Below are 288358 nucleotides of genomic sequence, written 5' to 3'. Positions count from 1 at the left end.
AAAAAGGAAAACTAAAAATTTAGATGTTCTCCTATGTATCTTTATTAACTTGGTCTTTGAAAGGATTTCTTAAACAAGCTACATACAGTTAAAACCATGAAGGAAAACATAGGTAAATCTGACTATATTTAAAATAAGTAAGAGGGAATTCCCTGGAGGTACAGTGGTTAAAACAGGCTTTCACTGCTGTGGATCTGGTTTTGAACTAATATCCCATAAGGGAACTAAGATCCCATAAGTCACATGGAGCAGTCAAAAATAAAAATAAAAGCAAATAAAGAAACAAATGAAACTTTGTACATTAGAAAACACAAGTGAAAAGGCAAGGTGCACACTTGGAAGGCATTTACAACTCAGAGGTGTAAGATTAATATTCAGAACATTTAACTACTAGAAATCACTTAAAGACAAATGATACAATGTAATGATACAATATAATAGTGAATGAAGATATGGCAATTTCTAGAAAAGGAAAACAGAATGGCTAATAGTGAGAAGATGCTCAGCTTTCCTGGTAATCAAGGAAATTATAATTAAAACAACAAGAAGACATCATTTTATGTTTATCTGATTGGAAAAATTAATAAGACCAATAATATCCAATGTTGTCAAAAGTGTTGGGCAACAGGTACTCTCGTCTACTGCTGACGTTAGTATAAATTGGTTGAGTTTGACAGTATCATGAAAAGTCAAGGTTACAAAACAATTCCACATTGGATATATATTCTAGAGAAACTCTTGTACATACGCATAAAATAACATGTTGGAAAATATTCATTCATGATGATGATAGCCCAAAATAGGGTACAATGAAAATGTCCCTCAAGAGAGGAATGGATAAGTAAACCAAATTTAATGGACTACTATAAGGCAGTGAAAATGAATGACTTACAACTGCATTGTCAACATGTATAGAAAACATAATTAGTGCAAGAACAAGAAGTTATAGAATGATGTATATGATGTCAGTCTGTTACCACTTAACATAACGTTTGGAACATATAATACAATACTAGTTATTGATTATGGATACTTTCATATGTACAGAAAGTATAAAAAGCATACATGGGATTAAAAAACACTAAATTCAAGAAGAAGGAAGTAAAATTGGAAGTAACTTCAAATGTGTCTATAACATATTTCCTTATTTCTTGAAATTTTCCACCAAAATAAGAAATGGAAAAGATGGACTGGCCTATTTGCTGAACTGAAGTTACATTTTCAGATAACTTTCTGAGTTTCCTTTATAATTCACAGTGAGCCATCACTCTCTCTGTAGGATCCCTTGGCACTGAGGACTAAGGCATGTTGGAGTCTTGCTGACAGCCATCTGCCCAGCTTTCTATCTCCACATTTCTACAATGCAATGGAACTAGTGGAGACAACATGCTTAGCTGGCGTTGAGGAATTTAAATCTGGCTGAGAATTCTTATTCTAAGAGTAGGACGGGTGCAGGCTGAGAGCATGGCTCTTTACTGCTGATCTCTGGTGGATGCCGATAAAAGCTGCAGTTTTAAGCACTTAAACACCTCATCTCTCTGTAGGCATCTTCCAATCAAAATGGGTAAATTAATCCATTGGAATCCCAGATGCTAGTGGGATTGCAGCTGAGCCAAATTCTTAAACGAGGGTCTCTTCATGCCTTCCCTTTTCTTCCACTGGTTTTAAGTTTTAGAAAAGGTGCTTTTGGGGATAGGCAAAATGAGTTCAGTTCAGTTCAGTTGCTCAGTTGTGTGCAACTCTTTGTGACCCCATGGACTGCACCACGCCAGGCTTCTCTGTCCAATACCAACTCCCGGAGCTTCCTCAAACTCATGCCCATGAAGTCTGTGATGCCATCCAACCATCTCATCCTCTGTTGTCCCCTCTCCTCTTGCCTTCAGCCTTTCCCAGCATCAGGGTCTTTCCCAATGAGGCAAAATGAGTGAAGGTGGTCAAAAGGTACAAACTTTCAGTTATAACATGAATAAGTCCTAAGGGTGTAATATACAGCACAGTGATTATAGCTAATTCTATTGTGTTGTTTATTTGAAGGTTGCTAAGAGTAGATCTTTAAACTTCTCATCTGTAACTATGTATGATGATGAACTTACTTGTGGTGATCATTTTGCCACATATACATATCATCATGGTGTACACCTGAATTAATATAATGTTATATGGCAACTATATCTAATTTAAAAAAAAAAAGAAAAGGTGCCTTTAGAATCATTTTAAAAGGTTTGAAATGGTGAGAAATCCATGTTCACAGAGCATAATATACCTTGCTTTACTGAAGATACTTAATTGTGAAAATTTAATTTGGCTGAAAATTTTTAATTCTTGCTTTCTTATTATTTAGGCAGCACAAGTCACAATCATTGGCTACTGAAAAGTGTATCCAGTCTTTTTCTCCCTAAAACAAGAGCATTTGGAATGAACACTTAGTAGGACATATTGGCTCTTTACCACCTTTACCTTTATGCCTTGACTCACAGGTCCTCCTGGATTCTCGAGTGATGTAAATTACCTTGGAATGCTTTTATATTTATCAGCAAAGACATCTTATTAATTAGACACCCACATTGGCACCCGCACTGATACAATGCTCTATTGAGCACCTGACAGATAAGTTTTTAAAGGACAGCCTTTGCCTCAAAGGCTTAAACTCAAGTAGTGGCAGTTGTATAGGCAGTTGGGTCTTCATCTTTGGCTACACTGTTCACCCCTTTCCCTCCAGATTGTTGGAGCTGTTTGAGTCCAGGACTATAGGGTCTCCACCACCTTCATGAGCCACGCAGTGGGTATTCACTACAGGCTTTGGCTGAAGGTGGTAGCAAAGAGTTTCTCTGTCTTTAGGAAAAGTCTAATACGCCTTTGCCATGGGCAGATGGATTTTTAACTTCTCAGCTGTTTGTTTTTCTTTTTAATTTTTTTGTACTTAATTTTTTCTAATTAATTTTTAAAGATGACAGACAATATTATATTAGTGATTTGACATTTATATACATTACAAATTGATTATCGCAAGTCTAGTAACCATCTGTCACCATACAAAGTTAGTGTTAATACAATATTATTGACTACATCCCTATGCTGTACACGACATCCCCATGACTTATTTATTTCCTAACTGAAAGTTTGTACCTCCTTCACCTGTTTTGCCCTCTCCCACCTTCTCAGCTAGTTTTAATCACATAGTTTTCTATGGGCAAAAAGCTAGCTGTAACTTGTTTCAATAGACTTTCACCCCAGAGAGGGGAAGTGTGTATGTATGCACATGTGCGTGCTCAGTTGTGTCCCAACTATTTGAGACTCCATGGACTGAGCCTGCCAGGCTCCTCTGTCTATAGGATTTTCCAAGCAAGAATATTGGAGCAGTTTGCCATGTCCTGCTTCAGGGTATTTTACTGACCCAGGGATCAAACCTGTGTCTCTTTGGTCTCCTGAATTGGCAGGCGGATTCTTTACCAATTGCAACCACCTGGGAAGCTTGTTTCATTAGAGTTGCATGTAGGAAAGGGGAAGTAGTTCATTTTAGCCCACAGTATAGAGCTCTACCAATCAAAAATCCCAAAGGCAGTACTGGGAGCTGATAACACCCACTCACATACATACTTGAATTCATTTTTTATGTTTTTTTTTTTCCTGTAAGGGCTTCCCTTGTGGCTCAGCTGGTAAAGAATCTGCTTGCAATGTGGGAGACCTGGGTTCTGTCACTGGGTTGGGAAGATCCCCTGGAGAAGGGACAAGCTACGCACTCCAGTATTCTGGCCTGGAGAATTCCATGGACTGTATAGTCCATGGGGCTGCAGAAAGTTGGACACAACTCTTTTTCCTGTAAGGGGTGAAGCCAAAAGCATTCACCTGTGTAAACATGATAAAGTTCTAGTATCATACAACTGAAATAAATAGCAGCAGTTTAGAGAAAGAAGTTCCTGGTTAATAGAGATGTGATCAACACAGTTTAATGTGAGGATTCAATTTCCACCAAGACAGGAGAGTGATGGTCTTAAGAGTGGGTTTCTATCTTCTAGCTTATTACATTAGTTAATCAATTTACAGCCCAGGCTGCCTCTTTCTTGATGAGGATGGCTTTCACAGTTTCAGACTCTCAGGAGATTTAGGAGAAGGACTTAGCACTCTCAAAGAGGTGATGTGGGGGGACTTTCTAATTTGAAAGAATAGGAAGTCAGGCAACTGATACTGAGGGTCATGGTGACTTGTGCAGCCATGTGTGTGGATAGAGGGGGCCTGTCAACAAACTGCACCAGATGCCTCATCATCTTCCCAGGGAGATATTAGAATGTGGTTGTTTCTCTATTTTCTATTTTTTTGCTGGTGGAATGTAAAGTATTATTAATCATCAGATGCGAACTATTCACATGCATAGTAGAATCCTAGGTGAATGGGGGTGGGGAGAACTTATGTCTTTGGTTTCATTCTCCCATTTAGAGAGCTAGGAAATTAAATGTGCTTCACAACATGACCATTTCTGGTTTACAAGCAATCCATCCACATGATATAAGAAAGAACTCTTTCCTTCTTTCTTTCCATTTTTTTCTTTCCCCTATTTCCCTCCCATTTTCCTTCTCATTCACCTAATCATCATCCATCACCATCTATCCACCCACCCAATATTTACTGAGTACTTTCTATGTGCCAAGCTCCTTAGATTAGTAGCTCTGATCCGGGAATAGAGAGAGTGGAGGCCTGTTCAAGGGCAGGGCAGTCGGGATAGAGAGTAGAGCAGAAAAGTGAGGGAGTTGACAAGACATGAGACCCAGCAGGAGGTGAAGGATGATGATGATGGAGAAGTCAAAGACAGCTCCTCATTGGAGGTTCTTTCTCCTCCCATTTTGCAGAGTTCTACAGTCTCTGCCAGGAACTCTGGAACTTGCGTGCCACCTGAAACAAACAAAATATGGTAAGTACTGCAGTCTTTCTACGTATAATTTATAGTACTTAGACTTGCTGCCTCCAAGTTCTGCTGGGCAAGGTTTCACTTGATATGCTACCACATAGTGACTGTGTATTGCCTTACATTATTAAGAGTTATAAGAAGCTTACATGGCTGAAAAGTATAAACTTTAAATAAAATTTTGAACCCCCAAAGTCATATAAGAAAAACTAGTGAAATATTACAGAACAATTGGATAGTTCAGGAGACCAACTAAAGACTGAGAACATTGATGGCAGAGAAAAGGTATTGGAAATGAAATGTAAAAATTTGCTGGGACTAGTCAGATAGAAATCCTGAGGGCAAATCATTAATGACAATGGAAAAGTAGTAAATATTCTTATTACAAAGACTCTTCAATGCAGGAGTTAAAAATATACTCTAAAGATGATCGTGGTAGGAGGATTTCTCTGGCCTCTCTGTTTGAGACATTGACTCTATCACAAGAGCCTTTACAGGAGACACAGGCAGAGCTCAGAGAGTATGCACAGGAGGACAGCTCTGTACTGACATCTCTGTGTGGCTGGATCTAATTACAAACAACCATATGTTGCTCTCTCAAGAGCCTGATTACTGAACTCATTAAGTGCATCTAAGAACATAATTGTTAGTTTTGCTTATAATGAAATGTATGAATAAATAAGTACATTAATACTATAGTAAAATCTATTAAAATATGTTGGCTGGTGAAGGTGCAAAGCACCAGAGGAGGACAGGGAAGGGAGAATATTCACCTGGGAAAGGTTGTGCCCTGGGATGTGGCACAGACATTGATGCTTGCCAAAGAGTGTTGACATTCTCCCCTTGCATGTTCTTCTTCCTAAGGCAGACATGTCTTCTAGAGTAATTTTAGAATGATTTCTAGTAAATAAAAACAAAAATACCTAGAAAGGGGAATGCAGCTAACAGAAGTGGATGGTAAATCACTAGAATTCCAACCCAGCAGTCTTCTTTCTGCTTCATACAGCAACTTAAACCTCTACGTCATCTGTTTTTATACTCATCTAAATGCACTCATTTTAGTGTTCAGTTCTATAGGTTCTGAAAAATGGCCTGAGCCATGCAACCTCATCAAAGTTAAGATGCAGAACTGTTCTGTCACCCCTCGGAATAGCCTGTACTTCCCCCTTGTAGTCAACTGTTCCTCCCATCTTTAACCCTGGAAACCAGTGATCTTGTCTCTGTCTCTTCAGTCTTTTCCAGAATGACATGCAAGTGGAATTATATAGCAGCATAGCAACTTTTAAATTAAGGGTTTTAAAGCGAAGTGAGTGAGCAAGAACAAAACCAGAGTCTATTCCCTGAATATTCTAGTCAAATAAAATTTACTGTGCCAGACTCCTCACACCTTTCTAATACCCCTCAAAATATTTTTCCTGATTAAAGCAACTTTTGTTTTTCTTTCTCTGGGTCCTAACCCTCCGTTGCTTAAGAATTTTGGGGGTAGCTTTGCAAGTGTTTTCTGTTTGGTGATGATCATGAGTCTGACTCTACAGAGGAGACTTGCTTGGCAATATTTTTTCTGGGAGAGATGCATTGTTTTTCTAGAAATTTTATAAAATCTGAACTAAAGAGAAGAATTTATTTCAAGGAGTTCAATTAGGATTTCCCTGAAAGAGAACAGACAGCTAGAGTGTGGGAAGTACAGTGAAGCACATAAAAATGAGAAAAACTCTAAGCATCCTCTTTTATAAAGGTCAACCTCATACATAAAGGAACATAAAATTCCTGAAACATAAAACAGGGAGGCATACAAAGGAAAGCAACACCTGTGGGTTTGTTGGGATGCACGCAAATGCCGTGAGGCAGACAAGCCAGCTCTAGGTGCAGCAGGAATTCATTGCCTAACTCTCTTTCGCCCTTTCTACTCTTGCTCTTCGTGACCCAGAACATATTAACTATAAAAACAGATAGTAGGAGAGCTGGATTTTACCTTTAATTTCCCTTGGCTATTATTGGTTTTCTAACAACGGGTTTGGGGATATGGATTTGTTTTGTTCCATTCCATGAATTATGGGATTGATAATGCTGCCTGTCAGGGATAAGGATGGGGTGAAATACAGGCTGCTTTCTGCCTCCTTCTCCTTCACTGGTAGTATTTATTGTGCATCCACTCTGGACTAGGATAGTTGCTGTTTGGCTGGTGCTATCTTAGTATAGTTAACTTCTTCCTATTATGTCACCGTGCTTTCCCATCCAGTTGTTAAATCATTGTATCAAATCACTGTGTATGCCTGCTGGTTTGGGGTCCGCCACTGTGCTTGTCACCAGTATTAGAGGACTAGTCAAGGGGGGCTGACAGTAAACAGCTCCCCTTAAAAATTATATAAACAGAAGGGTGGAGACAGTGGCATGGTAAGCTATGGGGACAGCATATGCATGAGATCTTGTATTTTCCTCAACTCTCAATTTGTGATAAAATCAAGGTCCTGGAAAGACATTAATATTTTTGTTGCAAATACATTATATCCAAAGTCTTACCCAAATATGTTACGATTTGTTAATAAAAATAAAATTCAATTCTGTATGCAATAAATCTAACTTTTATATAAGAAAAAGTAAATTCATGAAAATGATGGGTTTGATATACAATCTCTGGCATCAGATGGTGAAACAGATGGTTTGTAAGCACATAGCAAGGAAAACAGCATGGGTTTACTAAGAGCAAGTCATGCTAAACTAACCTTGTTTCCCATTATGATTTTGATAGGATTGACACTGGTATAAAAAAGAAATTCCTTAGAATCAGTGTATCTTGATTTCAGTAAGGTTAAAATAGTCCTTGAGGATAAGATGGAGAAAACGCACCGAAATGGTAATGCAGTCGATTTGTCGCTATTTAAACAAGTAGTTTATGGACCAGGACAACCTTGAGGGAGGTATACAGTGGTATGTCAGAGGACTCTAATTGTTCCTTCATTTTATCAATAACCTGAAAGAAATCTGCACATTTTTGAGAGATACTGAATACAATGAATATCAAAATCAAGTTTTTTTAAGAAGAAAAAAAAGCAGATTGGAACTATACCCCAAACTAATAAAAGATTTTTAATAAAGACAGATGTAAAGTCCTAAATCTGTGCCTTAAAAAAATGTACACATATAGAAGGGGGTAATCGACTTCTTGTTAGTTCATGAAGAGAAGACATGGATATTTACATCAATTTCAAAAGTCAGTCAGTCAGTCAGTTCAGTCGCTCAGTCGTGTCCAACTCTTTGTGACCCCATGAACCACAGCACACCAGGCCTCCCTGTCCATCACCAACTCCCAGAATCCACCCAAACCCATGTCCATAGAGTGGGTGATGCCATCCAACCATCTCATTCTCTGTTGTCCCCTTCTCCTCCTGCCCTCAATCTTTCCAAACATCAGGGTCTTTTCAGATGAGTCAGCTCTTCACATCAGATGGCCAAAGGATTAGAGTTTCAGCTTCACCATCAGTCCTTCCAATGAGCACCCAGGACTGATCTCCTTTAGGATGGACTGGTGTGCGACGCAAGAGTGGCAGCTGCGTGGCACAGGAGCGGTGGAGAGGAGCTACCCAGCATCCAAGGTCAGGAGCAGCATCAAAGGTCAGGGGTGACAGCCCTGAGGAAATACCCCACGTCCAAGGTAAGAGAAACCCAAGTAAGACGGTAGGTGCTGAGAGAGGGCATCAGAGGGCAGACAGACTGAAACCACAATCACAGACAACTAGCCAATCTAATCACATGGACCACAGGCTTGTCTAACTCAATGAAACTAAGCCATGCCATGTGGGGCCACCCAAGACGGACGGGTCATGGTGGAGAGGTCTGACAGAATGTGGTCCACTGGAGAAGGGAACGGCAAACCACTTCAGTATTCTTGCCTTGAGAACCCCATGAACAGTATGGAAAGGCAAAAAATAGGACAATGAAAAATGAACTCCCCAGGTTGGTAGGTGCCCAATATGCTACTGGAGATCAGTGGAGAAATAACCCCAGAAAGAATTAAAGGATTTCAAAAGTAATGTGAGTCAACTGTATAAAATGGGTGCTGAATAATAGAATAGTATCTGTATCAGATGAAAATGGTCATCCCACTGTAGTTTCTATTGATCACATCCATCAGTAGAATTGTTTCTAGAACCACATGTCTGATTTTAGGAAAGACATTAACAAAGTGAAGCCATTTCTGAAAATCTGACTGTGTTGATTTGAGTCTGAAGATTCCATCATGGGACAAATAGGGGGGAAGGAACAGCATGTACTGAATGTCTAGTTAGAGCATAAGAAAGAAGATGAAAAGGTTGGAGGTAAACAGGAGGATGAAATAAGAATAGGTTAGCTTCCTAGGGGTTTAAACAATTAGTAAATGTGTAGGAAATGGCCCCAGAACACAAGTTATCTGGGATAAGGAAAGAGTCAAGTAGGGCATTCTACCCCTCTCGTTCTGAATAAGGGTGAGGAGTGTGTGCGTGTGTACATATGTGTGTGTCTGTGTAGGTTCAGATAAGTAGGGAGCTAGGTGGTGATCAAAGAGTATGTCCTGGGTCATGGAAAAAGCAAGAGAGTTCCAGAAAAACATCTATTTCTGCTTTATTGACTATGCCAAAGCCTTTGAATGTGTGGATCACAATAAACTGTGGAAAATTCTGAAAGAGATGGGAATACCAGACCACTTGACCTGCCTCTTGAGAAATTTGTATGCAGGTCAGGAAGCAACAGTTAGAACTGGACATGGAACAACACACTGGTTCCAAATAGGAAAAGGAGTACATCAAGGCTGTATATTGTCACCCTGTTTATTTAATTTCTATGCAGAGTACATCATGAGAAACGCTGGACTGAAAGAAACACAAGCTGGAATCAAGATTGCCGGGAGAAATATCAATAACCTCAGATATGCAGATGACACCACCCTTATGGCAGAAAGTGAAGAGGAACTAAAAAGCCTCTTGATGAAGGTGAAAGTGGAGAGTGAAAAAGTTGGCTTAAAGCTCAACATTCAGAAAACGAAGATCATGGCATTCGGTCCCATCACTTCATGGGAAATAGATGGAGAAACAGTGGAAACAGTGTCAGACTTTATTTTTGGGGGCTCCAAAATCCCTGCAGATGGTGACTGCAGCCATGAAATTAATAGACGCTTACTCCTTGAAAGGAAAGTTATGACCAACCTAGATAGTATATTCTAAAGCAGAGATGTTACTTTGCCAACAAAGGTCCGTCTAGTCAAGGCTATGGTTTTTCCTGTGGTCATGTATGGATGTGAGAGTTGGACTGTGAAGAAGGCTGAGCACCAAAGAATTGATGCTTTTGAACTGTGGTGTCAGAGAAGACTCTTGAGAGTCCCTTGGACTGCAAGGAGATCCAACCAGTCCATTCTGAAGGAGATCAGCCCTGGGATTTCTTTGGAAGGAATGATGCTGAAGCTGAAACTCCAGTACTTTGGCCACCTCATGCGAAGAGTTGACTCATTGGAAAAGACTCTGATGCTAGGAGGGATTGGGGGCAAGAGGAGAAGGGGACGACAGAGGATGAGATGGCTGGATGGCATCACTGACTCGATGGACATGAGTCTGAGTGAACTCTGGGAGTTGGTGATGGACAGGGAGGCCTGGCGTGCTGTGATTCATGGGGTCGCAAAGAGTCGGACATGACTGAGCGACTGGTCTGATCTGATCTGATCTGAACAAAATGACACAGACTGGGTGGCTTATAAACAACAGAAATTTATTTCTCACAGTTTTGGAAGCTAAAAGTTTGCAATCAGGTTGCCAGCATGGATAGGTTTTGGTGAGGGGCCTCGGCCAAATTGCAGACTGCTGTCTTTTAGTGTATTCTCCCATGGCAGAGAGAGGATGAGAGAATTCTCTGCAATCCCTTTCATAAGTATGGTATAGAGAGGGCTGCACTGTCATGACTTAATTACCTCCCAGAGGTCCTACCTCCTAACACCACCACTTTTAGGGTTAGGATTTCAACATGTCTTGGGGTGGGGGTAGACACGGACATAGTAGCATGTGCTCCTTCTCCCCCTTACTCCCACCATGCCTTCCCCCAGGGCAGTCCAGTTTGTCCTTATCATTCCATGTTCACTGTTGTCGCTAATTTAGTGCCAAGCCTCATTGTAGGAACTGGAGACACAAGGTTGAATAAATCCATTTTCTACATAAATTGAGCTCACAGTCTGGAGGGGACAAATGGGCATTGTGCCTACAAGTCGGCCCGCTGAGAACTGAGAAATGAAGTTAGGGATCTAGAGTCACTCAGTCATCAGTCCAGTGACTAAGTGTCATCTGCACAGACTTTCATAGCCGAAGGGGATTTTGGACATCTGCTTACTGTATTGTTTTCAGACAGTGCCTCGTGGAATCTTTGGGCTCTTGTGAAGCTTTCTTAGGGGTTGCTATGTACAAGTGTGTGCTAAGTCACTTCAGTTGCGTCTGACTCTTTGCAACCCTATGGAATGTAGCCCACCAGGCTCCTCTGTCCACAGGATTCTCCAGACAAGAATGATAGAGTGGGTTGCCATGCCCTTTCCCCTACTTGTAAGGGGGAGATCAAATCAGAAGATGTCAGAGATCCTCCTTTACTCACATTTTAAGCAGAGCAGTTCTACTTCTGTTTTATTTGTTCATTATACACAGATGAATTAACTTGAAGAAAGGGTACTGGTACTGCTAAGCATTTAACCATACTCTAAGGCCATGCAGGGGAAGAGAGAACAGTGGCCAAAAGGTATTAGAATTTGTTTGATGCAATTCAAATGTTTTAGTTTTATACCTATTATGTGTTTATAAAGACTATTCATTCAGTGACTATTGAAATACCTGATAAGCTATGATCCCATGTGCTTCTAAAATCATCCTAAGATTTTCCTTTAGAAGTTTAGCTTTTTCATAGGACTTCAGACTCCCTGAGGGCAAGACTTTGCCCTATCCATTTCTGTTTCTCAAATGAATAACATTGTGCCTGATACTTATGGGTGTTCCCAATGTTTCCTGAATGTATAAGGAAGGAATTAAATTACTGTATTAATTGGACCCAGAACAGATCTTCTAACCGGTTATGGAAAAATAAAACTCTGAAACCTCATTCAATTTTAAATAACCTAATAAGCTGAAAAAACATATATACATACACATTATACTGCATTAGTAATAACTATAGCAATCATCGGAGAAGGCAGTGGCACCCTACTCCAGTACTCTTGCCTGGATCATCCCATGGATGGAGAAGCCTGGTGGGCTACAGTCCATGGGGTCGCTAAGAGTCAAACACAACTAAGCGACTTCACTTTTCACTTTCAAGCATTGGAGAAGGAAATGGCAACCCACTCCAGTGTTCTTGCCTGGAGAATCCCAGGGACGGGGGAGCCTGGTGGGCTGCTGTCTCTGCGGTCGCACAGAGTCGGACACGACTGAAGCGACTTAGCAGCAGCATAGCAATCAAATTACATATTGATTGGTGTCGGAGAAGACTGAACATTTGGTTCTGAAGCAGTGTCTTTTCTTTCATCTGTGAGCACCCAGTCTCCCATCCCTTCCTCGTGAATCCTGAAATCTAAGTTATAAATAATGACAGAATTCTGCCAAAGATATTTCTCACAGGAGGGATATGTAACTTCCTTTCCTGTGATGCACTGACTCGCTAAACAGCTACGCGTGTGAATTCCAGTTAACAACAGCTTTTGTTCTTTCTGGTCAGACTTTCAGGCAAATATAAAATCTTCAGGATTCCTGTAGCCATTTCTGAGTGTAGGCTGGAAGCATTCAGACCCATCCAGAGGTACTTGGTAACCAGCTGATACATGACTATCTGACTTGGGTTTGGCCAGACCGAAGCCTGGACATTGGTTTGCCTCAGAGAAGGTGCATGCTGGGTGTGCAATGAACAAAACACTACTAGATAGTGTGTGGAGAGGGTGCTTTTCTCAGTTTTACCAAAAGTGTTAACCTGTAAAGCTGGCTAGTACTGCATACCTGCCCCCCCCAACACTGACGTATTCATTGAAAGAATCTTTAGTAAAGAATGGAAACCAAGGTTTTATGTAGACCAAGAAGGGGAGGATTATGTTCTCAGCAGGGAGTTGACAAGCAGTAGCTATGAATTATCCCAGGAAAACCAGGGAAGTCTCCTGAAGATATGGGAGTGATTAAGGGCCCTGCTTTTGATTGACAATTCATAACTCTTAAATTTCCTATGGTCCTTTAAGGCACCCCTCTTATCTAGAGTAAATGAAGTAACTTTAACAAATTGTTCCTTAGACTTACATTTGGTGACCATGACTTTATAGGAGAATGTAATTTTCCTCATTCTGGATAACTGAGACAAACCTTGTAGTCAAGTGTAGCCGGAGCATATTGCTTCTTCCCTTATGAATGTGAAATGGTGCGGGAAGCAGAAACCCACTTTTAGACATGAGATTTATGTCAGTGGTACTTGTTTTCCTCAAAAGAATCCCATCTCAAAGATGGCCTCCATCTTGTCAATGAAGTCCATCCTCTGAAATTGCTTTTCAGAAGGTGGATCCATATCTTATTCTTCCATCCACATTCCTTACATACAGAGCACGCATCATATGACAGGTTGTGCAGATACATTAGTTAACTGGCCACTGCCCTTATCTTCAAGAGTTACTGGGAAGAGGCACAAGTGTTTCTAGTATATATTACTGCCCAAGAAACTACCCAAACCTAATGCTGAAAACAAAATCAGCGATTTATTTTGCTCACATATCCCTAATTTTGGCAGAGAGCAGAGCATGAGCTCATCTCTGTTCCACATCTTTTGGGGAAATTTAAAGGGGCAGGGATCACATGAAGGCTTGCTTCACTAACCTGTCTGGAAGTTGATGCTGGCTGTAGGCTAACGTCCTAGCTGCGGCTATGGCTATAACACTGCAGTATGACCCATCAGTATATTCCTCCCACTTCTTCACTGTGTGGTGATCAAGGTCCAAGAATGAGGAACCCAAGAGAAACCAGCATAAATTGCATTTTCTGGCCTTGCTTAAAAAGTCACACAGCATCACTTCCAGTGCATTGCATTCCTCTGGGCAAAATCTCACTCTTGTTCAATAAGAGGAGAATTAGACTCCACCTCTGGATAGGACAATTGTCAATTTGCAAACATGGTTTAAAACTACAATAAGAAAATAGAAAGTTACCATGAAATGGGAAAGTAGAAAGGGTAAGCACTGGGCTTGGGTAAAACCTAGGGTTAATTCAGTGGTGGGGAGCAGAAAAGACTTCCTAAAATAAATTATATAAACCTCACTCCTGGGGAGTTAGTTGAGATTAGTCAGGAGAATGGGATAGCATGATGGGAAGAGCGGTACATGTAGAGGAAAGTAATAATAATAGTAATAAAAACTGAGCAAGCTGGCATAGCTGCAAGTAGTTTGGGAGAACCAGATGTAAAGTATGAGAAAGACTGACATGGTATGAAGCTGAAGAGGTGGCTACAAAAGCCCTTGTAAATAATTTTATGGGTTTGGACTTTATCCTGCAGTCAAAGGAAGGAGTCATTGAAGTGTTTTAAGTAGGGAATGATATGATCAGATTTGTAGTTTATTAAAAAAAAAAAACCCACTCAGCTGTAGTGTAGAGAGCTTATCATAGAGGAGAGCTTGGGGTAAGCAGGCAGTAGATAACTAGTTCAAAGGCTGCTGGAGTATCCAAATAAGAGATGATCATGGAGTAGGTTAAAGTCATGGTGGGGTGGGAAGAAAACGCAAAGCCAGGAGATCTGAAGAGTTAGAATTGAAGGGACTTGGTGATTAATGGTTAGTTGTTGGGAGAGAGAGAAAGGAGTCAAGGGTAAGAATAAAACTTTTGCCTTGCATAAGCAGGTGATATCATTCACTCTTTTATGGGACATGAGGAACAGTTTTGGGAGATAGGCTTATGGGATGCTGATGAATTTTTTTTTGAATTTGGTGTGAATGTGGGACATTCAAGTGGGACTGTTCATTGGGCTGTTGGATATGTGAATAGAACTTATACAGAAAGACTGGGCTTTGAAAAAAAGATTCAAGAGTCATCAGCATACTGAATTTGTAAATGGCAATTGCAGACTTGGGTGAACAGAATCAAAAGAAAGCAAAAAAGAAACCTGAATTGCACCAGTTTTTGAAAGAATGGGGAAGAGGAAGAGAACCCCACAAAATGGATGATAAAATAAGTTAAGCAAGTTGCCAGATAGCCAGGAAGTGTGGCATCATGGAAACCAAGGGAAGAATGTTTCAAGAAGAGTGAACAATAATAGAGGCTGTAGAGAAGTCAAGTAGCTTGAGAGTTACAGAGGCCCCTGGGTGACTAAGACATCTGGGCCCCTGACATCCTCTTTTTCTCGTGTACCTTTTATGAGGTTAATCTCAGAGCAATGGGGTGTCCCATGTAACTGTGAAAATCAACTGATAAGTAATATGGAATGTAACTAAAGGTTTTGTGGGCAAGTGGGGATGTAGTTATACACTACCTACTGAAAAGATGAAAATCTTTACCCATCTCTGTTCTTTCTCCAAAATTTCTCTTCCTTTATCTCTTTTCTTTGTGCACAAGCCTCTTTCTCTAGCTTCTTCAGTACCACCATCCTCCAATATTTTATTTCTTTTCTTATCTTGTTCACTCTCCCCTTTGCACTTTGTAGGGCCATTAGTAATAAACAGTTTTAGAAGTAGAACAGTTATGTTTAGCAACCTGGAGTTTCAAAACTAACTAGGCCAAGAACAATTTTAGTGTAGTGGTGGGGATGGAAGGCACATTATAGGTGTTAAAAATAAGTTAGACTTCTTGTTAAACATGTTAGACCAACCATATACTTTTATCTCCATTCCCTTTTCAAACCTCACTAAAATGACAGTTACGGCTTCCAGGAAAATGGGCTCTTCAGATCCCCTGCTCTCAGGAGCATAACTCACCAGTGGCCTTAGTTGCTACCACCGCCTTGATGTCAAGACCACACTTTCTGTGAGCTGTTCCTGATGGTACATGGTAGGGTTATTAGGGTAAGTAGGATTGGAGAAGAACCTGATGCTGGGAAGGACTGAAGGCAGAAGGAGAAGAGGACATCAGAGGATGAGATGGCTGGATGACATAACTGATGCAATGAACATCAACTTGGGCAAACTCCAGGAGACGGTGAGGGACAGGGATGCCTGCTGTGCTGCAGTCCATGGGTGACTGAACAAAACAAAGGGTTACTAATACAACCTCACACTATGATGCTTCCCTGGTGGCTCAGATGGTAAAGAATCCACCTGCAATGCAGGAGACATGGGTTCGATCCCTGGGTTGGGAAGATCCCCTGGAGGAGGGCCTGGCAGCCCACTTCAGTATTCTTGCCTGGAGAATCCATGGACAGAGGAGCCTGGTGGGCTACCATCCATCGGGCCGCAAAGAGTTGGACACAACTGAGTGACTAAGCACAACAGTGCAACCTCATTACTACGAGACTCCTCCAGTGGCAGGATACTGGTTTGACGGCTCCTCCCTGGCCTGATCAAATCTTTCTTAGAACCACAATGTAGTTCTATATTCTTCCTACACAATCCTCAATTCTTTCCCTCCTTTTTCCTGCAGACATCCAAATTTCATGGCAGTTGGAAGCCTCTGCTGCCCCCCTTTCCTCGAAATAAACCTCTTGTATGTATAAGCCAATCTTGACATCTGCTTCTCAAAGGACCCAAACTAACACAATTGTAAATTTAGAAAGGTGGAAATTCACAAGGAAAAGGAGATAAGATGACAGCAGGAGAGAAAAATTTGCAAAATTCAGCAAAATCAGCAAAAATTTGCAAAAATCTGCAAAATTCTGAAAGATGGAAAGTTGGTAGATGAGAGGTAACAGTCTTACCAAGGAGAAACCTAGGTACCAACAGAGGGGCTGGCCAACCAGACAGGAGCTGACATGAGTGGCAGTCTTCAAAAGGCTGAAGAATTAGAGGCATAAAGCACTGGGGTAAGGCTGAAAATATGAAGAAATAGGTTGAAAAGTCTGCACAAAGAGCAGTTGGCCACCAGATTCCTTCTTTCATGACTAGAATGAACTACCTCTCCTGTAAGGAGACTGAAGATGCCAGTCTTGGGAACACCAGACACAGTGGGAGGGTGATTAATTGCAAGTCTATGAGCTGGTGTGAACTCCCCCAGTCTCTAACAACTGGCAGCCTTCTCCTTAAGAAAGGATCTCAGAACGTCTATAGCCATAGTAATTAATATACCTCCCAGATGGGAAATTAAAGACCTTTTCTCTGGTCTACCCCAAAGAAAATAAGTGATATCATCTTTTGGAGTACCCCCAACACAATCACCATCGACAGGTACAATCATCATATAGTGAAATCCACCAGTCCATATACTGACTCTCTAAAAGACATAGACAGACAAACAGAAAAGATAAAAGCAAGTCAAAGGAAAAAGAGAAACAAGACAGTGGCTGGAGAAACATTTATGGATAAACCTTTTAGTTACTACGTTCAGAGAAATGAGTTGTTTTGTAACCATGAAACAAAAATAAAACTCTATAACAAAGAAACGGTCAGAAAATACACAAAATATTAAAAATATGAAGGCAAAAAAAATTTAAGTAGACAGTTCAATGAATAAAATTGTGGAAATATCCATTAAAGTAACACAAAATGTCAATGAGATTAAAATGGGGGAAAAAAAGCAAAAATATGGGAAGATCAGTCCAAGAAGTTCAAATTTGAGTAAAAGCAGCTTCCAGAAAAAGAGCAAAAAAGAAAGAAAAGAAATAAGGAGGAGGAGGATATGGGCATTATCAAATAGGAGATAATGTTCCAGAATTGAAGTCTATGTCTCCAGGATAAAAGGGCCATATGAATGGCCAACACAATGAATTAAAAAAAACCCGTACCAAGGAACATTTTTGTGAAATCTCAGAACATTGTCTCAAAGAGAAGCTCTAAAATCTTCCAGTGGGAGAAGGGGAGGAGAAAGAAAAAGATACCAGTCATACACAAAGCATTAGGAACCAGAATGCCATCTAACATCTCAATGGCAACCCCAGACTTCAGAAAACCATAAAAGCAATCTTTCCACATTTTTAGGAAAAATGTTTTCTAATCTTAAATGCTATACTCAGTTAAACTACCAATAAAATTTGTCTGAAATAAAGTTATATAAGATCCTTAAAAAGGTACTTTTGATGCAAGTTTTTTCAAGAAGCTCCTGAAGGATATACTCCACCAAAAAGTGAATAAACCAAGAAAGAGGTAACCAAGTGTAACCTAACCCAATACAGGAAAGATGTGAGTCTCTGTGTTTAGACCTCTAGTTAACTCACACATAAGACACATCAGAAGACTCCCTCTGCTACCCACAACTTAGACTCCCCTTTGTCCAGTTACAGCACTGAAAATTTGAGACCCTACTTCTTACACAATTCTTTTTTTAATGTCTAAATCCTTACTACCAATCCACTATTATAATGACCTGGTCCAATAATTTCCTTAGTTATCAATAATCTATTAACTCATTCATTTATTAAGTGCCCACTGTAGTATAGTTGAATTTGAAGAGAAACAATGGGGAAAAAATAAGTGTGAACAATTATTTTCTTTTCTTTGTGTTTCTTTTTGTTAAGCCTTCCTTTCCCTGAGGTCAAGGTCTAGTTTGAAAGAGGAACAAAAAAGTGTAGATAAAGGGATTTCTCCCACTCTGAATTTTGTATAAGATAGGTATAAGCACACATATCCTTTGAGATAAATATGGAACCCACTACATGTGCCAAAGTCCTGAAGAATGGGACTTTAAAAATGACCTTTCTTCTATGGAAACTATTAAGACCCAAGTGATGCTGCAAGTCGTGTTAATTTTCTAAAGCTCATATATTTGAAATCCTGTACCTCTAAGTGCAGAATATTTTTGCCTTCAACCTGCTTTGGGTTTGAGAGATTATCTGAGTTATAGGTGGCCCAAATATTTAACAATATTGGGGTCTGCACATGAACTTCATAATTTTTATGTGTTTTTAAGAAGCTGCTGGTACTTGTAAGGCATGTTGCAGATGCAACTGATGCCATGCTTCTATCCCCTCTGTCCACCCATGCTCACCGATTCCTGCTGAAGATAATTTCCACAACATAGACAGATTCCCACCCAAGTACCTGGTTCTTTTTTCTCTGTGTAGGGGCTTTCTTGGCACCATGAAGAGCTTACAGAGCCTCAAACTGGCTCAGCCCAGAAGTCCAGGGGCATCAGTATCCATGGGGCACAGAGCAATTCTCAAGCAATGGGAGATGGAAATCAGTGGATAAAACCAGTCTTCCCTTCCACTCATGGAATAATTCTGGGCAGGGCTATCTCTGCTTTCACATGATAAGAGCAAAATTTGCCACCACAAAATGTGTCTCTTTGGCATGAGATTTATATTAGGTTGGTTGTTTTTAGGAAATACAGACGATATAGGAAATTTTGTTTTGTTTTTTGTTTACCTCCCCCTTAACTGACTAAAAGAATTTAGATAAAAGTCCTGGTTCCAGGAAGAGCACTAGCGCCAGAGATATCTACAAAGAATATGGGCCACATGTGGTAGGGCTTTGAGAAACAAAATCCTCTACATTGTCCCATTGTCCCTGAGTGGCATAAAAGCATATGTTTACCAAACATTTGTTTTTCACATCTTCCTTTAAATTGTTTTTCTCCCCTTTGAAGTCCCAGCCTCCTACCCTCTTCTCCTGTCAGATGGCATGTAAATTCAATTGCCTAACTTGTCCTTCAGAGAAGGTAATGGCACCCCACTCCAGTACCCTTGCCTGGAAAATCCCATGGATGGAGGAGCCTGGTAGGCTGCAGTCCATGGGGTCGCTAAGAGTCGGACACGACTAAGCGACTTCACTTTCTCTTTTCACTTTCATGCATTGGAGAAGGAAATGGCAACCCACTCCAATGTTCTTGCCTGGAGAATCCCAGGGACGGGGGAGCCTGGTGGGCTGCCGTCTATGGGGTCACACAGAGTCGGACACAACTGAAGTGACTTAGCATAGCATAGCAACTTGTCCTTGGATCTCAAATTCTCATGGAGTTCCCATATGTACATACATTTGGTTTTTCTCCTATTAATCCATCTTATGTCAATTTAGTTGTTAGGCCAGCCAGAAGGACCCAGAAAGGTATAAGAAAAGTTTTTCTCCCCAATAGTTGGCATAGTTGGCAGGATTAACTTTGTTTACTGACACTACTTGCTCTGAGGCTATTACTGCTAAGAGATTCAGCCGACATATAATAAGATTCTTACCACATCAGTCTCCCAAATCTCTGCCTTCAGGGTCTATTGAAAGCCATAATGGTTAAGAGTCCTTTATTTTCTTTTTCTAAATTTAGCTTAGCAGGAGAAAACATTTGTAGAACTAGTTCCTTAAGTCACAGCGACCCTGGTGAAAGTTTGTTTAATGACTACTCTTGATTTTTATTGATACTTTTCATCCCAAAGATGGTCACTGCTTTTCTTTGTGTGTTGTGCTGTTTGTCTTGTTCTGTATGTTGAGATCTTAGCTTTATGACCAGTGGGAGTACTCTGATCTCCACCAGCTGAAAGGTACGTGTTCCAGCATGTATTTGGTGGTCATTGTAGTGGACTGAGATTCCAAACAGCTGTAGCCAGTTTGTTAGAAGCATAGTTAACAACCTGGGCTTGCAACTTGTGTCTCTTTGCTCCATGGTGCTAGCTCTCAGTGGGAATTTGTCATAAGTCCAATAAGGGACCTTGTCTTGTCAACCTTTGTTGTCTTATTAGTGCTGGAAGAGTCAAATAGCGCCTACCTGCTGCCACAGACTAGTGGGTTTGTGACTGGAGATGTCTTATATTCTTCTGGGAAACTAGAGATACCATCTGCACTGCACCGTTCTTAGTTCATGTGACAACATGGTCTTTGCTTTCTTAGACTAATTCTGGGAGTGAACTTTCTGGATCTTTTAAGGACTGCATCTTTTGCACTCTCGTGTGGGATGCCTCTTGCATCTTTGTTTAAACTATAAAAAGATTTATTAGTTTGAGTCACTATTTCAGAGGTCCTATAACTCATCAATAGCTGTTATATAAGATGATTATATAAGACAATTGTTTACAATGAGAGGTCTCTAATTTTTTTTCTTTCAAATATAGCCAAACCATTGGGTCCATCATCTGGCCATTGATGAGTTATGGACTTCCCTGGTGGCTCAGGCAGTAAAATGTCTGCCTACAATGCGGGAGACTCAGGTTCAATCCCTGGGTTGGGAAGATCTGCTGGAGAAGGAAATGGCAACCCACTCCAGTAGTCTTGCCTGGAAAATCCCATGGAGGGTGGAACCTGGTAGGCTATAGTCCATGGGGTCGCAAAGAGTGGCCAGATGATGGATCCAATGGTTTGGCTATATTTGAAAGAAAAAAAAATTAGAGACCTCTCATTGTGAACAATTGTCTTATATAATCATCTTATATAACAGCTAGCCTAAGGGACATCCTTAATAAGGTAAAAGGACAGAAATTAGAATTAAAGTAAAAGTTTACTTAGACCTGTTCCTATTTGCCTTCAGATATTTGCAGATACTATGAAAAATCAGAACACTGGAATTACAATTGTCCTGCACTTAAGAATAAGAAGGAAAAGGAACAAGAGGAACTGTTTGGAAATTGGGCAGATAAAAATAATTTTAAATGTCTAAGAACTATGGTTTAGTTCTACCAAAAAAAAAAAAAAAAGATGGCCAGACAAAAATGTGGGTTCCACCCTGTTTGTAGCTGGATATAGCTGAACAGAAAATGTGAGTTAAACCCCAGTTGCAACTAGGGCCTTACCAAACTGCAGCCAGCCCTCAAGGAAATTACAACCTAGAATTACAATGGCCATTTTGAGGAACATTCCAATTAGATAAGATCATTTAAAGAGCGCACTTAAAAGCAAGGGCTCCCGAATCAAACAAAGAGAAAAGGATCCCTATTTTAATTGGTATGCAGGAAACTTCAAAAGGTTTCTAAATTCCAAAATAGCTTTGTTGAAAGATTCGTAATAAAAGGCAGAAAACAAAATAGATGGCCACTGGTCTGACTGAACTCATGACCACAGCTGATATTCAGAGCCTACTAAGAAAATTTTACACCTCATCCCCTAAGTTCAGTTCAGCTCAGTTCAGTCACTCAGTCATGTCTGACTTTGTGCGACCTTATGGACTGCAGCACACCAGACTTCCCTGTCCATCACCAACTCCCAGAGCTTGCTCACACTCCTGTCCATTGGTTCAGTGATGCCATCCAACCATCTCATCCTCTGTCGTCCCCTTCTCCTCCTGCTTTCAATCTTTCCCAGCATCAGAGTCTTTTCCAATGAGTCAGTTCTTCCCATCAGGTGGCCAAAGTACTGGAGTTTCAGCTTCAGCATCAGTCCTCCCAATGAATATTCAGGACTGATTTCCTTTAGGATAGACTAGTTGGATCCCCTAAGTTAAATGCACCCAAAGAGAAAGAAAAGCATTACAACATAAGTGGATAGATTTGTCCTTTCTCAAGCAACTCAAAAAGGCTTTTAAGTATTCTGGTTTTAGGAAACCAAAGCCTTTCCTGAAGAACCTACATTTCTTCCCTGTGCCTCTGAGATGTAAATGTTCTACAAACTTCAGGGAGGTATATTCTCTTTTTTTCCTTCTTGGCCATGCTGCACAGTTTGCAGGATCTTAGTTCCTTTACCAGACTCTGAACTCATGCCCCTTGCAGATTCCTAATCACTGGACCATCAGGGAATGCCTAGGGAAGTGATTCTTTTTTAAAATTTATTTATTTTTAATTGGAAGATATTTGCTTTACAATATTGTGTTGGTTTCTACCATACATCAACATGAATCAAATGTTTTTCAAGTTCTTGTGATCTAGGATTAATCTTTAGAAAATAAAAGCAAGTTTATTGATTTCATGAAAACAAGCATGTCTTTAGCATCACCAGTGCTTTGTTACTTTTATTCTACTTAGATTTACTAAAAGTCAAATAAATTCATGTTATGTCGATTACAAAATTTGTCAGCCAGAAAAAAAAGCTTGTGTTGATGGTTGACTTTGTTTAATGTCTCAGGAAGTATTTTTTTCTGTAGGTAATATAAATATAATCATCTAGAATAAATAAAATTAAATAGCTATAAATAGGATCAATGTTTTAAATAATAATTACATATCATTGCATATATACTTTAAAATAGCTTCCAAAATTTTTTTGGTTACTAGAAACTTTAGTGTTCTGCTAAGTTGAGTTAAATTAAGAAACTTAATGAGTTAAGTTCCTTGAATATCTAAATCACTTCCAAATAAGATAAAATACTGAAACATTAATTGCTGAATAAGTCTAAGTTTACCTACTTTTGATCTCTTATTAGAGAGGAACTAAAGATATTTATTTTCAAATTGGCCACAAAACGGGGCCAATTTGAAAACATTGCTATGAGGAAACATATGTTTTTAGAAATTTCTAAATGTATTCATACATTTGTCAATAAAAAGAATGCTGGTATATTCGCAATTGTTACATCTTAGTTTTTTATTACAAATTAAGGTTTCTAAGGGTTAAGTATTCTAGTACATGATTAAAGCTACTAGAAATGATGCGGTAAGCAATTCTGCATACATGGAAAGTAGAATATATTTTGGGGTAAGAAAAAGTGTGAGATATGGAGATACTTTCTTTGTTGGGTGATATGAAAGTGATTTTGTCCTAAAACTGATTATTTCTAAATGGAAAAGAAAACAAGGGACAAACTAAAGTAGGCACAGAAAGTTGTAGAAGGTTTGAGGAAAAAAGGAGTATTTGGAAAGAAATTGTATGTGTGGTCAGGACTAGATAAGATTGGAATGAATTTATTTAAGTAAATGAATGTTAATGTCAGAGGTAATCGAGTGCAAAATTAGAATTGGGTTTTCTCTGTTAAAAGGATAAAGTGTTCTTGAACTATTGGTCTGCTCCCGATAAGAAATGTAAAAGGTTTTTCTTTATTTTTAAAAACAGCCAGCCTAGAAAACAAGGATACTATGCTTTGTCAAATAATTTCCTGTGTTTTCTGTCTTCATCAAGTCTTTGATTACTTAAGTAAACCAAGTCTTCTTGATATTAAGAGTAAGTTTGCTTAGAACTATGTAACTTTCTGTATTTGCCTATAAAATCTTAGTATGATTAAGTGGATAACTAAATATTTTTCACAGTCATCTATGATTCTATTTGACCAACTGTTTTAAAACCTTTTGATGTTTTTGACAGACTTCCCAAAACCAAATTCTAAATGAAGTTATTTTTGATCTCAGATTAACTTTGAAATTTTTAAGACTTTTCCTGGAACATTGTGAAATATGTGTTTTCTCTCTTTATAAAAAGGGAGAAGTTAAGCTAATTAATCTTATTTGGTATGTTAAATTACATGGGAACCATTGTCAAATAAGAAGTAATACTAAACCTTCTGTATGTTACATCTGTATTATAAGTGTTTCAAAAATTATGGGAAATTACTAAAAATCCAGTGTGTCCTGGTGTAATGTTGTCTTCATAAATTCAGTTATCTTAAAATGTTGTACATCACAAAAATAACTACACTTCCTTATCAAATGAACTCTAACAATAGGCATTTAAGGTCTTTTATAATGTATAGCGATCTTCTTCAGCGATCAATGCAAAGAAATAGAGGAAAACAACAGAATGGGAAAGACTAGGGATCTCTTCAAGAAAATCAGAGATACCAAAGGAACATTTCATGCACAGATGGGCTCGATAAAGGACAGAAATGGTATGGACCTAACAGAAGCAGAAGATATTAAGAAGAGATGGCAAGAATACACAGAAGAACTGTACAAAAAAGATCTTCACGACCCAGATAATCACAATGGTGTGATCACTGACCTAGAGCCAGACATCCTGGAATGTGAAGTCAAGTGGGCCTTAGAAAGCATCACTACGAACAAAGCTAGTGGAGGTGATGGAATTCCAGTTGAGCTATTCCAAATCCTGAAAGATGATGCTGTGAAAGTGCTGCACTCAATATGCCAGCAAATTTGGAAAACTCAGCAGTGGCCACAGGACTGGAAAAGGTCAGTTTTCATTCCAATCCCAAAGAAAGCCAGTGCCAAAGAATGCTCAAACTACTGCATAATTGCACTCATCTCACACGCTAGTAAAGTAATGCTCAAAATTCTCCAAGCCAGGCTTCAGCAATATGTGAACCGTGAGCTTCCTGATGTTCAAGCTCGTTTTAGAAAAGGCAGAGGAACCAGAGATCAAATTGCCAACATCCGCTGGATCATGGAAAAAGCAAGAGAGTTCCAGAAAAGCATCTATTTCTGCTTTATTGACTATGCCAAAGCCTTTGACTGTGTGGATCACAATAAACTGTGGACAATTCTGAAAGAGATGGGAATACCAGACCAACTGATCTGCCTCTTGAGAAATTTGTATGCAGGTCAGGAAGCAACAGTTAGAACTGGACATGGAACAACAGACTGGTTCCAAATAGGAAAAGGAGTACATCAAGGCTGTATATTGTCACCCTGTTTATTTAATTTCTATGCAGAGTACATCATGAGAAACGCTGGACGGAAGAAACACAAGCTGGAATCAAGATTGCCGGGAGAAATATCAATAACCTCAGATATGCAGATGACACCACCCTTATGGCAGAAAGTGAAGAGGAACTCAAAAGCCTCTTGATGAAGGTGAAAGTGGAGAGTGAAAAAGCTGGCTTAAAGCTCAACATTCAGAAAACAAAGATCATGGCATCCGGTCCCATCACTTCATGGGAAATAGATGGAGGAACAGTGGAAACAGTGTCAGACTTTATTTTTCTGGGCTCCAAAATCACTACAGATGGTGACTGCAACCATGAAATTAAAAGACGCTTACTCCTTGGAAGGAAAGTTATGACCAACCTAAATAGCATATTCAAAAGCAGAGACATTACTTTGCCAACAAGGTTCATCTAGTCAAGGCTATGGTTTTTCCTGTGGTCATGTATGGTTATGAGAGTTGGACTGTGAAGAAGGCTAAGCGCTGAAGAATTGATGCTTTTGAACTGTGGTGTTGGAGAAGACTCTTGAGAGTCCCTTGGACTGCAAGGAGATCCAACCAGTCCATTCTGAAGGAGATCAGCCCTGGGATTTCTTTGGAAGGAATGATGCTAAAGCTGAAACTCCAGTACTTTGGCCACCTCATTCGAAGAGTTGACTCATTGGAAAAGACTCTGATGCTGGGAGGGATTGGGGGCAAGAGGAGAAGGGGGCGACAGAGGATGAGATGGCTGAATGGCATCACCGACTCAATGGACGTGAGTCTGAGTGAACTCTGGGAGTTTGTGATGGACAGGGAGGCCTGGCGTGCTGGGGTTCATGGGGTCGCAAAGAGTCTGACACGACTGAGCGACTGATCTGATCTGATCTCTGATAATGTATAGACGACTTCCCTTGTGGCTCAGACAGTAAAAGCGGCTGCCTACAATGCAGGAGACCCGGGTTCGATCCCTGGGTTGGGACGATCCCCTGGAGAAGGAAATGGCAATCCATTCCAGTACTAATGCCTGGAAAATCCCATGGACGGAGGAGCCGGGTAGACTACAGCCCATGGGGTCACAAAGAGTCACAGCTGAGCGACTTCATTTTCACTTTCACTATAATCTATAGACAGGAGTCATTCTACTCTGATGCTTTTGCAAATACACTTCATCTTCAAACAGATTCATGGAGAGGACTTCTCACACATATTCCAGAATACAAGTTTCTGATAAACTTTCAGATTTTTAAAAATTAATTAATTAATTTTATTTTTGGTTTTATTGCTATGAGGGGGGGGGCTTTCTCTAGTTGCAGAGAGTGGGGGCTGCTCCCTAGCTGTGGTGCACGGGCTTCTCGTGGTGGCTTCTCGTGTTGCAGAGTACAGGCTGTGACTGAGCACACGGGCTTCGGTAGTGGCAGCATGCAGACTCAGGTGTTGTGGCACACAGGCTTAGTTGCTGCACAAAATGTGGAGTCTTCCCTGACCAGGGATCAAATCTGAGTCCTCTGTGGATTCTATACCACCAGGGAAGTCTAAACTTTCAGATTGTACCACTGACCTGGGTAAGAATTTACGGAATCCTAATGGAGAAATTGATAACTTCATAAATCTGATAATAAAAGATCAAGATCAATAATAATTACATGGGACTAAAGGAACTGATAAAGATGATTATAATTTTTTTGCAGTTTCTTTTTATTTGAAACATTGCTGATTTTTAAAAATATTTTGTTTTCCAAATATAAAGAAGCCTTTCCTCTTAAGCTAACTATAAAGAAGCTAACTATGACCTAGAGTAATTTGGTAAACTATATCTTTATAAGTAGAATAGAAACATCTATCTTTTTCTCCCTACCTGATTCCTCCAGAATTCAGAAACTCTCCATGAGTATTCTTATTTTCATGGCAATGTCGTTATTTGCATAAGTTCAATAAGAGTCTGTTCTTCTTGAAATAGGACACAATAAGAAACATTGGTTGTATTGCCAGGGCTTTGACTGCAATGTCCTATTTGAGAGAGCATGCTTAGACTCAGATATTACCAGACAGCCTTAAGGAACTAAAGTTGACTTTATGAAGCCAAGTAAAAGCCCCTTGGAAAAACAGCCTAGTTCCTTGCTTAGGGTTCTCAGCAGTCTCACCAGGTGAGTAAAGAAGGTTACTTCTGGGAGGTGCAGGAACTGCAAGCTGTTTTGAGCATCTCAAGAAGAGAGAAATTCATCCAAATCTATAGGTAGTGCAGGTAAGTCTAGTGGCAAATTCTTGACTTGGCTTCCTAGCATTGCTGTTGTTCCATCACTAAGGCATGTGCAATGTGAAATTCCTTTGAAAAATTCCAGCAAAGTAAATGTAAAAGTCTATATGACCAATGACTATTATTCCTTCACTTTTGTAAATGACTAGGCCATGTGCATTGAAGCTAGACCTATTTTTTGCCAACAAATTCGTCTTAATTTGGCTGTCATTTTAGAGAGAAAAATTATGTTTCAGTGATACATTTGTGGATATTAAATTCTAATATTGTCCATTGTCTTTGAGGTTTGTTTTCTACATGTGAACTGTTCTAGATCCTGAGGATTATTCTAGTTGTCTCATATTTGGCTATAAATTTCCAAGTTAATGTTCCCAATTTCTCCCATCCTTTTGACTTGAAATCACTGAGAACTAAAATGGCCCTTTTCCTGAAGTCCTACAAACTGAAGCTAGTCAAAGCTATAAACTTCAGAGAAATCATCACAACACTTCATGCTTATTGTTATTTTTATTATAATATAGTTGCTTTACAATGTGTTAGTTTCTGCTGTATAGCAAGGTGAATCAATTATACATATACATACATCCACTAGTTTTTAGATTTCCTTCCCGTTTAGGTCACCATGGATCATTGAGTAGAGTTCCCTGCGCTACACAGCAAGTTCTCATTACTTACCTATTTTATACATTATAGTGTATATATGTCAATCCCAGTCTCCCAATTCATCCCATTACCCACCCCACCCTTGGGAACCATAAGTTAGTTCTCTACATCTGTGACTTTATTTCTGTTTTGTAAATAGGTTCATTTGTACCACTTTTCTATATCTAGATATTTTTCTCTTTCTGACTTCATGTATGACAATCTCTGGGTCCATCCACATCTCTGCAAATGACACTATTTCATTCATTTTTATTGCTGAGTAATATTCGTGTATATACGTACCACATCTTCTTTATCCATTCCTCTATTGATGGACATTTAGGTTGCTTCCCTGCCCTGGTTGTTGTAAATAACTCTTCATGTTTAGACAATTTTCTTTGTGCCTGTTGCTGTGTGAATCAGTCAGCATGTTTACCAGTATGCCTGATAACATCATTAGAGACATTCAATCAATCTACAAACCAGGGAAATCTGATTGTCACTGCCTGCCCTCATTTCATCTAAATGCTTTGAACTGGACATCTAGAAATCTTCTCAACTGGTTGCCTTCATAAGTTTGAAAATAAGATTATGGTCTGCTCCAAACACTAACCATTGTTTTTTCTTTTGTTTCCACAGAAATGCCCCTAATTAAATACCCAATTGCTTCTCCCATAAGCCTATCTTGGGGAACCTCACTGCATCACGGTCTCCTGAAATGAGTTTAACTGAACTAACTTATTTTCAGGACTAAGAGACTGATTCATTAAGATGAAACAGTCTACCAATTCAACTTCTGGACTGGGAAACTTCTTGGGGAACTTGCAGTGGTGGGACTATAGGGGAAGAAAATATCCTTCCCCACTCCTAAGATGTGTCTCTTTGACAGGAGGATTATTTTAGGATGATTGTTTAAAGAAACAGAATACTGGAAAAGTCATTGTTTTTGCCTCCCTCTTAACCACCTGAAAGAATTTAGATAAAGGAACCAATCCAGACAGGGAACTACCAATAGAGATATCTACAAATATGAGCTCAGGATTACAGGGGGAACTTGACGGGGCCTGGAGGGCGAAGTCTTCTTTGTGTCCTATTGTCTGCGTGGCAGAGCAAACATTTGTTTACAAACATTTGTTTTCCCCATCTTCCTGTAAATCATCTTCCTTCTCTCTCAAGCCCCAAACCTCTACCTGCTTCTCTTCCTCTCAGATGGCATGTAAGTCTTGATTGCCTAACTTGTTCTTGGGCCTTATATTCTTAAGGAGTTCCTGTACGTACATTCATTTGGGTTTTCTCCTGTTAATTTGTCTTATGTCAATTTACTTATAGGTCATCCAGAGGAACCTAGAAGAGTGGAGGGAAAATATTCCTCTTCAATAAGAGTGATTGCTCTTCTTGAATTTTGCACCTTGACTGCCTCATTCATTCCTCCCAGGTCCTGGTTCTGATTCTGAGGCAAGTTCCTCATAGTTTTTGAGAGGGTTTTCAGCAGAACTGAGCCCTCATAGCTCACAGTTAATAACCTACTTATTAACATACCTTTTACTGTTTTTTCTCTTTTCTTTGTCATCATACTTTCTCACTGGTGCACTCTGGGATTGCCTTTCACCCATTTTCTCCTCAGCTTCTACTCCTGAGGGAATGTACGGTAAGACAAGCATCTCTTAAAATGGCGTTTCTTCTCCCCACCCCCAATCCACCAGTGATTTATTTAAGCTTATGATCAGCTCGTGGTATCATTCCATTAGCTGTAGAGGTTTATCTTCTCTGAGACAGATCTGGGGCTCAGATGTTCTGGTGCTCAGGGTTAGGCAATTACATCCTTTCAAAGACCTCATTGTACAAGTTCAGACACATACGTGTGGACACTTTTGTTTTGGGGTGATTGAGGAAGGAGATGTTGAATGTTGTTGCTCCTGTTTTGTTTCTGGTGGAGAGGCGTGAGGGAAGATAAAGACCATGAAAGGATAAGAAAGCAAGAATTGGCTGGATAATTGCTTCAGACTTTCCCTTCACTTTGGCCTATGGCTGAGGGCCTGGCTGTGAGCCCCTGTGGGACTGATGCCAGAGCAAGTAACAGAGTCCTTGTTCAGACAGACTGGAAGCTTGGGGTACACACAGTCCTGCTTTAGGACAAAGGTGGCCAAAGGCAGCACACATTGAGCCACACATGCCCTGTGCCCTCCTTTCCCACTTCAGCCGCACCCCAGTCCCCCCAGACCACAGTGTTCATTCTGGATCAGAGGTCAGTCTGCAGAAATAGAACCAGTGGAACATCAGGCAAGATCCAGGGCAGGGCAGCTGGACTAACCGAGAGCCTATATCTCCCATAAAGAGCTGGTGCACTGCAGTCTGTCTATGAGCAGGACAAAGCAAAGGACCTTTTGGGAGGGGGTTAAATTCCTGAATGAGCAGGTAGAGGAATGGGACTGACAAAGTTTAGGAGACTTTGTCCATATGACCTAGTTTGTACTCACAGGCAGGTGAAACCTGGGCTATTTAGCTAAATGATGTTTGCTATAAGTTTGCTGGCATTCACATGACTTAATCAACCTGTCCAGCAAAAAGCCCTTGAGTCAATTATCCTGGGCTCTAGCCCTGTCACCGATAATAACCTTGGGCAAGTCACTTGACTTCTCTGTGCTTCAGATTCCTTCATCTTATAATGACTTCACTGGGAAAGATGAATGCTGAGGTTCTTTTAAATATTAAGAAAACCAGAGTTCTTTCTCCAGAAATTCCTAGTGATCACACAGAGTCCTAGAGAATGTCACACCATGTGGCTCCTGTCTTGGAGTTCAGAAGTGGCCCGTGAACCTGGGATCTTCTTTCTCTTACAGTGCTCTTGGATAAAATGTCAGGTTATGGCCAGATATGGTGGAATTGAAAGGGAATGTCAGCTGCAGCTTTTGTGAATGTCTACTTTGGGACTTTATTTTAAATGTTTAAGAGACAACTCTTAAATTGATATTTTATTGTCTTTGGGACACCAAGCCTTTATTAAGTTCATTGTAAATCATACATTTGAGCATGAAATATAGGTTGCCAAGGTGGCAACTAACTGCACCCATTTGTGGTTAGCATCACTACAAACAAAGCTAGTGGAGGGGATGAAATTCCAGCTGAGCTATTTCAAATCCTAAAAGATGGTGCTGTGAAAGTGCTGCATTCAATATGCCAGCAAATTTGGAAAACTCAGCAGTGGCCACAGGCCTGGAAAAGGTCAGTTTTCATTCAAATCCCAAAGAAAGGCAATTTCAACGAATGTTCAAACTACTGCACAATTGCACTTATCTCACACTCTAGCAAAGTAATGCTCAAAATTCTCCAAGGCAGGCTTCAATAGTACATGAACTGAGAACTTCCAGATATTCAAGCTGGATTTAAAAAAGGCAGAGGAACCAGAGATCAAATTGCCAACACCCATTGGATCATAGATAAAGCAAGGAAGTTCCAGAAAAACATCTACTTCTGCTTTATTCACTACGCCAAAGCCTTTGACTGTGTGGATCACAACAAACTGGAAAATTCTTCAAGAGATGGGAACACCAGACTACCTGACCTGCCTCCTGAGAAATCTGTATGCAGGTCAGGAAGCAACAGTTAAAACTGGACATGTAACAACAGACTGGTTCCAAATTGGGAAAGGAGTCCTTCAAGGCTGTATATTGTCACCCTGTTTATTTAACTAAATGCAAAGTACATTATGCAAAATGCCTGGCTAGATGAAGCACAAGCTGGAATCAAGATTGCCGGGAGAAATATCAATAACCTCAGATGTGCAGATGACACCACCCTTATGGCAGAAAGTGAAGAGTAACTAAAGAGTTTCTTGATGAAAGTGAAAGAGGAGAGTGAAAAAGCTGTTTTAAAACTCAACATTCAGAAAACTAAGATCATGGCATCCAGTCCCATCACTTCATGGCAAATAGATGGGGAAACAATGGAAACAGTGACAGATTTTATTTTGGGGGGCTCCAAAATCACTGCAGATGGTGAGTGCAGCGATGAAATTAAAAGATGCTTGCTCCTTCGAAGAAAAGCTATGACCAACCTAGACAGCATATTAAAAAGCAGAGATATTACTTTGCTGACAAAGGTCTGTCTAGTCAAAGCTTTTTTCCAGTAGTCGTTTATGGATGTGAGAGTTGGACCATAAAGAAAGCTGAGTGCCAAAGAACTGATGCCTTTGAACTGTGGTGTTGGAGAAGACTCTTGAGAGTCCCTTGGACTGCAAGGAGATCCAACCAGTTCATCCTAAAGGAGATCAGTCCTGGGTGTTCATTGGAAGGACTGATGTTGAAGCTGAAACTCCAATACTTTGGCCACCTGATGTGAAGAACTGACTCATATGAAAAGATTCTGGGAAAGATTGAAGGCGGGAGGATAAGGGGTCGACAGAGGATGAGATGGTTGGATGGCATCACCGACTCAACAGACATGAGTGTGAACAAGCCCTGGGAGTTGGTGATGGACAGGGAAGTCTGGCATCCATGGGGTCGCAAAGAGTTGGACACGACTGAGCAACTGAACTGAACTGAACTGAACTGGAACAAACTAAAAAATGCCTCTTACAGCTATCTGCTTATGCCCTGATAGACTGATTTCTATCCCGTGCTTATAACTGACACCGTTTTTATTATTTTCACTCCCTACAGAGTTGGCCACCTGTTGTTTCAGAAAGTTAAATGTCTTGCCTCCAGTGTAGTTATTACAGCATGGTGTCACTGCTTTTGAAAGTAGAAAGTCCACCTCCCCCATGCCATAATCTGGGGGCCCTAGGCTGAGACTTCTCCAAGTGAGCAGCCTCTCCTTGCCCAGGTTTTGATCTGGGTGGTACAGCTGAACTGGCTGTGAGCTGTCCATTCATTTCTTATTAGCAGCCAGGCTGGACAGTGATCAAACAAGACCAGTCTGACGATACAACAGACTGCTCTGTTTCAGAAGTATTTTTTAAGAAAGGATGTTGTCCTGAGGCTGCCCAGCATGGATGCTGAAAGCAAACAAAAATCACATGTGGTCTAATCAGAGGATCAGTGGGAAGGCACAAGATGAAAAAGAAACTTTTTAAAAGCATATTACTAGTTTCTGAATATGCCAATACAACCTAATAACCCAGTAATATCTAATACTTATTGAATGCTGACTATTTATCAGCTATGTTCCAAGTATCTCAATGTATGTTAACTCATTAATCCTTAGCACAAACCAGGGCAGGTACTATTGTTTTCCTCACTTCATAAATGACAAAACCCAGCCACAGAAATGGAAAATAACTTGACCATCCAGCTGCTGAAGGGTCAAAACTGGGATTTGAAAGCAGACCACTTAGTTTCAATGTTCACACTAATGGCTATACTTCAAGAACAGGAATGTTTTTGTCTGTTTCGCAAATGTAGAAAGGAATGTTCATTTTAACTATTTCAGGCCAAATTAGAAGTGGAGGAGATATAAGGAAGAAAACATGTTTTTTCTTTTGTATTTATATGGGATGATGGCAGTGAACTAAGTGTGGTAATCATTTCACAGTATGTGTAAGTCAAGTCATTATGTCACGTGTTAGTCACTCAGTTGTGACTTTTGTGGTGTCACGTGTTAGTCACTCAGCTGTGTCCGACTCTTTGTGACCCCATGGACTATAGACTGCCAGGCTTCTCTGTCTATGGAATTTCCCAGGAAAGAATACTGGAGTGGGTTGCTATTCCCTTCTCCAGGGTATTTTCCCTACTCAGGGATCGAACCTGAGTCTCCTGCATTGCAGGCAGATTCTTTACCATCTGAGCCACCAGGGATACACCTTAAACGTACACAATGGTGCATGTCAGTTATATTTTAATAAAACCGAAAGAACGAAGAAAAATAGAGGAAGAGAGTTGAACCAAGCGAAGGCTCCAGTGAACCAAGCCTTGTGGCAGAGCGTCTCAGCCCTCCCGAGCTGGTCTTGTCCAGCCTCTGGGCCTTGTGTGCTGCCACCCGAGCTGCGTGACTTTCCTGAACTCCGGCCATGATAGGAGACTGTCTGTACCCATCTTGATTTGTTCAACTCCCGGTAATTTTATGCCTTTATACACCCTCCCTAGAAAGCTTTTCTTCCATCTATGCTTGGTGAAATTGTCAGCTTTTTAGACTCAGGTCAAATGTTTTAACTCCTTTTTGAAACTTTCTCAGACTTTTCATAGTAGCACCAAGTACCCAAGTGGTACTAAAGAACTTGCCTGCCAATTCAGGAGACATGAGAGATGTGGGTTCAATCCTTGGGTTTGGAAGATTCCCCGGAAGAGGGCATGGCAACCCATTGTAGTGCACTTGCCTGGAGACTTCCAGTGACAGAGGAGCCTGGTGGACTACAGTGCATAGTGTTGCAAAGGGTTGCACATGATTGAAGTGACTTAGCACACAGACTTTTTATCCTGGGCTGTTGCTTGTTTGTGCTTCCTCATCACCTGGCTTATCCCTTTATCAAAGCTTGTTAAAAAACAAAAGTTCAACTGAGTAATTGTGAAGATCTAATTGATTTTATTGGGCAGTTCATGAATGGGGTCGCATCCCATCTAGCAAGTAGATGGGCACTCTGAGGGGGTTATACAGAATAGAAGGCTTTTATAGGAAGAAGGGTGGGGCAAGGGAGCTATTAGCAAAAGGAAAGAAAGATTTATTTTTTTGGATAGGAAATCTTTTTGGTGGGATGTGGAAAGGGAACAGCAGATTTTATCATGCAGACTGACTCTTCTTGTCTTAGGTGTAGAGAGGGTGTAGATTACTTCATTGGCGCTGAATAGAAAACTTCAGATGGGTTGATTGAGTACATTTCTGGTGTAAGTTGAAACTGCAATTAGGTTAGATGTTAAATCTAGGTTTGGTACCATGGGCACAAGTAACACCATTTGGGCCTATGTTTTTTATTGTTGTTTGGTTTTGGTTCTTTATTAACAGTTTGTTTCAGGTAATGTTGAAATTGTTTTCTCTCTCCTTACTAAACTGCTTCAAAGAGCTTAGTGGGCTCCTTCAAATCATGGTAGCATCTAGCAAAATGTGTGCTATAAATGTTTCCTGAAAAAAAAGTCTAAAGGAAGTATTTCTATAAGCAAATAGGGTAGGAGATCCCCAGAGAAAGAGAATCAGGCATGACTTTCTTTACGTAAGATAAGCCAATTTTGGCCTAAGCCATTTTGTGATCTAAACCTGGCCAAAGTGTTTGCCCTTGAACTAGTCTCAATAAATCTTAAGGGAAATGAAGGAATACGGGAACAAAGGAAAAATAGTCAAGAAACCAGAATTTAGCAATAAAACAGAACCCTAGATGGCTCAGATGGTAAAGAATCTGCCTGCAGTGCAGGAGACCCAGGTTTAATCCCTGGGTCAGGAAGATCCCCTGGAGGAGGAAATGGCTACTCACTCCAATATTCTTGCCTGGAGAATTCCACGGACGGGCTATAGTCCATGGGGTCGCAAAGCGTTAGACACAACTGAGTGACTAACATTCTCTCTCACTCTAATTCCTCCTCAAAGGACATACATCAGAATCTGATACACATTTTTGAGTTCTGCAGGAACTAAGGTTCCCACCTGAGTGGAGACTGGTAACTACATGTTGAGATCCTAGACTGGTCAGAACCTGAGGAATAATGATGCTGATCTATTCTGACCCTCCTGACTTCAGTCAACTAAAGCTTGTACTATGTCTACCTTCGCCCCAGTTCTAAGCTGAAGTGTCCTCTGTCCAAACCCCTTCATGAAGGTGCATGTACCATTAGCTTAAAACTTCCCCAGTTCTGCCATGGGAAAGATCCCTGCTGTTCTCCTTATTTGCTGCAAGTAATAAATCCATCTTCACTTTTCTGGCTTGACACCCACTAAGAGGTGAACCCAGTTTTCAGGTAACATTCCCATCATTAGATAACAATGGGCATTCAGAGATTCTGTCTTCAGGCTTATGTAAAGAACTTAATTTTTGGTTCTGATTATCCTAATAATTTTGTCAATCCTTTCACTTATTTTGGCTTGTTTGCATAAATTATTGACATTTTATAAATATTTGACTCTTTGATAATGAGATTATACTAACATACAAATTAAGCAGTGACTCTAATGATGGTAATGTTGATGATAAAGCATATATATATGTATGTATATATATACACACACACACACAAGTAACACCCTTATTTTCAGGATCAGCTGTAACACCCTCCCTTTTCATTTTACCAGGTAGGCAGGTATTCAGGTAAAACCTGTTGGAAGATATGCTGTTCCTATCCTGGACTTGACAGGAGTTTGGAATTTTTGACATAACTAATGAGCCTTGGAGGTTCTTAGAGTCTTTAAAGAGAGATTTGAGCATAATTTATAAAATGTAGAGAAACCATTGCTTGATTTTACTAAAGAGTGAAAATGACAATTGATTATAATTTCTGCCTTTGCTTGAAGTATAGCTCTACTGTTTTCCTAAACAGTTGCTGATCTCATCAAGGACTCTTGGCTCCTTGTGACTCAGGCCCCTCAACTTCGTTTATCTTTCCTTCTCCTCCATCAGAGAGTTACCATCTCCTGCTGCAATGCTTTCATAGTTGGTCATCTGCTTTGCTGCAGATCCTTAAGACTCCTTCTTCAATCATAGTTTTTCTTTACTATGTTCAGTTTACTCTATTGTATATTAATATTTTTCTCTTCTATAGTTTGTTTCCTTAGTTCTCCCCAACACTGGACCCCCTGCCTTGGAACCATCTTTGTGTTTATCCTTCAGATCACCTTTAAGGCCATCTCTGCTTAGCTCAGTGTTAATCCTATTTAGTCACTAAAACTGTTCTTTGAGGTATGTAGCATCTAAATCAGGACTTCTAGTCATTAACTCTTGATTTAATTTAAAAGGTTATTTTCTTTTTCTTGGGGTTGGGGTTTTTTTGGGGAAGGAGATGGAATTTTTAGCAAAGTTTCACCAGGAAGAGCCTGTCTCCACTCTCACCTCTGTCCTTCTCCAATCAGAACAATCTCCTTACCCATGAAATGTCTTGGCTGTTTTACTTTAAAGCTCAGCAGAACATTTTACGTAATGTTTTGGTGTGGCTGTAGAAAATTGATCCCTGCTGATAGAGAAATATTTTTGAAAAAAAGCTTTCATTTTCAAACAATGAGTGTAAACTGGCTGCCCTGACCTTTACCCCACTTCTGAGCCTCTCCCCACAGAGCTGGGGTGAAGGAGACTGGGTGAAAATAAATTAAATGTTTAGTAATTTATGTGAGTGTTTGAAGAAATTTTATTGACTATTTCTATAATCTTGAAATGTAGAAAGAATCTGTAAACATCAGAGCCAAAAACCCTAAAGGAAAAGATTTATAGACTTAACAAAGTTAAAAAAAAGATGACAATCTTGGAAAAGTATTTGTAATATGAGTAGCATTTGAGCAGTTAAAACACTTGGTTTACAAGAGTTTAACAAAGAAGAAAAGGATGAACACTAGGATACAAAAATGTCAATAAATATATGAAAAGATGTTCAATCTTATTAGTAATAAAAGAAAATATAAATCAAAACAATAATAAATTAGATTGGATTTAATTTTAACACTGATAAAAATGTTGATAAAAGGATGAAGAACTAGGCATATTCATACCAATATACACCTATTAGAAAGTCTAAAGTAAAAAATTCTGACATTATCTAGTGCTTCCCCTCCTAATACAGTGGAATATATACATTTAAAATGGTATAATCAAAATGTCCATAACATATTACTTAGTGAAAATAATTTCCAAATTATTAGTAATATGCAAATATATCAGTTTAGTCAGTTCAGTCACTTAGTCATGTCTGACTGTTTGTGACTCCATGGACTGCAGCACGCCAGGCCTCCCTGTCCTGGAGTTTACTCAAACTCATGTCCATTGCGTTGGTGATGCTATCCACCCATCTTATCCTCTGTTGTCCCCTTCTCTTCCCACCTTCAATCTTCCCCTGCACCAGGGTCTTTTCCAATGAGTCAGTTCTTCCACACTAGGTGGCCACAGTATTGGAGTTTCAGCTTCAGCATCAGTCCTTCCAATGAACATTCAGGACTGATTTCCTTTAGGATGGTTGGCTCTCCTAGCAGTCCAAGGGACTCTCAAGAGTCTTCTCCAACACCACAGTTCAAAAGCATCAGTTCTTCGGCATTCAGCTTTCTTTATAGTCCAACTCTCACATCCATACATGACTACTGGAAAAACCAAAGCTTTGACTAGATGGACTTTCGTTGGAAAAGTATTGTCTCTGCTTTTTAATATTCTGTTTAGGTTGGTCATAACTTTTCTTTTCTTCCAAGGAGCAAGCATCTTTTAATTTCATGGCTGCAATCACCATCTGCAGTGATTTTGGAACCCCCCAAAATAAAGACTGTCACTGTTTCCACTGTTTCCCCATCTATTTGTCATGAATTGATGGGACCAGATGCCATGACCTTAGTTTTCTGAACGTGAGTTTTAAACCAACTTTTTCACTTTCCTCTTTTACTTTCATCATGAGGCTCTTTAGTTCTTTCTGCCATAAGGGTGGTGTCAAATATATGTTTGACATATGTGTGTGTGTGTGTGTGTGTGTGTGTATGTGTGTGTATGTGTGTGTGTGTGTGCATGTGCACTCAGTCATGTCTGACTCTTTGCAAACCATAGACTGTAGCCTGCCAGGCTTCTCTGTCCATGGAATTTTCCAGGGAAGTATACTAGAGTGGGTGGTCATTTGCTACTTCAATGTTTATATAAAGTATGTTTATGTAAAAATCATTTACAAATAATATATTTGGCATGAAACTGTTTTTCAAAATGAGAAATATTGGGTTGGTCAAAAAGTTCATTTGCATTTTTCTATAATATCTTACAGAAAAACCCAAATGAAGTTTCTGGCCAACCCATTGTATTCCAAATACACATTTATTCACTGAAAAAATATCTGGAAGAATGCACACCAGGCACATTGACAGAAGTCATCTCTGGGTAGTGGGATTATAGTGATTCTCTCTTCTTTGTACCTTTTTCATAGTCTTTTAATCTTTATACTTTTTATAGCCTGAACATTTGACTATGAGCATGTATTATGTACTTTTAACATTTATTTTGACTTTTACAAAAACCCATGCAAAGGTTTAAGGTTTTAGTTTTAGACCATGACAAAATTTTCCCAAGTCAAAGCAGACATATTCAAACATTACATACTCCACAAAAGTATCCTGACCAAATCTACTATAAAAGAGAGAGCATTTGGCTGTTTATTGCTAGGACTGCTGACACTAGCAATATTATTTCCACTGTTGAACTTTTCACCCTCCAGATATGTGTGGGTCACTAAAACACTTCCTCATCTTGAGAAGTTGTCTTTGATATTTGAAATGTAATTCTTAGACTCAAGGACCATAACCTTAAGGTGTTTATATGGTTAAAAACCAAATAATGCATCTTGTTTAGTATAAAGTATGATTCTATGTATATGGTGATTGGGAAGATAAAATGGAAAGATTATCTGTTACTAAATTTAGAAATTATGTCCTGATAGATTGATGGTTGATTTAAATATAACTTCTTGTCAAGCATCTGTTTTTAGAATTGAATTACTATGACTCTACAGTTTCCTTGAAGTCTCATAGTCTCAAATTTCTGTTTGCCTTTGTATGGTTTTAAGAAAATGAAGAGTGAAAATGCACATTTAATTTTCATTGTATCATATTTTATGTGACACACTGTAGTCATTTCATAGAAATATAAGGTGACAAACAAATTGCCCAAGAAATAATTGTCATTACCTCATTGAATCTTAAGTCATTCAGAACCATGTCCCACATACTGAAGACTCGTTTGGGAATCCTTTTGTTTCCCCAGCTGCCCTCTTCTCCAGCTTTGCCTTATTGACCACCTCCAGTGGAGTGCTGACTATTTTTCATCTTGCTTTCTATGTTTATCTCCAGGGTTTAATTCAATAAACAAAGTGGCCTGGATCAAACTCTGGGCTCTCACGGGTTTGGAATGTGTTCTTTGGTCTCAGTTTTAGTTACCAAAAGGGAGTGTTGTTTCTGACCTCTTTGACTCTTCCCTGCTGATTTTACTAGGCCTTTGATACTAGTAAAGGGTGAGATTTTTGAGGAGGTGGTCTTGCTTTTATTAGAGATGGTACTGCCTTTTATTGCTTTGTGACTCAAGTTGTGTTCAGTTACAATCGCAAAGGTGTTAAAAAATCAAATTAAAAGTAGCAAAAGTAGAAACCAAGGTTTTGATCTTTAAGGAAACATGTGACTCATTATTGATGCAAAGATAGCAAATAAGAACCCTCATCTAGCTTTCATTTTGCCAAGCTTTAGGTCATTCATTGCCGACTACACTGACAAGCTCTACCACTTCTCCCAACACATTCTCAGGGTGGACAGGGGACTAGCCTCTCCCCTCTATCATACTCCCCCAGGAACTTCCAGGTCAAAGGGCCACAAACTCAGAAGACTATAGGAGCTGGGCAGGTAGTGCAGAAGAGTAAATAAGACTGTTTAAGAAAAACAGGAATTAGTGGGGATTTGGCCAAGGTAGAGATAGCATGTTCCACCTAGAGACACTTCTTTTTTTTTTTTTTTTGACAGAGAGCCTTTTTTTTTTTTTGAAGATTTATTTATTTAATTTTTGACTGTGCTGGGTCTTTGTTGCTACACGCAGTCTTTCTCCAGTTGCAGCAAGCAGGGGCTACTCTTCATTGCAGTGCTCGGGCTTCTTACTGCAGTGGCTTATCTTGTTGTGGAGCCCGGGCTCTAGGCACGTGGGCTTCAGTAGTTGGGGCACATGGGCTCAGTAGCTGTGGTGCACGGATTTAGTTGCTCCATGGCATGTGGGATCTTCCCAGACCAGGGATCTAACATAATAAATGCCTGCATTGGCAGGCAGATCCTTAAGCCCTAGACCATTGGGGAAGTCCTCGAGAAAACCTTTTCTCACAATCAGCCAGTTGTTGCTATGTGGGAATAGGCCTTGGGTGATCAGAGCTTCCACCTTTTCAACAGAAGCAAGAAATAAAGATTTTTGTGTGACATTTCCAATCTCATCAACCATTTCCAATGAAATACCAGCACACTTTAGCCCAAACCACGTGTCTAAGAGCTGGATGTGACTATGGGCTGCCAGTGTGCAACTTCTGATAAAAACTAAAGTGTATAAACTTCGGGCGTCCAAAATTAGGGTACTCATGGAGGCTGTTCCGAGGTCAGGACCAGCACAGATACAATCCCAGCAGTGAACAAGAGTAACATGGGACTTGGAGGCACAAATCAGTGGTACTTCGGTGGTACTGCTGTGTGCTAGTGGACAGGGCTATTGGATGCTGAAAATTAGAGCCTAATTGGCTTTTTTAGATCCCAGTGGAAGCCCCCAGGGCTTTTAGGCAGTTCTGGGGGAGGGAGGAGAAGATGGAAATCTCAAGAAAAAGATACTGGACTTCCTGCTAATAGGCAAGTGGGGATTTGAGTGATTAAATAAAAGATGAAAAAGAGATATGATCGTATTTGAACTGTAAGCTGGGAAAGTAGTTTATACTGGTTAATCTAATTGAAAACATCAATTTAAAAATCCACAGATTGGAATTTTGGAAAGAAGTCATATTTATGACGTTATTATTGGACATTGCAGAAAGTTATATTGTTATTTGAAATAATAATAGTGCAATATAATAAATGGTATTAATAATAACAACAGGTGTGTTTTATTAATTTATTTTCACCTTGGAGCATGTGGGATCTTAGTTCGGACCAGGGATCAAACCTCGTGCCCCCTGCAGTGGAAGCAGGGAGTCCTAACCACTGGACTGCCAGGGAATTCCCAATAATAGTTGTCTTTTTTTGAGCTCTTACCATGTGCCAGGCACAGTACAAGCACTTCACATGTACTAACTCACCAAATACCCATAGAAGCCGTAAGAGGTAGGTTCTACTATTATTATCTACCATTGACAGATAAGTAAACTGAGACACAGAGAAGTGAAGTAACATTCCCAAGGACACACAGACACATTAGACAAACAAGGAGTTTTCACTTAGCACTGTACTCCTGTTGCTGCTAAGTCACTTCAGTCGTGTCCGACTCTGTGTGACCCCATAGATGGCAGCCCACCAGGCTCCCCCGTCCCTGGGATTCTTCAGGCAAGAATACTGGAGTGAGTTGCCATTTCCTTCTCCAATGCATGAAAGTGAAAAGTGAAAGGGAAGTCGCTCAGTTGTGTCCGACTCTTAGCGACCCCATGGACTGCAGCCTACCAGGCTCCTCCATCCATGGGATTTTCCAGGCAAGAGTACTGGAGTGGGGTGCCATTGCCTTCTCCGACTAGGTTTGGTTTAAAATCCTCTCACTTTCACTTTTCACTTTCATGCATTGGAGAAGGAAATGGCAACCCACTCCAGTACTCTTGCCTGGAGAATCCCAGGGACGGGGTAGCCTGGTGGGCTGCCTTCTTTGGGGTCACACAGAGTCGAACACGACTGAAGCGACTTAGCAGCAGCAGCAGCAGGAGCACTTATTTATAAAGATACTCACCAAAAAGTTCTGTCTTAACCATTTCATCTTTTCGTATTCTCTTCTGTTCTTCATTACTGAGTGTACATTCTTCTAAAATACATTAGAGTTTACTGTTTCCATACGGTAATTTATGGTTTGCCTTTCTGCAGTTGTAAACTATCTCCTCACTGCTAATCTACAGACTCCGTCTTTAATGCCATTTTCCTTAGGTAAAAAATAGCATATACTTATCCTAGAAATTTTGTAAAATACAGACATGTATGACAAAATTTCTCCTAATTCCACCATCCACAGGAAATTGCTGTTAACCTTTAGGTGACATTCTTTCCATTTGTTTCTATGCACATATATATTCAATAAAAAAGACTGCAAATATACTACTATTTTTACAGACTATAAATCATATATACACATAACTATTAGCTTTGCTTTTTTCAGTTAACATTTGTCACACGCCATTTCCCATATCTCTACGTTTGAAAACATTATTTTTATTTGTAATGGCTATACAGGATTCTATCATATGAGTTTACCAGAATTTATTTTAGAATCTTTTAACCATTAGATGATTAACTATTTTAAAAATACTCACTCATGGGGATCGTCCCTGGTAGTCCGGGAGCTAAGACTCTGCACTCCCAATGCAAGGGGCTAGGGTTCAATCTTTGATCAGGGAACTAGATCCCACATGCACAACTAAGAGTTGGCATGCCACAACTATGATTCTGCGTGCTGCAAATACAAAGGTCCAATATGCCACAACAAAGATTGAATATCCCAAGTTCTGCAAGTAAGACCAAGTGCAGACAGATAAATCAATATTTAAAAAAAAAAATGCTCACTTCTGGAGAAAACATAGTGACAAACATAAGTCTCTAACCGGATTTTTGGACATTTCCCTAGGGTAAATTCCTCCAAGTAAAATTAATGGGTCAGTAGTTCTTCACATATGTTGCTACACTGCCTGTCAGAATGTTGGGCCAATTCACATGCCACCCTCAGTTTTTATGATCTTCACTTTTGCAGCACCTTCCTATTTCCTTAACCTCTGAGTTTATTTCCTTATTTGTCAGAACTGGACCCTCCACTGAGCTTTCTTCTCTCATCCTAGCAGTGTGCTGAGGGCCTCCCATCTCCAGCAGTAAGTAGACAGATGTGGGGACTTCCTGCTGCTGAGCTCTGTAGGGCAAAAGAGTCAATCCAGAGGAATCAGCTTTAGACTCAGCTCTGTGGGAAGCCCTAGGCATCTGGGAATGGAGCTCATCCCCCACTAACTTACATACTGTGGATAATTCTGCAAGGGGAGGGTTTTGGGACAAGTAACTGGGCTAAGAAATTGCTCAGATTTCACTGGACATCAGTCACCAGAAGCATGGCAACAAAGAAGGGAAATGAAGGTCTGCTTCCATGGCTGGTCACAGCACAACATCTGGACAGTGTTGTCTTTGAAGAGGCACAAACATTCCTTCTGTCTAAACAACCTCAGAAGCTATGAAAGGCACTGGTGCAAGGACAAGTCAAACCAACACAAGACCACCAAGGGGACAATAAAGGGAAGACCTTTCACTCCTAAAAGGACTGTCTTCAAAATGCTGAAGTGGAAAAAGAGGCTTGCCTCTCCAGCAGCGCAAAAGAGAATGGTAATCTGGAACATTTCCTAGGATTTCTTTGTTTTTTAATGACTTATTCTCTTATTAATATGTCAGAGAGAAAAAATGCTCCTGGCTAAGAAATAATGGCCCCTAATCCCAGAAATCACAGCCAGCAAAATGGATTCTTAAGTGTCAAAAAAGCACTCTGAATGAGGAGAGAAGAATACAAATACATCACTTCTGTTATAAAAAATGCTTGATTTCTTTTAATCCCCAGAGTCCAATTATTTTCTTTTCAAATTTAAGGGTATTGTCTGCACTATTAATTAAGGGTTCAGTTCATTTCAGTCCTTCAGTCGTGTCTGACTCTGCAACCCCATGAACCGCAGCCAGGCCTCCCTGTCCATCACCAACTGCCGGAGTCTACCCAAATCCATGTCCATTGAGTTGGTGATGGCATCTACCCATCTCATCCTTTGTCATCTCCTTTTCCTCCTGCCCTCAATCTTTCCCAGCATCAGGGTCTTTTCAAATGAGTCAACTCTTTGCATCAGGTGGCCAGAGTATTGGAGTTTCAGCTTCAACATCAGTCCTTCCAATGAACACCCAGGACTGATCTCCTTTAGGATGGACTGGTTGGATCTCCTTGCAGTCCAAGGGACTCTCAAGAGTCTTCTCCAACACCACAGTTCAAAAGCATAAATTCTTCTGCGCTCAGCTTTTTTTATAGTCCAACTCTCACATCCATGCATGACAACAGGAGAAACCATAGCCTTGACTAGACGGACCTTTGTTGACAAAGTAATGTCTCTGCTTTTTAATATGCTGTCTAGGTTGGTCATAACTTTCCTTCCAAGGAGTAAGCGTCTTTTAATTTCATGGCTGCAGTCACCATCTGCAGTGATTTTGGAGCCCCCCAAAATAAAGTCTGACATTGTTTCCACTGTTTCCCCATCTATTTGCCATGAAGTGATGGGACCAGATGCCATGATCTTAGTTTTCTGAATGTTGATTTTTGAGCCAACTTTTTCACTCTCCTCTTTCACTTTCATCAGGAGGGTAGTTACCTATTAATTTGAGTACTTAAAAAAATATCTATCTATAGTATTTCTCTCTTTCTCTTTTATCTACTCTCTACTCCATATATTTTTTATCTAATGAATTCTAATCCTCTCTCTTCTCTGTCCCTTTTGTCTCCTGCTTCTTGAAAAATAGCACAGCAGAGTTAGTTATTTAATCCCATCTCTCTCCTTCAATAATCTTATACAGGAGGCCAGGGATGGAGATGAGAAGAAAGATTTTCAAGTAAGGGAACTATATGAGATACAGTGTTTGTGGAGTGGGGAGTGGGCAAAAGGAAGAAAGGAATGGGGAGATGGAGAAGATCCAAAGGCCTTCTGTGTAATGTTTGCAAAAGTCTTTGTAGGTTTTCTAAAGGAACTTTGAGGGATTGCTTCTTCGTAAGCAATGGAGAACCATAGGAAGTTTTTTGGAGGGGAGATTTGATTAGATACTTTTTGGCTTTGTGTTGATTTGATTAGATTTTTCCCTTCAAGCAAAAATTACTCAATCGTGGTAGGAAAGATAAATAGGAAGAAGAAGAAACTAAAGGCAGGGATAACAATTTGGAGGTTACCCAGAACTTTGGTGTGATTTTAGACAAGTGAGGATGAAGAGGACAGGGCAGATTAAAGAGATATTTAGGAGATTCAATTGGCTTGGGTGCTTTTTAGAATGAGAAGAAAAAGATGGGGACACAGAGAGGAAAAGCCAAACAAGTATGACTATAATTTTCCACAGTCAATATGTGGATCCATCATTGAATGAAATTAAAACACAAGATGCATATGGAGGAGGGAGATTTGAAAGGAAGATTAAAAAATTGGTTTGAGATTTAGTTGCAGAATATCTTGTTCAGTGTTGTGCTGGTAAATGTTAAAACTGGCTTTCAAAAAAAAGAAAAAAGAGAGAGAGACTGAAAGACAGGAAGAAAGGAAAGCCCTGATTGTATCAGATTTCAGTGGTGTTAATATTCCCATGATGGGCTGATTGTAAGTTCACTCTATGAAAGTTACTTATTGCAGAGTCGGGAAGAGATATACATACACAGTAACCAATTATGAGCTGGAATGAGCGCACCACTGGTCTTGCTGGATGCTCCATGCTGTATGGGGGGTGGGGGTGGGGCACCGTCTCAGAGCACAGCAAAGAGATGAGAGCTGGGGATACCCAGTTTACCTGAAGCCAAGGGAGTGGATTGTGTTTAAAAAAAAAGAGAGAGAGAAAAAAACCAGTATTAGAGACATTATATAAGGACAGAGAAAGTCAGGAAAAGAGTTATGAAAGAGGCAGGAGAGTCAGAAGAGAACCAGATTCAGGAAATTCAAGAGAAGAACTAGATTCAGGACGGAAGATGTGGTCATTAGTGTTGAATAGCAGAGATCAGGTAGCCCGGGGACTTAAAGGAGGTCATCAGCGTTACCCATTCAGTGGTCTTTCTATGCTTGAGGTATTTTCTATTTTTCTACATGAAAGTACTTTATAATGATAAGAATGAAAGCACATATACCACTCTCTCTCTTTCTGAGAAAGTCATTAATGGATCTGGAAAGTGGTGGGGGCCAGAGTTTGCCTGAAATGGGCTGGAGACTGAATAAAAGAGAGGGATTACCGAAGAAATTTTTTCAGCAGTTTGGCTCTTAAAAGCAGGAGAGCTTGAAGGGAGAAAGGTTAGAAGGATGGCTTTTAAAAAGAATTATAGTTCATTGATCAACCGGTAAATCAGGGGAATATATCTCTCTATAATCCAGACTAACTGGTTCATCTTAATGACAAGCAGAACAAACTCAGGACCAGAAGCAGTAATGGTTTTGAATCTTGCATGTGTCAATAAGAGTCACATTAATAAAGAAGGGTATTGCACTGGTCTGATTATGTTAAACTTGTAATATTGAAAGCTTATGCAACACCTGGTTTACTCTACAAATAATGGTGATTCCTTTTCTTTTTCTTTCTTTTTTTTTTTTTTTACTATCTTTTGCTTGAAAATTTGCTACTAACCATGTATTGGAATTAAACTGACTCAAATATGAACTGTAGGTCCTTTAATTCCACTTTACATAAAAGAAGAATTGTCTTTTTTCTTCGTTAATTTTGAGGCACCTGTCATTCTTCAGGAATTCTCAAAAAGCCCAGCTATCAGGTCTTCTTAATTGTAACAAGTTCTGCTAAGGAAATTATTTTTAGAATACTTTCTGTTTTATTCTTCATTGACTTCCGATAATACTCTTTTTTTCCCCCAGAGTTTCCAGGAATCAAACAGCATGGTATGCATACCAAAAATACATGTGTGGTGAAAATAATTTATATTTTAAATAATTTTTACATGCACATTTATGTGGGGGTTTCCCTAGTAGCTCAGCTGGTAAAGAATCCTCCTGCAATGTGGGAGACCTGGATTCAATCCCTGGGTTGGGAAGATCTCCTGGACAAGGGCATGGCAATGCACTCCAGTATTCCTGCCTGGAGAATCCCCATGGACAGAGGAGCCTGGCAGGTTACAGGCTATGGGGTTTGCAAAGAGTTGGACATGACTGAGTGACTAAGCACACTTATGTGAACCAGCTAACGAGTGTTATATACCAAAGCAATTTCCAAGCAAAGCCTTTTGGGTAATTCCTAATTTAAAAGGTCTCAATAGAATGATAATCTATAGAGCCATGACCTCTACCAGGGTCTCTAAGACCACAGCTACCTGAATTCTGTAATTAGAAGATGCCAGAGTCATGTCAGAGTAGAACTTCAAGACACTCAGGCTGCACTGACAGAATCATCTTCGCCAGAGATAGCAACGAAGAAGGGCCATTCTGCTTGTTTGGAAAGAGTCACCTAGGGTGGAGACCCAGAGTGCTGGTGTCGGTGTTAGCAGGAACTGAAGGACTTGGGGGGAAGCTTACTGAAGCATACTCAGGAACAAATTGACCTGTGACATTTGAGGGAGAGAAATTCACACTTTTATACTCCCCCAAGGGACACATTCTTTTAACCTCTAACTTTTGAAATTCAGCATATTTTTTCATATGAACCTATCATACTCGCAAAGTGTGGGCTTGATGAAGGCAGAATTAGGTGCTTGTGTCCCTTGGCCAAATCACTTAGTCTCTTTGGGGATTTAGGCTCTTTTATTGGTAGAAATGAACACATCTGATAAGCTTATTTCAGACATTACAGTGTGTACTGAGATGAGCAGATTCTTGATACCATAGGTTGTTCTCAGTTATAAATGATTACATTTGACTTTGGGGCCATCAGTTCAGTTCAGTTCAGTCACTCAGTCGTGTCCAACTCTTTGTGACCCCATGAATCGCAGCATGCCAGGCTTCCCTGTCCATCACCAACTCCCAGTGTTCACTGAGACTCACATCCATCGAGTCAGTGATGCCATCCAGCCATCTCATCCTCTGTTGTCCCCTTTTCCTCCTGCCCCCAATCCCTCCCAGCATCAGAGTCTTTTCCAATGAGTCAACTCTTCACGTGAGGTGACCAAAGTACTGGAGTTTCAGCTTTAGCATCATTTCTTCCAAAGAACACCCAGAGCTGATCTCCTTCAGAATGGACTGGTTGGATCTCCTTGCAGTCTAAGGGACTCTCAAGAGTCTTCTCCAACACCACAGTTCAAAAGCATCAATTCTTCGGTGCTCAGTTTTCTTCACAGTCCAACTCTCACATCCATACATGACCACTGAAAAAACCATAGCCTTGACTAGACGGACCTTTGTTGGCAAAGTAATGTCTCTGCTTTTTAATATGCTATCTAGGTTGGTCATAACTTTCCTTCCAAGGAGTAAGCGTCTTTTAATTTCATGGCTGCAGTCACCACTTGCAGTGATTTTGGAGCCCAAAGAAATAAAATCGGACACTGTTTCCACTGTTTCCCCATCTATTTGCCATGAAGTGATGGGACCAGATGCCATGATCTTCGTTTTCTGAATGTTGAGCTTTAAGCCATAGACCTGTGTATTTAGAATCAATGGCTTTCTTCTCTGGTGCTTTCATCTCCTTCTTGGCCCCATCTCCTTTCTCCAACAGCCTATCCTTGTCTCATGTGTATAGGACTTATTGTCAGTCATTCCCCAGGAAAACAACCTGAGGGGTTACTTTAGTAGGGTGCTCTTGGAAACTATAGCCTTCAGTTTCAGAAACTGATTCAGAAATGATTCTGGTGGTGGGATTTTAAGCACCGTGATAGGTGGGTGGTGGGGTGGGGTGGGACAGGGGATGGAGAGTCAGAGAGTCATAATCACTTCCACAAATCACACTTGGAGTCATAACACCTCCTCCAGGAGCTTTCCTTTATATCTAGAGGTCAGAGAGATTACTTTGAACTCTTTGCTAGACTTGGAATTTTAAAATTTTGGCATGGAAAATTCTTTATAGGCCATAATTGGTACCAGAAAATGACATTAATAGGCAGCTATCAATAGGCTCTTAATTTTACAGAGCCATTCTTCCCAGGAGCTCAAATGAACAAAATTTACTTTCAGAAAACTTCATTGAGTCAGGGAGAGCATTTGTATAGTCTCTTTTGTGGATATAGAAATGGAGGCAGATAGTTAGTGGATCATGTGGTTGTCAGATTTGACCCTGGAACCTAGGGACCAGGGTCTCCTCTTGTGGGCCCTGGGCTTCAGAAGGTTTGATTGACTCTGGCCCACCTCAAACTTCATCCCTTCCTAAGGATGAATGGTCCACAGGACCCAGGGTCCAGGTCACCAAGTTATGAGTAGCTGAGACCCCAGAATTGTCCTAAGGCCCTTAAATGCTCTTCCAGGTCCTGCATGGGGCTCCTCACTGGATCCATCCTTAGTGTTGACAGAACCACTGACATGTGGACCTGCATTTAAATCATGGTCTGGAGGGGCTTGTGCAGCTGGGGGTCCAGATGCACACCTGCAGGTTCTTCTGGAATATGATGGAACTGAGGATGGGAAGCAAAGTTGTCCAGGAGCCTGCTCTCCTGCTCTACCACTTTCTTGTTAAAACTCAAGTCAAACCTAAGGAGTCTGGTCGTGAATCCACCCTTCCCAGTTGCTCCAAAGGTATCTCTGTCAAGTAGGAGGAACTTATTTTCCAGTTTGTTAGCTTTATTTATGAGTTAAATATTAAGAGTTAAAGTATGTGGGCCTCCATTTGTACACTTGCTTCTGTTCCTCAAATGTTATGGGCCCTCTTGCTCTTGACTGTCAAGGCCAAAGCCAGAGGAAGAATCTGGAGAACTGGAATGGTTATGTAATTTTACAAGACTGCGATTCTCTAGCCGTAATTTGCGAACCGGTACAAACCAAAATACAAGCCCACGTGTATTTATCTATTACTGCTGACTGAAATGGTGAAAATAAAAAGGAAATTAGTCCACATTGCTCGGTTTTCTGTGGCCTCCCTCCTTCTCCTAGTTTGCTAAGGGAAGGAGCAAGACAGTTTTCAGGGGTCCTCCTGGGACTTGGGAGGCCCCAAATTGGGAACCCCAAAGGCTCTTGAATTCCAAAGTCAGTTTGCAGTGGAAAATAAAACCAGCCAATTGTCCAGAGGACTGTCCATCTTCTCCCCACTCTGGGCATTTAAAGGAAAAAAAAGACTAAAGGGTTGGCATCCTTCGGGGTTTTAGCCTCTCTTTCTCTTCCCCTTTCCTCTCCTCTCTCCGCCCCCAAGTCCCTCCAGCTGAGTAAATTAACAAAGGAAACAAAAGTTGCTGAAAGAACTAGTTTAGAGAAAGCGATTTTCACTCGTGCTGTTGGCTGCCCTGAACCTGGATGAGAGGTTCCCTCTGGAGGGCACAGTCACAAGACCGGCGTTTGCCCCTGTTCCTGCGCTGGCGGGCCGGGCTGGGGCGAGGGGCGCGGACCTACGCCGGGGGTAGGCCGGCTGCACCCCACTGGCGCCCTCCGCCCCCAGCCCCGCGCGCCGCTGGACGTCGCCCGTTTAAGGGGCGGGACGCGGCTCCACGTGCTTTCTACTGAGTGACTGAACTACATAAACAGAGGCCGGGAAGGGGGCGGGGAAGGAGGGAGAGAACAGGCTTTGACCGATAGTAACCCCAGCGCTCAGCGCCGCCGAATCTATAAAAGGAACTAGTCGCGGCAAAACCCCGGTAATTCCGAGGCAGAGTGAGTGCTGCCGGGGCCGGCAGAGACGCGCCGACACCTCTCTCTCCTCGGGCCCAGGTGGGCAGAACAGGGTGCGCCGTGCAACCAGCGCCGCCACAGCCAATTTCTCGGGGCGCTTTGCTCCCTTTACCCCACTTCTTTCCCGAAGGGTTTTTCAAGGGGTTGGGGAAAGAGCCACAAACACAAAAGTGGAAAACAGGTAAGAGTCTCTTGAGCGACTTGGACGTTATTGTTTCGTTTCGGGCCGAGGGGACTTTGGGAAGCTCTGGGTTTCGGGGACTTTAGTCCGAACCCCCACATCCCCACCTCCTGCAGCACAAACAGGGGCTCGTGAATGTGGAGAGGACGTCCTAGGAGGAGCTCTGGCGACCCAAAGACGGGACATCGCTGCGCTCAGGGTTCGCCCGCGGTGGAGCTCGGGGAGCATCTCTGGGCGCGCGGAGACCCGAGCGCAGTAGCTGGGGCGCAGTGGAATCGGGGGCTTCTGGTGGTGCTGGAGGCGCTGCTGCCGGAGTAGGGAGAGTGGCAGGTCTGGCACTGAGCTATTCCCTTTGTTTGGAAGCGCCTGAGCCGGTTGGAACCTTCTCTGGCTGCGGGTCGGCCGGCGCCCACCCGGAAAATTGCCAGCAGTCAGAATCCCCTCTGTTCCTAAGGAGCTAGTCCGGGTTGGGCTCTGATCTGGGAATAGGTCCCCCGCGCCCCCGGACTGGAGCAGCGCTTTCTGGCTCACCAAGAATGCGAGTGGGAGGTGTCCCAAACAGAGTCCTTAGCGCTAGTGGTCTTTTGAGGCCTCGGGGGCTTTGTTTGGTCAGGGGTTCCTGTTCCATAGTCTCCATACGCTTCCAGGAGCTACTGTCTCTGACGCTGTGGGAGGCTGGGGATGGGGGTGGGGGAGACGGGCAGGGCGGAGGGACGAGAGTTTTGTTTCTTTAACAAACGTTAGAAGGGGGGTCTGCGGAAACCTGGAGCTGAGGTGACCATTCCCCTGCCCACCCCTCACCCCCCCATCTTCCTGCCCTTTGCTGCGTGTCTCTTGGAGCAGCTTCAGACAGGGCACGGATGGGGAAGCTAGGGCGAGACGGTGCAGCAGAATGACCGAGAGTAACCCCGGCGCACGGTGCAGAGCTCGCAGCTCCGCGGGCGGGCTGTGCTTCGTGGTGGGGGGAGGGAGGGCTGGGCGCCGGCTGCTGGTAGCCACGGAGTGGGGTGGGAACTGATCTACAGCGCCTCCTGGCCGGGTGGCCTGGGAATCGGCTCCTTGACCGGAGTGAGCCCAGGCTGTAAGAGGCTTTGTCGCCTGCTGTGGTTCCGACCGAGATCCGGTGAAGACGGGTGGTTGTAAACTGGGAGGAAACCTGGGGGATCAGGCGAAAGTGCTTCTGCTTGTGTTTTAGAATGCTTCCCAACTCCCAGAGAGTTGCTAAATGGAAGGTTCTTGGGGCGTGGGCCAGTGCTAGGGTTGTGTGTAGGTGCCTGTTTTTCAGCACTCAAAGAAGGGAATAAACAAGATAAAAGAAAAGATAAAACAAGATAAAAGAAAACAGAGAGAGGGAGAGAGAAGGAAAAAGGGAGAGAAAGAAATGTAGCACTGGAAATAATTGGCCCTTATCTTTTGCAAAAGCGATACCATCAGTTTTTAAAACCAGGACTTTTCGGTGAAACAAGGAAGTGAGTGCGTGGTATATACATTCATATAATAGACAATAAATTTGATATTAAAAAATTCCTTGGTGATAAAAATCAGCAAGTCACTTCCTAAGGACCGGTTCCCACCTCCCATCAAAGAACACCTCATAAAATTTTGCAAGTTCAAAAGCAGAGTTTTAATGGTCCTTTAAACAGTAGTGTGGGATTTCGATCTTTTCAGACAAAATTTAAAACTCAACTAAAGAAGTACTTAGTTTTTTTATCTCCCCTTTTATGTCAGCCCATTTTCCTCATACTTACTACGAAATTAATGGAGGCTTTCTGTTGTTCATGTCATTCTCTTGAGACACTTAGCCTAAATCAAAGAAAGTGTGAGAGCAAAGGGAGAAGGTTCTGGAGTAGAACCTCTTCTGGTGGTAAATAATTTTCAAGTACAAAGTTTTCCTTGTCAGCCTGTTCCCCAAGTACTCCTTTTTAAAACAAAACAAAACAAAACAAAACTTTTAATTTTACTTTTAAGTATAACTGATTAATAATATTTGATAGTTTCAGGTGACAACAAAGGAACTTAGTCACACATACATGTATCCATTCCCAAATGCTCTTTTTATAGGAGCTTTAATGCTTTATGCATTGAGTTAATTCATGATAGAGTTTTGGGAAAACATTAGATACACAGAGCACACTGGTATTTTCTTGAGAAAAAGCGGTAGAATCAGAGTGACAGCCTTCGATGATCACAGTTCAAGGGGTAAGAATTGCTACTGCAGTCAGAGTAATTCTTGAGCCCCCTTGCAAGGACCAGCCTGGTGTTCCAGAATGATGTATCTGATGGTGAAATGGACACTTGTGATATGTGTCTCCCCTTCAGATGAGCATTTAAAATCTCAGCTCTCGATTTACATCTAAATAGAGGCCTATAATGAACCCTGGACACCTTTTGACTTAGGGCATGTTTACAGTTCATGTAAGACTAGCTTAGATTGGAAAAGGGTGATTAGGGTTTGATGGTTTCCAACCTCTGCTCTTAATGCTTACATTAAAAAGTCTTAATGCTTACATTATTAAAAATGAATGAAACCAAATGAAACTCAGTGACACAGTTTTTTATCTTCTGTAGTATTTATCTTATTAAAAATTTTTTTAGGGGATCTTCCTTCCCATAAGCTAAGTTGCTTATGCTATATTCCGCATGATTGTAAATTGTTAATATCTTTGTATTTTTATTTTCAGCTCCTAAAAAATTAAATGGACATTGCCTTAGATTTCTTAATAACCTCTTCCTTAATTCCTAAACCTCTGATAGTCTAGAAAATTCCAATAGACATGTTGTTTTAGCATTTCTAAAATACTCTAAATTCCAAATACATTTTATTTACCATCTAGATGGTAAAGAAATAATGGAAATTTAATGCTCTTTATGATTAATTACCTCCATATCAAATTTTAAAGATCTTGCTGAAAATTTGTTTTAATTTAACTGTTCTGGAGGAGGGCTTACACTAAAACTGAAACCGTCTTCATATCTGCACGTGGAAATTATCATAAGTGTGGAAGTTACTGCAATATTTATTTAATAGACACTTAAATAGCACCAGGTGCCAAATACTATTACAAATGCTTTTCAAATACTATTTTAATTTTAACCACAAATCCACCTGTTATCCCTATTTTGCAGACTAAGAAACAGAGAGAGTTTCTGGCCACACACCTTGCAACTGGCAGAGCTAAGTTTTGAACCTATCCAGTGAGCCCCAGAGTTCTTTGACTCCCACACTAAGCAGTGAGGTGGTACAGTTTCAGTTGCTGTGGTCACAGGACTTTGCGAGGATGCTCGCTGAGTTCTGGTAGATATATCTGCTCTAGTCCTTCACGGAATCTACAGCCTGTATGTTATTTCCCTTGTTGCTGTGAGTGGGCCAGACAAATTCTCTTCAGCGTGTTGGGACATTGATTGCATAGGGATTGCAACACCATGGAAAGGACAGACAGTAAAATTTGCTCAACTTTAGCTCTTGGTTTAAAATAAAAAATTTACTGTTGTTTCAGTCAAATATTTGTAAGTCTATACTGATGTCCAAATCTTTCCCCATGTAGTACATAAAAAATGGATAGACAGTTTGGTTGTAAAAGGATAAGGAACACAAGAAAAAGAGAAGGGAACTGTTAGCTTAGCTGTCAACCTTTGGCGAATTTTTAAAATTGCTTATTGTACAGTATGATTTCTGTTTGTTTTATCCTTCAATATGTCAGAGACCTTCTGAAATAACCTGTTTTTCTGTTACTGACATTACTGTCTAGAAATCAAATTTAGCTCTTTTCTTATGGCATCTTTCTCTGAGCAAATACATTTTCAAAGTCAGCTTAAATAAAGGTGAGACAGAATGGGAAACTTCTTATTAAATTGGTGTAGCACCTTAGACATAAACTCTTAGAAAAGATTTTTCTTGGTAAAAAGTTATGCTTATTATTGATTTACCTTATGCTGGGTGTTTCAAGCATTTTACACATAATAATTTAGTTCACTCTGTTGAGAACCGCATAAGGTGGATTCTGTTATTATTTTCATTTTACAGACAGGGAAACTGAGGTGTAGACAGGGTAAGTAGCCTGACCATGGAGTTTGTAAGTAAGTAGTGAAGCTGAGGTTGCATTCCAGGCAGTCTGGTTTCCATGAATTTACCAATAATAGGATAAGGGCTTTGTTAAAATATTGAATTTTGACAAATGAAATACTCGCTAAAGGCAAAGAATCAGTCTCACTTTTCATTTGGGTATTTTACGACTGAAAATAGTTCCCTGGATAGGTAAGCAGCACAGATGTTGTTAGAGAGGCACATTTTAGAAATATCTGAAGTCAATCTGAAGTCAGAGTAAGAAAATCTTGTATGTAAAATTGTTTTCAGGTAGAGCCTTTGGTTATTCTGCATTCTGTTGAGACAGTAAGCTGTTTTAAAGCAAAGAGCATTTACTCCGAGGAGCATCAGACTTGGTTCCTAAAACAAAAGAAAACTTGAAATCCTGTCTTTTTCCATTTTGAAAATTTACCCTAAGACCTGATTTAAATGCCATCCTTCTCATAAGCTCTCCTGGATTCACACCTTCCTGCCAACACTGAGTTAAAATTAATTATCCCTTTCTGTTTTGCTCCCATAGGGTTGGATCATAGCACTATTCATGTCATGGGATTAATTGCATGGTTTTGTTTTTTTTTTTTTTTTTGGTTATAGTTAACATTTGTCTTGTTCTTGAGTGTATGCTTCTCTAGGAGGAGGTCTAGGATTCTTCTAGGGTTAAGGTCCTAGAATCCTAATTCTCTAGGATTAAGGTCCCAGTCCTTAATTTACTCTCCTTGATATGGAAGGGGATTCAATAAATGCTATCTTGAATAAGTCAAAGAGAATGGGAAGCTAATGTTGGTTTTCTATATTCTGAAAGATGAATTAAAATGATGTGATAATCACAGAAAAGCATTAGAAGTAGAATTATATGAGAACTAACTAATTAAGGTTAGGTTTATGATAGGTTGAGAAATATTAGTGTGTACTTAGACCAGCTTACTTTTTGTAGAACAAACAATTCTGATTCCACTCAGTTTCATTTCTCTTTTTTGAGGCAGCTGTGTTTTGAGAAAGTGTTCTAGTCTGTTACATTTCACATTAAACTACATTTATTTGCACATTAATTTATTTTTAAAAAAATAGGAAAGATAATTCACTAAGTAATTTAGAATTTAATTACTTAAAAATCAAAATAACCTTTTATGTATAGAATCTTTTCTTTTATTCATTCTTTATGTGTGTGTGGGTCTGTATGCATATATGTGTATTTGTTTAGAATTGCAACATTTTCTATGCTAAATCCAACTTCTAAGAAGCATTTGGAAGTCAAAACATTTTATTTGGCTACTCTTGAAGTCAAAATGTTTTATGATAACTGGTGTTTAGCACCAGACACTTTTTGGGAAGAATTTTGTATATATAAAACCAATCAGTGGTTATTATTTATTGGGACAGTATTCTGGACTACATGGAGAATATGCTGAAAGCTATGGATTCCCTTTTCATAAAAAATATACACAGGCATGTACACTCCAAATTTTACATATAATTACATACAATTTGATGTAATTATATTTTATGTGTAATTCCAGAAACCCACTAAGCAGTCATGTGGCCCTGGGCTAGTCATTTTACTTTTCTAAGATTTAATTTCTTGATGAAAGAGGCTGAGTACATGACTTTTGAAGAGCCATTCAAGCTTTTGTATTCTCTAGATGTGTGTTCTTGCCTGGAGAATCCCAGGGACGGAGCAGCCTGGTGGGCTGCCGTCTATGGGGTCACACAGAGTCGGACACAACTGAGGTGACTTAGCAGCAGCAGATGTGTATTTAGGAAAAAGAGGGATTCTTTGATAGGAGCTGCCCAGAGAAACGTCCTGAGGGACATTCTCAGTATTAGTGTAACAGATTGTGTGGGTTTTGAGAGGTAGAGTGGAAATACCCATGGAATACATAGGAGTGTTTTGATGATCGTGATGACGGAAGAAAAGAAGGTGGTGGGAGGAGAGGAAGAAGAAGTGAGATGGGGTTGGAATTACTTATTTATCCACATTAGGTGGATGAAGACTTGATTCATAGAACCCAAAGAAGAATTTTATCTTAAATGCAAAGGAAAAAGTGGTTGGTGATCTCAGTAAGTTTCAATGGAGCAAACATGATGGAATGAGACATGATGAGACATTTGTCTCATTTCCGACTCACCATCTGGAGATTCTCTCTGAAAGAAAATATTCATTTGGACTCTCCATTCTGGGCATTTCCATTTTGAGTGTAGATTTTGTTTTTTATAGTGCAATCCTATTAAGCCAATATATAATAGAAAGCTAACTGACTTTTGAGATATGTTCATCCTCCAAGAAAGGATGAGAAATAGACTAACCTTATAAGGATATTTCTAAATATCTCAGAAGACTCTCACTGGGTGCAGATGGGCAAGACACAAAGTTTTCTAAAGCATTGCTTTGAGTTAGTTGTTTCAGAGATCATAACAAATTAGGACTGGAAGGAACCAGAAGGGAAAAAAAGGAGCAAGAGGTTTCATGATTGAAACAGACATGGGAAGAGGGAAGGAACTGCGAAGAAGTTGTTTGGGTTTCATATCCCTGTTTACTTTTGCTTTGCAAAATTTCTGTAGGATGCCAGGTTGGGAATAGTTTTTGTCAAGAGTCAAACCAAGCTTGTTTTTTGGAAGAAGCAAGTCCTCAAGGGTATGGCAGCTTGAATTTGGTTGGATCTGGTATTTAGATGGTCCAAGTTTGACATAAAGGTGACACTAATGGAAGCAGCAGCTTTCCTTGGAAAGGCAGAGAGGATGAAAAGGCCCAGAGTAATGGCTTTTAGACTGATCTGTGACTCTTCTCCACTCCCCGATGCAAGGCTTTGGGATGGAAGTGGCAGTTTACTTCAGCTGGAGTGAGGTGTGATTTCTGGTATTGGAAGGAAAGAAGAGGAAGATACCATATTTTTAAAATGTGTGTGTGTGTATCTATTTGTTTATGGCTAATATACAAAAAATACCATTAAACTGAAATTCATTCCTTTAGCAAATATTTTTTGAACACCATGTAGAGTACTAGGTGTTGAACAAATGTCAGAAGACATTAAGGATCTGACACCATAGTAATCTTGGCATTCAAGGCTCTTCCAAATAAGACTCTGGTTTGGATAGCTTTGTCCTGGACCGTACGAGGCATCCACTGCACCGTGTTTTCTCACTGGTGATGAGCACATAGTCTGGCTCAGTAACTGTTAACTGACTCCCTCTGTGGGTTTTCTTCTTTTCTCTGATTTCTACTTTAAGAACCCCTTCATGCTTTCTCTGAGCTTATTGTTCTGGAATCTTACATCCATCCTTCGTGGTTGACGGATCTTGTTTACACTGTACCTTCTCCTCTGATTCCTCACTGACAACATTTTGCCCCTTGACCGCAGGTAGATGAGCACAGTGTGGGCTGGGCCTTCCCCTCCATTACCTCATTTACTCCTCGCTAGAACCTGGAGACAGGCAGCATGTAAACCCCTCAGATTCTTTCAATGGACTCACACTTTTATAGTTATCAACACATATATTTTTAAAAAGTTAACCTTATATTGGTTCTCTAAATTGAAAACTGATGTCAGTTGTCTGAAATAAAAGGTAGTTTTAAAAATAATTAGAATGAAAATGAATTGTTTTTTAAAGCCTGTCTATAAAATAAGCTTTTTTTGGGCTCCAAAATCACTGCAGATGGTGACTGCAGCCATGAAATTAAAAGACGCTTACTCCTTGGAAGGAAAGTTATGACCAACCTAGATAGCATATTCAAAAGCAGAGACATGACTTTGCCACCAAAGGTCCGTCTAGTCAAAGCTATGGTTTTTCCAGTAGTCAGGTATGGATGTGAGAGTTAGACTATAAAGAAAGCTGAGCACTGAAGAATTGATGCTTTTGAACTGTGGTGTTGGAGAAGACTCTTGAGAGTCCCTTGGACTGCAAGGAGATCCAACCAGTCCATTCTGAAGGAGATCAGCCCTGGGATTTCTTTGGAAGGAATGATGCTAAAGCTGAAACTCCAGTACTTTGGCCATCTCATGCGAAGAGTTGACTCATTGGAAAAGACTCTGATGCTGGGAGGGATTGGGGGCAAGAGGAGAAGGGGACGACAGAGGATGAGATGGCTGGATGGCATCACTGACTCGATGGACGTGAGTCTCAGTGAACTCTGGGAGTTGGTGATGGACAGGGAGGCCTGGTGTGCTGCGATTCATGGGGTTGCAAAGAGTCAGATATGACTGAGCGACTGATCTGATCTGATCTGATCTGATAAAATAAGCTTGCTTTCTAAAGGCACTGACTCTGAAACTTGTTCTTACTTTGTTAAAAAAGGGAAATTAAGCACATGTTATAGAAGCATTGAAAAGAAGATCAAACAGAAACTTTCTCCTTAATACAGTTTTTACAAATCTAAAGTGCTGAAAAGAGCATTTTCTCATTGTGTGATTGAGTGTTTAATACTGTGCCTGACCATCCCCTAAAATCTTCTAAGTGGAATTTAAATATTGCTTAAATTCATCTCATAAACTTTCCTGCAATCGGGGAAATATTGAGGCTGCCGCGTTTTTCTGATGGTACACCTGATACAGAGACTAGTTAAATAATTTGTTCCTGGTTCACGTACTTCAGTAATGGCAGAGCTGGGGTTCAAACTTGAGTCTGAAACTCAAGCTGCAGGCAGTTTTCTTAGACTCAGAAGATCTTTTTTTAAATTTTAAAGTCTTTATTGAATTTGTTACAATTTGGTTTTGGTTTTCTGGTGGCCAGGCATATGAGATCTTAGCTTCCCAACCAGGGATCGAACCTGCACCCCCTGCATTAGAAGGTGGTCTTAACCACTGGACTACTAAGGAAGTCCCCAGAAGATCTTCTACTCCAGTCTCCTTATATTCTGTGGCTCAGAGTGGTAGAATGGCTCGCCTAAATTCATTCCCTAGCAGTCAGTAACAGGAATTTAAAATCTTAACTTTTTGCTTCTTTAATCCAAGCTTCTTGCTACTGTATCAGAATTTAGGGTGGTATTTACAGTGTCCCTTTAGGAGAAAAAAAATTCAGTCTATAGGTCTGTCCTTTCAGCTTACAGTGGACACTGAATCTTTAATATTGAACTGGCCTCATTTATTCTATTGGTCCAATTTGAATCTTAATGGGTTTTTCAACTGGATTTTCTTTTTCTCTCAAATAAACACTGCTCTTTGGCTGTAAGTTCAAATCAAGGAAAGGCCCACAAAAGTCCCAAAGGTTGAGTCTTTCCCTGGGACCATTTTCTTCATGCAAAAGTAGAAAAACCTTGTGCTAATTTTGGCTGTTTAGGATTAATTGTGATTACCAGCAGTTTTTTAGCTTTTTAGTTTTCTTTTAACTTTAATGGTTGTGTTAATTATAGGAAGTACCTCGAGTTCAAGATAAGGAAAGCCTTTGGTCAAGTTGTGTTTCTTCAGTTGCCAGTCCTGTTACAGGACTTGCAAATTTAGTGGAATTAGTGCCATTTCCCCATTTCCAACTCTAGTCCCATTTCACATGGTCTCAGCATGGCTTTCTCCTTGGCTGTCTGACACTAGGTTCCAATGGCCTCCATTGAGGGGAGTGGATGTCCCCCTGGAGGCTGCAAAGACCAGCAAGGCACACTGTCCTCAGGTGGAACTCCACTGGGGACTCCATGCTCAAGTGATGTAGACACTTAGCATACAGTCGCTTGGGAGATGAGAGTGTGTGCATTTTAAAATGCCACTGTCAACTGCAGTTGATAAAAGAGGCTAGCAGGAGTTCTACCCAATAGTTTAGTTGCATCTTTCCTTGAGCATTTTGTTATCTGGCACATAAAATGTTTGATTTGTGAAGATCTTAATGACAGTAGCACTTTCAAGAAGAAGTACTCAGAATCATGATAACATTGAAATAATTCAGATCAATTTCCACTGGGAACATCCTTCCAGACCTCAAATAATGGAGCTCATGTTGCCAGTATTTTTTCTTTTTAAAAGCTAACATCCTTCATTTTTTGTTTTTCAGGTCAACTTGTGATCTTATTCCTCTGTAATTTAGCAAGGCAGTCAACAAAGTGGCTTGTTAGTTCAAGAGAAGGAGTTCAGTTTTGAAGTTGGGAGGGCAGGTTCGACCCTGTGCCTCTGTGCCTGTCCTGGAGCTCCTACTACATCCTCACCTAGCTGGTCAGCTGGTTCTTGCTGGGTTGCATCTTGGACACATGAGGCACCTTGGACAAATGACCTGTGCTAGCACTATCTCAAGAGCTGGTTGGTGAAAGGGGAGGTTCTGGACAAGATTGCCGGGTTTGGTCACATGTGAGCTAGAACTGGGAAAGAGCCACAGGTGAGATTACTTGTTCTGGCAAAAGTAAAAGGAATAAAGTGTTGAGGTTGAAAAATAGTATACAGGTTTTGATAAGCTTCATTGAGTGAGTTCTTGACTTGAGCCTATGAGTTTAGAGTTTGAGGCTCCTGACCAACGTTGACAGTTTTGTATTCATGGTTGAACCCCTAGGGGAGGTGTTCTTGTTAGTTGGCATGTTTACAGGGGTCTGGAGCCTCAGTCTGGGCAAATTACAGATTCTCCTTTGCTCACAAGAAGTACATGAAAATGAACGCCCTTACCAACAAATTCGAGTGACTTTGGGGAAGACCAAATTAGATGCAGTCCTGTTTAATCTGAATTTCTTTGAACGCAGCTGGAAAATTTGTCATGGTTTTGGGCTACCTGAGCTTGTCCTTTATGACATTTCTGATTTGCTACCGTGGTGAACCTGCTTTAACTAATTTTTCTCATCCCTGAGGTCTGACTTCAGAAGGCTTCACTCCACAAATGTGTACAAGCACCAAGTGGCTCTGGGCTCAGTGTGGCGTAGGACAGTAAGATGTTGAGATGGTCGCTTGCAGCCTGACTTACTGTGTAGCAGGGACCGTCGGAGTACTTAGTACACTGGAGGAGATGGTGGGAGAGCTGAAGAGATGAAGCAATAGATATAAGGCCCAGATCACAAATAGGTAATTGACCTGGAAGCTGGAGGAAGTAGTCTGGAGAACAAAACTGAGTGAGGTGCTGAAGACATGGAGAAAGGCAGCCTATGTGGAACAGAAGAGCTGACTGCTCCCAGAGCAGAAGAATAGTATACATATGTGGTAGGGGTCCCCAAATCGGGGGGGTTATGGTAAGACACTGGTAGAAATGGTACCAGGATACCAGCAAAACCCTTTCACATCTCCCACAGATCTGGGCATGCAGAAAGTTCCAATGTGTTTTGGAAAGTCCATTGGGGAAATAGTCCCTTCTGTGGACAGAGAAGGAAGAAGAGAGATTGCTTTAATATTAATAAACTGCCCACTTTGTGCCCCACCCGAGTGCTTTGGGGAAGCCCAGGTAGCTCAGTGGTAAAGAATTCACCTGCCAATACAGGAGACGCAGGAGACATGGGTTCGGGAAGATCCCTTGGAGGAGGAAACGACAGCCCACTCTAGTATTCTTGCCTGGAAAATCTCATGGACAGAGGAGCCTGGTGGGCTAGAGTTCATGGGGTCCCAAAGAGTCGGAGATGACTTAACACACACGCTGAGTACTTTACACTGTGAAGTCAGCTGCACTAATCATAGCTGCCATTTACTGGATACTTCTTTTGTCCCAAATAATGTTTTATATACATTATTTGTTCTATTTTATGGAGAGAATACAGGGACTCAATGCCTAGGGTCCCTGAGCTGGTGAGTAGCAGAGTCAGTATTCAAACCCCACTTTCTCTGACTCCAAAACCTCCTTTCTGTCTACCAGGCTATTTAATCCATGAAAATAATTAAGGACATCTGGGGAAGCTTGCTGCACGGCGACATAGGTCTACAGGAAGGGGAAGGCAGTGAAGGGATTTGGGTTTGTCTGTCCCCAAGTCCTTTGAGCACTTTCATAAAAATAAACTTTTTAGGCTGGGAGAAGTTTGAACATCTGAAGATGTTGCCCCTTCCAAGATGTAAAGCAAACAAAATGGTTTTTGCTGATATAGTCACTAAGCCTTTTATCCTAAAATGCTCTTGGAAAGCCCTCCTCCAACAACAGGGAACATTATCCAGTCAAAGTTTTCTGCAAATAAAGGATTGCTCATGGAGGCAGACTTGCGTGTGTTTCTGTATTACTCAGGGTGTTTGTCGCTTTTATAGTTCCTTCCCTGAGGACCCTCTAACTTTGGCATTATGATTGTGGTTGAGAAAAAAGTGTTTTCTACGTCATGTAATGTTGACAGGTATTTCATTTCTAGGGGAAAGGTTCCTTTTTCCTATATGCTACACACCTGCCACCAGGGAAAAAGCAAATAGTTGTATTGTTTGCTGAAGTCTTCCTTTCAGGGTTGCTCTGTGTTTGTTTAGTGGAAATCAGCAGCATAAGAAGGGCTGTCTCTAACATTTTGTCAGAATTTCTCCATAATTCTACAATGATGAAACAAGAACTTGAGGACAGGATGGATTTGCTTTCAGAAACTCTGGTTGTCAGTTTTGGAAGTTCTGAGACTGTTTTAGCTGCTAGCAACTGGACTGTTGAGAGTGATAAATAGGATCTTTGGTTGTCCAAATATCAGCAACATGATAGAAATAGATTTAAACTTTTTGAATCCCCTTTAAAATAGAATTGTTGACAGCATGAGGATTGTGCTTCTCAAAGGCTCATTATGGATTTGTACAGTATTCAGGTATTTCTTCTAACTTTTCAGTTTTTGTGTATTCCTGTCATAGCCCTCATTTTGAAAATTAGCCATTAGCAAATACTTTCATCCAGGAAATTGAATATATGTTCCAGGGTGAAACAAGAATGTGCAGTTATATATAAACTTACTGTCACTAATAATCAAGTATGATACATTCGGTACTTAAAATTCCCCTTGAGTTACAAATTGTTATAATTAATAAAATTCATTAGATCTATATATTTTTAAGATATTTATTTATTTGGCCGTACTTGGTCTTCGTTGTGATATGTGAGACTGAGTTCTCTGACCACAGATCCTGCCTGGGCCCCCTGCATCGGGAATGTAGGATCTTACCCACTGGACCACCAGGAAAGTACTGAATCTGTATTTTTAAAACAGGTCTTGTGATAGCAGAGCCTCTTCTAGAATGACAGGAATCTTCTAGAATGATAGAATCACTTCCTTTTATCTGTGACTTTTATCTTGGAGGATTTCTTACATCATTTTTTCTCTTTAAATTTGAGTATTAAGATGTTATGGTATAAGTAGGAACGCAGTTTCAGGGGTCACCAAGTACCAGCCCATGACCTTTCTGCAGGCCTCTAAGGGCTTAGTGGCAGCTAAGGACAGTTTCCCTGAGTCGTGAGTCTACAGTGTGTCTGGAGAGTGCGAGGGGATAGAATTTAAGGATTAGCATGAATGGCCTATGGGTAGAGAGCTCGGTGACAACTGGAGGCCAGAAAAGAAACTAAGGCAGTTAAAATAACTTCAGGCTTAATAAAGTTGATGGCTATCTTGGGAGAAATCATGGGGAGACTTTCCAAGTCGCCTTCTTCCACCACGGCAGGCATGCCCTGTCATCCGTCAGCCATGGGTGCAAAGAGCCTGTTCCAGCCTGGTTTTAACCTCACTATCATTTTCCATAAATGTGGCTACTGATCTGGAGACATACACTCAGAGAGGCAATTAAAAAACAGACCTTTTCCAAAGAAGCATGCTCTGGTGGTCTTACAGGTTTCTTATCTTCAATTCTACAGAAAGCTCTACACCTCTCTGGAGATGAGATGCAGCAGTACCTGTGATCCTTGTATTTGCATCAGCATCTGAGGAAGAGGTCATTAGTTGAGCTTTAGTGCCAACACATTTACTACAGTTCGTATGTTATGTAGTTATATTCTGCCTTAAATCTACCTCTTGCTTTTGTTACTGGCTAGTTATTTATTGGCATAGGATATCCAGAAACAGTTTCATCAGGAGAGATTTCAACTTCTGTCTCCCTTCTGGAAACTATAGGGAAATTTGTCTAACAAAGAAGAACACACACATACTTATTTATTAATTTGTTTAGAGAAAGAGCTATCATAAAACCACTGTTTTTGAAAAATGAAAGTCAGTTGCTGGCTGCATATTCTGTGTATATGAGCTATTTGGGTAGAACTGATAGGAGAAGTATGTTCAGAAGAATAAACAGAGTTGTAGGAGGAATGCAGTAGTGGGAAGCTAGGAGCAGTTGTTGACAAAGTTATTTCTGGAGAAACCTGGAGGCCAGTTCCAACTCTTGGGGGTGAGTCTGGGCAGGCCCCTTGCTTTTGGTGGGCCTTGGCTTCTCTGTAAGATTGGGGTGTGGTGGGAGTGGGTCTCCAAAGCTGCAATGACCTCTTTCTATCAGCTGGGGGTTGGCCTTGTGCAAGCTTGTCCTCTTCTGCTTCGAGGGGCCGACTTCTCAGCTCCACTGAGAAATGGCAATTGTGTGGTTCCCAGTAGAGACTGGCCTTTCTTGGAATGAGCAGGTAGGAGGTTCCCTGCCCCCCTTAGATGGAAGCTCAGCCTATGTGCTTGCAGTGCTCTTGTAGGAAGGAAAAAGACCAACCAACCCTTTGTTACTGCACAAACTGAGTTTTGGATGGTAGTGAAAACATGTGCGGTTTTTTTCCTTACTGCATTTCTGTAGACAGATTTAATGTTTTGGAAGGGTAGAAGGCAGTCACGGGATATAGTTCCTGTTTTCCTTTTGACGTCAGTCCATGGGAAAAAATCTTCCCACCTTGTCTTTTTAGCTTGTCTGCTTCTTTCTCTTCCTTTCTTCTTCTCTCATCTTTCTTTGAAACTTACGTGTGAATTCAAAAGGGCTGAACATTTTGGCAAGGATGGGGGTTGGAGGAGCAGTGCAGTAGCTGCTGACTGGAATCATCATTGCCCCCTTGGCACCAGGCTTCCTGTGAACCTCTACTCTTTTTCTTTTGCCACAATTGCTGAGTCTGCCTGGCATTTCATATTTTGATTTAGGGAAAAGTTAAAAGAATTCACAATCCCAGCTGTCACTTGGTGACCCCTTTGCCAGTAGCATGTGGCACATTCTCATTTCACTAACCTAAAGAAAAGAATTACCCACCTATCATTACTCTCTTTGCTCTGCTTTATTTTTCTTCATTATTCTTATCACCCACTGCCTTAACAACAATCCTACTGTTATTTGTCAGGTCTTTTTCCACCTTGCTAGAAGTTCCGTGAGAACACTTTTGTTCATTGCTGAATCTCCAATGTCTGGGACAGCACCTGCACATAATAGGTATTCAATAAATATTTGCTGTGGCTAATGGAAGCTAATGGAGAAGGAAATGGCAACCCACTACAGTGTTCTTGCCTGGAGAATCCCAGGGACGGGGGAGCCTGGTGGGCTGCTGTCTATGGGGTCGCACAGAGTTGGACACGACTGAAGCGACTTAGTAGTAGTAGTAGTAGTAATGGAAACCTTGCAGAGTTAAGGCTGCAGTTTGTGGAATGAACAGGAGTTGAAGATTTTAGTCATCATTGAGTTTCCTAGAGAATCACACAATACTCAAGCTTTACACCATACAGTTCTTATTTCTTCCAAGGCATGATTTGACTTGTGGAATATGTTAATTATTATCATAGAACACATTTTTTTTTGGGAGGGGGAGGAGATCATTGACATATAATTTACATGTGGTTAAATTTAGCCTTTTTTACAGGTATAGTTTGAAGAGTTTTGATACATCCGTGTAGTATATGTATAACCACTGCCACAACCATGGTGTGGAATACATCTATCACTCAGTGCTTCTGACAGTCTGTCCTCTCCCCTACCCACTGGCAACCAGGGATCTGATTTCTGCCCCCATTGTTTCACCTTTCCAGAATGTCATATAAGTAGATTCATATAGTATGTAGTCTTTTGTGTCTGACTTTTTTCCCTTAGCATAAGGCTTTTGAGATTTCTCCCATGCTGTTGAACGTATTAGTAGTGTGGTCCTTTTTTATTGCTGAGTAGTATTCCATTTTCAGAGAAGGCAATGGCACCCCTCTCCAGTACTCTTGCCTGGAAAATCCTATGGACAGAGGAGCCTGGTAGGCTGCAGTCCATGGGGTCACTGAGGGTCGGACACGACTGAGCGACTTCACTTTCACTTTTTACTTTCATGCATTGGAAAAGGAAATGGCAACCCCCTCCAGTGTTCTTGCCTGGAGAATCCCAGGGACGGGGGAGCCTGGTGGGCTGCTGTCTCAGGGGTCGCACAGAGTCGGACACGACTGAAGTGACTTAGCAGCAGTAGCAATATTCCATTTTAATTTATTCACTGATTTATGGATCTTTGGATTGCTTCCAGTTTGGACTATTCTGTGTAAGACTTCTATGGATGTTCACATACAGCTCTTTGTGTGAACGAATGCCATCATTTCTTTCGGGCAAATACCTAGGACAGGATGGTTGGGCTGTATCATAAGTCTGTGTGTAATTTTACAAGAAACCACCAGAGTATTTAACAAAGTGGCTGTTCCATTTTCATTCCTACAAGCAGTATATGATAGTGCCAGTTGCTACTCATACTTTAAAATTTAAAAACTTGTAGTAGTTCCAATGGGTATGTAGTGGTATCTCATTGTGGTTTTAATTTTCATTTCTCTGCAGCTAATAATTGCTTATTTGAGAAGGTCATGGTTTAGCAGGCTGTGGCATTCTCTAGGTATTTAATAATTTTAAAATACCAGTGGCATTTGAAGTGAAAATTTCTTTTAAAAAATTGGCCAAAGATCTAATTGGTCACTTCCATGAGGTCATACTGTACAAAAAAGGTTGGGGTGTGGACACTATGTCAAATTTTGGCCACGGGTGATTCACCTGGGTGACTGATGTGGAGACCAGAAGAGGACATGCCTAGGACTTGGCATGAAGGTGGGGAAAAGCAGGTTTCTTGGCTCCTCTGGCCTTGGGAGGGCCTGCTCCATCCTTAGCTAAACCGGTGTTTGTGGGAAGCCAACCTAGATTCAGTGCCACTTTCCTGGATATCCCAGGAGTCACCAGCAACCCTCGTGGCTGTCCCCAGTGTGTGATGAACATAGAGCCCCCTCCCTGCGGACAATTTGTCTTAATCAGTTAATCAAGCTTGAGAAATCGGTTACCACAGGCCCAGGAGTGCCACCACCCTTCCATCCTGAATCCCTATTTCTCATGTCCATCTCTTAGTTAATTAATTAAGCAAATATTCCCTGAAGGCTTACTCTGTGCCTTATACTGTTTTGCATGTTGGGGAAAACTGCGATGAAGAAAGAGAAATTATCCTGTGGACTCAGAAAGTGGCAAAAACGATGCAAGGGAAAACAGAGGCTGCCGTGAGTGCATCTCGGAGGGGTTTTTAACCAGATGTCTGTGCAGGGGAGGTATCAGGACAGGATCCTACGGTTGAGGAAGATTCAGCCTGGCTGACAGTTCTGGAAGCAGCAGTTTAGGACAGGGAACATGCAAGAGGCCCAGTGGTGGGAAAGAGGGCTGCCCATTTGGAGCCATGAGTAGTTTTCTGGGGCTTGGTTTAGAAAGTGGGGAGTGGTGAGAGAGGAGGCTGGAGTCATTGGGGAGACCAGCTAAACCAAGGTGAGGACTGCACTTTATCCCCAGGGCAGTGGAGTGCTGACAAAGGCAGTTTTAAGTGGGAGAGTGGCTTGTTTGGAGCTTTGGTTTAGTGGCATCACTTTGGTTTCTCTGTGATAAATGGATGGAGGGGGCAAGACTGGAGGCAGGGAGTTCAGGGAAGTGGCTGTTGTGGTCGTCAGGAGCCGGAAGAGGGTGGCCTATTGACTGGCCATGACTGTGAAGTGGGACGCTTTCCAACCAGTAACTGGAAATGTGCACAGGGGCAGAAATGAGTGTGCTACTAGCTTTGAAGCATTGAGAAATCTAGTCAATACATAGTACGGCCTTCTTTTTGGTTTTGGTTTGTTTGTTTGCTTCCTTGGAAAACTGATGTAGAAATGTCCCTTTGGCCCCAGTTACCTGAGCAGAGGATTTGGGCATTGCCAAAACCTCCTCTTTGGATAAAATTGCTCCCAGCAGTGGTCACCATGTTCTGAGGTGGGAGGAGGGAATTATGCAAGAGGCCCAGGGCTATGCCAAGGTGGGTAGGAAAGTGGGGCAGGTACCCAGCGAAGCCAGAGCGATACCTTCCACCGCTGCATAGGCTACTTTTGCTGACGTCTCTGCGTGTCTCCTGGAGGGTCTCTGAAGCCAGGATCTGTGTCTGGAAATGCAGAAACCCCGCTTTAGGAAAACACTCTCCAGAAAGCTTCCTCCTGGCCGTTCTCGTCTCGCGCCCATTCTGCAGAGGTGTGTCTTCTTTTCTTCTGAGATTCTCCACTCAGATTTAGGGGATTCTGTGTCCTGGTTTGAGCCTGAGGGTCTTTAACACTAGGCCATTCTGATTTCAACCTAGATTCAGTGCCACTTTCCTGGATATCCCAGGAGTCACCAGCAACCCTCACGGCTGTCCCCAGTGTGTGGTGATCATAGAGCCCCCTTCCTGCAGACAACTTGCCTTAATCAGTTAATCAAGCTTGAGAAATCGGTTACCACAGGCCCAGGAGTGCCACCACCCTACTTCGCCCCTCCTACCTTGTCAGAAACCCATGATGGGTTTGCTAAAAAATGCTGCTGTTGCTAAAAATAATGGAGTAGAAAAGAATGTTTGGACAGGAGATAACCATTTCTCTGTAAGAGGTAGGGATGGACCAGAGAAAGAAGAGTGGGGAGGAGGGAGCTCATTTCTTTGCCACTTACAGTGTGCTGTGTACTTTGCTGGGGAACTTATATGTTTATTTATATTGTCTCATTGACGATTGAATATCCATTGAATATCCTGCAAGGTAGGTATTGTCACCCCCATTTTACACTGAGGAAATTGATACTCAGAGGGCATAAAGTTTTGGCTAAGGGCATGTAGTTAAGAAGCTGGGCCTAATTCCTGTCTAAGCTGTCTTTCTTTTTTAAATTATACACTTATGTTCCAACCTCCTCATTGTTACCTTGGGGACCTGAAAAGATGTGTGTAGCTTCTAAATCAACTAAGTGATTCCTGGAGAGCACCTTTTGCATCCGGAAAATCTAGCTAATTATTTATTTCAGTGTTTCTGGGATGCAAGCCCTGTCCCAGGCCACTTACAAAATGATTTAGGATTATAAGCACGAAGCTCACAACCAAATTCTGGCTCTCAGTGCTCAGAGAGACCAGTGGCCATCTTTAAATAACAAACTGTGGATGGATACAGTGCTAGTTTAATTATTTTTAGTGAGAAATTTTGGGGGGAAGGGCATCTGTGTCCATCTACAGGTTTGCTGAGCAAGTGATAAAAGAAAGGTCCTAAGGCTTGACTCTTTCAGAGGAATCCCTGATTTGTTGGCTTATCAATGAGTGAATTAAAATATATACTAGTAGAGTCAGTGATTCTTTTCAGACACTGTAGACTGCTTACATTCCCTTTTCTTTTGTAGAAGTTTTTAATCCAAGTCCTTGTGGTGTGGGGGCCAAGAGGGCAAAGTCCTGCTAGAGGTTGACCTTTGCGTTGAGGTCCCTTTGGACTCACAGACTTTTAGTCCAGTCCTTAATTTTGTATCCACAAGCGGACACTACATTCTTAGCCCTTTCTGCTGTTTGTTCCTCCTGCCTAATCTCCCATCCCCACCTCCATTCCTCCAGAGACCACAATGATTAAATGAGCCATTTTAGAGGTAAAGTTGGTTTCTTATTTCTGCTAAAAGTTCCTGGCTGTGAAGTGGTATCAGGGCTTAGCTTTGACCTATGTATCCCTCCCTTCTTCCAGTTTCTATTTTCTGCCTTTTCCCTAGCTTTAATTTTACTGTGACTACTGGGATTACTCCAGCATTAAATAAGTACTGTTGTTGAGGGGCAGCTGGGACACACAGAAAGTTGTATCCCCTGTATATGAGAGCCTCCCCTTCCCCCAGCATGGCAAAACAGTCCTCCAAGGAGGCATCTGTGACACCTGGCGAGGAGTAGGTGGGCCCTGCATGCAGGTGCAGGTGGAGCAAGGCCAGAAGTGTGCATATGTCCAGACAGTGGGAACTTGTCAGTTTCACGGGCGATGCTCTCTGCCTGCCTTGGCTGCCTTGTTTTACTCCATGGGATATTGGTTTCTCTCCACACACATAGAACACTAGGGGTTGTCCTCCTCACTTGGGAGCTGGGTGTCTATGGCATTTCCTTGGTGTGTACTCACAGTCATCTAAGACACGCTGTGATGTTTCAGATTAGGAAACTTTCTATCAGTGGTGCCATTTATCATTGGAAGGACTCAACTTTGTGGCGAGATGAAAATGTAGTCTGCAGCAAATTTCAGACAATAGTGTTAAGTCACTCCAGGTTCAAGGCAAAATTTATAAATGCTGCTGACATTTTCTGAGAAGGAAGGCATTTTCTTAGAGAAGGGAGGCAGGTCTCTGGGATTCCAGTATGCCATTTGCAGCTCTGGTGTTTTGGGCACATAAGATTGATCACTTAGGTCTGCCTTCAATTTTTCATTTTTTTCAAGTTTTCATTCCCAGTGGTCACATCAGTGGAGCTCAAGTGATTTGGATAATAATGACTTACTCACAGGCTAACGCCAGAATAGCTCCAGCATCCCTATTTAGCAGAGACCCAAGGCTGGAAGTCGGGGACTCATGCCTTATGGAGAGGCAGTCATGAGACAGAACTGGGTGTTGAAGGCTCAGGTGAGGGGGCTGGTGCAACAGCCCTCACTGGCGTATGGCTTTGCAGCAAAAACTAACATCCCCTCTTGCTTTATCTTTCAGTTAATGACCAGCCACAGCGTCCCTGCTGTGAACTCCAGCCACTTCCTTCCCGGGCTCCCGAGCCTCACGCAGGCTGCTGTGGTGCTGGCTGAGGTAACATGGCTTACTGGCCTCAGCTGAGATTGCTGCTGTGGAAGAACCTCACTTTCAGAAGAAGACAAACAGTAAGCCTGGGTTTCTCCGGGGGTGAAGAAGGGGGTGGGAAAGAGATTCTTATTTATTTATTTTTTTTAATTTACTTATTTTAATTGGAGGATAATTCCTTTACAGTATTGTTCTTCTTGGTTTTCTTAAGGTGATTGAATGTGTCTGGCCCTGGTGGACCCAGGACTGGGTGGGGTCCTGATTTAGCTAGCCCTGTCTCTTATCATAGGAGGCAGATTTGCAACCAGGTGGCGATCATAGCTTTGGTTTGTGCTAGTGCCCAGGCCTAAGTTCAGACCCCTGGAACCTGGCACACATGCCCCTTGGCCATCTTACTCCTAACTTTTGCTGCAGCCCTGGGGGCTGTTTGGCTCTTCAAGAGCTCCTAATGGTCTGGGTGGTGGAGTTGAAGTGAGTTCATGGCCCAGCTCTTAGAGGTCAGAGACTGAATCTTTTAGTATGGACTTCCCCGTTTCAGCTTGGACTGTGAGCCTGGAGGAATACAAAACGGATTTGTTTTATTTCTGCGGAGGGTACTATGCCATTCACTTCTGGATGAGACAGTGATCCTTTCAAGAACCCTGAGAATACCATCTCTGCTGCTGCTGCTGCTGCTAAGTCGCTTCAGTCATGTCTGACTCTGTGCGACCCTGAGACGGCAGCCCACCAGGCTCCCCCATCCCTGGGATTCTCCAGGCAAGAACACTGGAGTGGGTTGCCATTTCCTTCAATGCATGAAAGTGAAAAGTGAAAGTGAAGTTGCTCAGTCGTGTCTGACTCTTCGAGACCCCATGGACTGCAGCCTACCAGGCTCTTCCGTCCATGGGATTTTCCAGGCAAGAGTACTGGAGTGGGGTGCCATTGCCTTCTCCGATACCATCTTTAACACTCGGTAAATGATATTTTTCTGTGAGAAGGTACAAACTATAAGGCCCGGAGATTTCTCTGAAGCTCCGATATCAGCTCTTGGCTTCTCCCTCCCTGAACACCCCTAGAGATCCTGTCTGGTCTCCTGCGTTTAGCCACACCTCTCTATAGTTGACTTCTAAATGTCTGTTTCCTGCCCTGCGTTTTTTCCTGAATTCAAAGCCTATATCCCCTTTTGGCTGTCCTCATGAAGTGTAACACATCTGCAACAGAAATGACCATCCTCTTTAGACTCAAAGAGCCATAAGGGATCTTGGAGATAACTTAATTCACTGTTTCTGAAACTAGACTAATGCCGGCCCTTCTTTAAAAGAACAAATATGTCAAAGTCCCCTCATGTTCACTAAACATTTTTTATTATAATGTTACGTGAATATGTACGTATGTGAAACTAGATATAAGCCCCTTATTCATATAGACTGTCATGGAAACATATGACCTATACAGACTTATAAATTAAGTGCAAACAAAACTGCAGAACCAGTACAGTTCAAATTAACACTGTTAATGTAGTAAGGCGACTGACACTGTTTGAAGCCATATTTGACACTGTTTGAAGGCAACAGTGTGACTATGGTAGTGAACACTTATTTGTTTGAGTTTGGACAGTATATTACCATGCACTTTTCCAATGACTTTGGAATTTTTCCAAGTCAGTTTTCCAATGACTTTCCAATTTTTCCAGCGACTTTCATTGGTTATCATTTGCTTTCATTTGGTCCAGTCTCATCATTCACAAATTGCTTCTGCATCTGTGCCTTTCTCATTGGTCTACTGCAATTATATTGGTGCTAAAGTGAAGTTGCTCAGTTATGTCCGACTCTTTGCAACCCCACAGACTGTAACCTACCAGGCTCCTCCATCCATGGGATTTTCCAGGCAAGAATACTGGAGTGGGTTGCCATTTTCTTCTCCAGGGGATCTTCCCAACCCAGGGATCGAACCCGGGTCTCCTGCATTGTGGGCAGACGTGTTTACCATCTGAGCCACCAGGGAATATTGGTGCTAACACAATGGCAAACACAAATAGAAACTTAGACTCGTGATCTTGTGCCAGAACTTGGTTGTAAAGTAGGCATTCAGAAAATCCAGGTATGTTTATTCATATTTCCTTAGATAACCATTGAAATGAAAACACAAAGTGTTGAAAATTCTGACAGAGAACTCATATAATCCCTCATGAAATTATATATATTATTTGTATATATATACTAGTTTGAGAAACACTGACTTTTCAGTCCCTTATATTATATGTAGGGAGCTGAATCCCAAGGTCACTTAATGAGACAGTAGGAACTAGAATTTATGCATCCTATATGTCTTGATAATAATAATAATGATATTAAAATATAACAGTATATAATATATATATAGTATAAATATAGTAAAAGCAAACACTTAGATTGCACTTCCATGTACTAGCCACTAAAGTGAATTGTTAACTAGATTAATCCTTTTAAGATCCACAAGGACTGTTGTTTCCTTATAACACAATATGCTATTGTGTTATAACTGGGGAACTTAAATCACAGAGAGAATATAAGTAATTTGTCTGAGGTTCACACTGCTAGTCAGGGGCATATGTAGTGTTCAGTTCTAAATAATCTGACTCTAGAGTTGGTTCTCTAAATCACTATGTCAGATTGCTCTTCAGTGGTATTATTATTTTTTCTACCTTCAGTCTCAACATCTTGAAGTTTCTGACCTCTTCCTTACCTTTGTCCCCGCCTCCCACAGCTGTGCCCAGGCCCTGGTGTATTCATTTCCTAATCTCATTTCTTAGCTACTCTGTGGTCCCTTGTCTCTTCTTATCATGTTGGCAGCAGCCCATGTGATGGGGAACTGTCTTTGCTGTGCTGTGTCTGTTAGCCAGTGAGTAGTGGAAAGAACTGTATCATCTTAGTAAGGCAAGGTCTCAAGCCCAAACCTGTCATTTTACAGATAAAGCGGGGAAGGGATTTCCCCACAGTCAACTAATGAATCCGGAGCACAGGGTCCCAGAACAGAACTTGGGATTGGGCCATCCAGACTGGGCTAGTGTGTGTTAGTCTTGCTGCTTCTTGCTCAATATTGCTTATCCGTTTAAAAAGAGCCACAATTAGAGAGATAGGCAGGCTTCATAAAAGGCAATTTTTGGCCCTGTGGCAGAGTCCTTATTGAAGGGGAAGTAAGACATAGCATCCTGACACAGAAGGACTTTTTTAGATATACACCTACCGTCTGCCAGCTTGTCTGCCTTACCTCCCTTCCTGATGTCTACAGGAAATGTGTTTTGCCGAACTAGAAAAAAAAGGTGGTTTATTTCAGGTTGCAGAAGTTTAGGTTGTCAGGGTTGGAAAGATCTGACCTGACCCTTGTACAGTTGATGGGAATGGGGTTTCAGCTGTGGGGCAGGGGGTCCAGAGTGGATCAGTCATGGAAGTAGCACCAGATTCAATTTCCTGATGGCCCTAGAGGCACAAGTTCTTTTGAGCAGGCTTTGCCTTATCTGCACAGGAGGTTTAATACCTATGGATCTCAAGTGCTGGCTGTAGCTATTTCCCAGTCCAAATAGCTTGGATCTATAGATATATTGATTGTAGACAGTGAAACCTGTTTAGGGTCTTGGTACCACATTGTTAGCTCAGGACATGCCCTGCCCTGTAGGCAGGGGAAGGAGTTAGCAGCTCCATGACAGTTCTCACCTACAGTGTACAGAATCCTTGCTTAATTTTCCCCTTCAGAGATCCTGGATGTACTGGCTTGGCTCCATAGCCTCGCACTGGGGATATGCTTAACGAGCGTTTGCTCAGTGAGGGGTGAATGTGTTAAATGGGCCATTAGTTTATAGATCTTGAGGAGGCGCCCCTGCTAGAGGGGCCGCACGTGCAGGGAGACAGGAAGATGTAGGAGCTGGGTGCTGAACAGTAGACCCCAGCGCCACCTTCTTGAAAGGTGGCCATTTGCTCGTTCACTCTGTGTCCTCATTTGCTAATGAATTTGGGGGACCTCTTTTCTTGTGCCCCCATTATGCAGACTCATGGGGACCATCAGCCAGGGATAGCTTTCCGCTGCTCCTGCTGCTCCTGTTAGGCAAAGAATACATTGAAAATGAGTTGCATAAGTGGGGTGCAAAGCTCAGTTTGGGTCCAAAGTAACAGTTAACTTGTGTGGGTGGTGGTCAGTGAGCACAAACAGGGTTTGGGACAGGAAAGGTGAGGGGCTTCGGAGTTCTCTGGATCCCCATCTGGTTTTAGGCTGAGCCAGAGACAAGGTCCCTGTGGAACAGATGGTACAGAATATGGCCGTATGGCCTTTCTTTTTTGCCTTTGCTGTTAATTTTCTCACTTAGATCTGTTTAGCCATGTGGCTGAGGAAATAGACAATTTTAATTTCTGCGTATTTTAGAGTACCAATATTTGGGCACTATTCAGTGACAAGGAATAAGCAATCAAATAAATACAACTTGAGTCCTCATTTAAGAGCCACTGGAGAATTTTACAGTGTACATGCAAACTTTCAGCATTCCCTCCCAGCTTCCAGTTTCACCTGATACATTTCTTCCCTGTCCTTAGTTATGGCTTGGCAGTGCTGGTTCAAATCCAACTAATAATTCTAATTACTATCTGATTTTAATTCAATTCTAATTCCAGCTTGGCCACTATCTGCCTTAATGGCTTAGGGAAACTCATTTTCCCTGATTTTTAGTTTCCCCTTCTATGGAATGAGGACAATTAGCACAAATAGCCATTTATTGTTTCCTTTGAATAAATATTTACTAAACATCTACTGCATGTAGGACAGTGTCCTGGGTGTACAGTGGTGAAGCAGACAGGCAGGATCCCTGCTGTCATAGAGCTTACAGTTCAGCCAGGAAAGCAGATATGAAGCGTGTTGTCCCATAAGTAGAAATATCATAGCTGTGGTAAGTGCTATAAAGGAAAAAAAAAAACTGTCCTACTATGTCAGTTACCACTAGGCTGTGGGTAGGGACTTAATTTAGAATGAAAGGTCATGACATTTAAGCTGAGAGCCTTGATGTTTAAGCAGCAGTTAGCCAGGGAAAGATCAGGAGCTCAGCCATCCAGGCACTGGCTTCTGGGCAGAGAGACAGGGTGTGAAGGCCACGTGCCTAATGCATGTCCTGGAGCCAAGGGACTGGGGCACCAGTGGCACTGAAGGAAGACTGGCTGCGGGTGAGTTGGGAGTCGGCAGGGTCAGGTCATGGAGCTGACGAAGGACAGTTGAATTTTATATAATGTGCAAAAGGAGTCCCTGAGGTAGGTAGGTCATGATGACGAGGGTCAGATTGTGTGGTCCTTGGCATTGAGAGGACTTGAAGGATGACAGCCTAAGCATATACATGTACCATTTTGTGCTCTGTTTTTGGGCTTCCCAGGTGGCCTCGCGGTAAAAAATCCACATGCCAGTACAGGAGACACAAGAGACTCGGGTTTGATACTTGGGTTGGGAAGATCTCCTGGAGGAGGGCACATATTCTTGCCTGGAAAATTCCATGGACAGAGGAGCCTGAGTGGCTATGGTCCATGGGGTCATGAAGAGTCAGACATGACTGAAGCAACTTAGCATGGCATGTATGTTGCGTATTTCCAAATAATCTTCATATTATAATAATTATGATTCTTGATGTGTAGGTTGTGTTTTATACTTTTGAAAGTACTCTTGTACCTGTTATCTTCTTGATTTTCACAGAAATCCTGAGAGGTATTCATTACAATTTCTGTTTCATAGATGAAGGAAGTATTGTAAATTAGTACATCATTAAGAGGAGGGACTGGAAGTTTTGACCCCAAATCTACCATGGGATAATGCCAGTGACATTCCTGGTACCAATACAGGGATCCATGCCGTTTTCATTTTATAACCTCATGCATTATTGCCAACACTGAGATATTTCTCGTGTTATAGTAACTTTAAGTAAGTTACTATAAAGATTTTATACATATAGCCTTTTCTTATTTTTATATTATTTCCTTAGGCCAGAATCTCAGGAGTATGATTACTAGGTCAAAGGGAAGTGGCCCTTGACATATATGGTCAGATATCCTTCCAAAGATCAAACCAATTGAAAAATCCACTGTCACTGCATGAGGCCTTACAGTTCTGGGAGGGTAGGCCTGGCTTTCATATTTGTTTTTCCCTTCAGCATTCCTCTGATTTGATCTTTCAAGATTTCAGTTTAATTTAATTGAAGTGTATGTTGATAAGTGTTCACTGTGATGCTGACAGAGCCTAGAGTGTGCCATTGCTTTGATGAATTTTCTGTTATCTTGGGAAACTCACTGTTTCATGTACACTTCTTTACCTCTCAGAATCGTCTTCCATATTTTCATCAGTTTCTTTTCCCCATTGAATCCTGTTACCTTATCAAATTCTAAAAGTAGCCTAGTGGTATTTTACTGTCCCAGGGACATTGGATAATGTCTAGAGTCATTGTCTGGTTGTTACAGTCCTGGCTAGGGGTGGTTGGTGTCGACTGGTAGAGGCCAGGGATGGGGGAAACATTCTACCATTCATAGGAGAGCCCCTCACAACCATTATCTGGCCCCCTGTGTCAAGAGTTGAGCAGAACCCTGCTCTAGAAATGCTTGTGCATTGTATCCCCATGTTGTTGCTGAGGAGTAAGGAGAGGGCAAGTCCCCAGAGCAGTTCAGGGTAGCTATTTACTTAATCATCAGAAGTTTAATCTTAATACCAATCTGAAATAGGATTTCTGAGTTTCTGACTTTGTTAAGAAGCACCATTACAAAAACAGTGTTCCTCTCCATTTCTTCCACTCTGTGGTGGGGCCAGGCATGGAGGGAGGTGAATTCATAATAGAGTGAGATTCAAAAGTATGTAACCATGGTGTGTGTGTAACAAAAGTGTGGGTGAGTTTAACTCAGGTGACCATTATGCCTACTACTGTGGGCAGGAATCCCTTAGAAGAAATGGAGTAGCCATCATAGTCAACAAAAGAGTCCAAAATGCAGTACTTGGATGCAATCTCAAAAATGACAGAATGATCTCTGTTCATTTCCAAGGCAAACCATTCAATATCACAGTAATCCAAGTCTATGCCCCAATCAGTAATGCTGAAGAAGCTGAAGTTGAATGGTTCTATGAAGACCTATATGACCTTCTAGAACTAACACCCAAAAAAGATGTCCTTTTCATTTTAGGGGACTGGAATGCAAAAGAAGAAAGTCAAGACATACTTGGAGTAACAGGCAAATTTGGCCTTGCAGTACAGAATGAAGCAGGGCAAAGGCTAATAGAGTTTTGCCATGAGAATGCACTGGTCATAGCAAACACTCTTTTCCAACAACACAAGAGAAGACTCTACACATGGACATCACCAGATGGTCAATACCAAAATCAGATTGATTATATTCTTTGCAGCCGAAGATGGAGAAGCTCTATACAATCAACAAAAACAAAAGCAGGAGTTGACTGTGGCTCAGATCATGAACTCCTTATTGCCAAATTCAGACTTAAATTGAAGAAAGTGGGGGAAACCACTAGACCATTCAGGTATGACCTAAATCAAACTCCTTATGATTATACAGTGGAAGTGGGAAATAGATTTAAGGAACTAGATCTGATAGACAGAGTGCCTGATGAACTACGGATGGAGGTTCATGACCTTGTACAGGAAACAAGGATCAAGACCATCCGCAAGAAAAAGAAATACAAAAACACAAAATGGCTGTCTGAGGAGGCCTTAAAAATAGCTGTGAAAAGAAAAGAAGCAAAAAACAAAGGAGTAAAGGAAAGATATAAGCGTCTGAATGCAGAGTTCCAGAGAATAGCAGGAGAGATAAGAAAGCCTTTCTCAGCGATCAATGCAAAGAAATAGAGGAAAACAATAGAATGGAAAAGACTAGAGATCTCTTCAAGAAAATTAGAGACACCAAGGGAACATTTCATGCAAGATGGGCTCAATAAAGGACAGAAATGGTATGGACCTAACAGAAGCAGAAGATATTAAGAAGAGTTGGCAAGAATACACAGAAGAACTGTACAAAAAAGATCTTCCTGACCCAGATAATCATGATGCTGTGATCACTCACCTAGAGCCAGACATCCTAGAATGTGAAGTCATGTGGGCCTTAGAAAGCATCACTATCAACAAAGCTAGTGGAGGTGATGGAATTCCAACTGAGGTATTTCAAATCCTAAAAGATGATGCTATGAAAGAGCTGCACTCAATATGCCAGCAAATTTGGAGAACTCAGTGGCCACAGGACTGGAAAAGGTCAGTTTTCATTCCAATTCCAAAGAAAGGCAGTGCCAAAGAATGCTCAAACTACTACACAATTGTACTCATTTCATGTGCCAGCAAAATAATGCTCAAAATTCTCCAAGGCAGGCTTCAACAGTACGTGAACCATGAACTTCCAGATGTTCAAGCTGGATTTAAGAAAAGGCAGAGGAACCAGAGATCAAATTGCCAACATCTGTTGGATCATCGAAAAAGCAAGAAAGTTCCAGAAAAACATCTGCTTTATTGACTATGCCAAAGCCTTTGACTGTGTGGATCACAACAAACTGTGGAAAATTCTGAAAGAGATGGAAATACCAGACTACCTGGCCTACCTCCTGAGAAATCTGTATGCAGGTCAAGAAGTAATAGTTAGAACTGTACATGGAATAGCAGACTGGTTCCAAATCGGGAAAGGAGTATGTCAAGGCTATATATTGTCACCCTGCTTATTTAGCTTATATGCAGAGTACATCATGAGAAATGCTGGGCTGGAAGAAGCACAAGCTGGAATCAAGACTGCTGGGAGAAATATCAATAACCTCAGATATGCAGATGACACCACCCTTATGGCAGAAAGTGAAGGAGGAACTGAAAAGCCTCTTGATGAAAGTTAAAGAGGAGAGTGAAAAAGTTAGCTTAAAATTCAACATTCAGAAAACTAAGATCATGGCATCTGGTCCCATCACTTCATGGGAAATAGATGGGGAAACAATGGATACAGTGACAGACTTTATTTTCTTGGGCTCCAAAATCCCTGCAGATGGTGACTGCAGCCATGAAATTAAAAGACGCTTGCTCCTTTTAAGAAAGGAGCAAGAAGAAAAGCTATGACCAACCTAGAAAACATATTAAAAAGCAGAGACATTACTTTGCCAACAAAGGTCTGTCTAGTCAAAGCTATGGTTTTTCCAGTAGTCATGTATGGATGTGAGAGTTGGACTATAAAGAAAGCTGAGCACTGAAGAATTGATGCTTTTGAACTATGGTATTGGAGAAGACGCTTGAGTCCATCGGACAGCAAGGAGATTCAACCAGTCAATCCTAGAGGAAATCAGTCCTGAATATTCACTGGATGGACTGATGCTGAAGCTGAAACTCCAATACTTTGGCTACGTGATGCAAAGCTTTGACTCATTTGAAAAGACCCTGATGCTGGGAAAGATTGAGGGCAGGAGGAGAAGGGGACGACAGAGGATGAGATGGTTGGATGGTATCACCGACTCAACAGACATGTTTGAGTAAGCTCTGGGAGTTGCAGAAGCCTGGTGTGCTGCAGTCCATGGGGTTGCAAAGAGTTGGACACGACTGAATGATTGAACTGAACTGAACTGAACCATAAAGTGTTGTCTTATTTCCAAGCTATTTATGAAGGCCTACTTGAAGTAAAAATGCTGTTTAGAAATGGGGGATGAAATCTGATTTTGATAATAAGTGCAACCAAAATGGCATTCCATATGTGGAACCAGAAGTCAAATTAAGTTTCAAGAGGGAAGCTATTGGTAAAGAAAAACCTGGAACATCTCCCTGAGTTTAGAAGGCAAATTCTGTGTTCAGTGACAGAAATCATTTTAGAAGTTCAGAGTAAAAGTGCATGGGTAGAATTGTGTCTTTTATGAGTTCTCTGGTTTGAGTGCTGTCTCTTGGAGATAGTCTCTTCATTAATACATGTTAGTGTCTCAGCTCACTAAGGCTTATAAGGATCAAAAATCTAGATACTCTGGTAATGGGGCAGGGGATAAGGAGATTGGGGTACATAGTGGTTTAAAACACACCCTTGAGTTGGACTGGTTTTGAATTCTGGCACTATTTACCAAATTTGTATCCACATTTATTAACTCCTTGAACCTCATCTGTGAAATGGGATTTATAATAGTATTAACAGGGTTGTTTGATGATTAACTGAGTTTACATATGTAAAGCACTGAGAACACTGATGCATGAATTCTAAGTCACTTCAGTTGTCTCTGACTCTTTGCGACCCTATGGACAGTAGCCTGCCAGGCTCCCCTGTCCATGGGATTCTCCAGAGAAGAATACTGGAGTGGGTTGCCATGCCCTGCTCCAAGGGATCTTCCCAACCCAGGGATCGAATCCGCCTTTCTTAACATCTCATGCATTGGCAAGCAGGTTCTTTACCTCTAGCACCACCTGGGAAGCCCTGCACTGATGCATCATGGTAAGACCTATTTAAGTGTTAGCCATCATTATTATTGTCGGTCTCGTTCTTACCTCTTTGCCTAATCTGCTTACACCCAGTTGCTGGGAATGATTTGCAAGATATACTTTGTATTCTTTGCTGTCAGTACCATGGGAAAGATCCATTGTTTTTTTTTTTTTTTTTCCCCAGTCAATCAACATATTTTGAGCATTGATTCCCCTGCAGTGTCCTAGATGTGGGACTGCAGAGATGTTCAGGAACCTAAGACTTGATTCATTGAGTCAGATCAGTGCCTAGGAGGGCTGGTGAACACCGGACTCCTTTTAAGTGGCTGTCTTGAAAGGTATATGTCCCGAACATAGCTCTATGAGAGGCAGCATGAGGGGTGCAAAAGCATGTAGGAGTCAGTAGACCTGGGTTCAAACTCTGGTGCACTCTTTTACCAGGCTATGGCTCAGAACCTGCCCCAATCTAATGATACCAGCTACCTCACAGAGTTATTGTGAAAATTAAATATTAGAGACAAGGTGTATATAAAATCCCCGGTGCAGAGTAGGTGCTCAATATTGACTGTCACTATTATAAATCTGTAGGCCATGAGCTTATTTTACCTTTGTGGAACCTGTTGATATGCTTTGATCATGACTTAGTGGGATTATTTCTCAGCTGAGCCACTGGTTTCCTAAGTTGGGCAAAACTAGCTGTTCCTCTCAACCCTGCCACTGACTGTCTCTGTGACTTACCCTTCCTTGAGCTTTAGTTTTGTCACATATAAAATGGAGATGATTATGCTTCTCAGGGTTGTTTGCAGGATTAAATGAAATAATCCATTTATAAGGTGCCTGTTACACACTGGACTCTAAATAAGTGGTAGCTACTATTTATCCCCAAAGTGTACATGGCAGTTTCAGAGCTTCAAGGTTGATGACTATCTTACTCATACTCTTTAATTTTGGTTTTATTTTTTGGAGTTCTTTTCTGAATTTATTCATAGTTAAACTGCTTTTTAAAAGTTGTACTCCCTTTTGTTAATATTTGTAAGTGATTTTATTTAGCTGTAAGCTTGGAATGCATACAATTGTGTTCTGCTTCGTTCAGTTACTATTATATGGTTAATAGTATATGTGTTTCATAAACATTGTTGTAATAACTGTATAAGGTTAAGTAGATGTGCCATAATTTAATCATTTCCCTATTGCTGTGCAATTAAGTTGTTTCCAATATTTTCCAATTATACTGTCTAAATGAACGAATAACTAAATGTATGTAGCTTTTTGACATTTTAAACTTAGTTCTGTGGGATGAATTCCTAGGAATATTCTTTGGTCAAAGGGGATAAACATATCTTTTGAATACATATGGCTAAGTTGCTTTCCTAGAGGGCTCAACTGACTTACATTTCCAGCCTTATTGTTTTGTAAACTCCAGTTCATTCTCTCGCTCAACATACATTTTAAAGCCCTTATCTTGAGGCAGGCTTAGAGAGAAGAAGGTGACACCAGGGGAGAAACTCCTGCTGTGCCAAGTGCTGATAGAGGCTCAGGGTACCTGGGGAGCCTCAGAAGGGACCTGCAGCTCAGTTGGTAGAATGTCATTTGAAAGCAACACTGAGTGTTGCTTCTTTGGGATTATTTACAGAAATACTTAGCAAGACCAGCCCATCTTTGGTCTTGGAAATCCCATAGATAGCATGCTTTCTTCCAAAGAAAGACCTATGTGTCTGTTTTTTCCTGATGTGCTATCTAGAGCAAATTATTCTTCATAGTTATATGGTAGCAGTGTTTTTTGTTCAAAAAAAAAAAGTAATACATGCTCATTATGGAAAATTTAGAAAACACAGGAAAGTGTTTTAAAAAAAAATCACCCATACATGTTCTTACCATCCTAGGACATTCACTGCTGTCATCCATATATTTCCTTCTATAAAGAAGATTTAAAAAAGAATTTAATGTATAACCATATCAAAGGTCTTTGGAATCTAAAATACCAGAAATCCAACAACAAATAAAAAATGAAACCAAGCTGAAGCAAGGTTAAATTAGTTATGATCTATTCATAGTGTGGAGTATCGAGTGGCCATTAAAATCTATATTTTAAGAGAATATTATATGTCATGGGGAACACTCCCAGTATGATATTCAATGAAAAAGCAAAATATAAGATTATATATGCTGTATAATCTTAATTTTGTAGAGAAAAAATATTATTTATGTATGAATAGAAAAGAAAGACAGAAATATTAATGGAGAACCATTATTAGCTTAATTTACTAGGGATTATCTCCAGGAAGTAGGATTAACAGTGATTTATATTTATTTTTTTCTACTTTTCTGTATTTTTTTAATTTTAAATTTTCCGCAATAAAAATATATGGACTTGGGGATCAAAAAAAATCTATTTAAATAAAAGGAAAGATTTCATATCTGTGTTCTCTTGGCTTTATGTCTCTGAAGACACAGTTGTAGTTACCCTCACCCACAAGGCCCCGAGACTCTCCTGGGCTTTTGGTGTTCTTCCTAATTAGAACATTGGAGTCTAGAGCTGAAAGGAATGATAGAGTGAGGCTTCAGGCAGTGGAACTAGTTGTCTGAACACCACAGGTTCAGTTAGATTATGTCTCATGATTTCTATCCTGTCCCTGTGCTTATTTATCCCCTGGTAGCTCACTGAAGCAGATTTCCTTTAGAGAAACCCCATTGCTTTAACCAGTGAATAACACTTACTTACGTTCAGTTGTCATCTAACCCATTGGAGAAGATGGTGACTGGATTTTGACAGATGGGGAAGGACTTTGCACTCTTCCCAGATATTTCCAGCCCTGATGGCACACAGGTCAACATGGAACTGAGTGTGACTTTCCATTGTCCTTTGGAGCCTTCTTCTCAGCCCCACAGGGGGCAACTTCATTTGTTCCTTTAGAGCTGAGCTGGTGTGTATTTAGCACAGCAGTTTGCACAGTCTTCTTTCACCAAATGGTCATAACATACCTGACACTGTGCTAAGGCTGTGGAGGTGCAAAGATGAGTTGATCCAGTGCTTGCTTTCAGGTGCTCATATTGTAGTGAGGAAGCCAGTAACAAAAACAGGATTTCAGGGGCTCAGGGAAACTGTTATGGAGGAGGATTCATGGGTTACTCTGGGAGCACAGCAGAAGGGCTTCCCGCTCTGCCTGAGATTTTAGTAAAGGAAATTGTGCCTGGTTGAGTCTTGAAGGGTGAGTGGAAGTGAGCCAGATGAAGCAGGATGGGAGGCATCTTCCCTTTCTTAGGGGAAACACAGAGGTATGGAATAATAGTAAGGTGTATAAGGTGAGAACTACAAACAGTTCAATATCATTAAAGCTTAGAGCGTGGTAAGAGAGGCCGGATAAGTAGGTTCATTGTTTAATTCATCTTTTCATGGATTTCCCAATGCTCAATAGTGTTAGGCATCCATGTTTGTTTAATTCACAGTGCTTTGTCTTGTTTCCTACTCAGTGTCAACTGTTTCTTGAAGTGGCCTGGCCTCTATTCATCTTCCTGATCCTGATCTCCGTGCGGCTGAGCTATCCACCCTATGAACAACATGAATGTGAGTATGTGAGCATCCCGCCTGAGGCTTACCACTGGCAACCGAAATTCAGGCAAAGGGCAGGGACTAAATGTGACCTTTCCCATAACTCTATCTTTAGGAAACACGGAAAATGGTTTGGAACAGAGCAGCTAGGCTTCCGATTATTTGATAAGCCATCAACTCAGGAAATCATTTTCAGCCCTAGTGAATGGTGATAATAGTAGTTATAATAATAGCCGACATCTGTTTCATACATTTTCAATCATGAAAATAAAAGTCTTACTGATAGCTCAGAGAGGGGTGATTAAAAAAGCTCCCTAAGGCAATACCTTAACATCACTGTCATCTGGTCCCTGCCAGGCTTTTTCACATACATCATGTTTTTATCGCACAGTTGTAAATCATGGGACATATAATTTTAAGCAGCATTTGTGTAGAATATCTCAGATCGACTAATATTATTCCATTTGATTCTCATAACAACCTCGTATAATGGACTTCATCCTTGTGATCATTTGCTTTAATTTCTTAATAAGTAACTAGGGACTCAGAAAAGTTCAGGGGCTTGTCTGAGGTACATCTATTAAGTGACAGCGATGCAATAAAACTCAGGTCATCTGACTCCCAATCATATGTTTGGCTGATGGCCTTTTCAGTGAGCATAGAGAATACAATAGTGGCTAAGAACACATGCTCTAGATGTCAGGTTACCTGGTTTGACTCTTGGCTTCAACACAGGTCACCTTGGGCAAGTGACGTAGGTTCTTTTTACTGAGCTTACTCATCTCTATAAAAGGGGAATGATGCTTACCCCATATGTTTGTTGTGGGGCTTCCCTGGTGGCTCAGACAGTAAGGAATCTACCTGCAACACAGGAGACCTGGGTTCAATCCCTGGGTCGGGAAGATTCCCAGAAGGGAATGGTTACCCACTCCAGTATTCTTGCCTAGAGAATTCCATGAACAGTGGAGCCTGGTAGGCTACAGTCCATGGGGTTGCAAAGAACCGACTAACACTTTCATTTTATTTTTTCATGGTTGTTGTGAGTGTTATCCCACAATCTCAATCTTTCTCTCCTGGCTGAGCTTGCTAGATGGATTAACACTGCAAAAATGCCCCAATCTTAAAGATCAGCATTTGTTGGGGAGTTTAGCTGGGACCTTTATTTTATGGCCCCAGTGACTTTTCCTGTCATTATCCAGCTCCATCCACAGCCCATCAGCCCCATCAGTTCAGTTCAGTTCAGTTCAGTCTCTCAGTCGTGTCCAGCTCTTTGTGACCTCATAGACTGCAGCTATCCAGGCCTTCCTGTCCATCACCAACTCCCAGAACTTGCTTAAACTCATGTCCATTGAGTTGGTGATGCCATCCAACCATCTCATCCTCTGTTGTCCCCTTCTCCTCCCACCTTCAATCTTTTGCAGCATCAGGGTCTTTTCCAATGAATCAGTTCTCACATCAGGTAGCCAAAGTATTGGAGCTTCAGCTCCAGCATAGTCCTTCCTATGAATATTCAGGACTGATTTCCTTTAGGATAGATTGGTTTGATCTCCTTGAAGTCCAAGGGACTCTCAAGAGTCTTCTCCAACACCACAGTTCAAAACCATCAATTCTCTGGTGCTCAGCTTTCTTTATGGTCTCACATCCATACATGACTACTGGAAAAACCATAGCTTTGAATAGATGGGCCTTTGTCAGCAAAGTAATGTCTCTGCTTTTTATTATTCTGTCTAGGTTGGTCATAGCTTTTCTTCCAAGGAGCAAGCAGCTTCTCTAGTAGCTCAGCTGATAAAGAACCAGCCCCATAGGTGTACAGGATACAGTTCTTCAGGGAAGTGGTGGGGCTGGGGTCACATTTGAATTGTGTTCCCAGTCTGATCCCATGTATTTCAGGGCACATACTGACAGTTATTCATCTGCTAATTTGCTAGTACACATTATACATATTCAAGTTAAAAAAAAACAATACCTGAAAACATTCTACCAGATGTGATTTTCTGATTTTACCAAAAAGGAAAAGCACATACAAGGAAATATACACTCAATTTGTGGGCCTGGGAGGTAATTCTGCTTTTGTGTTTGGAACCTCAAAGGTTGATGAGCAAATGCACATTTGATTTTATATAAATGTTACCCTAAGCCCTGCTGATGTAACCATTTTAGGGAAAACTCAGCTTTTTCATCTGTTAGGCTAGTCTCTCTCTGGAATTATCACAAGCAAGGAAGGCAGTGTAGTGGAAATCACAGAGTTTAGTATCAGAAAAGTTGGGATTTGTTTGGATGCCACTTCCTGGCTCTGCCACTTACTGAGATTGTGATCTTGGGCAAGTTGTTGAATTTTGACCCAGATCTCTTTGAATCCAGACCACTGATTCTCAGAAATGTTGTGAAATTCCTATACCTAACATAAGACTTTTCAGTTCAGTTCAGTTCAGTTCAGTCGCTCAGTTGTGTCCAACTCTTTGCGACCCCATGAATCGCAGCACGCCAGGCCTCCCTATCCATCACCGTCTCCCGGAGTTCACTCAAACTCACATCCACCGAGTCGGTGATGCCATCCAGCCATCTCATCCTCTGTCATCCCCTTTTCCTCCTGCCCCCAATCCCTCCCAGCATCAGAGTCTTTTCCAGTAAGTCAACTCTTTGCATGAGGTGGCCAAAGTACTGGAGTTTCAGCTTCAGCATCATTCCTTCCAAAGAAATCCCAGGGCTGATCTCCTTCAGAATGGACTGGTTGCATCTCCTTACAGTCCAAGGGACTCTCAAGAGTCATCTCCAACACAAAAAGCATCAATTCTTCAGCACTCAGCCTTCTTCACAGTCCAACTCTCACATCCATACATGACCACTGGAAAAACCATAGCCTTGACTAGACGAACTTTTGTTGGCAAAGTAATGTCTCTGCTTTTGAATATGCTATCTAGGTTGGTCATAACTTTTCTTCCAAGGAATAAGCGTCTTTTAATTTCATGGCTGCAGTCACCATCTGCAGTGATTTTGGAGCCCCCAAAAATAAAGTCTGACAGTGTTTCCACTGTTTCCCCATCTATTTGCCATGAAGTGATGGGACCAGATGCCATGATCTTAGTTTTCTGAATGTTGAGCTTTAAGCCAACTTTCTCACTCTCTTCTTTCACTTTCATCAAGAGGCTTTTTAGTTCCTCTTCACTTTCTGCCATAAGGGTGGTGTCATCTGCATATCTGAGGTTATTGACATTTCTCCTGGCAATCTTGATTCCAGCTTGTGCTTCTTCCAGCCCAGCGTTTCTCATGATGTACTCTGCATATAAGTTAAATAAGCAGGGTGACAATATACAGCCTTGACGTACTCCTTTTCCTATTTGGAACCAGTCTGTTGTTCCATGTCCAGTTCTAACTGTTGCTTCCTGACCTGCATATAGGTTTCTCAAGAGGCAGGTCAGGTGGTCTGGTATTCCCATCTCTTTCAGAATTTTCCACAGTTTATTGTGATAAAACTTTTGCCTTCCATCAATGCAGTTCTTGCAGCTTTATTTCCTGTTCTCAGCACTTTCTAGGGACCTGGCTAGAAGGGCAGAGAGTTAAACTGATGCTTGCAGAGGTGTCTTGTCTCTGGGAGCAAGGGGTTGGTATATAATTCTTCCCCATTAATCTTTCCCAGTTTGACCCAGACCCATGAAAATCCTAATCGCTTCCCTGGATCATGAGAGTCCATCATCCTGTGTACCTGATGCCAAATCCTCATCCTGGTTTTGTCTGGAAATCAGATGGGACATGACACATGGGGAAGGGTGTGCCCACACCCACTGGGCTATAGTCTGAAGCACCTTGTCAGTGTGCTGGACCAGCACCACCCTGTCTTTGGTGCCAGCATTTCCTGGAGGTTAAAAGGGGACAATCCCTTGGTCCTTCGAGTATTTGGTTGGGTTACATAAATCTCCCCTGAATGAGGAGCAGCTGACTCAGGCAAGGGACCTTGTTTGGTTTTCCTTGAACTATTAACAGGGAGATAAGGGGATTAACTGAGTAAATGCTCAAGAGGCCAGAGTCCCTGCAGAGGACCAGATCTTGTTTCATCCTTGTTTTGGATGTTGCTTCTCTGGTTGGTATGTGGACAGAAGAAAAAGACAGATAAAAGGACCCCAGTAAGGAAAGTTATGACCAACCTAGATAGCATATTCAAAAGCAGAGACATGACTTTGCCAATAAAGGTCCGTCTAGTCAAGGCTATGGTTTTTCCTGTGGTCATGTATGGATGTGAGAGTTGGACTGTGAAGAAGCTGAGCACCAAAGAATTGATGCTTTTGAACTGTGGTGTTGGAGAAGACTCTCGAGAGTCCCTTGGACTGCAAGGAGATGCAACCAGTCCATTCTGAAGGAGATCAGCCCTGGGATTTCTTTGGAAGGAATGATGCTAAAGCTGAAACTCCAGTACTTTGGCCACCTCATGCGAAGAGTTGACTCATTGGAAAAGACTCTGATGCTGGGAGGGATTGGGGGCAGGAGGAGAAGGGGATGACAGAGGATGAGATGGCTGGATGGCATCACTGACTCAATGGACGTGAATCTCAGTGAACTCCTGGAGTTGGTGATGGACAGGGAGGCCTGGCGTGCTGCAATTCATGGGGTCGCAAAGAGTCAGACAGGACTGAGCGACTGATCTGATCTGATCTGATTGAAATGCAAAATGTCGCAAGTCCTGGCTATGGGTGAACTTCTGGGGAGACTCTGTTAGCCCATTTGCATGAAAATGTAAACTGAAAAAAATGGGTTTATGCCTTAGAGGGAGGTGGGGGCTGTGAGATGGAAGGAGTGCTCCTAGCTGGGCAGGTGTTGAGGAAGTATTGTTGTAGGCTGGCCACCAAGCGCTGCAGTAACCCTAATGGGCCCATTCGCTGATCCTTACCCTGTGCCAGGGACTCATACTTTGCCTATAAAAACTCATGTAATACTTACTATGGCTCTGTGAAATGGGTTCTATTGTTATCACCATTTTATAGATGAAGAAATTGAGGCTTTAAGGGGTCACTGACTTGACCAAAGTCTCTGTTTAGCAAGTTGCAGAAACTGTTGGTCTAACCCTAAACCCTGTGAAGCTCTGTGGCTCTTCACCACCTACAGCCTTGGTTCTTAATGACTGTCAACTCTTTGGGGGTCACAGGTAATCCTGAGAATATGATGAGTGCTGGAGCCTCGGCCTTTCTGTCACAGGAATCCACACATGCTTGGACTCAAGTTAAGAGACTCAGGTTCCAGGGCACATTTATCTTGATCTGGTTAAGCAGCTCCATGGCTCATGTCCATGAACCAGACTGTATTTTGATGCCTCTCACAAGTCCCTGTACATGCAGTCCTGCTGTTTGTAAGAAGCTCCTCTGTAGTGAAGGGAAGGGAAAGAGAGGAGATGGCCTGCAAGAGGGGGCTTGTTGTTTTGGTGGATAGAGAAGCAGCAACAGCAACTAATGTAGCTTCACAGATGACATTTGATCCTAAGTCAGCACCTTCATCGAGTGCCTTTGAGGAGCTTGGGAACTAGTAGAGAAGGTGAACAGAGGTCCACAGGGGACAGTAATGGGGGTGATGAGAAGAGCCAACAGATAAAGGAGTTGTTCAGTTGCTAAGTCATGTCCAACTCTTTGTGACCCCATGGATTGCAGCACACCAGGCTCCTCTGTCCTTCACTGTCTCCCGGAGTTTACTCAGATTCATGTCCGTTGTGTTGGTGATGCCATCCAACCATCCCATCCTCTGTTGCCTCTTCTCCTCCTGCCTTCAGTCTTTCTCAGGATCAGGGTCTTTTGCAATGAGTCAGCTCTTTGTATCAGGTGGTCAGAGTATTAGAGCTTCAACTTCAGCATCAGTCCTTCCAATGAATATTCAGGGTTGATTTCCTTTAGGATTGACTGGTTTGATCTCCTTGCTGTCCAAGGGACTCTTAGGAGTCTTCTCCACAACCACAATTTGAAAGCATCAATTCTTTGGCGCTCAGCCTTCTTTATGGTCCAGCTCTCACATCCATGACTACTGTAAAAACCATAGCTCTGACTATATGGACCTTTGTCAGCAAAATGATGTCTCTACTTTCTAATATAATGTCTAGGTTTGTCATAGCTTTTCTTCCAAGGAGCAAGCATCTTTTAATTTCATGGCTGCAGTCACCATCCACAGTGATTTTGGAGCCCAAGAAAATAAAATCTGTCACTGGTTCCATTGTTTCCCCTTCTATTTGCCATAAAGTGATGGGACTGGATGCCATGATCTTAGTTTTTTTTTTTTTTTTTAATATTGAGTTGTAAAGGAGACCACAGGTATAAGGGAAGGAACATGACTGAGATCACAGAAGCATGGGTTCTACCCCTGGTTCTGCCCACTGAGTCCCTGAGTGTTCTTCATCAGCCACTTTATCTCACGATGGTTTCTTCTTTCAAATATGAAGGAAGAGGATTAAGTCATCACCAGGGCCTCTCTGTGTCTCGAAAGGGTGAAGTGGGTGGTGGAAGGTGAAGGAATGAGGGTCTCATACTTGCTGCCCTCCAGGCACCTTCTGTGTACGATCTGGTCACTTCCCCAAAGCTGGTGTCATGAATTTAACCCTACAGATGATGTCAGGCAGATTAAGAACTGCTATCTGATGCCACATTTCCAACTCATGATCAGTCGATGGTGGCAGATTTCTGGGATTCAGAGAATGGGACAGGTTTGGGATGGAACAATGTTTGGGTGGAACCAAAAGAGAAAAAGATTGCTATCAAGTCCCACATCCTTCAAAGCATTAATGTTTCTCCTTGTGTTTTTCTCTTCCTCAATTTCAACAGGCCACTTTCCAAACAAAGCCATGCCTTCTGCGGGAACACTTCCTTGGGTTCAGGGGATTATCTGTAATGCCAATAACCCCTGTTTCCGTTATCCAACTCCTGGTGAGGCTCCAGGAGTTGTTGGAAACTTTAACAAGTCCATGTAAGTACCGGATCAGGTTTTCTTTCCCAAACTTGTCAGTTAATATTTCTTCTTTCCTTTCTCAGACTCCGGGGAATTTTAAATGGTTGGGTTTGAGTGAAGGTGCTTTTGTGAAGGTTTATGTGATAAAGTCCAAAGAATGAGACCAGGGAGAATTGCTGCCAAAATTTAAAATATTGTAAGCTCATTTTGGTACATTTTTTATATAGCTGACAGTTCTGTGGTTGGGGGCCTTTCCTTAAAAAACTGGCAGGTTAGAGAGGTAGGGAGAGGGGAGGAGAGGGTGAGATGTAAGGAAAGAGTAACATGGAAACTTACATTACCATATATAAAATAGTTAGCCAATGGGAATTTGCTGTATGGCTCAGGAAACTCAAACAGGGACTCTGTATCAACCTGGAGGGGTAGGGTGGGGAGGGAGATGGGAGGGAGCTTCAAAAGGGAGGGGATATATGTATACTTATGGTTGATTCATGCTGAAGTTTGACAGAAAACAGCAAAATTCTGTAAAGCAATTATCCTTCAATAAAAAAAATAATTAAAGAAAAAGAAAAAAAACCCCAAAAACCTGGCAGGTAAGTAGAGAAGGGAGACACGCACATCAGCCTCATGCATTAATGAGCAAACACTTATTTAGCAAACGTTTATTGTGTGTGGGAGACCGCTGGTCCAGAAGTTGGGATATAGAGGTGTGCAGAGGATGTGGCCTGTCCTCAGGGAGCTCAGCCAAGGCTGGGGGAGCGTGGTCCTTTCTGCTCCCGGATCTCCTTTCTTCCTTCATGGGTGCCCTGTCACACTGCAGTGTCTGTCCTTCTGTCTACAGGTCTTTCTTGGCCCTGGGTGTAAGCTCCCTGAAGGGCATCTTTCATCGCTTTTGTATTCCTGGCTCATGGTTTCAACAACAGACATAGGTAGGGCTGAGTAAGTGTTTGCCAAATGAGCCATTGAAGATTCTTGGAAGACACAGAAGCATGGCAGGAGTTAGAAAGGACTAAAGGCTGCAGGAGACGCAGCAGGACAGTTCTGAGGAGACTGTGCCAGGCAGGCAGGGCTCCATCACAGCATGCGTGGGCCTTAGGCTTCGAGACTTTCATGAGCCCCTTTTTCCGTGAAACAGCATTAAAAATTTTATTTTTTAACTGTGTTGGGTATAAAGATTAGTATATTCCGGACTAAATTAATGATATGCATTCATTCGGAAATTTTTTCCTGATTTTAAAAGAAATTTAAAAATGTTGTGGACCCCTAAGTGTATCCTGGGCCTTAGGCACTGTGTCTGCTGTGTTTCATGGATAAGTTCGTCCTGGGGGCCTGTGTGTGTGTGTGTGTGTGTGTGCACGCGCATGTGCATGTGAGGGAGCGCTTCCTGCAGAGGCAGCATGTGGACTGGGCCTTGAAGGCTGGTAAGGTTTGGTTGTACGGATACATGAGGATGAGTGTTTGGGGCAGGGTGGGTGGGTGGATGGGTGGGTCGGAGCATAGCATCTCAGAGGCTGGGTGAAGGGGCAGCTGGAATGGGTCAGGGGTGGCCTGCAGGGTCCCTGCAGCCAAGCTGGGTGTTCCTGGCAGGTACTTTGTTTGAACTGGAGAGACAGGTGGTCTAACCAGGACGTTTCTGCTTTTCTTGCTCCCCCTGCAGTGTGTCTCGCCTGTTCTCAGACGCTCGGCGGCTTCTCTTGTACAGCCACAGAGACACCAGCATGAAGGACATACGCAAAGTTTTAAAGACGTTATACCAGATCGAGCGTTTCAGCTCACGTAAGCAAAATCCGTCTGTGAATTGGCTCATAATCGGAAATGAACCTGCACCGGGGAGAGACAGCAGCTGACATGTCCTGGCACTTGTTCCTTTTAGCTCTTCCCTGTGGGGTTTTCCTCCTCAGTGGCTAGGCTGTAAGGCCTCTCTGCAGGATGTATTTGAGAAGAAAATACAGAGATTATGAGTGCCCTGGCCTCCTCTGGGGACATAAAAGAAACCCCCTAGAGAGGAATGGCACTGGCCTGGCTTACGGACAGTTAGGGGTGCAGGTTGCTGCCAACCTCATTTTATGGAGATGGCCATATGGTTGCCGTGAATGGTCAGATGCTTCTGTGCATATAAGAGCAGATAAAGTTGCAACTTGATATGGATAAGTGAAAGTTAAGCATTCACTTCTAAAAGAAAAACTCAGTTCATCATCCCCCTAGTCATTTGATTTAGTCAATGAGCATTTGAACCTCTGATCTCTAAAAAGTGACATGCTTATCTCTGATCTGGTGAGGGCCTGGGCAGTTTATTGCCATCTAGGAAGTGGCTGAGAGCAGGCAGCCTGCTGGCCGAGGCGCTGGCTGCAGAAGTCACCATGGAGCAGCCTTCCAGGCAGTGGCCAACCGGGGGACGGGGGTGGTGGGAGCATGCCCCCAGGTGTGGGTTGTGATGGCCTGCGTGGTCTGTAGAGAATTCAGAAGCGGTAATGAAGCTGACTAAGAGTCAGTCGCTTTTTATCGTCTCCATGCACTGGTGGTTCTAAACAGTGTTGAGTGATAAATTACCCCATCACCAGTCAGCTGCCACCACTGCTCCAGGAAAGTGCTTTTTTCTTAGTTCGGTGTTTGGGAGGAATAGGTGGGCTGGCTTTTGCTGAGAGGCCTCCCAGTTTGGTGAAAACAGAAATAGTGTAAAGGGCTAGAGTTTAAACCAGGCTTGTATTGGAGCTTTCTCTTGGGTGGCTGGACTGTGCTTTACCTGGAGGCAAACTGTATGGGAAGTGGTGAGCGGGAGGTGTCGTTTCACAAGAAAAACAGGTGTGACCGTGCCTGGGCTCCGGGTCAGCTCTGAGGAGCTCGCAGCTGCTCTGCTCCTAGGTGCACGGCCAGGCCATCTGGATGCCATTGCCTTGCCCTGTAGGCCCCCATCCTGCACACCTGTCTGTCCCAGCACAGGACACAGAGAGACAACCACTACCAGTCAAGGCATTTGTCTTTCCTGATCTGCTGGGGGCCCCCTGCCTGGTAGACCAGAGGCAGTCAGGGTTATTTCTTCTACTGCAGAGACAGCGGGACCCAGAGGAAAGAGTGCTACAGTGTATTATTTTGTAGCTTGGTGACTTTGTGAATAAGTCCTTTCAGGCCTTTTGGGGCCACACTTCTCAGCTGTAAAATGGAGCCAGTAGGAGAACTTTAGCTCATACGATTGTTGTGAGGAGTAGAGGAGTTGAAACATGTAACTGCTTAAAAACTGCATCTGGCACCAAGGAAACACTTAGTGAATATGAGCTATGATGATTTTGGAGTGCTATCTTGGCCAGGATGTTTAACCTCTCCACGCCTGAATTTCTTCAGCTATGAATAATAGGTAACTTGCAGTGTGAACTGTGAACCTCACACAGTGTCTGGCGCATAGTAGATGTTCAATAAACAGGAGCCGATTTTACTCCTGTGCATCAGTAATGTATTTCTGAGCACCTGGCCTTGCTCTTCTGCCTTCCACTGCATGGCTGGAGAAAGGGACTGTGAATGGGGGACAGGGCGGGGAGTAGTTTCAGATCTCGGTGGGTGCTTCCTAAGACGCATATAAACTAGAGACATGAGTCAGGGTTGAGAAAAGAAGCCAAACCTGCATTCAAACAACTTTCTCTCCACAGCTCTGAAGAGAGATCTCGGATTATGGTTGTCTCCTGTCACAGCTTATCTCTCCGTTCACCTTTGTCTGCCCTGCAGCTACTTCTTAGGGCCACTTCTGCCCTGCAGCTTCCACCTTTCTTGGCTCTCTTATAGCACCGAGCCCAGCCTCAGTCCAGAGGGAGATGTAGAGAAATGTTGCTTCTTCCGAGGTGGAATCAGTAACTTTTTGCTGAATTTGAATAACACTCTAGATTTCAGAGGGGTTTCCCAGGCGGCACCAGTGGTAAAGAACCCGCCTACCAATGCAGGAGATGTAAGAGACGTGGCTTTGATCCCTGGGTCAGGAAGATCCCCTGGAGGAGGGCATAGCAACCCACTCCAGTATTCTTGACTGGAAAATCCCATGGACAGAGGAGCCTGGAGGGGCCTGGAGGGCTATAGTCCATAGGGTCACAAAGAATCAGACACGACTGAAGTGACTTAGCATGCACACATGCATGCACTATATTTCAGAGAGTCCAAGGCTGGGGTATATCAGTGTAGATCCTGACTTGGAGACCTCTGTTTCTCTGCAGTGAAAGCCCTACTCAGAGCATGATGGGCTCAGCTCTCTTGTGCTGTCACACTGCAGATGGAAAGGATCTTTGGTTGGAGTCCTGCCCCCATCAACTTTCTCTGCCTACCCCAGGGATAGCAGGTGGCAGGGACCTGCCTCTCCCACAGCAGCTCATTTTGGGTATTGGCAGAATACCCAATATTAGAATATTGGTATTCTAATTATCAGAATATATTCACTGATCTTCTGTACCTCCCAGAGAAAGAGGCTAACCTATTTCCCTTGAAGTGTTTATAGACAACTCTTGTGTTTCTTTCCCTCTCTTCCTGAAATCTGTTGTCTTTTTAGGCTAAAAGTCCTCCATTCCTCTTCTGGAATGTCTACCACACCCCCCACTTCCTGATTTCTGCCTCTCAGAGGAGGCAGTTGGTTGTGTTTCAGTGTTTCTTTGTCTTTCTTGAAGTTTATCAGAAATTACAACAGTCTTCCAGCACAGAGCAGGAAGGGACTTTCACTCTCTTGCTCTGAGCACCATATTTCTGTAATGTAGCCTTGGATTGCATGAGGCTTTTTGGCATCCACGTCACACAGTTGACTCATTCACCACGTGCAGTCAACCTGAGCTGCAGAGCCTTTTAAATACAGAGTATCGCAAGTTACTTGTTCTCCATTTCTGAATTGTGCTGTTGGCTTTTGAACCTAAAGGGAGAATATCTATCTCTTTTCTGTTTTACATTTTTAGATTCCCTATGTCATCTCTTCCTACTCAAACTGTTTCAGATTCTGTTTCTGCCATGTATTATATTTACTAATGCTGCTTGTTCCCTGTCATGTAGAAATTTGATAAATAGCTCTCTTTGTTCTCATCCAAGTCGTTGGTGGTTGTGGGACCAGCGTTGGAGGTTTGGATCAGTCTGCTGGAGACTAACAGCCCCTTTGGACAGTGCCATTCAGGCTGTTACAGACCTACCAACCCATGTCGTCTTTGTGCTGGGCACCAGGCTCCTGTGATCTGGTTAGAGGACTTGTCTTGTTCTTCCTTTTCACTTCACCTGCTAACTCCATTGATACATCCATGGATAATTTGTGGATAGGGGGATGTCTGCTCAAATACTCTTTTCTAGTCCCATGGTTTACTGGGCTAGGGCATTGTTTTATTTCCACTTGTTGGATGAGACCTTAGACGTCCGTTAGTTCATTTATAGACAAATGGGTTGATTGAATCAAATGTTCAGCCAGTATTTATTGAACACTTGTATGTCCCAACCAGTGTTCTAGGTGCTGAGACATAGAGGTGTACAGAACAAATATGGCCCCTGTCCATATGGAACTTCTATTCTAGAAAAAAGACTATGATCCAGCCAGGGGTGGGGGAGGGACTTTCCCAAATTTCCATAGCTACCGGAGGGATATTCTGGGAATGGAATACAGCTAAACCTCTGCTGCTCCATGCAGCGCTCTTTCTACAGTGCTCTCTCATTCTGTTCTAGCTGTTCCATTAATCTCCCACCTGGGAAGATCTCCAGTTCAAGAGTTAAGTCATAGTCAAGCTGTCATATCCTTGAAACCATCCTTATAAGCACGTGCAGGAAGCTTTACAGAGGGGCCTCACTCAGTTTTCTCATCACTGGAACTTTTTGGACATTTTGTTTTCTTCCTAAATGTATATCCATCCCTGTTGGACAGGGATTAAATTACGTTTGGGAGTCTAGGTGAGGAGCATTCACTCTTCTTAAGTCCCCGTCATGACTCCAACCCAGTGGAAATGTAAAAGTTGCACAAGTTCTCAAAAGCTCTAGAAAAAGTGACAGGTCTAGATTCTGTCTTTCTGAGATGCAGTCTGGCAAGAAAGAGCATTTCTTTAAGTGAATCTTGTATGATATCTGAGATGGTTTTGAGCAGTACACAGATGACAACTTTTAATTTTAACTCACCTCAAAATAATTTCACAGTATTATTGCTTAGGAGGCTGTTAAATAGGGAAAAATTACTTAAAGTTAATTTAAAGACAATATCATTTTATGTGGGTGTGGTGAAACTTGTGTGAGTAGTTTTGTAGAGATGGGAGACTGGAAATTGCTGCTGTAAAAGAAAGCATTTTGGGTTTTGTATTAAGATTTGTTTGGGAGGTGTGATGTCACCAAGATGGTAAAAATAGGTCTTTGCTGACTTTGCTCCCCCCACAAAAAGAATCCTTTGGGGAACAAAATCAGGCTCTGTCCCTCATTAAGTGTGAAACTTGGGCATGCTTTGATTTATTCTGACCCTCAGTTTACCTGAAAAATGGAGATCAGGTATTCTGTGGGTTGTGTGTAGTTGCTCAGTCGTGTCTGATTCTTTGGACTGTAGCCCGCCAGGCTCCTCTGTCCATGGGGATTCTCCAGGCAAGAATACTGGAGTGGGTTGCCATGCCCTCCTCCAGGGGATCCTCCCAAACCAGGGATCGAAACCATTTCTCCCGCCTTGCGGGAGGATTCTTTACTATCTGAGCCACCAGGGAAGCCCTGTGGGTTGTTGAACATTACATCAGATGACATTGTGTGGATGGATGACTGATAGCGAGGTCATAGCACACAGCTGACATGGAATTAATCTGAGTCAGTTTACCTCCCCATCTGTTTCTGGCTACCTGTTTGGCTTGGCAAGTTTGTTAATCTTATTTGGGCCTCAGCTTCCCTTGCCTTGAAATTGGGACTTCGGCGAAATAACCTGAACATATTGCCTCTTGGAAACTTGGTACCTGGGTGGGGGATCACCTGGGACTGAGCAGTGCTGTGGGCTGGCCCCTGCTTGTGGCCCCTGGAGGGCAGGGTTGGGCCTTGTTTGTAACTCTGTCCCAAGCATCAGCAAGATAGCACAGTACAATCAGGCACAAGGCAAGCAGCCAGGGAATCTTTGTGGAATGAAGGTGAGAGATGATACCTGTCCTTTCTCCTTCACAGAGTATTTTGAGGGTCAAATGAAAGCACCTTGAAAAGTATAAAATCCCAGCACATGTCATTTTCAAGTTGATCCATTGTGTGAACCCAGGTCCCCAGGGGTTTCAATTAATAATAATGACAAAAAAGTCTTAAGAACAATCTTGGCTTGCTTTGCTTTCTTCTACAAGGTTTACTTTCCAGAAAAAGTGAAGATGCTCAGTTGTGTCCGACTGGGATCCCATGGACTCCTCTGTCTATGGAATTTTCCAGGCAAGAATACTGGAGTGGGTTACCATTTCCTAGAAAGCCTGCTATGAGTCTTGAAGTGGATTGAAGCGGATTTACTGAGAAGCTAAAGGAGTTTCACTTTCAGAACTCCTTTCCAAGGCCCTGGTAGGGATCTCAGCAATCAAAACTTGCCGAAGTAGGATGTTTAAAAAATACTGTTTTTCTTAAAGAGAGCCCTCTAAACTGTGTCAGCCTCAGGCTTCACACAGCAGCCCTCCAGAGACTTTGGGGCATGGGAAGGACTGTCTTCTTCCCTGGCCTCTTCCTCCACACCACCCTCCAGGCTTGTGCACCACTCCAGCCTCCTCTTGGGAATCTGGCATTTTCCAGTGGAATGACCAGCAGGCTGGCCAGAACTAAGGCCTTTTGGATGGGGCCAGAGCTGCTCAGATCAGGACTGGGCTGGGGAAGGAGGTGTCACTTTGTTTTCTTCTTCACCTTTTACTGTTTATTTCCTTTGTGCTGTGCTGTGCTTAGTTGCTCAGTTGTGTGCAACTCTTTGTGACCCCATGGAGTGTAGCTGGCCAGGCTTCTCTGTCCATGGGGATTCTCTAGGCAAGAATACTGGAGTGGGTTGCCCTCCTCCAGGGGATCTTTCCAACCCAGGGATCAAACCCAGGTCTCCGGCATTGTAGGCAGATTCTTTACTATCTGAGCCACGAGGGAAGTCCTTATTTCCTTTAGAACTATTTAAAATGAGTTGCTCACTGATACCTAATGGGCTCATTAGCTTGCTTCCTGCTGGATGTTTCTGCTCAAACATTGATTTTGCTCCAGTGCCTTGCTCCTTTCTTGAATCCTGGCATCTGGACTACAGCTTTCCTTCATCTCTATGGCAACATGGGCTTGGACCCTCTCGAGTTTATACCATATGTAGTGGTTAATGACTTCCCTGGTGGCTCAGACGGTAAAGCATCTGTCTACAATGTGGGAGACCTGGGTTTGATCCCTGAGTCAGGAAGTTCCATGGAGAAGGAAATGGCAACCCACTCCAGTACTCTTGACTAGAAAATCCCATGGATGGAGGAGCCTGGTGTCCATGGGGTCGCAAAGAGTTGGACACGACTGAGCGACTTCACTTCACTTCACTTCACTTCAGTGGTTAATACTTCCTACTTGGCTGGAAGTTGGGAGGGGCACCTCCTGGGGTGGGCCACCCTCACATCTCCTGCAAGAAGTTCCCCAGCTCGCTACTGTCTCTCATTTTTGTAGGTAGCTGGGCTCTTGTCTCCTGGGCTCTTGTCTCTTGTCTCTTAACCCTAGATGCTCCCTCAGCCTCCCCATTTCTTATGCTGGTCCAGGGACAATTCCTTGGCATGAAGTTGTTGTTCAGTCGCTCGGTTGTGTCCAACTCTTTGTGACCCCATGGACTGCAGCATGCCAGGCTTTCCTATCCTTCACTATCTTCCGGAATTTGCTCAAACTCATGTCTATTGAGTTGGTGGTGCCATCCAACCATCTCATCCTCAGTCGACCCTTTCTCCTCATGCCTGTAATCTTTCCCAGCATCAGGGGCTTTTCTAAAGAGTCAGTTCTTTTCATCAGGTGGCCAAAGTATTGGAGCTTCAGCTTCAGCGTCAGTCCTTCCAATGAATATTCAGGGTTGATTTCCTTTAGGATTGACTGGTTGGATCTCCTTGCAGTCCAAGGGACTCTCAAGAGTCTTCTCCTTCTTGGCTTGAGGAGGCACTGTTGTTTCTCTATGATTATCCACGGTGGCCTGGTGCAGTGGACAGGGCTCTGGCTTCTGTCCTGTAGCTGGAGGGCCAGACCCCAATCTCCCCTGTGCATGAGATTCAGCAGCTTTCATTCTCAGCCAAGATCTTAGGTCTCTATGTGTCTGGCCCTGTCTCACATTATAGCCATAGCAGTCCTTTTAACAGAAGCCCAGTAGGTACTGGGGCTTCCTTTGTGGCTCAGCTGGTAAAGAATCCACCTGCAATGTGGGAGACCTGGGTTCAATCCCTAGGTTGGGAATATCCCCTGGAGAACGGAAAGGCTACCCTCTCCAGTGTTCTGGCCTAGAGAATTCCATGGACTATATAGTCCATGGGGTCACAAAGAGTCAGACACGACTGAGCACTTTTGCTCACTCACTCAGTAGGTGCTATGTGGGACTTCAGAAGATCGTTTTTCTGGACCTGCTGAATTGGACCAAGTGAGGTAGGTGGGGACAGTTAAGGGAGGTCTTTCAGGCTTTACTTAGGCTGCCAGGTCACACGTTTCTGAGGATGCCATGTATACTGCAGTCCGTGTGAATGACACTTCCCATGAGAACAGTGCTCCATGAAATTGGGCGCCTTAGTTCAGCTTCCCCTGATGAGGACTAGGTTTACAACTGTCTCCCCACAGCTCCTGATTCAAGGGCTTCTGTAATGCCTTCTCTCCAGAGGGCATCCTCTGAAGCTCATGAGAACTTTGCCAGGAAAGAAAAGCAAGGAAGAACTTTGGGCACTCTGTCGCTGCACTGGAGACGTCCCTTTGGAAGACATCCCATATTGTTGAGGTCAAGGGTCAGAAGAGGGAAGGACTGGAGGGGAGGCCTGGGGCAGCACTGATCCTGACCTGGCTCTTGAGTCTGTCCATCCTTTCAGCAAGACTTTTGAGTGTCAGTGGTCTGGCTGTTATTTGCTATGTATTCATGTTACAAATCTGGCTTGTTTGGCTCTTTTGATGTGGCTCTGACCAAGAGTTTTGTGAAAAAAGTCCTGAGGGTTATGCTGGTGTTTACTTAGGGAAATGAATCATAACTTTCTGGCTGTTGGGTTTACAGGTAATACTGAAAACTCACTGCATGGACCTTTAATTCTACTTTAATCTTTGCAAGTCAGAAAGACCTGATCCCCTGAGGGCAGGACAGGCTTTAGTGACATGGCAAGGTAGCTGGCTGTGGCAGGGAGTTGAGGGAAGGAGGTTGTAAAATTATCATCTTGTAAACATACACTTGGCAGCCAGACTGCCTTGTGACTGTGTGACCTTGGATAATTCTGTGTCTTTGTGTCTCAGTTTTCTCAAATGGAGGTAACAGTCCTCCCTCAGGGCTATCATGGGGAATCATGAGCTAATAAGCATAAAGCATTTAGCACAATATTTGTCACATCATAAGCACCTTATTTATACTTCAGTTCATTATATGACCATCATGTGAGATAGGGAATTTTGTTCCTCTTTGTGTACACAAAGGAGCTGAAGTTCAGAGAGGCTAAGGAAGCACAGCTGGCAAAGGGCGAGAAAAGGACTAGAACTCCAGACTTTGACTCCCTGCTAGTACGTTATTACAGTCTATAGAGAGCAGCCAAGGGTAGCCAGAAAATTTCTCAGGTCGCAGGATACTGGGCATGGATGGACTGGGATCAGAGCGGAGACAAGAGGGCTTCCGAGAGAAATGCCAGACTTCCTCCTCTTCCTGGCTTCATGGTAATAGACATGGGTGGAACGTTCCCCAAGGCCCGTGCAGAAAGAACATCCTGTGACTCACAGCCACTTCTCCTTCCCTGCCTAACCCCTTTCCTTCCATATGAGCAGCTGCTGAAGTAGAGGCTGCAGCCTCAAACTTTGTGAGGCCCCTTATGGGTCATCTTGGGAGATCAGATGACCCGTGTATCAACATTATATCATCAAACTGGAAATCCTTGAAATTTTTGGCTGACTGCAATTCACATCCATATGCACTTATCAGAAGTTCTGACTTGAGACCTTAGAGTTTCACAATGTGGAAGTTCCCCAGACCTGTCAAAGCCAGGCAGCATCTCAAAACCCAGCCTGTTGGTTGCCATCCAGGGCAGGGTCTGGCCCCAGCTTGGGCTGCCATCAGGGGGATGCAGTGCTGTACTGCTGTATGGAAATATTGCTCAAACTAAATTGAATCAAAGGTCAGCTCTGCCCAGACAAGAATAGAAAGCACAATTGTACTCGACTACTGGACGGCATGTACCACACGATATCAGACTGCCTTTAGAGAGTTTGGATTGTTAACATCAAGAATAGCGTTTCATGTCTCTTGCTTTTCCAGTATGAGGTTTATTTACTCTGTGGGTGGCAAAGAGCAATATGGAACTCCAGTTTGTTTCTCCTTGAAACCTTTCCATTTCTGGCACTCTCATCACTGTTGCGTTTAGGTATAGAGGGGCGATCTTAGAGTGACACTTTGTCCAACAGACTAAGTTGTATCAGGTAATGATGCCATTTTACATTTAAATATGTTATTACATTCAAGTCTTACAACGCCTTGGTATTATTATCCCCATTTTATCGATGAGGAAACTGAGACTCACAGGTTACGTCTTTTGCCCAAGGTGACTGAGTAAAGCCGTGAATTTAATCCGTGTCTATCTGATCTCCAGGTTCAGCATCTTTGCACCATCTCATGTTGCCACGTTGCCTTATTCCACGAGTAGCATGGCCAGCTTTTGATGGCAAAATCATTATAAAGCATTTTAAAAGAATAAAATGATTTACTTAATTCCTATATAGTTGAAAGAGCTAAAGGTGTGTAAGCCAGAGCTGATTGGGTTCAAATTTACCACTTGCTTGCTCTGTGGCCTTGAGCAGGATGTTAACATCTCTGGATCTGTTTCCTTATTTGAAAAATGGGAAAAATAATACCTTTCCCATAAGCTTGTTTTAAGGATTGTAGAAAATAATACATACAATGTGTCTGATGCTCAGTACACGTTGATCCCCTTTTGCTGCCAACAAAGCACTGCCATGTCCCTTAAGACGTGTTATTAATTTTAAAAATAAGAGAAACTTAAACAATTTATACCTTATATATGAACAATTCTTCCTAATCCAGGCCTGGAAAGAACCCATTCTCAGCCCCTAATTCATAAACTTATCTTCCTTTCCCCTGTTCCCTGGCTTCTCAGGGCCCTGCAGGCTGATTCTGATCCCTCACTCATGGTGCTAAGAGCCTCTGGCCTCATTTTTAAGCAAAACACATGAATTCCTCCAACTCTTCTCTTTCTTCCCAAATCATTTTCTGTTGGCCCATTCTGTTTGATTTGGTCTTTCTGTTTCTGGACTGTGTTTCCTCCTATTTTGATCTCACCTTCTCTCTGTTCCTTGCCTTTTCCGGGCATCCTCCCCTTCCTTTCTACCTCCCTGGCCTTCAAAGGGGCCTCCATGAGGTGGTCACCCAGCTATTTTTTTGCTTTGTCTGATGATGGCTTCTTGTCTCTTCTTCTCTTTCTCTTTAGGTCTAGAACTCCCTGGGGCTAATGCTACCTCTTCAGTGTTATCTTTCTTTTCCTTTTGGGCCCCCCAAGCCAGCCTGACTGTACCTCCCATGCCCACTGCATTTACAGAGCTCCTGACCAGTGTGAACAGCTCACCCACTCTCTCCCTCTGGGGCCACAGTCTCCACTGGCTGTTTGGGGGCCTGTTTACCATTCAGCTTCTTATCCAGGAAGCACAACCCTAAATATTGTAGTTTCTCTAAGGAACTCTTCACTTGTGTCATCTACGACTTTTATCAACATTTGTTTTGTTTTGAACTTGTTTAATTTCTCCACTTGTATTTTCTGTTTGGGCAAATTCCAGGAGATAGTGAAGGACAGAGAAGCCTGGCTTGCTGCAGTCCATGGGGTCACAGAGAGTTGGATATGACTGAGCAACTGAACAACAACAAATATTCTCTTGCAGTATGTGTGAGTCAGTATTCAGGGCATTCTATACTGTCATTACTGTTTACCTAATCCACCCCCTAGTATAGCTGATCTCCATTTACAGAAAAATGTAGGGTTGGAGAGTTTAAGCCTCCAAGGGCACATAACTGGAAAATTCTGGAACTGAGATAGGAATCAGGTTAGCCAGACTCTAGAACTTGGGATCTTTCACGAGTGTGTCAGTTTCCTTGGCAAGCCCTCACTGTAGAGAAGGAAACTTCTGGGTTGGGAACCCTGGCTCAGATGAACAGCAGGAGTTCCCGAAGCTGTGTACACCCCGGCTCCCAGCCTCCTCTCATCTGCTCTAAGGAGTCACCCCAGGGAGCAGCCAGGTCACCCTGTCTTACCCCCTTCTCCAGAACCCTGAACTTCCCAGGCAAGCCCTGGTTTTCCTGGGGAGGGTCCAGCTGTCTCAGTGAAGCAGGCGGGAGCTATCCTTGAAGAAGAAAGTGGAGCCCTAGCATCAGGAAAACAAACTGAAACAACAAAAAATACCCCAGAAGACACCTGAGTATGTTTGTTCCCAGCTCTTTTCTGGCAGAGAAATGTTTTGCAGTCGTGTTTATACAAGGTCCTGCTTAAGACGAATAAAGCCAGGAGTGAGAATCTGGCCGCAGTTTCTCTAGGCCATTGCCCCTGGAATAGGGTCAGGGCTGGGAGACCCTCCTTGGGTCCTTTTAAGAAGAGTATCTGGGCCTTGGAAGCTGACATGATCTTTCTCTACTTCTCTCTCTCTCTCTCTCTCTTTTTTTTATTTGCCTCTTCCACCCACTTCTCAAGCAGCTGATCCCTGTGGTTTCTTTTCATGTTAAACAAAAGAGACTACAGCGATCTTGAAACTGGAGCCGGGGACGGGAGGGCACTGACCGGGAGTAACCCCGCTGCAGACTCTGCTGAGGACTGCCCTCCTCCGCCTTCCTGGGCTGCTGCCCTCCCTCCTCCCTGCTTCTCTGCTCTGCTCAGGCAGGCTGGGAAGAAGCAGAAGGAACACTAAGTGGCCATGAGAGCATTCCCCCACGCCCACCCCATGTATCCCCCTGGTGCAGTGATCCTCCCCGCCACACCCTTCTCCCCTGCCATGAAAGTGTTTCCTTAGCCTGCTCAGAGAGGCCCGGCACTGAGGACTGGCAAGGAACTGAGGATTCTGTCCTGTTTGTCCTCAGCCCACAAACACACATTTCACTTGTTTTGTTCTTTGGACTCCAAGCTCCTGAATTGGTTTCTTTTTTTTTTTTCCCCTCCTTTTCTTTGCCCTACCTCCCCGCATACAAAGCAAAGCTCTTTGGAAAAGGACAGGCCACTGCTGGCTTCTCCAGGCAAAACCAAGGAGGCTGATTTCAGCTGATCAAGTATTTTGGTCCACACTGGAGATATGGCAACAGGAGAGCTCTTGGGGCCTTTTGCTGGATGGTGACTTTCAATCTTCTCTTTGGGCAGCAGGGACCCATTTTTAATTTAGTGACCGGTCCAGTTCCCTGATGGCCATATTCTGTGACAGTATTTATAGCCTCTCAGTTACCCTTGTAAACTCCTGAGGCTCTTTCCCTCCAAAAGACTACTTTCACTTTCTTGATCTTTGTTTTCACAACAACTTATGAATGTTACTAGCCCATCTTACATCTAAGAAAACTGAGACCTAGAGAGATTCAGAAACGGAGAAAAGTGAGGTTCACAATTGCACAGTTAGGAAACAGCCGAGCTGGGACCTGAATTCAGATTTTCTAATGCCAGTCCAATGCCGATTTAGTTTAATCCCAAGTGTACCTTTTAGTACCAACAATAAGACAATCCCTGAGATCTTCTATAACCCACACATTACAGGTAGGAAAATCGAGGTCATGTCAGCTCACGTGGAAAGAGTTAAATGGCCAAGTAAGTGGCTGTCTTTTCCATTAAGTGTTTTCTATCTAGCGTCCAATGACTGGTTTTTCTTACTAGTCATCTTCTATCTATGCCATCCCTGCAGTGATGTTGTAGAGGTGATTATTCCCATTGATTCTCTGTAAAATGCTAGATTTCTTTATTCTTTTCTTAAGTTCTGATTAGGCAAACCAGTCAGCTTCAACCTTTTCTTCACCTTATAACAGTGTCAGCAGAAAGAATTCATAATTCTCTCTGACTCAGGAACTCAGCCAGGCAAATACATAATGCACACATACACACACACATACCTTGGATCATAAATTCAATATTGACTTGGTTGGCAAAGTCACTTCTGTTCTTATCTATTCTGAAAGCATATACTTTAGGATCAGACTAGCATTGAAGCTAATGAGGTATCTTTCCTGAAAGTGATGATGGTATTAGCCATCTTTATTGAGGACTTTCTTTGGTTCTAGGCTTTATGCTATGACTTCAGGTACATTTCTCTTTTAACCCTCAGCTCAGTGCAGTGAGGTAGATGCTTGTCATCCTTATTTATCCTGTTATGGACACTTCTCATGTCCTGCTTCCAGCTCCCACATGCCTGACTGTCTTCCTGACCCTGGGCTGATGTAGCTGAGGAGGTTCACTGTCTTGACCTGGTTCGTCTCACACGCATGTCCTGTTTCACCCGTCCCTACCCACAGCAGGTCATCTCAATTCATTACGTGATTCACTCTTATGTGTTCATCCACCACTGATGGGATGCCTCCTCAGTGCCAGGCACTGCTGTCCTTTTGAGTAAGTCCTGGCCCTCAAGCACTTCTGTTCTTCTGGAGAAAATGATGTGGTCCCAGACAATTGTAGCTCGGAGGAAGCATGCATAAGAGGCTATTAGGGCATGGAGGAATGGCCAACTGACCCAGCTTGAGGGCATCATGTCAGGACAGGCTTCCTGGAGGAGAAGACTCATGGCCCGAATCTTAAAGAAGGGTAGGAATCAGCTAGGGCAAGAGGAGAAGGGCCATTTCAGATATTGGGCTTTCTTGATATTATTGGCTTCTCCACTCATTTTCCTGCCAAGAAAAAAGTGGAGAAAACTTGAGACCGTAGGTACAAAATCACCGTACTCTGGCCTCAAAATGTACCTTGTCCTCTTCCTTTTCCCATCCTACTCCCCACATCTTAGGTTCTGAGGAAGCTCTTCTATGCTTATCTGCTTGTGTGTTTGTTTATTCATTCAGAAACATTGAGAATCATGTGTACATAGCACTATGTCTACGGGGTGTCCTGGTCCCTGCATCATGGGAGGTCTTCCTTACCCTCTCCTCATCAGCCACAACCTCTAAAGATTTCTGGCTCTCTGTTCTTTTCCAGAACCTGGCTTCAGTCTGTTCAGCCTGACTCCCCCCTTGAAACAGATAAGCCTCATCTGGGTCAAATGCTTCCATGAGTTGCCTTCCTTTGTCTCTGCCATCCTTCGCTCTGCTTTTTCTATTGATTTGCCTTTTCATCACCCTTATCATCCTTGGGCGTTCCTTGAGGGAAATGTCTGTGTCCCTACCTTTTCTCTATACATCATTGTGGTACGCTGGTCAAGGTGAGTGAAGTAAACTCTTCTCAATAATCACAAGATTATTATCATTTTTTGAGCAACTACCATGAACCCCTTGCTCACTATTCATGCATTAGCTAGTGTTAGTGAAATTCATGCATTAGTTAGTGTTAGTCAGTCATGTCCGACTCTTTGTGACCTCATGGACTGTAGCCCTCCAGGCTCCTCTGTCTATGGGATTCTCCAGGCAAGAATACTAGAGTGGGTTGCCATGTCTACCAGGGAATCTTCCCAACCCAAGGATCGAACCCAGGTGTCCTATATTGCAGGCAGATTCTTTACCATCTGAGCCACCAGGGAAGCATTCATGCGTTACATGCAAATATCTCTAATCCGCATACCTTTGAAAAGTGGGTACTGTTACCCTTACCTCCTAGGTCAGAAATCTTGGGCTCTGGAAGGCAAAATGAATTTCTCAAAGCCATGCAATTCATAAACACTAGAGTCCAGCATCAAAGTTAAGTTATTCTGTCCCCATACCCCTGAACTTTTCATTTCACTAATGTTTCCCAAACTTGGCTGGAATCATCATGGCGGATAAAATTCTGATGTCTGTGTCTTAGCCCCATAAGTTCTGATCACGCAGAAGTTGTTAGGGGGTGTGGCCTGGGCATTGGGATTTTTGCAAAGCCCCCTCAGGAGTCTCATGGGGACTGAGGTTGAGAAACAGTGCACACTGCACTGCCTTCCTGCGCCCATGCTGGCTGCAGCTTGGTGTTGGTGGCATGCAAATCTGAATCCATGTGTGTGGTATCCGTGTGACCAGAATGCAGGTTCTTCGTATCCAGGGATCTTTGGCATTCCCTGCTGCCACCCCGTATAGCTACCTCACCACACTGTGCGTGTGCACTGCCAAAGGTTGTTGACTGTTTAATCAGCCTCTTGGCTTTTCTGCCTCATCCAGAGGATTCACAGAGAGGTGGTTGGGGTTTGATCACATCCAGATGTTCTCATCAGCAGAGCCTGTTGCCTTAGCTGAAACGTCATGTAAACGCACTGCGCATGCTCCGTTGACTAAAGCATGTTGCTTGTGACCTAGACCCATCGCATGTGCAGTGGAGTCAGCCTTCCACCCTTCAGCAGCCTTGCTCTGGGGGAAGGAGGTTATTCTGAATTTGTCTAGCACAGTGTCGATTCCTGCTCTGGCTTTTCACTCTCAGGAGTGGCCTGCCTGGTCACAGACCAGGTTAGCTCATGTGCATATTCTGTTCTGCCTGGGTCTCAGGGAAGTTTTTTTTTCCCCCCACCCCTCCCTTTACAGATGAGGCAGTGGAGACACAGCTAGGTGAGATGCCCTGGCAAGTAAATGGATGCGGAGCCCAAGTTTTCTCACCCCTCAGTGTGGTAGTTTTTTCATTGTTCCGCAACAGTCAGTGTCAGGCTTTCCAGGTCAGACTGCAGTTGAAGCCACTAACTTTCCTGTCTTCTTCCTGTGTACCTCTACCTTTGGGATACTGGGACACCTAGGGTGTCACTTTATGTCTCTGGGAATGCAGTTCTAGTGACTAGGGGCCCTGTTTATCTTGGGGTGCAGCCTGGGGGTCGCCCCAATATCTGCAAGCCATTCTTGGACCTGTACAGCTGAAAGGAAATCTTCTTTGATGCTTCTCAGAAACTTCTGAAATCTTCCCAGCCTTGATCCCATCTCCTGGTACTTATTTTCCAGTCATCATTCATTGATCAGTAATTCTTTGCCTGATCTGGGCACTGGGATGCAAGGATAAAAGGCATATTCTGTGTCCCAGAGGCATAGTCTAGGGGAGATAATATGTAAATAAAACAACAGTCCTAAAAGGATGGTCCTCAGAACCCTTGCATTAGAAATACAGAAGATGCTTATTAAAATGTAGATTCTTAGGCCCCACTCTAGAGCTACTATTTCAGGATCTCTGGGAATCCAGCCCCAAAAATTACATATTAGCATGTCCGTAGGTGAATCTTCAATGCTCTTAGGTTTGGCAGCTACAGAAGTGAATGCGATGGTGAGAAGGCAGTATCATATGTGATGGGGAGCACCAGGCAGGTGGCAGCCTGCAGGAGCATCTTTTCTCAGGAGGACACTCACTCGGCCAGGACCACTTCTTAAAATGTGTCATGGGGAATAACTGGGAGTTAGCCAAATAAGGTGTAGCCAGAGAACTGTTTCTCTAGAGATATGAGTCATGCTCAGTGTACCCTTCTGTGGTGGTGGTTTAGTAGCTAAATCGTGTCCAGCTCTTGTAACCCCATGGACTGTAGCCCACCAGGCTCCTCTGTCCATGGGATTTCCCAGCCAACAATACTAGAATGAGTTGCCATTTCCTTCTCCAGGGGATCTTCCTGACCCAGGGATTGAACCCTGGTCTCTTGTGTTGCAGGCAGATTCTTTACCAACTGAGATTATTAAAAGTTTACTTAAGCAGAACATACCTGAATCAGACAGCACAGATGAGAGTCTGGCTGGATTTTGAGACTTCCTTCTACTTTATCTCTGCACATCACCCCCTTAGCTCCCAGGATTAACTCCTGTCCTCTTTTTAAGCCTCACCTCACAGCCCTGTTTTCAGATCAGACGTCTGTTTCTCATCAGTTAAGTGATTTGAGTTTGCTAGGTTTGCCCCCTAGGGGTCAGTTCATGCCAGGGCCTGTGCGCTGCAGTCTCTCAGTGATGTCTGGCCAGTCGTGAGGTCCTGATGTTGGGTTATTGTGAGAGAGGGGCAGAAGGAGAAGTGGACACTCAAATGAGATATGGCAGAGAAAATGAGAGCATTTCAGTAAGGGGGACCCACGAAGCATCTGGTCACCTCACTGTTTGGAGATAAAGAAGCTGAAATTCGGAAAGATGATATGAAATATCCAAGTGATACCACTTAGGCACAGCCTCCAGCTCTAGGGACTAAAATTGGATTTCTGGCTAGTGCTTTTTCTGCTGCACTACACTGGATTGGAACCTTTTCTAAATATACCTGGAGGGCTTATTATTTAAAGTGATTCTGTAGGAAACCCTGCAGCAATACAATCATTTAGTAGTGTTGATTTTTTTAAATGTATGCGTACATATTTTCTTAAAGCAGGGGCCGGCCTGGGTGTGGGAGCTCTGTATCACGTGTTCCACGTCTGGACCTGAAATGAAATCAGGCCTGTGAAAGCACTTTGATATGCATAATGCTCTGCACCTGTGGTTCTCTAAAGGTGGGCCCCAGACCAGCGGGTGACAGCATCGCCTGGGAGCTTGTTAGAAATGCAAATTATCCAGCCTCACCCCAGGCCGCTGAATCAGAAACTCTGGGGGGTAGGGGACCAGTTTTCACAAGCCCTGCAGGTGATTCTGATGCCTCTTCAAGTTTCAGAACCACTGTTTTGCATCAAGAAGAAACCAGCCCTTTGGGCTTGTGGGAATAAGGTTTTAAATATCTCTGAATTTAGCTATCTGAGATGGCATTGGGGAGATAGGAGCTGTGGGGTCACGGTCACAAATCTCAGATTTGTTTACTTATTCTTGGAAAAGCGAGAAAAGGCTACGTGTATGTGTATGTGTACAGAAAAGGCTACGTGTATGTATACAGCAGTGCCGCACTTCACAGCTTCAGAAAGCACTCTTTTCATGTCTCTGCTGTTAAGGTAAAACTCCCTGAACCTCATTTCTCTGTGTGCTCAATTGGTTTAAAACAAGGCAGTATTAGGATATTTTGCTCCATTGTGCTTTTTTTTTTTTCTTTTTAGTTACTCATGAAATGAAAATGAAACACTATTTCTCCTGCAGGCTTGAAACTTCAGGACTTCCTGGTAGACAATGAAACCTTCTCTGGATTCCTGCATCACAACCTCTCCCTGCCAAGGCCAACTGTGGACAAGATGCTGGGGGCTGATGTCAGTCTCCGCAAGGTAAGCTGCAATCTTCACCTTCCCTGGTGAGGCTCGTGGCAATGACATTATACAAGAGCACCTGGAAGGAAATGAATAAACTCCTGTCTTGGTAACAGTGCTGAAGGAGGTTGGCGGCTCCAGTGCAGCGTCACCTATTTTTACCTCCCTGCTCGGGCTGGCCCCGCCACACCATCCAGAGAGTGGAAGGTGCAGCCTCGCATCATGGGCCAACTGGTTGAAATAAAACTGATTTCCTGCCTGTCTGTCAATTGGCATGTGTTGATTTTGTTTTTTTATTTTGTTTGTTTGTGAAAGTCGCTCAGTTATGTCCGACTCTTTGAGACCCCATGGAATACAGTCCATGGAATTCTCTAGGACAGAATACTGGAGTGGGTAGCCTTTCCCTTCTTCAGGGTATCTTCCCAACCCAGGGATCGAACCCAGGTCTCCTGCAGGTGGATTCTTCACCAGCTGAGCCACGAGGGAAGCCCAGGCATAACGTGTTGATAACGTCTTCCTAAAGGGAAGATGAATTTAAGATGAATTAAAAAAAAATCTCACAGTTCTGAAACAATAACTTGGGTTGAGGATTGTTACCCAAAGTGTCTCTTGTCTATAAAATCTAAAACAGATTTTAAAAATGTAGTGCTTTCTTTTTTAAAATTTAAATTTTTTTCCTTTTAATTGGAGGATAACTCTTTATAATATTGTGTTGGTTTCTGCCATATATCAACATGAATCTGCCATAGGTATACATATGTCCCCTCCCTCTTGAACCTTCTTCCTACCTCCCACTCCTTCCCACCCATCTGTATTGCCACAGAGCACCAGATTTGAGCTCCCTGCATCAGAATAGCAAATCCCCACTGGCTATCTATTTGTAATGTTTCTTTTAAAGATAGATGAGAAAGATATCTAGAAAATATAGAATAGAAATAATAAATAAATAGAAATTAAATATAAATAAGTAAAAATATTTAAAATTAAATAAATAAAATAGAATATCTATTATTAAGAAGAATATGCTTAATTTTTTTTTAATTTATAAAATCAGGAAGTAATATTAGTGTTTATGTAAGATTTTAACCTTAGATTTTAAAGAACCTTCCTCTGGCATTATTAGATAATCATCCGGCTCCTATGCAGTGGGCAGCAGGCCCAGATTGCATAGTTATTGATTTCCAGAGGACCTTTTCAAGTTTATTCTCTGGCAGAAAGGGGAACTGCTTCCTTACCCCGTCTCATGTTTACATACTAGCTTGACTTTGCCATAAGCAGAAGTAGTGGAACTGTTTATGCACCAAAATAAAATCTTTGCTTTACATGATATAGAATTTTTTAAATTAGAAAAATGTGCTTACTGCTTGCCCTTATGAAACTAGGAAAATATGCCTGTGTTTACCAATTGTGCGGTTGGGAGATGGGCCAAAGGCAGCAGGCTTATAAAAATCATTAGCATGGTTTCCATTGCCCCCTGCCAATTTCTTATCTGTCACATCCCACTAGTTTAAAATAAGGGGCATCCTAAATATGTAAGTGGTCCATTCAAGGTGATTAGTCTCTGTAGTCACTGTTTTCACCGTCTTAAACACAAATACTAAGGGTCGGCTGGCAGCAAGGGCTAGTCAGAGAAAAGAAGAAAAGCAGTGTGTATTTGAGTATCTGGCAGTGGGTGGAAACTTAATGGAAACCATGACACACCAAGTGCTCTGCCGTGTTAGAAAGCTGCATGGGTCCTGAGAAGCTTCTGGTCCATCACTCCCAGGAGGTTGTACCACCAGCAGGTCAGGCTGCCTTAATTGAAACAAACAGAGAATGTTGTAACAGAGTAATAGAGTCTGAATCGTTCATTCATTCGTTCCACAAATATTTATTGTCCACATGTTCCAGCACTGAGGACACAAAAGGAACATGAAAAAACAAGGTCTCTCATCTTATTGACTTTTGCCTAGTGGACAGTAAGGGCCATATGTGAAGAAGTGTTTATTTAGATCCAGTAAAGCTAGTTACATAAGATATGGCCAAGGAGAAGTTCTTTGCTATAATGTATAGGCCAGTTCTAAGTCATTCTTATCTGTCAATGAGATAAGAGGCTTGACTTTCTAGTACTCTGCTTTGATACAAGTAAAAGGAAGAGTTCCACATTCTGAAATTGTTTGAACATAGTTATTTGCATTAGTTAAATATCTTTATCTACAAATAAATAGTATAAATACTTTTCCCCCTGCAATTTAGCCCAACCCCAGTTTAAAATATCATTTATTTCAAAATAATGAGAACTTTCTATTTTCTCTAATAAGAGTGGTTTGGGGAGTTCAGACTCCAGATTCCTATTTGCTGAGTCATGTGTCGCACTTTTGAGAAAAAGAATTGGACTCAGGATTTCCCTTCCCAAGGAGAAGAGTGTGGAGGTGATGAGTCGAATGCCACATTCTGGTGTTGAATGTCCTGTAGCATCATGCCTTGCTTCATCCTGAAGTTCGGTAGAGACCCAGTGCTCTGGACAGGGTATAGTAGTGTCCATTCCTCAAAGCAATATTGATATGAAGTTCCCCCAAGAGGCTTCAAGGACCCTGCTTCCCATCAGTGTAATCCAGTTTTACTTCTCTCTCTTTGCATGAAATGTTTATAGGTATTTTTGCAAGGCTACCAGTTACATTTGAGCAACCTGTGCAATGGATCAAAATTGGGAGAGGTGATTCGACTTGGTGACCAAGAAGTTTCTAGGTTTTGCAGCCTGCCAAGGGAGAAGCTGAATGCAGCAGAACAGGTGCTTCGTTCCAACCTGGATATCCTGAAGCCAGTCCTGGTGAGTAGGCTTGCTGTGTAGGGAAGCTTTGAGTACTAATGCTTTTAGAATGTGACATTTTTCCCTGGACAGCAGGACTTTGTTTTTGTAGAAACATAGGGCTGGCTGGGAGTGGTGATGTGACTGGCTCTGTGGTATTGGCTCAGATTCTGAGCCATCTCCCCAAGAGTCAGTAAGGGAACAGTGAGTTGGGTGTGGCTCTGAGTCCAAGTCTGTTTCAGAGAAGACCTACTTTTTTTATGGTTTTTAATGCTATAAGGGTTCATTTGAAGAAGGAGTTCTCTAGATTAAAAAAAAAAAAAAGTCTCAAAACCATTAATGGGAAGATGGATGTCCATTTAAAAAAGCCTATCAGAAAGGAAACACTGAGATGTCTCAGTGGGAAAACCCTGGGATTGAATGGGAGCACATGCAATAAGTAACTTAAAAAATGACAAAATTGCTTTCAGAGGTTAAAAAATACCAACAAAGTCTGATTATCAGTTGGGAATCACTCGTTCAAAGAAGCAGTCCATGAGAATACACCTTCATTTCTAATCCAAGAATAGGACTAAGTCTGAGCATTCTGGTTGTCAGTGCTGTGCCTAGTTCCAGAATAAGTATCTTTCTTTAGGTTTTCTGGGAGCTCTGATAAAATCCCTTGTGAACAACATCCTTTAGCATCCATCCAGCATTCAGATTTCCTGCTTACCAGACAGCTCCCTGATTGTCAGTAGGCTGTTCTAAAACCAGGAGAAAAGCCCTGGAAGAAGAACATGCCTGGAAAGAGATGTTCCTCGTTATAATAGAAAGACATTGGAAACTTCTGGGACTTTGCGCACCATGATTTCTCTAGAGAAAGATGGGCCCTCCTGGGGGTACTAAGAAGTTTCGGTTTCTAGACCCTGTACCTGGATCATCTCCTAGAATGTTCCTTAGAAACACATCCCAGAGTTTACACTCTTGACTGACCATCGAAGAGTCCTTGTATCCTGTTTGATTCTCTGACTAAAGTGAAGGTAGTAGTAAAACTGAATTCTGCTGCTTCCATGGCAGGTTTTATTGTGGCCCCCATCAGTGTGAAGGGCTTAGCCCCAATACTTAAGATCTGTTTTTGTTCTCTTCCAGAAATAGTATTTTCTATTTCAGTGTTTTAAAAAATGTACTGAGTTGTTTTTTTCTAGTGGTCTGTGATTCTGTAGTATAATTTACAGAGATGTTTGCAGCCCCAGATAACTGGCCTAAATAGTCAGATAAGCTCACCTGTGAAGACACTTGCAGCCTGTTGGCACTTTCTGCATCATGAGTCAGAGTCAAAGGCTGTTGCAAATACTAGCCCATTTCCTTGGACTATTTTGGTTGTTTTGCTTTGCTTCACTACAAGACAGAAATGTTCACCCTTTCAGCTGGGATGATTTGAACTTTGGAAAGATGGGTGTTTTTAGAAGACAGATAAATTTATTCTGGCACCCATTCATTGTTTCATTTCTGTTTACTCATTAAACACCTATTGTGTGCACAGCCCAGTAAAATCCTTCCAATTATGTAATTTCTGAATTACTCTCTAAGTAGAAAGACAGCAAAGCCTTCATAATCTGACAGTCAACAGCTTAGGGTTTGACTTGAAAAATCTCTCCCTAGTTGGGAAAATTAGTGTGATGGGGAGTGTGGAAATGTACTGTCAGAACTGTCAGCTGCTTCACAGCCCATCCTGTCGTGTTGTGGTGGAGCCTTGTGGACCAGTTGGTTCATGGCAGGTGTTGATTAGGGTGGCTGCCATATGCTTCCTGCACGTCTCTTGGGCATAGGAGCATTTCAGGTTCTGCTCCTGCCTGTCAGCTGTTATTGTGAGATCTCTTTTCCTAAAATCAGAAAATGGGGCTCTTGAATTAGAACATAGTGAGTGGCCAGGATGTGTAAAAGATGTTTTAGGAGATACCATTGGGTTGAAATGACTTCCAAACATTTTGAAATGTGACTCTTTTAGCAGTGCCTTAATTGGAGCACTGGGATTGATGTTTGATTTATATTAAGCAGCCTTTTGCTTCTGCCATTTGGTTGAAATTTTGGTATTGGTGATGGTAGATGGGTGTGTTGTGAGACCTCCTTGTACACAGACAGTTAAACTGTGCCAAGAAATACAATAGGAGCAGCAACCAACATTAGGGGTGGGAGAGACAGAAACTATTCTGTTAATATGTATTTCTGCACCAAAAGTGGATTTCGAGGAGAGACATGCTTTGAAACATTTCTGTTCTCTCTCTCTGTCTCTGTTTTTTGGTGTGGCTATTTCTCTGTTTTTCAGCCAAGATATTCTGATTCTTTCTCCTGGTTCTCCTTCAGTCCTTTGATGACCACTGGGACTACAGTATTTTGACAACAGTGGGGAAGTGTGGCAGGGTAGAAAGGGTGTAGGCTTGGGGTCAGCTGTTTCTGGGTTCAAATACTGCCTCAGCATTTTACCAGTTGTGCTACCTTAGATAAATTAAGCCTCAGGTTCCTATTCTTTCACATAGTGATAATGTAGTTTGCCCTTTGCTGTGATTATTGATCACATATATGAAGAGCCTGGCATAGGGCTAGTACACATTAGATGCTCAATAAAAAGTTAATAATTTAATTTATGGGAGTAATATAAATTATGTGCTTGAAAACAGTGGCTGGTAATGTAGACATTTTCTTCTATAAATCAGTGCTAGGAATCAGTCATTAATGTTCATTACTTTTTACATTTGGATACCACCCTTATGGCAGAAAGCAAAGAAGAACTAAAGAGCCTCTTGATAAAAGTGAAAGAGGAGAGTGAAAAAGTTGGCTTAAAACTCAACATTCAAAAAATGAAGATCATGGCATCTAGTCTCATCACTTCATGGCAAATAGATGGGGAAACAATGAGAGACTTTATTTTTTGGGGCTCCAAAATCACTGCAGATGGTGACTGCAGCCATGAAATTAAAAGATGCTTGCTCCTTGGAAGAAAAGCTATGACAAACCTAGACAGCATATTAAAAAGCAGAGACATTACTTTGCTGACAAAGTCTATCTAGTCAAAGCTATGGTTTTTCCAGTAGTCATGTATGGATGGATGTGAGAGTTGGACTACAAAGAAAGCTGATCACTGAAGAATTGATGCTTTTGAAATGTGATGTTGGAGAAGACTCTTGAGAGTCCCTTGGACTGCAAGGAGATCCAACCAGTCCATCCTAAGGGAAATAAGTCTTGAATATTCATTGGAAGGACTGATGTTGAAGCTGAAACTCCAATACTTTGGCCACCTGATACAAAGAACTGACTCAGTGGAAAAGACCTGATGCTAGGCAAGATTGAAGGTGGGAGGAGAAGGGGATGGCAGGATGAGATGGTTGGATGACATCACCGACTTGGTGGACATGAGTTTGAGCACGCTCTGGGAGTTGGTGATGGACAGGGAAGCCTGGAGTTCTGCAGTCCACGGGGTTGCAAAGAGTCGGACATGACTGGATGACTGAACTGAATTGAAAGTGCATTTTATCGTATGATATAACTGATAGACATATTCTAGAGATTAGCATGTGGACAGCTTCAGGGAGAGTGTTCATTCTGCCATAACTGCCTTTGGATTGGAACATACATTGCAACAATATTTCATTAAGTCTTTGAAGTGTTTCTTCAGTGTCCTTGGCTTTTTTTATTAGTCCTGTTCCAGCCCTGTGTAGTTTCTTGCTTGTATTCTGAGAGTGACTCTAAAGCACAGTAAACACTACTCATTAAAGTCTGTCATGCATAACTGAATAGATCGGTGGAAGCAGAGCATCTCTAAACAAGGTATGAGATATTAAACAACAAAACGAACACATATTTACTGTCTGTCTGCTTTGTACCAGTTACTGCTTGAAGGCATTGACGTTTCAGCCATGAACAAGGCAGACAAGGTCCACATGGTACTTTCATTCCAGTGGACATTGAGAACCGACTTTAAGGCTGAGAACAGGAATTTGAGGAATTCTTCACAGGTTCTGGGTTCTGTAAAGTGAGGGCTGCCCTTCCCAGCAGCTCCCTGACAACAGTCTCGTTCAACACGGAACACCGTGATCCCCAGTGAAAGTCTGTTTGGTTAAGTAGACTTGGGCTCTAGTCCTGTCTCAGTGATGTGAAGATGGTGTCTGATCCTTGTGGCAAGGGAAATGGTGTCTGATTTGAGTTAGCAAGGACAGGCATACAGACTGACCTTTATTTCAGGAACAACTTAGACATCGCACAACCGTGTGACTAGATTGTCTTGACTTCTGGTGGTACCTTCACCCCAAAACAGGAAAGTTCTGTGTCCATGGAACAAAGTGTTCTGTTTCTGTATCTTCTGATGTGTGTAGTCTGCTCTTGCAAAGGTGGAACTCTGTTCATGGGACAAAGGAGGTAGGGTGAGTGGTGCCCTGAAGTGCCCAGAGCACTAGTGAGCTCACAGCTGGACTGTGCAGGGATAGAAGGAGCAGGCAGAAGAGGAGTGAACAGTCATTCTTGTCTTGAAGGGTTTTTGTTTAGCGTCTTCTAGACCCTTTGATAAGGGCTCAGCTTGGCTCATAGCTTTTGGGGATTAGGTATTTCTCAGTTTGTCACATGCAGTGACAATGTTTTGCAGGAGAAAACAGTTGGTTTTCCCTCTCCTCCTGCCTGGAACACAGACTCTTGTGGGAAGTATCAGGTTTTGTTTGGTTTTGTATAATTTTGCTGCCCACCTGTTTACAACATGTGCTTTTGCCTGACAAGCAATTGCAATTGCTATCATTTGGTAAATTGTAGAATGACATGTCTCAGGGATTTACTGTTTTAGACTCTGTTCACCTAATTCCTGGGAGAACAAGGGAAGCACAGAACTGGGGATAAATTACTGAACTAAGCAGTGTGTTAATATAATGACTCAACTCCAAATAGATGTTTTTGCCTCAAATATACTATTTTTTCCTTGAAATAGTATAATTAGTTTACTTGAAATAGTATAATTTCTTTCTTGCCATGTCTAAGATAAAGGCTTGACTTTTGATCCTGAATTATGTGGTAGTAGATATATTTAACTATGTTTAGAAATAGCAAAAATGAAATATTTTAATGTGTTAATCACATATAATTTAAAATTTATTATTTAAGTTGTTGAATTGCTTTTAAAAGATTAGTGCTGTCCTTAGACATGAGTTATAATTCCCTACTTCAATAAAAATTATTAAAATGTTCCTCAAAGGACAATTTTTATTGTCATGTAAATGACTGTAAAGAGACAGTAATTGCTTTGGGTGATAATAGTCTTTGTACCTGGTATGTGGCTTACTTATTTTCAATTTGAAGTAAAACATATAAATCCTAGCCCTGAGTTGGCTTTTCTGAATATGGGCAAAGTGAAGCAGAGATTATAGTCTGCTTTATGAGAGTATTTCAGGGAAGTTTGAAATGTACAATGACCACATTAAAACATGCATTTGCAGGGAGGAAACAAAATTGTGTCTTATATTGAGAATACTATTCAAATATATGTACAAGCACATCTCATTGTAGTAGTGGAGTCCCTGTAAAATTTTGAGTGTGGATAAGATTTTTTTAAACTTAAAAGGCTTTCCAATTCCATTTTAATTTCACAGATGCTCTGTCTTGTATTTCTATCTGGCTACCACTTCTAATGCATCAATAGTCATCTCTCCCACTTGTCCCTTTGTACAGCTATCATCTATAAACAAACACTTCATTTTTTCAGGAAATCCCCACACACTGGGTCAGGGAGACAGTGGTAAACAAGGTAGAGATCTGTGTTCCCTGCTGCTGGGGAGAGGAGGGACAAAGAAAGGAAGAGATGCTATTCAGAGGGATAGCCTCTGCTGGGTGCTGTGCATCAGGAGACCTCTGATGGGGTGTCCTAACCTAGTCTTTGCCGGTTAGGAAAGAAACATCCTCTAAGTTGGAACCTAAAGAGTAGAGGTTAGCCAGGTAAAGACAGAAGAATCTTCCATGCAGAGGACATGATGTATGCATGGGGCCCAGAGGAAAGAGGCAAGAGAAGGTGGCATTTAGAGGAACTGTGCATGACTGAGTAGTTCAGAGTGGATCAGATGTAGCTACGGGAAGTTTGATGGGGAGAGGAATGGTAAGACATGACACTATAGAGGTGCTGAGGGAAATGTTCATGTAGCCTTTGTAGGCTATTGGGCCTCATCCTTGGAGCAAGGGGAGCCACCTTAAGGCTGCAGATGTGAGTGACTTGATGAGGTGAATATGAAACGGTATATTTGTGAATTTGAATGATCTTTGAAGCAAGACTCACACTAGTCCATTTCTCACCCTCCTAATGTGGTCTTTCCTTTGCTTTTTACTTTTCTTCCACATTTCTTGGGTGCCTAGTTATTATGTGCCAGGGACTGTGCTGGACAGTGAGTTGAAATAAAACATCAACTCAGAAATTAAAATCAAATTGACTTTGATAAGTTATTGCCTTTAAAAAAGAAATTCAGTCTTTTACAATGTAAACTAAATTTTTGGTGGGGCACATGCTGCAGCATACACAGAAATAGAAATATAATGTTGAACACATGAAAGTCATATAATGTTATAAACCGTTGTTACCTCAGTTTTAGAAAAGAAAAAGAGAATTCATGTGGAAGGAAAAACTTAGGGAGGATAAAAAGAATATAAAGAAATCATCTATTAGACCCAGAAAGGATGGCATAATGGCTTTTGTCATTATGGAGCCAGTGCTCCAGAATGTCATGGTTTTAGGAAATGTTGCAATGTTGTGATTAACACATATTACAGAAATGGGTTGGGGCTTTGAGTAATATAATACTGTTGTCTGTTCTTCTTATAATGCTAGTATAGTATTTAGTTATGATCTAAAAATATTGAATAATACATGAATTCCTGTTAGCGTAACACAGAAAGTACAGTCTTCACTAAAGATTTAATTTTTCCCCTTTTCCCTGTTTTCCTTCATACAAGAAAATCTTGCCTCCTGTGCAGGGGAGCTCAATGGGGACCTCTATGAATTTATAGCCAAGGGAATGCTTTTGGTTATGAAAAATGGTAGTAGAAATTCCAAACTATGAATGGCTTACTGGAGCTCTTTGGAAGTGCTATTGGCAAGCTCTGTCTGCCTTTGTCAAGTAAATATGAGCAAGAGACCACAGTTAATAGTTGGTGCAGGCACTTGGTTCTCAGATTTCATTGTGTGGCCTCGTTTCAAGGCATATTGCCTGGGGTTAATTTTGTTCAAGGAAGTTAGACATCTTTCGAATCTGACATGTATTCAACCTAACCTATATTCCTATCCTTCATTCCTGCCAATCTCCTTCCCTCTTCCTTTTTTATTTTTCCTTGAATTAAAAAGAAAATTATGAAATAGTTCCTTTCAAGAAATAAGACACTACAGATAAAGTTGCTGTCGTCTGTATATTCCTCTCTTTCCTCAAAGATAGCTGGTATCTTGGAGTTGCATGTTTTTATCCGACTGTATATATATTCACATTCGGTTAATAACAATATACTGTATTGGTTTGCATGTGTTCACATTGTATATGTGTGCATGTTGATCTGCAACTTGTCTTTTTCACCCAGTGTTATGTTTTTGAGATGTATGTATGTTGATAAATGTGGCATCTGGTTAATTTGAACTGATGCTTGGTATTCCATTTTTATTCTAAAATTAAAAAAAATCCATTTTTCTAGTCTTTGGCTTGTTTTTTCACTTTGTTGATGGTGTCTTTGGTGCGTAGTTTTTACTTTCAGAAGTTTAATTCCCAGTTTTGATTTGGACTTCTGTATTTTAAGACCTTCCTTACCCCAAGTTCATAAATACATTTTCTCCTATATATCTTTTAACTTTCATTTTTAGTTTTAGCTGTTCAATCTACCAAGAATTTAATTTCATGTAGTGGCATGAGATGGAAAATTACTGTCTTAGATGAGTAACTACTTGTCTCAGCAACACTGGTTGAATAGCCTGCTGCTGCTGCTAAGTCTCTTCAGTCGTGTCTGACTCTGTGCGACCCCATAGACGGCAGTCCACCAGGCTCCCCCGTCCCTGGGATTCTCCAGGCAAGAACACTGGAGTGGGGTGCCATTTCCTTCTCCAATGCATGAAAGTGAAAAGTGAAAGTGAAATTACTCAGTTGTATCCGACTCTTCGTGACCCCATGGACTGTAGCCTACCAGGCTCCTCCGTCCATGGGATTTTCCAGGCACGAGTACTGGAGTGGGGTGCCATCGCCTTCTCCGGTTGAATAGCCTATCTTTCCTTATTAATTTGTAATATTAAATCTGATTTACATCAGTCTCCTCTCTGTATTTTATAGTATCCAAGCCCCCAAAAGTGAAAGGAAATAGTTTTTACCTCCTATGTCTCCCAGTTAAGGCCTCTCAGTTTGTAAGTTTTCCTTACCAAGGTCTCTCTGTGTAGGTTCAACTTTTAGTGTGGTAGCCTTTAGATATAATGTGAACTTTAAGAGAGAAAGGCAAAGCAAACCAAAAGCCCCCCACCTGGTTTTGCTCATGATTGCTTCATGGAGGGAATGAACATTAACACAGCCTGTGAGCTGTGTCACAGAGACCTACTGGAGTGTGTCATTTATAGGAAAGCCTGGGCCCATCAGAGGACTGGGAGTGTGGGAAGGCTGGTCTCTGGTGAGTGAGCTGTTGTAGGAGAGCTCACTAATCGTGCTGGACAAAATTATCCACAGAACTTTTAGACAGATTTTATCAGAAAGGAACATTTGGGGTTATGCTAGGATATTATGATGATCATGATACTTAGTCTTCTGCATCTGCTGTTTCCCAGAGCTAATGATGAACTCCATCTATTCATACTTTCAGCCGTCTTCTGTGTCGTCTGCCATAGGATTTCACAGCAATCTCTGAGATAAGAGACAAGTATTAAAATAATTCAGTTTTCTCTGGATATCCAAGGATCTGATATTGAGCAAAATGATGCTTATAGAATTGCCAAAGAAGGATGGGCTTTTTCCTGAGATTTTTCTTTCTTTTTTCCTATTGGACAAACAAGAATGATGAAACTGACCCTGCACTTTTTTTCTTTGGAAGCCTGAAAACTTCAAAACCAATTCTGGCCTCAGAGTCTGTGCATCATTTTTCTTTTTCTTCTCTAGCTTAGACTTTCTGTCCTAACCTATCTTACCTTGGGCTTAAATTAATTATTTTCTTATATTGGCTATGCAGCTAAGTGGCATATAATAGCAGTATGTCAATGAGTAAATATAGTGATTTGACTCAAACTAAACATAAAGCAGATATTTGAAAATTATTTTAAATTAATTTTAATATATATGAAAACAATACATTTTAATATATTAAAATGTGTTTTCATATATTTAGAAGTAAGTAAATTTACAGTGTTAGAGACAGTGCTGACGAGTAGAATAAAAGAGAATTCCTTCTTCCCATGCTTTTGGCAGTTTTAAATGTTATCCTTTCTTCTTTTCCTGTGAACCATCACAAACTTGTTTCTCAAGGCCATTTCCATGTTGTCTTTCTAGCAAAACCATAGACAGAGTTGGGAATTTATGGTCAGCTTTACACTGGGCACATACACATCAGACATTTTTATCTATTATGTAATCAACTAGTTTGAAATACAAATTCCTACACCATTTAAAAGCATTCATCAAAAAATTAGTAATTCTTATCTGAGATGAATAACCTACAAACATACAGTTAGAATAATTTTAGTGTCTTATTTTGGTTAAGAGTGGGTTTCTTGTGTTTCAAATTGAAGATTGTGAATAGTTTTAATCAACTTATTTATTTTTAAATAGAGATTTCAGGTTTACATTGAATTTAGAAACAGTTATTTATTTCTCGTTGCAGACAAAACTAAACTCTACATCTCTCTTCCCGACCGAGGAGCTGGGTGAAGCCACAAAAGCTTTGTTGGATAGTCTTGGGAATCTGGCCCAAGAGGTAAGTCATATCTTTTCAGTCTGAGGGTGCAGACCATCCATTATGACTTTTTTACACCCTGAATTTGATTCAGAGAGTCCACTTGATATGAATTTCATAAAAAATGTAAAATCAACTTTAGAAGCATCTGTGACCTTAAAATTACTTGGTTTGATCTCCTTACTTTAAAGATGAAGAAACTAAGACTCATGGATGTCTCAGGGTCAATTAGCTAGTAGCTAAAGGCCCGATGTCTAGGACTTTCTCCAATTGTTACTCTTGGTCCCGAGTTAATGACTCATTAGTAGAGGAGATGATTCCTCCACGTCCTCCACATACTGTGTTTGTCTTACAGCAACTTCTCCTTATTTCTTCTTCGGTAATAAAGCTGGACAGTCTTTTTACCAGAACGTTTGTTTACTAACTGAAGGGGAGAAGCTGGTACCCCTAATTTGGATCTTTGCCTTGTGAACTTCTGGCCCCTGAGTTCAACTTTGGGAATAGAGTCTCCTGATAAATGTTGAGTTTGCTTTCGGGTCCACATGTTTACAAGTGTATTAGAATTACCTAACTTCCTACTTAACAGAATCACCTTTGTCATAAGATCAGAGGGCCTGACTTACAAAATTAGCAGTTAAGCACTTCTCTGCCTCCCAGTCAGCGTGTGCTTGCCTTTCTGACACCCAGCCTTGTTTCAGAGTAGACTGGAAAAGAGGAACCAATGCTCTGGAGCCCGTGGTGTAGAAAGCTGAGCCAGGGAGTGATGGTCAGAAACCACACAGGCCTTATGTATAAAACACTGGGAATAATTTGTGGCAAAATTTTCTCAGACTTGGTCCAGCCTTATTATGAACTGCTTCTTTAACTCATTTTTTGGTGTTTTTATGGTTTTTCTCAAATATCAAAGCTCACTTTATGTCTTCTAAGAATAAATACTTAGAATACTTTGGCTACCTAATGTGAAGAGCTGGCTCATTGGAAAAGACCCTGATGCTGGGAAAGATTGAGGGTAGCAGGAGAAGGGGGCGACAGAGGATGAGATGGTTGGATGGCATCACTGACTCAATGGACATGAGTTTGAGCAAACTCAGGGAGATAGTGATGGACAGAAAAGCCTGGCCTGCTGGAGTTCATGGGGTTGCAAAGAGTTGGACATGACTTAGCGACTGAACAACAACAGCAAGAATGAAGTATTGCATGTTCACAAAGGAGAAAGCAGAATGTTTGGGAAGTACAGAAAACACCAAGGTTCAGCTCTGTCAACATGTTACCTAGCGTGTCACTTTCGATCCTTTTTTTTGTCAATCCTGCTGCTGTGTGTCTGACTGAAGAGGACTGGCTTTCAGGTTCCTTTCAGGAGGAGAAGCCCTCTTCCGGGGTGCCATCTGTTACTCTGGTTGTGAACGCTGGTAACCTCTCTGTAGGTGGAGAAGTTGGGTCTCCTGGGGTTCTTCCAGGAGGCAGAATGAGAAACAGAAACTGCCCTGCAAGTCCATTGCCATCTCTCTTGAGTCCCGTTAGCTGACAGTGACTTGCCCTGTGCTCTCTGCCAGCCCTAGAAAAGGCAGAGCAGGGATCTAACATTTGAAGCTGCTTCTAAACTCACAGTCTGGTTATAGTTGTTTCCTCTTACATCACTGGCCTGCCTTTTGTCTAGGGTTAAAAAATAATTGAAAGCATGTGATGTTCTGTCGCTCACATGGTAGAAACTCTCCAGCTGAACAATATACATTTTTCTTGGCAGCTGCTTCCTTGTGTCCTGCTTACTCCCTGGCCCTGGGCAGCAAGGGCCACCCACTCCTCTCAATGGAACACAAAGTCAAGTCACTTTTGCCACCAGTGACTCATTATCTAAGAGTTTCTCTGGAACAAATGGGAGAAGATAAATACATAAGTGCACTTGTTGATCTGCTCAGTGTTTGGAAAGAAAGTTGGTTGTTTTGACTAAACCACAAGCCTTGAAAGGAACAGGGGGGTAAGCTGCCATTTTTCCTGTAGCTTCCCCTGTTTCCCCGTGTGATCCACATGACAAATGTGATGAGGCCTCCTACGCCTATTGCACAGGTGACACCGAGGCTCAGAAAATCTAGACTGTTTGCCCACAGTCACCTAGTAGGTTAACTGGCAAGACTGGGATTTGAACCCAGGGTGGTTGGCCTCTAAAGCCCACATTCTTACAGCTTTAGCACTTTTTTGTCTGAACCCTCATGGTAACTGGAATAGAGTTGGAAGGAGACTATTCAGAGAAAGAAACTGGACTAACAGGGCCGGCAGTTGTGAGGGAATGGGGACTTTCAGAGCCGGAGGGATGAAAGTGGGCATGAGCTTCACTTCTGGAAGGTGAGCCTGGGGAGGCAGGGCAGGGAGCAGTGTTTGGTTATCTGTCCACACCCGCTAGGACCCTGGCACAGCTGGGTGCTAGGGACTCAGCAGTGAGCACACTAACTTCTCTGTTGCTGTGGGACTGCAGTGGGGCAGGAGATAGAAATAAACCCTTCTGTGTATAATGGGATAGCAGGGATGCCGCAGTGAAGGAAAACGAAGCTGGGTAAGAGGGGTGGAGGGGTTGAGGTGGTATTTTAAAGGGGAGGGTGATTCATGAAGTCCTGTCTAGTCAGGTGCCATCTGAACATGGAGGAAATGATACCGCAAGCAGGAGGAACCGTAGATCCAAATATACTGACGTAAGGCATGATCAAGAGATGTAAAGACCAGGGAGGAGGCCGGTGTGGCCTGAACAAAGAGAGCAAGTGAGAGGGGAGTCAGAGATTAGGTTAGAGCAGGAGGTGAGTGCCGTGCAGCCCTGGAAAGGCTGGATTTACACTGAGTAAGATGGGAAGCCAGTGGAGGGTCTGGATCAGGGGTGTCTGGTGTGGCTGAGAGGATGAGAGTTGTTTACGATTCCAGTGTTAGGCTGAGAAGAGACTGTGATGGGGCAAGGGCAGGAGAAAGCCATGGGAGTGGATTGAGAAAGCCTCAGTGGTTCATTCACTCCGTAGATGATGATCAGATGCCACCGTCTGTGGGTTGGAGCCTGAGCGGCTGCCTTCCCTGTGGTGGGAGGCACTTCATGGGGAGATGTGGGGCAGGAGCTGAAGTTAGAACAAGTAGGAGTCTGCCCCTAAGGCAGGTTCTGGGAAGAGCCAAGAATTTGGAAGAACTCAGTTGCTTACAGTGCTTCTATCAAAGATGTGCTGACTTTATGTTGGAAGAGATTTGTCCTTTTGATTGGGGGATGGCAGGATGGTGGTGGCGAGAGGGACAAGTGAGTGGCTTTTGTGCTGTCCTTCAAAAATCTCTAGGGCTGTTGCATCCCCCAGCAAAAGGAAAGATGGCCTGACTGCCTATCCCCCTCCCTGTCTATATACCTCAAGATAAAGTCAGGAAAATCTGGCCACCTAATTGTGTTTTCTGGGTGTCAAAGCCTACCTCTCTAGAGGGAAGAATCTTTGTGACCTCTGACCACCCCTGGAGCACCTGGTTCCCCTTTGCAGGCTGAAGGCAAAGGCAGGGTCTGTGGCACCCAGGACCTTCTCACTCACAGGGATCAGCGGGCTCTGTGAGACAGAAAACCGGGTCGTGGAGTCAGCCTAGACTGCCTCCAGAGCAAGAGTGGTGTCCCACAACCCCTCCCCTCTGCTTGCCACACCTCAGCCTGGACATGCAGTGACAGGGCAAGGAATGGAAGGGTATATTAATGATTCATTGTGAAATGTGTGGAAATACAAAGTGCTCTGTGAATAGTTAGTCATAAGAGCCACTGGCCCAGGAAGTCCACAGGGTGCTGGAGTGCATTTGTGTGTGAGACAAAGAGCTGATCACATGTAAGTCCCAGACTCAGCCCCCGGCTGCCTGGAGCCTCTGCATCTTCCAGGCAGCGGCTGTTCTGTGCAGGGCCCTCTTGGAGAGTGGATATTGTGTGATATTCTTGCCACGCTCCATTTTAGCTTCATCGTCTTGATGAGAAGTGGGGCCCTCAGAAAAGTGACTTTCCGAAGGTTGTGAGCCAGTGAGGACGTGGCTGAGATTCAAAGTCGAGCTCTCATCGTGTGTTCCTTCCCAGTGCCTGGCACTTAGCTGAGACGAGGGTGGGGATTTCACACACAGTGCCTTTTCTGCCAAGGGGCAGAGGGTACCTCAGTTTCCACACTGGAGTTTGAGGTGTTTTAGAAATGAGGCCATGACCGAGGATGTGAGCGGTTCCTGATGTACACATGTGAACACATAATTCTTCAGGGAAAGCATCCTTTTCTATAAACCCGATGATAATCTGAATGAGATAAAGCCCATCACCAGGGGCTCCACCAACTTCTAGGCTGTACTTCAGTCTTTAATGTGTATGGGAATCACCTGGGCACCTGGTGACAAAGTGGATTTGAACTCTAGATAGACCAGAATCTGGATCTCAAACAGTCTCTCAGATGACATCAGTACCTCTACCACAGAGGGGTAGCATGGCTCCGGTGGTCCCATCACCAGGCTTCCGAGAGGCAACATCAGACAAGTTATGTTCTGGTATAGGGCTTTATAGAGGTGAAGGAACTAACCTGTTTCTTTGTCTTCTGTGTCTTCAACCTTCCCCCCTCTTTCCTTTCCTCTTGCGCCTGCTCCTTCCCCCAGCTGTTCAGCATGAGGAGCTGGAGTGACATGCGGCAGGAGGTGATGTTTCTGACCAACGTGAACAGCTCCAGCTCCTCCACCCAGATCTACCAGGCCGTGTCCCGCATCATCTGCGGCCATCCCGAGGGCGGGGGCCTGAAGATCAAGTCCCTGAACTGGTACGAGGACAACAACTACAAGGCCCTCTTCGGGGGCAACGGCACGGAGGACGACGCTGGCACCGTCTATGACAACTCTACATGTGAGTGTCTACGCAGCCAGGCCCTGGCACCACCTCCATCCCAGACTCAGCCCTGTGGGCCCCCTCTCTCCTGCTCACCCTCGTCCTACATAGCAGCAGTGGGTACTTGTCTACATGTCTATTTGCCATCCAGACACACCTCCTAGAAGAGGGAATCTTCTCCTAATCAGCGAACTATCCCCACTTGTGTGAAAGGGGACTTGGCACGTCCCAGGCATACAGTGTTTTTATCAAGTGAATGAATGATTGAACGTCACTCTCTCCAGTTTTCTGGGGTATGTCTGAAGGTGGTTCCCAGAGTGCTCAAGGTTCTTCTCATTCTCCCCATCTCCCTTCCCTTTCCCCCCTGCTCTCCTTGAGATATGCTTTATAATAAAAACTTAACAATAACAACAATAATGAAAGATAGCATTCAGGGAACATTTCCTATGTCCTTTGCATTTTTTTTTTTAAAGTTAACTCATTTAACCCTTATGGTAACCCTGCAAGGAAGGTTTTTTTTTTTTTTTTTCTTTTTTGACTATGCGGGACCACAGCTTGTGGGATCTTAGTTCCCTAACCAGGGATGGAACCTTGACCTCTGTCAGGGAATTCCTTGCAAGGAAGGTTTTGTAACACCACATTTTGTAGGCTTGGAGAGGTTCAGTGACTTGGTCAAAGTCACACTGTTGTTAATTCACAAGAACCCGGATGAAACCTGGTCTGTCTGGCTCCATGCTTTTTGTCCGTAAACACATGACCTCCAGAATACCTGTTCATGGTGGCGTGTGTGCCATCAGACTCAGGCATTTGATCTGCTGTTTGTTTTCGGTTCTTAGCTACAAGGTGTCATTAGAGAACCTTGTTACACCCTATCTGCTCCCCACGCTTGGGCAGTTTTGTGGTGATGTGTGTCCTGTGCCTGTGGCAGCGAGGAGCCGGTGTCACAGCTGTAGACAATGGCATTGTTTTCCTTGAAAACATGATGAAAGTGAGCCTTTCTCCATTTCTAACCGCAGGTGTGTCTTTCAGACACTGAGTGAGGTGGCTTTTAGTGCATTACTGTAACATAAGAACCTTTTATTCTTCTCTGGAGTGAAGCACTCCAGCCGTGGCAGGTTGCTTTGTGAGCCTGAAGGGAAGGGTGTTCTGAAATGCCATCCCCTCTGCTTCCTCTCTTTGTAAGTCAACCTGAGGGAACCTTCATTTTCACAACAGCTACAACTGTGAGCAAGTCCTCTTTTTTGTTTTTGTTTTTAAATATTGTCTTTGCAGCATGTAGAGCATACTTGGAATCTAAAAGAACCCACAGTGAAATTTTTTAAAAATTTGGGAATCTTTCTGGATAATCAAACCTTATTATCTATTATGACTTCGTATTTTTCACTTTGGGATATTCATTACATTTATTACAGGTACTTGTTATGAGACTTAGTAGTTGAAGGGAGATTTTTTATTTCTGCTTGAAAACTAAAGTCTGAAATTCAACCCTCTGTTTCCAGTGGAAACAAAGTGTTGCAGGCTGGCGTTAAGTCATCTAGAGTTACAACTCTAGGCTTGTGCATAGTAAAAAGTGTTTTTCTATATTGTCTCAGTTGTGACATCATCAGTGTTATAATAAACTTTGATTATTTATCCAGCATTGTTCTAGGTATCATCTCAGTTAATCCTCTCCACGTCTCTCCTAAGTAGATGTCATTAACTTTAATTTTACAGAGGAGTCAACTGAGGCACAAATCTGAAGTTGTTACATAACCATTAAGTGGCAGAGCTGAGATTTAAACCTATGACTGACCAGCTGGTTCTAAAGCTTTTGTTAGTTTCTACAAATATATGACCATGCATACAAATATTTGCCTTTCATCCTTTTCACAGCTCCTTATTGCAATGATTTGATGAAGAATCTGGAGTCCAGTCCTCTTTCTCGCATCATATGGAAAGCTCTCAAGCCCCTGCTTGTTGGAAAGATCCTGTATACACCTGATACTCCAGTCACAAGGCGGCTTATGACTGAGGTAAGCCACCTGGGCCCAAGGAGCCCTCAACAAACTCTTCCTAGAATTAAGAACAAAAATATAAAGGTGGCTTCAGATGGAGTGTATTGAGTATACTTTTCTGGGATTTCCAGGAATGAGGACCTCCAGTCTGACCTAGGCCCCAGCTGACTGTTGAGGGCCAGCTCTCCAGTCTTGGGTGTTTGAATCCCTGCTGCAGGCAGGCACTTCTTGGGGATGGGAAGGGCAGGAAAAGGGCTTCTATGATGGAGTGTCTTTTCAGGGAGTAGCTGAGTTTCTCATGTCTCTGCCCCTCTTTTATTTTTTGCTGCTCCTGGCTTCCTGGTTGACTCCAGGTGAATAAGACCTTCCAGGAACTGGCTGTGTTTCATGATCTAGAAGGCATGTGGCAAGAGCTCAGCCCCAAGATCTGGACCTTTATGGAGAGCAGCTCAGAAATGGACCTTGTCCGGGTGAGTGTCCCTCTGATTATTGTGTGCCTGCTTGATGCTCTTTACTTCCCAAGAAGTGACTGAGAGGAGAGTTATTTACATTGAACCCAGTACAGAGGGACTGAGCACAGCTCAAGCCCCAGGGCTGTCACTTGGCAGAGGTACAGGTGATGGTGCACAGATTACACCATCTCATGCACATTAGCATCAAGGCATCTGATAGTCAAAATCAGAGTTCCAAGAAACTTAGGACTGATATTTGGAGGAAGAGTTTGGTGATTACAAGACCTTAATTATTTTCTGGCTGTAGAGCCACAGCACCTTACTCAGCCCTACTGTGTCCTGGTAGGTCTTGGACAGAGGTGTGCGAGGAAAAGCCTGTTCTGCAGACTCATCACAGATACTTGCTCCCCAAGGCGCTGTGTGAGTGAGGAGCCGCTGTTACTACGTGGAGGAGAATTTCACTTAGTGCTTCAGAACTACTTGAAAAGGGATAAGTGCTCTGAAGACAATTGGATTCAGAAGCAGAGGAGTCTGAGCAAGAAAGAAATGTCTCCTTTGCTTGAGCCTGAGTGCCATTTAATCACATCATCCTGCCTTGGGCTGAGTCAGAAAATCATTAGACTATTTCCTGTCTCCATGGTGAGAGAGGCCTCTTCCTTTTGTTCCTGCTGCTATTAAGCATGAATGGATTTTGCCAGGTTTCTTGTCTTGACACGTCATTGATCAGAAGGGCAGCTGGGTGTTACAGGTGGTATATCTACCCAGAGAGGTACTCTCACAGGCTGAGGACCCTCCCGAGATGCCCTAGGAGGGACCATACCCTGGGGGGCCTTCCAGTGATGGGAAAGCTGAGTCATCTTTGTTGCACTGGTCCTGCAATTTAATTCTTAAATTGGGAGCCTTTAAAAACCAAGGGACTTTAGTCAGGGAAGCATGAACAATAATTTGTATGGATCGAGTGAATAATTCCTGTCTAATAATAACAGCAACAACTTATACCCATCAAGGATGGTCTCTGTTGAGCTCCAGTCTCTCCTCCAAAAGGGATTCGTGTGGTTCAGCCACAAACAGTGTTATAGATCTTGGTGTGGTCTCAGGCGTCTTGGTCATCTCCTTAGGATCTACATTCCTACTTGTTGGACTTCTCTCCTTCTGAGTCTCAGAGGGTGATGAGGGGCCATGTTGAAGGAACTCCATGACTTTTAGTTTGTAGGCAGATAGATGCTTCCCCTGCTTTTAAATAGGGACTTTGACTTGGATGCTCCAGCAGGTCACAGGCTGTCAGTTCTTGTGGGATGAGGCCCTTGTCAACATGGCCATGGCATTCATTGGGGATCCTGCTGGAAAACCCAGGATGTGCAATAGGAAATGGAGCTGTGGCTGGGGAGAAAGGCGTGGTGTGTGGTTGAGAGGGCCTTGGGTGTCAAGCCAAGGACTTGACTTTAAGCTCTGACACACCATTACCAAACCCATGGAAAGGTTTTTGGCAATGTATACATTACTCTGGTTTGACAGGTGGGTTGAAGAGAGGAAAGATGGAAGGCAGAGACCAGGGCAGAGGCTACCCTGGTGGGGTAAAGCCTGGTGACTGATTGGTTGTGGAGGGGTGAAAGAGAGGGAAGTTTTGGGATGATTCTTAATTTCTAGCTGATGGATGGTAGGGATGTCCAACAAGTCAGTGGATACTAGGGCTTGGAGTGTAACTGGTTGGTTAGGCTGGAGACACCAGTTAGGGACTCATCAGCCTGTGGGTGGAAGTCGAAGGAGCTTCCTCCACCTGCTTTCTTTTCTCTACTAAGGAGTGTTTATTTCACTGCACAAGCTTGGGCATCTCAGTCCTGTGCACCCCCTGCAGCTTCATATCTGGTACATGAGGCAGTGCCTGAGACTTCTGGTTCTGTTGGGGTAGCTCTTTCTTTTTTTCAACTTTATTGAGGTACAATTGACAAATTAAAAGTGTATGTATTTAACATATACAACTTGGTGTTTTGATGTATGTTTGCACTGTGAAATGATCACAGCATTAGAGCTAAGTAACACGTCCCTTCCTTCACCTAGTTACCTCTTAACAAGTGTCAAGTATACAGGATGGTATCACAAACTGTGGTCACCATGCTATACGTTAGATCCTCGGATCTAATAATGGGAACGTCATGCCCTTTGACCCCCGTGTTTCCCCAGCCCCCCGGCAACCACCCCTCCACTCTGTGATAGCTCGTATCTTCTGCTGTGTCTGGCTCTGTCTGCACCTGTTCTGTCCAGAGGCACCCACAGATCTGGAGGCACTTCTTTGTTGGGTCACGGAACCCACTGATACTCAGTTGTTCTTTCTGAGCTGCTATTTGTTTCCTTCACCTTCAGCCTCTGCTTTCTCCATGGACACTGCTGCTGAGGGTGATCTTCATACCCTAGAATCATGTAGTCAGTGATCCCACTGGGCACATCTCTCAGGCCTTGCTGCTCTCTTTGGCTGTATTGCTCAGAAGCCGCACCGGGCAGGGCAGACCTCACCTCAAATACCGCATGTCTTCACTCAGGTTTTATTTGTTCAGTTCAAGTCTCAAATAAAATCATTTTGGAATCGCTAACCCATCCCCCTGTGCACCTTTGTGAGAAACAATTTTGTATCTATTATGTTAATAAAAATACATATCCTAACTGATGACAATCTAATTTGTTATTCCCTATAGGAAAGCAATTTGGAATGAAAATTGTAAGAACCATAAAAATTGTGTTATCCCATGTACTTCCATTCCACACACCCTCAGGGATGTATGCCATACAGAAATAATTTTAAAGAAAGAAGTCACCCTATGAAACAGAATGTTATTGCTATAATAATTGTTTTTTGTGAAAAATTAGAAATAGACTAAATGTTTTGCAGTATGGGAATAGTTAATGAAATTATAGTTTATATACCCTATAAAAACTATTATGCTCCCATTAAGATAATAAATATGAAGCCACATGGGGAAAAGCTTATAATGTTAGTAGAAATGAGACTGATTTTAAGAATAGCAGAGTTTGGCCTTTAGAGATTCCATTTCAGTAGAGTCAAAGTTTCATCTGCCTTCTTGAAGGTATGACAGGAGTTGTGGCTGATTCTCTTTTCCATGAGCTGAGGTTGAAACAGACCCATTTTTCTGGCAGCATATCTTTGCAGGCCTCTGCCCCGGTCCTCTGCACCTGCTGGTTGAGTGCCTGATTGATTTTCCTGCTCTTCCATGTTGACCCATGGGGAGAGCCAGCCAGCTAAGGAAAAAGAAATGGAAGATAGGCCTCCTTTTCATCATGACCCATGCATCCTGTAATTGGGAAAGATCAGGTTTCACTTGGTTTAACAGCAGCATTCTTTCCCTAAGCTAAATAGGTTTGTCTTAATTCAGTCTAGAAATTAAGGTCTTTATGAGGAGTTATCAGCCTGGGTCTCAAAAGAAGAAGATGATATAATGCAGGGGGAAGGTGCAATAGAATCTGAGAGCCCATGTCTCATATCCTGACTTTGTTATTTATTAACTGTGTGACCTTATGGTTAGGGACTTAACTTCTATGAACCTGTTTTCTCATCTGTGAAATGGAAACTATTAGACGTACCTTCCTTATAATGTTGTATGAGGTGAAGTGTTTAACCCAACAGTAATTGTATAGAGTATGAGTATGATTATTGTTGTTATTGTAGTTAATAGCGTTTACTGTTAAGCTATACTGGAAACTAGATTCAGACTGGACTGATATTGACTGGTCAACTCCATGCCTATTAGTGTATGATTCATCCTTGGTAAAATGTTACTTTTTTCAGCCTCAGTGGTCTCACCTATAAAATGGAAACACTGTTACCTACCTCACAGTTTTTATAAAGATATAAAAATGACAATGTATGTGAAAGGGTTTTGTAAATCATATAGTGCTCATCAAGACTTAGTTGTACTTTGTCATTGGAATGGCAGACACTGTTGGACAGCAGAGGCAATGATGACTTTTGGGAACAGCGACTGGAAGGCTCAGACTGGACGGCCAAAGATATCGTGGCATTTCTGGCCAAGCACCCAGAGGATGTGCAGTCCACCAACGGCTCTGTGTACACCTGGAGAGAAGCCTTCAATGAGACCAACCAGGCAATCCAGACCATCTCTCGTTTCATGGAGGTGAGGAACTGTTCCATGGACCATTTAGAAAAGGCTTTGGCTTCTTTCTCTGAGATGATGCAACATGATTCAGACTGGAGTAAAGTTTAGAAATTTTGTGTAGTCTTATTTACAGTAGCATCCCTCCAACCTAATACATGTTGTGTATGAAAAGACACTTAAAAATACAGGTGGTGTATGAAAAAGCACTCAAAAAATTGTTAGTTGAATGAATGAGACAGACACAGACCTAACTTCTAACTTTATTCTGTCTGACTCAAGAATATCTCTATCCATTGTCTTCTAGTTTTTCCTATGTTTTGATATCCAACTACCTAATGGCAACAAAGCATTCCCTTAAAAAAGCATTACTTATGAAACTTACATAAAATCTAATAGGACTGATTACATTTAAAAAATTTGAGTCCTAAAAATGATGTGACTTAGTAGAGACAAATGAAAGTTCTTTTGGTCTGTTTGATTAGTTGTTATGACTCAAAATTACGAAGAAAGCAGAAGAAAATGAGGCCTGATCATTGTTTAAGTCCCTTTCCCTCCACAAAAATCAGTATGAGTAACTTATCTCTAAAATACATTCAACATTTCTCTTAAATTGCTAAGGTGAAAACCCAAATAATCCATTTTCAATTGAATATTGGAGAATGATGTGAGAGGATGAAGATTAAAAAAGACATGCAGTTAGCACTTCTCTCTTAGCGTAGACGCTGCCGTGGCCACGGCTTGTTTTCCTGGCCGTCAGCATTCTCATGATGGCTGTTCTTCCTTCAGTGTGTCAACCTGAACAAGCTAGAACCAGTAGCGACAGAGGTTCTGCTCATCAACAAGTCCATGGAGCTCTTGGATGAGCGCAAATTCTGGGCTGGGGTAGTGTTCACTGGAATTGCTCCCGGCAGCGTCGAGTTACCGCATCATGTTAAGTACAAGATCCGGATGGACATTGACAATGTGGAGAGGACGAATAAGATCAAGGACGGGTAAGTGGAATCGCATTGTACCAGCCAGTCTTAGAGAAGTCAAGAGCAGCTAATGTGATTGGAGATACTTTAATAATTTTGTAAAAATTTCAAACAAAGATAAATCGGTGGCATGATTTTTGTGTAACTGGCACATTCGTGGTAGAGACAGCTGTTTCAAAGGTCATAAAATATCCTTGTCTTTTCGTTTTGCATTTCCATTCAAGGGAATTAGTCCTAAAGAATTAAATCAACTGGAACAAAGAAAGAAGGAAAAAGACATTAGGTTCCCTGTGCTAATGCTATCCATTTCTATAAAAGGGGGCAAATAACCAAGATAAAAAATGATAAAGTGAATTTTGACACATCCACTTGTAGTAATGTTAGGAAGCAATGGAGGAGGGAAAAAAACCAAACCAACAAGTGGTTTGCTCATTCCGATTATATCTATTTAAAAACATGTACACATCACTGAGGGCTCCCCAGGTGGCGCTAGTGGTAAATAACCCACCTGCCAGTACAGGAGACGTAAGAGACACAGGTTCAGTCCCTGGGTTGGGAAGATCCCCTAGAGGAGGGCACGGCAACCCACTCCAGTATTCTTGCCTAGGGAATCCCATGGACAGAGGAGCTACAGTCCATAGCATCCCTAAGAGTCGGACAAGACTGAAGCAATTTAGTGTGCACGCACGCGTCACTGAGACCACAAAGTACGATGCAGAAATAAAAACAGTGGCTCTGAAGGCTTGTGGGTGATTGAAATTTTTGTTGTGTGGTTCTAAGGAATGTTCAATCATCTGTGGCTTGATTTAAGGTACTGGGACCCTGGTCCTCGGGCTGACCCCTTTGAAGATATGCGGTATGTCTGGGGAGGCTTCGCTTACTTGCAGGATGTGGTGGAGCAGGCAATCATCAGGGTGCTGACGGGCACAGAGAAGAAAACTGGCGTGTACATGCAGCAGATGCCTTACCCCTGTTATGTTGATGACATGTGAGTTACCAGTAAGCTGCCACCTTTACTTAACTGGTTAGCACTGTCCCCAGGTGGGGTGTGTACACACACACACACACATGCCAAGAGAGGAAACAGAATGCTTTGGTTAAATTTATTTTATATGTGTGTTGATACTGGTCAAAAAATTGATGAAAACAAGACTATGGCTACTGAAAAGCAGCTGTTTTTGAAGTTGTGTGGAGATTTCAGGAAATAAGATGCTAGATGTAGGTAGTTGACAGTTTGAGGCACAGGCACACATGAATACACACCACACACCAGTAATCCTCACTCCTTTCTGGTCTATGGTTACTAGAACTTTTATTTTTCATACCCTATCCTTTTGGTCAAAATTGGCCCAATCTCCAAGTTTAAAATGTGTCAGGACGAGCACATGCCAAATATATTCACACATCCGTACGTCCCCCAAATACAGAGGCGCGGTGTTACGGACCTTGAAAAGCTAACTTCACATCAGTTTTTCTTCTTCTCTCAGAAAGTGGTAAGCCACATTTTCAAACAATACAAATAAAACTGAACAAGTCCATTTTATGTTAGACTTTTTAGATAACCTTTGAGTGCTTAGTCACTGTGTTACCAAGTGGGGTCTGTGGCTCTATGGCTCATGATTTCTTGTGAGAGCAAGAATGGGGCAGAGGTGTAGTTATTGCAGGCATCTGAAGTATGTCATGTCTCTTCCAAATTCTGGAAACTCTTTCATTCTCTGTTGTGTGAGGGTGAGAGTGAGTGTGTGTGTGTGTGTGTGTGTGTATAGAGATCAGAGTGCAGAAGTAGCAGGGTTACTCTCCTTGTATCTCTCCCAGCTTCTTATTGAACCACACTTTTACTTGCAGGGTTCATTCTAGCTGTTCAGTTCACCTGGATTTATCTTGTTTTTCACCTTCAGAAAGACTAGCCAGTATTTTCCAATGACGCCCCTAAGCAAAGCTTTACTCTAGAAAGGACATATTAAGATGGGGACACGCCTGTTGTCACATACCCTGTAAGTGCCTAAGTGGTAAAGCTGAGACTTGAACCTTGAGTTTTAGAGTCTAGATTCTGTATCCCTTTGACTTCGCTGCATTTCATTTTCTAGTTTGGAATCTGAAATCTGAAATGTTACTGACAGGAGCTGCATAAAGTGTGTTTCTGCACCATCTGTCGTAACAGTTGTGCAAGGCAAGCTGATAGTGAGAAGACCTTGAAGATGTTGAACTTTCATGAGACAATGAATTGGGTTTTTGGTTTTGTTGGCTTTGTTTTAGTACTTTAAAACCACATTTAGTTTAATGACCTCTGATAGTTATCTAGCTACTAAAGCAAGCCCTCAAAGAACTTTGGCATCACTTTGTTAATAGTTTGTAATCACTGCATTGCCCCGCTCACCAAGCATTCCTGTCAGGGTGCACAGGTCTGCCCATCTCGGGCTTGGTCCTGGTGATTCCTCTTGCATGCCAGCCCAGAGTTGTTGGCCCAGGAGCCTGGCTCACTCTTGCCTTTAATCCTCCCCTACCCTTCCAGCTTCCTGCGGGTCATGAGCCGGTCCATGCCTCTCTTCATGACGCTGGCCTGGATCTACTCAGTAGCTGTGATCATCAAGGGCATTGTGTACGAGAAGGAGGCGCGGCTGAAAGAGACCATGCGCATCATGGGCCTGGACAACGGTATCCTCTGGTTCAGCTGGTTCATCAGCAGCCTCATCCCTCTGCTCGTGAGCGCCGGCCTACTGGTGGTCATCCTGAAAGTAAGACTGCTTCACTGGCTCCTCCCTCTGCCCCCCGGGCTACCGGATCAGAAGAAAAGCACAGATTGTTTGGGAGGGATAGGATCAGAGGTGCAGTTCCTGCAATTCCTTCATTTTATAATTGGGAAAAGTGATGAAACTTGGAGAGACCCTGAGAAGGGCAGCAACTTGCCCAGTGTCAGCCCAGTTGGTTAGTATAGCTAGGCTGGACTGAACCTAGGAGCCTCATGTCCTAGGTGAGCGTGTGCTTAACTACACCATGCTGTCTGCTTGGCAATGGCTTGTGACAGTATCTGAGAGTTATTCATTTTCCTAGGTGTATGTATTGGTTGATGATTCTGCCAGAATTCTAAAAACCATAATCAGAAGGATAGATACTGTTTACGTTTAGATTTTCTGGAAGCAGAGGCTGAGATAAGAGTTTGGTGTATGTTTATTTCTTAGGGATCTATATCTATACAAGGAACGGAGAGAATGCAGGATTGAGCACAGACAGGAGTTGAACTGTGGTGCATGGCTAAGCCCCTGGGCACTCTGGCCATGGAGTTGAAATGTCCAGCCCTTTAGGTTACCCCAAGGCCTCCCTCTCTGACAATCCATTGTCCCAGGCCCCTCAATTAGTAACTGGAAAGATGTGCCCCAGGGCTGGGCAGCTTTCTGCAGCTGGGACAAACCCAGAGCAGTTGCTGCCTGAGGCTGTCCACTGACAGCCGGTCAGCAAGCCTTTCCATGAAGGGGACTCTGTACAGTGCGGTTCTGTGTCCACCCCTTACTTTAATAGACTTACGTGCCAATTTTTTTCTCAATTGTTTCATTAAAGAATACATCTTTTAAAAATAAATGTTTTTAAAAGCAGAGGGGTACCAAGGAAAAGGAACTAACAATTGAAAACTAGCTACTAATCATTACAAGTGAGCACTTACTGATTGCCAAACACTATTTAAAACACATGCGTATGCTTAGAAGGCATGGCACCCCACTCCAGTACTCTTGCCTGGAAAATCCCATGGACGGAGGAGCCTGGTGGGCTGCATGCAGTCCATGGGGTTGCTAAGAATTGGGCACAACTGAGTGATTTCATTTTCACTTTTCACTTTCATGCATTGGAGAAGGAAATGGCAACCCACTCCAGTGTTCTTGCCTGGAGAATCCCAGGGACAGGGGAGCCTAGTGCGCTGCCGTCTATGGGGTCGCACAGAGTCGGACATGACTGAAGCGACGCAGCAGCAGCAGCAGCAGCAGCATGCTGTCTTATGACGTCCTCACTAAGGAACCCATTTAACATACAAGGAAATGAGGCCAAGGAAGGTTAAGGACTTCATTGAGGTCACCTGGCAGTATGGCAGAGCTGTTCTTGCTGAAATCAAGCCCCCCTCATGCTTTGATATCTGACTGCCAGGCCTGAGCTCTGTGGCCAGGATGGGGGTCTTGTGGCTGGTGGGTGTGAGCTGCTCTTCCAATTGTGTGCTGGTAGGTCTTTGTGACGGAGAAGGCGATGGCACCCACTCCAGTACTCTTGCCTGGAAAATCCCATGGATGGAGGAGCCTGGTGGGCTGCAGTCCATGGGGTTGCTAAGAGTCATACAGGACTGAGCGACTTCACTTTCACTTTTCACTTTCATGCATTGGAGAAGGAAGTGGCAACCCACTCCAGTGTTCCTGCCTGGAGAATCCCAGGGATGGCGGAGCCTGGTGGGCTGCCATCTATAGGGTCACACAGAGTCGGACACGACTGAAGTGACTTAGCAGCAGCAGCAGCAGGTCCTTGTGAAACAGAACCAACTACTTGGGAGAAACTTGACAGGTCTACAGAGTTTGGATGGTTATGTGGCTCCAGAATCCATGGCACATTCTTACAGGGGATGTTAAGATGGCCTGGCCATTTTTATTGGCTTTCAGAGAGAGAGGTCATGTAGGATGCTATCTCTTGCAATTCTTTCTTGGTGCTCATAGTCCTTATAAAAGGTGATATTATTTCTTGGAGAAACAATGAACAGAATTGTCTATTGAGGTGAACCTTGGTGAATATCAAGCCTGGACTTTGTTCTGTTTCTGACTCTACTGTTCATTTGCTGTGTGGTCTTGGGCTGGTCATTTCCCTTCTGTAGACTTCATTTCACTCACCAGAAAAATGAACAGCGCTGTTTCTCTATATTGTCTTTTAAGATGACTTTAATAAGCCCTGGCTGCTTCCCACGGATCATTGCTTATTGAGAGTCTTACTTGGTCTCTTTCTTCCCAGTTAGGAAACCTGCTTCCCTACAGTGACCCCAGCGTGGTGTTTGTCTTTCTGTCTGTGTTCGCCACGGTGACCATCCTGCAGTGCTTCCTGATCAGCACGCTCTTCTCCAGAGCCAACCTGGCGGCCGCCTGTGGGGGCATCATTTACTTCATGCTATACCTGCCCTACGTCCTGTGCGTGGCGTGGCAAGACTACGTGGGCTTTACCCTCAAGATCTTCGTGGTGAGTCCCTCTGGCCCTTCGGCAGTACCTGCATTCGCAGCCACCCCTGGTATTTCACCTCTGCTTTGTAGTCCAAGCTGAGAACAGAAGATAAGAGATTCTCTTTCCACGGGGACTTAAACCTCAATTCTAGATTATATGCTCCTTGAAGGCAGGGACTGTCTTACTCAGTAGTTTATCTTTAGTCCTCTGAGTGAACAGTGGTTGAATTGAATCGAATGATAATTTTGAGGGAGCCAGACTGCACCATGGGCCAGCTGGGGGTAAATGGCCCTGGGGAATGACTTTAGAGCATTCCCTTTTATCTGCCTTTTATCTCCCAGCTCTGTTGGCCATGTTAATCTCACCACAAAGTCACAGTCAGAGATAGAACTGAAAGTTCTTGAGGTCAGAGCTGGCTCGTTCTGGACCTTTATCTTCCTTGTGTCCAATATGGAGTTTAACTTGAGTAACATTTTCTAAACTTCAAGACTGAGGAACAGGTGCCCCATCTCCCCACAAATCCCTGCCTTTACTCCCTTCCCTTGTACAGAGGAGGAGAGGCCTTTGAAAGTATGCAAGTCCCAGTAAGAGTGAGTTGTTTTCTGAGTTTTCTATAAGATGCTCCAAGGCATCCATTAGGCATCAGCAGCCCCAGACAGGTTCCTATGACACTGAGCCCTTTACTGACCGAGCCGGGAGCTTGAGAGGACCCTGACAAATGCCTCTGTGTGTGTGTGTGTGTATGTGCGTGTATAAGGTACAGTTGCTGAGCCCTTGAGGCATCTTTAGAAGCATAAAATTCTAAAAGTTTTATATGCCATCATATATGCATTTCTGAAATGTGTGTGCATAATGAGTGCTTATAAATAGAATCACTTTATATGCTGTCAAGGAGCCCACTCCCCTGAAGGGACTCTGTAGATGAATATTTCCATATCTTGTAATTGATCCATTTTGCAAATTCACATTTCTCCAGGTGGCATTTACATTAGCAGTGATAGGAAAATGAGAGACAAGGAGATGGATGAATGAATTTTGCCTCTTTTGTACAGAGCCTGATGTCTCCTGTGGCTTTTGGGTTCGGCTGTGAGTACTTCGCCCTTTTCGAGGAGCAGGGCATTGGGGTACAGTGGGACAACCTCTTTGAGAGCCCCACAGAGGAAGATGGCTTCAACCTCACCACCTCCGTCTCCATGATGCTGTTTGACACCTTTCTCTATGGGGTGATGACGTGGTACATCGAGGCTGTGTTTCCAGGTACACTGGACTTCCACACTGCTTTTGTCTTCATCCAGGAAAAAGAAATTTCTAACCGTGTCATTTTCCTCACTTTGTGCTGGAATTTCTGCAGGGCCCGGGTCTCCTTGGAAAGTGGTTAGGGCTTTAGACCTATGGCAAACAAATTATCTCTAAGAAGAAGCTACTGATGCTAAAAGTACAGCTTTTACTACTGACCTAACTCTTATTTCTTGAGCACTGTGTGCCAGGCACCTGCACAGTGTCTTATAAATGATGCTTTGGTTCAATTTAATACTCATAAGACTGCTGGGAGGGAGTTGCTGTTCTACCCAGTTTTTGCAAATGAGAGAAGTATGATGCAAAGAAGTTAAATAACTTACCTGTGGCCACATAACTGGTAAGAGTAGGTGCTGGGAGGTGAACCCAAGTGAGTTACACTGAGTCAGCTTGCCCAGCAGAGTCCTCTCAAGCTGAACCAGGTCTCGAATTCTGTTTCCCCTGAGTTACCACCAGCAGAGGTTCTGTTTCCTGAGTACAGCTTGTGAATAACAAGATACATATTGGTGCTAAGCCCTTGCCTGTGTTTTAATCAAAAGTCATAAAAGTTCATTTTTATACTTCCATAATAAGTCTTCTTGACTGAGACCTCCCTTGGATATATTTTCATAGAAGATCAAATTCTGAGAGAGCGAGGTTTTAACCCTTTCTGGTTCACTTTCTGATTTTTCTCCAAAGGAGTGGCCATGGAATATTGATTACCCATCCCTACTTGGACTACTTGAATGTCCCACACTGAATGTGCAATTTTGTATTGTACAGATCCGGATTCAGATTCTGAGTCCTTCACTTCACTGGCTGAGTGATCTTGAGTGGGCCACTAATCCCTCAGTCTCCTCATCTCTAAAGTGGGAATGATAACCTGCCTCATGGGGTTGCTGGAAAGATTCAGAGAAGTGCAGGGTGTTTGTCATACATAGTAGAGCTCAGCAAATGTTAGCCCCTCCTCCCCCACCTCCATTCCATTCTGTCCTGTCTCCCAACAGCTGTGTCAAGGGGAGACATCACGGAAGCTGTGTCTGGGATACCTGGCTGGGATACCTGGGGGTTGCTGGGGCATTACATAATTTGGCTCACATCTGTGCTTGGATTTTAGGCCAGTATGGAATCCCCAGGCCCTGGTATTTCCCTTGCACTAAGTCCTACTGGTTTGGCGAGGAAAGTGATGAGAAGAGCCACCCTGGTTCCAGCCACAAGGGAGCATCAGAAAGTGAGTTTTACTGACCTGCGTCCCCCTGACTGCTGTGCTGCTTCCCTCCTGGCCCTCCTTGAGGGGGCAAGGAGTGGCTTCCTCCCTGAAGAGTCTAAAACCACCTTGGGGGCAGAGACATCACATGAGGTGCCCCTTTCCAAATTCTTGACTGCGTTTTTGTCCAGTGCTGTTGACTTCTGGGGGAGTTGCTCTCTGAGTTCCTAAGGGACATTTCCTTTGCTTTCTTGGCTTCATTAAAAAAAAAAAAGTGACTTTTGATCTCTCCCTTCACCTCCACCTGTCCCTCACACACATATACACGTACTTTGTGCCCAGTATGGCTTCCTAAATCATTCAGAAGTCCCTCTTCTGCTGAATTCTTCTGTGCCCTGCCCCCACTCGCCAGTGGTGACGTGTGACGTCCTTGGTATGGCTTACGAGATCCCTTACCACCTGCCCCTGCCTGCTGATCCAGCTGCTCCTCCTGCCATCCCTCCTCTTCTTCCCCAGCCTCTCTGCACCTTTCTTACTGTATTCCGATCACCAACACTAGTGCCCAGTTGGGCCCTAATTAAAGATTTGTTGCCTGCTTGCCTGAGAAACAGAAATAGCCATGGAGAACGGACAGTTGTAAAATTACAAGACCCTACATCTTGACCTCCCACTTGTTAGTGTCTTCGGTGGGCTCATTTGTGTCCTGTCTTCTCGCAGTCTGCATGGAGGAGGAACCCACCCATCTGAAACTGGGTGTGTCCATTCAGAACCTGATGAAGGTTTACCGGGATGGCATGAAGGTGGCTGTGGATGGCCTGGCCTTGAATTTCTACGAGGGGCAGATCACCTCCTTCCTGGGCCACAATGGAGCTGGCAAGACCACCACCATGTAAGAAGAGGGTGTGGCTGGCTGAGAATCAGCCGCAGGAAGGGTCTTGCCTATAGTCAGAAACTCATACCTAAGGACTGCTGCTGCTACTGCTGCTAAGTCACTTCAGTCGTGTCCGACTCTGTGCGACCCCATAGACGGCAGCCCACCAGGCTTCCCTGTCCCTGGGATTCTCCAGGCAGGAACACTGGAGTGGGTTGCCATTTCCTTCTCCAATGCATGAAAGTGAAAAGTGAAAGTGAAGTCGCTCAGTCATGTCCGACTCTTAGCGACCCCATGGACTGCAGCCCACCAGGCTCCTCTGTCCATGGGATTTTCCAGGCAAGTGTACTGGAGTGGGGTGCCATTGCCTTCTCCATACCTAAGGACATTGTGTTGCTTACCCAGGCAAGGGCAGAGTGCATAAGGAGTTGATGAGTATAAAAATATCACCTAATCACGAGAATGTTTTCCAAATGCTGGATTTTCCTATCTTCGGGTTAAAATAGGCTGGGGACCTTTTGATGACCTTTGCCATTTGGTTCTCAAAATTCTGCAGTGTTTTAGAACCTGATGTTGTGACAGATCTGAGAAAGGGTTTCTTTGGGACTGGTTTGGTCAGGATTAGGAGGCAAGAATGTGAAAAGGAAGATAGGCTGTGTTGGAGAGACGAGGCAATTTCTGGAAGCTCTGTCTCTAAGCAGATGTGAGGAACAGCTGGGCAGCTGGCTGTAAGACTGCCTTCTCTGGGACCGATAAGAACCTTAATAATGAGCAGTTTCAGAAGGGAACATGGGCCATAAACATACCAGAGTTACCCTCAGTGGCTTTCAGTGTAGCCCATCAACCATTTCAGAGGGTATGTTGGTGGTGGGGGAGGTAACCTCTTTTTCCTGTTATATATTTTTTAAATGCACAATTAATATATTGCAAAAATTGCAGAAAATCTTTAAAATCTAAAAAGTCCTAACACACAAATTATTTTCGTCTTTAAATAATTGGTTCTACTTTGTCCATTTGACTTGAACATGATTTTAGGCATAAAAAATGTGTGTTTTAAAGTGTACTTCCCATTGCAAATTGGAATCTTTATTTAAAAAATGTGTGTGCTAAAATTGCCATTTCCAACACACAGGCCCACCCCTATCTGTTCACTGAGGCAAAGAGTCCTTTGCTGTGTCGGTGTCCCTTGGGGTCTCTTAGGAAGGAAAGAGGGTGGAGGGTTGCTGCCTCTGCTTTCCTCCAGGGCTCTGCAGCCTAGAATGGAGCGTCTCCAGGGCAGGAGGGCTAACGCTGACTCCTGTACTTTCACATTTTTTCCTCAGGTCCATCCTAACTGGGTTGTTCCCTCCCACCTCGGGCACTGCCTACATCCTAGGGAAAGACATACGCTCCGAGATGAGCACCATCCGGCAGAACCTGGGGGTCTGTCCCCAGCATAACGTGCTGTTTGACATGTGAGTACCAGCAGCTCCTCTATGGAGGTGTGTCAGGAGTGATGGGCAGAGTTGGACTTAAGCATTTTTACCACCTTTAGGGGTAGCAGGCCTCACCTTCCTGGACATGTTGAGACCTGGTTGTCCTTCAGTTTTGGAAAAGTGAGTTGTGGGGTGAGAGGTGTTACATTGGTCCAGCGGTGGATGAGGACTGGGGAAACAGTGCTGTCTATCGCTGTCCTTCTAGAGTAAGGAAGCCTCTCTCCCCACTCACCCTCCCTGAGGCTGCCACAGCTTTCACCTGGTGGTACCCCAGGGCCCTCAGTGTGTGGGCTCTGTGTTTCCTGCTCAGAACTTTGCTCCCATTCAGCTTGCCCATCAGCAATCAGGGAGCCCCTGTGGTGAGCAGACGGAGACTTGAGCTCTGTGACCTTGGGCAAGGGCACCCCCTTCTGGGCCCCGGTTTTCTCTTACCTAAGTGGGCAGCTCAGGCTTGTGTCCTCTACAGGGGTCCTTCTTCTGTCGGGGCTGAGGTCCTTTGAGGTTCAAGGGAGTTGCTCCAGGCTAAGGCCGGGCAGCTCCTTGGTTGGTGGGACCGTGGAGAAAGGTTCTCTGAGGACCTGCTGCTGCCTGATGGGTGGCCATCAGGCCCGCGGGGAATAGAGTGGATGTGACCTGTCACAGTTTTGGTGGTGTTTCTGGAGCAGCTCATGTGGCTGCTTACTGTGGTTCTGCCTTGAATCCTTCCTTGAGATTATCTTGCAAAAATGAATAAAGTTAACAAAAAAAAAAAGTGGGAAAGAAAAATGTGCCTGTCGTGTTCTGGGTGAGGAGGCACTGTTCTGTGTGTCCTGGGGACCCAGAGTGACCTGCCCCTCCATCCCCAGGCTGACTGTCGAGGAGCACATTTGGTTCTATGCCCGCCTGAAAGGGCTCTCCGAGAAGCATGTGAAAGCTGAGATGGAGCAGATGGCCTTGGATGTTGGGTTGCCGCCCAGCAAACTGAAAAGCAAAACAAGTCAGCTGTCAGGTGAAGCCCAGAGATGCCTTCCTCCTCCACCTCCCCTTCTACACACATATACACACACACGAAATATGGCTGCCCTAGGGTCCCCTGCTTCGAGGGAGGGGAAGGGTGGGTCAGAAACATGTCCCGGACTTGTCCCCAGAGGGGTGCCTCCACTTGTCTCTTGCCCCCTCTGCCATCATTCACTGGGCTGTTCTGGGGCCTGTTTCCTCTCGCCATAGGTGGAATGCAGAGAAAGCTGTCTGTGGCCTTGGCCTTTGTTGGGGGATCCAAGGTTGTCATTCTGGATGAGCCCACAGCCGGTGTGGACCCTTACTCCCGCAGGGGGATATGGGAGCTGCTGCTGAAGTACCGACAAGGTCACTGATGTGTATTTACTCTGTCTTCTGGGCTGGGAGCGGGGAGAAAGGGGGAGGGAGGGGCTCTCAAAGACTGGCTGTATCTCAGGGCTGTTCCTGCTAGAGCACCAGAATTGCTTCTCAAGGAGAATATGAAGCTGAATGATGAGATCAGCCCTGGTCTGCAAGTAGGAGGCCTGGTTTACAAGACACTTCAAGTTTCACTTCAATCCCTAGGGGCCTGCATGGGGGAGGGAAATGGGGACAAGGGACGTCCTCTGTGGGGCCCCTGGGCCCCCTCCAACATAGAACTTTCACTTGCCTAGTACAATCATGGTCCCCCGCAGACAGATTCCTGAGAGCCGAGACTGTGTCGACCTATATCTCTGTCCCCACGTGGTGCACTACGCTTGCATGTTGTCAAAGTAGAGGAACACTTGAGTGGATGGGAGAGTTGCAGTCAGTTTGTGTGACCCCATGGATTGTAACCTGCCAGGCTCCTCTATCTGTGGGATTCTCCAGGCAAGAATACTGGAGTGGGTTGCCATGCACTCCTCCAACGGATCTTTCCGACCCAGGGCTTGAATCCGAATCTCCCTGGGGCTCCTGCATTGCAGGTGGATTCTTTACCGCTGAGCCACCAGGGTGGAAGATACATAGGATGGTGTGGTACAAGGGGCACAGGTTTGGAGTCAGCTCAAGTTGGCCCAAGACTTTGGAAAAGCCATTAAACTTGCCTCAGTGTCTTTATCTATAATGGTGGTTAATTCCTACCTTATGAAAAGTGGAAGTCGCTCAGTTGTGTCTGACTCTTTGCGACCCCATGGACTGTAGCCTGCCAGGCTCCTCTGTCCATAGAATTCTCCAGGCAAGGATACAGGAGTGGGTGGCTATTCCCTTCTCCAGGGGATCTTCCCAACTCAGGGATTGAACCCAGGTCTACCACATTGCAGGTGGAATCTTTACCAACTGAGCCCCAGGGAATCCCATCTTATGAAGGATTTAGTTAAATGAGGCCTAGCATGTAGACCACCTAGCACACTGCTAGCCTGAAGCTAGTTCCCAGATAAACATTCCCGCCCTTTGTTCTATGAGGATGCAGGGCTGTCCTCACGACATTACCCGCCTGGGGGTCACAAGCACACAGCCTTGGAGTATTTCTCCCAGGCGTCCCCCCCGCCCCGGCTCTTATTTCTGTAGCTTCGGCCCCTGTGAGCAGTGAGGATGGCCAGCCTCACCTGTGCTATGTCCCTGTGTTTGTGCCTGGCAGGCCGCACCATTATCCTCTCCACGCACCACATGGATGAGGCGGACATCCTGGGGGACAGGATCGCCATCATTTCCCATGGGAAGCTCTGCTGCGTGGGCTCCTCCCTGTTCCTGAAGAACCAGCTGGGGACAGGCTACTACCTGACCCTGGTCAAGAAGGACGTGGAGTCTTCCCTCAGCTCATGCAGAAATAGCAGTAGCACTGTGTCATACCTGAAAAAGGTGAGTTGCAGTCTCAGTGTGTCCGGGGAATCAGGACTCTTTGGCTATGACTGGCTTGTTCATACCTGCCCCAGTCTGCCACCTTGAGGCCACCAGCTCCCTGCTCTGTGCCCTGTGGAGTCATGTACCTCCTACATGGAAAGCTACAGAGACTTCTGTTCCCATCGTGTTAGCTCTGCTGAATCCCGTTTCCTTTTTCTAATGGAGACACAGTGAGTGTAGGAAAAGGTCCTTAGAGGACTTAATGTTGTTGAAGAAGAGAGGTTTGCCAAGAGTTAAGAGCCTTGGCTGCAGAATGCCCTGCTGAGTCTGCTCATTACCTTTAAATCTTCTCGACTTAAACTTTTAAACTACAAAACAGCAAATATTTATCGAACACTGATTTCATGCCAAACACTCAATCTAGCAGACTCTGGACATAAAAGAAAATCATAATAATAGTTGTAGCATTGTTATCATTTGTAGGCCTATTTTTTTTTTTTTTTTAAACATCGTCTCGGAGTACAAAGCAACCCTGGGAAGAAGGTACTGTACTTATTATCTTAGATGATGGAAGTGAGGCTTGTAGGGATTTAGTTCGTTCAAGGTCATCCAACAAGTGCATTACACAGGAGGGACCAGAACCCAATAACAAAGTACATTCTCCCCTGTACTGCAGTACATGCCTGAGATTTATTTGTGTTTTCCAACAGTGGCACTCAAAACACTTACCAATATATCCCATCCTTGACCTCCTGTCCACTTATTTACCTTTTAACTGGTGTCTGGTGAGTCAAAGTGTAGTCTGAGGCCAGTGGCATTGGGATCACTTGGGAACTTGTGAGAAATGCAGAAACATGGGCCAAAATCAGACTTGCTAAATCAGAATCTGCATTTTAACAAGGTCCTATGGTGAAGAGACACAAATTAAAGTTTGAGAAGCTCTGAACAACACAACCAGGCAGGTAAATCCCATGCCCAAGACTGTTGGTGAGGGCCTGGTTATAGCACTCATAGGTTTGTGGGGGGGTTTTTGGCCATGCTACATGGCTTATGGAATCTAATCCCTTGACCAGGGATTGAACCCATGCCCCCTGCAGTGGAAGCACAGAGTCTTAACCACTGAACCTTACAGTATGCATCGGCAGGCCAGAGTTCGAGAGCGCTGCTTCCTGTGCACACAACACACACATGTTAGATCAGACAGTGGCTTCAGAAGCCAAGACTGCCTGGCTGTATGCCCCTCAGGAGAAACTTTTTGCTCCAGTTCTCACACACAGAAACCTCTCGGAAGCCCCGCCCCGGTGAAGGTGGTGGTGGCTGTACCTTGCTCGGTCCCTGACCCATTCTCACCTCCTTCTTTGCCATCAGGAGGACAGTGTTTCTCAGAGCAGTTCTGATGCTGGCCTGGGCAGCGACCATGAAAGTGACACGCTGACCATCGGTAAGGACTCTGGGGTTTCTTATTCAGGTGGTGTCTGAGCTTCCCCCAGCTGGGCAGAGTGGAGGCACAGGAGGAGAGGTGCAGAGGCTGGTGGCGCTGACTCAAGGTTTGCTGCTGGGCTGGGGCTGGGTGGCTGCGGGAGCAGGCGCTGTTTAGAGGCGGATTGGCCTAATGCTTGCTGGGGAGCCTGGGGCTTGGTCTGGGAGCCGACAGGGCAGTGTCCCAGATAGCTGAGATGATTGGGGTAGCGGGTGGTTGTTCCTCACCCATTCAGCTGAGATGAATGGGTCTGGCTGGACACTGGACACCTCCCTCAGGAGGGATGTCTAGATGTCCAATGTCCCCAGTGACACATATGGAATGGAAGCCTTTACCTTGGCCAAGTCTTCTCTGCCCTAACAACTGGCTCTTCCCAGGAAGACCTCTCTTTCCACGAACTGTTTGATTAACCCTCTATTGAGATAAATAGAGGATCCTCCTTGAATAGATTAAGAGAAAGATGAAGAACCTCTTAAGGTTCCTTTAGTCAAGTTTTCCAATGAAGAATCCTAGCTTTTTGGCAATAGACACTAGGCTTTCAACCTCAGAAAGTCATTCAGCCAGCCACCCCCCACCTACCCACCATAAACTGAGGGCCTACACGGTGCCCGGCTTTGGTGATGCAAAGGTGAATAAGACCCAGTCCATGCCCCCAGGAACCCTTGGGCCAGAGATGAACCTGTGGAATGATTTCAGTGTCTGGGCCAGCTGTGGTGTGCAGGCAGTGGGCTTCTGAGGAGCAGGCAGAGGGTGAAGGAAGGGGGCCTCTGAGCCGGCCAAGCCGTATCATATCTGTGCTGTGGTCCCTACAGATGTCTCTGCGATCTCCAACCTCATCAGGAAGCATGTGGCTGAGGCCCGGCTGGTGGAAGACATTGGGCATGAGCTGACCTACGTGCTGCCCTACGAGGCTGCCAGAGAGGGAGCCTTTGTGGAACTCTTCCACGAAATTGACGACCGGCTCTCAGACCTAGGCATCTCCAGTTACGGCATCTCAGAGACTACTCTGGAAGAAGTAAGTTCAGTGACCGACTGTCAGAACTGAGCAGGGCCCACAATCCTGGGGCCAGACAGGCAGCCTGCATATCCACTGTGAGTAGGATCACCATGGACGTAGGCACTGAGCCCTTAGGTCGTTGGCATCTGGGCAGTGTTGCTCCCAGTTAGACCTTTAAGATTTCAGTGGGAGATGGTAGGAAAGAAGTAAGAGGATTGATCCTGGTGTGACCAGGCATGGCCATGCCTAGGAAAAGTCCAACATTTATGGAAAACCTACTTATGCCTTGGGCTAACCTGGGAGTGTTTTGTTGTGTTCAGTCATTGTAACTCATTTAATCCTCATAACAAGATGAGAAAATTGACATGAAGGGATGCTGAGCAGATTCAGATCAGGGGTTTTGAGCTCCAAAGCCCATACTCTATTACTGTGTAAGCAGTGCCTCTCTTTAGGGAAACCTTGAGGGTTGGAAGGGATATAAAAGTTGTCTGTTCCAGTAGTCCCCAAGTTAGCCTGTGCAGCAGAATCTTCTGTGAATATTCTAAAAATGTCAAGGCTCAACTCCAGGGTCTTTGAATCAGAATTCCTGGAGGTAAGACCTTAATGTCTGTGCTTTTATTGCATGCTTCCTGGGCAGCATCTCTGTAGATCAGAGTTTGGGAATCGCCTGTCTAGTTCAGGTTGCCTTCTGGTGTTAGAAACCCTGCCATAACATTTCTAGTGACAGGGAACGCCTCTTCTCCTGATCATCCTGTCTTGGAGAGCCTATTTTCATGCTTGCTTGCTCAAAGATTTCGGGCCAAAGAGTTGAAGCCACTTGGCTCATTCCCTGTAGGTTCAGAACAAATTCCACCTTATGCAGTGTCCTGATGTCATAACTTTAATTTGAAAATGACTTTCTGAATTGATAGCTCTCACCACTGGGGAAATGTTCTCTAGTATAAATAAATGGCTTCTCTCCCAAGTGACTCTGACAAAGTGTTATCAATAAATGAAGCTTTTACGTTATGTCTTTAGGGGCTAGCGTGTTCAGTCATGTAATAATCGTGACAGTTGCTCTCATACTGTGGTGCTTATTATAATCCTCTCATTCTCATTTTTCAGATATTTCTCAAAGTGGCTGAAGAGAGTGGAGTGGATGCCGAGACCTCAGGTAACCCTCCAAAGGGACTGCATGCCCTCTGGGCTGTGCCACTTGTAGGTTCTCTTAGCTCACCAGGGTTTTGCCTTTCCCTTCAAATTGTTTTATGACATTCTTACTTTTACTGTATAGACTTTTAAAGATTCAGATAATTTTTTTTTATTACAAATAAAACGTGGGGTTCCTTCCTTTTGTCTCCAGATGGCACCTTACCAGCAAGACGAAACAGACGAGTCTTTGGGGACAAGCAGAGCTGTCTTCGCCCTTTTACTGAAGACGATGCTATGGATCCAAATGATTCTGACATAGATCCAGGTCCGTTTGGGCGAGATCTGTGTTTTGTTGCTTGAAAGTGAATTTCCCTCTTGTGTTCTCTGGTGTTATCTTTCAAGGCCCTTGAACCAGGATGATAGATGCCTACAGGGTCTAAAGAGAAGAGAGAGAATGAGAAAAGCCACTTTCCCCTTCTGGTGCTGTGCATATGATCAGACCTGAAAGAGCCTGTCCTCCCCACTTCCTGCACTGCGCTGAGACCTCTCACTCGAGATACACATCAAAAGACAGCCCTTTATTCCTCTGAATCCATTTATTATCTTTTCCATAGAGTCCCAGTTTTCTCGCATTCATTAGGTGTTTAATTTTGGAATAAATGTTCTTTGAATGGGTGGATGATTTTGAAAGAGTGAGGTGAATTTGCTACTAGAGTTGATTGTACCCTTCAACTTAGCTGTTTTCGAAGACTGTATCCCTGTGTGTTTGGGATGGAGAAGGAGAGACAAGAAATCAAGCAAATATTGGTGAGACGTCAGGTCACCGCAGTGAGAAATCATTTGTATAAGTGAGGATTTCTATAAAACTGTTCTGAACAGAAACCTTCCTGGCTCTCCTGTCCAATGTGCAACTCTCGTGTTCTCTGTAACTTTATACATTGTTAGCACTTGGATCACCTGAATGTGTCTACCTTTTAGCCAGAGATACAATAGGCAGGAGACAAGTTGCTGTTATGTGTTCTCAAAGTATGTCAGCCTACAGACATGGCCTGTTTTACAGAATATTCTGTAAGAAATTGAGGATGACTCGATTCATTTGAATGGCTTGATGTAACTGTTATGTGTGCACACATCTCTTCAGTTGTCTCAAGGCACCTTCATTTTTCTGTGCTCATCAGACAAGAACCAAAGGCAGAGCCTGCTAGTGTGGTACATTTGGGGTCATACCTTTTCCATGGACGTCAATGTGTCATAAAAGCCCTTCATTCCTTTACTTCTACCTCCAAACACAAGCCTCCAAGGTGGTGGCTAACGATGCTGGAGGGAGGAGGCTGGGGATGTCAAAAATGCCTGGTATAATCTATGACCTTAGCGATGGCTTTTTGCAGAATCCAGAGAAACAGACCTGCTTAGTGGGATGGATGGTAAAGGTTCCTACCAGGTGAAGGGCTGGAAGCTCACACAGCAGCAGTTTGTGGCCCTTTTGTGGAAGAGACTGCTGATTGCCAGACGGAGTCGGAAAGGATTCTTTGCTCAGGTGAGAAGTGTGTTCCTGGCCAAGGACTCAGGCTTCCTTGGTGGACTACAGGCTCCCAACTAGTGAAAGCAGGGTAGCATCGTTGTTATAAGATGGACACTGGAGCCAGATTATCTGTATTTCAATCCCAGTTTGCTTCTTGTACTTATATATCTGTTGACAGATTACTTCTCTGAGCCTCAATCTCCTTATCCATAAAATGGGGATGATAATAGTACCTATGATATGTTATGAGTAAGTACTTGGAATGGGTCTCAAATTAGAAATTTCTGTGTGTGTTAATTTTCTCTTAGAGGAGAGTGTAACAAGGACAAAGTCTAGAAAAACTGGATGAGCAAATTAAACTTTCAAAACTTCAGAGATGCTATGCCCAGATACACTCAACATATGAACTTATTGGGGACTTGATTTTTCTCTAAGTTGATGTTTAACTGCAAACTGATAGAAAAGATAACCAGGGGTCAGAAAAAAATAGTAAACAGAAAAGACTCATTATACTCTGTTTGCATGCTAACTTGTGTTGGGAGGATTAAATTATTTCAGTCTACAAAATCAAGAAGTATAAAGAAGTTACAGAGATTCTTTCCCACAAGTTATGTGGGTAATGCAAAGAATATGAGTTTGGAGCATATAGATTTATGTGTGAATTCTGGTTTTGCTACTTCTTGGCTGTGTGGCCTTGGGCAAGTTGCTTAGTCTTTCTGAACCCCAATTACCTTGTTTTTTGATTGGTGATAATTATATTACTAGTTAGGGTGGTAGTGATAATTAAATGAGATAATGCTCATACAGTATTTTCCCATGGAATTAATCACATAATGATTAATTTTCTCCATTGAAACTTGAGAACATTAGAACCAGGAGCATTATTTGAATCTTTTTTTCTTTTTTTAAGGGTAAATGTCTCAGGAATAAATGGAAGGAGCTTAGAGTTTGCTTATAAAATATGTACAAGTTGTTTTCAGAAAAGGTACAAAGTTTAAGGTTGTTCAAGTGCTAAGTCACTTCGATCGTGTCCGACTGTTTGCGACCATAGCCTGTAGCCTGCCAGTCTCCTCTGTCCATGGGATTCTCCACGTAGGAATAGTAGAGTGGGTTGCCATGCCCTCCTCCAGAGGATCTTCCCGATTCAGGGATCAAATCCGCATCTCTTATGTCTCCTGCCTTGGCAGGCGGGTTCTTTACCACTAGCACCACTTGGGAAACCCTCTTAAGGTGGTTTAGTAAGGATTAATTTAGTAAGGATTAATCTGATGGCTTTTTGAGGCCATCAGATAAAGACATGGCAGCTGTTCCCTTTCCATGGAGGCAGCGCTCTATAGTGATTTTCTCAGAGTATGGGAGCTGAATGGGTAACCTAGTGTGTCTGCAGATTACAGACAAGAAGACTGAGGCCATAGGGGTTGTGACTTCACATGGATACACGAGAGAGACAGAAAGAAGGAGAGACAGAATGAAGCTGCAGTTCTTCTGGCTTCTGGTCCATGCTTGAGCTCTCGATTTTCCTCAGAGCTGAGCTGGGCTCATGGCCACTGTGGTCTTCCTCGGGTTTTCAGGGAGAAGAGGGACCCAGTGTTCTGAGTCACCCTGACATGTGACTACTGTTTACTCTGTGAAGTCCTCAGCTTGGTGCCCCTGCCAGGTGGCCACAAGCTCAGGCCTTGTATTGCCAGCTTCCAGAAATTCACCCAAGGGAAGGGGTTTAGATTTCAGCCTCTACTTCTTCCAACCTGCCAAGAATGTCTTGATGGAACTAGGCCCTGCACACACCCCAGTGCTGGCTGGTCTGAGGCTACCTGGACTTGAAGTGGTCTTCTTTCTAACCTTTGTCCTTCTCTGGCAATTCTTCTCCCTCCTTGCCTCCTGGTTATAGATTGTCCTGCCAGCTGTGTTTGTCTGCATCGCCCTGGTGTTCAGCTTGATTGTGCCACCCTTTGGCAAGTACCCCAGCCTGGAGCTTCAGCCCTGGATGTACAATGAACAGTACACATTTGTCAGGTATGCACTTGCCTTCTGCCTCCAGGGGGAGAGGAGGGCTCAGGCTGACCAGAGTGTTTACTATACTGAGGGCCAAGGGGAGGGGGACTCGGTTACATAAGGGCACGGATTGATCAGCTGTGGCTGCAGCCCTCACACAAGCTCATGCTAGATGCGAGAACAGCAGTGAACCAAACCTGAAGTAGCAGGGCTTTGAACTCATTTCCTCTCTATTCGTTGTTGTCAGGAACATACATGCCTTATGTAAATAATCTGCCAATGCAGAAGAATCTTCTTGAACTATAATATACTTGGATTTTTATACTAAGTCTTTATTTTGCAGTTGAACACAGGGTTTCCATACACTCAGACCCTCACACCTCCAAGTTCTTGTTTTCTACATAGTGCAATTCACATATTTATTATTTCATCTTTGCTAAGTCGCTTCAGTCGTGTCCGACTCTGTGCAACCCCATACAGGGCAGCCCACATATTTATTATTTCATCTTTGCTAAGTCGCTTCAGTCGTGTCTGACTCTGTGCAACCCCATAGACGGCAGCCCGCCAGGCTCCCCCATCCCTGGGATCCTCCAGGCAAGAACACTGGAGTGGGTTGCCATTTCCTTCTCCAATGCATGAAAGTGAAAAGTGAAAGGGAAGTCGCTCAGTCGTGTCTGACTCTTCGCGACCCCATGGCCTGCAGCCTACCAGGCTCCTCCGTCCATGGGATTTTCCAGGCAAGAGTATTTCATCTTTAGGTTACATATAATAGCTCCTGTTTTTTTAGACAAAAATACAGCTATCCTGTGACAATCCAGTGCTTCAAACAAAAGAACAAAGGAATTTCTCCATCTCCTTATGCAGGAGTTTTCCTCAGTCCCACAGTATTTGCAAACCTTTCTATGGATAAGTGTGCCAGTGATGTCCAAGGGAAGCTTCAGGGAAGCTTTAAAAAGAAAAAGGAAACATAAGCATGCAAATCAGCTTCCTGTTCTCTGATTCTGTGCTTTCTTCCTATTTTGTGCGGGTTTACCTCCTTCTTTTCTTTCCCAGCTGCTGACCTTGTGTTGCCCAGGGCTGTGGAGCATGGGCTTGTTTTGTGTTTATAACTTCTGCCCATCATTATTTGTGCTTTCCAGTTGTCCACGCAAATGTTAAGCCCATAAAATCTGCCTTCCTTTTCCTAGAAAACCCCTCTTGTCTATGCCTAATGATTAATTGTGAAAGTACTTTTGAAATACTGATCTTTAATGAATTCATGTACTTCCCACTAAAATAGATATATGTAAATGTATGTGGGTGCACGTGTACGCACCCCTCCATATTTATCACTTATTTACACAAGTTCCGCTTTGGAGTGCTGTATGTTATCTTGACACCAAATAAACAACCAGAGGCTGAGTTACTTGTGGGTGGGTTCTGTGTTTCTATTTTAAGAGCTTGGCAGGATTTGGCACACAGGAAGTACTTAATAAAGTGTTAAATTTGAAAAAAAAAAAAAAAGTGCCTTTTCTTCTCCCATTCATGGTTTAAATGCGTTGCTAAGCTGACTGCCTCTCATGTATCTACAGTAATGATGCGCCTGAGGATGTGAGCACCCAGGAACTCTTAAACGCTCTCACCGGAAAGCCTGGCTTTGGGACCCGATGTATGGAAGGAAACCCGATCCCGTGAGTGCCACTGAGCTGTGAGCCCCTCCACAGCTGGCTTCTTGTGTTTGTCACCTGGTTTTCTCTCTGCACTGGTTTTGTCACTTGTATGCCACCTGGTGATGACCATCATTTACCCTTTGAAACAGTTTTTATTTTAAAGGAGCTAATGTAGTGATTTAACCCTAGCATCTAGGAACAAACATAACAGACCAGTAGACTCTTCTAGCATCCTGCCAGGAAAATGACCATGGACATTTGTTTTCTGCTTTAGACATTAATATTTAATTTAGATAGTACTTCATAATGATCCCTTTTCCCCAGCTCCTATACCTGACTGCAGAGATAGGCTCCTATTACACGTAATTTGCAGTTTTGTTAATCAGTTTCTTCACTCTAAAAGCCTGAAAAGTTGACATAATTTTTATAAAAATGGACATTTTCTTCTTTCAGAGTTGCATATTTTTGTCATATTCTCCTTCAAAGTCCTTTTTTTAAAAAAAAAGGAGGTAGCATATAAATAAATTCAGTGAAATACTCATTTGACTGTCATTGTATATGGGGAGAAGGCATGTCCAGATATCTGTGTGAGTAAAAACAGTGAAGAGTGGTGAGGAGCTTCTGAGAGCTCAGTGAAGGTAGAAGCGGGTTCAGGTTTCCAGGCTTGGGTAGAATTTGCACTTGAGGTTGTTAACCACAGATTCAAGGATTATGGAGAGCGTGGGAAAGTTTAGGAAGACTGCTGCTGCTGCTGCTAAGTCGCTTCAGTCGTGTCTGACTCTATGCGACTCCATAGACGGCAGCCCACCAAGCTCCTCTGTCCCTGGGATTCTCCAGGCAGGAACACTGGAGTGGGTTGCCATTTCCTTCTCCAATGCATGAAAGTGAAAAGTGAAAGTGAAGTCGCTCAGTGGTGTCCTACTCTTAGCAATCCCATGGACTGCAGCCTACCAGGCTCCTCTGTCCATGGGATTTTCCAGGCAAGAGTACTAGAGTGGGTTGCCTAGAGAAGGGCAAACTTGAATTCCAGGTTTTAGAGGGAAGATAGTGAGCCTGCAGGTGACAGACCAGTGAACATATCACCTGGGTGTGCAAGTTTTAATGTGTGCTCGTTAAACATATAGCTGTTATATACTTGTTGGCTCTAATTAACTCTGGACACTTACTGAACATTTGCTAGTATTTAGTACTTAATACGGAGAAGGCAATGGCACCCCACTCCAGTACTCTTGCCTGGGAAATCCCATGGATGGAAGAGCCTGGTAGGCTACAGTCCATGGGGTCGCTAAGAGTCAGACACGACTGAGCACCTTCACTTTCACTTTTCACTTTCATGCATTGGAGAAGGAAATGGCAACCCACTCCAGTGTTCTTGCCTGGAGGATCCCAGGGATGGGGGAGCCTGGCGGGCTGCCGTCTATGGGATCGCACAGAGTCGGACACGACTGAAGTGACTTAGCAGCAGTACTTAATAAGTGTAAATCCTGACGGTTAATATCAGTTCCTAAAGAACAAGATGACCAAGGTGGAGAAGGACAAATTTCATAAGACTTGTGATGAGATTCCACTTGGAACCAGAGAGCAACCCACAGAACTGTTTATTTGATGTAAGAATTATCTAAACGCTGGGGCTCGGCTTCAGATGATAGAGTTTTAAAAGTGGGAGGGATATTAGAAATGCCTTGTTGAAATGTGACCTATTGAAATAAGTCATTTTACAGTTTTGTGGAGAAAATAGGCTCCAAGAGGGCAAGTGACTTGATGGTCTCACAGTAGTTCAGAACTCAGACATAAATGCCTGACTTGCCACCTGGGGTGCTCGCAAACAACCTAGCTCTTCGTGAGCCAACAACTCTCACCTCGGGTCACTCCCCCAAATTCTTTACTTGTTTTAAGACATGTAAAAGTGAATCTTGACATTCTTCCCAGATTTTCAGCATCAAACATATGTCTTCTGACTCCTGCCTCCCTCTTCTCCTCATCTCCCATCACTCTTCCTCATAGCTCATCACATGCCAGCCCTGCTGCCTTCCTGTGGTTCCTTATTCGTAGAACACTGGGGACCTTTTCACCTGCGCTCTGTTGCTTCTGCTTGCAATGTTCTCCCCCCCAATCCCTGCCTGGCTTGTTCTCTGTCATCATTTAGGTTTTGGCTGAAATATATGACCTCTTCAGGTGGTCCTTTCTCACCAGTCATTCTCCCTTTATTTTGCTTCCATTTTGGCCATTGAAGATTATATTATTTGTTAATTAATCTTTCCTGGGAACACAAACTCCATGATGGCAGAGACTTTGTCTCTTCACCCCAGATTCTCAAATATGCAGGACAGTGTCTGGCACATAGCAGATGCTCAGTGAATGTTTGTTGAGTGAACCCGCGCTGAGTGATTGAATGCTGGTGATTGGGTTGACTTGAGTTCAGTGTATGAGCACTTAGGCCTTCTTTGTGTTCTATGGTATTTAACTGTAAAATGTGTCTGTAGCTGACAAGTCTGTGGGACGGATCAGTAACCCGGTGGTGAGGGGATATATGTGTATTTGCAGTTGTTATTGATTGGTCCTGTGCTCTGAGGCAATAGGAGAGGCCAGACCCTCTTGGGTGAGCCTGTCCTTGGTGTCCCTTTGCAGAGAAATGCCCTGCTTGGTGGGAGAGGAGAAGTGGAACACTGCCCCAGTCCCCCAGACCATCACGGACCTCTTCCGAAATGGAAACTGGACAATGGAGAACCCCTCCCCCACCTGCCAGTGTAGCAGCGACAAAATCAAGAAGATGCTGCCTGTGTGCCCCCTGGGGGCAGGGGGGCTGCCTCCTCCTCAAGTGAGTCCTTTCAGGGTGTGACTGAGTAAGTGAGGTATAGGGTGGACTGGGAGGAGGGAATGGGTGACATATTTTGAAGTCAGCCTAGGTCCTTGTTTGAGATACAACCAGAGACAACACTCCCGATCAGTGGTCTGTGGAAGTCACACTGCAGCCTCTCCTGCAGTGGTGGTGTCCCAGGACAGACTGACAGACGCAGCTTCATCTCCACCTCTGCCCTAGTGGAGCTGGTGACCTTGGATGGGTCACTCTTGAGTCCCTGGGCCTGTTTCCTCACTGCTGAATTAGGGAGGCTGGCCCGTAAAACTTCTGTGAGGGTTATAACTCTGACAATCCTCTGAGACTATGAGTGAGAGAAGCAATTCTGAATCATTTTTTTCCGAGAATTTCAGGAAGAGGCTTGCTTGTGATGCCTCTCTGCTGCTTTATCAGCATCCAGGTTGTAGGATGAGGACAAGGAATTTTAAATAGTGTTGAAAAAGTAGTCCTTAGTGGTTACTGCTCCTTAAAATAGCACTTCATCTCTTCATCAGTGTAACTCCAATGAAGAATATTCACTAGGCATAGTCAATGGTGCTGCTCCCTAGAAATCTTTTGTAACCGTGAAGAATGATACTTCATGGTCTATTGCTTAGCTGTTCAGAGTAATTTGCTGGGAATCACCTTGACTTGGCATAAAGGGCAGAATGGATCAGGCCTTGGTGATCGGCTGATGACAGTGTCCAGGCCCTGCGGGCAGGGTCTGCTCACACTGTGGTACACGTTTGAGGAACATGTGTCATTTTTGTTCTTGATTTGTTTTCTGTTCCAATTGTGGCCCATAAAGACACATGCGCTTGGTTTTTCTGATGACAGAGAAAACAGAATACTGCTGACATCCTTCAGAACCTCACGGGAAGAAACATTTCGGATTATCTGGTGAAGACATACGTGCAGATCATAGCCAAAAGGTCATCATTTACAATCCTTGGCCCCTGCTTAGCTGTTACTGATCAGAGGAATTAAAGTCCTAAAAAATTGGAGATTGAGTAGTGGTGGGAAACATCACAGTTTGGCTTGATGTTGTCCTTTTGAAGTTTGGGATATTCTTTCAGATTAGAAAAGGTAATGGGAAGTATTATGAATATTCAGTTTGAAGACTGAGGTTTCCTGGCTCCAGAATGAAAATAAATCTGGATTTAAATTCTAATTCTTCCACTTATTAGCTGTTTGACCATGGCGACCAGTTATCCTTTTAAAGCCTTAGGCTGTATATAATGTGATAATAATGTTGCTCTCAGTAGTTTGTTGTAAGGATTAAATGAAATGATACACGTAAAGTAGCTCTCATGGATGGAATGAGTGATAAATACGAGGCGTTATCAAGATAGCCCTGAGTTCTCAGGACTTCTCGGTGGAGCCTTAGAAGAGCCATGTAGCTTCCTGGGGCATCACTGCATAGTCCTGAGTGCATTAGCTCCCCCATTATTTGCAGTTTTGCTTCCCTCAGTTTCAGTTACCCATCATCAGCTATGGTCAGAAAATACTAAATGGAAAATTCCAGTAACAAACAATTCATAAATTTTAAATGGCATGCTTCTCTGAGTGGTGTGATGGGAATCATCCCACTGTGTCCCTCCTGGGATGGGAATCATCCCCTGTCCAGCACATCCACACACCGTAAGTGCTCCTTGCCCTGGCCCTTTTGGTGATCAGATGGACTGTCACAGTATTACAGAACTTATTTCCAAGTAACTTTTATTTTACGTGATAGTGGCCCTATTGACCTTCAAAGAAAATGACAGGTGATAGGAAAAAATAGTATACATAGGGGTTGGTATTATCTGTAGTTTTAGGTATCCATTGGGGGGTGTTGGAGTGTGTCCCCTCCAATTAAGGAGGGGACTGCTGTACTTAGCTGATGCCCAGAAAATGTTTGTTCTAGCTTCCTTCCCATCAGCTTGGTTATATTTGGTCCCCTAAGTTGGGAGTTCTAGTGACTTTTAATAACAAGGGTATGCTTGAATGACAGTTACTGTTAGTTTCCAAGAAAGAAGCATAATCTCTCCATATGTTAGCCATAATTGAACTATTATTTTTGAATTTAAAAACTTTGTAGTTTGATCACGTCTTTGTTGGTTTTTTAGTTGTTTTAATACAAGGCATGACCTTCATAAAAATAATAAGGTTTTAATATGGGGAGAAGAAAAGACATGCTGATTAGGGCTTCTTTCCAGTGGCAAAACCCTACCACACCAGCCTGATTGTAGAGTTATTTCTGTCCCTTTGTTGTATCCCCAGGTAGATATTTCTAACTTTTGTATCATCAGGAAAAGGATCAATGTTTCTTTGGACTGATTTCTGGTTTCTTTGTCTTTGGCCCTCACTACAGCTTAAAGAACAAGATCTGGGTGAATGAGTTTAGGTAAGTTGACTCCTCTGTGCTTTTCTTTTTGCTTCCTTGACTCCTAAAGCTCATGAGGATGATTTTGATGCAGTTTTCTTGGACCCTGGGAAGCTGTTGGTTTAGGGGTGGTTTTGCTCTTAGCTCAGTGCCCAGCTGCCACTTCAGAGGCCTTTGGAATTTTCGCATATTGATTTCCTTGAGGAGATTTAGAAGTTCCTTGTGGGTCTCTAGGGATTTGACAGGAAGCACGATGTGAGGGAAAAACCTATGCTAATTAAAATTATCAAATCAGATTCCTAGGAGACCTAGGGGTTTAAGAACTATTTTTCAGGTCTTTGTAATAACCAAGAAGGTCTTAGATGAAATAGGAGGCTTCAAAACCATCTATGTTCATTGCATTTCAACTCATTTATCCTTCTGAGTTTTTTAAAATAACAATGTTTCTGTTAGGAAATAAGACCAGAATTCCATCAGGAAAGTAAGAATCATTTTCTCCTCTGCTGCAGTCAGGCTCTCTCCTCTCCACCCTCCACCACCACCCCTGCCCTTATCCCTCTGAGTTTTGAAGAAGCAGATGGGACTGGGGAAAAAAACGAAGGAAGCATCCTTGAAGCCCATTATTACTCATGAGAAATGAGAGCCTTACATGGCTGCCTCAGAACTTTGTTTTTTGACCCTATCTCCCACCTTTCTTCTTTTCCTTTTTTCCCAAGAGCTAGGACCTACTGAATAACTGAGTAGAGTGGATGCAGAACCTTCTGTGGTTCTCCTGTTATGAAAGGGCCACAGCCCATCTATAAGCCCTCCCTGGCCTCTCTGGCCAATGTCTTCCCTCTCATCCAGACTCCCCATCTGCTTGCCTTGAGACTCATGTTCAGGCCTGAGCCACCAGGGGTGGGAGGAGCATCTGTGAGATGAATGAGCATTCTTTCCTCAACATCTCAGATGTCTCATTCTGTGTATAATCAGACCCAGGTCCCTCCAACTTGGGCAGAAGCTGTATAAGAGTTAAGAGATTGCCAGGATCCATTAGAGGAGACCAAGGTGAAACTTTCTCTGAGTCCTATTTTGGTCCTACTTTGAACATACAGTTCCTCTAATTGAACATTACATCCTCAGGCAGTGTCTGCTGCTGAGTGACAGTGGGCCCCACACTGCCTGTGTTTTAATGTCAGGCTATTCTTTTAGGTACGGTGGATTTTCCCTGGGTGCCAGTAATTCTCAGTCACTTCCTCCGAGTGAAGAAGTTAATGATGCCATCAAGCAAATGAAGAAACACTTGAAGGTGGTCAAGGTACAGTACCCATCCTAAGACATGTCAGACAGAAATTGAGTTGCTGGTACATGGGAGTAGTTGACACGTAGATCTGATCACCTGGTAGCTTATTGTTTAAGATTTTCAAGAACAAAACCATCACCGATCATAGAGATCATGGGTCAGCCAAGACTGAGTCACTCAGTATGTACTTACTATTTGAAAGTGCAGGGACTTCCCTGGTGGTCTAGTGGTTAAGACTCTGCACTTCCAATGCAGGGTGCCTGGTCAGGGAAGTAAGACCCAATGCAGCCAAAACAAAACAAAACAAAAAATGCTTGAGAAAAAAAAGCAAGTTCAGAGATTTTAGATCTCTCAGAATAACTTAAGTATAGCCAGTGAACAGAGAAACTGGGCATCAAACATACTTTTCTAAAACAATCATTGGTTAAACAGGAAATGAATCACTTTCTTTAAACCGGCAGCTAGTTTTAGGACTTGATAAACATTCATTTTCTTTATCTGTATCCCAAGTTTCCCATTTCTAAGTGGGAACTGGAAGTCAGATGATATGAATTCCAGGGTCACAGATAGCAGGGATTGTCCTAGAATCTGTCCCTTGAGGCACAGACCCCATATCTGATGCATCTACATGTTTGTAGCTGGGGGCCTTCAGGTGATGTTAAGGGAACATGGTGAAGAGCCCTTACCACCAGTTACAGACTGACATCTGCCTCTTGGGACTTTGAATCACAGGGTTTCCCTCTGGTTCCTTTAAGACCTATGACTCGTGGCAACATCAGTGCTTTAGATTTCCAGTCACTTATTTTTCAGGAGCCAGTTATTATTTAGAGGGTTCAAGTTGCATTTTAGTGAATGGGGCAGTAGCCGTGTTTCCCTTCACAAGGTTGTCCCGTTGTCCACAAACTCCAGACTTCCTGTTGCTCCTCCTCTGTGAACCATCCCAGCTCAGGCAGCTTTTTGTTGTTCATAGGACAGTTCTGCAGACCGATTTCTCAGCAGCTTGGGAAGGTTCATGACAGGACTGGACACAAAAAATAACGTCAAGGTAAAGTTCTTTGTTCCAGTGGCTTGATGAACAATAATTCCTGTGTTGCTGTGAAGTGTCAGCTCATGATAATGTTGATTCATGACAGAAAAATCTAGTAACTTTATCGGTAAGGCTGTAAAAAGAACTTGCTTTGCTGCTAGTCACACTAGGGGAACCATTTTGAACATGACTGAGATACTTAACCTGTTTAAGCCTCAGTTTCCTAATCTATAAAATGGAGGCAATAACCATGTCTACCTCAAAGCTTTGGTGAAGATTAAATACATTAAAGAAAGTCAGCATATTGCCTGACCTCACGGTCAGTGCTGGGCACACCCTGCCTCTTTACCATGTTCTCTGATCATGTTTTGTCTTCGGGTGTGACAGAAATTTCTGGAGTTTATGTGCATGTTTTGTGTGTGTGCACCTGCCTTCAGGAACAGAGGTTAGGAGCAGTACTTTGCATCTGGTATGTTTTATTTCAGGTGTGGTTCAACAACAAGGGCTGGCACGCCATCAGCTCTTTCTTGAATGTCATCAACAATGCCATTCTCCGGGCCAATCTGCAGAAGGGAGCGAACCCCAGCCAGTATGGGATTACTGCTTTCAATCACCCGCTGAACCTCACCAAGCAGCAGCTCTCAGAAGTGGCTCTGTAAGTGTCGCTGTGTCTGATTTGGGAGAGGGGAGGGTGTTGGGGGAATTGTGGTGCAGGGGAGAGAAGTGTGAAGCTGGTTGTAGAGTAACAGCTGGGGAAGTAGGTACGTTATGTATGTCTGGGTTGGTCCAGGCTCTGGACAAAAAATGATCAGTTTATGAGTTGGCTGGGTAGAGATTAAACTACACAAGATAGATGCCTCTGATATATTAAAGCCATTAGTACATTTAGTGAATTCATTTAAAGTAAGTTAAATTGTTAATATGATTCTAAAATATTTTAACTCACTCTTAATGTTTAATTAAAAAATCAATTTCGTTTGTTTCGAAACAACTATTTTTAAACTTAGTGAAACACACTTTTATTAGCTTGTGTGTTTATTAATTCCTGGAGAGGGAGAGAGAGAGACAGCATGTATGCGTGTATAAGTGTGTGTATGTGTGTATGGAGTTAAAGCCAGTATGATCTAGTTCAGAGTGTATAGCCTTTGAAATCAGAGATCTGGGTTTAAGTCTGGTTTTTTAAACTTTCTAGATATATGGTATTAAGTGAGGCATTTCATGTAAATGGACAAGTCCGGCCTTCAGCACAAGGTTGATATTCAATACATGTTAGGTTCCTTTCTTGTTTATGGACTATGGCACAGTTATAGTTTCTGGTTCACTTGTATGGACTATCAATGTATGTCACTAGGATCTTTATACTAAGCTTATATGAAATTTATACAAAGAAATAATTTATATTGTATCCCATTTAATGGGCTTATAAGGCTATTTTTCTTATAATAAGGATCTGATGGAATTTTTGTGTTAGATTGATATGCCATGCTCTTTTGTTGTCAAACTCACTTACAGCCACAAATTGTTGTTTGAATAGTTTCACACTAATATTTCTGCTTTATTTAGTTTTCAAGCTACACTACTCCCTTATGTGTGAAAATTTATAGCTTGTTTGTCATAAAAGATCAAGAATAGTAGAACAAAGTGAATGTTATTAGGCCACTCTTAGACTTCCTTTAATAGTTTTGTTTTGGCTGTGGACTCTCTTTGACCTCAGTAGAAGCAGTTTTGCATTTGAATTATCAAGATTTTTTTTTTGCTTGAAAATAATCATCTTTACCCCTGAATGAAATATATGTGGTGAACAGATCTTTTTCCTGGGGTATGCTTCAGACATTCGTGTGTGTGTGTGTGTGTGTGTATGCTTCAGACATTCGTGTGTGTGTGCGTGTGTGTGCGTGCGCATGCATGTGCGTGCATGTGTGCACATGTGTGCTCTGATTGTGCCCTCAGCTGCACTGTCTTTTTCAGGATGTGTGTGTGTGTGCGTGTGCGCGTGCATGTGCGTGTGTGTGTGCGCGCATGTGCTCTGATTGTGCCCTCAGCTGCACTGTCTTTTTCAGGATGACCACATCCGTGGACGTCCTCGTGTCCATCTGTGTCATCTTCGCGATGTCCTTTGTCCCGGCCAGCTTTGTCGTGTTCCTGATCCAGGAGCGCGTCAGCAAAGCGAAGCACCTGCAGTTCATCAGTGGAGTGAAGCCTGTCATCTACTGGCTCTCCAATTTTGTCTGGGACATGGTAAGACCACCCGTCTGCTGCTGCTTCAAAAACCTCCATCAGGGCTCTAGATTGGATGGATGGAAGGGCTTCTGGCCTTCACCAGGAAATGTTCTAGCTAATCAAAGATGAATGAAAGAGGATAAGGCAGGCACAGTTGTACACTTTCATGTCACCAAACATGACCTTCAGCACACAGCTGATCTTACACCAGAGAAAATCAGTCCAAAGGGACTGCAACGGATACCACCACCACCTCATTCCCTAAGTGACAACCTTTTAAAGAACTGAGGTGGAACACTCTCAGTCAGAACTCTAAGTCAGTGCCTCTAACTTGTCTGATAGATTTTTAACCTCCAGAGTCAGGATATTCTTTGTCTTACCAGGAACTCAATCTGTCATTTGAAAACATCTTCTGTTTTACTGGAAGCTGATCCGTCCATTGCAAATCTGTTTTCATGTCAGCTGTAATATAATGCTTCTGTTTGAGCCAATATGGAGGATGTCAAAGAATTCTGAAGTGCAAATTATTTTTATAAAGCAGAGTTGAAATATATCTCCCTATGAGTTCCATTAATTGTAGGCCACACAGAAAATTTAATTCTTCTCCCATTGGCTATACCCTAAAATATTTGAAGACACCTATCATTTAACCTAAATCTTCCCCAGATAAGATGATATATGAGAACACACTTTGTAATCTCTAAAGCACTGTAGAAGTGTGAGTGATGATAATGATGTCTGTGTTGGTTATAGCAAGCCTCTCAGACTTGTCACTCTCTGACCTGATTGCCTCTCTGTGGCCCATACTCCATAGTGTCAATGTGCTCTTTGAAGAACAAAGCCTAGAATTGGCCTTATAATCAGTCTGTCATCCAAATGGTTACGGGTCTAGAGGCAATTGATCTTTATCCCGTACTCCTCTTCCTCAGCCCAAGGATATTGCATTTTGGAAGTAGTGTGGTCTTTTTGGCAACTTGTAGAGAACTGAAACCTCTGCTTCATCGGTATTGTTAAATGGGGTCTTTTTCACTGTTTACTAATGCAGTTGACTTTTTTCAACCTTTATGTATAGCTTTATTTATAAACATAAAGGTTTTTTAAAGCACATATAAAACTTTTTCCCTGTTAAACTGAATTTTACGGGATGTCCATTTGTTTTGTTTTTTGTCTTAATCCAATGATTGCTTTATTGAGTAAGCGCATACATACTGACTGGTCACTGTATCTAACTCTGCCAGGCATCACAGATTCAGAGATGAAAGATCAAGTCCCTGACTCAGGAACACTATTATCTTCCTGTATATTAACCATCTCTCCCTGCTGTAGAACCTCTGAAATTTGCTGTAAGCGTGTCTTCATCTAAGTTGTTGAAAAACACAGTTGAGTAGGATGGGACTGAGGCACAGAGCCCTGCAGTCTGAAGCTACAAATTCTCCTAACAGCTGGCAAGCCCACTGCTACCTCCCTGCCTGTGCTCTGCTCTGCCAGCTGTGAATTCCTGTAACTGTCTTGTGGCCAAGTCTTTATTTCTGCATTTTAATGCTTGAGACACTGTCAGGACAGACTTTAAAATTAGTCTTGGTGTGATGAAACTGTCCTGACATTGATGTTATAAGTGCTTACCTCATAAATAGATTACAAGAGAGCTTGAACTTGGGCAGACTGTAATATAGCATTAATGATGAAACAGACACAATCATCTTCGGGAAGAGTAATGGCAGCTTACTTGCTGCCTGTGAAATTGAAATTACTCTGACTGCGAATCCATCCTTCAGTAAGTTTACTGAGCGTGACACCTTGGCTTATCTGTTGGAAAGACAGAAAGGACATGCAGTTTATAAAATCAGCCGGGGGTAAAAGGCTTGTCAAAATGTGCTGTCCGGTATTTTGATTAATAGTTTTTGTGGCTTCATTAATTCAGAGTTATTCTTCCGTATGTTTATCTGCCCTTTCTTGTCCAGTGATGGTGAAGACTTGAGATGTGCTGTGTCTTTGACTTAGGGGTGACCTTGGTTTCCTTACTTCACTTTTAGTGCAACTACGTGGTTCCTGCCACGCTGGTCATTATCATCTTCATCTGCTTCCAGCAGAAGTCCTATGTGTCCTCCACCAACCTGCCTGTGCTCGCTCTTCTACTTTTGCTGTATGGGTAAGGCACCTCTGGATGGGGCATAGGGAATCCTCTGTCAGAAAGACGGTGGAGGACACCCAACATGTGTCTTTGTGCCTCACCAGGTGGTCCATCACACCTCTCATGTACCCAGCCTCCTTCGTGTTCAAGATCCCCAGCACAGCCTACGTGGTCCTCACCAGCGTGAACCTCTTCATCGGCATCAATGGCAGTGTGGCCACGTTTGTACTGGAGCTCTTCACCAACAATGTGAGTTCGGGGGAAAGAGATGCTGGGATGACCATATCTGGAGCCAGAGGATAGTATTTATCATGATTGTATTCTACTTGCCTGTGGCGTTGACCGCGTGGACCAGTCTGAACTTTTGCAGTCTGTCTTTCCTGGGTTTGCATAGCATCTCTTGCTTCTCCTTTTCCTTATGTGTCTCTGATCAAATCTTTCTGTTTCTTTTGACAAGTTCTTTTATACTCCTTTCTGTTTAAATGTTGCTTTCTCCAATATTTGGTCCTCTGCCATCTTGTTTTCCACTGTAGGTACTGTCTCTGGGTGATGTTGTCCATTCTGGAAGCTTTTACCACCACCTCTCAGTGTCTCACATTGTTCTCTCTCAGATCTGTGCCTTAAGCCCTGACTCCTCCACTGAACTCTTGCCCCACAGTCTCACTTGCCCATTGGGTGGCTCCGTTTAGATTAACTGAAAGATACCCTAGACTGGTCACATCCCAGTCATCTTTCCCTCAGAACCCAGTATTTCTCTTGCCATTCCTGTCACACTGGATGGCATTACCATCCCCCCAGTCACCCCAGCTGGCAGTATTAGAGCTATTTATATGCTTTGCTTTTGCTTATTTCTCCCACATTCAGTTGGTGACCTTGCCAGTTCCTTCAATTACAGATTCTCTCAAACAAGGTTTCCTGTCCACTCCTGTTGTCATTGCTTTTGTCCAGACACCTTAACTTAACCCACAAGGCCTTTCAGAGGTGTGTAATCCTTCCTGGACAGTCCCCACCACACCCTTTCCCAACCTGGTAGGCTTCGACTGGTTCCTTCGAATGGTTCCTTAAACCCTCCGTAGTCCCATAGGCCTGTTTCAGGATCCCCAGCCCAGCCCACATGGTCCTCACCAGTGTGACCTCTTCATCAGTGGCAGTGTGGCCACTCTGTTGTTGGAGCTCCTCACCAACAATGTGAGCTACCACCCAATTCTGTCAAAACTAAGCTTCAACCTAAAGTTTTGCTTACCTGCCGTATAGCAGGTACTCTCTCTCCTCTGTGCTTCCAAAGCTCACACAGTTCATGCCTCCAGGACAACACATCCAATTATGTAGTAATTTCCTGTTTCCATATGTCTTTTCTTCAGAGTAGAGACTGTTTCTTATTCATCTTTATCTCTCCTATACCCTAGCCCAGTGCATCCAGCACTTAGCAGCTTACTTAGTTGTTAGGTATTTGGCCATTGCTGGATTGATGTATTTGAGAAGAATTATTTAAATTCCAACAAAATCCTGAAACTGAAATATATTGACCCAAACATGAGCAGTTTGCTTTTAAAATGCTAAGCAAATGTTTTGTGTTGGATTTGCTTTTGATTAAATGCAATCATATTTCTAAACTTTGCTCATTTTCCTCCCATACTTGTAACATTATTCCAAATTTTCTAAAGAGCAAAAATTTTGCTACATTATATATCATTAGTTATGGCTGCTGCTGTTTATTGGTATCTGAATCAAAGATTCAGTTTGACCTCAAGGAATCAAACTTTTTCTTCACTCTTATGTTTTAGACCTTGGTCAATTTTTAGCCTGAGTCACAAAAGACATACAGTCTGTCTCTTATTTTTTTTAGAAGCTGAATAACATCAATGATATCCTGAAGTCAGTGTTCTTGATCTTCCCACATTTTTGCCTGGGACGGGGGCTCATTGACATGGTGAAAAACCAGGCAATGGCTGATGCCTTGGAAAGGTTTGGTGAGTGACAGCAGTGGCTACAGGATGTTTTAATAGGGATGGGAGTTTTTATGGGTCTTGAGACTTTGGCCTTTATTTTGGAAAAAGGCTGGTGATTGGGCCTAGGACCTCCCTCCGCTGATGGGGCTCATGTCGGCACAGTTGGTTGTGGCTTGGGTCTTGTCTGATGCAGCCTTTTGTCTGAAAGGTGAGAACATGGTTTTGGAGGTAGGGAAAATACTGGTTTTAGCTTGGACCCAGTGCCTGATACCACTGGTGGGGTTTGTCAAAGTCATTGGAAAAATCAAACCACAGCTCTGAGAATTAGGTACAGGCCAGAGAATCAAAAGGAAAGATGCAAACTTTGGCTCTATTAGGAAAATCATGGACGTGCAGATGGGGTCATATATTACCTTTTATACAGTCTATAAAAAGATAATTTACTGCAGCTCCTTCTACCTTTAGAGTCTTTAAAAATATCTCTCCTGTGCCCACATTACTATTCTTTATCGACTTGCTCATATAGTTAGGTGGGCCATGTTATTTAATGGGCATAGAAGAGGGACTATTTTTTTAAGCTTGGAGGTACAAAGGAGATATATTAGGAATTTAAGGAATATTTATATAAAATGAGGTGAATTGAGTTACTAGCTTACATTGTGCTGTGCTTAGTCGCTCAGTCCTATCTGACTCTTTGCAACCCCATGGACAGTAGCCCACCAGGCTCCTCTGTCCATGGGGATTCTCCAGGCAAGAATTCTGGAGTAGGTTGCCATGTCCTCCTCCAGGGGATCTTCCCAACCCAGGGGCAAATCCAGGTCTTCTGCATTGCAGGCTATTCTTTACCGTCTGAGCCACCAGGGAAACCCCTAGATTACATTATATGCTACTGAAAGGAGCATCTTTTAATGTGCTTTCTAATCTTTCTTAGTGAAGCTAATAATTTGTTAAAATACTGACCCTAAAAATTACCCTGAATTGCTTGTCTTTTCACAAAGAATTTTTGGCATGTCTCATTCAAAAGGAAGCATTAGATTTCTTAGATGAAGTTACAGATCTAATACATGTTGACTTTGAAATTCTGATTGATACTGCATTGCAGTATGCTTCCCTAAAACCTTACCCTAAGTCAGACTTGGAAACTGATGACTCCTTTATTTTTTCGTCCTTATACCAAGTGGCTTCAGTCGTGTCTGACTCTTTGCATGTCTATGTCTATAGCCCACAAGGCTCCTCTGTCTATGGGATTCTCCAGGCAAGAATACTGGAGTGGGTTGCCATGCCCTGCTCCAGGGGATCTTCCTGACCCAGGGATTGAACCCGTGTCTCTTACATCTCCTGCATTCGCAGGTGGTTTCTTTACCATGTGTGCCATGATCAGATCCCTATCATGGGTGATAAACATTTGTAGAAACAGGCTTCCCTGGTAGCTCAGTTGGTAAAGAACCTGCCTGCAATACAGAAGACCCTGGTTCAATTCCTGGGTTGGGAAGATCTGCAGGAGAAGGGATAGGCTACCCACTCCAGTATTCTTGGGCATCCCTTGTGGGTCAGCTCGTAAAGAATCCGCTTGCAATGCGGGAGACCTGGATTCAAAACATAGGTAAATTTGAGCCTGAATTTGAGCAAGGGCTTTGGTCTTTGGTGCCTCCATTCTGATTGGATATCTGCACTGTGTCCAGGGGAGAACCGCTTTGTCTCACCACTGTCTTGGGACTTAGTGGGACGAAATCTCTTTGCCATGGCTGTGGAAGGAGTGGTGTTCTTCCTCATCACTGTGCTGATCCAGTACCGATTCTTCATCAGGCCCAGGTGAGCTTTCTTGCAGAACTCACTGAGCACCTGGTTGAGGGTCACAGTGGACGGAGCACAGGGAAACACTCACTGGTGGTTGGGTTGACTTGAACTCAAAGCAGATAATCAAACTGATTCTCCCAATGTGGGCATCCCCTGACCAACAGTACTGACAATGCTGGAGTGAGGATTTTATAGGACTGATGTAGAAACTGGGTCTTGGACTTATAAAATAACTTGAAAGGTTGATTTTTTTCTTCTTAATTTTCTTCCTCCTAAGACCTGTAAAGGCAAAGCTTCCTCCTCTGAATGATGAGGATGAAGATGTGAAGAGGGAAAGACAGAGAATTCTTGATGGTGGAGGACAGAATGACATCTTGGAAATCAAGGAGTTGACTAAGGTGAGACAGTGAAGACAGGCTACAACTTGCCTTCAATTTTTCCAGCTTTATATGTTAGAAACTAGCATTTTGCTGACTCACTTAATAAAAGGAGCATGCTTCCTAAAATGTGCATCTATACCAAGTTTCTGTCAATTTAATTTTACTTAAAATACACCATGGAGATTTCTCTAATTAAAGAAATCCTACTGAGAATAATTGTAAAGTGAATTCTCATTCTTGAGTATGTTTGTTCTTCATGCTTACATTTATGTGTTAGTTATTAAAACATCTAATATCGTATATCGAGTCAAAGCTGAAGTTGGGAGAATAAATGATTGATTTTGAATTTCAAAAAAGCTGGTAAATCCCCATTGATTAAAAGGAGGATCTATTTCCACCCTTTCTAGGTGCCATAACAACAACAATTCACTTTTTTGTAATATGTTCAATATTTGCAGTGTTTTGATAACAAATTTTTATCCCATAGAATTTAATTTTAAAAATATCTGCAATGTCTTTATATTAAATAAAAATTATGTAGATGTTAATGACAAATATATTTTTTAAAGTCTGATATTTGATTAAAAAAATACAAAGAAATTCATTTATATTTTGAGCATCAGGGTTATTCAAAAGCCAGTTGCCACAGAGACAGACCAAGGCTTTGGCACATCAAGTATCTGACTTAGTCTTATTAATGAGTTGAATTTCGTGGTGTGTTTAGGTCACAATTCCCTCTCCCACAGTTGCCTGGGCTAGCCATGAGTCACTGCAGCTCATGACTCTTTGCATTGTGCTGGTTGCAGGTATACAGAAGAAAGAGGAAACCTGCTGTTGACAGGATCTGCGTTGGCATTCCTCCTGGTGAGGTAAAGGCACTTTACCTACATTGTGTTTGCCCCTATTAATTCAGACTGTCTCTACTCCAGTCAAGCAACAATGTCTATAAGAAGTTAAAAGTGATTTAAAAAGGCTACTCCATTTATAGCTATGTGTAGCAGTCAGTCATTGAAAGTTTGAGGGCCCCATATATCAAATGGAGAAGGAAATGGCAACCCACTCCAGTATTCTTGCCTGGAGAATCCCATGGACAGAGGAGCCTGGCGGGCCATGGTCCATGGGGTTGCAGAGAGTCGGACATGACTAAAGTGACTAAGCACGCACGCATGCATATATCAAAACTAGTGGCCCCGTGTATCAACAATTTTGGATAATCTCAGACAATTTAAGAAAAGTATGTTCATCTAGAAAGTGATTTTATAATCCATTCAAGATGATAATGAATTCAAATAGATTTTAAAAAAGATTTTCTCTTTATTTATGTTTGTATTCTTGTATGCCCTTTAGCTAGATTCGATGGTGAAATTTGACTTGTTGGCTTTCATTACTCTTTTTTACTCATTAACTTTGGCTTTAACCCAACAACTCAAAGAATATTTACAAACACATCCACATTTAAAATGATTCCATTATAAAATGTATGATTAAACATTGATATGACTTCTGAAAACCTGGAAAATATTTTACTCTTCATTAAGAGTGACATTTTAGGATCATGTTACATAAAAATGAAGCTGAAGTGACTATTTATGAGTCATTTATATTCAGATTTTTAGCAGTTTGCTAATATTACTGACCCAATCATTTTCAGTGCTTTGGACTTCTGGGTGTTAATGGAGCTGGGAAATCATCAACTTTCAAGATGTTAACGGGAGATACCACTGTTACCAGAGGAGATGCTTTCCTTAACAAAAATAGGTGAGAAAACAAGTCTGCATTTTGCCACAAAGACTTTTTTAAACTTTATTTAAATGAATATATTGTGATTTTGTTGATATAACAGCACTGTATAGTTTCTAAAAATGTTGAAATATAGTAAACTGTAAAGAAGAAAATAAAAATCCATAATTCCAGTACCTACAGATAACAACTATTTGCATTTCCTTTTAGTCTCACTTTATTTTTTTTAACAGATTTATTCAGGTATAAGTTATGTACCATACAGTTTGCTCGTTTTAAGAGTACAATTCAGTGACTTTTAGGCAATATGCAGAGTTGTACAACCGTTATCACAATACAATTTTACAACATTCCCATCAACCCAAATCTCTATTTTATATACACATATAAATACATTATAAAATTGAGATTATATTAGATCTAGATTTTTAAATTAGTTTTTTGTTGCTAGTGACTGTATGATGACTTTTTCCCAGTGGGTTACATATTCTAAGATGTAGAATTTTACATTGCTGCATAAAATGCCTCTATGTACATGTACCTGTAGTTTATTTCACTATTTCCTTATTGTTGGGCATTTATTTCACCAGTTCCTTAATTGTTGGATATTTGTTTCTGTTTTTCACTAAGTATGTCCTTGTATTCATTTTGATTGTTTCATCAAGATAAAAGGTTATATACTTGTGAAACTGCCCGCTAAAGTTCATAGCAACAATGGATGCTACCACTGGGCTATTACTTGAGAACGCAGAGATCTCTGAGCAGTCTGATCTTAAGGAGTAAAGTATGCCTACAGTACGGTCCTGCTGGGCAACTTTGAAAGTGAAACCCTCGAGCGTTCTAAATATGTGGAACTTCTCTGGGCTTTTTATATGGAGAAATGGTACAAATCTGTGGCTTTCAGACTTTTTGATCATGTCCTATAATAGCAAATACATTTTACCTCTCAGTCAAGTAAATGCACAAAAACATGTAAACAGGCATACAGCTTAAATAATTTGGTAAAATACTCTCTACTCTTACTGCTTGTAGTGCATTCAGTATTTCTTACTCCACTCTCTGCCATGCCGTCTTAATGATACTAGTTGTGACCCACTCAATTTATTTTATAATGTACAAATGGGGGATGACTCACAATTTGGACAAAGGGCTACTAGCCAATAAAATTGAAAACATCAAGGAACTTAATGTACTCATGACTTTTCTCTGCATCTTACATTTGTTTTAGTAACAGTGTAAAGGCGGTTTAAGAGAACAGAATTTCTAGAATAGCAGGCCTGAGGCTACATACATGCTTCCCCAGGTTTGTTTCTAGTACCAGGCTCCTGGGGTATATAGCAATAGTAGCAATAACTGGTCCAAACTAAGGTTCATCACATTGCCTGGTTCTGAAGACTGGTATGGGCAGTGTAGCTGTGAGGTCTAGGCACAGGGTCTGTGAGCACTTCAATTCTGGAAAACATTGAACCTGGGCCTACTAACTGATGTGCAGAGAGGAATGAATACTGCTGACAGGCTGAACCCATGGCTCTCCAGAGGTGACTGAAGTGCAGCCATCAGACTGGATGTGACACTGAGCTTCCTCCTACATCAGGGATCCTTAACCCTAGATTGGCTTCATGGGGCCTAAAAGCTGCCCCCACCAGTATATGTAAAATTGTATCTGTAGTTACATTTTTTGTTGTCATCAAGTTCTCATGAAAACCTTCAAAAGCAGGGGAGTTTCTGCATTGAATATTTAGCAGTACTATGGGGTTTGGATCCTGCTGTGGCCAAGTCAGTGTATAGGCAGCAAAAAGCAGAGGGAAGTCACCCAAATTGCTGGGCCTCCTCTGGCTTAAATGACGCAACAGAGCACATGGTGCATATGACTGGGCCACAGAATCAAGTCAGGAATGGACACTTCCTGTTAAAGCCCCTGGATAGCGTGACTAAGATCGTTGATATAGATAGCGCCGCAGTTGGGGTGGACTTGGGAATTCTGAAATGGGACCAAGCTTGCAGATTGAGGTGTTGGGGGAACCAGGGGAAAGGACTAGGCAAGATGGAGGCAGGAACCCTGACTTCCAGGAGGGGCTGGCATCCTGAGGGCAGAAAGGCTGTTCCTTGAAGCTAGAAGCAAGTGTGCTCACTGGTCTGTTTGTCACTCACAAGCACACTGAATAGAATGTTAGGCAAGATGGTCTGACCAGAGTACCAAGATGCTTAAAAGCCTGACCAGTTTTGCTTTTCTTTGCAGTATCTTATCAGACATCCATGAAGTCCATCAGAACATGGGCTATTGCCCTCAGTTTGATGCCATCACAGAGCTGCTGACTGGAAGAGAACACGTGGAGTTCTTTGCCCTTTTGAGAGGAGTCCCGGAGAAAGAAGTAGGCAAGGTACTGTGGGCACCGGAAAGCCAGCCTGCCTCCTTTGGCATCCTGACAGCCTGCCTTTTGGCTGTGACCTTCACACATGGCTGTTGGCTTCAGGCTGTTCATCCTTATGGACGCAGCGACAGGAAGTGCTGGCTCTTTGCAGCTCCTTTCAAAGGGGGAAGTTGTGGCGGTGGGGTAGGGATGGGAGATCAGGCTCACTCTGGAGGGCAGAGAGGGAGTGCTGCTCCCTGTGCTGCAGGCACTGTCCAGGTCATGATTGTATAGAATCTGGTCCTGCTCAGTGAAAGAGTTCTCACACGCAAGTGTAAGAAAGCATGATAAAATTACCAAATGGCGCTTTTTTATCACTCTTAGGTTGGCGAGTGGGCGATTCGGAAACTGGGCCTTGTGAAGTATGGAGAAAAATATGCTGGGAACTACAGTGGAGGCAATAAGCGCAAGCTCTCAACAGCCATGGCTTTGATTGGTGGGCCTCCAGTGGTGTTTCTGGTGAGTGTGACTGAATGGAAAACCCTGTTCTGGCCTGAATGGAAAGCATCTCTATTCTAAAGTCCTGGATGTCCAGGATGTGCATGACTGGCTTGGCAATGGCAAGCCCCACCTCACCTGATGAGGAATAGCCTCAGAGAACCAGAGGGAAGCTCCCCGTCCCTCTTCATAACACACATGGGGTGTATCTGCCTTACCCTCAGATGTTCCAGAGAGGGAGATACTCCAGGGACCTTGTTTCTCCAGCATGGAGAATCCCAACAACTGTTACTGAGGCTGGGTGTAGGATTTAACTTTCTTTGGACCATTCTGTATGCCATCTATGTGTTCATCCTCTGGAGATGGAGAATGTTGTTACAGCTTCAGGATTCCTAAGTAGCACCTTTGGGTCATAGTTCCTTAAATATGGATAAATGGAAAACAGAAGATCAGACCAACAGTGGCCTTTGACCTTTTTCTTCTGTAGAGGAGAAGGGCACTGAAGTTATTACAGGAAGAAGCCTTGGACTGAGGCTTTAAAGTTATCCAGAGTGTTTAGATTTAGAATTTGTTTCTCTAAGAGCAGCAAGTCTAAGATCATGGCATCCGATCCCATCACTTCATGGCAAATAGATGGGGAAACAATGGAGACACTGAGAGACTTTTTTCGGGGGGGCTCTAAAATCACTGCAGATGGTGACTGCAGCCATGAAATTAAAAGATTCTTGCTCCTTGGAAGAAAATCTATGACCAACCTAGACAGCATATTAAAAAGCAGAGACATTACTTTGCTGACAAAGGTCCATCTAGTCAAAGCTATGGTTTTTCCAGTAGTCATGTATGAATGTGAGAGTTGGACTATAAACAAAACAGAGGTGTTGAAAAAGACACTTGAGAGTCCCTTGGACTTCCAGGAGATCAAACCACTCAATCCTAAAGGAAATCAGTCCTTAATATTCATTGGAAGGACTGATGCTGAAGCTGAAACTCCAATACTTTGGCCACCTGATGTGAAGAAGTGACTCTAGAAAATACCCTGATGCTAGGAAAGATTGAAGACAGGAGGAGAAGAGGACGACAGAGGATGAGATCTTTGGATGGCATCACCAACTCGATGGGCATGAGTTTGAGCAAGCTCCGGGCGCTGGTGATGAACAGGGAAGCCTGGCATGCTGCAGTCCATGGGGTCACAAAGAGTCAGACACAAATAGTGACTGAACTGAACGGAACTGAAGACCAGCAAGTAGAGTATAACAGGCTAAGCCAGAGTGAACTAGAATAAAAAAAAAATTTATTCAGTTTTTGAACTGACTTCAGTAGCATTTCAGACAAAAATAATTTTTAGTATATGCTTTTCAGTCATGAAAAGATGATTGAAACTAAATGACTTTTCCCTTTTCCTTTCTGTTTATTTGGAGAAATTTAATTTCACCAAAATTAAATTTGAGTTTTCTACTTCAGTGACAGTTATAAAAGTGATCTGGTTAAAAACAAGTATGAAATATGCTTTTATGTAAGGTCTGGTTTTTTGATCCATCAGGAAATAAATAGAATGGTAAGTTAAATCTTAGGCTATTTCTAAAATGCTTCTGCATTTAAGACCAAACCTATCTTTGATTTTTTTCCAACACATAATAAGACTTATTCTGTTCTGTTTACAGGATGAACCAACCACAGGCATGGACCCTAAAGCCCGGCGCTTCCTGTGGAATTGTGCCCTAAGTATCATCAAGGAAGGGAGATCAGTAGTGCTTACCTCTCACAGGTCTGTAGTGAAGAGTCGGCTTGACTTCATTGTTGTATAATTTTTAACTTTTCCAAGTAGTATATATGATCACTGTGTAAGGACAGAAAACACGGAAAGGCAAAGAAAAAAAAAAATTATGATCACCTGATGTATCACCAGGAGACAACTATTATTATCACTGGGCAATATATCTTTGCAAAGTTTTCCTCTGCAAATCTATACACAGTGTATATGTTTTTTACAAACAAAAATGCAAGCTTTGGCATATATACCAAGTTCTTTCTCACTTAACAATATTGAGAACAGTATTCCAAGTCTGTTTAGTTGAGATGTGTCATCATTTCTTATAGCTATTAGTGAATAGTATTCCATTAGCATATACCCTAATTTACCTAACTGTTCCTCTTCTGTGTAGACACTTGGATCATTCTCAGCTTCTTCACAATTGTAAACGACATGGCAGTGAGCATTATTTCCCCTACATCTTCATGAAATTTCTAGCAGGATGCAGTTATACTCTAGGAAGCTAAGAATCTGTTTCTCTGAAACGCCAGATGTCATGGTGATGTTCTGATGGTTACAGGAGCATCTTTCTCGGACTAAACCTCATTCTGTGTCCCCACAGTATGGAAGAATGTGAAGCTCTCTGCACTAGGATGGCCATTATGGTCAACGGGCGGTTCAGGTGTCTTGGCAGTGTTCAACATCTGAAAAATAGGTAACAAAGACAATTTCTTTGGGATTCCACATAATGAGAAATTGTGTATTTATTCTTTTGTGAATGTATACATGGTGGTTCTAAAACCAAGGGAATAAACTGAACAAAATGGTGTAGGGCAAAGAATGAGAACTTTGAAGTCCAGCAGAGCTGTGTGCAAATTCTCTCTTTGCCTTTTACTGGTTGTATGCACTTGGGCAAGTTATTTAACCTCTTTGAGAGTCAGTATTCTAGGAATAGCTACTTTCTGGTTTTGTTATAGAGATATAATGGGAAGATTTATACGTGCCAGTAAAGTTGGAGCATAGACTTTGGAGTCAAACACACCAGTTGGTTTGACTGGTGTTGGGTCCACACCCCAGCCCTACCACGTCTGAGTTTTGTATCATGAGCAAGTGACCAACTCTCTAGGTTTCAGTTTCTCCGTAACATTTCACAGGTCCAAGTGTGGATTAAATGAAGTCATGTCTAAAGCACTCGGCAAGGCAGCTCAAATAGAATAGGTTATTCAGTATATGACAACTGGTTCCTTTTCTCTGAAACTGATTTCTGGGTCTGGCAGGGACCACTTTCTCTTTCAGGACCCAAGAGTTAAGTATTCTTTTGAGAAGTTTCCCCAGAGTCTTCAATTTGATTTTCTTTTGCCTGCTTTCAGGATAATTTTTTCCCCTGCTTTTAGGATTTTCTTTTTCCTGCTTTCAGGTTTGGAGATGGTTATACAATAGTTGTACGAATAGCAGGGTCGAACCCTGACCTGAAGCCTGTACAGGAGTTCTTTGAACTCGCCTTTCCAGGAAGCGTCCTGAAGGAGAAGCACCGGAACATGCTTCAGTACCAGCTTCCATCTTCACTGTCTTCCCTGGCCAGGATTTTCAGCATCCTTTCCCAGAGCAAAAAGCGACTCCACATAGAAGACTACTCTGTCTCTCAGACAACACTTGACCAAGTAAGCTTTGAGTGTCAAAAGTAGATTTGCTTTTCAGGGTGAGGACTCCTCCCCCTTCATTATGGGCCCTAGAACAGTATAGATTATCTGAGCATGAACTCCTGATTGTCTACTGTTAGTTATGCTTTTTATCTAACCTCCCTGAATCTGAAAAGGGAGATGATGCTACTGATTTCATAGGGTTATTATGAGAATTAATTGTCATACTAATCATAAAAACTGCAATTTATTGAGTATCTGCCATGGGCAGGTATTAGGCCCAGTACAGTATTCCATTTAAATTAAATGACATCAGGTACAAAAGAGATCCTGGCCCTTAGTAGCTATTCAGCAAATGTTAGTTTTCATCCCCCTTCCCTTTAATCAAGTCTGTATGAGTCAAAGTAAATAGATGATTGAGCAGTTGGTTGATTTGGAGGGGCAATATATAAGGGCAGTTTTTTACTTTTTTAATGATTAATGCTTTTTCAATCATTCCTTTCTCCGTCCTACACAAAGTTTTCTAGTTAATCTATTTATTCAATCTCAGATTCTTCTATGTGGCCTAATTTCCACATGGGGAAAAGTGCAACTTGAATAAAGAGAGCGCAAGTTAGAGGTGTTTATAATGGTCCGTCTTTATTTTGACAGGTATTTGTAAACTTTGCCAAGGACCAAAGTGATGATGACCACTTAAAGGACCTGTCATTACACAAAAACCAGACAGTAGTGGACGTTGCAGTCCTCACATCTTTCCTGCAGGATGAGAAAGTGAAAGAAAGTTATGTATGAAGAATCTTGTCCATATACGGTGGCTGGAAGAAAGGAGAAACTAGACCTTCCTTTGTACCATGTGAAGTGTTCCAGAGGAAAGAGCTAGAAGATTTTGTGGGAAGAAGTAAACTGGATACTGTACTGATACTGTTCAATGCAATGCAATTCAATGCAATGAAAACAAAATTCCATTACAAGGGCAGTGCCTTTGTAGCCTATGTCTCATATGGCTCTCGAGTGAAAAAGACTTGAATTTAGTTTATTACCTTATACTCATGTGAAACTCTAGTATGGAACCCAGTGGACATATGAGTTTGACATACTTTTTTTGTTCCTTTGTATTTTTACTGGGGTTGCCACAATAATTCATCAAGTGATCATGGCCAGTGATTATTTTTCAAAATCAAAGGCATGCACATGCTCATTCATTATGCCATGCCATGCCAAGAGACTGGCTTCCCGGTGATATAGCCACTGCTGGCAATGAGTGTGCCAGAATTACTAGTGCCAAGTTTCTCAGAAAGCCTGAAGCACCATGCTATGCCTTGCACACTTTTGTGAGAGCTGCGCTACTCAGTCTGTTGACATCATCAAATACGGGTGATGAAATAGTGCCATGTGTGGGGAAAGTCCTGCTTTGATTCCCTCTTTGAGCTGCTCTGGTGATGGTGACATGCAAACTGCATGATGACATGCAAAAGCAAAACTTGGTTTCATTGTTGTCCCTTGCTTGGAACCATGAGTCTCTAAGATTATCTTTCTGGGACTCTAAGTATACTTAGATCCAGGTAAGAAGCAAAGAATCAGCAACCACATTGTTGGGGCTGCGAGCTGGGGAGGCCATGGCATGTGATGAAAGAGATGATGTATTTGGAATCAAGGGAAGTCTGTGTCCATTTGTCTTGCTTGTCTACTAACATGGTACAGTGCATCTCAAGATCTTGTCCTTTGACACAAGCATAGTATTATTTCTGGCTTTTTGAATTAATCTAGAATATGAAAATATGGAGTTGTATTTTGAGAACAATCTTTGTACTTTTAACCTTATTTGGAATTGTAAGTTCTATTAGTGACTTCTGAAAATTTAGAGTGGCCTCTTTGTAGAACCCTGTGGCACAGAGGAGTATGGCCACACTGCCTCGCTAGCTTTAATTTTTCACGTATGTTTGCAAATGGATTATCTGACTAATGCCTAGTGACTTGAAAACAGTATGATGGCCAAGATGTTATGACAACATTATATTTAAGCATCTTTAAGATCGTTAAGCATACTTTTAGTATAAGCTCATTAGTCAAGTATTCTTTGAGTGTATGTTTTAACTGAGTGAGTATGGATGGATGGCGTGGGGAGAAATTAAGTTTCAGTAGATTTCCTGTGCCATGTTCATCAGATAACTGGTTTACAAATACAGGTTTTGTTGTGGTTGTGGGAACCCACTGAAAGAATATTGAAGCCCACTTTTTGAAAATAACAACAATGTAAAAGGCAAGAAAGCTTATGTCATAGGGTCACAAGATTAGCTTCAAAACTTGTTGAATAACATAAAACTTGTGCTTATGGCATTTAGTACCTTTGAATATTGGCTTTGAAAATCTCAGATACCCCATTCTGACAATCTCAAATTTTTTCTCTCTTCAGTCACTATCCCGGGAAAAAAAAAAAAAGCAAATGCCCCCCCACATGAAAATTATTTCAGACTTTTCCAAGTCAGTTTAATTGTTTATAGTCAGTAAATACTTGTTAAAAATAATGTTATCTGTCTTGAGACAACAAAATTATGAAAGAAATACTGTTTGAAGTTAAACTGATCTTTTAATATCATTACTAATGTCTTTTCCTTTTAAAAAATTAGGTATTAATTCTAAAGTACAAGATTTCAGATCTATTCCAAGTATACATTTTTTCTTTTAAAATTTACTGCATGTTATCATGCGACTTGTTGCTTGGAGAAAAGAAAATGACCATTAGAGAGTATTGACAATATTTTCTAAAATGATAAACAAGTAATAAAGACATTTTCCCAATAATTATTGGCCTAACCTCATATTTTATGCTGTCTTTAATGATATAAAATTCATTGAATGATTGTTTCTCCTTGTTTAGTATTTTCCAAAATTAAGCTTCTGCTAGATTCCCCATTTCAGCAGAATCATGTCCTAAATCTGTATTGTATTAAAACCATGAACAGCTCCTTTTTTTCGATTATTCTACTTCAAGGCCATATTAAAAAAAAAATCAAAAGATACTGTGAACTACTTTGAAAAATGCAACATTTCAATATGGATTTAAAAGCTATCTTAAGCTAGAAACAATCTACAGCTACTCATCTACTTCATTAGTACTGTTATTAGATATCCAAATTGCAGTCTTTAAAATTTTTCTGGGTAAGCCTAATTATAGTAGAGATTTTTACCAACTCTTCTCAGTCAAGTAAAATTTCTATATCATCCCTGTGGAAATGTAACCATGTGAGTTTAACAAAAAAAATTTTTTTGTAAGTGTTCAGAGATTTCTGCTTTTGCTTCTTTTGGACACCTGAAGCCTTATTAACTGTGAATATGAAAAAATGCAAAAGAAAACAATAACAAAGCCCTCTATATACAGATACCCAGCATAGGTCATTGTTAAAAAACCAATAACCAAACCTCAAACTACTGTATTTCAGTATCTGTACTGAAGGCATATGCATTGTGACTATTAAATGTTGCACAACATTCACTGCATAGTAATCATTGACTAAAGGGATTTGTCTGTTTTCTTCTTGTGGTTGTATATATCAGGTAAAATGTTTTTTCCAAAGAGCCATGTGTCATATTATATTGAACCACTTTGACATTGAGATATTAATTTCTACTCTTGTTACCATTTACTAGTAATATAGTATTATAGAAATATTGTTCTAATTCTCTTCAGAATTGTTGCATCCCTTTTTATAGAATGTTTATACTTCCATAAGTTTTAAGAATTCTGTTCTCCCTTCTTATACCCTAGGATTAAACCATGTTTTTGTGCTTTTTCTTTATCATTGACCCTTCATTCCAAGCACTTTATGCTGTCTGTAATGGGATCTATTTTTGCACTGGAATATCTGAGAATTGCAAAACTAGACAAAAGTTTCACAATAGATTTCTAAGTTAAATCATTTTCATTAAAAGAAAAAAAAGAAAAAAAATTTTTGTATTGTCAATAACTTTATAGAAAGTATTAAAAAAAGGCATATTTCTATGTTGTTATAAGTCACGAAATAAACCTGTGATGGTTCTATTGTGGTCTATACTAATTTATTTTCGTGCATTCATAGCACCACCTACTGTTAAAGCTTATAAAGTCATTACAGAAGTAAGAAGTGTCTGCTTGGAGAAGGGAGGATACTTGGATCAAAAGCAGAAATTTAGAAAAGACTAAATGTCCTGTTAATCACAAGAGAATCAAGGGGACTACTTGAAAATAGAGGGTGTTTGGAACTTTCATGATTCAGTTTAAGAGGATTTAGGTAAACTTATTCTGCTTAATGATCATGAAGCTGCAGAGATCTCCACAATTACTCTGTAGCTAAGCCATTTAATAAAAATGTCATTGCTTCCTTGATACTGAGGAAGCACAAAGGCAGCAAAATGGAGCTTTTGTTTATTCAACCAAAAGTACAAGGACTGTCATGGGTGTACCCTCTTTGTATACAAACATTTACAGATTAAAAAAAGCTCTGGAAACTGGAATGCTAATGTGCACATTGAATATGAAAAACCTTGAGATGATTAGCTACCCTTTTCAAGTGTTTTACTGTGTTGTCAGATATTTCATTTAATCCTCAGAACCTGGCCTATGAGGTAAATAGTACCATTTGACATAGGAGTAGACTGCGGCTCAGAGAATAAGGAACTTGTCCAGAGTGACACCGCTAGTAGTTAGCAGAGGATTCTTTTGGTGAAGTTAGGTATCCAGTTAAAATTGTCCTTGTAAAATCACTTCAGTCTCATTCTGCAATAACATAACAAATATTTACTGAACATTATCATGCACCAGATACTCTTACAGTTCTGGGGATACAGTGTTGAAGAAGACAGAATTCCTGCTCTAATGGACTTGAATTTCATTGAAGAAGTTATAGTCACAATGGATGTGTGGGCAAATAAATGTAATAGCACTAAGTGCTAAGTAGAAAATATCGCGTGGTGACAGAGAGGAGTCAGGCTTCTGCGGAGTGACATTTAAGTTCAAATGTAAACAAAACAAACAGGAGCCAACATTGGAAGGTGTGTAGGAAGAATGTAGGATGAGATGGTTAGATGGCATCACTGACTCAATGGACATGAGTTTGAGAAAACTCCAAGAAATGGTGATGGACAGAGAAGCCTGGTGTGCTGCAGTCCATGGGGTCACAGAGAGTCAGGCACAACTGAGCAACTGAACTGAACTGAACTGAGGAAGAATATTAACTGAGGAAGAATGCCCCCAGAAGAAAGAACACTCTGTGCAAAAACCACAGGTGGGAAAGAACTTGGCGAGTTGGAGAGAATTCTAGTGTCCAAGTTATAGGGGATGGAATCAGAGATGGTAGGACCCAGAACTTGTGGGGCCTCATCCTCCAGGTCTTTAAGGTACTTGGATTTTATTATGAGTGCAATGAGGAGCTACTGGCCAGTTTTAAACAAGGTAGTGGTTTGATCCAATCTTTGTTTCAGAAAGAACTTTGTTGGTTATATGGGAAGAAAAGACAGTAGGGGGATGGGGGCGGTGCTCAGTAGGAGATGATGGTGGTTTGGACCAGGATGATAGCGACAGAGGGAGGGATGGTAACACTGAGGATCTATTTAGAGACACAGCCAACAGGACCTGCTGACAGGCTGCATGAAGGAGATGAGGGAAAGAGAGATATCAAAGTGATTTCTAGTTTGTCAATCTAGGCAGTTGGTATTTCAGTCTGGAGCTCAGAGGCAAATATGGGAAAAAAGATAAAAGTGTGTCAATCATATATATGATTAAGCCTCGGGAGTGAAGGAACTTACCTGGAGAGAAGGAAGAGAACATGCTTGAGGTCTGAGATGCTACCCACATTTAGAAGACAAGCCAGAAAAGAGAACAGAGGGACTGGCCAGTGAAGAGGAGGAAGATCTAAGAGAAAGATGTGAAGAAGTGAGAGTTGTTCAGTTGTGTCCAACTCTGCGACCCCATGGACTATACAATCCATGGAATTCTCTAGGCCAGAATACTGGAGTGGGTAGCCTTTCCTTTCTCCAGGGGATCTTCCCAACCCAGGTATCGAACCCAGGTCTCCAGCATTGCAGAAGATACCATGTATTGAAGCTCAGAATCAAATACTTTCAAGAAGGCAGAAGTGGTCAACTGTGTCCATTACTGCTGAGAAGATGAGCAAGGTAAGGGCAACTGAATTTGGCAAGAAAGAGGTCTTTGGTGATCTTCAGAAGAATCATTTCAGCAGACTGACAAAGATACAGACCTAATTGGATTTGGTTCAAGAAAGAATATGGGGTAAGGAAAGGAAGATGGTGAGTATGAAGTGAAGTGTTAGTTGCTCAGTCATGGCTCTTTGCAACTCTATGGACTGTAGCCTGCCAGATCCCTCTGTCCATGGAATTCTCCAGGCAAGAACACTAGAGTGGGTGGCCATTCCCTTCTCCAGGGGATCTTCCCAATCCAGGGATTGAACCCCAGTCTCCTGTATTGCAGGCAGATTCTTTACCATATGAGTCACCAACTCTAAAGGAGGTTTTTCTTTGAAGGGAAACAGAAAACATGACGATAGTTGGATTACAAAACTCTTTGGATTCTTTTCTTGTCTGCTTATACTATAGATAGCACCTGAACACCATCTCACCTTTCCTTTAGACATTTCTTTTTTTAATCCTTTAGACTTTTTTTTTTTTAATCCTTTAGACATTTCTTCTATCAGGAGCCTAACACACTGTACCTTGTTTTCCAAATTTCCCTTAGCTAATTCATTATATACTATTTTACATTTACAATCTGTTTTAGAAATTTAAAATAATATAGCTATAAATACAGACTATCAAAAGAGCTTGGATTTACCAAACCAAGTTTTAGCAGACAGAGGTACACAACTAAAATGGAAATTAAAGGTGTTTCAAGGAAAACTAGCATGTCTGTGGCAGTACTAAAGAAACCCTCCTTCTGGGATTACTATCTGCTATTTTCTTGATGTAACTTAACATTTACAATAAAGTTAGTAAATTATCACTGTGTTACCATCCTATGGGTGAATGCATGTAAAGTCACATCTCTTATGTCTCCTGCATTGGCAGGCGGATTCTTTACCACTAGTGCCACCTGGGAAGCCCATCACCATCCTATAGCAATACAATAAAAGCTCCAGAGTTGATAATATCAACATAAAATGCAAATTAAGAAAAAACAAAACAGATATGTAGGCTTTTATTAGAGCAAGCATTTCCATAAACATGAAAGTGAAAGTTGCTCAGTCATGTTCGACTCTTTGCGACCCCATGGACTATACAGTCCATAGAATTCTCCAGGTCAGAATACTGGAATGGGTAGCCTTTCCCTTCTCCACGGGATCTTCACAACCCAGGGATCAAGCCCAGGTCTCCCGCATTGCAGGCAGATTCTTTACCAACTGAGCTCACAAATAGATGTCCCACAGATCTTCATTAAACGGTGATCCAAAATGAACAAAAATTAATAAAACTGTAAATGAATGCATTTCAGGATATAAAACAAGTCTTCTGAAGTTTTTAAAAAATTATTTTCCAAGTGAAAGTGACAAATAATGTCAAAACCATAATTAAAACAGGTGATATTGTACTTTCCCAAGCTAAAGAAGTGTATTTGATGTAATATTCTTCTGGATCCCATTTGATATCATAAAATAAATTTTACTGGGCAAAAATCTTTTTAAAAAGCTCAGATATCACAGATATGATTAAAAAAACCCATAGCCATTGTATATAAATTAAAAACACTGTCAGGCACAGAAATGTAAAATCATCATATGCATATAAGAAAATCCTATAGAACAAAAGGTTATTAAAATAAGAGATAGTCTGAAACAAATGAAAATCATGATCAAGAAGTAATGGCAACTACATATTTCTAAAATATAATAGATACTGAAATGCTTCGGGGAAAATGAACAGAACTATCCTGAGGTGGTAGTGACAAAGGACAGAGCTGGCTTTAAAAATGTAGAGGCATAGCAAATTAATTTACTACTTACTTCAGACAAAAGTGAGAATCTCTTTGAAGAATTGAAGCAGATTAGCAGACACATGACAGTTAACGAATGCTTCTTATATCAGTGGAAAACTATTTCAGTGGTGAGTATGACATAGGAATCAGAAGCATATTCTGCTGAGACACTAGGCAATTGACACTTTCTCGAACTGAAAAAGAAATTCATAAGAAGGCATATAAAGTTATTGACTAAATCTGATTTGTTGTAAGAATAACTTGTGCCTAGTGAAATAGCTTACCAGCTGCCACCACTCTGGGGTCCTCATGAGACTGATGTCTCCCAGCTGCATGGCTGTCTGCACTCTCGTTCCACTGGAAACACGAACTGCAGAAATAAACCAGAAATAGATGCTAAAGACTGTGGCATTACTACCACTAAGAAAGACAGAAACATTAGCCCAAAACTGAAAGTCCTATTCTTTCAATGAAAATAATGAATATCAAAAAGGCAGCACTAAGTATGCTGGTGATGAGATTTCAGAGAGGTCAGAGATTTGGGTGAGAAATTTGTAAATGAATTAGTCAAACTGGTTTTATAAATGAAGAAACTGAAAGCTTTTACTTTATTTTAAAAAGCGAGATTATAAAAAAAAAATTGTATTTACTGAATATTTGACTGATGCCCAGAAGCAATTAAAAAGTAGCCAAAACTTAACCTCCAAGGGAAAATCTGTATTAATATTTATTGCATTTCTTTGTAAAGATAAGAAGTAGAAAATAAAGGTCTTGCTGTTATATTTAGTAATAGATTCTAAAAAGTCAACAAAGAGAATTTTCTATGGCAATGATATTCGTTTTTAGCACTTATTTGAATTTCTTCTCATAATTATAACATCTTTTTATGCCAACCGCATATTGTTTATTATTTGTGTTCTTCAAAATAGTGTGGTATTCTAAAGAAGATTGAAATACATGTTCTTGTACTTAAATTACTTAAAAAGTTAAAAATAGTTATAACGCGTTACTTGTATAGATTTTGGAAAATGCAGATAAACAAAAAGAATAGTTTCTAATCCTACCACCCAGGATTAATCCTACCTCTTTTCTATTTTGGGTTTCCCTGGTGGCTCAGATGGTAAAGAATCCACCCGCAATGCAGGAGACCTGGGTTCAATTCCTGGGTTGGCAAGATCTCCTGGAGAAGGGAATGGCTACCCACTCCAGTATTCTTGCCTGGAGGATTCCATTGACAGAGGAGCCTGGCAGGCTACAGTCTGTGGGGTCACAAAGAGGGATACAACTAAGCAACTTTCACTTTCCATATTTATGTATGTTGCTGCTGCTGCTAAGTCACTTCAGTCATGTCCGACTCTGTGGGACCCCATAGACGGCAGTCCACCAGGCTCCCCCATCCCTGGAATTCTCCAGGCAAGCACACTGGAGTGGGTTGCCATTTCCTTCTTCAATGCAGGAAAGTGAAAAGTGAAAGTGAAGTCGTTCAGTCGTGTCCAACTCTTAGTGACCCCATGGACTGCAGCCTACCAGGCTCCTCGGTCCATAGGATTTGCCAGGCAAGAGTACTGGAGTGGGGTGCCATTGCCTTCTCTGATATTTATGTATATGTGTATATATTTTATATGTTTATATACTTATCTACACACAGAATATATGTTTATGCTTATATAACATTCATGATATGTATGATGTATGAGTATGTCTGAACACTCTTTGTGGACTCTGGGAGTTGGTGATGGACAGGGAAGCCAGGCGTGCTGCAGTCCATGGGGTTGCAAAGAGTTGGACACAACTGAGTGAACTGAACTGATATCTTTACTTGGTGAAAATGGCATCTCATTATTATCTTCTTTAAAAAATAACGTTGTTTATTTTTGGCTGTGCTGGGTCTTTGTTGCTGTGCTGGCCTTTTCTAGTTGTGGTGAGTAGGGCTACTCGCTTGTTGCAGTGCGCGGGCTTCTCACTGCAGTGGCTTCTCTTGTTGCACAGCACGGGCTCTGGGGCATGTGGGTTTCAGTTGTTGTGGCACGTGGGCTCAGTAGTTGTAGCTCCTGGGCTCTGGAGCACAGGTTCAGTAGTTGTGGCACCTGGGCTTAGTTTGGCATCACTGACTCAATGTGAGTCTGGGTGAACTCTGGGAGTTGGTGATGGACAGTGAGGCCTGGCATGCTGCGATTCATGGGGTCGCAAAGAGTCGGACACGACTGAGCGACTGAACTGAACTGAACTGGGCTTAGCTGCTTCATGGTATGTGAGATCTTCTGGGACTAGGATTCGAATCTATGTCTTCTGCATTGGCAGGCAGGCTGACCTGCCAATGCAGATTTCTCAGGAAGCAGGTAAGGTGGTCTGGTATTCCCATCTCTTTAAGAATTTTCCATGGTTTGTTGTGATCCACAAAGGCTTTACTGTAGTCAATGAAACAGCTGGTTCAGTTCAGTCACTCAGTCATGTCTGACTCTGCAACCCCATAGATTGCAGCACACCAGTCTTCCTTGTCCATCACCAACTCCCAGAGCTTGCTCAAATTCATGTCCATCAAATCGGCGATGCCATCCAATCATCTCATCCTCTGTCATCCCCTTTTCCTCCTGCCTTCAGTCTTGCCCAGTATCAGAATCTTTTTTAAGAAATCAGTTCTTCACATCAGGTGGCCCAAGTATTGGAGCTTCAGCTTCAGCATCAGTCCTTTCAATGAATTTCAGGACTGATTTCCTTTAGGACGGACTGGTTGGATCTCCTTGCAGTGCAAGGGACTCTCAGGAGTTTTCTTCAATACCTTCAATAGTTCAAAAGCATCAATTCTTTGGCTCTCAGCCTTCTTTATGATCCAGCTCTTACATCCATACATGACTACTGGGAAAACCATAGCTTTGACTAGATGGACCTTTGTTGGCAAAGTAATGTCTCTGCTTTTTAATATGTGGTATAGGTTTGTCATAGCTTTTCTTCCAAGGAGCAAGTGTCCTTTACTTTCATGCCTGCAGTCACTGTCTGCAGTGATTTTGGAGCCCAAGAAAATAAAGTCTGTCACTGTTTCCATTGTTTCCCCATCTATTTGTCATGAAGTGATGGGACTGGATGCCAATGAAGAAGTATTTCTGGAACTCTCTTGCTTTTTCTATGATCCAATGGATGTTGGCAATTTGCTCTCTGGTTCCTCTGCCTTTTCTAAATACAGCTTGAACATCAGGAAGTTCTCAGTTCACATACTGTTGAAGCCTAGCTTGGAGAATTTTGAGCATTACTTTGCTAGTGAGTAAGATGAGTGCAATTTTGCATTAGTTTGAACAATCTTTGACATTGCCTTTTTTTGGGATTGGAATGAAAACTGACTTTTTCCAGTCCTGTGGCCACTGCTGAATTTTCCAAATTTGCTGGCATATTGAGTGCAGCACTTTCACAGCACCATCTTTTAGGATTTGAAATAGCTCAACTGGAATTCCATCACCTCCACCGGCTTTGTTCGTAGTGATGCTTCCTAAGGCCCACTTGACTTCACATTCCAGGATGTCTGGCTCTAGATGAGTGATCACACCATCATGGTTATGGGTCACTAAGATCTTTTTTGTATAGTTCTTCTTTGTATTCTTGCCACCTCTTCTTAATATCTTCTGCTTTCTGTTAGGTCCGTATCATTTCTGTCCTTTATTGAGCCCATCTTCACATGAAGTGTTCCCTTGGTATCTCTAATTTTCTTGAAGAGATCTCTAGTCTTTCCCATTCTATCTTTTTTCTCTATTTCTTTACATTTATCCCTTAGGAAGGCTTTATCTCTCCTTGCTAATCATTATTATTATTATGTTTAATTACAGATGCAACATGAAGGATATTTAAACCATCCAATTATACTGCTGCTACTGCTGCTAAGTCGCTTCAGTCATGTCCGACTCTGTGCGACCCCATAGACAGCAGCCCATCAGGCTCCCCTGTCCCTGGGTTTCTCCAGGCAAGAATACTGGAGTGGGTTGCCATTTCCTTCTCCAATGCATGAAGGTGAAAAGTGAAAGTGAAGTCGCTCAGTCCTGTCCGACTCTGAGCGACTCCATGGACTGCAGCCTACCGGTCTCCTCCGTCCATGGGATTTTCCAGGCAAGAGTACTGGAGTGGGGTGCCATCCCCTTAATTAATTCTTTTTGTATTAGACGGATGCTTACTACGTAAACTTTGCTCTGTTTAATATCCAGAGACTTAGTGAACTTAACTTTAGGTAGGAAATGCCCTGCCAGAAAGTATCCTCTATGTATGCCTATGTGTGTGTAAATAATGTGTATATATACACACTCATATGGCATTTGTGGTTATAAGTCTGATTGTTTCGGATATCCTGTGCCAATTTCTGAAGCTGATTAAGCAGATTTGTCTATTACAAGTATTGGTATAAACAAAGCTATGGATGATTTGGAGCTTATGTTGTCTAGGGGATATGTCAGATTAAACCAGTAGGCTTCTTTCACCGATATATTTTTGGTTTTGACACACAATTGCCTATGTATGTGATTTAATTATGTATAATGTCCTATTTATAATATGAGTTCATTCTGCTTGTGTCTGCTACAAGTTATGTTCCTAGTGCCCAAGTGCCTAGTTCCTATGCCCTAGTATCCTAGTGCTACAAGTTAAGTTCCTAGTATAAGCCTAAGCTTACAATGAAAGGAGGTGTTCCCACCAAAAACAACTGCAGCTATTCCCTGATTTGGTGGACATGTTTGCTGTGTCATTTTATCCAAATAAAAGTAGACAATGTTACACAAATAAACAACTTCTTGGTATAATAGTTTAACAGGTATTATAAATAAAATACATCAGAAAATGAGCTAGTAGGTTATTTGTTACTATTGCTTTTTCAGTTGATTTTCAGGGATTTGTATTTGAAAACAAATATATGGACAAGGCACCCATAATTTTGTTATTTTCAACAGGGGGAGCCCAGGGAAAGCTTAAACAGCTGTGAGGTAAGTCTGTGTGCTTGCCTGGAGGTGATTTTTGTTGCACAGCAGGAACCAGAACTGTCCTGGAGGAAGAATCAAGAGTACTTTAAGTTCCCTTATATTAGGTTGGGGCTCATTTTCAGCAGCAGTAACTTCCAAGTCACCTGTCAGATAGCATGTGATCAACACTTAGCAAAATCAAATTCAGAATAACATTGTGAGGGATACTTTTTTGCTTTGCCCCAGTAGAGAGACTCAGGGTAAAGACGATATTGCGAATATTAAGTGAAGGGACCATGATGGCTCTGCTTCAGTTTTTACAGAAGGTTGTCTCTTTGTAAATCCCCTTCCTCCCCTATCCTTTGAGAAAGGACTACACACCTAAACATCAAAAGGAGAAAAATCTGTTAGATTCGCGCATTAGTCCAATTCCCCACAATTAAAGCTGTGTATTTTGTAAATTTCTCAAGTTTAAATGAGGTTGTCATCTTATGTCCTGTGAGGTTCCTGACCCTGCTTGAGTTGGGCACTGACCGCAGGAGACAGGGGCAGCTGAGCAGATGCTCCATCTCCTGTACCCCCGGCCCCGTCTTTAAAGTTCTCTGTCTGCAAAATGCTGGGAGGTTGTGTATTCGTTAAAACGGGGAGGCCAGTTCTGTTGCCATCGTCTGGCTGACCTTTTTCTCCTTCCCCCTTCAGTCTGGAGGGGCTTGTCAAAAGACAAGTCAAGAGGCTGGATGAAAACGTGTCTCAGGCCACTGAGGCGACAGCCACCTCTAGGGGTGGCAAGAAGGCAGCAGCTACCCCTTCAGGGGTGTCCTCAGGGCCGCTGGGCACCGAGGCTAGAAAAGCTTCTTGTCCATGGCAGTTTGCAAGCCGGTCCGAGGCGATCCTGGCAGAGGGTCTTCCTCTAACGCCACACTTTCTTCCCTCATCCCAGGCGTCCCGGGGTCCCTAACCCCAAGGTTGAGACTTGCACTATACGTTGCACTGCCGAATGGAACTCGCAGACTCCTGGCCTCTGGCTCGTAAGCGCATGCGCGGCCCGTGCGCTTACGTCAGAAGACTCTCCCGGCCCCTCCCCTCCCACAGGAATCTCTGTGGGTTTCTCCGCGGCACGTACCTGAGGCGTCCGTGTCTGAGCGACCAGAGCTCTAGTCAGCCTTCTCTAGAGGGCAAGCATGTTGAGGCTTCGAGCTCTGAGGAGGGCAGCGGCTGGTATGCTCCCTCATGTTCCTCCTCCTGTGACCTCTGGCTGGCAGGGTGCTCCCTGCATCAGGGTAGGTGAAGCTTCGGGGTGGGTCCGCTTGTCCTGTGGGGACTGGGCGGCAGGTCAGCCTAGTCAGGGAGGCATCTGCCTCTGGCCCAGAGCCAGGAATTTGGTGTTGGTCTTGACCCCTTGGTGTCCTTTTGTTCCTTCGACGGATCTTACCCCCAGTGACAACTGTGTGACTTTAGAGTTAGCTCAATTTCACCTCATCTCCATGCACACCTGTGTACAATTAGTAAAAGTTCGTGTAAAATGCAAGTGTGTAAGATAACTGGGAAGGCAGTATGGATTCCTGTGCGTGTCATCAGTTCAGTTCAATCGCTCAGTCGTGTCGGACTCTTTGCGACCCCGTGCACTGGCACACCAGGCCTCCCTGTCCATCACCAACTCCCGGAGTTTACTCAGACTCATGTCCTTTGAGTCGGTGGTGCCATCCAACCATCTCATCCTCTGTCATCCCCTTCTCCTGCCTTCAGTCTTTCCCATCATCAGGGTCTTTTCAAATGAATCAGTTCTTTGCATCAGGTGCCCAAAGTATTGGAGTTTCAGCTTCTGCCTCAGTCCTTCCAGTGAATATTCAGGACTGATTTCCTTTAGGATGGACTAGTTGTTTCTCTTGCAGTATAAGGGACTCTCAAGAGTCTTCTCCAACACCACAGTTCAAAAGCATCAATTCTTCAGTGCTCAGCTTTCTTCACAGTCCAACTCTCACATCCATACATGACCACTGGAAAAACCATAGCCTTGACTAGATGGACCTTTGTTGGCAAAGTAACGTCTCTGCTTTTTAATATGCTATCTAGGTTGGTCATAACTTTTCTTCCAAGGAACAAATGTCTTTTGATTTCATGGCTACAGTCACCATCTACAGTGATTTTGGAGCCCTGCCCCCCCCCCCCCCCCCAAATAAAGTCTGTCACTGTTTCCACTGTTTCCCCATCTATTTCCCATGAAGTGATGGGACCAGATACTATGATCTTAGTTTTCTGAATAATGAGTTTTAAGCCAGCCTTTTCAGTCTCTTCTTTCACTTTCATCAAGAGGCTCTAGTTCTTCACTTTCTGCCATAAGGGTGGTGTCATCTGCATATCTGAGGTTATTGATATTTCTCCCAGCAGTCTTGATTCCAGCTTGTGCTTCTTCCAGTACAGCATTTCTCATGATGTACTTTGCATATAAGTTAAATAGCAGAGTGACAATATATAGCCTTGATGTACTCCTTTCCCGATTTGGAACCAGTCTGTTGTTCCATGTCCAGTTCTAACTGTTGCTTCTTGACCTGTATACAGATTTCTCAGGAGGCAGGTCAGGTGGTCTGGTATTCCCATCTCTTGAATAAATTTCCATAGTTTGTTGTGATACGCACAGTCAAAGGCTTTGGCATAGGCAATAAAGCAGAAGTAGGTGTTTTTCTGGAACTCTCTTGCTTTTTCAAAGATCCAGTGGATGTTGGCAATTTGATCTCTGGTTCCTTTGTCTTTTCTAAATCCAGCTTGAACATCTGGAAGTTCATGGTTCATGTACTGTTGAAGCCTGGCTTGGAGAATTTTGACCATTACTTTGCTAGCATGTGAGATGAGTGCAATTGTGAGGTAGTTTGAGCATTCTTAATACTTTGCATTTAAAATATGGGTCGTGTTTGCCAGGGTTAATTTTTTTTTTTTACTTTATAATATTGTATTGGTTTTGCCACACGTCAACATGAATCCGCCACAGGTGTACACGTGTTCCCCATCCTGAACCCCCCTCCCACCTCCCTCCCCATACCATCCCTCTGGGTCATCCCAGTGCACCAGCCCCGAGCATCCTGTATCATGCATCGAACCAGGGTTAATTTTTACTCTCGTGATTTATGTGTGGATAAAGATCAATGAGCCTTCACTCTTCATTCAGTGCATTCTCTCTCCATGTCACCACCTCCAGTCTAACTTTATTCAGCACTAATTACAGAGAGGATTTCTCAGTTACTCAGAGGAATGGGGGCACCGATCTAGATAATGAAAATTTAAATTTATAGATTAATATTTTGAAATCAAGTAGTTTGTAAGCTTTGAAAACAGGAGCCAAAAAAAAAAAAAGGAACAGACCTGTGATGCTGTCCTTATTCCTGTTATTGGCCCGCAGGGTAACCCCTTTCATAAGTTTCAGCTGTTTTTTCAATGCTCTTTTCCCTTTTTATGAATTATATACACTTCCTGGTGCTTCTTGATATTTTCAGTTATACATATTTCCTATTGCTGGAAATTAATTTAGGTCTGTTACATACCACTCCACCCAAATATACTTCCTTTCCCTCATCTGATTAATCACATTAAGAATAGTTACTTTTATACTGTATTGATGTTTACACTTTTATTTTTACATTACCTTGTTTCACACATAACTAGACACATAATACATAACTAAATCCAGTTACACAATAATTACATTTATGCACACATTGAAGTGATATACTATTAAGGCTATGGAATTACTGCAGGGCTATGGTCTGTGGTTGTATTGATTGTGCGTTTGCAAAGACTTTTGAAACTTGTGTTCAGAAGAAGGGAGGCTTTTAAAATTAGTAATCCCAAAGATGATGGGTCAGTTTTCTAGTTGATAGGCATCCGTATCTAATCAAACAAGATAAAAAGTGTCATCTGTACCTGGACTGGATCTTTAATTTCTTAGACTTTTTCCCTCTAGAATTCTCAATTCTCTCATTCAACCGGTATTACTTAAATTCTTTTATTCTTCATGCACTTTTCCAAAAACTGGGGTGCAAAGTTGAACAAAAGACAAAGTTGGTGTCCTCTTGGTTTCCTCAGGTTAGAGGAAACATGTGAACAAATGAAGGAAATATATGTTGAAAGTGAAAGTCACCCAGTCCTGTCCAACTGTTTGCGGCTCCATGGGCTATACAGTCCATAAAAATTTCCAGGCCGTAATACTGGAGTGGGTAGCCATTCCCTCTTCAGGGGATCTTCCCAACCCAGCGATCAAACACAGGTTTCCCACATTGCAGGTGGATTCTTTCCCAGGTGAACAAGGGAAGGTATTAGTAAATATGATGAGGAAAAACAAGTAGGATATGAGAAAAAAACAAGTCGTATATAAAGTGCTGAAGGGAGGTAGCATAGACTGGTACCTATTTTCAATGGCAATTCTTCTCACACCCCACCTTTTTTGAAAGTTAGCAGCAGCAATGTGCAACAGTCATTGCAGCCATGTGACTAAGTCCTGGCCAGTGGGATATGTTAATGCATTTATGACCTACTGTACCGATCTTAAAGCAGTGTTGGTTGTTGCCCTCTTCATCTATTTCTGCTTGCTGAAATTGGATGTAATGTCTTGAGTTCTTGGAGTATGAGGGGAAACCACATGCTGAAGATAGCAGAATGATGAAGCAGCCTAGGTTCTGACATCATGGAACACCATACTAGGAGCCCTGTATTGCCTGTCTCTGTACTTGTTTTTTACATGAGAAATCATTTTCTAGTTGTTTAAACCTATGATCTGATCCACTGTCGTTCACTCAGTGTACCCTCTTAATCTGGGCACTCTACAGGCCCCAGAGTATTTGTGTTTCTTGGAGTTTTTCCTTCTCTTGCCAGTCTCTGGAACTTCTGTGATTGAAACATTCTGCCTCCACTTAATCTTCTCATTTTTTCTACTATATCTCTACTTTTTTAAGTACTGAAATTTTATCTTCTGAGTTGTCTACTGAATTTTAAATGTCTACTTTCTTGATATTCCCCAGAATATTTTTTTCTTTTTTAAAATAATATTTTTTTCATGGCTTAAATATTTCTGTATCTTGGACATTAATTACAGGCATTTATTTTAGTCATTGCTTTAAGGCCTTCTTCCTGCAGTATTTCTTTTTCTTTCAAGTTTTATTATATTTTCTCATTGATTTCTTTTCTCTCTTGATACTGGGTTTTTCCTATAATATTTTTATGTTTGTGATCCTTGTCAGTCAGTTCACATTTTGGACAGTGACAGAAAGCTGAGAGCTCTTTGAGTACCTGGAGGAAAGGGGCTGTCAAACAGTGGTCCTCACTGTAGGGTTTTCTGACTGGATCATTTCAGTGCTCGGGAAATGGCCTCACTGTTACAATGTGCAAGTCATTTCTCTTAGCCTAGCGAATTACCCCCATGAGGAATCTTCCAGAGTCCCATCTGTGAGTTCTAAGCCTTACTGCCAATTTCCTATGGCTGAGGAAGGTAGAATGCTGACTATCTCGGTCTTTGATTGATAATTATTCACATAATTTACTTGTTTAAGACTAGTTTTGACACAGTTATATCTGGTAATCTAGAATGTCATTCAACCTTTCAAGAATGTATTAAATAGGATATGCTAAACTGCTATAATAAATAGACACCAACATGTATGTCTCAAACATAATAGGATTTTATTTCTTGATCCTTAAGATCTAAAATGGGTTTTCCTAGTTGGCAGGTAGCTCTTCTGTACATGGTGAATTAATGACCCAGTACTCTCTACTCTGTGACTCTTCCATCCTTAGAGCCCCATCATCAACTGCATCTAGTCAGCAGAACAGAGAATTTCCAAGGAGATAGTACTTACCAGATAGTGAGGAGTAAAATCCATGACTGCAAGTTATAGAAGGAAAACATTGCTAAGTGCTAAGAAAGTTTCCTGTTTCTCACAGGTTTTAATTATCCTCAAAACCCTGTGAGTTAAGCTTTATCTCCAAGTGAGAAAGCTGAATTTCTGAAAGAGCAGTAATTTTCTCATTTTGACTGCTGCTAAGTGGCACATCCAGTGTTTAAGGCCAGATTTTAAACCCTAGTTGTTTACATTTATTTTAAATCAGTTGAGTAATCAGTTAACTTGTTAGTTTTATCTTTACTTGACCATCATGGATTGTTTTTACAGCATCTTTATAATTTGTTATGCTTTATTATTCTCAACATTTTATGGCAGACCAGAGTATTAATAATGCAAGGGGCCAATAGGATGTATCCAAATCCATGGGACCCGTTGTCTCTTTTGCCCCTTGTTATGTCCTTCAGGATATTGCCAAGGGTTCCTTCTATCTCTTGTGAAGGTTGGCAGAGACATTGTTTATAGCAAAGCAGCACTACTTAGATTAAAATTCCCTCAAAATCATTGTGCTGTCTTCTGAAGATAACTTAATGGCATTAGTTGAAGTAGTTTATATTTGCGATAATTTTATTCTTATATAGACACTGGACATTAAAAAATATAGTTCCCAATTTACCCAAGTTTTTGGAATCATTGGAAGTTCACACTTACCACAAATAAACATGGAAAATAGTTAGGGAAAAGTCATAACTTTACAGGCTGCCTCAATATAAATTCTATCTCATGGTATTTCTCATTGAATAAGGGTCCTGAGCCTGTTGGTGTGGAATGAGGTCTGTTAGTAGGTTCATGTGACTAGTTTCATTTGTGATTACCTCTTCAATGAGAGCTAGGCCCTAATTTGGATGGTTAATTCTTTCATCATTTCTATTTAGCTGCCCTTCTCATTTTAAGAGTTTCTAATAAACATTCTTTTTTAAACATTATTTTCAAACCATATATCTTATTATTCTATTTCAGAGAACATCAGTGATACCTATTTCACAGATAAGAGTACATCAAATTCATGTAGGAGCTGTCATGTGTATTAATGACTTGTACTTAGTTTTTTCTTTCTTGTTCTCTTTCATTTCACTTTGTGAAGCTGATATTTCCATTTTACAGATTAAAACAAAAATAGCGACCAACAAACTGAGAGAGGCTAAGAGCCAAAGGTAACGAAGTCATTCAGAGATGGGTCATTTATTTTAATACTCCCCAGTAATCCAGTGTTGGAGTAGACAGTTGGTATGCATTGGTGTGTTCCACTTTACCAGGTTCTCTACCTGCGGATCAAAAACATTTAAAAATAATTCCAGAAAGTTCAAAAAAGGAAACATGAATATGCTGCCCACAGGCAACTATTTACCTGGCATTTACATTTTATGTACAACTAATTCCATAGCATTTGTATTTTAGTAGGTATTGTCAGTAATCTAGAGATGATGAAATCTAAGGAGGGTGTACATAGACTGTATGCAAATAGTATACTCTTCTATATAAAGGACTTGATCACTGTAGATGTGGGTATCTTCCAGGGTCCTGAAACCAATCCCTTGAAATATCAAGGGACGTATGTACCATAACTGTTATTTCTCCCCATTAAGTGTTTCCATATGTTTATAAGTATTGTTTCAGTGAGTACATAGTACATGTGAGTAGCTGACAGGTAAACAGGATCACCTAACAGTTTATTATTTAAGACTTTAAGTAGAAAGTCATCACTGGCATTTAGTGATCTTATACCAGTTCAGACTGAGCTCTAGTTAATACTTGAAAGTGTAGATCCTACATTGCTTCATGGAGCATGGCAATTAGTGTTTCTGCTTATCTTCTACAAAATATCAGTGTAGTCACTAGGAATATTATATGACCAGGCATAATGGGTGTATAAGACTGTTCTTATAACAGGCATCTGTTAGAATTTTTGTTTCTGTTTGATTAGAGTTGGGCTGTAAAAAAAGCTGAGCGCTGAAGAATTGATGCTTTTGAACTGTGGTGTTGAAGAAGACTCTTGAGAGTCCCTTGGACTGCAAGGAGATCCAACCAGTCTATCCTAAAGGAGATCACTCCTGGATGTTCATTGGAGGGACTGATGTTGAAGCTGAAACTCCAGTACTTTGGCCACCTGATGCAGAGAGCTGACTCATTTGAAAAGACCCTAATGCTGGGAAAGATTGAGGGCAGGAGAAGAAGGGGACAACAGAGGATGAGATGGTTGGATGGCATCACTGACTCGATGGACGTTGAGTTTGAGTGAACTCCGGGAGTTGGTGATGGACAGGGAGGCCTGGCGTGCTGCGGTTCATGGGGTTGCAAAGAGTTGGACACGACTGAGTGACTGAACTGAACTGAATATGCTATATGTTGCTGCTTCCCAGTTTACTTACAGCCAGAAGAATTTAACTTATTTGGGTAATTTCACACTAATATTTCTACATTTAAGTTTTCAAACCAAAGCAGTCCTTTGTGTCTGAGAATTTACAACTTACTGCTCTTATAAGGTAAAAAACAGTGAACCAAACGGAACCATCATCAGACATTGGTGGTTCAAATCTGTTAGTTTTGAAACTCTCGAACTTTAAAATTTTATTCTATGTATCTATTTATTCACTTTTGGGCTAGGCCATTCCCAGACCAGGGATGGAACCTGGGCTGCCCCCAGGGAATTCCCTCTCAGACCTCTTTCAATAGTTTCACTTTGGTATTGGACTCAGAGAAATCAGTTTTGCATTTGCCAAAGCTGTCAGGTTTTTGACTTGAAAATGATGTTTTAACTCTGAATAAAATAATTTTACTTATTGAGCAGGTGTTTTTAGAATATCCCTGGGATATTCTTCAGATAGACATGTGTGCATGTGTATTTCCGCCTCTAGTGAGTCCTTAATTGCATCAGTGATCCCTCAGATCCTCATTAACTTTCTCTTCGCAGGACAGAGCCCATCTGTGTCACTGTTGTAACATCCTTCTTCCCAGCCAGCTTTGTTGTGTTCCTAATCCAGAAGCTCATCAGCAAAGTGAAGCACCTGCAGTTCATCACTGGAGTGAAGCCTGTCATCGACTGGCTCTCCAAATTTGTCTGGGACATGGTAAGACCACCTGTCTGATGCTACTTCATAAACCCCCATCAGGGCTCTAGATTGGATGAATAAAAGAGCCTCTGGCCTTCAGCAGGAAGTGTTCTAGTTATCCAAAGATGAACGAAAGAAGAAAAGGTAAACAGAGCTGTAAACTTTCATGTCACCCAACACGGCATTAAAAACAGAGCTGATCTCACACCAGAGCAAATATGTCCACATGGATGGCAGTTAATACAACTCCCACCTCATTCCCTGAGAACCTTTCAAAGAAGCTGAGGTGGAAGACTCTCAGTTAAAACTCAAAGCTAATGCCTCTACTATGTTTGATGGATTTGAAACTTCAGAGTCAGGGTGTTCTTTGATTTACTAGGAAACTCATCTGTCCTCCAAATTCCTGAGGACCAGGTAACTGAGAGGTGATCGAGCTCCCTGTTTTTTCAGTTTCCCCATGGAGAGCTAATTCACAATTTACTATATTCTTTTTGCAATGTGTTAGAAACATTAAATAACATAGCTGTAAGTACAGATTACCAGGAGAGCTTGGCAGTACCAAATCTAGTTTAAGAAGGCTGAGGCACTCAAACACTAAATTTGTTTGCAGGAAGATATTATATTATCTGTGACGGTACTGAAGAAATTCTTTTAAGGTTACTAGCAGGGTATTTACTTGAGGTGACTTAATATTTACAATAAAGATAGTACGTTATTATTGTCTCATTACCTTATGGCAATACAACAATAGCTCCAGAAATGAGGATAAAAATATAAAACACAATAAAAACAATCAGATTGTATATGTAGACTTTTATTAGGGCAAACATTTCCATAAGCAAAAATATCTCATTAAAACAGATGACCAAATATCTTTATTAAAAGTGATCCAAAATGAAGTAAAAATTAGTAAACTGACTATAAATGAAGATACTGCAGCATATAAACCAATGATTCATCAATGATGTTTAATACCAGGACCTAAGAACATTTTCCAAGTAAGTAATTAATGTGATAAACATTATTAATACAGATGACACAGATAACATTGTACTCTTCCATAGTAAAGAAATATGTTTAATATTTTTATGAACCCCATTTGATATTATAAAATAAACCTGACTGGACAAAAACGTTTAAAAATCTCAGAAAAACAGACATGATGAAAAAGGTAATAATGTATACAAATAATTTAAAGATATTATCGTAGATATGGAAATGTAATAATCATTTGAATGTAAGAAAATGCTACAAAAGCAGAGGGTTATCAAAAGAGAGAATGAGAGATATTCTCAAACAAATGAAAAATCAAGATCTGGTAGTAAAGGCAAATATTTTTAATATATGACAGATACTAAAATGCCAAGGGGAAAATGAACAGACTGTTTCCTGAAGTGGTAGTGACAATGGACAGATGTAGCTTTTAAATATGCAAAGGACACAGCAAATTAACTTACCACCTCCTTCAAAATAAAGCGAGACTCTCTTGGGAGAATTTAAGCACCAATAGCAGATACATCTTATGACAGTTCATGAAATGCTCTGTATATCACTGGAAAACTATTTCAAGGGTGAAAATGATGTAGGAATCAGAAGCATATTCTGCTGAGACTCAAGGAAGTTAACACTTTCCCGAACTGGAAATAAATTTGTAAGAAGGCATATAAAGTTATTGACTAAATACGATTTGTTGTAAGAATAACTCATTCCTAGTGAAATAGCTTACCAGCTGCCACTACCCTGGGATCCTCATGAGACTGATGTCTCCCAGCTGCACGGCTGTCTGCACTCTCGTTCCACCAAAGAACATGAACTGCAGAAATAAACCAGAAATAAATGTTAAAGACTGTGGCGTTACTACCAATAAGAGACAGAAACATTAACCAGAAACTGAAAGTCCTTTTCTTTCAATCAAAATAGTGATTATCACAGGTAATGCTAAGTATGTTACTGATAAGATGTCAGAGGGGCCAGAGATTTGGAAGAGAAATTTATAATTAGTCAAACTAGTTTTGTAGATGAAGAAAGAAAAAGCTGGAAAAGAGAAGTAAAATAATGCAGCTAAAGACATAATTAGGCCAAGATCCAAATTGTATAACTTCCTAACACATGTTAACTTTATTTTAAAAAAGCAAGGTTATAAAAAAGTTGTGCTTACTATTGAATATTTGGGTGATGGAAAGAAAAAAAAGTAGGATATTAAGTGTCTAAGGAAAAATTCTATTAAGTGCATTTGCTTTAAAAAAATGGGAGTAAAATCACATTAGGATCTTGCTGTATATTATGCTTAGTCTTAGTAACAGATTTTTAAAAATCAACAATTTGTACTTCCTCTGGAAATAACATTAATTTTTAATGGTTATGGAAATTCCTTCTTGTAACAACATTTCATCCCAACCCCTTATTATTGGCCAATTAAATTATTTTCACTAATTCAATATTCTTTGAAATACTGGGATAATGTTCTTGTGCATAAATTTTTATAATATATACTATCTATATAGGAAAATGCAGAGAAAGAGAAAGTACGAGGCATTTCTATACCACCCAGAACAAACTGTTTTAATACTTGGTGTAACTCTTGTCCACAGTTTTGCATATATATTTGTATTTACACACACACACAGGCTTCCGTAGTGGCTCGATGATAACAGGTATGCATACATGTTTATGTTTACACACACACACACACACACACACACACACACACACACACACATGTGCTTCTCTGGTGGTTTTGTGATAAAGAACCTGCCTGCCAAGGAAGGAGATGCAGGTTCAATCCTTGGGTTGGGAAGATCCCCTGGAGAAGGAAATGGCAACCCACTCCAGTATTCTTGCCTGGGAAATCCCATGGACATAGGGGCATGGTGGGCTACAGTCCATGGAGTTGCAAAAGAATCAGACATGACTTAGCGACTAAACAATACCAATACATATAAACATGTATAAGAATATATATTTATAGTTATATATGACACATATTTATATATCTATTTATGTATCACATGTGTATTACATAAAGAAGGTCATACAACACTGGTTCCAAAATTTCCTTACTATAAACAATGCTGATATAAACTTGATTAGAGCAGCAGTACATGTACATCTATGATAAGAACATTTACCACTAACATTTGTTGGGTGCTTGCTATGGTGCTGGGCCTGGTTTAAATTTTGCATGTGTTAACTAATTTAGTTTTCATAATAGCCTTAGGTACAGGTTATTATCACTTCTGGATGAGGAAAATAAGTAAGGCACAATAAGGTTAAGTAACTCACTCACGGTCATAGAGTTTTAATTGGTAGAGCTGGGATTCAAACCCAGGCAGTCTGGATCTGATTATTTTCTTCATATAAACTAAAATTTAAACTGAGAGAAGCAAAAAGTATCTAAAACGAAGATTATGGCATCCGGTCCCATCACTTCATGGGAAATAGATGGGGAAACAGTGGAAACAGTGTCAAACTTTATTTTTTTGGGCTCCAAAATCACTGCAGATGATGACTGCAGCCATGAAATTAAAAGACGCTTTGGGACCTAATTAACCTTAAAAGCTTCTGCACATCAAAGGAAACTATTAGCAAGGTGAAAAGACAGCCTTCAGAATGGGAGAAAATAATAGCAAATGAAGCAACCGACAAACAACTAATCTCAAAAATATACAAGCAACTCCTACAGCTCAACTCCAGAAAAATAAATGACCCAATCAAAAAATGGGCCAAAGAACTAAATAGACATTTCTCCAAAGAAGACATACAGATGGCTAACAAACACATGACAAGATGCTCAACATCACTCATTATCAGAGAAATGCAAATCAAAACCACTATGAAGTACCATTTCACACCAGTCAGAATGGCTGCGATCCAAAAGTCTACAAATAATAAATGCTGGAGAGGGTGTGGAGAAAAGGGAACCCTCTTACACTGTTGGTGGGAATGCAAACTAGTACAGCCACTATGGAGAACAGTGTGGAGATTCCTTAAAAAACTGGAAATAGAACTGCCTTATGATCCAGCAATCCCACTGCTGGGCATACACACTGAGGAAACCAGAAGGGAAAGAGACACGTGTACCCCAATGTTCATCGCAGCACTGTTTATAATAGCCAGGACATGGAAGCAACCTAGATGTCCATCAGCAGATGAATGGATAAGAAAGCTGTGGTACATATACACAATGGAGTATTACTCAGCCATTAAAAAGAATACATTTGAATCAGTTCTAATGAGGTGGATGAAACTGGAGCCTATTATACAGAGTGAAGTAAGCCAGAAGGAAAAACATCAATACAGTATACTAATGCATATATATGGAATTTAGAAATATGGTAACAATAACCCTGTGTACGAGACAGCAAAAGAGACACTGATGTATAGAACAGTCTTATGGACTCTGTGGGAGAGGGAGAGGGTGAGAAGATTTGGGAGAATGGCATTGAAACATGTAAAATATCATGTATGAAACGAGATGCCAGTCCAGGTTCAATGCACGATACTGGATGCTTGGGGCTAGAGCACTGGGACGACCCAGAGGGATGGTATGGGGAGGGAGGAGGGAGGAGGGTTCAGGATGGGGAACACATGTATACCTGTGGTGGATTCATTTTGATATTTGGCAAAACTAATACAATTATGTAAAGTTTAAAAATTAAAAAAAAAAAAAAAGACGCTTACTCCTTGGAAGAAAAGTTATGATCAACCTAGATAGCATATTCAAAAGCAGAGACATTACTTTGCCAACAAAGGTCCATCTAGTCAAGGCTATGGTTTTTCCTGTGGTCACGTAGGATGTGAGAGTTGGACTGTGAAGAAGGCTGAGCGCCGAAGAATTGATGCTTTTGAACTGTGGTGTTGGAGAAGACTCTTGAGAGTCCCTTGGACTGCAAGGAGATCCAACCAGTCCATTCTGAAGGAGATCAGCCCTGGGATTTCTTTGGAGGGAATGATGCTGAAGCTGAAACTCCAGTACTTTGGCCACCTCATGTGAAGAGTTGACTCATTGGAAAAGACTCTGATGCTGGGAGGGATTGGGGGCAGGAGGAGAAGGGGACAAGAGAGGATGAGATGGCTGGATGGCATCACTGACTGGATGGACGTGAGTCTGAGTGAACTCCGGGAGTTGGTGATGGACAGGGAGGCCTGGCGTGCTGCGATTCATGGGGTCGCAAAGAGTCGGACACGACTGAGCGACTGAACTGAACTGAACTGAACTCAACACACTTACAAATATACAGTGTATATATTATACACTATCCTCAAGAAGTGAAGTACTGATTTATACTCAGCATATTATATTTTCATACTCCTAGTACACTGAGCATGAATTTAAGATTAAAAGATGTGTGTACACACATTTCAGTAGTTTTTTAAATAAAAAAGTACACACATTCATTATAGTAAATTATAGAGATTTAAAAAACCTTTAATCTGATCATTTAAATATGACTATGTATTTTATGTCCTTTCAAATTTCCTTCTCGTAGAAGTAAAAACATTCATGTTTCCTAGAATGTAGGCAAAAACAATTGAAATAGTAAAGCTTTTTATTTATATTGCCAAATTACTGGAGGGGGGCGAGCTTAAGCCTTGCAGTACGACAGTATTTGTTTTTCCCTGGCTCCTCTAATACTGTATCTTTAATACATTTTTATTAGGTAAAAAATGGCATCTTATTATTGTTTTAATCTGCATCTTCTTTAATATATATTAGTCACCTATGTCATCTTGGCATAAGCTTTTCTTTTGGATTTATATATGTATATATATATATATATAAACACACACACACATATATATACACACACACATAAATGCACAAAATTTGAGCCTTTGAATAATAAAATCATCAGTTGATTATTTTTTTCTTCATAGTTTCTTCATTTGTTTTTGGCTTACAAATGTTGTTTTCACATATTAATAAATTTATCTATATTTTGTTTCCATAATTCTATGAATTCAGTTTTTAACTGAGATCTATAATCCACCTTGATTTTATTTTAGTGTATGGTATGAAATGGGCATTTAATAATTATCATAATTTTTCTTTTCTTCTGTATTCTCAACTGGGACAAACATGTGTTTTTGCACAGTCCAACTTTTTTATTTCTTTTTTTACAATATATTAACAGAATCTGAATTTCTGGGGAATGATTAAGTCAGTTTTTGCATATGTTAGGTTTGAGATGTCCATTAGACATGAGCAACTGGATATTATGGATTTTCAAATATTAAAAGCCTTAATCAGTTATTCTTTCAGATAAACTTTATAAACATTTTCTGAGTTTGCCACACACACAAAAAAACCCACTCAAATTCTGTTTGGAGTATCTTTCAACTTTAAAAGTTAAGTATCCCAAACAGATGTTTTTATTAAATAAATCAGTATGATATATATACTATGTGTATCTAAGTAGTGAGAGATTGGTTAATTTATTTCTTTGGGTTTGTCTGTGTTTTTAATATTATAATAACTATATATTACTTTTCACCCCAAAACAATCTCCCTACGTCAAGTAATATTGTTTTCAAAAAAAAATCACAAAAGGTACAAGCTTTCATGTATAAAATAAATAAGTTGTTAAGACAGTAAATTTTAAAAGTTTCCATCATAAGAAAAAAAAAATTTGTAACTATGTGAGATGATGGATGTTAACTAAATTTATTGTGGTAATCATTTCACAATATATCCATACGTCAGATCATTATGTTCTATACCTTAAACTTATACAAGGTTATATGTCAATTATATTGCAATAAAACTAGAAAAAAATAGTAAAAGTACATTAAGAAAATGATGAACAGGTGATTTCTTGAGATTCTTTCCAGTTTTTAAAAATTTTATCATTTTGATATATCAGAGAAAAGAGCAGGTCAATATATGAAAAAGGCTTCATAAGGTATTGATATTCTAAATAAGATTGAAAACAGGTTTACTTAACTCTTAAAATTACAAAAAAACTAATAATTTGGCAATAAAAAGTAAAATATACTCAATAATGAGAACAGAAACAAACTGACCCAAGGAGCTTAACAGTAGATCAACAGTATACTTTGTAATTTCATAGAGGAGATGGACAACTGTACCTCTGTTGAGTACTCCGTATTCTGCATGGAACACTCCAACTAATTTTGTGTAGCCTTGATTGACATGAGTATGAACTGCCCTTTTAAATGGGTCACCCCACAGAGCTGGCCCACCAGGTTTCATCTGAAAAGTAGCCAGTTCATAGACTCCTAGAATAGGGAGAAAAATATTTTACAGAACACATTCAAACAGTTTGTAGTCCTGTCTAGTTTGGTTCTGGTGAAAAGCTAATCTACATATATAGATTTGGAGGATCACACATATATACATGTTTATGTAGACATATTTATTAATAATTTGCACTGTTTTTCTGTGCTTTTATGTTTAGAAAGTCTTTGTTTCAGTTTCAGGACAAGTTGTTTTAGCTTAATGTACAGAACAAAGAAAAAGGGACTAGAAGATACAGGTAAGTTATTATCTAAAATATTTTTAACCTATAAAATTAATAAAATAGAACTTAGAATAGGACTTTTTAGCTGCCTGCATCTACACTTTCATAATAGAAATGAATAAGAAAGTATTTTCCAATTTCTTACAGCTCTACTCTTCTTTGCAACTTTCACTACTTTTTTGCTTTATATAATTGCCTCCTATAGGTTTGCACTTCTACCAGCAACAGCAGGCAAACAACGGACCTCAGAGTTTTTGAGGGAAAATGAACCCTAAAGGAGATGCTTTTTATTATTCCTAAATATCCAGGTAAATACTTGAAAAGCATTTTACCTTTGGATAGAAGTATAGAGTGGATGGACAAAAAGAAACCACAGGACTGGTAGATTTGAGAAGTAGAGGAAAAACATGCAAGTTACTGAAGAATCATGAATAACACAGAGGAAGAGAACCAAGACTTGATATTATCTTTGAAGCCCAGTAGTTCATTTAGATGGTGCCAAAAGCTGAGGGGGATCTCAGATAAGGATCTAAATAAGACTTTTCAATCTCTTGTAATCTAAAATGCACTATAGAATTGGGAATAACGGGGGGAATAAAATATCATTTAAATTAGTTTATGCTTTTTCTAATCTGACCTTTGGTTAAAACTGGATTGAGGTAATAATTTCTTTAAGTCAGCAAGAAGTGAAATCAGGAAGAAGACAAATCTTTAGGAATTATTTTCAAACTGAGAAATAAGAAAGAGGAAGACACAAACGTTAGACTACAGTAATATAGCTTGGCAGTTTCAGTTAATTCATTCCCCCCAAACAGTCAGCTTTATAAGCAAATTTATACTTAATGATTTGAGATTAATAGTGATTTATAGAAGATACTTTTAAAAGTTTATATTATTTTAAAATTATGATAAAATATCATACATTATCCCTCATTTATCCACGTGTTCCTTGTTCCCAAGGCCCAAATTCTCAACCTTTAGTGACCATGTCAACTTTTTCTATAATCAGCTAAATTTTAAGCATCAGTACAATACTAATTTGGAAAAATAGTTCATTATTTAATGCTCATTTTTAAAATTAAGAGCTCCAATTTATTTTTATCTCAACAATCAACATATATTCTTATATTAAGCAAAAGATTAACTTCGTTTTTCCCACCAGAAGTTTAGTTTTATAGTTTAAAATCTTAAGTAGTTTCTCCATCAAAGTTCAAAGTGAGTAAGACAGAAGGACTTACCTTCTTTTGGAGGTTTTACTAATTTGCACCATGGCACCAGATAAGTGATTTCACTCTCTTGTTTATCAATAAGAGCCAAATTTGGAATGAGAAATTGTTCTTGCCATTCCTTATCTTTGGCCAAGGCCTTCCGAACTTCACTTCGATGAGCAAAATTGTCTGTAGGAAGGAGTAAGAAAAATAAAAATGTTTGATTTAAAACTACCTCTACTTTTTCTGGGTTTCATTCAATTTTATAAACATTCATCAAGGCCACATAAGAACTGTGCTATATTACTGGCAATACCAACATTGTTCCCAATTGTTCATGGTCTTAAGCAGAAGCAGCTATGTAATCAATTAATGATAATGTCATACAGTAATGAGCTTTATATGCTCTATCCACTTACTAGGTAGTTGTGAGAGTTAGGTAAGTTATTGAATCTTTCTGTGTCTGTTTAACTCCAGGGCTGACATGAGGATTAAATGAATTAGTACATGAAATGAGCTCAGCACAGCAGAGTGTTTGATGCCTAGTGAGTACTCAATATACGTTAACTATACTTACTAATTTTATTGAGGCATTTAAATTATAGTGCTGGTTTAGAAAAACAACTTTTTCTTTGTTAGTGATGATGGTGAAGAGTGGTCAGGTCAAAGTACAATTGAATTAAATTTAACATGAAGTTAAATTAACATGAAATGAAGTTAAGATTTGCTTTTTAGCCTCTCTGAACAGCTTCTAAAGAAATAATGCCCATTCTTTTTTACCCGTTCTTTTTTACCCATTCTTATTTCTCCTGTTTGTTACCTATATGTTACTAACATATGGGCCTAGAACTACTATATTTAGTAATAGGACCTTTTAAGACTAATGGTAAAAGAGTCTTCTATGGTTTATGCTGTGTAGATAAGGAATAACAGTTATCTTAGAGCTAATGTAAGTTGTAACAGGATGTTACTAGTAATTTTCTTAGTGGAACATGATTCAACTGGTGGTGCGTAAAGTCATAAGCTGTGTTTTAATGGGGTTTGTTCTATTACAACAGGGAGAGCCCCTAAACTATGGCCACGTTAAATACAGAATGAGTAAGAGTGCATGCGCAGTGGTGTCTGACTCTTGGTGACTCCATGGACTGTAGCCCATCTCCTCTGTCCATGGAATTCTCCAGGCAATAATACTAGAGTGGGTTGGCATTTCCTACTCCAGGGGATCTTCCTGACCCAGGGATGGAACTCGATTCTCTTGCATCTCCTGCACTGGCAGGCGGATTCTTTACCACTGCACCACCTGGCAAGCCCTTTGCATATAAAACTACTTTATGACTATTTGGACACTGATGACCAGACATTAAATGAAATTATTAAGTTGTGTCTGACTCCTATGACCTCATGGACTGTAGCCCATAGGGTTTCCCAGGCAAGAATTCTGGAGTGGGAATTCCTTCTCCATTTCCTTCTCCAAAAATTATTTAGGTATCATCAAGTCCTTATGTGACTTCACAAAGATCTGATACTGCAGCAATAAATATTCTGGGGATTCTTGTAATCGTTCTCCTTTTTCTAAACCAGGGGTTGGTCAGCTTCAGTATCAGAAGAACTCACTCAGTCCCTTTTCTTTTACCTCCATAGACTAGTATAATGACAGTGAATTCCTTGAAACTCTGGGGGCACAAAAAAATCAAACGTGGTCCTGAAAACAACAGAATTATTGAATCTTACAGGTGGATAAGTGGTTTGAAGTTAACTATCATCTCCTGAAAGTGAAAGTTGCTCGGTTGTGTCCGACTCGTTGTGACCCCATAGACTATCATAGAGTCCATGGAATTCTCCAGGCCAGAATACTGGAGTGGGTAGCTGTCCCCTTCTCCAAAGGATCTTTCCAATCCAGGGATCGAACCCAGTTCTCCTGCATTACACGTGGATTCTTTACCATCTGAGCCACCAGGGAAGCCCAAGAATACTGGAGTGGGTAGCCTATCCCTTCTCCAGTGGATCTCCTGGATCCAGGAATCCCCTATCAACTTCTATTTCCCTAAGGTCCCCTAGATGTGTGAATGATCCAGATATACCTTCAATATAAAGAAAAATAATTCTTTTCTTTATGACCCTAACCCACTTGGGTTCTTGCAATCACTGCTTTAAATTTTTCATAAAAAATCTTTACAATAAGTCACTCTAAACTTTTTTTTTTAGAGTTAAAGTTTAGTTCACAATATAAAGGTTCTAGTGATGGGCTGTTAGGTGTACTGTTGAGAAGAATAATCACTGAATTTATTTTTGGTATTGCTTTTTAAAAGTTTTACTTAACCTGTATGTTATTTAAAGTAACATAGATCCAAGAACTAAGTCTCATGTAATATCTAACAGAAAGGACATCTGTACTAAATGCTTAAGCCATTGACTCATACCATACTTCCAAATATGAAACACTTTATTCATTCTGCCTCCAAATTCTACACTCCAGTATCCAACCAATTCAGAGTGAACTGTCCGAAGATGAATGTTTTTCTTAACATTTTCCAGGAATTCATTCATCTTTGAGGGCTTAAGATAATAGGTACGAAATTCATAGAATGTTCCATCGTATTGTCTGGGGCCTGTAGCAAAAGATGAACACACCTGAAGAAAGATAAGGAAAATTTAAATATTCTGGGAAATAAGGGTTTATAATATTATGTTACAACCAAATCTGAGTCTGGAAACAAGGGACACACATTGAATTTATAATCTATTTGGACTTCTGTTGTCTTCTCTCCATAGAATTTGAGAGATATGTCAATAAAGATGCCCGCTTTTAAACATTCTATAGCTTACTGTTTCCTAGGAGGGAGTCCACCATTAGTCACTTTTTCATGAGAAGCTGCTCACAGGAAAGCACTGGGGCACTTTCTTTACCAAAGGACTACAATTAGGATCCTAATAGTCTTTACAAATAGTTTATTACCTTTTATCCGATATTCCATCTTTATTGAATAGTATATATGTTAGAGTTAAAACATTTAAAACAATTTCTAAATAGACAGGTATTTTGGCTAGCACAATGAAAATGTGTTTGCTGGCAAAAATTCATTGCCAGTAAAACAATGGAAATTCCTGGTCAGATCAAAGTATTTTTTAAATCCAATGAAGTAGACCACTGGTCAAAAACAGGACAGGAGTTTAACTAATGTAACAGGAAACTATGACCTAGCCAATTGTATTGTAATATGGTGATATCCTGTGTAAACCTTAGGGAAAAAAAAAATCAGTGTCAGAATTGTCTGAATAGTTACTAGGTTTTAATTACAGATGCAATCTGCAGAAGGGCATTTAATCCACCCAATTATAGCAGGTTGATGTAAATATCAGTTAAGAACCATTAGTTACTTCTGTAATAATCATATGCTCACAATGTAAATTTCTAATTTGGTTCTCTGAGTGAACTTAACTTTCAGTAGGAAATGCTTTGTGTATTGTATGTGTTTGTGTGTATACATCAGATCAGATCAGTCGCTCATAAATACATACTGTATATATATATATATATATATACACACATATATATATATACACACACACACACAAATATACACACACACTCATATTCTAGTTTACATATCCATCCTATTTAAGTTTTGTTAGCATGTGTGCACATTTCCTGAAGTTGATTATACCAGAATTATCTATTAAAATAGTTTAGGTACTTATAAAGCTATTGATGAATTTTGGCCTTATTTTGACTACCAGATATGTCAAAGAAAGCAGTACGCTTCATGCTGTGACATATATTTTGTTTACCGAACACAATAATACATATATTTTACTTAACTGTGTATAAGGCTTAATTATAATCTCTTTTGAGGTCATTCCAAGTCTATGATGAGTCATATTCTTATTGCCCAATTGACTACGCTTGCCATCAAAAACAAGTGCAGCTGGCCCTGCATTTGGCAGATGTTCTTTTGGTGCCATTTTACCAAACTTTACTAACACAATGTTAAGCAAATAAAAGCTGCCTACTACTTATAGTTTAAAAATATTATAAATAAAATATATCAGATATCAGAAAATGGGTCAATGGAGTAGATGTAACAACTTTTCAGGGAATTCATCTTTGGAGATCAAAATATGTCATCAACGGCACACATTTTATTATCACTGGCAGAAGAAATATACAATAGGAAAGCTCAGGGAAAGGTTAACAGCTAGGGGTATGTGATTTGTGAGAGGTCATGAAGTGATTTTTGTTGCAAGGCCACTAGAACTGCAGGGAGAGGAATCATGAGTGCTTCCTTTTCTCTAAATTAGGGCTCATTCTCCTTAGTAGTGACTTTCAATTCATTTATAAGAGAACATCTGGTTGACATTTAATAACGTCAAAGTACAGAATAAAATTCTAAGGAATAATTCTTGATCCTGCCCCAGTAGAGAGAATCAGGATAAAGGCTGTAATGATAATCTCGAGTGAAGGAGCCATCAGTGGTTTCTCTTTAGTCTCTACCAGAAAGTCAGTTTGAGAAGGAAGTAAAAGCCTGAACATCAAAAGGAAAAATCTCTTGGTTAGATTCACAGAATAGGCCAATCCCTGACAGTTAAAGCTGAATCACAATAATCTATTTTGTACATTTCTAATCCAGATTAAATGAAGTTGTCATCATCATATTTGCTACGAGGTTCCTGACAGTGGCTGACTCGGGCACCAATCTCTGGAGACAGTGACAGCTGGGCAAATGCTCCACCACCCGAACCCTGGGCCCTCTCTTTAAGGTTCTCTGCCTGCAAAATGCTGGGAGGTTGTGTATTTCATTTAAAAGGGGGAGAATTGTTCTATTGCTCCTTCAGTCTGGAGGGGCTTGTCAAAGCATAGTAAGAGAGGCCTCTGGACCAGTGCCTAGTACAGGCCCCAATGCGGCAACTGCAACCTCGCGGGTCCGCAAAGACGCAGCAGCTGGCGCTTCAGGCGAGTCCTCACAACCAACGGGCACCTAGGCTAGGCGACCCTGGCAGTGGGTCTTCTCGTCCCTTCGTCCTTCCGCGCGTCCCAGGGACCCCGCCTCCGGATTCCGAGACTTGCTAGAACTTCTCGTGCAGCACCACGCGGGCTGGTCTGGGACCACTGACGCATGCGCGGCCCGTGCTCTACCCCCGCAGACGCCCCCGCCCTCTGCTCCCCTCCCCCAGGAAACGTTTTGGGCGAGTCCCGGCGGCCAGTACCTGAGGCGCCATCGTTGGAGCGGCCAGGGCCCTAGTCAGGCTCCTTCGGAGGGCAAGCATGATGCGGCTTCGAGCGCTGAGAAGGGCAACGGCCGGCACTCTTCCTTAAATTCCTCTTCTTGTGTCTTCCCGACTGGCAGGGAGCAGCGCCTGCACAACTGCGGGAGGCCGGCTCTGGGCGGGTCGGCTCCTCCTCCAGAGGGGGTAGAGGGTGGGGCTGAGCGCCCAGTCAGCCCGGCGTCCTCCACAAGCTGAGATCGAAAGCGTTTGTTGTCAGCTCTGACCCTCTCCGTTTATTCTCTAAAACCTTCTTATCCTCAGCGTCAGAAATGATATTAGAATTAGCAGAATGTTGACGTCCTCGTTCCTGTACCACTTGTCTGGGCCCATCACCTCGTCTCCTTGCGCGCCTGCGTACAATTAATTCGTAAAAGCGCGCGTGTGGAACGTGAGTGTGTGACCAGGAAGCCATCACTTTTCTCAGTGCATTTTCATTCCCCGTCAGTACCCACAGCCTGAAGTTGTAAGGCTCCAGATAATTTACATTGTAATTTTCAGGAGCTCAGAGGAATGGGGGTACCGAGCTAGTTATGAACAGTTCAAAGATAAACATACGTTGTTAAAATTCTGCAACCCTTAAAAGTAAAACCTCTGGTCTAGTCTTCCCTATCCCTGATTATTGCTCACCTTCTAACATTTCGAGCTTTGTCTTCTAACGCCTGTTTCTGTCTTTTAAAATAATAGGCATACTCTGCTGTTTTTTTTTTCCCCTTTTCTGTTTAGATAGCATCTTTTGACTCTATGGAAGAAGAGAATTTACGTCTCTAGTATAGCACTCCCTCCCCCCAACTAATTTCCCTTCCTGCACCTAATAATGTTCACGCTAAAAAAATCAATTAACTGATTACATCATTAATTTACATCATTTACATCATATTAAGACTTCCCTGGTGGCTCAGATGGTAAAGCATCTGCTTACAACGCGGGAGACCTAGGTTCGATCCCTCTTTGGGAAGATCCTCTGGAGAAGGAAATGGCAACCCACTCCAGTACTCTTGCCTGGAAAATCCCATGGACGGAGGAGCGTTGTAGGCTACAGTCCGTGGGGTCGCAAAGAGTCGGAAACGGCTGAGCGACTTCACTTTCACTTTTCAATGTTGATGTTATTCTTGCTAATAGTTAACATTATTGCAAACATTAGTGTAATATTTCTTATACTATCAGGACTAGTGGGGTTAGTTGTACCTTGTGCAATGATTTGAATCATTCCTTCAGAGGAAAGGATGCTTTTACAAAACAAAGCATTATCTGTGCCCAGACTGGATCTTTATGTTTAAATTAATTTTCTTAGACCTCCCTCCTCTACGCTGGAATTAGCAATTCATTCCCTCATTCAACCTGTATTAATTAAATTTCCTCTATGCTGACTGAATCACTTTTCCAGAAACGGGTTCACAGGTGAACAAAACACAAAGTCTGTGTGTCCTTGGAACTTCCAGGTTAGGGGAGGCAGACAAATGAAGGAAAAATATATCAGGGATTAAAACAAGGAAAAACAGTAGAATAGGGAGACTAGAGAGTGCTGGAGGGAGGTAGCAGAGACTGCTGGCTATTTCCCAATAGTCATTCTTTTCCCAAATCCCCTTAAAAAAATACCGATAGAACCCAGGCATCTTGGTGCAGCCATGTGACTAAGTCCTAGCCAGTGGGATATTTTAGCACATTTATGACTTTCTGTAAGCTATCTTAAAACAATGTAGGAGGGGTTGTTTCACTCTTTTTCTTATTTCTGCTTGCTGGAATTTGGAAATAATGAGTTCTTGGACTTTAAGGTAGAAGCCAGGTGCTGGAGATGGCAGAACAACGAAAGAAGCAGCCTAGGTTCTGACATCATGGAATACTAGGAGCCCTGGCCTGCCTGTCTCTGGACTTACTTTAGGAGAGAATTCATCTTCTAGTTTAAGCCACTGCAATGTGGCATACACCTATGATCTTAATCACAGAAAGGTGATTGTTTCTTTTATTTCTTTTTCATTTGTTTCTCTTCTTTACCTTTTACTTATTAATCACCAAATTCTTTGCCCCAACTCAAAATGGTTGAAACTGTTAATCAGCTTTTAAGCTTCTTCTTCTAGAGTTATCTTTAAGGAGTCTTTTGGTCTCTTGGTCCAGTGTGGACTAAATGTTCTCTAAAGTGGCCCTGTAGTAATTCTTGGATCTCCTTTCACTCGTCTCCTGGGAAATCTCATTTGCCTTTAAGAGGATATCCTTTTTCCAGGATCTTACATATTTTTTTTTTCCCTCTTAATTTTAGGAGAGGGTATGTGGGGATTAAACTTTAGAGGCTTTCAGCTCTAAAAATTTGTCAACTTCCTTAATTTATAGTTTGGGTGGACATAAACTTCTACACTGGAAATAATTTTTCCTTTTTTTTTTAAAGTACTGCTCCATTGCCTTATAGCTTCTGGTGAGACGTTCTTCCCATTTTAATTCTTGGTCCTTTCTATGTGACTTGTCTGGAAGCTTTTATATTCTCACCCCTAAATTTCTGAAATTTCACAGTGATATTCCTTGGGATAGATCTTTTTTCATCCATTGTGTCTCATTCAGTTGACCAGCTGTCTTGCTGATCCTGTTTGTGATGCTGATTGTCTTACTGTATTTCCCTGTGCACACTGCTTGCTGAACCCATGGTAGGCAAGGCATGAGCTAGGAGGCTGGCAGAAAATGTGAGGAACTGTAGGAAGTGCAAATGGGTTTATTCTCTCCTGACTGGCATAGCAGCCTTAGCAGCAGACATAACATAACACAACATAACCACACACAACCTTTAGGGCTTCTCCAGGTGAAGCTTATACAGCTGTGCTGCACAAAGTAGCCCATGATCAAGTGAATGATGTGCATGTGCAGTGCCATAAATGATCTCAGCTGTTACCTAAAGCTCATGACTGCATGTGTAGTGCTATAAATGATCTCAACTGTTTCGTAGTCATTATTTACAAAACATGGGGTGAGAGAGCCTAACCACAACATCTTGGCTGATTTGCTTTCTCCCAACGCTACCCACCCCCAAATCTGGAAACTCTTAAATTATGAGAAATTTGTTATGTTTCTTGGATTTTTTTATTCCTCCTCTATCTCTGGAACTTTTGTTATTCAAGCATCATGCCTCCACTTGATCCTCTGCTGCTGCTGCTGCTAAGTTGCTTCAGTCATGTCCAACTCTGTGCGACCCCAAAGATGGCAGCCCACCAGGCTCCCTCATCCCTGGGATTCTCCAGGCAAGAACACTGGAGTGGGTTGCCATTTCCTTCTCCAATGCATGAAAGTAAAAAGTGAAAGTGAAGTCACTCAGTTGTGTCCGACTCTTGGAGACCCTATGGACTGCAGCCTACCAGGCTCCTCCATCCATGGGATTTTCCAGGCAAGAGTACTGGAGTGGGTCACCATTGCCTTCTCCAACTTGATCCTCTAATTTTCTTTATTCCTACTAATTTTTTAATCTTTTTTTTTTTTGCTTTTTTTTGAGGGAGGGGGGTTGTGAAATGTTCCACATTTATTTTTTAACTCACCTAATAAACTTTTAAATGTCTAATTTAAATGTCCAGTTTATTTCCAAAAGCTCTTTTTTACCTCTTTTTTCCCAGAATGCTTTTTTCCCCTACTGTCTTCAGAAGTATTATCATCTTTTTGTTTCATCGGTTTAATATTTCTGTTTCTCTGGGGGCTTAAAAATGGTTTCAAGTCTTCATTTGAGTTTTATTTTGTTTTCTATATATTTTATTATTTTTCCTCTCTCTGGTACTGAAGTTTTTCCTGAAATGTTTTTATATTTGTCTGTTACCTCATTTTTAAAAGTGGGACTATAAAGAATTTGAAAGCTCTGTGAGTGTGGTGGGTCTTGCCAAGTCATGAGCTTTACTGTAGGATGATCTGACTGGGTAGTTTCCTTCATTAGATATCCATCACCCCAACTGTTATTAGCTATAAGTTGTTTCTTGTCAACTTTCTCTACCAGGAAACTTCTTGTGTCCAACCTGTGAGGTCTAATCTTTGTTGTCAAGTTCTTGAGGCTAAAAAGAGAAGAAGGCCAGAGATCTTGATATTTGGCAGTATCTTTAGAGAAAGAAATGGCAATCCACTCCAGTATTCTTTGCCTGGAAAATTCCATGGACAGAAGAGGTACAGTCCATGGGGTCGCAAATAGACACGATGGAGCGACTATCACTCATTCACACTTCAAGAACATATACTATATATACGTATATATATATTATGCTAATATATACTGTATAGGCTAATATATGTGCCATATATATATATATATATATATATATATATGCTATGCTAAGTCACTTCAGTCGTGTCCGACTCTGTGTGACCCCAGAGATGGCAGCCCACCAGGCTTCCCTGTCCCTGGGATTCTCCAGGCAAGAACACTGGAGTGGGTTGCCATTTCCTTCTCCAGTGCATGAAAGTGAAAAGAGAAAGTGAAGTTGCTCAGTCATGTCTAACTCTTAGCGACCCCATGGACTGCAGCTTACCAGGCTCCTCCGTCCATGGGATTTTCCAGGCAAGAGTACTGCAGTGGGGTGCCATTGCCTTCTCCGATATATATATATATATACATACAGATAAATAGTTTAGGCTGTAATACATATTACATATATATTATAATGTATATAATCTAGGCTAATTTGCTGTTACAAATTGACACCAAAAGTGTACTGTGACTCAAACACTAATGAATTTTGTTTTTTCAAATGAGCAAACAGAGTGCATTTACTTAGATGGCAGGCAGTTCTTCTATACATAAGGACTTAGACATATTCAATGCTGTGGCTTGACCATCCCCTAGAGTGTCTTTTGCCAACAAAGGTCCGTCTAGTCAAGGCTGTGGTGTTGGAGAAGACTCTTGAGAGTCCCTTGGACTGCAAGGAGATCCAACCAGTACATTCTAAAGGAGATCAGCCCTGGGTGTTCTTTGGAAGGAATGATGCTAAAGCTGAAACTCCAATACTTTGGCCACCTCATGAGAAGAGTTGACTCATTGGAAAAGACTCTGATGCTGGGAGGGATTGGGGGCAGGAGGAAAAGGGGACTACAGAGGATGAGATGGCTGGATGGCATCACCGACTCAATGGACGTGAGTTTGAGTGAACTCTGGGAGTTGGTGATGGACAGGGAGGCCTGGTGTGCTGCGATTCATGGGGTCGCAAAGAGTCGGACACGACTGAGTGACTGAACTGAACTGAACTGAGAGTGTCATCATTAACTGCATCTAACTGAGAGCAAGATAGAGGAAATCTCCAATATTTCCAAGTGGAAAACGCTTACAAGATAGGAGTGAAATTTATGGCTACAACTTAGAATTAGATAAACATTGTTAAATACTGTTAGGGGCCTAAGACAGTCTCCTGTTCAGTTTCTCACAGATTTTAATTATCCTCAAAGTGTTGTAGTTAAACTTTTATCTAAATGGTAAGATTTTGAGAGATAAATAATTTCCTCAGGGTCATTGCTGCTAAGTGCTAAGTGGCCCAGCCAGTACCACTTTTAATTATTGCTCATCTGGTTCAGTGAGTGTGAAAGTGCATTATTTACCCTGTACATAACAAATAGTTATCGGTTAAAGGGTGGAGAAAATTATATGAGGTGGGTAAAGGCAACAGTCCACTTGATGATGTCTCTACTTGGTTTTGTCCAAAGGTCAGGCTCATCACATCTGCAAAAGGAAGTGGGAGAGGTGGATTCAACACTAGCCCAGCTGCATAGGAGGGCAGTAGTTTTACATGTAAACTCCAGATACTTAACTCTGGTGATGTCCCTGGTAAGTACTTTCTTTGTGCTGCATTCTGTGGTCACTAGGTGGTGGTATAAACTGATTTCTTTCTTTAGGCCTTACATAGTGTGAGCTATTTTTGTTACTTTTGAGTTCCTATAACTTAACTTATGGGTATTTAGAGTGCAGTTCTCTCAGTTCTTTTTTTGTCATATGATATTATGTACTGAAGAGAACACCTTCAGTAAAGATAAATTACTTTAAAAACTTTTATGAGTTGCTTTATTATAAATATAAATAAATGGTAGTAAAGTAACAAATTTTCATTCAGTGTTTGTTAGCAAATATGCTGTTCATATCGGTGAATATGTATTAAGCACTTGTGTGTTGAATTTTAAATTAAGTGCCATGGGGAAGGAAGAAGACTGGATGCCTTTTCTTGAGCTTGTCAATTTCTTGATGTTTCTGTATCAGTCTCTCTGCTGTTAGCATTCTTAGACTAAGCAGCAGGAAAGACTTGTGAAAAGCTCAAAATTACATATAATGTGAATTTATTTAACATTATTTCTATTAATAAAGTAAATTGTTTTTATTACTAAAACATGTAAACATGAGTTTAATGTATTATATACATCCCTTTTTAGAAATCCTTAATTAATTGACTTTAAGTTTTGCATTTGAAAGTGAATTCTAGTGCCAATGACCTTTAAAAGCTCTCCATAAAAAAGCAATTATTTCCTAAGATAGGTTTTGCAAGTCTATTGCTTTGAATAATCCTTGGGCCTCACAACTGCAGTTGGGGGGAAAACTGCAGTTGATAAAGGGGAGGTATTTCTGGACTTTTGCTACTTGTTTCGGATTTTTATTACAAAATATGGGTGACTTCTTACCTGTGTATGTGTTAGTCGCTCAGTCGTGTTTGACTTTTTTGTGACCCAATGTACTGTAGCCCGCTTGGCTCCTCTGTCCATGGAATTCTCTAGGCAACAATACTGGAGTAGGTTGCCATTTCTTTCTCCAGGTGATCTTTTTGCCACAAGGATCAAACCCGGGTTCCTGCATTGCAACCTTCTGAGCTGTTATCTTTAGGCACTAGTGTGCTTAGTTTGTGACACATATTTTTCCCCAAGAAATTCCTCTTTGAAATGAATATGCATTATCTGACACTCTCCAATGTAATTCTGTTCACCTTTGCAAATTGTCATGGACACCTACTAGTTGAGTAATCAATACACTTTTTAATCTGTTTTAGCTTTACTTGACCATCTTTACTTGCTTTTGCAGCATTTTAATAATTTTTTATTTTTAAAAGTTATTCTCAACATTGTATTGAGGGCTAAAGCATTAATGTAAGAGGCTTGTAGGGTATATCCAAACCCAGGGGACCTGTTGTTTATTTTGTACCTTTTCAAGTCCTTCAGGATACAGTCTAAGATTTTCACAAGCGCACTTTATGATTGAAGCTCAAATGTCCCTCTATCTCTTATCAAAGTTGACAGACTCATAGCTTATGGGAAATCAGCACTACTTGGATTAAAATTTTTCCTGAAAAAAATGTAAATGGACTTCTCAAGATAGCTTAATAGTATTACTGAAGTTGGCTTCATATTCAAGATGACTTTCATCTTATATAGATGCTGAATATTAAGAAATAGGGTTCCCAGTTTCCCAACTGCCTTGGTGTCTCAGAAACTTCCATTCAGCACACACACACATACACACACAAAACTAAAAATAGTGAAAAGTCATAACTTTACAGGCTGCTTCAGTATAATTCCTGTTTCATAGTGTTTTCCTTTGAATAGTAATCCTGAGCCTGTAAGTGATTTGGAATGGGGTCTGTTGGTAGATTCATATGACTAGAGTCTCATTTGTGATTAGCTTTTCAGTGAGAGCTAGGCCCTCATTTGGTTGGCCCTCTTTCCTATCTAGCTCCCTTTCTTGTTTTTAAGGAGATTTTAATAAACATTGATTATTCTCAAATCTTATGTTGTATACCTGTCACTCTTTCTTTCAAAGAATGTTGGTGATACCTATTTCACAGACAAGAGAACATTAGATTCTAATGTACCTTACATTACATAGGAGCTGTTATATTATATCTTTTACTTCTTTCTTTCTTAATTATTCTTTTTCATTTCACCTGTGAGGTTGATTTTCCATTTTTAGAGTAAAACAAAAACAGCAAACAAGAAGCTCAAAGAAGCCAAGTGACTGCCAAGGGGTAACAGCATGAGTAGTTCAGAGATGGCTCACCCATTTTAATTGCTCTCTCATAATCTAGTGTTAAGGCAATGGCACACCACTCCAGTACTCTTGCCTGGAAAATCCATGGACAGAGGAGCCTGGTAGGCTACAGTCCATGGGGTCTCGAAGAGTTGGACACAACTGAGCGACTTCACTTTCACTTTTCACTTTTATGCATTGGAGAAGGAAATGGCAACCCACTCCAGTGTTCTTGCCTGGAGAATCCATGGGACGGGGGAGCCTGGTGGGCTGCTGTCTATGGGGTCACACAGAGTGTGACACGACTGAAGTGACTTAGCAACAGCAGCAGCAACTTATTCTTTCCCATATTGGTATGCTTATTTTATAAAGAATGCTTCAGTAAATAACTGTATGGGTCCCCTTGGTCATATACCTGTTAAGTGGAATTAGTGAGTCAATTTCATATTTTTTTTGTTGATTTTTAAATTGATTTATACTCTCACAGGCAGTGAATAGGATTTCCTCTTTCTCCATATTCTTGACACTTCTTGTTAAATGTTTAATATTTTTGTATCTTTTGGCTGAGAAATATCTCATTAATTTGATTTACATTTTTCTGATTTCATGTGAATTAAGCATCTTCTCATAATTTTGTATGTCATGCCATTTTCTTTTCTTTTGGGTCCCTATTTATATCCTCTGCCCTATTTTCTGTTATGTTGTTTATCTTAGTAATTTGATAACTTAAAGAAAAAAGAAGTCTGCATACTAATCCTCTTTTGGTGTATTTGTTACTGACATAATCTTCCATTTGAGCTAATATTTAAACCTTCTTAATGATGCATTTTTGCCATATAGATGTTTCTTAATTAGTCATTTCTTATGTTTTAGTACTTTCTTGTGTCTTTTTTGGACTCATTTGAGATATACTTTTCCTGTCCCTGTGTAAGAAGACATTTTCTTATAATACTTTACAGTTTTGCCTTGGTATTTAGGTATTTGATTTGTCTCAAATGTATTTTGCTCACAGTGTGAGACGGAGGTTTAATTTGATTTTTATTTTTCCCTTTGATATTAGTAGTCCGTTACCAAAGCATAATTTATTAAATACTTCATTCATTCCCTACAGAAATATGAACTTTGTATATTGATCGTGTATTTAGCAGCCTTGCTAGATTTTATTAATTTAAATTTTAAGATTTTCCTTTCATAGATTTTTTTCTAGTGAGAAAACTTTATTTTCATAAAATAATGAAAATTTTGTTTCTTGCTTTCCAATATTCATACCCTCTTTCCTTCCCTTCTTCCTCCCCTCTCTCCTGCACTTGCTTCCTGCTCCCTTCCAATTTTTCTTTCTTTCCTTGCTTCCTCCCTTTCTCCTTTCCTTCTCTCTCTCTCTCTAACTGGATAGGATTTCTATGCAATGTTGAGTTTGTTTGCAACTTTAAGGGAACTTGTTAGTTATAATTTTTTAATAAATATTCTTTATTAGGTTAAAGAAATTTTCTTGTTTTTAGTTTGCTCAGTTTTTAACTTTAAAAAATTTTTGAATGCCCATTAAATTTTATCAAGACTTTTCTTGAGTTTGCTGAAATCATTTGTTTCTGTTCTTTAATTGATATTGTGGTGAATTGCAGTAACATATTTTTATAATGTTAAGACTTCCTTGGTAGTCTTATCTTCCAGGTATAAATCCTACCTGGATGTTAGATATTATTATTTTGAATGTTGTTAGATTCTGTTTGCTAGTATTTTGTATAGAGTTCTTCTGTCTATGTTTGTAAGTGAGACTGGCTCTTGAGTTTTCCTTTCTCATATTGTCCCTGTTCAGTTTCCATTTCAATGTTATTTTAGGCTTATAGAAATGGCTTAGGGAAATGGTTTGGGCCTGGTTAAAGTTTTAAACTACTGATTTGGCTTTACCTGTCTTTAGATTTTTTTCATTTCTTCTTTTTATAAATCTTTGAGTTGGATTCTTAGTGTATTAATTTTCAATCTTTCTTATTTTCTAATATATTTATTTAAAATTATAAAATGTTTTTATCCCACCAATTTTGATAGTCCTATCAAGTAATAAATATGTTGAAATTTTCATCATTTTTTAAACATATAAAATATGTTTTAAAATTTCCATGTTTAAAAGACTTTTGGGGGGTTTCTCTTTTCAGTATTGATTCCTAATATTACATTATGGCTATAGATTGTGGTTTGAATGATATTACTTGTTAGATATTTATTGAGACTTTCTTTCCTATTGCATGCTTTTTATAAACTTTTTTTTGGATTTGAAAACATTCTTTACAATTTCAGTACAAAGTTACACACACAAACATATACATACATGTATGATTGCCATAATTTTTTAAGATGCTTGACTTAACACAATTTCTAATATATCAGCAATCCTCCTAAGTAATACCAAGGACCTTAACATGTTTATCTCTTATTTCTAATCCCTCTCATTGTATCTCAGGTTTCATTTTTATCTTGTTTTTATGTTCCCCATTTGTGAGCATTCTCTCTCTCTCTCTTACTATTAAAATAGTGACAGTTTGGATCCACTCACATATTTACTAATTTCTTTGTTTACTATTACTTTTTCATTCTGTTTCTTTTATCCGGAAACAGTTTCTTTCTCTCTAGAGTTGTCTTTATGGAAAAATCTTTTAGTCTTTTTTTTTTTTAATAAAAATGCCTTTATTTTGTCTTTTCTCTTGAAAGATGGTTAAATTTAGTATAGAATTCTAGGTTTTTGGTTTTGCTTAAACAATTTGAACATATTATTTCATTGACTTTGGGCCTCTATTTTCACTGATGTCATTAAAAACTTTTTTTCCCATTATGGTTTATTACATGATATTGAATATAATTCCATGTGCTGTACTGTAGGACCTTGTTATTTACCTATTTTATGTATAATAGCTTATATCTGCTAATCCCAAACTCCTAATTTATCCCTCCCCCACTCCCTTTGCCCTTTGGTAACCATAAATTTATTTTCTATGTGTGTGAATCTGTTTCTGTTTTAAAGTAAGTTCATTCATATAATATTTTATATTCCATATATAATTCATATCATCTGGTATTTGTCTTTCTTTGTCTGATTTACTTCACCTAGTGTGATAATCTCTGGGTCCATTCATGTTGCTGTAAATGGCATTTTTTCATTCTTTTTTATGGCTGAGTAGTATTCCAGTGTGTGTGTGTGTGTGTGTGTGTGGGCACATGCCACATCTTCTTTATCTGCTTATCTCCCCATGAACATTGAGGTTGCTTCTATGTCTTGGCTATTGTAAATAGTGCTGCTATAAACATTGGGGTGCATCTACACTCATTTCATTTTACTCTCTTCTTAATTTTGAAGCATTTGAGAAAACTAAATGCTATATGATATTACATGATATTAAAATATAATGAGATCATTCATTATTAAGAACAGACTGTTTCATTTTTTAAAAAACTGCTATAAATATTCTATGTGGAAAGCATCATGACATTCTTAGATGAACTTTTGTGGACCCTTTTAGACCCTCATTTTGCTATTACATTATGTTTAATTATAAACATGCTTATGCATTTATTATGGGCTTCTCTGGTGGCTCAGCTGGTAAAGAATCCACCTGCAATACGGGAGTTCTGGGTGCAATACCTGGGTTGGGAAGATCCCCTGGTGAAGGGAATGGCTACCCACTCTAGTATTCTGGTCTAGAGAATTCCGTGGACTGTATGAACCATGGGGTTGCAAAAAATCAGATACGACTGAGTGATTTCACTTTCATTTTATGCATTTATTATATGTTATTCTGTAATCACGTTTCCTTTATTATAAACATTATTACATATTCTACAAACATTGATCAAAACTACTTTTTACAAATTTTAGATTTTGAAATTTAAATGTGCCAGCCAAATCATACTGTAAAAACTTAAACTGTATTTTATGTACAAAAAAACAGAGAGGAAAGTATCTTCTGTAGCATCTATACCAAGAACTTATTCAAGGGATTATCTATTCTCTTCTTTACAGTATCATTTTATACTGTAAAGAAAGTAAGTTTGTATTTCATAATTTGATATCTTTAAGAAGAGATTTAAGACAAATGCTAATGCTGTGCATATGTATTGAAACGATGCAGTTTTGCACATACTTTAAACTTCTGCAAATCATTCTCTTGACTTCAGATGATTTCATGATTAGAGTAAGATAACTAGTTTTAAAATGTGATAAATTATCCTAGCCTAGCCCAAAGCTAAGAAATATAGAGCACAAGGATTCTTAAAGTCTGTTTTGCCTTGTGCCTTTATATAATTATTTTGATATTTGTCTCTTTTCCTATGTCAGAAAGTTGGGAGGGGTGGGGGAGGGTAGTTTATGTTCTTGAACTTTACACTGCTGTATGAAAAAAATCTAAGACATTAAACACATAGATATCCAAGTCTGTGTGCATTTATTTCTTACGAAGACACTATTTCCATCTGAAACAGGATCAGTGTGATACATAGACTTTGTCATATAATTGTTGATTGATTTACTTCAATAGTTTGTTTCATTTGTTCTTCAGTTTTGAGTAGTACACTTATCTTTCAAAATGCTTTGAAATTCAAACCTTTTGATCACAGGCATAAGATTTCTTTTTAATAGTCCTTTTATCACTAATACCAATAGTGTTCATCGTATCAAGTAATGTTTCATTCTCCATTTTTATATAATATTGTGTATTGCATGCGTGTTTAGTCAGTCAGTTGTATCTGACTCTTTGCGACCCCAAGGACTGCAGCCCTCCAGGCTCCTCTGTCCATGGGAATTCTTTAGGTAAGAATACTGGAGTGGGTTGCCATGCCCTCCTTCAGAGGATCTTCTCAACCAAGGGATCCAACCCAGGTCTCCTGCCCTGCAAGCAAATTTTTTGTCGTCCTGAGCTACCATCTTTCGGCATACATATTAAAACTTATATTCTCTAATCACCTGAATCATTATTATAATACAGCCACTATTAATGTATGTTGTCTTTAACCTGTAGTGCCTTCACATTTATAATCATTGTTTGTGTCACATCTGTTATAGGAAAATTAATAGCATAGAAAAGAAATCGTTTACTCAATTTGCAGTGTTTGAATGAACATGAACTTCTTAATTTTTTAGTCAAGTTCTAGACCAAAAAGTTTCTGGGAAATATGAAAGTGAAAGTGAAGTTGCTCAGTTGTGTCCGACTGTTTGCAACCCCATGGACCATAGCCTACTAGGCTCCTCCATCCATTGGATTTTCCAGGCAAGAGTACTGGAGTAGGTTGCCATTTCCTTCTCCAGAGGATCTTCCTGACCCAGGGATTGAACCCGGGTCTCCCGCACTGTAGGCAGACGCTTTACCATCTGAACCACCAGGGAAGTCCTGAATGATTATGTAAATTGATTGTTTTAAGAATAGCAGTGTTATTAAGTGATTATCATGTGAATATATAGTAGTGGCATCTAAAATTTTGTGGAATTGCAGAATAAATGCTGTAGAAAGAATGAGCTTTCTCTTGTTAAGGTCTGTACAATCTGATATTCTTGGGGAATCAAAATTACTGAAGAGCACATGAAGGAGTATGGCAAACAATACATCATGCCAAAAAAGTTTGCTGTTTTCTTTTTCCTTATTACCTTTAACCTAATTCTGGTAAATCTTCTAATATATTTCTTTTCTTTCTCCTCCCCTTACACCATCCCCCAGGGATAGCAACTGAACTCTAACAAGAGTTCACTGTAGTAAATTAAGTTTCACTGGGACCATTAACATTTATTTTTAATTTCTCTCTTGTAAGCATTGTAAATAACCTGTTAAAAAGTTTTCCTTTTTAGAATAGTGGAACTTTTTCCTAAATTGATTAAGAGAGTTTACAATGACAGTATATTTGATCCAATTTCTGCCTTTGCTTTATTCATTGATACAACATTTAGTCAAGAGATATATTCCTGACAGTGTTTATATAATTTTTTCCCAACACCATACATATTATGAACAATTTCAAACATGAAGTAAAATTGAAATATTTTACACTGAGGATCAAATACTCACCAACTAGATTGTGCCACAAATATTGACTAGATTTGCTTATCTCATGCTGTGTGTCTATTCCTCTCTCTGTCCCTCCATCAATCCATGTGATTTTTGATGCATTTCAAAATAATCTGTGGGAATCATTACCCTTTCCCCTAAATACTTTAGCATTTTATTAACTAGAGTTTAAAGTTATATTTGTTCACATTTTTTTCTTTTAATTTAAAATTTACATACATTAAATTCACAAATCTTAGCATAATATTAATAGTTTTAACAGATGCACACCTGTGTCACTCAAATTCCTATTAAAATACAGAACATAAACATAGCCTCAGAAAAGTTCCTTCATGTTCTGACCCAGTTGATTCTTGCTTTATCCACTCACCCACACTGGCATCCACTATTCTGATTTTTAAAATACCATAGGTTAATTTTGTGTGTTCTAGCCTGGAGAATCCCAGGGACTGGGAAGCCTGGTGGGCTGCCATCTATGGGGTTGCACAGTCAGGCATGACTGAAACGACTTAGCAGCAGCAGCAGCAGCAGCAGAACTTCAGTATATACTTTTCTAGAAACAACACTCTAGTTACTGTGCGGAGAATAAATTATAGGAGAACAAAGTAGGATCATGTTTGATGTATTTTCACAAATGGTACATATCACTCAAGGTGCTTGTGGATTTAGTTCAGTTCAGTCCAGTTCAGTTCAGTCACTCAGTCGTGTCCAACTCTTTGCGATCCCATGAATCACAGCACGCCAGGCCTCCCTGTCCATCACCAACTCCCGGAGTTCACTCAGACTCACGTTCATCCAGTCAGTGATGCCATCCAGCCATCTCATCCTCTCTCATCCCCTTCTCCTCCTGCCCCCAATCCCTCCCAGCATCAGAGTCTTTTCCAATGAGTCAGCTCTTCACGTGAGGTGGCCAAAGTACTGGACTTTCAGCTTTAGCATCATTCCTTCCAAAGAAATCCCAGGGCTGATCTCCTTCAGAATGGACTAGTTAGATCTCCTTGCAGTCCAAGGGACTCTCAAGTCTTCTCCAACACCACAGTTCAAAAGCATCAGTTCTTCGGCTTGTGGATTAGATTTCAGTATTTCTAAATCATTGCTGGTGAAGAAACGCTGGGCTTTTAAAACTTCCTGAATTTCTTTCCTGTGGTTGTAAGAGTAGAAGCTGTAGTTAGTTTTGAGGGGGAGCTCACTCACTCACCATTTTGGGAAGAATCCTGTTTAGGAGTGCACTTTGAGTTAGGTGTCCGTTCATTTTTATTGAGAGAAGTGTGTATTCTCATGGAAGAAGGAAGTAAATAGACACTATCAATCTTATAGTAGGGCAGGAACTAAATAGGAAAATGGACTTAAGAGGACCCATGTGAAGTTAATGGCTAATAGATACCAAGAGCGATAATATTTAATAATGGTTTATTTTTCTTACTGATCATAGTCCCTTTACATTATTTGTAAGCCTAAGCAAAGGTTTTAAACATAGTGGTCTTTTGAATATGGATATTTATGAGATTTTATGTCTGTTCTTTTATTGAAGTCAATATTATATTAGATAAGAATGAGTTCAATAGGATATTCCTGGTGATAAGAGTAGCAACAACCATTAAGAGGTATAAAGTACAAGTTATAAAATAAGTCATAGGGATGTATACAGTATAAGGAATATAGTCAATAGTTTATAATAACTTTGTGTGGTTTATGTCTATTATTTGTGGGCAAAGTGTGCTATTGACAGCTTAAGCAATACAGAAGCATGAAAGATTATCAGAGAGGAATGATGGAAAATTTTAGAAAAGTTGTTTAGTTGCTAAGTTGTGTCCAACTCTTATGTGACCCCATGGACTGTAGCTCGCCAGACTTCTCTGTCCATGGGACTTCCCAGGCAATAATCCTGGAGTGGGCAGCTATTTCCTTCTCCAGGGGATCTTTCTGACCCAGGGATCAAACCTGTGTCTCCTGCTTTGGCCGGTGGATTCTTTACCACTGAGCCACCAAATGAAAACCAGAAAGTAGGGAAGTGTTAACATTCCTGGAGGAAAGGGAGAGGAAGAAAGTAGATGGAGGAGGGGAAAGAATAAGAAGTAGGAGGAAATAGGGAAAAGAGAGAGAAGAAAGGGAGAGAGAGAAGAGAAAAGCCATGTGCTTTATATGGGCCCAGTTGCCTGAGCTGAAAACAATTAAAAACTCTGCCAACAAGACAGTGTTCAGAAGGTTTACATGGACATTCTGTGTTTAAAAGAATCGGAGTCTCATCTTTGGACTTGTAAGCTGGTAAGTTTTCTTGACACCAGTTTCTATGACTTCATCTCAGAATACAGAAGACCTGATCTGGTCCCACACTGAGGATATAATATGCCTCGTGTCCTTTCACATTTTCCATAGATGCAAATGTTGACTCGGGACTTTCTTCACAGCTTCTTTCACCTCCTTATTTCTCAAGATGTAGATGATGGGGTTCAACATTGGGGTTACCACTCCATGAGACAGTCCAATTATCTCATCAGAAGTGTTTGTGTCCTTTGACTTGGGCTTCATGTACATAAAAAGGGCTGAACCATAGAATAAGATGACCGCAGTCAGGTGGGCTGAACAGTACAGAAAAGGCTTTTTTTTTTCTCCCTTCAGCAGAATTAATTCTCAGGATGGAAGAGAGGATGAAAACATAGGAGATGAGAATTAATGGTACAGGAATCACCAGTATAACAATATTTGTCACTGTCATGATAATCACATTGATGGTAATATCCAAACAGATGAGTTTAAGAAGGGCCGAGATCTCACAGGTCATATGATCAATGATATTATTACCACAGAAAGGCAATATCATTGTTATAATTGTTTGTAATAGACAAGTCAGACAACCTATGATCCAAGACCATGTGGCCATGTGCACATACAGCACCCTGTTCATGATGATGGGGTACCTTTGGGGGTTGCAGATGGCCACATATCGATCATATGCCATCACAGCCAGGAGGGACACACTCAGTGGAGCCTAACCCAAGAGAGACAACCATCTACAGAGCACAGCCAATGAAAAAGATGGATTTTCTCTCAGACCTAATGCTTTTAATGAGCATCGGGGGGATGGATGATGACGTATAACAGATGTCTAAGAATGAGAGGTTCCCAAGGAAGAAGTACATGGGAGTGTGGAGGCAAGAATCCAGTATGCTGATGATAAAGAGGAGGCTATTTCCAGGAAGGTGATCATGTACATGATGAGGCAGAGCATGAACAGACAAAACTGGAGTGCTGGGTATTGGGAAGGCCCCACCAGGAAGAATTCAGTCACAGCTGAGTAATTTCCCATTTCTTTGGGTCCATGCCACTCACCTTCATGGCTTATAAAAGGACATGACTCAGGAAAATTTACATTTATAATATAGATTTTCAGCATATCTTCACTTCCAGTATTGTGCTTGACTCTTGGTTTTTTTGTTTGTTTGTTTAAAAGTCTCAAGAGCATGTTTAACAGGGACCACACCACCCTCAAGGGGTTGCAGATTAGTTTTTGGAGGAATTAGGGGAACACAAAAAAATTCCATGGTTAATATAGAAGCACAGACATACTGTATCAGTTTCCTAGTGGTGCCAAACCAAATTACCATCAACTTGGTAGCTTAAAACAAAAGAAATGGGTTCTCTCACAGTCTGGAGGCCAGAAGTCTGAGATAAAGGTGTTGGCAGGCTCGTGCTCCCTCCCGTGGCTACAGAGGAGGATCCTTCCAGAAGCTGGAAGTGCCTGGTGTTCCTTAGCTTGTGGCCACATCTTTCCTGTCTCTGCTTCTGTATTTTTTTAATATTTATTTAATTTTTTGGCTGCACTAGGTCTTAGTTGTAGTGCGGGATATTTAGTTGCAGTGTGTAAACTCAGTTGCAGCATGTGGGATCTAGATCCCTGACCAGGGATCGAACCTGGGCCCCTTATGCTGGGAGCTCAGAGTCTTAGCCGCTGGACCACCAGGGAAGTCCTTTGCTTCTGTCTTTATGCAGCTTCACCTCTGTGTGTCTCTTTTATGAGGGCCTCAGTCAATGGGTTTAGGGCTCAGTCTAAATCCAGGATGATTTCATCTCAAGATCCTGAAGCAATGTGCTTGACTCTTGGAACACTTATAGGAATAAGAAAGGGCAGAGATATTATATTAATATTACTTGTATTGGTGATATATATAAGGCTTTAAGAATTCCAAAACATCTTAGATCTACACAGCAGCACAGTCAAGGCCACTAATATTCCAAGAGTTCTTATGGAAAGTGCCAGATAAGATTTCGGAGGAACTACTTTTAAATGTAGGAGTATCAAGATGCCTTCAATTAAGGCAGATTTTGAATTTGTTTTCTGATGAAGATGGCCTCTGTTTAAAAGATTATATAAATATATCACCATATCATTTAACCCGGATATAACTTTGGTAATTTGTTCTATTTTTAAGTCTCAAATGGAAAAGTAGGAAAAAGCAATACTTATTTGTCAAGTTGTCATTAGAATTAAAGTTGATAAAAATCTGTTAAGTACCTAAAAGTAATGGTTCCAACATGGCATATATATGTGATATATAATTATATTTACTTTTTGTAATATAGTAATATTAAATGTGTATTTCCATATACATATAAAGGTGAAGGAAGAACATCTCCTTTTCTTTCTGTTCAAAAAAGATCCCAGGTGAAGGACACCATTTTTCAGAATTTAGGTCAAAATAAGAGAAAACGGAAATAGTAACATCACCAAAAACACTGAATCAATCCATCACGTAGGCTTATCCAAACCTCTTCAGTTACCTTTTTTCTCACATACACCATTTCTCCTCTTGTGATACTGTTAAGGAAAAAAAAGTTTTTTTCTCCATGATCTTCATCAGCAACCCAACCAAATATTCTAACAGAGAAATTCTATGTAAAAACTGTGCTGGCCATATAATACAACTTCAACCAAGGATATAGCTCCTCATCCAATCACATTGTTACTCCTAGATTCTTCTAACGTGGAAATTATGGAGGCACTGCTGTTACCCTCAATGTTCTGCAATGACCATGCTGAGTTTCTTATCAGTCTCCTAATACTACTACCCTCTTTCTTCTTTTGTTCAAAGTGTTTTCTTGTTAGGAGGGTCCCTCTTATCTTGGATATTACCTTTTCAAGGAAAGCTTTCCCACTTCCTGTTGTGAGGAGGATGCCCCTTGTATTCACTGTCACAGCACTCCATACTTTATATCTCTTGTAAGGTCTTTCATATATTCATTTATTCATTTCAAACTGTGCCATATATATAGACTATAGTAGGTAATAGGGATCCCATTGTGAGGTCTTGTTTTTCAAAATGGGTACTGAATGCAGAATGTTGTGAGAGTTATTTTGTTCTTTTGAAAAACAATTTCTGTGCTACACAGCATGTTTCAATATGAAAAAAATTATGGAATATTTTATAAAAACATTTTATCAAATTAGTCTGTTATTCTAAATTGTCAAGAGTAGACTAAAACTATGGAATCATCATTACTTATGCATATATATGCAAGAATCATAAATAAGTATATCTAAACTATATACTAAAGTGATATAATTTATTTCATGAATTCATGAAATTTCAAATTAATGTTTGAAAATCTATTAATATAATGTACTAAACATCTAGGTAAAAACCAAAGCAAAACACATGGTTTTGTTAACTAATAAAACATAACTATCAAGATGCCAAAAAGCATTTGATAAAATACAGTACTCATTCTTGGTAAAATGAAAATCTCTTACTAATATAGTTATAGGAGGATGCATAATTTAGATAATGAAGATTGTCTTTTTAAAAAATTATTTGGTCACATAGTTCAAAATGATGAAACTCTGGAGTACATGCATAAAAATAGTCAAAAGATTGTTATTAGACTATTATTACTACTTAACAGTTTTTCCCCTTAATGATCCATCCAATAGACTAGAATAAGAAAAAAATAATGATGTTGCATGTTCTTTCATGTTTCAAGTTCAATCATGATTTAAATAGTTAAAACAGTTTTTTTTTTTCCTCTAGGCCGCTGGAATTCTGGTTTGTGTTGGTTGTGGGTCATGCAACACATGTGAGAAGACACATCCTTACATGTCATACAAACAAAATTGTAATCTTAGAGAAAAAAGAAAGGAAAATGGCCATGGTATAGTATTAAAATGGAAGTTTCATACCTATAAAATGATCACAATTTATATACATGTGGCTGAAAAAAGTCACAGCAAAATGTTAACCTGTTTTTTCTAGCATGTGGGACTTGGATAATAATAATAATTATTATTAACTTTTTCTCATTCTCCAAATTTCCTTTAAGGAATGGATATTTTATGACTGTAAACATAAGAAATATGAAAAAGTTTTTCTTTGAAGGAAATAGTGGCAAGGATTTGCCAAATCTTGTCCCTAGTTTTCATTAACACTCAAGAAAGGATACAAACAGTTAATGGAAAGGAAATTGGAGAATTTTTTTGTTGATTTATTATATAGACTGACTTAATGCCATTTAATGCTTTGATTTCAGGTAATCACTTCACAGAATTATCTCCTGAGCAGACACACTGACATAGTCTTAATTCTTGGAACACAATTCTCAGTTCAGTTCAGTTGAATCGCTCAGTCATGTCCGACTCTTTGCGACCCCATTTGCAGCACGCCAGGCCTCCCTGTCCATCACCAACTCCCGGAGTTCACTCAGACTCACGTCCATCGAGTCAGTGATGCCATCCAGCCATCTCATCCTCTGTCGTCCCCTTCTCCTCCTGCCCCCAATCCCTCCCAGCATCAGAGTCTTTTCCAATGAGTCACCTCTTCGCATGAGGTGGCCAAAGTACTGGAGTTTCAGCTTTAGCATCATTCCTTCCAAAGAACACCCAGGGCTGATCTCCTTCAGAATGGATTGGCTGGATCTCCTTGCAGTCCAAGGGACTCTCAAGAGTCTTCTCAAACACCACAGTTCAAAAGCATCAATTCTTTGGCGCTCAGCCTTCTTCAAACTCCAACTCTCACATCCATACATGACCACTGGAAAAGCCTTAGCCATGACTAGACAGACCTTTGTTGGCAAAGTAATGTCTCTGCTTTTGAATATGCTGTCTAGGTTGGTCATAACTTTCCTTCCAAGGAGTAAGTGTCTTTTAATTTCATGGCTGCAGTCACCATCTGTAGTGATTTTGGAGCCCCCCCCCCCCAAATAGTCTGCTATTTAGAATGGCCTGGGTGGGCAGTATGGGGTGCATTTTGTGAGGCATTCAATTGCATTACACAGTAAAAGATAAGGCAGAGGAGATACCCATGGTGAGAGTGTGAGGGATATTCATGAGAGCTATTACCTTGGCTTCTTTATCTCTGGCAAAAGGAGGTAAAATTTCAGCTTTTTGGCTCTCTGTTTTTTATGCATCTCTCTCCAAAGGATCATACTTTAGGTTGATGTTCATCTTTGGACATTGTCTACAGCAGGGAAGCAAACTTTGCTTGAGGACTTGGATCATGAAGTATTCACCCTTCTTGCAGTGTTTACTGATAAAACATTGTAGTTGTTTGTAAAACACATGTACTTACCTGACTTCCTGATTTTAATGCGTGGAACCTCTTGAAACAAGCTGTGCCACTCTCTTCAGAAAGAAATCCAATGTACTAAGTATTGCTTGCTATCTCCCACTTCAGCTACGTTTTCCTTCTACTTATAAAATAATGTGTTCTTTGTGATATTATACAGTACTAATGCTAGATCTTGAGTGCATGTCCAAATTTCTGAGCCCCGTAGTTGCTAATAATAGGCAATAGTGCTCTAGTCAGAACAAAGTATCTTCTCATTTTCCTACATGGTTTTGAGAATTTTGTTGGGTTTTCTCATTCACATTTCTGTGTGGAAACCAAGAACACTTCTTTGTTGCTGGAAACTTCAGTGAGCTGGACTCACTACTGTGATTGTGTTCTTCATGCTCTGACCATCTCTAGGGCTGTGCTGGAGTACAGTGGTCTGTGTCTCAGAAAGCCTGTTGTGTCTCGGTCCTCTTACTCCATTTTCCCCTTAGCTATGTATTATGAAAGCACTTGGCTTGAAGGACCTAAACTTCAGTCTTGGCTCCTTGGTGTATTGGCTGTATAAACTTGGGCAAAACACAATCTCTCATCATGATGTGTCATTTAAAATGGGAGTAATGGTACTTATTTCTAGAGGGTTTTTTTTTTTTTTTTTTTTTTTAGGATTGATGTAACATACCTGAAAGTTCTTGACATAGATTGTGTGCACAATAGATATTAGTTTAATCTGTACCCCTAGGCTGCTATTCTTTCATTTTCCATGATAAAAGTGACTTATTTAAATTATGTTCATATATATCCATGATATTTTCTTCACCCAGTAATACCTTAGTTTTTTTCATTGCTGTATTCAGCACTTTAAAAATAAAATAAGTTATTCATAATTCCTAGTTCCCATTCATCTTTTCCTTTCTGGAAATATCTCTTCTTAAATTTGTTCTAATGTTCTGTATTAAATCTTCAGTATAAGGATCCTCATCTTCTTCAGTTATAAAAGATAGCATGGCTATTTGGGGTTTCAGTTTTCAAAACAGGGAAAACATTCTTTTTCATCAGGGTTTCACTAACTTCTTGTGACAGTTGCTGCTCCTCCTCAATGAATGACTTCTTAGTGTTCCTTCTAGAGCTATAGTCATGCTCTGGGACTCACATTCAAGTATACCACAGTAACAGACAACTATAAGTAGTGGTAAAGGAAAGGAAAAAATAAAGCTTTCTGCCAAAACAGAGTGCCATGTTATAAATTTGCAGTAGTAAACTAATGTGTCACATGAATACTTTCCTACCTCTGAGCCTTAAATATTTCCAGAGGCCCCACAGTGGTTCTGGTAGCCAATTTAAATCCTTTGTTTTCTGCTAAGAGACTCTCTAATCCCATAAGTGATTTAAAGTTGAATTTTTAAATAATATAGAAAGTTGTAACTTTCAGATGCATTAAGGTTGATATCTCAGAGAACTAATTGTACCAAAATTACTAATTTTCCTTCTCTGAATTTTTGCTTCCCTGATTATACAAACAATACATATTCAGTATGGAAAATTTGATAAGTTCAGGAAAAACCAAAGGGAGAAATGGAAGTCATACATAATTATAGGATAAATATTAATATTTCCATATATATTTATATACCTGAGAGCACACTGTATTTCTTGATTTACTACCTGATTTTTTATAATTAACAATGTAGTACATGTATTTTCCCACTATCATATTACTAAGTAATTTTAATCACTTTCATAATATCTTTAAATTATAAATAGCAAAAACATAAAAGGATGGAGACGAAACAGTTTTTTGCTGGATTCTCAGCAACTTTTCACTTTTTTTTTTTTCTTTTTGGAAGTTGGAAGACTGAGGTCAGAGATTCCCTTCATTTTATTTCATGTGTGTAAAAGCCGGTTTTCATTGTCAGAACGTATCACAAAGCCAGTTTTATGGAATGGAATATCAGTGTGAGGCAGTTTTTCTTTTTGGGGTGAAGCAGATATAAGGGTGTGATAACCAACACTGTGGATACACAGCCTCAAGGATGTCCAACACCCTCCTGCCATTGCTTCCCAACTGTCCTTGCTCACTCCACTTATCTTCTGTTGATTTTCTGCTCCCTAATCCTGCCATACACTTCTGAAAGGTTGTTGCTGAACCATGAAAGATGCCGGGATTCTTGGCCTCCAGAGGAGAATTCAATCCGGGGCCAGAGACGAGGTTTGATCACTCAGAGCTTTTGGTAATAGAGTTTTATTAAAGTATAAAAGGGATAGAGAAAGCTTCTGACATAGACATCAGGAGGGGGCAGAAAGAGTGCTCCCTCACCCGTGTTAGCAATGAAGTTATATACTTTTAAATTACTATTTCAGTGAATCGAAAGAATGGCTGGAGGTTGTAAAGACCTTACTAGACCCACTCCCATACTTTACATTTTAAGATAACTGGATTAGCCAGAAGGTTTTTTCCAGAGGCTGCCCTCAAGCAGGATACATTATTGTTATATAATACTAAGGAATGTAGAGGAAAAAAATGTTTGTCTTTTCTTCCTCCTTAAGAATTCTAGACCCCTCTCTCTTTGGGGACCCCTGGACTTCTTAGCAACCTGCCTAGGAATTGACTCACTCCCCCCTTTTCTTATAGGAGAATTATGTTGCCAACAGAAAAGGGTGTCGTTTTCATTCCATGACTACTTCCTGCTGTTGAGGGGCATGGTGCCTAAGTTGTTGAGGCAACATGTTGTTCTAACCCTCATATTGAGAGTCTCTGATCCAGGGACCCCAAATAATAGTTGGAGGAGGCTATGGTACTCATATGAGCCTGAACAACCATTTGTAACTTAGAAGCCTTCATGCGACTAGATACAAACTCTGTTTTACAGTTACAGATGTAAGGGAAAATAGTCATTAAACCAAGTTAAAATCAAAATTAAAAGTCACATTATGTCCATAGTTACGTCAGTCCATCTTATGATTGTTAGATGTCATCACAGAGTTGAAGAAAGTCCTTTCCTTGAAGTGGAGAAACCCACCATGGGAAATCTTCAATTGATGAAGATGGGGGTGCTCTGCAGACCCTGCAATTAGACTGATTGTGGAATGTGGCATAAGGATGAGCCCAGGACAGGAAGGCATTGTCTTGAGGGTCAAGACTCCAGGACTTTTAGAGTCAGCAGAAGTAGGCTTACATAGATTATCAGGCTCATCTGAAAAGTATAAAGTCAAAGCACAGAAAGTAAAGACATAAAATGATGTCACTTAGTTCGGTCAGGGTGCCATCTCTTAACTCGAGTGTGATGTACCCACAAATCAATTCTTGGCACTTTGACAGCTGTGGGAGAAGAAAGAATAACCTGGTAAGGGCCTTCCCAGAGAGGCTTGAGGGATTGGCCCCCAGATCCCAATGTTTTTATTAGGACCTCGGTTCCTGGCTCAAATAGAAGCTTGCCTGACTCAGAGGCTGGGTCAGGAGTCACCTCCCAGAGTTCCATTAATGCCTGTTGAAAAGCTGAGAGCTGAGTTACACAATTAGTTGATTCCAAGGCTTTAGGAAAACTTTTCCATTGAGGATTTTCAGGAATTAGTAATCATTCATCCGCAGACTGTAAACATCCTTTATTAGTAATCTTTGCTCCTCTTTTCTCATATCTTTCTAATTCTTTCTCAGTATATTGTGGTTTTTCCTGTTTAACAGGACCTGTCCAGATCAAAGGCATCTGCAGTGAAGGGGTTTTATAAAGTGCTGCTTTTCTGGCTTGACAGTCAGCCAGCTGATTACCTTCGACTACTTTATTCCCATCCCTGCTCCTTTAAATTCTCAATGATGGGTTTTAACCCATCCTTAACCTCAGGTTTCAGTGGCTACTGCTTCTTATGTGGGATTAAGTGCCAGTCTTTGAGCTTGACAACTACAGGAATAGCATTTTGTGCTTGACCCACAGATTTTCCATCAACCCACACTCTGGGGTTTACATTTTGTTAAATCAAAGGGAGAGAAAGGGAGGGCTCCATATTCATGAGAACAGAGGCATGGACCTTCCTCAGTATATCCCTCCCCAAAAGGGGTAAGGGAGACTCTGGCATGATCAGAAACTCATGTGAAAATAGCACAGAGTCCCAGTTACAGCTCAAAGAACAACTGAAGTAATACCTTTTGGCTTGTCCAGACAGTCCCACTATGGAAGCGGATCAGGAAGAAAGTGGGCCAGGGGCTTCAGTAAGCACAGAGTAAGTTGCCACAGTATCTAAAAGGAAATAGATGGTTTGGCCCCTCACAGTTATTAATACCCAGGGTTCCTCAGGTGTAATTAGTATGGGAACCTGTGTGGGGACCCCCGGGCACCTTCAGTCCTGATTGTCTTGAGAGTTTGACTTCTGAAACCTATGCCTCTGGGGGCAGTCTCTCCTCCATTGTGGTCCCTTGCAGACCAGACATGGAGCTGGGGGTGGCTTAGATGCCTGAGGGCAATCCTGCTTGAGGTGTCCTTCCTTTCCACAGTAATAACAGCCCCATCCCTTTTCACCTCTGGGCATTTTTCTCAGGCTGTTTAAGAATGGTTCTTACAGCCATTGCAGGGGCTTCCGCCTGTTCCCTTGTCTTTTTCTGCCTTTCTTTCTTTTCCTCATATTCCCTACCATAATAGACTGTTCGAGCCAGTTGGAACAGATTATCTAAAGACTGATTTGGTCCATATGCCTGTTTTAATAGCTTACAGCGGATATCTGGAGCTGACTGAATGAGAAATCTATCTTTTAAGATCACTCTTCACTCTTCACTTTCAGGATCAATCTCAGTGAATCTGCTAAGGACTTCTCTCAGTCTGTCTAGGAATTTACCAGGAGCTTCCTTCTCCTCCTGTTCTATGTTTGCCAGTTTGGCATAGTTTAAAGTCTTAGCACGTGCTTGCTTGAGTCCTTCAAGAATACATCTGACAAAATGACTCTCATCCCTTCTTCCTTTAGCTGTATTTTGCTCCCAGTCTAGTTCTACAGTTGGGACCACCTGATTCCCAGTGGGGAGGGTGGCTATTCATCCTCCCTCTTCCCTACTGATTCATTACCAAGCCATTCATCTCCATAAGCAACAGGTTTCCCCCAAACTTGGCTTTTTGAGTTGTGAGTCAGTTTTTGTCCCAAGATATACAACACACATCCTTCCAAGTAAGGTCATAAAGCAGAGTAACACCTTTAAAAGCTCTAATATATTTTTCTGCATCCTCTAAATAGTCTCCCAGATCCTCCTTGATTCTTTGTATTTCTTGATAAGAAAAAGTTTTATTAACTCTCATAGACTGATTATTTCTCCTGGTGGGTGCTTCATGAAGAGGGAACAGCTTGTGTGGCTATTCCTCAGCCTCTCTGGCTACTGTGCACATACAATCCCAGGGATAGATTGGAGAAACCTGCTTTTCTTTATCTCTTTGTTGCCTGTCCTCCATCTCATCCTATATTTCACCCTTAGTTTTTGCTGTCTGAGCCTCTCTTACTTCGATTGTCTGAGGTCATACTGATTCAGGAGTTTTTTGGACCTCTACTTGGGCAGTTTGAATCTCAGTTTGGGTTTTTACGGAGACCAAGGCAACCCTTCTTGGGGGGTTTCTCTGACTTTCAGTTTGCTCAGTTTGGAGCCCCGAGTACAGGGGCAAAGTAGGAGGACAGGAGGGAGTTGAAGGTTTCACATCCAAATCTATACCCTTAGGACATAAGTCTGGCATACCTCCAAGAGAGAAAAAAGGCAACACATATGCTACTTCTACCCATTTCCCTTGTTTTCTACAGAACTGGCCTAATTGTAAAACAGTAATAATTGAGATCCTTTAACAGGTCAGCATTCCCTGTCTTCTAAAGGATACTGTGGCCATTCAGTATCACAGAAGATCAGGAGTGCCTTCTTTAAGCTTTGAGGATCAAATCTATCCTAGTTTTTCAGGATACAGTTCAAAAGTGTGAGGCTGGAATTGTTTGCTGCCATCTGTAAGAAAGAAAAAAAAAGAGACAAGCACTATCTTTCTATCGGAGGTGTCCTTCCCTGCTCTAGATGGGGGTGTAGACAGACTTTACACCAAAGCTTTCCTTCCCTGGTCAGACTTAGTCTGTCCCTTACTGATGCAGTCACCATACTCATCCCTCCCAGTTCTACCACTGAGATGGGGTGGAGATGCACCAGGGGTAGACCTGATGGCATCACAGAGTGATGTCCAGTTCCTCACCATTAAAACCTTGGTTGCCTCTGATGCCACCCAGGGTGCAATCAGAGTAGCCTTCTAGAATGTCTCCCAAGCTAGGACTGCTGGGGGGAACTTTGTCACCTGAGTGCCTGTGCATGGCCCTGAGTATATTCCTGACCGCAATAAGACCGGTACAAACATAAAATTGAAATGTTCCTTCCAAGCATCACCACACCAGTATAAGCAATAGCAAAAGAGATTGTGAAGGGCTGGCCAGTGAGGAAAAAGTGATTTTTGTCCCCGAGTTATTAGGGCCAGTCCTTCCAGTTTATTCCCACAGATTCCACAGAAAGAATATCTAAGGAGTTGGGACAAAAGCCACTGGAAAGCCTCCTCTTGTCCACTAAGAGCTAGTGTTATGAAAGGAAAAAACTCATTGCACTTCCAATCTGAGTAACCTTTAACCTCAGAGATGCTCTTGGAGCTAGAGCTCCATCTAGCTTCCGATCTTTCAACTCCTAGTGAGGCTAGGTGCTTCCTGACTACCAATCCAAGTTTGGGACCTAAGTAACAAACAGTACACAGTAACAGCATAGATCACAAGTCCCTTGAAAGTCTATGATCTGACAGATAGTTTAGTAGTTCTAATTCCCAAGAAGTTAGGAAATGGTCAAAGAGACTGGGAAGTTTGACCAAGAAAGGAGAGTTCAGTCCACACGCTTTGCCCATTTCTGGTCAGTCCCCGAGGGAGAGACATTGGGTGCCTCTTGGCATTGGCAGGTCGGAATAAACCCCTGACAGGTTTCTGCCATAAGCTGTATGAGGTCACTGCGGAACCGCAGAGCTGGGCTCCTCACTTGCTTTGTGCAGGGCATGTCATTCATTCACACAAGCACACTGTAGGGTTAGTAAAGCACAGCAGAAAATGTGTTCGCTAAGAGGACAAAGAACTAGAGCTCCAAGCATCCTTACCTTGTGCTGAAGAATCCTGGATGAGCCCCAAGATGAAAGGTTGTTGCTGAACCATGAAAGATGCCAGGATTCTTGGCCTCCAGAGGAGAAGAATTCAATCCGGGGCCAGAGACAAGGCTTGATCACTCAGAGCTTTTGTGTAATAGAGTTTTATTAAAGTATAAAAGGGATGGAGAAATCTTCTGACATAAACATTAGAAGGGGACAGAAAGAGTGCCCTCTCATTAGTGTTAGCAATGGAGTTATATACTTTTAAATTACTTACTACAGTGAATCTAAAGAATGCCTGGAGGTTGTAAAGACCTTACTAGACTCACTCCCATAATTTACATTTTAAGATAACAAGATTAGCCAGAAGGTTTTTTTCCAGAGAATGTCCTCAAGCAGGATACATTATTGTTATATAATGCTAAGGAATGTAGAGGAAAAAAATGTTTGTCCTTTCTTCCTCCTTGAGAATTCCAGACCCCTCTCTCCTTGGGGACCCCTGGACTTCTTATCAACCTGCATAGAAATTGACTCTCACTCTGTTTGTTTGGGTCAGTAAGACTGAAGTTTTCTCTCTGAATTTTAGGCACTTTGTGGTGGTGACTGTCCTTCCCTTATCTTAAAAATCATGGAAACTCACACAGTGCCATTCCTTCTTATAAAAGTTGACTGCCCTTGTTCATTTTCTGTATGTTTTTGGCCACTTCAGGAAGGTCTTGTTTTGTTTTTTATTGTGATTAAAAACTTACATGAAATATAAACCTCGCATAACAAAACTTTAAGCGTACAGTGCAGTATTGTTAACTATAGCACAATTTATTCAGCAGATCTGGAGAACTTACCCATCTTAGATATCTGACATTTTATAGTAAAAAATAAACTTCCTCTTTACTCCTCTCAACCTGTAGCAACCACCATTCTATTCTCTGCTTCTGTGAGTTTGACAGTTTTAAATTCTTAGATGTCCTTTGGAATTAAGAACTATGACTAGAGAATCTACCCAGGAGAGAAATTTCTGTGTCATGGTTTATATACATATTCATCTTTTTTTTGGGTAATTTTTTGGTTAATTTTAATAGTTAAAATTGTTTCATTTTCATTTGCTTTTGGGATATATATTCATCTTTACTAAATTTCCAAATTTGTACCCTGAGAGAAGTGTATAAGGGCTCCTTTTGCACAATATTCTTTTCAGTACAATCTAGTCTGGTTATTTTGGTGAAGAATTCTTTCAGCCTCACAGAACAAGATCATTTGAAGGGTGTTGGAAATATATAAGGTAGACATAAGAATAGGAATACCATCTGAATGCAGAGTTCCAGAGAATAGCCAGGAGAGATAAGAAAGCCTTCATCAGTGAACAATACAAAGAAATAGAGGAAAACAATAGAATGGGAAAGACTAGAGATCTCTTCAAGAAAATTAGAGATACCAAGGGAACATTTCATGCAAAGATGGGCACAATAAAGGACAGAAATGGTATGGACCTAACAGAAACAGAAGATATTAAGAAGAGTTGGCAATAATACACAGAACTATACAAAAAATATTTTATTTTATTTTATTTTTGTATAACAGTGATGGTGTGATCACTCACCTAGAGCCAGACATCTTGGAGTGTGAAATCAAGTGGGCCATCACTATGAACAAAGTTAGTGGAGGTGATGGAATTCCAGCTGAGCTATTTCAAATCCTAAAAGATGATGCTGTGAAAGTGCTGCACTCAATATGCCAGCAAATTTGAAAAATTCAGCAGTAGCCGCAGGAAAACTAGAAAAGGTCAGTTTTTATTCCAATTCCAAAGAAGGGTAATGCCAAAGAATGTTCAAACTACCACACAATTGCACTCTTTTCATGTGCTAACAAAGTAATGCTCAAAATTCTTTAAGCTAGATTTCAACAGCATGTGAACCGAGAACTTCCAGATGTACAGGCTGCATTTAGAAAAGGCAGAGGAGCCAGAGATCTAATTGCCAAAACCCACTGGATCATAGAAAAAGCAAGAGAATTCCAGAAAAACATCTACTTCTGCTTCATTGACTACTTTGGCTTTGTAGATCACAACAAACTGTGGGAAATTCTTAAAGAGATGGGAATACCAGACTACCTTACCTCCCTCCTGCAAAACCTGTATGCAGGTCTCAAGACGCAGCAGTTAGAACTGGACATGGAACAATGGACTTGTTCCAAATTAGGAAAGGAGTATGTCAAGGCTGTATATTGTCACCCTGCTTATTTAACTTATATGCAGAGTACATCATGTGAAATGCCAGGATGGATGAAGCACAAGCTGGAATCAAGATTTGGGGGAGAAATATCAATAGCCTCAGATATGCAGGTAACACCACCCTTATGACAGAAAGCAAAAAGGAACTAAAGATCCTCTTGTTGAAGGTGAAAGAGGAGAGTAAAAAAGTTGGCTTAAAACTCGACATTCAAAAAACTAAGACCATGGCATTGGGTCCTATCACTTCATGGCAAATAGATGGGGAGACAAAGGAAACAATGAGAGACTTTATTTTCTTGAGCTCCAAAATCACTGCAGATGGTGACTGCAGGCATGAAATTAAAAGACGCTTGCTCCTTGGAAGAAAAGCAATGACAAATCCAGACAGCGTATTAAAGAAGCAGAGACATCACTTTGCCAAGAAAGGTCCATATAGTCAAAACTATGGTTTTTCCAGTAGTCATGTGCATTGTGAGAGCTGGACAATAAAAAATGCTGAGTGCTGAAGAATTGATGCCTTCGAACTGTGATGCTGAAGACTCTTGAGAGTCCCTTGGACTGCAAGGAGATCAAACCAGTCAATCCTAAAGGAAATTGACCCTGAATAGTCATTGGAAGGGCTAATGCTGAAGCTGAATATCCAATACTTAAGCCACCTGTGTGAAAAGTTGACTTATTGGAAAAGACTCTGATGCTGGGAAGGATTGAAGGCAGGAGGAGAAGGGCACGACAGAGGATGAGATGGTTGCATGGCATCACTGACTCGATGGGCATGAATTTGAGCAAACTCTGGGGGATTGTGAAGGGCAGGAAAGCCTGACATGCTGCAGTCCATGGAGTCTAAATGAGTTGGATATGACTGAGTGACAACAACAACAGACATTAAGAAACATATTTCTCCTTGGTTTTGTTAGAGGGTTGGTGATGGTTTAGTTGCTAAGCCATAGTCTGTAGCCTGTGATTTTCCTCTGTCCGTGGGATTCTCTAGGCATGAATACTGAAGTTGGGTGCCATTTCCTTCTCCAGGGGATCTGCGTGACCCAGGAATTGAATCCAGGTCTCCTGCATTGAAGGCAGATTCTTTACTGACTGAGCTACGAGGAAGGCCCTGTCACAAGGTTAGGTTCATGCAGATCTGGAGAGGGAAGCAGGATAGGTGGAGTCCAATGCTGGCCCAATAGGTCAGTAAGGGAAGTTGCTGCATATATGAGCTCTACATGTTTATAAGTTGTTGGTGCCTCCCTGTGCAGGTACTTTCAGAATTCCTTTGCAAACATTGCTGAAACAATTGTATTTTTTATTATATTCTGAGACCACTAGATGGTGGCATAGACTAGCTTTTTTCTTCATTCTTTCTTTGCATATACATCTGGATGTGGGATTACGGGATTCACTTTACCTGATCTTGCTTATTTGCTCTTCAGAATGTCAATTCATTTTCCTCATGGCAATAAATTAGATTTTTTGTTTCTCCATATATCTCCATATTATTGTTATAATTTACTATTTAACTATTTTGGGGGTATGCAGTATCTTAATTTTTTGTTGTTGTTTCTTTGGTAACTTGTGATATTACTTTTATATTTTTGTTGGTATTGGGGTTCCTTTATAGTTGTTATTGGATAGCTTGTACTTTTAGAAACATTCTGTACTAGCCACCTTTGTGTGTGTGTGTGTGTGTGTGTGTGTTTACTACAGATAAATTCTCCCATTTATGTCTAATGTTTAAACTTTCTTAATGGTGTCTTTTCTTATATGGAACTTTTAATTTTAAGGAGGCTAATTTTGTCATTCTTTTTTCACTTTTCTATTTTTTTTTAACTGAGGATAGGTGATTTTTTTTTTTTTTTAATTTGGCTGTGCTGGTCTTAGTTGTGGCATGCAGTATCTACTTCCCTGATGAGGGATCAAACCCTGGCCACTGCATTGGGAGCCTGGAATCTTAACCACTGGACCACCAGGGAAGTCCCCTTACTTTTTGTTTTGTGTCATATTTAATAAAACTATTCCTGCCCATATACTATAGTGATATTTTCCCATAATTTTCTATAGAAGTTCTAGAATTCAACTTTTTAGAACTTGGCTATTGAGTCTTTCTAAATTTACATATGGTATAATATGAGGTAGACATCTATTGCTATCTTTTTTTGTCAATACAAGTAATCAATGTGTGTGCTGTATGCTTAGTTGCTTAGTTGTGTCTGATGCTTTGTGACTCCATGGACTTAGCCCGCCAGGCTCCTTTGTCCATGAGGATTCTCCAGGCAAGAATACTGGAGTGGGTTGCCATGACCTCCTCCAGGGGATCTTCCTAACCCAGGGATTGAATCCAGGTCTCCAACATTGTAGTGGATTCTTTACTGTCTGAGCCACCAGGGAATCCCATGAATAAACGTGACACAATTTATCAGATAGTTCCTTTAATATGTACTGATTTACAATGCCATATCAGTCATCAAACCCTCTGATAATACATGTTATCAAACTCTTATAGATGTCTAGAATGTTCTTAGACTTTCTATCCTATTCTGTTGATCCTTTTGTTTTCTGTCTTCACTGATACTATATTATTTAAATATCTACAACTTTGTATCCAGTCATTAGATCTGGTATAGTGATTACTGTTCTTATTTTGCAATATTTTCATCCTACAGTTTTTTGTGTGTGTGTGGTAATTCTTAGTCTTTTATTCTTTATGTAAATTTTAGGATTAGCTTAATATCCAAAGAGGGGAAAGAAAACCTCACTCTGTTAACTTTTAAAAGAAATTACATTAATAGAGAGATTGTTGGGGATAAATATTTTTTAATTTTCTGACTATACAGAAAATATAGCTTCCTGTTTACTCAGGTTTTCTTGTCTGTTTTTTTTAAAGATTTACAATTTTTTCTCATAAAGTACTTGTACTCTTTTGATTAGATTTATTCATAGGCATTTTTACATATGTGTTGTTACTGTGAATGAGATTATATTTAAGATAATTTTTTGACCTTTGTGACTGATACCAGGAACACAATTATTGAATACCTATCTTTGATTTGCAACCATTATTAAGCTAGAAAATAATGGTCAGGGTTTACCCAGATAATAATGGATTATTAACCCAGAAAATAATGGGTTATTGCTCAGTTGTGTCTGACTCTTCCAACCCCATGGACTACACACTCTATGGAATTTTCCAGGCCAGAATACTAGAGTGGGTAGCCTTTCCCTTCTCCAGGGGATCTTCCCAATCCAGGGATCGAACCCAGGTCTCTTGGATTACAGGCAGATTCTTACCAACTGAGCTATCAGAGAAGCCCATTTATCTTTTATTTGCAACCATTACTAACCCAGATGATTTGTTTATATTTTTTCTTCATTTTCTATGTATATAATTGTATTGTCTGGGATAATGATAATTTCATTTCTGCCTTTGTAATACTTAATCTTATTTCTTCTTCTTTTTAAAATTTGATTCTAGTCCAGTGTTATAGAAGAAGCAAACCCAGGTATTTAAAATCTCATGTTGAACATTAAAATGAATATATTTAATATTTCATCATTAACTATGATGTTTGCTGTGGATTTTGACTGGGTATCTTATCAGGTTGAAAAAGATTGTTTCTGTTCTAATTTGCCAAGATCAAAAAAATTATAATTGCGTGTTGAATTTATCAAATGGTTTTCCTGCATTTATTAAAATGGTTATTTTTTTCTTCTTAAATTGATACTGTGAATTATTAATATTGTGTGAAAATCAACACATTTTCTAATGTTAAAACTTTCTTGATTCCCTGGAATAACTCCTACTTAGACACTGGGTGTTATTACTCAGTATATTGCAGGATTATGTTTGATAATATTTAGTATTTTTATATTTATGTTTATAGTAGAGTGACATATTTTTCTTTTTATTATTCTTATGCAGTTTTTGTTTCACTTTATACTAGACTCAAAATATTATTTTGAGATGCTCTTCCGATTTTTATATTTTCTGAAATAAGTGCATATAATAGAGTTTTTCTATTCTTTAAATTTTATTAGACTTTTCAAGGGGAATTGTTTTGGCCTGGCAATTTTTCAAGCAATTTATTAAGTAATTCCTTGTCTTTGTTTTTTCTTAGTGTTTGAATTGAATGCTTAGAGTATCAATATTCAATTTTTCTTATTTTCATATTATGTATATGTGTGATATGTGTGTGCTGTGCTTAGTTGCTCAGTCATGTCCGACTCTTTTTGACCCCATGGACTATTGCCTGCCAGGCTTCTCTGTCCATGGGGATTCTCCAGGCAAGTATATTGGAGTGAGTTATCATGCTCACCTCCAAGGGATCTTCCCAACCCAGGGATCAAACCCAGGTCTTCCTCATTGCAGGCAGATACTTTACCGTCTGAGCCACCAGGGAAGCCCATGACATGTATATATGTTTGTAAATAAAGACTGAAATATCTATGCATTTATACTTATAAATTTCCTTTCAGACTTAACCTGTATCAACTGATTTTATTGGAATTCTGTTGTTTTAGTTAGAAATTGTGCTTAAGTAATTTTATTTGTTTAATATTTATTGAGACTTTCCTTGTATTTTAAACATGTATTCTTTAGTGTTTGAATATAAAATTTTATAGATCTTACATATTATGTATTTTATGCATTATTGTCTATATATTTTTATATTTTAATTAATCTTATTTACTGTAGACATCACATCTTCTCTTTTCACATTTCTATACTGATTAGTTTGAGAGAGGTGTGTATTAAAATCACCTGTTTTTATTTAGTGTCTTCAAAAGATTGAGTCTTTTTATAATTAAGACGATTTTTGTTTTCTTTATTTTTCTCTAAAAGCAATTTTATATATTTCTTCATATATTTATTTATTTTTTGTTAATGTTTATTATTTTTGAACTGTGGTGTTGGAGAAGACTCTTGAGAGTCCCTTGACTGCAAGGAGATCCAACCGGTCCATTCTGAAGGAGATCAGCCCTGGGTGTTCTTTGGAAGGAATGATGCTAAAGCTGAAACTCCAGTACTTTGGCCACCTCATGCAAAGAGTTGACTCATTGGAAAAGACTCTAATACTGGGAGGGATTGGGGGCAGGAGGAGAAGGGGACGACAGAGGATGAGATGGCTGGATGGCATCATGGACTCAATGGACCTGAGTCTGAGTGAACTCCGGGAGTTGGTGATGGACAGGGAGGCCTGGCGTGCCGCGATTCATGGGGTCGCAAAGAGTCGGATGTGACTGAGCGACTGATCTGATTATTTGCTATCTTTCTTTTTTCATTCTAAACTCTTTCCATTAGGTTAAATTTACTTCCTCCTTAGGTACATTGTTTAATAGTTCATTCAGTATGTTCCTTGAATGATAACACAGCTCTCATTTTTTGTCCAAAAAGAAATTTATGTTCAGTCTTGAAAGATAATTTAGTTACTTCAGTTTACAGTTAGTTTGCTCCAGTAATTTGAATATTTGATTCCATTATCATTTGAATTCTATTTTGCTGATTACATTTATATTTTATTCTTTATGCATATAATAAGTACTCATAAAATAGAATTATTTGTTATTAAAAACAGATTGTGCTTCCTTTTTAAAAATCTAAATGAATGCTGTGTAGAAAACATTATGACTTCTTTTAAGACCAACTTCCATGTTTATTATTGTACTAGCTCTGCTAACATTTTACATTATTATTATAAATATTAGCACTCATTTATTTAGTACCAGTTGATTCCTGGGTTGGGAAGATACCCTCAAGATGGAAATGGCAACCCACACCAGTATTCTTGCCTAGAGAATCTCATCAAGAGGAGCCTTGCAGGCTACAATCCATAAGGTCGCAAAGAGTAGGACATGGCTGAAGCAACTTAGCATGCACACACAAAATCTCTTATGGGGCTTCTCAGGTGGCACTAGTGGTAAAGAATCCACCTGCCAGTGCAGGAAAAGAGACTGACTTGATCCTGGGTTGGATAGGTTTCACCTGGAAAATTCCGTGGGCAGAGGAGCCTTTCCTACAGTCCTTGGGGTTGCAAACAGTCCTGCAAGTTCAGCTCAGTTCAGTTTAGTCGCTCAGTCGTGTCCAACTCTTTGCGACCCCATGAATCGCAGCATGCCAGGCCTCCCTGTCCATCACCAACTCCCAGAGTTCACTTAGACTCATGTCCATTGAGTCAGTGATGCCATCCAGCCATCTCATCCTCTGTCGTCCCCTTCTCCTCCTGCCCCCAATCCCTCCCAGCATCAGAGTCTTTTCCAATGAGTCAACTCTTTGAGAGAGAGAGAGACAGAATGTTCTATCACTTAAAAGAAGTTTAATTTAAAAATGAAAAGAAGTGTAGCTTTGCTAGAACACATGATGCAGAATAGTGGGGAGAGGTAAAAATTGGATGAAAGATGAAGCTGAAGAGTTGTATAGGGTCTAGATCTTGGATAATTTTGAAGGTGATTTTAAGAATTAAAAACTTTTTTTTTTTTTTTACTGCTTTAGTGAAGTATGATTGACACATAAAAAGCTGTAAATATTTAATTTGTACATCTTAATGTGTCTGGAAATCAGTATATACTCATAAAACTAACATCACTATCAATACCATAAACTTATTCATCACCTGCAGTTTTCTTCTGCCCCTTTTGTTTTTTTTTCCTTTTTCCTTTTGTGGTAAGAGCACTTAACACAAATTTTAACCCATTCAGCAAAACTTTTAGTATTCAACAGGCTTCCCTGGTGGCTCAGTGGTAAAGAATCTGCCTGCCAAACAGGAGACAAGGGTTTGATCCCTATGTCTAGAAGATCCCCTGGAGAAGAAAATGACAGCCTACTTCATTATTCTTGCCTGGGAAATCCCATGGACAGAGCAACCTGGCAGACTACATACAGGTCATGGGGTTGAAAAGAGTCAGACATGACTGAATGACTAAGCAGCAACAAGATAATATTTTTACTTGTAGGCCCTATTTTGTACAGTGGATCTCCATTACTTGTTAATTCTGTGTAACTAAAACTGTATACCATTTGATTGATACCTTCTCATTTCCTTCTTTCTGCAGTTCCTGGTAGCTTTTTACTCTTTGCTTTTATGTATTTGACTATTTTAGATTACATAGTATTTGTCTTTCTGTGTCAGGCTTATTTCACTTAACATAGTATCCTCCAGATCCATTTGTGTTGTTACAAAAGACAGGATTTCTTTCTTCTTTTAAAAGGTTGTGTAATACTCCATTGTATGTATACATCACATTTTCTTTATCATTTCATCTGTTGATGGACATTTAGGTTGTTTCCATATTTTGGCTATTATGCATGATTCCTCAGTTCAGTTCAGTTGTTCAGTCATGTCCAAGTCTTTGCAACCCCATGGACCACAGCACGCAAGGCCTCCTTGTCCATCACCAGCTCCTAGAGTCCACCCAAACCCATGTCCATCAAGTCGGTGATGCCATCCAACCATCTCATCCTCTGTTGTCCCCTTCTCTTCCTGCTCTCAATCATTCCCAACATCAGGGTCATTTCCAATGAGTCAGCTCTTCGCACGAGGTGGCCAAAGTATTGGACTTTCAGCTTTAGCATCAGTCCTTCCAATGAACACCCAGGACTGATCTCCTTTAGGATGGACTGGTTGGATCTCCTTGCAGTCCAAGGGACTCTCAAGAGTCTTCTCCAACACCACAGTTCAAAAGCATCAATTCTTCAGCACTCAGCTTTCTTTATAGTCCAACTCTCACATCTATACATGACCACTGGAAAAAGCCATGGCCTTGACTAGACAGACCTTTGTTGTCAAAGTAATGTCTCTACTTTTTAATATGCTGTCTAGGTTGGTCATAACTTTCCTTCCAAGGAGTAAGTGTCTTTTAATTTCATGGCTGCAGTCACCATCTACAGTGATTTTGGAGCCCAGAAAAATAAAGTCAGCCACTGTTTCTACTGTTTCCCCATCTATTTCCCATGAAGTGATGGGACCAGAGGCCATGATCTTTGTTTTCTGAATGTTGAGCTTTAAGCTAACTTTTTCACTCTCCTCTTTCACTTTCATCAAGAGGCTCTTTAGTTCTTCACTTTCTGCCATAAGGGTGGTGTCATCTGCATATCTGAGGTTATTGATATTTCTCCCGGAAATTTTGATTCCAGCTTGTGCTTCCTCCATATGATGCTTCAATGAACATAGAAATGCAAATATCATTATGAGATGCAGGTTTCAATTCCTTTGGATATATACCCAGAAATAGGATTGCTGGATTACTGTTTTTTAATTTGGGGGGAAATCTCTGTATCATTTTTTATAGATGCTACACCAATTTACACTTCCATCAAGTGTGTATAAGGGTCCCCTGTTTATCACAACCATGCCAAACCTTGTTATCCTTTATTTGATTAATAACTATTTCAGCAGTTGTGAGGTAATATCTCATTGTGTTTTTAATTTGCATTCCTCTGTTGATTAGTGATGGTGCACACTTTTTCATATACCTGTTAGCCATTTGTATGTCTTCTTTGGAGGAAATGATTATCCATTATTTTTACTAATTTTAAAATTGAATCGTTTGTGTTTTTTTCTTATTGTGTTGTAGAGGTTTCTTATATATTTTTGCTGAGGGCCTCAAAGGCACAGGTATGAACCCATATTTTCCATAGCACTTTGGAACATCTGTAAACAGACATGAAAATATGCTATAAAAAAAAGAGCAGTGTGTAGAGGCTTTCACAACACAATACAAAGTGCAGTTACAAATATACACCCTAGGGTTTGGAAACTGATATTTCTCTCAATGGAGGAAATAATTTTAGAAAAAAATAAAAAGTGCAGTGCTGAACAAGGACATAAAATAAGAAAAGAAGGTATAAAATGCTATGAATGAAAGACTTGGAAGACAGATGCTTAGGTACAACTTACAAAATAAAATATGTTATTTCCACAGTATTGGCATGACTATACACACATTTTTTGACCTGCTTCTTGAGAAACCTATATGCAGGTCAGGAAGCAACAGTTAGAACTAGACATGGAACAACACACTGGTTCCAAATAGGAAAAGGAGTACGTCAAGGCTGTATATTGTCACCCTGCTTATTTAACTTATGTGCAGAGTACATTATGGGAAACGCTGGGCTGGAAGAAGCACAAGCTGGAGTCAAGATTGCCAGGAGAAATATCAATAACCTCAGATATGCAGATGACACCACCCTTATGGCAGAAAGTGAAGAGGAACTAAAAAGCCTCTTGATGAAAGTGAAAGTGGAGAGTGAAAAATTTGGCTTAAAGCTCAACATTCAGAAAATGAAGATCATGGCATCTGGTCCCATCACTTCATGGGAAATAGATGGGGAACCAGTGAAAATAGTGTTAGACTGTTTCTTTGGGCCACAAAATCACTGCAGATGGTGACTGCAGCCATGAAATTAAAAGATGCTTACTCCTTGGAAGAAAAGTTATGACCAACCTAGATAGCATATTGAAAAGCAGAGACATTACTTTGCCAACAAAGGTCCGTCTAGTCAAGGCTATGGTTTTTCCAGTGGTCATGTATAGATGTGAGAGTTGGACTGTGAAGAAAGCTGAGTGCCGAAGAACTGATGCTTTTGAACTGTGGTGTTGGAGCAGACTCTTGAGAGTCCCTTGGACTACAAGGAGATGCAACCAGTCCATTCTGAAGGAGATCAGCCCTGGGATTTCTTTGGAGGGAATGATGCTGAAGCTGAAACCCCAATACTTTGGCCACCTCATGCAAAGAGTTGACTCATTGGAAAAGACTCTGATGCTGGGCTGGATTGGGGGCAGGAGGAGAAGGGGACGAGAGAGGATGAGATGGCTGGATGGCATCACTGACTCAATGGACGTGAGTCTGAGTGAACTCCGGGAGTTGGTGATGGACAAGGAGGCCTGGCGTGCTGCGATTCATGGGGTCGCAAAGAGTTGGACATGACTGAGCGACTGAACTGAACTGAAACATACTTTATTAAAAAACTGTAATAATTACAAAGTTAATCAGGAAGAACACACAAGAATATTTTAAAAAACCTGAAAAATAAGAACTCCTGAGAGGAGCCACTAGACTCATCTGATAATAAAATAAACTATAAAGCCTCTATAAATAAAATAGAGTAAGACAGACCAATAACAGAATATAAAATCCAGAAAGAGACCCAATTTAATATGCAAATTTAGTTTAAAATAAAGGTGGCAAATCTTCAAATCAAAGAGGAAAACATGGGATTTGTTGTTAAGTTGCCAAGTTATGTCTGACTCTTTGTGACCTTATGGAAACTCTTTGTGTCCATGCAGCATGCCAGACTCCTCTGTCCTCCACTATCTCCCAGAATTTACTCAAATTCATATCCACTGAGCCAGTGATGTCATCCAACCATTTCATCCTTTGTCACCCCCTTCTTGTTTTACCTTCAATCTTTCCCAGCATCAGGATCTTTTCCAATGAGTCTGCTGTTCGCATCAGCTGACCAAAGTACTGGAGCTTCAGCTTCAGCATCAGTCCTTCCAATGAATATTCAGGGTTGATTTCCTTTAGGATTGATTAGTTTAATCTCTGTGCAGTCCAAGGGACTCTCAAGAGTCTTCTCCCGCACCGCAATTCAAAAGCATCATTTCTTCGGCACTCAGCCTTCTCTGTAGTTTAACTCTCACATCTGTACATGACTACTTGGCTTACTAAAAAATTATATTGGGATAACTAGAGAGCCATAAGGAAAAAAGATAAAATTGGATCTATTATTCATGCCATAAACAAGATAAATTCCAACTGAATCAGAAATTTAAATGAAGCAAGAAAGCAAACATTTATCAGTACAGAAAATATGGGCGATTTCCTCTTTAACCCAAGAATGAGGAAATCTCTCCTATGACTCAAAATCCAAAAGCAAAAAGGGAAGATAAATTTAATGACATAGAAACCTTTAAAACTTTCATGTCAAAAAAAAAACATAAGCAAAGTAAAAAGATATGATAAAAGATATTAACATCCTGTCTAGAAGCTTGAGAATGGCACAACTTGTCCTACTAGACACTAAGGCATCTATCTAAGACTACTAGGATCATTGAAAAGCAGCTACACTCCAATTAAAAAAAAAAACAAGGACAAAAATAGATTAGTGGGATCTTGTCAGATTGAATGGTCTCAATCTACAAAGATGGGGTAATTACAGTCAGTGAAAATATTAGCTGCAGTAGACTGAAATCCATCAAATATATTTAAATCCAGGGGTTCATGATTAGGTTAAAGGAAAAACAACTGGTCATTTTTGAAGGATGCTAGTAAACCAATTCATTATTTTGAAAAATGGTAAACAAAGGGAAGAATTCATGTATTTTATCCAGCTTTTCCCCTAAACACTGGGCCTCAGCATAACCAAAGAGTAGATAGAAGGGGCTTGTATTCTCTATAAAAATATTCTAGCTAATAAATGAAGAATGAATGTTAGGACATCATCATTTTGCAACCCTTAGTGAGTTAATATATCTAGGTATTGATCATAAGTGGTGGGTGGCTAATACTCTAAAAGAGAGAACCAGACCCTAGGTGCTTTCTGATAAAAAAAAAAAAAAAAAAAAATCAACAAAATCACACAGTGGGAAACTTCAGATCAAAGGATTCAGTTTCTTCAACAAATAAGTAACAATAAATTAAGAAATAAAGAGGAAACCTACAAATTAAGTCAATGAAGACACCTAGGAAATAATCGCACTGTATGGTCCTCTTTTAAATGCTGAGGCAAAGAAGCAATGCAAGAAAAGGGTACTTATGAGACAACTGAATATATGAACATTAACCTGATATTTGATTATATTAAGAAACTATAACACCATAGGTACAATAACGGCATTGTGATTTTAAGTGTTATCTTTTAGAGACATATAATGAGATGTCATTGATGAACTTTCTTTAGTCAAATTTAACTCATCAAAATATTATTTGCCTTGAAATTATATAAGTGGAGAGAAATGGGTGAGCATAGAAATGAAACAATATTGGCCATGAGTTGATAATTTGATAATTGCTGAAGCAGATAATGAGTAATGATGGCTTATTATACTAGTAGTGGTGTGCTGAAACTGGCTAAGACCTACTCAGGAGAGCCTATTTTTTAATTTTCAGGAAATCTGACACCACACTGGTTATCTTGAAATTGGCCATGGTGGAAGTATTTCCATCATGAAAATCAGCACATGCCACAAATCAGCTCCCTCCCCCAAGAGTTGGATGTTAAAATGCTTATGAACACACCACTGCTATTCTACTTTTGTATGTGCTTTTTATTTTTTCTTTTTTAAAATATAAATTTATTTATTTTAATTGGAAGCTAATTACTTTACAATATTGTAGTGATTTTGCCATACATTGACACGAATCTGCCACAGGTATACATGTGTTCCCCATCCTGAATACCCCTCCCACCACCCTCCCTATCCCATCCTTCTGGTCATCTCAGTGCACCAGCCCCGAGCACCCTGTATCATGTATCAAACCTGGACTGGTGATTCTTTTCACATATGATAATATACATGTTTCAATGCCATTCTCCAAAATCATCCCACCCACGCCTTCTCCCACAGAGTCTAAAAGACTGTTCTATACATTGGCTCTTTTGCTGTCTCACATACAGGGTTATCATTACCATCTTTCTAAATTTCATACATATGCATTATTATACTGTATTGGTGTTTTTCTTTCTGGCTTACTTCACTCTGTATAATAGGCTCCAGTTTCATCCACCTCATTAGAACTGCTTCAAATGTATTCTTTTTAATGGCTGAGTAATACTCCATTGTGTGTATGTACCACAGCTTTCTTATCCATTCATCTGCTGATGGACACCTAGGTTGCTTCCATGTCCTGGATCTTATATACAGTGCAGCGATAAACATTGGGGTACACATGTCTCTTTCAATTCTGGTTTCCTCAGTGTGTATACTCAGCAATGGGATTGCTAGGTTGTATGGCTGTTCTATTTCCAGTTTTTTTTTTAAGGAATCTCCACACTGTTCTCCATAGTGGCTGTAGTAATTTGCATTCCCACCAATAGTGTAAGAGGGTTCCCTTTTCTCCACACCCTCTCCAGCATTTATTGCTTGTAGACTTTTGGATAACAGCCATTCTGACTGGCATGAAATGATACCTCATTGTGGTTTTGATTTGCATTTCTCTGATAATGAGTGATGTTGAACATCTTTTCATGTGTTTGTTAGCCATCTGTATGTCTTCTTCGGAGAAATGTCTGTTTATTTCTTTGGCCCATTTTTGATTGGATCATTTATTTTTCTGGAACTGAGCTGCAGGAATTGCTTGTATAATTTTGAGATTAATTCTTTGTCAGTTGCTCCATTTGCTATTATTTTCCCTCATTCTGAAGGCTGTCTTTTCACTTTGCTTATAGTTTCCTTTGTTGTGCAGAAGCTTTTAATTTTAACTAGGTCCCATTTGTTTATTTGTGCATTTATTTCCAATATTCTGGGAGGTATTCACACATTTTAAGTGTGTTCAAATATGTTATATTTTGCAATGGAATTTTTAAAATTTTGATATTCAATCTCATGTTTTGTGTTTATGTATGTTATGTTTATATTCCTCTTATTTTTTGTTATCTCATTTTCTATGGCAGAATTGCCTTATAGCCAATTGATTATGCAGCAGAAATGTTTTAGCAAAAATATCTATGACAAAGATGCATATGGCAAAAATACCTAGAACCATCTAGCAGGTATGGGGAAGAGTTATATTCTATACTAAACTCTTTTTTAAAAAACTGAATCACTTAAGTTTGTTCCCAAACAAAGAGATCTGTTAAACATGACAGCCTCTTGAATGTGTGTGTGTTTGTAACGGTACTTGTATACACTCTTTGGGGGACAAAATGAATCATAGAGAGCTTAAATACAAAGGAAAAATAGTTACAGGATTTTCAGAGAAAAATGATGGAGAAGTACAATAGAACAGTCTGGAGAAAAATTTTTCAAGAGCTATATTATGTGTGCTTTCTTGCATAAAAGAGATAATATTATTGTAATTTAGTTACTAAAGGAAAAGGTGACTCCTGAATGCTAGAGAATTTTGGACTACCTGTGATTACTAAAAATGAAAAGTTTCTGTGACAAAGAAAGAATGACCTAGCAAAAGTGAGAAAGTGATGGAAAGAGAGAATCACTAAATGACCGAGGGATAGATCATATTAGAAAACATTAGGAAAAAGGAATATACAAAAGAAAATTAGAGCTGGGAGCTAGTGAGGGAGAGGGAGTGGGTGATATAAAGTAAGAGAATGTATTAATCAGAGTATAGATAGTTTTAAGCAATGAAAATCTATTCAGACTGTTATTTAAAAGAACTTTATTGGCTACATAACTTAGAAGTCTATTTATGGTAGTTTTTAGACCCAGCTTTCCAGGATTAATATTGACATCAAGCACACTCTAGTTCCTTCCCTCAGCCTACTTTCCAATTGGGTGATTTCATTCTTACTCTGGCTCTCCTCACATACTAATAAAGATAAACAGGAGAAAACCCAGCTTATCCTTGAAAAAAAGAGTGATTCTTTTTTGATACTCAGACAACATTCCAGCAATGAAGACTGATGAGCATGGCTTAGGTCACATGCTGTCCTGAATAAATAACTGTGGCAAGGGAGGATGTTTATTTTTTCATCAACCCAATTTATGTTTCTTGATTATCCTTCAATCAAGATAGTGTAGTGTGATCAGGCCTACCCAGCAAAATATGGACTGAGACTGGGAGACAGTTGATTCCTTAACATGAAAAGATGTATTCTTTGATAAGATGGGATGCTGGATAGAACAAAACAGTAAATATTTCAAGGAGACAAAGAAAGAAGATAAGGATGAGAGAGAAGAAAGAGAAAGGTTTAAGAAGGAGGGAGGAGAGAAGAAGGGGAAAGAGAGAGACAGAGTGTTACAGAGAGTGAGATACAGAGTGAGAGATGGGGGCTTCCCAGGTGGCGCTAGTGGTAAAGAACCTGCCTGCTGATGCAGGTTAGATGTAAGAGATGTGATTTTTATCCCTGAGTTGGGAAGATCCCCTGGAGGAAGGCATGGAAACCCACTCCAGAATTCTTGCCAGCAGAATCCCATGGACAGAGGAGCCTGGCGGGCTGCGGTCCATAGGGTTGTAGAGAGTCAGACACAACTGAAAAGATTTAGCACATGATGAGGCAGAACATGACAAAGAAAGCTGGAAGTCTGGGTATTGGGAAAGCCCTATGAGATAGAATTCCGACGTAGTAGAGTAATTCTCCATGACTTTGCCAAAGCCTTTGACTGTGTGGATCAGAATAAACTGGAAAATTCTGAAAGAGATGGGAGTACCAGACCACCTGACCTGCCTCTTGAGAAACCTATATGCAGGTCAGGAAGCAACAGCTATAACTGGACATGGAACAACAGACTGGTTCCAAATCGGAAAAGGAGTATGTCAAAGCTGTATATTGTTACCCTGCTTATTTAACTTATATGCAGAGTACATGATGAGAAGCGCTGGGCTGGAAGAAGCGCAAGCTAGAATCAAGATTGCTGGGAGAACTATCAATAACCTCAGATATGCAGATGACACCACCCTTATGGCATAAAGTGAAGAGGAACTAAAAGCCTCTTGATGAAAGTTAAAGAGGAGAGTGAAAAAGTTGGCTTAAAGCTCAACATTCAGAAAACGAGGATCATGGCATCCAATCCCATCACTTCATGGCAAATAAATGGGGAAACAGTGGAAACAGTGTCAGACTTTATTTTTTTGGGCTCCAAAAGCACTGCAGATGGTGATTGCAGCCATGAAATTAAAAGACGCTTACTCCTTGGAAGGAAAGTTATGACTAACCTAGATAGCATATTCAAAAGCAGAGACATTACTTTGCCAACAAAGGTCCGTCTAGTCAAGGCTATGGTTTTTCTAGTGGTCATGTATGGATGTGAGCGTTGGACTGTGAAGAAAGCTGAGCACTGAAGAATTGATGCTTTTGAACTGTGGTGTTGGAGAAGACTCTTGAGAGTCCCTTGGACTGCAAGGAGATCCAATCGGTCCATTCTGAAGGAGATCAGCCCTGGGTGTTCTTTGGAAGGAATGATGCTAAAGCTGAAACTCCAGTATTTTGGCCACCTCATGCGAAGAGTTGACTCATTGGAAAAGACTCTGATGCTGGGAGGGATTGGGGCAAGAGGAAAAGGGGACGACAGAGGATGAGATCGCTGGATGGCATCACTGACTCAATGGACATGAGTTTGAGTGAACTCTGGGAGTTGGTGATGGACAGGGAAGCCTGGTGTGCTGTGATTCATGGAGTCGCAAAGAGTTGGACACGATTGAGCAATTGAACTGAACTGAACTGATGCGTCCATGTTACCTGCAGAGTTCAGATGAAGACATGACTCAGGGAAATTTAAATTTATAATGAAAAAATCACTTTAACTTGCATTATACCAGATGACCTTACCTGCTTCTTGAGAAACCTCTGTTCAGGTCAAGAAGCAACAGTTAGACCTGGACATGGAACAACAGACTGATTCCAAACTGGGAAAGGAGTACGTCAAGGCTGTATATTGTCACCCTGCTTATTTAATGCCAGGCTGGAAGAGCACAAGCTGGAATCAAGATTTCTGGGAGAAATGTCAATAGCCTCTGATATACAGATTACACCACCCTTCTGACATAAAGTGAAGAAGAACTAAAGAGTCTCTTGATGAAAGTGAAAGAGGAGAGTGAGAACCTGGCTAAAAATTCAGAATTGAAAAAATGAAGATCATGGCGTCTCGTCTTATCACTTCATGGCAAATAGATGGGGAAATGATGGAAACAGTGAGAGACTTTATATTCTTGGACTCCAAAATCACTGCAGATGTTAACTGCAGCCTTGAAATTGAAGGACTCTTGTTCCTTGGAGAAAAACTATGACCAACCTAGACAGCATATTAAAAATCAGAGGCATTACTTTGTCAACAATGGTCCATCTAGTCAAATCTATGGTTTTTCCAGTAGTCAGGTACGGATGTGAGAGCTGGACCATAAAGAAGGCTGAGAGCTGAAGAATTGATGATTTTGCACTGTGGTGTTGAAGAAGACTCTTGAGACTCCTTTGGACTGCCAGGAGATCCAACCAGTCCATCCTAAAGGAAATCAGTCCTGAATATTCATTGGAAGGACTGATGCAGAAGCTGAGGCTCCAATACTCAGCCTGATGCAAAGAGCTGACCCATTAGAAAAGACCCTAATGCAGAGAAGAGCAAACACCTATCCTACTCAAACTATTCTAGAAAATTGCAGAGGAAGGTAAATGGCCAAACTCATTCTATGAGGCCATCATCACCCTAAGACCAAAACCAGACAAAGATGCCACCAAAACAACAACAACAACAAAACTACAGGCCTCTATCACTAATGAACATAGATGCAAAAATCCTCAACAAAATTCTAGCAAACAGAATCCAACAACATATTAAAAAGATCATACACCATGACTGAGTGGGCCTTATCCCAGAGATGCAAGGATTCTTCAATATTCACAAATCAATCAATGTGATACCCTATATTAACAAATTGAAAGATAGAAACTGTATGATTATCTCAATAGATGCAGAGAAACCCTTTGACAAAATCCAACATCGAGGGGGTTATGATAAAGAGAAGGTTATGATAAAAACCCTCCAGAAAGCAGGCATAGAAGGAACATGCCTCAACATAATAAGAGCCATATATGATAAGCCCACAGCAAGCATTATCCTCAGTGGGGAAAAATTGAAAGCATTTCCCCTAAAGTCAGGAACAAGACAAGGGTGCCCACTCATCACTACTATTCAACATAGTTTTGGAAGTTTTAGCCACAACAATCAGAGAAGAAAAGGAAATAAAAGGAATCCAGATTGGAAAAGAAAAGTAAAACTCTCACTGTTTGCAAATGACATGATCCTCTACATAGAAAACCCTAAAGACACCACCAGAAAATTACTAGAGCTAATCAGTGGATATAGTCAAGTTGCAGGATATAAAATCAACACACAGAAATTCCTTGCATTCCTATACACTAACAATGAGAAACAGAAATAGAAATTAAGGAAACAATCCCATTCACCATTGCGATGAAAAGAATACTTAGGAATCAATCTAGCTAAAGAAACAAAAGACCTATATATAGAAAACTATAAAACACTGATGAAAGAAAGCAAAGATGACACAAACAGATGGTGAAATATACCATGTTTATGGATCGGAAGAATCAATATAGTGAAAATGAGTATACTACTATAGAAGCAATCTATAGATTCAATGCAATCCCTATCAAGCTACCAATGATATTCTTCACAGAAATAGAACAAATAATTTTACAATTTGTATGGAAATACAAAAAACCTTGAACAGCCAAAGCAATCTTGAGAAAGAAGAATGGAACTGGAGAAATCAACCTGCCTGACTAGACTATACTACAGAGCTACAGTCATCAAGACAGTATGGTACTGGTACAAAGAAATGTAGATCAATAGAACAAAATAGTCTAGAGATAAATCCACACACCTATGGATACCTTGTCTTTGACAAAGAAGGCAAGAATATACAATGGAGCAAAGACAATCTCTTTAACAAGTGGTGCTGGTAAAACTGGCCAACCACCTGTAAAAGAATGAAACTAGAACACTTTCTAACACCATACACAAAAGAAACTCAAAATGGATCTATGAGCCACCTCCCATAGTAATGGAAATAAAAGTAAACAAGTGAGACCTAATTAAACTTAAAAGCTTTTGCACAATGAAGGAAACTATAAGCAAGGTGAAAAGACAGCTTTCAGAATGGAAGAAAATAATATCAAGTGAAGCAACTGACAAAGAATTAATCTCAAAAATATACAAGCAGCTCCTGCATCTCAATACCAGAAAAATAAACAACCCAATCAACAAAGGTCCATCTAGTCAAGGCTATGGTTTTTCCAGTGGTCATGTATGGATGTGAGAGCTGGACTATAAAGAAAGCTGAGTGCCAAAGACTCAATGCTTTTGAACTGTGGTGTTGAAGAAGACTCTTGAGAGTCCCCTGGACTTCAAGAAGATCCAACCAGTCCATCCTAAAGGAGATCAGTCCTGGGTGTTCATTGGAAGGACTGATGCTAAAATTGAAACTCCAATACTTTGGCCACCTCATGTTAAGAGTTGACTCATTGGAAAAGACTTTGATGCTGGGAGGGATTGGGGGCAGGAGGAGAAGGAGATGACAGAGGATGAGATGGTTGGATGGCATCACTGACTCGATGGACATGGGTTTGGGTGGACTCCAGGAGTTGGTGATGGACACGGAGGCCTGGTGTGCTGCGGTTCATGGGGTTGCAAAGAGTTGGACCCGACTGAGTGACTGAACCTAACTAAATAAAAAACTGGGCCAAAGAACTAAACAGACAATTCTCCAAAGAAGACATACAGATGGCTAACAAACATGTTGAAAAGATGCTCAACATCACTCATTATCAGAGAAATGCAAATCAAAACCACAATGAGGTACCATCTCAAGCCGATCAGAATGGCTGCTATCAAAAAAGCTACAAACAATAAATTCTGGAGAGGGTGTGGAGAAAAGGGAACCCTCTTACACTGTTGGTGGGAGTGCAAACTACTACAGCCACTATGGAGAACAGTGTGGAGATTCCTTAAAAAACTGGAAATAGAACTGCCATATGACCCAGAAATCCCACTGCTGGGCATACACACTAAGGAAACCAGAACTGAAAGAGACATGTGTACCCCACTGTTCATTGCAGTACTTTTTTACAATAGCTAGGACATGGAAGCAACCTAGATTTGCATCGGCAGATGAATGGATAAGAAAGCTGTGATACATATACACAATGGAATATTACTCAGCTAGTAAAAAGAGTGCTTTTGAATCAGTTCTAATGAGGTGGATGAAACTGGAGCCTATTATACAGAGCGAAGTAAGTCAGAAAAACACCAATACAGTATATTAATGCATTTATATAGAATTCAGAAAGATGGTAACGATGACCTTATATGCGTGACAGCAAAAGAGACACAGATGTAAAGAACAAACTTTTGGACTCTGTGGGAGAAGGCAAGGGGGGGGTTGATTTGAGAGAATAGCATTGAAACATGTATATTACCATGTGTGAAATAGATCACCAGTCCAAGTTTGATGCGTGAAACAGGGCACTCAAAGCCAGTACACTGGGACAACCCTGAAGGATGGGATGGGGAGGGAGGTGTGTGGGTGGTTCAGGATGGGAAACACATGTACACCCATGGCTGATTCATGTCAATGTATGGCAAAACCCATTAAAATATTGTAAAGTAATTAGCCTCCAATTAAAAAAAAAAGACCCTAATGCTGGGAAAGATTGCAGGCAGGAGAAGGGGATGATAGAGGATGAGATGGTTGGATGGCATCACCAACACAATGGGTATGAGTTTGAGCAAGCTCTAAGAGATGGTGAAGGACAGGGAAGCCTGGCGTGCTGCAGTCCATGGGGTTGCAAACAGTCTGACACAACTGAGCGACTGTACAACAACATTTTGATTTTGAGAACATTTCTGGAAATCAGGAAAGTCCTGGGTATAATTTTAACTTAGTTGATGATGAACTTAAAGCCCTGACAGATCTAATACTTTATAGGGCAATGTAGTAAGAGAGGCAACGCTACCAATAACCCCAAGAATTGTGCTATGAAGTGTTAGTCCTCTATTATAATAAGAAAGACAACAAAATTCTAAAATCTATATATAAAACAATCTCATTATTAATGAATATTTTGAAATGAAACCTTTTTTTAAAAATAAAGGACACTTGTTTTAAGAATAATACATAGTTGGTAAAGCAATGTTAGCATTATGGCAGTGTGAATCATTACTCTTTGCACTCTCCTTTGATTTTCAACTAATCAGACATCTATAACTGAAGAAATGGCCTCTGTACATCACACCAGGACACATGAGAGATCCATTTGTCTGTACAGCTAAAAGTGGGTGGATTAGACCACAGAGGAAGTAGTAGAGCAAGAACTGTGACTGTGGAGTTGGTAGCTTCAGAGGCAGTCACAGAAGGGAAGGCAGCTGCCAGTTGGGCAGGGTGTCAGTCCTTCTGGCAGAGGAAGCGGTGGGTGGAGGTGGTGAGTGGGAGGTCTGCCCAGCTATATATTCTGCAGCTAGAGGGACTAGTTGCTATCTCTGAAGGGAGAACACAGTGACTAGGGGAACAGGAAAAAAGGAAGTAGGTAGACAAAGAGTACTGAAAGACAGCATCCCTTAGCTCTGCCACAGGAGTGAGGAAGACTGCCTATGGATCTCTGGGACCATCCCATTTGAGCATCCTCCTATTGGGCCATGGGAACCCCCAAAGCCCTAAGTGCTAAGTACACATGATCTTTTGCTCTGCTGCCACATTTTTCATCTTTTTATTTTTTTAAAAAATGTGCAGTATTGTAAAGTAATTATCTTCCAATTAAAGATAAAATATTATAAAAATATGTCGAATTTAATTTAAATTAAAAAAAAAATGTGCGTGCTCCCAATCTTGGCAGAGAGTCAGCTCTGGTAATAGAAAACAAACATGTGCTATAGTGCCACCTTCAGAAAATAAAAGGAAGGCTCCTAACTCCCAATCTGTTAAATTATTAGAATGAAAGTAAATAAAGCCTTGCCTAAATAAGAAAGGTATTTGGTCCTTCAAATGCAGTAAAAGAGACACTTATCATCAAATATAGTAATATGGCTTCCCAAAAAGAAAATTATTTTCCAATAACTAGACACAAGGGCATGGAATATTGTGATCTAACTGATAATTTAAAATAGCTGTTATGAAGAATTCAGTGAGCTACAGGAAGATTCAGAAAATCAATACAGTGATTTCAGGAATAAAATTATGAACAGAAGAAATGCCTTATTAAAGAGATATAAATTTTATAAAAGGAACTAAGCAGAAATTCTGGACCTGAAAAAGTGGATAAATGGTATGAAGGGTATATTAGGATATGTTGAAAATAGAGCAGATTATATGAAAGAGAATTAGCGAGCTTGAGGCTAGATATGTTAGATATAGAAAAATTATTCAGGTAGAAGAAGAGACGGAATTAAGATTTTAAACAAATGAATTTCTATGAGAACTATCTAAAAGCCAGTACAAAAATAATGGGTATCACACTTCAGTCCCACTCCTAGGCATATATCAGGAGAAAAACATGGTCCAAAAGGATACTGGCACCCCAATGTCCACTGCAGCACTGTTTACAATACCCAAGACATGGAATCAACCGAAATGTCCACCAACAGAGTAATGGAAAAAGATGTGGTACTTATATACAGTTGAATATTACTCAACCATTAAAAGGAAAGAAAGAACACCATTTGCAGCAACATGAATGGACCTAAAGATTGTCATACTGAGCGAAATAAGTCAGACAGAGAAGGAGAACTATCAGATGACATCCCTTATATGTGGAATCTAAAAAGAAATGATACAAATGAACTTATTTAAAAAAATAGAAACAGACTCACAGACTTAGAGAACAAAATTTTGGCTGCTGGAGGGAGAGATGGGGGAAAGGGACAGAGAGTCTGGGATCAATATGTACACACTGCTTTATTTAAAATGGATAACCAACAAGGACCTTCTGTAAAGCACAGAGAACTCTGCTCAAGGGTACGTGGCAGCCTGGATGGGAGGGGAGTTTGAGGGAGAATGGATATATGTAAACATATGGCTTAATCCTTTTACTGTCCACTTGAAACTATAACAACACTGTTAATCAGTATACTTCAATACAAAATAAAAGGTTTAAAAAGTAACAGATACCACAGGAAGAGAAGAGAAAGAGACGGGAGCAGAGGGTGTGCTTAAAGAAATAATCACTGAGGACTTCACAAATTTGGAGAGGGAACTGGATATACAAATCCACAAAACTAAAAGACCACCTTATTATCTCAAGGCAATAAGATCTTCTCCAAGACACAATGTATTAAAACTGTCAAAAGTCAACAGTAAAAGCATAATTTTAAAATGCAACCAGGGGAAAAACAGTAACTTACAGAGGAACCTCCATTAAAATATTAGTAGATTTCTCAGCAGGGCAGGAGAGAGTGGAATGACATATTTAAAGTGTTAAAAGATAATAGCTGCTGACCATGAATACTGTATCTGTCAAAGTTATCCTACAGATGTGAAGGAGAAATAAAGGCTTTCCTAGACAAATAAAAGTTGAGGGAATTCACCACCACTAGGTTTGTCTTATAAGAAATGTTGAAAGGAACAATTTAAACTGAAATATAAAGATGGAAGTACAAAAAACTGATTAAGGTGCTGCTGAGAATTATTATACTGTAACTCCTTTTAAGATAGTATATCATACTCTTAATAAAATCATAAAAGTTAAAGGAAGGGAGCATCATAAATAACCAAATCTGCTATAACTTGGTAATGAAATCACAGCATAAAAATAGATAATTTATGACATCAGAAATATAAAAGAAAGTGGTTTTAAAATGGAATATTTATAGACAAATGAAGATAAATTGCTATCAGCAGAAAAAGGACTACTTCACTTATGAGATGTTCCCAAGTGGCTCAGTGGTAAAGTATCTGCCTGCCAATGCAGGAACCAGGTTTAAACCTGGTTTAAACCAGGAGATGCAGGTTTAATCCCTGGATCGGGAAGATCCTCTGGAGGAGGAAATGGCAACCCACTCCAATATTCTTGCTAGGATAATCCCATGGACAGAGGAGCCTAGCAGGCTCCAGTCTGTGGGGTCACAAAGAGTCAGACACGACTGAGTGACTGAGCACCATGAAGCAACTAACATGCTGTAAACTTTATGGTGTGCGTGCTGGATCACTTATGGTAACTGAACACAAAAATATAGAGCAGAGTCATTAAATAAAAAGCGAATCATTAAAATAAAAAGTAAAGGGGGGAGAGACAAAAAAATCATTATTGAAAACCACCAACTTACAAATGTAGACAGAAACAGAAGATAAAAGAAAAAAAATGGAGAGACAAAATAAGTATAAGGCGAAAGAAAATGGCAATGGTAAAACCTTAGTATCAATAATCACCCTTAATATAATATAAAATATAAACAGATTGAGCTCACCAATGAAAAGGCACAGAGTGACTTGCCAGATAAAAAATGAGATCTAACTATTTGCTTCCTGCAGGAGTCTCATTTCAGCTGTAATATAAACATATACTCAAAGCAAAAAGACAAAGATGATATTCCAGTGGAAATTTACCAGAAACCATAGCCACACTTGCATCAGAGAAAATATATTTCAAGCCCCAAAGGGTAATGAGATAAAGAACATCTCTTTTCATGATAAATTGGTCAGTATATCAAGAAGATTATCATTTGTATTAATAAATACATATACTCCTAACACGGAAGCAGTGAAATATATTAAGCAACTAGTAATGGATCTTAAAGGAGAAGTAGATAACAATACAATGATTTTAGGGTACTTCAATAACCCAGTATCAGCAGTAGATATATTGTCCAGGCAGAAAATCAACAAGGAAAAGTTGTAATTCAATCACACTTTAGAACAAATCAACTATATATGTATACTATATTATATACTATACTATATATAACTACACACACACACACACATATGCATATACACACACACATACACGGAACATTCCATCTGACAGCCAACAGATTACACATGCTTCTCAAGTGCACGTGGAACATTCTCTAGAACAATATATGATAGGCCACAAAACAAATATTAGCAAATTTAAGAAGATTGAAATCATATAACTATTTTCTCTGACTGCAGTGGTATGAAATTAGAAATCAAAAAAGAGGAAAGTGAGAAGATCTACAGATATGTGGAAACTCAGCAGTGGACTTCTAATTAACCATTGGATCAAAGAAGAAATCAAAGGGGAAATTAAAAAAAGCTATCTTAAATGAAAATGGAACCAAAGCAAATCAATTCTTTTGAAATGCAGCAAAAGCAGTTCTAAGAGATAAATTTATAGCAATAAATGCATGTATTAAGAAATCAGATTTCTTTTTTAAAATATAAATTTATTTAGTTTAATTGGAGGCTAATTACTTTACAATGTCATAGTGGTTTTGCCATACATTGACATGGATCCGCCACAGGTGTACATGTGTTCCCCATCCTGAATCCCCCTCCCACCTCCCTCCCCATCCCATCCCTCTGGGTCATCCCAGTACACCAGCCCCGAGCACCCTGTATCATTCATCGAACCTGGACTGGCAATCATTTTCACATATGATAATATACATGTTTCAATGCCATTCTCCCAAATCATCCCACCCTTGCCCTCTCTCACAGAGTCCAAAAGACGGTTCTATACATCTGTGTCTCTTTTGCTGTCTCGCATGTGGGGTTATCGTTACCACCTTTCTAAATTCCATATGTATGCATTAGTATACTGTATTGGTGTTTTTCTTTCTGGCTTACTTCACTCTGTATAATAGGCTCCAGTTTCATCCACCTCATTAGAACTGATTCAAATGTATTCTTTTTAATGGCTGAGTAATATTCTATTGTGTATATGTACCACAGCAAGAAATCAGATTTCAAATAAACATCCTACTTTGCATCTCAGTAAACTAGACAAAGAACAAATAAGACCAAAATTAATAGAAAGAAGGGAATAAGATTCAGAGAGGAAATAAATAAAATAGAGACCAGAATAACAATGGAAAGGAAACAATGGAAACAACAACAATCATACTTAAAAGAATTACTACAGAAATAGAATTGTAAGAGACTACTTGAACAATTATATGACAACACATAACCTAGAAGAAATGGATATATTTCCAGAAGAAACCTACCAAGACTGAATCAAGAAGAAACAGAGAATCTGAGCAGACCAATACTGAGTAAAGACATTGAAACTGTAATCAAAACAACTCCAAACACAGAAAACTCTAGCACTAGATATCATCACTGGAGAATTCAATTCAACTTTTAAAGAAGAATTAATACCAATTCTTCTCAAATTGTTCCAAACTATTGAGGAGGGAACATTTCCAAACTCATTCTAAGAGGTCAGCATTATTTTGATACAAAAACCAAATAAGAATACCACAGGAAAAGAAATCTATAGGCCAATATTCCTGATGAATATATAGGCAAGAGTTCTTTTCCAAGTATTAGCAAACTGAATTCAAGAACATATTAAAAGTGTTATATGTCATGATAAAGTGGGATTTATCTCTGGGCTCAACATATGCACCAATCTGTGTAATCCATCATGTCAATAAAAAGAAAAATAAAAATGTCATGACCATCTCAATAGATGCTGAAAAAGCATTTGATAATATACAACATACTTTCATGATAAAAACCTTTAACAGACTGGTTATAGAAGGAACATATCTCATGTTACAATATATAAATGTACCACAGCAACAAGCTGTGTACTGTAAAGTTATGCAGTGTTACATATCTTTATTCATTAAAAGATAGTGCATCATATATAATTAACACCATATAATTTAACTTATATGGGACTTTGGATAAGTTACTTCAATTTCTGAGCCTCACTTGGGTCATGGTAGAATGTGGAAGGAAAACTACTGCCAATTTGTTGTGAGAGTTAAATATCTTAGATGCCTCCTATAATATGTGGTTAAAATACTGTATCTGGAGTTATACTTTTGTAATTATATTTTAATATTATGTTTATTTAATTTTTGATGATAATTATAATTTTTTATTATTAGATCTTGTTGGCTTAAAATGGAAATTTTATATATTGTGTTTAAGGGGATGGTACTGAAATTTGAGTTCATAATGGACAGACACAATATTTTCTCTTCTCAGATGGGCAACTATCGAGTCTTTCAAGGACCAGTTGTGAGTTGATCTGGAAATATTTGTGATTGATTGTGAGGATCTTCCCATAGACCAAACAGTCTGTGTCTGCATTAAGTACAATTTTTTAGAACCTGGAATTTCATGTCCCTTAGTGTATAGGTTATCTTCATAACATTTACATTCCTCTAAATTCTGTAATTTCTCTGTTTTTTGGGGTCATGAAACTCCTAGGTGCATATATTTTTTTCAGGTAAATTAATATAATTTTACTCAGTACTGAGTGATAATTTTTTTCCTGTCATATATATGTAGATGGTACCCAACTTCTGATGTTTTAACTTGTTTGTTTGACTCGATGATGGTAACAAAGTCGTACCACTCAGAGGAAAGTGTACTTCAAATTTTGAATTTTTATCTTTTCCTGGCCTAGTGATACATGATACTCTCCTGAGATACTGGGTAGCAGCCACAGTCAGCTAAGCAATCATGAGTGTCAGCAACTGATACAGCCATTCTGAACCCAGACAACTCCTTTGCTTTTCACTTTAAGTACAGTATTCAATAAGTTACATGATAATATTTAACACTTTATATTATAAAATAAGTTTTGTGTTAGATGATTTTGCCCAACTATAGACTAATGTATGTAAGTGTTCTGAGATTGTTTAAGGTAGGCTAGGCTAAGCATATAATCATTAGGGATTTGATTTAGGTCATACCTTAATGGTCTAGTGGTTTCCCTTGCTTTCTTCAATTTAAGTCTGACTTTGGCAATAAGGAATTCATGATCTGAGCTACAGTCATCTCCTGGTCTTGTTTTTGCTGACTGTATAGGGCTTCTCCATCTTTGGCTGCAAATAATAATTTTGGTGTTGACCATATGGTGACATCCATGTGTAGAGTGTTCTCTTGGGTTTTTGGAAGAGGGTATTTGCTATGACCAGTGTGTTCTCTTGGCAGAACTCTATTAGCCTTTGCCCTGCTTCATTCTGTAATCCAAGACCAAATTTACCTGTTACTCCAGGTGTTTCTTGGCTTCCTACTTTTGCATTCCAATCCCCTAAAATGAAAATGATATCTTTTTTGAGTGTTAATTCTAGGAGGTCTTGTAGGTCTTCATAGAACCATTCAACTTCAGCCTCTTCAGCATTACTGGTCAGGGCATAGGCTTGGATTACCATGATATTGGATGGCTTGCCTTGGAATCAAAGAGATCATTCTGTCGTTTTTTGAGATTGCATCCAAGTAATGTATTTCAGACTCTTGTCGACTGTGATAGATACCCCATTTCTTCTAAGAGATTCTTTCCCACAGTAACAGATATAATGGTCATCTGAGTTAAATTCACCCATTCCAGTTCAATTTGTTTGCTGATTCCTAAAATGTCGATGTTCACTCTTGCCATCTCCTGTTTGACTACTCCCAATTTGCCTTGATTCATGGACCTAACTTTGGCCACCTCATGCGAAGAGTTGACTCATTGGAAAAGACTCTGATGCTGGAAGGGATTGGGGGCAAGAGGAGAAGGGGACGACAGAGGATGAGATGGCTGGATGGCATCACTGACTCGATGGACATGAGTCTGAGTGAACTCCGGGAGTTGGTGATGGACAGGGAGGCCTGGCGTGCTGTGATTCATGGGGTTGCAAAGAGTTGGACACGACGAGGGACTGATCTGCTCTGATGCAATATTGCTCTTTACAGCATCAGACCTTGCTTCCATCACCAGTTACATCCACAACTGGGTGTTGTTTTGGCTTTGGCTCCATATCTTCATTCTTCTTGGAGTTATTTCTCACTAATCTCCAGTAGCATATTGGGCACCTACCGAGCTGGGGAGTTCATCTTTCAGTGTCCTATCTTTTTGCCTTTTCATACTGTTCATGGGGTTTTCAAGGCAGGAATAGGAGGTGGTTTGCCATTCCTTTCTCCAGTGGACCACATTTTATCATTTTCAGGGACTAGATCTGATAGACAGTGCCTGATGAACTATGGACGGAGGTTTGTGACGTTGTACAGGAGACAGGGAGCAAGACTATCCCCAAGAAAAAGAAATACAAAAAAAGCAAAATGGCTGTCTGAAGAGGCCTTGCAAATAGCTGTGAAAAGAAGAGAAGCCAAAAGCAAAGGAGGAAAGGAAAGATATACCCATTTGAATGCAGAGTTCCAAGGAATAGCAAGGAGAGATAAGAAAGCCTTTCTCAGTGATCAGTGCAAAGAAATAGAGGAAAACAATAGAATGGGAAATGCTAGAGATCTCTTCAAGAAAATTAGAGATACCAAGGGAATATTTCATGCAAAGATGGGGTCAAAAATGACAGAAATGGTAGGGACCTAACAGAAAGCAGAAGATATTAAGAAGAGGTGGCAAGAATACACAGAAGAACTGTACAAAAAAGATCTTCATGACCCAGATAATCACGATGGTGTGATCACTGACCTAGAGCCAGACATCCTGGAATGTGAAGTCAAGTGGGCCTTAGGAAGCATCACTACGAACAAAACTAGTGGAGGTGATGAAATTCCAGTTGAGCTATTTCAAATCCTGAAAGATGATGCTGTGAAAGTGCTGCACTCAATATGTCACCAAATTTGGAAAACTCAGCAGTGGCCACAGGACTGGAAAAGGTCAGTTTTCATTCCAATCCCTAAGAAGGCAATGCCAAAGAATACTCAAACTACTGCACAATTGCATTCATCTCACACACTAGCAAACTAATGCTCAAAATTCTCCAAGCCAGGCTTCAACAGTATGTGAACCATGAAATTACAGATATTCAAGCTGGATTTAGAAAAGGAAGAGGGACCAGAGATCAAATTGCCAACATCCACTGGATCATCAAAAAAGCAAGAGAGTTCAAAAACCAAGAGCAAGAAACATCTATTTCTGCTTTATTGACTATGCCAAAGCCTTTGACTGTCTGGATCACAATAAACTGTGGAAAATTCTTCAAGAGATGGGAGTACCAGAACACCTGACCTGCCTCTTGAGAAATATGTATACCCGTCAGGAAGCAACAGTTATAACTGGGCATGGAACAACAGACTGTTTCCAAATCTGAAAAGGAGTACATCAAGGCTGTATATTATCACTCTGTTTATTTAACTTATATGCAGAGTACACCATGAGAAACACTGAGCTGGATGAAGCATAAGGTGGAATCAAGATTTCCAGGAGAAATATCAATAACCTCATATATGCAGATGACACCACCCTTATGGCAGAAGGTGAAGAAGAACTAAAGAGCCTCTTGATGAAAGTGAAAGAGAAGAGTGAAAAAGTTGGCTTAAAGCTCAACATTCAGAAAACAAAGATCATGGCATTCAGTCCCATAACTTCATGGCAAATAGATGGAGAAACAGTGGAAACAGTGGCTGACTTTATTTTTTGGGGCTCCAAAATGGCTGCAGATGGTGACTGCAGCCATGAAATTAAAAGACGCTTGCTCCTTGGAAGAAAAGTTATGAGCAACCTATACAGCTTATTAAAAAGCAGAGACATTACTTTGCCAACAGAGGTCTGTCTCGTCAAGGCTATTCATATATGCATGTGAGAGTCTCACTATAAAGAAAGCTGAGCGCTGAAGAATTGATGCTTTTGAACTGTTTTGTTGGAGAAGACGCTTGAGAGTCCCTTGGACTGCAAGGAGATCCAGCCAGTCCATCGTAAAGGAAATCAGTTTTGAATGCTCAAAGTATCGCACAATTGCACTCATCTCACATGCTAGTAAAGTAATGTTCAAAATTCTCCAAGCCAGGCTTCAACAATATGTGAATCGTGAACTTCCAGATATTCAAGCTGGATTTAGAAAATGCAGAGGAACCAGAGATCAAATTGCCAACATCCGCTGGATCATTGAAAAAGCAAGAGAGTTCCAGAAAAACATCTATTTCTGCTTTATTGACTATGCCAAAGCCTTTGACTGTGTAGATCACAACAAACTGTGGAAAATTCTGAAAGAGATGGGAATACCAGACCACCTGACCTGCCTCTTGAGAAACCTGTATGCAGGTCAGGAAGGAACAGTTACAACTGGACATGGAACAACAGACTGTTTCCAATCGGAAAAGGAGTACATCAAGGCTGTATATTATCACCCTGCTTATTTAACTTATATGCAGAGTACATCATGAGAAATGCTGGGCTGGATGAAGCCCAAGCTGGAATCAAGATTGCCGGGAGGAATATCAATAACCTCAGATATGCAGATGACACCACCCTTATGGCAGAAAGTGAAGGAATCTAAAGAGCCTCTTGATGAAAGTGAAAGAGAAGAGTGAAAAAGTTGGCTTAAAACTCAACATTCAGAAAACTAAGATCATGACATCTGGTCCCATCACTTACTTCATGGCAAATAGGTGGGGAAACAGTGACCTACTTTATTTTGGGGGGCTCCAAAATATCTGCAGATGGTGACTGCAGCCATGAAATTAAAAGACGTTTGCTCCTTGGAAGAGAAGTTATGACCAACATAGACAGCTTATTAAAAAGCAGAGACATTACCTTGCTGACAAAGGTCTCTCTAGTCAAAGCTATGGTTTGTCCAGTAGTCATGTATGGATGTGAGAACTGGACCATAAGAAAAGCTGAACACGAAAGAATTGATGTTTTTGCACTGTGGTGTTGGAGAAGACTCTTGAGAGTCCCTTGGACTGCAAGGAGATCCAACCAGTCCATCCTAAGGGAATCAGTCCTGAATATTCTTTGGAAGGATTGATGCTGAAGCTGAAACTTCAATACTTTGGCCACCTGATGTGAAGAACTGACTCATTTGAAAAGACCCTGATGCTGGGAAAGATTGAAGGTGGGAGGAGAAGAGGACGACAGAGGATGAGATGCCTGGATGGCTTCACCAAATCAATGGATGTAAGTTTGAGTAAATTCTGGGAGTTGGTGATAGACAGGGAGGCCTGGCGTGCTGCAGTCCATGGGGTCGCAAACTGTCGTACACTACTGAGCGGCTGAGCTGAACTGATGATTTCCGTTTTTCTTTCTTTTTCTGAAATGAATCTTTACGACTCTTCCCCACTACTTCCTACTTATTTTTTGTATAATATTCTTACCTTCTGCACACACAACAGGTAGCATGTCCTGTTGGAACTTCAGTTTCTAAAAATGCTGTAGTTTTATTTATTTATTTTTTAATTTTATTTTATTGTTAAACTTTACATAATTGTATTAGTTTTGCCAAATATCAAAATGAATCCGCCACAGGTATACATGTGTTCCCCATCCTGAACCTCCTCCCTCCTCCCTCCCCATACCATCCCTCTGGGTCGTCCCAGTGCTCTAGCCCCAAGCATCCAGTATCGTGCATTGAACCTGGACAGGCATCTCGTTTCATACATGATATTTTACATGTTTCAATGCTATTCTCCCAAATCTTCCCACCCTCTCCCTCTCCCACAGAGTCCATAAGACTGTTCTATACATCAGTGTCTCTTTTGCTGTCTCGTACACAGGGTTATTGGTACCATATTTCTAAATTCCATATATATGCATTAGTGTACTGTATTGGTGTTTTTCCTTCTGGCTTACTTCACTCTGTATAATAGGCTCCAGTGGGAATGCAAACTAGTACAGCCACTATGGAGAACAGTGTGGAGATTCCTTAAAAAACTGGAAATAGAACTGCCTTATGATCCAGCAATCCCACTGCTGGGCATACACACTGAGGAAACCAGAAGGGAAAGAGACACGTGTACCCCAATGTTCATTGCAGCACTGTTTATAATAGCCAGGACATGGAAGCAACCTAGATGTCCATCAGCAGATGAATGGATAAGAAAGCAGTGGTACATATACACAATGGAGTATTACTCAGCCATTAAAAAGAATACATTTGAAGCAGTTCTAATGAGGTGGATCTAAAAATGCTGTAGTTTTAGATACAAGAACACTCATCACTATATATAACTTATTTCATTCCAGTGTCTTACCATCTTCTTTGTATCCAGAGAGTAAGTTCAATTTTGACCTAAGTGTCACAGATTACTACCATGTCTTTCCATCAGATATAGTCAATTCTAATTTTCATGTCAATGATTTTACCTGGCTAACAATTCTAAATTTGTACTTCCCAAAGGGTGTAGAATCAGATTTGTTTTGTGAGTTACATATTACATATTAGCAACTTTGTTTTAATTGCTTCTAAGGGACTTCATCCCCAAAGTACTAGAAATTTTCTAAATTCTACTCAAACCAGACTGTGAACTTTAAATTGCTTTTGGGATTAAAAACATCCTCAAAGCAGCAAAGATCTTAAGTTGTTTTGGTACTCCATTGGCTGATGCTTTACTAGTGAAATAAATGACTGTAAAAAGCTCTAGCTTTCATTTTACTGAAAGTCAGTTCTGTTTTGCTAGTGGTTAGTTGCCTTTTTTTCCCCACAATGTAGAAATGACAGCTACTTTATATTAATGAAAAAAAAAGATAAACAAATAGTTCTTCTTTTAGTTGTTTTACTGAATTTTACTGAATTTACTGGGTTGGAATTTATGAGACTAGCAATCTCATAAAAAAGTAAGTCAACTTCTGTTTCTGTTTTAATATAAAAATACTGATACAAGTAATTATAACATATTGCTAATGTTTAAGAATATTTTAGAATGACTCACCTCTCTTTATTATAGGTTTTCTGAATATGCAGTGAGAGGATCATCAGCAGAGCAGCTCTTAGAGCAGAAGTTAAGCTGCTAGATTTCTGTGGAGGGAGAAGCTAATCTATATTTTCTCAAACGTGGAGGTAAAAGAGTAAATTCCCTGTCCCTTAAATCTTTCAGTTCATATATATATATATTTTGTTTTGACTGGAGATTATGACTGGTGCACTAAAGTTTTCTGAGATCAACTTGTTATTCTTTATCTGGCAGGAAAATAGAGTTACTTAGATTTCCCAATTTGTACCAAAAGAGACTAAGAAGAATAATTGTATATAAAATATTTTCTTTTATAAGTATTACTAATGCCTTAATTAATATTTTAGGATATTATAGGTATACATTTCTCCTCAAATTAGCAATTACCAAACATCCTTTTGCTAAAGATGTAGCTTTTTAGTTTGTTTTTCTAGTTGCAATCTATTTGCAACTGAGGTTATATTACTGTTGATGCAGGATTACACATACCATTTGATTTTAGTAGCTGTAAAACAATTATTTTTGTTATGGAAAACATTAGTTGTATTCTGGAATGTTTGATCAAAATGTTATGGTGACATTGCATTCAAAATAATTTCAAACTCATAATGTGAGACATAATTCTAACCCAGCTGTATTCGGAATTTCTTCTAAAAAGGACATATTTTCTTTTCTTTGAATTTAAGCCTTCTTCATGAGTTCTGAAAGTCTAACTGATTTTAGCTTAGAGGATTTTAGCATATTCTTATGCTATCTGTGTATCCAATTATAGGTCCACATTACCCATAAGGGAAACCACTTAAGGATGCAAACAGCTCTTACAAACACTGCGGTAACAGATCCACATGTATTCCAACTGCTGCAAAATTTCTTTTGTTGAAAGAAAATGAGAAAGATCATTAGTTAATGGAAAGACCATTAATATGGGAAAGACCAATCAGTCTTCTGTTACAGAATTTGTCCTGCTGGGGCTTTCTGGCTACCCAGAGCTTGAAGCCATTTATTTCGTACTGGTGTTATTTATGTACCTGGTGATCCTGCTGGGAAATGGTGTCATCATCATTGTAAGTGTCTGTGACTCTCACCTGCATACCCCCATGTACTTTTTCCTCAGTAACTTATCATTCTTGGATATTTGCTACACCAGTTCTTCTATCCCCTTATTTCTTAGCAGCTTCTTAACTACAAAGAAGACCATTTCCTTCTCTGGATGTGAAGTACAAATGTTTCTCTCTTTTGCTATGGGAGCCACGGAGTGTGTCCTTCTAAGCATGATGGCATTTGACCGCTATGTGGCCATCTGCAACCCTTTGAGATACCCCATCATTATGAGCAAGAATTCGTATGTGCCTATGGCTGCAGGGTCCTGGATTGCAGGGGGTGTCAATTCTATGTTGCAAACCTCTCTTGCAATGCAGCTTCCTTTCTGTGGGGATAATGTCATTAATCATTTTACTTGTGAAATCTTGGCTGTCTTAAAATTGGCCTGTGCTGATATCTCCATAAATGTTATTAGCATGGTTGTTGCTAACATGATTTTTCTTGTGGTCCCAGTACTTTTTATTTTCATTTCCTATGTTTTCATTCTCTCTACCATCCTGAGGATTCCTTCTTCAGAGGGAAGGCACAAAGCCTTCTCCACCTGCTCTGCCCACTTAACAGTGGTAATTATATTCTATGGAACCATCCTCTTCATGTATGCAAAGCCCAAGGCTAAAGATTCCTCTGGTGCAGACAAAGTCCAAGTCACAGACAAAATCATCTCTCTCTTCTATGGAGTCGTGACACCTATGCTCAATCCCCTTATCTACAGTTTAAGGAACAAAGATGTGAAGGCAGCTGTGAAGAATATACTCTGTCAGAAATGCTTCTCAGGGGGAAAGTGAATGTTGCTTTAAAAAATTCATTTACTCTGAATGCAGGACTAGTTCTCACCTGTAAGTTCCAAAATAAATGTAAGGATTGGTAGCACCATTAATTCTTGAAATTCTCATTTTTCTGTTCCTAGGGTCTAAATGTGAGAGAAATCTAAGGCCCACGTTCTTCATGACTCTCTTAAAGAGAAAAGGGAAAGAAATCTATGGGTAGAAAAGATTCTCATCCAAACCACAATTAGTTTAACTCTAGAATGATGAGTTCTATAATCTTATGTAAACAGAAGTAGCATTTAACTAGTTTAACCGCTTATCTTCTATGTGCATCAATTTTCTAGTTTCAAAACTTTCCTAGGAAGGTAAAGTACAAAGTGCCTTTTAAGGGTCAGAGTGCTACATAAATTCAGCACTAAATGATTCATTGCCAGGGTCCAGCCCCGGTGGATCCAGGGAATTTGAAGCGGGGACGGCGTCAGCGAGGATCAGGAAACAATTGCTTAATTAAATGTTAATTAAGGATATAAAGAGTAATAGAATAAGGATAGCTCAGTGAGAAAATTCAGTGGAGAAAAGAGGCTGAATAATTCAGCCAGAAAGTGAGAGAAAGAACGACATGGGGAGACCAAGTTTCAGTGAACAAGGCCCGCACTTTATTTTCCAAAGTAGTTTTTATACCTTAAGTTATGCATAGAGGATAATGGGGGAAGGGGTAGAGTCATGCAGTAAGCCAGGCAGTATGTTTCTTCCTGCAAACTTATCATATGCAAAAGTTTAGGTGATTTGCATCATCTTCTGGCCCGGAGGCCTGTTAACTTTTAAGACCCTTTCTTCAGAAAACTTATTTTTCTCTAAAGGTGATTAGTCAGGCGCCACCCTCCAAAAGCATTAGATAAAGTTGCATTCCTACAGGGCAAAGGTGTGGTGGGCTATAACAAGAGAAAGAATTAACTCAAGGGTCCAAGGTTACAAACATTAAAGCTACTACTTACACCAATTATATTAATCAATACACTGCCAGGGACACAGCAGGTAAGGGATATGGAGACTTAGCAGCAAACATTGGCCCAAGAAGTGAAAAACCCTTCACCAATCCAATTTCTAATCAATCTTTTAACTGCTCAAAGGAATCTGTATTTAGACAGTTTAGAACATCTCATGCCCCTCACAGTTGGGAGGCTCTGAGCAATCACATGTGGCTGGAAAAACCTATTCATGCAGGCTAGAGGACTTCCAAAGGAGTTTGTAGGTTGAAACACTATCACACCAAGGAACTTTATTAACTGGAGCTGTAAGTTAACTCCTTTTTTCAGAGAGAGGTAGTGGGGGACAGCCCTCCATAAAGTCAAAGGTGTAGGTGAGAGCACAAATCAGAAAGTAGGCAGACTCTGGTTTTGTGGGTAGATGCTCGAGAATTTCCGGGGGGACTCCCGAGGCTCAATCCCACCTTTGCGTATGCCGAGCCTCCTTCCTCATGACTTTTGCCACGGGTGGAGTTCCTCATGCTGGCTCCCAGCAATTCATAATGGGGTAGTGTTTGAATTTAGAGAGGGATGTCCACTTTTGGGTGTTAGATACCTGGCTGTGTGTATATCATCAGATCAGATCAGATCAGTCGCTCAGTCGTGTCCGACTCTTTGCGACCCCATGAATTGCAGCACACCAGGCCTCCCTGTCCATCACCAACTCCCGGAGTTCACTGAGACTCACATCCATTGAGTCAGTGATGCCATCCAGCCATCTCATCCTCTGTAGTCCCCTTCTCCTCCTGCCCACAATCCCTCCCAGCATCAGAGTATTTTCCAATGAGTCAACTCTTCGCATGAGGTGGCCAAAGTACTGGAGTT

General features: G+C 41.0%; 3 protein-coding genes, 3 long non-coding RNA genes and 1 pseudogene across 16 annotated transcripts; 4 read left to right on the top strand and 3 right to left on the bottom strand.

Annotated features, from left to right (window-relative positions):
• The first annotated feature begins 4772 nt into the window (after nt 1-4772).
• Nucleotides 4773-11080, top strand: LOC147367718 (uncharacterized). The gene is made up of 3 exons (XR_015169299.1): nt 4773-4906; nt 8313-8552; nt 9725-11080. It is a non-coding gene; the product is annotated as an uncharacterized LOC147367718 (long non-coding RNA).
• Nucleotides 11081-51474: 40394 nt separating this feature from the next.
• On the top strand, nt 51475-188595 carry ABCA1 (ATP binding cassette subfamily A member 1). 5 transcript variants are annotated; one of them, XM_086414526.1, is made up of 50 exons: nt 51475-51783; nt 72610-72773; nt 86561-86654; nt 93431-93572; nt 95212-95330; nt 113827-113948; nt 116563-116739; nt 126553-126645; nt 131245-131485; nt 133340-133479; nt 133815-133931; nt 137861-138058; nt 138827-139032; nt 139826-140002; nt 141527-141749; nt 143992-144213; nt 145248-145452; nt 146588-146701; nt 147395-147566; nt 148871-149002; nt 149869-150011; nt 150230-150367; nt 151617-151837; nt 153288-153366; nt 154112-154314; nt 155401-155449; nt 155639-155752; nt 156816-156964; nt 158838-158962; nt 160513-160611; nt 163219-163408; nt 164264-164358; nt 165780-165812; nt 166983-167088; nt 168044-168118; nt 168586-168755; nt 170161-170338; nt 172354-172469; nt 172556-172700; nt 174298-174421; nt 176083-176212; nt 176475-176595; nt 177384-177446; nt 178229-178335; nt 180557-180698; nt 181053-181187; nt 182828-182931; nt 183539-183631; nt 184334-184577; nt 185208-188595. In XM_086414526.1, exons 2-50 carry the CDS (start codon nt 72708-72710, stop codon nt 185346-185348), a joined length of 6792 nt encoding a protein of 2263 aa, XP_086270652.1. In that variant the 5' UTR covers nt 51475-51783; nt 72610-72707; the 3' UTR covers nt 185349-188595. The 5 variants fall into 5 exon arrangements, with proteins under 5 accessions (XP_086270652.1, XP_086270655.1, XP_086270653.1 ...); XM_086414529.1 differs by lacking the exon at nt 153288-153366 and adding an exon at nt 153188-153260; XM_086414527.1 differs by having other exon boundaries at nt 51480-51641.
• Nucleotides 109409-112631, bottom strand: LOC147367717 (uncharacterized). Its single transcript, XR_015169291.1, has 3 exons — nt 112494-112631; nt 110426-110478; nt 109409-109545 (listed from the first exon to the last, which is right to left on the bottom strand). It is a non-coding gene; the product is annotated as an uncharacterized LOC147367717 (long non-coding RNA).
• A 9903-nt stretch (nt 188596-198498) lies between the features above and the next one.
• On the top strand, nt 198499-240508 carry LOC147367713 (uncharacterized). Of its 7 annotated transcripts, XR_015169292.1 has the most exons (7): nt 198499-198727; nt 206244-206400; nt 213817-213878; nt 214069-214171; nt 215549-215616; nt 225986-226106; nt 240352-240508. It is a non-coding gene; the product is annotated as an uncharacterized LOC147367713 (long non-coding RNA). The 7 variants fall into 7 exon arrangements; XR_015169294.1 differs by lacking the exons at nt 215549-215616; nt 240352-240508 and having other exon boundaries at nt 225986-226107; XR_015169293.1 differs by lacking the exons at nt 215549-215616; nt 225986-226106; nt 240352-240508 and adding an exon at nt 219700-219883.
• NIPSNAP3A (nipsnap homolog 3A) lies at nt 207181-220452 on the bottom strand. The gene is made up of 6 exons (XM_086414531.1): nt 220277-220452; nt 217492-217702; nt 215102-215260; nt 213472-213621; nt 208109-208195; nt 207181-208019 (listed from the first exon to the last, which is right to left on the bottom strand). The coding sequence occupies exons 1-6, from the start codon at nt 220334-220336 to the stop codon at nt 207943-207945; spliced, it is 744 nt and encodes a 247-aa protein (XP_086270657.1). The 5' UTR covers nt 220337-220452; the 3' UTR covers nt 207181-207942.
• On the bottom strand, nt 236687-237921 carry OR13D1 (olfactory receptor family 13 subfamily D member 1; annotated as a pseudogene).
• Nucleotides 240509-284642: 44134 nt separating the features above from the next.
• Nucleotides 284643-287719, top strand: LOC147367712 (olfactory receptor 13C7-like). Its single transcript, XM_086414524.1, has one exon. It carries the CDS (start codon nt 285564-285566, stop codon nt 286524-286526), a length of 963 nt encoding a protein of 320 aa, XP_086270650.1. The 5' UTR covers nt 284643-285563; the 3' UTR covers nt 286527-287719.
• The last annotated feature ends 639 nt before the right edge of the window (nt 287720-288358 follow it).

The sequence above is a fragment of the Bos grunniens genome, chromosome 8 (assembly GCF_055505025.1).
Source record: "Bos grunniens cultivar Pamir isolate PY7600 chromosome 8, Bosgru_T2T1.0, whole genome shotgun sequence".
Classification (NCBI taxonomy): Eukaryota; Metazoa; Chordata; class Mammalia; order Artiodactyla; family Bovidae; genus Bos; species Bos grunniens.
Note: the sequence above shows the minus strand (reverse complement) of the source record. Positions and strands in the feature narration are given on the sequence as shown.

Excerpts from the sequence above, each read along its gene's own strand:
- ABCA1 (XM_086414526.1), top strand. The coding sequence starts at position 72,708 with ATGGCTTACTGGCCTCAGCTGAGATTGCTGCTGTGGAAGAACCTCACT. Across the intron at positions 160,612-163,218 it reads ATGGAAGGAAACCCGATCCC|AGAAATGCCCTGCTTGGTGG; the intron begins GTGAGTGCCACT and ends GTCCCTTTGCAG. Across the intron at positions 182,932-183,538 it reads GTAGTGCTTACCTCTCACAG|TATGGAAGAATGTGAAGCTC; the intron begins GTCTGTAGTGAA and ends GTGTCCCCACAG.
- NIPSNAP3A (XM_086414531.1), bottom strand. The coding sequence starts at position 220,336 with ATGCTTGCCCTCCGAAGGAGCCTGACTAGGGCCCTGGCCGCTCCAACG. Across the intron at positions 217,703-220,276 it reads CTCCAACGATGGCGCCTCAG|GTGTGTTCATCTTTTGCTAC; the intron begins GTACTGGCCGCC and ends ATCTTTCTTCAG. Across the intron at positions 215,261-217,491 it reads GTTTCATATTTGGAAGTATG|ACAATTTTGCTCATCGAAGT; the intron begins GTATGAGTCAAT and ends TCCTTCCTACAG.
- LOC147367712 (XM_086414524.1), top strand. The coding sequence starts at position 285,564 with ATGGGAAAGACCAATCAGTCTTCTGTTACAGAATTTGTCCTGCTGGGG.